The sequence below is a fragment of the Hemicordylus capensis genome, chromosome 12 (genome assembly GCF_027244095.1).
Source record: "Hemicordylus capensis ecotype Gifberg chromosome 12, rHemCap1.1.pri, whole genome shotgun sequence".
NCBI classification, from domain to species: Eukaryota; Metazoa; Chordata; class Lepidosauria; order Squamata; family Cordylidae; genus Hemicordylus; species Hemicordylus capensis.
The window spans coordinates 3,466,247-3,745,332 of record NC_069668.1 but is presented as its reverse complement, the minus strand read 5'-3'; the positions used below and the strand labels follow the sequence as shown (position 1 = coordinate 3,745,332).

Here is a 279,086-nt window from a genome sequence, read left to right as displayed (position 1 = left end):
TTATGGCGCCAAAGCAGCAAAGGGTGGGAGGGGTAAGTAAAGCCCCCCCCGCCCTTAATGGACCCCCCCACCCCAGCTCCGAACTGCAGCTCCGCGGTCCGGTGCACACCACTAGACAGGAGTCTCCCACTTGGGACCGAGCTGCCGCAGGGGATTTTATGGGAAGATTCAAAGTGTATAAAAGCACTATTAAACCCTTGGATCTAAGGTCAGAAGCACAGGAAACCAGGAGAAGTCCATCTATTACTAACTCCCTAGGAGAAATAATTCATGAGTTGTGCTGTAAGCTCTCGGATACTTTATCAGACGACCCACTTGGAGCCTCTGGGGATGATGTGGGGAGCACAGCTGTGAGGCTGGCCAAATCGCTGACCAAAAAGCTTGTCAAAGGTCAGTTCAGTGTCCAGGAAAGCCCAGAACTGGATCTGGGCTCCGCTCCAGAAGGGGAGTGGAAGCCACCTTACAAGGAAACACCATCCGATGAAGACAGTGAAGACGAGAGGGATACTTCATCGTATCAAATGGCCAGTATGAAGAACCAGCAGACCACCAGCTTCAGTCTGCATGCCCAATCAATATGGCAGAAACAAAATGCCTCATCGAGAAGAGGCTGATGGTTGGCCCTGATAGCCCTCTGATGAGGGCCCCAGTGCCCTACACCACCACACTTTCCTACCCAGTGTTGGAGGCCATTGTTGATCGGCTGCTGGTGCGGGTTTCCCCGGACTCCTCTAGCTCAGCCACAGGCTCAGGCGAAAAAGATGGCCCGTTTGGATCGGAGCTGCGCGACAAGGTGGCCCCAATCAAAAAAGACATCATGGCAACTGTTCTGAGGCAGGCCATTTGGATCAGTTCTTACGGCAACGAGAGAGAAACCTGCATTTCGGAAGAAGCCCTGGAGAGCATGGTGGAGTCCGTGTACTGCGACGTTCTGCACGAAATTCTCTTGCAGCAACCCCTGCAGGAAGACCGGGAAAGCTTAAGCAACCTGTATGTGACCAAAATTGCCTGCTTCATCATTAATGAAATGTTCAAGTATCACCTCCAGTCATTAACACTGGAAAAAACTCCCGCTCCGGTCTCCACCTCTGTCAGTCACCTCCCAGTCTCTTGCATGACCGTTTTCCCTTGCAGCCTGTTGGAAGAGATGCTCAAACAGCTTCTGATGAAAATATTCCCTAGTCCAGAGAGCATTGCTGCCTACACAGGAAGCCAGGCCGACTTCTCCGATTCAGATTTCATCGAGATGGCCACGAATCTAAAAAGCTATGTCATCAACGAGATTTCAGCGCATGAAATCAAGCTGGAAAATGTTCCCAAGCGAGTCCCAGACATGGATCAAGAAACAGAGGAAGACATTGCTGGTTCAGTATACAACCAGATTTTGCAGAAGACTGATTCCCAAAGCCAGCTTCAGAATACTCTCACCAACCAAGGGAATGCCACTGTCTACGAAGTGGCCAATGTGCTCATCAGAGAAATTCTAAATTTCCACCTCCACCCCTTTTTAAGTGGCAATGATTCGTCCGACAGTGAAAGCACTCCAAGCCAGCAAGTAGACCAACCATTTTCACACCACATCTACTCTGCCGGGTTTCTAGAGGACGTGGTTGTTGCCTTCTTCTGCAAAATGCTGACGTCGCCAAACATTCTGGCGTGTTCCCAAGAGTTCAGTTTATCGGAAAATGAATTGAGGTGCTTAGTTCTCAAGCTGGTACATGCTTTGATCAATGAATTCAAAGCAGCAGGCATCAAGGTGATTCAGAGTGCAGATGAAGCTTCACCCTTCCCACAGGTAACCGCCGAAGACATGATCGAGACAGCCAGCTGCATTTACCAAGCCCTATTGCAAACCTTTGGATCAGAGTTTGATCTTTTTAAGGCTTTCCAGTGTAACAGCTACATGTTGGCAGAAAAACTAGCCCCTTTAATAGAGAGAGAGATTGCTGCATACCGGTTCCAGCCCCTGTTTACTGGTGATACGACACCCTACTTGTTTTCGTGTTTGGATATGGAGACAATTGTTGACCGAGTGGAAACTATCCTGCCAGAAACCACAACTTCCCCCAGTAATGTATTTGGAGAGATGTTTTCCAAGGTGCTACAAAGGATATTTCCATCATGGGTCCCCAGGCATTCATTGGAGTCTTGTGTCCCAGAGGAACATGAGCCCACTGTGTGCAAAGTGGAGAGGAGACGTTCCCCCACAAAGGAAGAACCAAGTTTCAAGGCAGACAAAAGCATTACAAACTTGGTGAAAGATATTTACAAAAATATCTGCATAAAATCTTTGTCTCCAAGCATAAAGTATGGCAACCAGGAGTTCTCAGGATTTACCAATAAGTCAAGAGATGAGAATCGTATTTCCGAATCGTTACGGCCTTCCAGTCAACCTAATCTACGTTCCGTGCTGGCTTCAAAAATGGCTGGCTGGACAATCCACCATGTGAAACTAGGGGAAGCAGAATCGCAGCCCTTACAGGCTGAGGATAGAGTCGATATTTATTCGTCTTCGTTCTTGAAGGACATCTTTAGCGGACTTGTAAGCAAACTGATCTCATCTAGCACCAATGTATGTGTGGAGGAGAAAAAAGAGGCTGAAGCGGGACCGTCCATCAGAAACTTAGTTGAAAACATTCTGAGGGAGTTTGCAAAGTCTCCTGTTAAAGTCATGCAGATTCCCGAAGGAGGGCAGGCTTTCCCAGCTGTGGACCAGTGCGAAGTTGCTAAAATTGTCCATGCTGCTTTGTGTGGGATCTTGCAAGAGTGGGGGTCCAGGACCCCTATCTGCAGAGACAAGGAAAGTGATCATGCATTAGCAGAGAGATTAGCCAGTGCCATCAAGAAAGAGATTTTAGGCTACCAGATCAAGGGAATGGCGGCCAAGATGCCCGAAAGCCCAGTCTCCAAACCTTTTGAATTTGGAGAGATGGCGAAGAAGGTGCTGATGGAGATCAGGAAAATCAACACTCCCTGCCAAACGAGTACACCGTATCCACTTTTGGTGTCTCAGCGAATCATACACGACATCCTTGCAGCCCTGTTAGCCAAAATCCTTCCTCTTCCTACAACGGCATCTACATCCAGTGATAGAGAGGACAAGTGCGCTGAATTTGATTTTATTCACATGAAGCTCCTCAGCAGAGTCATGGCGGAAATTGCAAAGGACAAGAACACTGAGGTCCAGTATCTTGAGAAGTGCCAGCCCAACTACACCGTCAGCCAAACTGTAGCCAACTCTGTCTACTGCAATCTTTTGCCCGAGTTTGGGTCCACACCAGCAATTGAGAAGTGCATTAAAGCAGGCTGCACTATCCTTGCTAAGAGGATTGCTGACTTTGTGATCAAAGAGATCTCCGGGAATCAGATGCAGACGTACTTTTCAGATGAACTAACCCGACAGGGGGAAGCTGAATCCGAGAAGAGTCTGGAGGATGAGTATGGAGATATCCCTGAGACATTGCAGAGTGGGATTGCTCTGCGATCGCACCTCAAGGGGTTGTCTTCTATCATCATAGAAGAGGTTGCAGCAAAATTTCTCTCTAAGTTGTTCAACGCCCTTCCCTTGGATGACATCGACTCACGAAGTATTTCTTCCATGAAGGAGGTTGCCAGGAGAATAATTAACTCTATACAAGGTCTTATTTCAAAGAACAAACTGAAGGTTTGGCAACAGGACAATATGGAGGACTTGGGCTCGGAAGATAGCCGGGCTGTTGGGGAGGTGGTCAATTCTGTGTACACAGACATCATCAAGCATTCCAGCTCAGACACTTCCCTGTACGATGACTTAACCAACGAGAATAAAGACTTCATCAACCGAGTAGCTTGCGTCATGGTGAGCGAAATCGCCAGGCATGATTTCCAGCCATCCTCTGAATCGGAGGATGAGGTGTCCAGCCCCAGCACTGCGATAAAGCTTGAAACAGACAAGATCATCCAGAAATTTCTTAGCGACATGGAGGCGGAGAAAGTCAGGAAGCAGAACTCAAAGGCCTCACAGGCCCCAGAGCCCTCAGAGTCCCAGATCCCCACGGTTTCTGTGCTCTTCATGGAAGAGGTCCTCAGCCGTCTCTTGACCAAAATTCTATTTGCGCTAGAGGATTTTGGAATAATCACGATCAAGACTTTGTCCAGAGTGGATGTGAATGACATTGCCGACCAGCTGAAGTCGTCTGTGGAGAAAGAGATGTCAAAGAATAAGATCAACCTGGTGACCGCCAACGGCCAGCCAACGCTGGATCCACAAGATGAAGACAAAGTCAACCAAGTTGTGCACTCCATTTTCAGCAATGTCCTGAATAAATCTGGCTCCCAGCAAGAGATGTATGAAGACATCACCAAATCCAAGGGGATCTTTCCCGAACAAGTGGCCAGCATTATCATTAACGAGATCTCCAGCTGTAGCATTAGCAATCCTTTTGCTGAGAATATAGAAAACGAGACGTACAGTGCACTGGAACTTGACCAGATTGTTGACAAAGTTCTTGCACAAGTCAGCTTCAGAGAGGGGCCGGAGGAATACCCTTCTTTCCCTGAGCTGTCCAATCTGCCATATCCGCAAGAAGAAGTGGTTCTGTCATCGGAAAAATTGCCTAAAATAGTCCCCTATCTCGGTCATACACCCTTAAAAATTGACCCGGACATCGTTTCAGACCATTTAGCTATGATATCCATCAAAACAGAACCTCTGGAGAAGATGAAAAAGACATGTTTATCCAGGATAGGCATGAGCCTAACAGAATTAAGAAGGGCATCTGCTTCAGGGAAGAGCATTGCAATTGATCTGAAAGTTCCAGATCTGGAGAGAAAGAAGGAACGGCGGCCATCCTTAGATATGGCTGGGCGCCTTGGAGTGAAGCCAAAGGAGGTAAGAGGAGGCAGATCAGTAGCATAGTGCCACACCAATTCCTTCTTATACAACTTCTTCCAGGGACCTCTTTCCATGTTACACAGAACTTCATGCGGAATACAGTTCCAAAGGTATTCTAGGTTAACCCCCATGATGTAGTTGCAAATTCAGAAGTGTGGGCATTCTCCATGGCCACCTCTGTAGCCACGCCCAGCCCGACAGCCATGGCCACCCCAACGGACACCCCGCCCCACTTAAACAGAAGCAATAATTTGTGGGGTTCTGTTACAAGCAGTCAAGGATGGTTCCCTCATCTTACAAAGCTTGAACCTTGTGTGGTTCTTCACCCAGAAGAGCAGTCTGGATGGTCAGCCACAAAGGGTGGAGGAGACTCTTTGTAACAGAAGGCAGGAAGAATAGCCATAAAATCCATTGTCTTCCAAGAATAAGTCTAGTCACAAACTGTTGCAATAGCAAGAACAGCCTATGATTTCTATTTAGAAAGCTTTGCGTTCCTGAATATAAGAACATAAGAACAGCCCTACTGGATCAGGCCCAAGGAGGCTCTTCTAGTCCAGCATCCTGTTTCACACAGTAGCCCATCAGATGTCACTGGAAGCCTACAGGCAGGAGTTGAGGGCATGCCCTCTCTCCTGCTGTGACTCCCCTGCAACTGGGACTCAGAGGCATCCTGCCTCTGAGGCTGGAGGTGGCCTGTAGCCCTCCATTGTCAAGTAGCCGTTGACAGACCTCTCCTCCATGAAGTTAGCCAAACCCCTCTTTAAGCCATCCAAGCTGTTGGCTGTCACCACATCTTGTGGCAGAGAATTCTACAAGCTGATTATGTGTTGTGTGAAAAAGGTCTTTGGTTTGTTGACCTTAATTTCCTGGCAATCCATTTCATGGGATGACCCCTGGTTCTAGTGTTATGGGAAAGGGAGAAGAATTTCTCTGAATCCACTTTCTCCACACCATGTATGATTTTATAGACCTCTATCATGTCTCCCCAGAGTCGTCTTTTTTCTAAACTAAACAGCCACAGGTGTTGTAGCCTTGCCTCATAAGAAAGGTGCTCTAGGCCCCTGATCATCTGGGTTGCCCTCTTCTGCACCTTTTCCAGTTCTACAATGTCCATGTGGTGACCAGAATTGTACACAGTACTCCAGGTGTGGCTGCACCATAGTTTTGTATAAGGGCATTATAATATTAGCCATTTTATTTCCAATCCCCTTCCTAATGTCCCTAGCACGGAATTGGCCTTTTTCGCAGCTGCCGCACATTGAGTCGACACTTTCAAGGAGCTGTCCACCACAACCCCAAGATCCCCCTCCTGGTCAGTCACTGACAGCTAAGATTCCATCAGCGTATACTGGAAGTTGGGTTTTTCTGTCCCAATGTGCATCACTTTACACTTGCCAACACTAAACCGCATTTGCCATTTTGTCGCCCACTCACCCAGTTTAGAGAGATCCTTTTGGAGCTCCTCACAATCCGTTTTGGATTCCACTGCCTGAAAGAGTTTGGTATCATCTGCAAATCTGGCCACCTCGTTGCTTACCCCAACTTCCTGCTGAGACCCTAGAAGAAGAAAAATACTGGGACTGAGTCCTTGCAGCACCATGCCGCTGGTTAACCGTTTCCTCTGGTTAACTTGTAGAGAATCCAGAAGAAGATGTCAGTCTATTGCAATCCCATGCCTTTTTGGACCCTGTTTGTGGCAGTAGTTCTATATCGGTTCTATTAAAAGGCAACTGCTGTGCCAGCCTCTCCAGGGAAAAGCCCTGCGGGATCAGGCCCAAAGCCTCACTAGTCCAGCATCCTGTTTCCCAGATTGGTCCACCAAATGTCTCGGGGGGCCCCCAAGCAAGAGAGGAAGGCATGCCCTCTCTCCTGCTGCTACTCCCTTGTCTTCAGAGGCACCCTGCCTCTGAGCCTGGATACAGCCTATAGCCTTCAAGACAATTCTCCATTAAGGCTTATCCTCCAAGTACTTCTCTACTCTTTTAAAGCCAACCAAGCTAATGGCCATCATCGCACCTTGTGGCAGTGAATTCCAGAGTTTAATCATAAACTTTGTGAAACAATGTTTTTTGGGGGGCAATTCCAAGGGTAACAGATTCAGGCATGCTATCACTATCCATAGTAAGCAGTAGCTTTTCAATGACTATAGCCATAAACATTTTTTCCCCAAGCTTTATATACCAAGCTATCTCCTACTATGAAGTCTTTTTTTTTTTTTTTACAAAACCCTTAAATATTATAGAGTCGGAAATGTACAAAATAGGTTGGTAAATGGAATCAGAAGTGATGATTCAGAAATGACATCATGACGGAAATGATGTCCAAAAATTCTGATCCCGTTACTGACATATTCTGCACATTTCAGTCACTATCTGTAATATCTGAGGGTTTTGCAAAAAAGATGGCTTTGTAGGAGATGTTTCTTTGCCAGTCGGTATATATAATATTAACTTGAAATGTTGCTTATGGCCACTGTCATTGAAAAAATGGTAACGTGCCTGATTCTGTTACCCTTGGAATTGCCCATTTAACCATTCTAAATCTCTTGCCAATCAGTTTCATGGGATGACCCCTTGCTCCAGTGTTGTGAGAGAGGGAGAAGAACTTCTCTCTACATGCTCTCTCCATACCATGCATAAATTGATCAGCCTCAATCATGTCTCCCCTTAGTTGCCCCCCCCTTTTTTTTGCTGCTCCTCCTACTCTGACCTGGATCATGAGAATAAGCCCACTGAATATTCTGGGCCAGTCATTTCTCTCTCAGCCTAGTCTACCTCCCAGGGTTATTGTGAGGAGAAACAGAACTATCCGCACCGCTCTGGGCTCTTTGGAGATCAATGTGATAAATAAATAAATAAATAAATGTAACACATTTTTAAATAACTCCAATAACCAGGTCTCAAGGCAGTCCACAAGGAATTAAAACAGCTATAAACTATAGAATCAATGGTTGAAACAAAGACATTAAAAATCTAAAGTCCAATATTTAAAAAATCAACTGAAAGCCTGACTGAGCAGGTGTGTCTTCAGAGTTCTCCTAAAAGCCATCCGAGAGGACAGCAAGCGCATCCCAAAGCCCTGGAGCAACTACAGAAAAGGGTTGCCGCTGAGTCACCACCAGATAAGCCAGTGGCAACCTCCCCGAATGGTCTTAATAGATGGTGGGACACCTAACAAAAAAGCTGTTCTCTTAGCCTCCTCTGTCCTCTTTGCGGACCCAGAAAGTCTGCAAGGGGGACATTCTGATCAGCTTGGGCCTCACCCCTTTCGTTCCAGGTGGTCTGCAGAAACTCCTTCCAAACTCTGATGAAACCAGACATCACCAAGGTGGAGCTCCTGAAGGACGTTGAAGACAAACAGGACCTCACACTTCGTCTTGTGGCACACGATATCGGTGACTACTTCCTCCCCAACTACAGGAAGTCGGATGAGTCCAAAAGCAAAGATGAGGAACGAGTGGTGCGGGAGCACCGATCCTTTTATTTCGAAGGACCGCTGAACGCAGTACAGGACGAAAGCATGGCTCCCACTGTGAGTAAGCGGTGTGGGAAAGGAAGTCCTGGGTAGCTGCTGGGGCGTATCGGTGTGCCCGCTTCGCATCCATGGGCCGGGGTGGGCCAAGGCTTGCAGAGGGCCCGTATCGAAGTACAAAGAACAAAAAGAGAAAAGCTTTGATTTCCAAAATACTTCAGACTGCTTAAGTCTGAGGCTTTCTCAGCTTCTGGTCACAGATAAAAAGAAACAGTCAGTACTTCACAAGATTGCTTCCAAAGATCACTCACAGCTGGTGTTTAGAGTGGCACACTTTTAAAATCGTGGTTACCCAGCTGGAAGAAGAATTCAAAAAGTAATACCCCCCCCCGCCAGGTGCAAGAAACCTTTAAAAGCACCTTTATAGGGTACAGAGACTTCTACAGAGCCCTGGCTGGATAAAAGGGCTCAGGTTCAGTTGCTCTTTGTTACGTTACAGATAAAAACACAACACACACAATAAGGATTTGCAGTAGCACAAATCAAAAGAAATCTAACGCAGGCTCCCTAACAAATGGTTCCCTAGCTAAACAGTTCCCCGAAGCCAAAGCCCTGGCTTCCCTCCTAAACTCACAAAATCCACGGTAGAGACTTCAGGCCCCTACAGAGCTCCTGGTTGCCGCCATTGTCCAGCCAGACAACCTGTTGTTCACCCTGCCTGGCTCCAACTGAGCACAAAGGACCCCCTTCACTTCCTGCCAGCAGACCCTCTAGGTCCTGGTCACTGCATCGTCACCATGTGCTGAGTGGCTGATCCCTAGAGGTCCCTGCCTGACAGACAGGACAGGGCTCATTTCCGGTTCACTTCACAGGGTTCACTTCCGGTTCACTGCCTGGGATGGGAGGGCTGATCACCACAGCGTGTAATCTGGAAAGTGCCCAGGAGGAACGCATACCTCCCCAGGCCGTTTTGTGAGGGAAGGGGTCAGCAGCACCCTGGCTTTGCTTAACACCCAGGAGTGCTGTGACACTCGAAAGCTCGCTCACTGACTCCTTTGGGCCATTCCCATTGCTCTGGTGGGGGGAAAAGCTCCGGGACTCTGTTGGGGGGCGGTCTGCAAAGCAACGCGCGGTCAGAGCTGTGCGCAAGCCCAGCAGCGCAGCCGTACTCTCTTCTCGCCCTGAAACAGGACACGCCCAGCAAGACCCTCCTGGCCCGAGCGTCCAGCAGCCTCACCCGGAAACGGAGCCTCTCCTTAGGCAAATGCTGCCAGGCGTTAACCTCATCCAGCAGCAGTGTCGACACAGCAGCCCCCACAGGAAAGATGCCCCCTCCGCCACAGATCGAGATCATATTGATGTCTTCGGGGAGCCGCGCCCAGTCCTCCAGAGGGGACTTTCCAACAGTAAGCCACGGACCGGGGAGCGTCTCCTCTTCCCCAGAGAGCCACACTCGTTCCCTGCCGGCACGAGACGAATGGCCATCAGGGAGCAGAGATACGGCTGCCCGTTTCGTTCCTACGTTGCTGGCCTGTAAGAGATCCCCCAGCTGGCTCACTCGGGCCAGGAAGGGCAAGTGCTACGTAAGAATGTGAGAAAGGTCTTGCCCAATCAGACCAAGGTTCATCCAGTCCAGCATCCTGGTTCCCACAGTGGCCAACCAGAGAGGAGAGCTGGTCTGGTGGCAGCCAGCATGACTTGTCCCCTTAGCTAAGCAGGGTCTGCCCCGGTTGCATATGAATGGGAGACTAGAAGTATGAGCACTGGAAGATATTCCCCCACTCAGGGGATGGAGCTGCTCTGGGAAGAGCATCTAGATTCCACATTCCCTCCCTGGTAGCAGCATCTCCAAGAGAGGGCTGAGAGAGACTCCTGCCTGCAACCTGGGAGAAGCCGCTGCCAGTCTGTGAAGACGATACTGAGCTAGATGGACCAATGGCCTGATTCGGTATATGGCAGCTTCCTCTGTTCCCTACCTTCTTTCTAAACTACTAAGGCACAAACGTTGCCGTCTTTCCTCCAACCCCCTGATCACTTTGGCGACCCTTCTCTGCCCCTTTCCCAACTCGCACAATATTAAGGTTCCTGATGACCAATATTTCCCAACTCGACAATATTTCCCAACTCCAATATTTCCCAACTCGACAATATTAAGGTTCCTGGTGACCAGAACTGTGCATAGTATTCCAAGTGTGGTCACGACACAACTTCTTATAAGAGCATCCCTAGCTTGGCAGTTTTGTTTCCCATCCCTTTCTGAATGATCCCTAGCATGGAATTTGCCTGCTACGCAGCTGCCATGCACTAGGTTGACACTTTCAGTGACCTGTCCACCATGACCACCCCTTCCCCAAAATCCTTTTCCTGGTCAGTCACTGCCAGCTCAGATCCCATCAGTGTATACGTGAAGCTGGAGTTTCTTGCCCCAATATGCACACTTGCTGACACTGAACGGCCTTTGTCATTTTAAAGCCCAGTCTTACAACCCAGTGTCACCATTCCAAACATGAGTCGCTTAAAGCCACCCATCAAAACCAGCATTCAGAAATTAAGGGAGCCACCACGAAGGAGGCCCCGCTCCTGCCTGTAACCACTGGCCAGGTTTCCGAAGGGAACCTTGGGGCCGTTCCTAAGGGAAGCCTTGGGGCCATTCATAAGTCAGACCCCAGCATGAGTCTTTTGTTCCATGCATTTGCAACCATGCTATGTTGTTTCCTTTTCCAGGCTCAAACCTCTCCACCCACGAGCACCCCCCAAGAAACGGTGCCGAACACCCCCCACACCACCACCTCGAGCGGCACAATACCATCTCTGCCCAGCTCGGAGAGGTAACACCTTGAGGGAGGCATCTGCTTTGGGGCTGGGTGTGGGGCAGCATTCCTCCGGTTCTCTTTTCTCATGCACTCGCTGGCGGGTAGCATCCCAAATCTGGGTGGGGCTGATTTGCATATTACGCAAATTATGCAGCAACTAAAGTTGCATGTACGACAGCCATGAAGGCACCACGGAGAGACCTTCAAGGCCAAGCGGAAGACCGATCAGCCTGGAGAGAATCTATCTCTGTGGTCGCTAAGAGTCGACGCCGATTTGACAGCGCTTCATCCATCAATCAATTTCGCACTTTATTTATTCGACAGATTTGTAGACTTCCCCCTCCCTTCTCTGCCCTCCCGGGCGATCGGATCCAGAGTAAAATCCGGGCAATCCGGGAAGCACATTTGAAATCCGTGTCCAGCCAGATGGAAGAGCCAAAATCTGGGGGGCGACCCTAAATTCTGGGGGACATGGCAACCCGAGTTTCAAACCCACCTACCTACCCCAGCCCAAGCCTAGGCTGAGTTCCCTCCTGCTGTTCAATGGGTAAAGGGATCTTCTAGTGCCACGTGCCTGAGGGGTAAACATCGGCAGAGGATTTAAAGAGCAGTCATAATGGGTCTTGCATACATACCAGAAAACGATGGTTCAGCCATCAGACTTACTTACTCCCTCTGTGGACGGGGCCATGATTCAGGGGTTCAACAACTGCTTAGCATGCCAAAGGTCCCGGTCCTCTGTCCCGGGCAGCATCTCTGGGTAGGGCTGGGAAAGATTCCTGCCTGAAACCTTGGAGAGCTGCTGCCAGTCTGGGTAGACGATGCTGAGCTAGATGGACCAAGGGTCTGACTCAGTATATGGCAGCTGAGCTTCCTATGTTCCTGCGCCAACCATGCCCTTTTACATTGGCAAAGGAGCAAATATGGAGTTTCACTTTCATTAAAAGCCGCCACGGAGCCATTTTTGGAAGGGCGGTATAGGAATCGAACGAATGAATACATAAAATTAACGATACTCATTTAAAAATTGTATGCTACCGTTCACTATTCCTACTTTCAGGATGGCAAAAATGTTCTTTTGTGTTTTGTTTTAATGACAAAGTTGCTTCAGGGATTTGTAGGGAGGGGAACAGTGGAGATGACTGGTGCTAGGGCACTGGCACTCGCCAATCAGTGCCTTCCACAGCCAGATTTTCTCCCCAGTTCAGACTGAGCATGCTGGAATATTGCAATAATGTTTTCTTTGTTTTCCAGAGCTCATCCCCGAAAGAGAAGGAGGTACGTTCCAGTCCTGCTGTTGCCAAAAATATTGTCTATCTCTTCACCCTCACTGGCTCTTTTAGGGTTTCCAGGAAAATTTCGCTAGAAACCAACATTTGTGGTAACAAGCATGAATTGTTCCCTTTTGCTAAGCAGGGTCTGCCCTGGTTTGCATTTGAATGGGAGACTACCTGTGTGAGCACTGTAAGATATTTCCCCCTTAGGGGATGGAGCCGTTCTGGGAAGAGCATCTACAGTAGGTTCCATGTTCCCTCCCTGGCAGCATCTCCAAGATCAGGTTGAGAGAGATTCCTGCTGCCTGCAACCTTGGAGAAGCTGCTGCCAGTCTGTGAAGACAATCCTGAGCTAGATGGACCAAGGGTCTGACTCAGTATATGGCTGCTTCCTATGTTCCTATGAGAAAAGGCAGGAAGAAATTGAGCAGAGAATGGTGATGTTGCCAAGTTTTCACTTGCATTTTTCTTTTCTTTTCAGTGAGGACAAAGAGAAGACACTGGAAGAAGGTGACTCGTGGGTTCATTTGGGGGAGTGTTTTTGATACCATCCGTTGGTTTTTGTTTTGTTTTAAATCGTTAGAGTGAAACGCTCTACTCCATGTTCTGATCCCAAAGCCCATCTCCAGTTCTGGAGTGAACAAGGAACTCTTGCAGATGGGGGTCACCGTTTCATGCACTTCAGTCTGTCTGCGCAGAGGAACCTGGTGCTGCTTCTCCATCCTCTTGAAAAGGAGAAGGGGTCAGCAGCTCAGTGGCAGGTCCCGGGTTCAACCCCCAGGGTCCCCCAGTTGGCCTGGGCGAGACCCTTCTCTCTCTCTGAGAACTTGGGAGAGCTGCTGCCAGTCAGTGTCGACAATACTGGCAACACACTTGTTCAGTTCAGGATAAGGCGATGTCCCTGCCTGAAACCTTGGCGTGCCGCTGCCAGTCAGAACAGGCAATCCTAAGCTAGATGGACCAAGGGTCTGACTCAGTATAAGGCAGCACCTTGTGTTCATTAGGAGCATCCAAAGCTCAGTGGAAGAAAACCCACTTTGCATGCAGAAGGTCCTAGGTTCAATCCCTGGCAAATCAAGGAAAAGAATCCCCTTGCCCGAAGAGCTGCTGCCAGTCAGAGCAGACCATACTGAGCTAGATGGATCAAGGGTCTGATTCAGCAGACAGCAGCTTCCTATGTATGTTAAAATAATGTGGCAGCTTCCCTCTCAACACAGCAGCCTCGAAGAATAAGGCTGCGTTTTCTTTCTCCGTCCTTCTTTTCTTCCAGCTGTTGTTGATATGCATTTGTCCCGGGACACATAGGAGACTTCAGCTGCCTTAGAGGTAACGATAACTTGTTCATCCACAACACCCCAGCAAGGAGGGCTTCCGCCCATCCATGACCAGAATTGCCAATGCCTTTCCTTAACAACATAAGAGCAGCCCCGCTGGATCAGGCCCAAAGCGGCCCATCTAGTCCAGTATCCTGTATCTCACAGTGGCCCACCAGATGCCTCTGGGAGTCAGCCTACAGGCAGGAGTTGAAAGGGGCAGGCCCTCTCTCCTGCTGTTACCCCCCTGGCAACTGGGATTCAGAGGCATCATGCCTCCGAAGCTGGAGGTGGCCAAAAGCCACCAGACTAGTAGCCCTTGATAGACCTGTCCTCCAGGAATTGGTCTAAGCCAAGCCATCCAAGCTGGTGGCCATCACCACAACTCGTGGCAGAGAACTCCATAGGTCAATTATGCACTGTGTGAAAAAGGACTTCCTGTTATTAGTCCTAAATTTCTCAGCCTTCAGTTTCAGGGGGTGACCCCTGATTCTAGTGTTGGGAGAGAGGAAGAAAGATTTCTCTGTCCACTCTCTCTACTCCATGCATAATTTTATACACCTCCGTCATGTCTCCCTTTAGTCGCCCCTTTTCCAAACTAAAAAGCCCCAGATGCTGTAGCCTAGCCACCTAAGGAAGATGCTCCAGGCCCCTGATCATCTGGGTTGCCCTCAGCTGCAACCTTTTCCAGTTCTACAATATCCTTCTTAAGATACAGTGACCAGGATTGTACACAATACTCCAAATGCAGCCGCACCATAGATCTGTATAAGGCCATTATAATACTAGCATTCTCATTTTCAATCCGCCTTCCAGAAGCTCTTGAAGTCCATCCCACAATCCTTATATTTTAAAAAGAGAGAAATAAACGAACAGACCTCTGGGCACAGAAATATTAAGGGCCTTGTGCTTAACGGTTGCTGACAGATCAGTCTCCCCTCCTCAGCAGTTAAACCCCTGAAGATGTGCAGTTCATAGTTTGTGTACAGATTAGCTTCAACCTGCAGTTAAGGTTGAATTACGAGAGCTAGCGTGGTACAGTGGTTAGAGGGCTGGACTGGGACCAGGGAGACCCGGGTTCAAATCCCCATTTGAGCCTCACCGGGTGACTCTGGGCCAGTCACTTCTCTTGGCCTAACCTCCCTCACAGGATTGTTGTGGGGACAGGCATAACCACAGGGCTCCGTGGAGGAAGAGAGGGACATACATGTAAATAATGAAGGATCTCAGGTGAAATAAGGATCTCTGGGCTGCCGCAGTCAGTCAGACAATAGGGGATTAAATGCTCCCAACTCTGTAGAGAGGAGCTTCCCTGTTCAGTGGCAGAAGACCTGCATTGCATTCAGAAGCTGCTAGGTACAACCCCAGGCATCTGCAGATTAGGGCTAATGTCGGGGTGGGGGGAACCCCTTTCTGATCAAGATTCTGGAGAGTTGCTGCCAGTCAGAGTAGACAGTATTGGGTTAGATGGGTCTAGGGTCTGAATCAGTTGGCAGCTTTAGCTGTTGCTGTATGGACTGACTTTTTTTTTAATCCTTCTGCAGATCACCTCCTTCTATCAGGACCAAAAAATTTAGGACTCCCTGTCAGAACAGATCACAGGTCAGTCCCGCTGATGCAGTTTTCGGGGAGGGATATCTTTCTCCTTTTCTTGCGGGTCCGTGGGGCAGGAATTGTCCCCTCCCTACTTCGGGCTGAGAAGCAGGGAGCCCAAGGCTGGAAAAACCATCACTTCCCCCCAAACTACCAGGACGCCTCCACAGGGAGGAAACTAACTCACGGATGAAAGATTTCTCGCAGGAGGCGGTTTGCTGTACCTCTGTAGGAGTTCCCATTCTAGCTCGCCTTCCTTCCAAGCAAGCTCTCCCCCCCCCCCCGATGCCTGTTTGTGAGGGAGGGAGGAGGTGGTGCCTTCACCCCCCACAGACCCCTCACAAGCGCTCTGTTTGCTTCCCCAGAAGAAGACGAGGGAGAGGACAGAGAGGTCATCCGGACCACCAGCTCGGATGTCGTCGGGCCCGTCCGGCAATGGTCGTCCATGCTCGAGAAAGTCTCTAGCACCCTGTCCAGAGTGTTCTCGCACATGTCTGCTAGCAACCCAAGCCAAACAGCCCTGGCCCCAGAGAGAGCTACAGGGGACCAGGAGTGACAAAGAGAGCTTCCTTCTTTATATTTCTGAGAATAAATATTTTCATCAGAAGTGGGGGTCTCCTGCCTTGACTTATAGAAGAAGAGGTGGGCTGCTTCTTTGAAACCCGGCCCATTTGCTTGTCTGCCCCTCCCCAGATACTGGGATCGGAATCATGGAATCGGGAGAACCAGAAGGGCCCCTTGGAGGTCTTCTAGTCCAACCCAGGTGGGGGATGATGGGCGTTGTGGTTAAGCAACAATTGGAGGACCTAAGAGCAGCGTTGCTGGATCAGACCTATCTAGTTCAGCTCCCACCGTGGCTCAACCAGGCGCTTTGGGAAGCCACACGGCCAGGAAAGGCATGCCCCCTCTCCTGACGTTGCTCCCCTGCAACCGGGATTCACAGGCATCCTGCCTCTGAGCCTGGAGGTGGCCTCTAGCCATCAGGACTAGTAGCCACACAGATAGATCTGCTCCCCATGAACGTGTCTAAGCCCCACTTAAAGCCATCCAAGCTGGTGGCCAGCACCACATCCTGGGGCAGGGAATTCCACAGATCAATTCTGCGCTGTGCGACAAAAGTCCTTTTGTCAGTCCTAAATTTTCTGGCCATCAGTTTCATGGGATGACCTCTGGTTCTAGGGTTGTGAGGGAAGGAGAAGAACTTCTCTCTTTCCATTCTCTCCACACCATGCATGATTTCAGAAACCTCTGTCGGAGGGCCAAAGGGGTACAACTCTGTGTGACTGCATCCCTTGCGTATGACCGCCTTGCCGTTGTCTGAAAATAGGGTTGCCATATTCTGGCTCTCCAAATCCAGATGCCTAATTTACGAATTACGTAAACTGGCGGGGAAATAATTTCCAAGCAGAAGAGTGACTGCAGATTTTGCTCCATAACTCCGCTTCTACAAGGGCTAGAGCTTAGCTTTTTTTTTTTTGCTTTTTTTTTAAAGAAAGCTGAAATCCGGGCGAATCTGGGTGGGCGAAGCAATCTGGGTGAGATGCTTAAAATCCAGGTGAAACTTGGAATTTCAGGGGGCATGGGAACTCTATCTGAAAACCTCCAGGAGCTTTTTCACATCTGGCTTTTAGCTTGCATGTCCTCCGGAATGGAGGGCGTGCGTTCACATATTGGCCAGATTTACCCCAAAGTCCCTGCGAACTTTCGGGGTGCACTTAACACACAATTCAGCTTTTTCACTATTTGTTAGAGTGGAGCTCAGTTTATATCCAGGGAAATGGTAAAAAAATCCTCTTTCTGCATCGGTTATTATTATTATTATTTGGCAACTTCGAACTCACAGTAAAGCCTGCTGTCTGAAAATGCACCACTGGAGGCAAGGCAGGCTGTTCTAAGAGAGTCAGGAAATTCCTCCTGACCAGTGTCCCCTCTAAGGCATGCCCCTGTCCACAAGTTTTTGATGTCCACTCAGTGACTTTTAGATCCCGCTCAGGTTGAATCAGGAAGGCCCCATTCTGAATGCGTGCACACACACACACAGACAGCCTTGAAACTGCCACCCAGGACAAAACCCGTTCCGCACAGAGAAAGAAGAAGTGAGGGAGAACGCTGATCCTGATGCCTAGCCTAAATCTATCTATCTTGTTTATTAATTCTCTATGTAAGCCGCTTTGGAAACTTGTTGAGAAACGGCATATAAATATTTGTTGTTGTTATCGGCTTCCTGGTCAATTCAACCCCAAGCCCTGCCCTTAGGAGGACTGGAGGAAAAAACTGTTCCTCCTTTTAAGTCACAGCCCTGCAGATATGCGCAGCGGGGAAATGACTTGACTAGAAAGCATGAGGTTGCCGGTTCGAATCCCCGCTGGCTGTTTCCCAGACTATGGGAAACACCTCTATCGGGCAGCAGCGATATAGGAAGATACTGAAAGGCATCATCTCATAGTGTGTGGGAGGAGGCAATGGTCAACCCTTCCTGTATTCTACCAAAGACAACCACAGGGCTCTGTGGGCATCAGGAGTCGATACACCAACTCGACGACACAACTTTACCTTTACCTGCAGATAATCGAAGACGGCCCTCATCTCTCCCCCATAGTCGTCTCTTCTTCAGGTTAAACATGCCAAGTTCCCTGAACCACCCCTCGCAGGACTTGCTTTCCAGAGTCAGACAGACACATACGCCAAATGAGATGAGATCACTCACATCAGCAGTGCAAGGGGCTGTATTTGGACATCTGTACCCCCTCGTTCCCAACACGTCCTCTTCAGATGGGCCTGGGCCGCACACCAACAAGGCCCTCCTTTGGCCGCCGGCTGAAGAGCCAACCTGAAAACAGCAGCCATCCTCGGCGCCCACAGGCCCCCGCATCAGCTCCTTCCTGCCATTTCTGCTGGACGATACGAGCGGCTTCCGAGGCGGCGGCCTCGATGGCTGGGCAGGGATCCTTGTGCAAGGCCTGCAGAGCTGTGGCAAGAGGAGAAGGCAGTGAGGGTGGCGGCAGTGGTGCAGGGCAGCCCAGAGTGGGATGTGAGCTGGAGGTTCACCCCTTTGTCGGCGGGTTAATCAGCGGGGAGGCCTTATTCATGGGCAGGTCCACTCTGGCATAGCCTGCTCCATTCCCTCAAGACCTCCACATCATGCTTGGACCGGGTGGCCTCCCAGAACGACTTCTCACAGTTCATTTCAGTCGGGGTACTCATGAGTATCTTACTTTGTACGGAAGCCAGTGACTGGAGTAGCCTGTCTCAGAACTGCGATATTTAAGTTTCTCTGTGTGTACACACACACACTCTCTCTCTCTCTCTCTCTCTCTTTCTCTCTCTCTCTCACACACACACACACACACAATATATGGGGTCCCTGAGCTGAAGGTTTGTGACAGAAGGGGAGGGGTACACTTCTTAAAAAAGAAAAGAAAAGCCTGGGACCCTCTGGTCTAGCTGATGGCGGTGGCCCGCCAGATGATAACACCTCTCTCCATCCCATAATACTCCGCGGAGATCCCCAGTCTCTGTCCTCTCTGTTGACTGCTTATCAACAACAACAAATGTTGTCCTCCGTTGTTGGTAAGAGGGAGGAGAGCTGGTCTGGTGGCAACCAGCAGGACTTGTCCCCTTTGCTAAGCAGGGCCCGCCCTGGCTTTGCATTTGGATGGGAGAGGATAGGTGTGAGCGCTGTCAGCGATTCCCCTCAGGGGATGGGAACGCCTTAAGAAGACCCTCTGCTTGCTTGCAGGAAGAAGGTCCCAAGTCCCCTCCCTGGCAGCATCTCCAAGAAGATAGGGCTGAGAGAGATTCCTGCCTGCAACCTGGGAGAAGCTGCTGCCAGTCTGTGTAGGCAATCCTGAGCTAGATGGACCAAGGGCCTGACTCAGTATATGGCAGCTTCCTATGTTCCTATGGGGGCAAGGTCTTGGCACGTAGGACTCACACTGCAGGAGCGGCTCCAGGTCTAGCCCCACAAGGTGCTGTGTCTCCATGGCCTCCACCAGGATCCCTTGCAGGGACAAGAGAAAGGGCAGGGCTCAGTCCAAGCCAGGGGGGGCGGGCGGCTCTATTTGTGTACGTACAGAGCTGAGGAAGAGCTCGTGGGCCCCACTGAGGCTGGTCTGCAGGTTAGCACAACCCTAAACCACCTCTACCCTACTGAAAGGCGGTTGCAAGACCTGGAGGGAGCTGTCCATGCAAGGGAGCCCTCCAGGGTCACGGAGCTGAAACCGTTTGGTCTGGAAGGACGGGCCAGGTTACCTCCAAGCGGATGACTTTCCCCACACACGCTGGGGTGTAGCTATAATTGAGTGAAAGGGTTCAAAGAACTCAGGGCCCCAGCTCAAGGGCCCCCCTCACAGCTTCCTTTCTCCCTATTTTCCTCATTATCTCCCTCACTCCGAGGGGCTGCCAGAGAGAGGGGTGAAAATGGGCACCCTTCCCCCTAGCTACGCCCCTGCGGGATGTTTGTGGCTGACTCTTTCTGTGGAGCGGATGTTCCAAATACCTCCTTTCCCCCCAAGGAGGCCCATCTAGTCCAGCCTCCTGTTTCCCACAGTGGCCCACCAGATGCCCCCTCTGGGAAGCCCACAGGCAGGAGATCTGTGCATGCCCCCTCTCCTGCTGCTGTTGCTCCCCTGCAACTGGGATTGAGAGGCATCGTGCCTCTGAGGCTGGAGGAGGCCTATTCCCACCAGACTAGTAGCCACTGATAGACCTGTCCTCCATGACATAAGCTCCATGACACAGCTCACAATAGTAAACAACCAAAGTCATATAAAATTTAGCACAACAAGAGAAATAAGACGCAATGTTGAATGAAAACCATTAAAACCCCTTTAAAATAAAATAAAAACCAAAAACACCCCACCAGGCGGCAGTAAAACACACTAACTTGCCTGTCTAAACAAGTAGATCTTTTTCTTAAAACCCCGAGGGAGGGAGCATGGCCAAGCTCTTCGGGGAGGGCGTTCCGGAGCCGAGGGGCTACCACCGAGAAGTCTCCCTCTCCAGCCCTGCTGCCTTCCCTCCCCCACTCGCACCCAAGACACGCACCAGTGTCTCACCTGCCAGCTTGCAAGCCGCGAGCCGGATCCCTTCCCAGGTGCAGTGGGCGTAGCGAGGCACCTCTGCAATCACGGCGTCCAGCAATGCTGGGTCTGTCTGAGCCTAAGAGACATTTTGTGTTAGTGTTGTTGTCGTGCTGGGAAAGGGGCAGAAAGGGGCAAGTCAGGTCATCTGGGAGTTTGAGCAGCTTCCCAGCCAGCAATGGCCACAGCAGACGGGCGGCACTCCGCCGCTGCTGTAATGGGACTACAACTCCCATCAACCCCAGCCAAATTTTCAGGGGGTTAGGGCACTTTCCCGGCAAGCAACGGCCACAGCAGGGGAAGCTGCACAACGTTGGCCCTCCTGTTGCTGTTGGACTACAACTCCCATCATCCGCAGCCTCAGCAGCCAAGAATCAGGGGGTAGCTCTTTGCCAGAATGGTAGCATGGACCCTCCATGTCCAGAGGCAGTCTACCTCAGCATCCCATATTCTGGGAGCAGGTTATTAGGGGAGGGCCTCCCGGAAGCATCTGTGAGCCCTTGTGGAGAAACACGGTTTCTCCAGGTCCGATCCAGCGGGGGTCCGAGACTGCTGGTCCAATCTAGCGGTGTGTGTGTGTGTGTGTGTGTGTCTGACATCCCACCCAAAAAGCCTTCTTCCTAGGCTGTATCGGATAGGCTCACAAACTGGATTCTGCACAAGGGCCTCATTTTATGCAATCCCACCCAAGAACACAGCATTATGAGGAACTTTGGCGGGTGGAGTGGGAAACAATCTTTGGGGCCATTTAAGTTCCTAGTCCTCAGGGCCACCGAGACAAGGGGACGGGTTCTGGGCTCTCTCTGCTCCTCCTCTGATGGCTCTGGCACAGTTCTGTGGACCGGGACGCAGAGGGAAGCGGGTGGCACACAGGTGGGAGAGAGGGCAGGTCTGCCCGCCATCCAGGGGGAAAGTCCTCGGTGGCCAGGAATAACTCAGGCTAGGCCTGCCTCGTGGCGCCGTCCCCCGCCTGCCCGCTCACCAGCTGCCTGCAGACTTTGCCCATCAGGCAAGTGTGCTGCGCCCCCAAGGCGTCCGTCAGCAGCCCAGCGTCCATGTCTCCGGCGAGCTCCTGCAGGCCCATGAACAGAGCACAGTGGAGGAAAGCTGTGTAGCAGGCCTGGTGGACAGAGAGAGGCGGAATCCCTGCTGAGGAGAGCGGTGGGAGTGGGCGGGAGGGGGGCCCTGGCATGGGAACGGAGCCACAGCCCTCCTCGGGCCATTCCTGCCCTCCCACGATAGAGTCCCCTTCTCCTGATCCCACTCTCGTCAACTGCACCCCTGGGCATTCCCCTCTGGATTGGGAGTTCAAAACCTAGGGCTTGCCCCCAGAACAGGAGAGTTGGGTTCACCAGGCGGCATCCGGAGTTTAGGCGGGAAGGTCAAGGGGAGGAGAGCCGGTCTTGCAGTAGCAAGCATGGATGGCACCCTTTGCTAAGCAGGGTCTGCCCTGGTTTGCATTTGGATAGGCGACGGCTTATGTGCACCACCGGCTGCAAGATGTCCCCACTAGGGGATGGGGCCGTAGCTCAGTGGAAGAGCCTCTGCTTTACACGCAGAAGGTCCCTAGCGGCATCTCCGGGCAAGGCTGGGAAAGACTCCTGCCTGAAACCTTGGCGAGTCCCTGGAGAGCCGCTGCCAGTCAGAGCAGACAGTCCTGAGCTAGGTGGATCAAGGGTCTGACTCAGTAAACAGCAGCTTCCTATGGGGATGGGGCCACAGCGCAGTAGCAGGGAGAAGGTCCCGGGTTCCATTCTGGCGGCATCTCCCGGTAGGGCTGGGAATGACCCTGCTCTGAAATCCTGGAGAGCGGCTACCAGCCAGTGCAGACAATCCTGAGCCAGGTGGGACAAGGGTGGACTGCTAGTTACTGTCTGTCTCCCTCGCACAAGGAGCTTCCGTCAAAGATCTGGATCCCGCCCCGTGCATTTCAGATGCCCTTTAGCCACTGCTTGGAACGGGAGTGGTGTGAGCATTGCCGTCTTGGTTGGTGCAGATTTCAGGGGGCGGGCAGGGGCTGTTAGGTTCCGGGGCGCAGAGAGCCAAGGGTGTGCCTCATGTCCCCAGGTCATACCTTGGCCACAGCAGGGCTCGGATCGCGGAAGTGCAGCAAGAGGGCGGCCGAGGCAGGTCCCACCTCCTTGGCGAAGGACTTGGCGTGCTTGGGTGGGGCTGCCTGGGCCAGTTGGCCAAAGAGCTCAAAGGCGGCTGCACGGAGGGCATCATCGGCCTGGCAGAGAGTTGGTGGGGGGAACAGAAGCAATCAATCACAAGAAATGCAGTGGTTGACGGAGAGGAAGGAAAGAGCGGGAGCAGCATCCAGCTCTGGGGGGGAGCAGGAAGCAGCTAGAGGGCTGGCCCAGATGTAGAGGCTAACTATACAGCTGCTGGGGCAGGGGGGAGTCCAAGGGTAACAGAATCAGGCATGTGACCACTGTTTCAACGATTGCAGCCATAAGCAAATTTTCCGGCCGATATTATACACACACACACTGGCAAGATAATATCTCCTACTCTAAGGCCACATTTTTACAACCCTTACATATTCCAGGTAGTGTCTAAAATGTGCAAAATACGCTGGTAACGGAATCAGAATTTTTGGACATGGTTTCCGATTTGGTTACCAACATCCTTTGCATGTTTCAGCCACTATCTATAATATCGATCTAGAATATTTAAGGGTTTTGTAAAAATATGGTCTCTCTGTAGGAGTAAAATGAATGGAAGTTTGCTTAGAGTTACAGTTATTGAAAAAGTGGTACCATGTCTGATTCCGTTACCCTTGGAATTGTCCCTGGGATATCATAACTGACAGGTAGTAGGATCAGAACAGGTGAGATGAAGATCTTTCTTTACAGGACAACTAATTTATTTATGGAATTTGCCACTCCTAGATGGCATTAAAGGGAGGTTAGAACAAGTCACAAAGGAGGGAGAGAGGCCTAAGTGGAACTTCCATGGTCAGGAGCAGTCCACCCTGAATATCAGCTGTGGGGGTGTGGAGCATGGGAGAAGGCAGTTGCCTCCCTGGCCTGCTGTGTGGGATTCCCAGAAGCGTCAGGCTGCCACAGTTGGAGACAGGATGCCTGGCTATACGGAGCTTCAGGTTGGAGCTAATAGGGCTCTTCTGATCAGAAGCAAAGCAGCAGAGGCGCCTCGCAGCGGCCCGAGGGCTAACTCACCTGCTGGAGGTGCAGGCGGGCTCTGCTGGCTGCAGCCCGGAGAGCGTAACCCACGCGGCGTCCCCCGAGGCACCCCCACACCTTGCCCAGGGCGCGCAGACCCTCGCAGGCGATCTCAAGGCTGGAAGCATCATCTGTAGCTTGGAGCAACGTCGCCAGAAAAGCCTTCTGGTGCTTCTTGGCCTGTGGAGAAACAACAGCCCTTCTGCCTGTCAGTGCCTGGCTGCCTGCCCCCACCCGCCCGAGACCCTCCAGCGTTGTCTGAAACGGCACTGCAAACTACAGCGTTCTTCACCTCTGGGCGGGGGCCACTCCCATCTCGGCCCATTCTCCCCACGCCCTCCACATTAGTCACAAGGGCAAAATGGAACCTCCATTTTCAGAAGCAGACTATCTCTGAGAACCAGATACTGGGGAGAGTCAACAGGGAGCTTTGCCCTGCTTGTAGGCTCCCAAAAGGCCCATCCCCATTCAAGCCCAGCACACAATCTTTCCAGAGGCCGTTGCTGCTATCTATGATGTACTTCTTTTTTAGATTCTCAGCCGTTTTTATTTGGGACAGTGAACCCTCTTATTCCTTTTTCTATGCAAACCACTTTTACAGCATTTGTTGTTGTTGTTGTTGTTTGTTGATCAGCGATCTATAAATATAGGTTTTAATAGTAATTATTATTGTGTTTTGTCACTGTAAGGAACAGGAAGCTAGACTAGAGGGACTGTGGTTAGAGTCAGCAAGGCAACTAGAAGTTCTGCCAATGGTTATTAGCAATGTCTGCCAAAATAGAACCTCCCTGACCCAAGGCAATCTACCAGTGAGGACACAACAAGAAGGAATTGCTATCCCTTTCACGCCCTGCTCAGGAGATTCCCGGAAGCATCTGGGCTGTCCCCTGTTGGAAACAGGAGGCTTGGTTATGATGTGTTTTAGAAAACCAAAGTAACTCCATTTTACTTAGAATACCAAAGCATCCCCAAGTTTGCTTAGAAAACCTAATTCTAACTTAAAGTAACCCCAGCCAAGCTCAGAGACATACGGCCAATGTCATTATCTCTCTCTACTAAAATGTATCTATGAAACTTGGTTCTCACAAGATTCTCATTGTTCTTTGCTGACAAGTTAATAAAACAGGATGTAACCAAATAAGGGTGATCACCAGATGAACAATGAATCATTCGCATGCGTACTAGATACTTAGTCCACCATTTTACTGGCACGTATACTATGTCAGCATCATTCAGATTGTCTGTATAAATGTAAGATGCACCTATAACCAATTTGTATTCAATGTGGAGCGTGAGCCCCATTGTCTACCTGCTTCTGCAGAGCATTAAACCAAGCCTCTAATTGATTCCCACTGTGTCTGTTTGATTGGCTTAAGGCGGTCCCAGGGACGAACTGAATTCACATCAATTTGGTGCCGTGACACTCGGATGTGACTCTGGGTGGACAGTCTGACCCATCACGGGACAGTGAGATCCAGCGCACCCCACAGCTTTTGTCTGTGGAGGATTCTCATGGGCCCGGGATGCGCCAGTCGTCACAACGCGCCACATCTGGGAATCGAGGCAAGAGTGAATGAAAGTGTGAACAGAGAGAGTGAGTGAGTGAGAGAGTGAAATCCAAAGACGTCTTTTGGTTCTCCTCAGCCCAAGAGGGGCAAAGGGTGGGGGGAAGCCCAGGGAGGGGCAATCTTTCATCCCGAGAAGAGGGGAGAAAGCCAAAATCCCGAGAAGAGGGGAGAAAGCCAAAAAGCCCAAGCAGGGGCGGTTTAATCTTTCAGCTCGAGAAGGGGGAAAGAGAGAGAGACAAAACAAAAACAAAAAAAACACCCCACAGCCGAAGTAGGGCTGCCTGGGAAGGAGTGACTTAAGCCAAGAGCCCAAGGAGGGGCGGCTTTGAGTCAGAAATAAACAGCCTAAGCCCGAGCAACTCAAAGGGGGGGCTATGGGTAGCAGAAATAGCAAGTACACAAAATCTGAACGGATTTCATGTACACCTTTGGAGTGTGTGTTGAAAAATTGGGTGATTATCATGGGAGCAAAGAGTGCTCTTAGAAAACACGTTTTGAAATGCCTTTGTATGAAAGTTTGGCCACTATGAACTCGAGTCAGAGGCCTCCTGACTCCGAAAATAACATCCTTTTGCACTTGCCTCTGTTTTATAAGTGTTAAGGAAGGAAGAATTATTGTCTTTTGCAAAAATCATTTCTCTCTCTGTGTTCTGTTTCCAAGTTGCTTCCAGGCTTTGCCCTTGTGTTGCAAAAAAAAAAAATAAAAATAAAAAAATCTTGCTGCTACTGTCCTGTTGTCACGAAGCCAAAAGATAACTGTTCTAGCTGCAAAAGTTTCTCTGAACAAAAGGCTGCTTTTGTTCTCTTTTTCTTTTTTCTCTCTCTCTTCAACTGCCGGCAGTTGGAAAAGAGGAAAGAAAATGGAGTTTTGAAGGAATGCATATGGGAATTGCAGACAAAAGAAAAAGAAGAAAAAAAAACCTAGAAGGAAATACGTAAAAGGATTTTGGTTGGAGGTTGTTAACAATAACAAAAAGAAAAATGCTTGAAAAGCACCAGTAAGTTATAAGATTGTGATGTGGAAAGGTAATATAGAATTACAGGTTGTTTTCATGGATAACTGTGATAAGTTTGTTCTGTTTAAACTACTTTCTTAACTGAGTTTATGGCTGACATATTTAAAATGCTATAAAATTCTTTTGTTTAGTCCTTTGTTCTGTGAAATACACAAGACAAGCCTCTGTGTGTGTGTGCGTGCGCGCGTGTTTCTGAACAGGGAGCCCAAAGCTCTGGTTCTGTGTAGGAATTCAACCCCATTAATCTTATAACTCATCCCTGTGAAGATGAGGTTTCAGTTGTAATTATTCTGTTTATTCTGTTGTATTTGTGAATATATTTATACTAGTACATGTTTTTTTCCCCTTTCTGTAAACTGTTCCAGACCAAACTTGCTCTGACATTGAATTCCAAAATTAGCAGTTATTATTTCATTCATTCTTCTATCAAGCTAATTGTGATGTGATATTTCTGCCACTACTGAGTATCATAAGCCTTTATTTGCTATGTTTACTGATTTCCTTGACAATGGTCTATCTTATCTTACCTATTTCTGTGAACTCAAGAGGTTCTCTGAAAAGCAGTTTGCAGGTTCTCTGAAAAGCCAGTTAATTGTGGGTGAGAAGGAAAAATGGATTTTAAGATAAATTAGTCTAATTGTATTACTGTCATGTTTTTGCAAAATCTATGCAATATTTCTGCTAACTAAATTGATGTAAACTGAAAGCTACTAATCAAATGGTCTAAGGTTCAAAAAAATTTTTTAATTTGACTCATCCACCAGCCCTGCTTTGCCTTCACAGCAGCTGAATCTTAAAATCCCAGACATGAGATTTGATGAAAGAAATTTTGTTTTGCCAATCCTGCAAGTGGCAAGGAGTTCCAAAGCACCGGTTTGCAATTCACCTTGGAAATTTCCCAGCTAAAAGTCTGGGGCAGTAGATGGCCAACTCCCCCACACATGACCAAATATCATGTGACTTTGGTGAGGAATCCTGGGGTTTCCATGGCTACTACTTTTGTTCTTAATCCAGCTACTTTACTTTCTTTTGAGCCTACAGAAGACCAAGAGCATGATTGCTTGCAAGCTGTGGACTGCATCTATGCCAAGCCATTCTGATCTTAAAGATGAACTGTACACAGATGGAGGCAGCTTCATGTAAGATGGACAAGCTGGCTATGGAGAAGTGACTGACCATGCTCTTTCTCCGGGTATCTCAGCACAGCTTGCAGAGCTCATCACCTTCAAGGTAATTTTTACACAACTCATGGGGCCACTTGGAAAGAAAGAAGATTTTTAACAGTGGGAAACAAGGAAGTAAAACATGGGACACAGATATCAGAACTCTAGACTGCTGTTACACTATTAGAAGAGGTTGCAGTCATCCATAGCAGAGGTGTAGTAAACAATCCTACTTTACCAAGGTATAGTATCTCACTGGACATGCCAAGTCAGGTAATGCCCAAGCTGTGGGTAAACAGAGGGCAGGGATTGACTTACCTGTGTGGGCTATCCTTTTTCCTTGTCTCAAGAGGTTGTTTTCGCTTTACAGAAATGTCAAACCCAAACTTGAATCCATCAGTGACTGGTTAATTATGAGGCTAAAGATGGAGAACGGGGACACCACAACTATCTACACGTTACTGACGATGAAGTCAGTTATACTGGATGGAGATTGATTGCCCTGACAATGGACTGTAAGTATGATTGTCAGCCAGCGTGGTGCAGTGGTTAGAGTGCTGGAATAGGACCGGGAAAACCCGAGTCCAAATCCTCATTCAGCCAAGACACTTGCTGGGCGACACAGAGCCTACAACTCAAATGATTTGGCCTGCCTCACAGGGTTGTTGTAAGGAGAAAGAACAGGATACAGAAGAGAATGTGAGATGCCACATGGAAACTGGACTTTGTTAGCAGTGACTATGCTTGACCTGAAAGGCTTTAATGCCTCCTCAAAGCCCCAAACTCACAAGGGGGGTGAAAAAAAAATGTGAATGCCTTTTTTCTTTTTGACTTTATTGCTTTGCTATTGCCCAGGATGGCTGTTTTGTTCTCGTGATCAGAAACCAGCCTACAACACAAGCCAGCCAGCCTCCAAGAAGCACCGGCTCCCACACACAGCCTCCCGCCTGGCCACCAAGCCTCAAATGAAGACATCATCCCCTGTTCTGATCTTCAGGGAAAGGGGAGCCCAAGGCAAACAGGGAACCAAAAATATAAATTGGAAAAAGGAAAAAAAAATGCCAAAAGACCAAATTGAAAATAGCCTCAGGTTTTATCCATCCTTTGTATTATTTGCCTTGAAAACTTGACTTCTCCTTTTGTGCTAATGGTTGGCACCCAGAGACTTAGTCTCAGGATGCTGTCCCTACATGGGGTGGGGGGAGGGAATTGGCAACTCACTTGCCTGTCTTTCTCTCAAGTAAACAAGTTTGCAACCAACAGTGCCTTGAATTGTCTTTCCAAGAAGGATTGGTCCTCCCCAGGTCGAAGGAATACCTGGATCTATCGCCAGAATGTGATCCCAAGAGAGTCTCCATCAACAGTGACCCAGGAAAACTAACCATCAGCAGCAGCAGCTACCAGAGGGCAGTCCCTATCTGCATTTCCAGTCCAACCCAATGGTGACAGGACGTTCATCTGCTACCCTGTTCTGTGTTCAAAGAAGAGGGCCTAATGCACAGTTCATCTTCCTGCTCCCAAGTGTTATAGGAGAAGGATAGACAACAAACGCCTGAAGACTGCCTGATAACAAACAAGCAAGCCAATTTGTTCACTTTTCTCTGGAGTCATACACGTAACAGCATTTCTCCAAGCTGTAAAGCCCTGGAACCATCCTACCTGGGTAAGATACCTTGCCAAAGACACTATTTCTAATTCTGCCAAAGACACTATTTCAGATTGCCCACAAGGGGAGGGAGTCAAGGCTCCCAAACACGTGAACATTCGAGCTTGTCTGTGGACATTAGCCAAACAAGCCGGAGCAACACGGATCATCAAACATCCAGGACAGCCGAAATCCTGCAACGTTGTACAAGAACATTTGGTTCTCAACTGAAGGACTAAAATATATTTTTCCTTACCAAGGACTTTTAGATTTTGAATTCTAAAGCTCTCCATGGCTTCCTTTTTGGCCATGACAGACTTTAGAGGACACTAAGGGGGGTGGGAGTTGATGATTTGCACCACTTTCTTATATTACTTTCTTGTAGTGACTATGTGCTATCATTATGTTGAAAACCTTGCTATCTCCTGTGCTGTAAGATCATGGGCCTCACATGCTTGCTCTCCATCATTTCCTTATTGTTTCACTTATATATTGTGCCAATCATCTCATTGTTTCAACCAGAGCATTTACCTGCAAGTCTGCACCTATCCCCAAGTTACTGATCCCTTTATGCTCTAAGACATTAAGCTGGCCCAAGCCTTACCTACAATTTTATAGACACTTGTATTAATCAGTGTGATTATACATGACTTGTCATTGCTATCGCTTTCCACAAGCTGATAACCCATTAATCACCAGAAGCATCTGGTTCCACAATGCAAGACTGTTATTTATACTTTATTTGGGATAAAGATGGTTTAAAATCATGTTGCTTGCTATAAGTTGTATGATCTTTATATGTACACTTTGCTGTTATGTGTAAAACTTTTATATATATGTCAAATCATGCCAGATATGGGTGGTTAAGGATATGTGTGTGTGATGTATAGAATTATATAATTATGTTTGTAGCTCTAGAATATTGTATGCAATGTGCCTGCCATAGCACATACCATTTCTGTAAAAACTATGCTTAATGCATCACAAATGTTTAAGGCATCCCAAAACCACATGTGTCCCAAACCCTTTAGCCACAGGAAACACAGAGTTCCATCTAAGAGTTTATGCTATTATTAATATTTCCAAACAGTTAGAACTTTCATTAACTAATATGGAGAGCCTATTGATTTATAGGCACAGAAGATAATTCTAGTTATAGCATGTATTCTCTTTGTATTGATAATCACATGTTGCTGCTTACAATGCATTCTAGCTTTAATCCAAATGTTTATGAGAACCTTTCAACCTTGCCATAATGTAAGACCCATACATATAGCTGTACCTTTACAAACCTTAATTAAGGCGTCCTGAAGATTCAGGATGATGCAGTGTTTAAGGGGGGAATTGATATGTTTTAGAAAACCAAAGTAACTCCATTTTACTTAGAATACCAAAGCATCCCCAAGTTTGCTTAGAAAACCTAATTCTAACTTAAAGTAACCCCAGCCAAGCTCAGAGACATACGGCCAATGTCATTATCTCTCTCCACTAAAATGTATCTATGAAACTTGGTTCTCACAAGATTCTCATTGTTCTTTGCTGACAAGTTAATAAAACAGGATGTAACCAAATAAGGAGTGATCACCAGATGAACAATGAATCATTCGCATGCGTACTAGATACTTAGTCCACCATTTTACTGGCACGTATACTATGTCAGCATCATTCAGATTGTCTGTATAAATGTAAGATGCACCTATAACCAATTTGTATTCAATGTGGAGCGTGAGCCCCATTGTCTACCTGCTTCTGCAGAGCATTAAACCAAGCCTCTAATTGATTCCCACTGTGTCTGTTTGATTGGCTTAAGGCGGACCCAGGGACGAACTGAATTCACATCAGTTAGATGGGCCTTTGGCCTGATCCAGCAGGGCTGGTCTGCGGTTGCTACAGTCTTGCATACACACACTGCCGCCCTGGTAGTCATGTCGCCATCCCATACTGGGCCTACCTCTTCTGGCGCTCCCTCCGCCACGTTCCCCAGGCCTTGCACTGCCAGCAGGCGTTCAGCGGCGTTGCCGGATTCAAATTTGGCCAGCAGCCTTTGGACGAGCAGGTCAAGTGTTTCTGGATTGCGCATCACAGGGTGGCCTGTTAGCTGCGGCCAAAAAACAAAGCAAAACCCGAAAAACAAACAGTGAGAGGAAGGAGTTTGGGGCACTTCCAAGAGTAACGGAATCAGGCATGTGAGCATTCCCCCCCCCCAGTGATTGTAGCCATGCCTCCCAGGCTGCCTGGCCACACCGCTTCACACTCCACACCACACCTCCCTCATTTCTAAAGCCGGCCTGCCTCCCCAGTTCCTTGGCCCCACCTACACACTCTGAACCACACCTCCTAATTGGTGTGGCCACACCTTCGTGTTCTAGGCATAAGAAAAATGTGGTAGGCGCCAGCCACTGGACAGATGCTGTGCTGGGCCTTCTCTTAAAAGGCACATTTGGTAGAAAAGTGATATTTTATCTAATATGGACCAAATAAAACAGGTAAAGTTTTAACTTTAATTCCCAGTTGGAAGCGGGCATCCAGGGCCCTCAAAAATACGGGGCCTGTAGCAAATGCTACATTTGCTACTACGTTAATCCGCCTCTGGCTTTTGCTGGTGCCTACCACATTTTTCTTTTTAGAGTGTGAGCCCTTTGGAGACAGAGAAGCATCTATCCACTCTTTATTTTTCTGTGTAAACCACTTTGAGAATTTTGATTGAAAAACGGTATATAAATGTTCACTGATGTTGTAGTCAGTGTGAGTTTGTGGCTTGGTCTCCCATACTCCAAAATATAGCAAATGAAAAAAATTGAATTACTTTACTAAGTAAGTAAATAATTTATGTTTTAATATTTATGTGCATTAAAAAAAAAAATTAGGGCCTATTTATAACATATGCTACAGGCCCCGCACTGGCTTAATCCGGCCCTGCCGCCTCCCCAGTTACCTGGCCACACCCTGCACAAGGCTGCATTGGTCTGCGTGACCACGCCCCCATTCCAAGCCACACCTCCCAGCTTGCTTGGCCACACCCCTTGCACATTCAAAAGGCATGTTTCCATGTGAGAGGTTTGGAGGGTTCTACACCCCTCCCTTCCCCTCCCCTTGCTGTATTTCTCCTTGGGGGTTCTTGTCTCCTGTGGCACCCAGGACCGTGATCTCACCTCCATGCAGAAGGCCAGGCTGAGGTTGATGCCGGGTACTTCGGGGGAGCTCAGAGGGGGCAGGAGGTGATGCAGGAGCCCGTCCAGGAAGGCCCCCCGTGAGCGTGCCAAGGCCCTGGGCAGGAACAGCAAGAGTGGGCTGGCTGGAGTACAAACATCAACCCTCTTTCCCAAGACTCCCCAAACTGACGGTTGACATAGATATAGATAAATAACTCAAAGGGCTCCCTGTCCCCAAAGGGCTCACCATAAGATAGACCCCTGCAACAGCCACTGGAGGAATGCTGTGCCGGGGACAGATAGAGCCAGTTACTCTCCCCCTGCTAAAGACAAGAGAATCACCATGGTAAAAGGTGCCTCTTTGCCAAGTTAGCAGGAGTAAAGTGTTTTTTGTTTTTTTTTAAAGTTAAAAGACACAAAATTGACTTTTCACACTTTATAGCTGTTCTCAGAGGAATGAAAACGGGCAGGAACGTCCTCCAAAGATGACTCCTGGGAGAGAAGACAGCCACTTCTTCATGGTGACCCTAACCCTTTCCTCTGTGCAAAGAGGACTGGCATTTGACCCTCATTGTTTGTGGGGCCGGGCTCCAGGAGGGGCGATAACACAGAGAGAAAACTGCAAGCCCCATTGCCTCTTTTACATCTTGAGGGGGCAGATGTGGCCAAAGACTGTTAGGAGCCTTCGTACCCGATGGTCAGCAATCTGTGCTCCTCACCTGGCCAGCAGGGAAACGCCCTTGAGGAAGCCGCCTGGCTGCACCAGGAACATCCAGGTGTTCGCTGCGTCTAACTCCTTGGCCACCTCCGGGAGCACCTTGTACAGCACCGCCTGCAGCACCGCAGCTGCGAGCCTGGAATCATCATCATCATCATCATCATCATCATCATCATCATCATCATCCCACAGTGAGGCACTACCTTGGTGTGGTTGTGGGGCTTGTGTGCTCTGAGGAAGGTGAGAGCTATGCCAGAGGTCCAACCATACCGGACAGGTCTCACCAGAGGAGCCAGACAAAGAGTGCCTCTCCCGTCAACAATATGGTGAGACGTAACTTTAATAAATCTATACCGGATCGGTCATCGCCCGGGTCAACAAGGACCGCGCCAGGTGCTGGAGTCCCTGGACATCTGGTGGCAAGTGGGCAATAGGACTCAGGATCTTCAGTTGAGCAACCAGGGCTGGAGACAGCAAAGTTACTGGAAGAAACGTCGCTTAACCGAAAAAAATATATGAAAAATGCCAACAAGGAAATAATGATCTGCTATTACAAGTCTAGTCCAACTAGAAGAGGTTATTTAAAAAGAATGTACCAAATTTGGAAAGAGAAGCATCCAGATACAGAAATAACAGAACAAAGGCTAGCAGACCAGAGAAGATTCATAATAAGAAATAAAGTATTCACAGGAGTTGAGCTGGAAGAACTGCAAAGAGCAACACAGGCTCAAAATATGGAAGAAGAATTACCACCAACTGAAGCAGTTGCTCAGGTGCAGGTGGAGGAGGTGTTGGAAATCGAGGATGCCACTGTTACTGAACTGTTTCAAAATCAAAACCAGGCAACCTCCCCTTTGCCTTCACCTCAAAAACCCAAATGCCGTTTAACAGAAAAGCAACAAGAACTAAAGCAAAAAATAACTGAGCACATGAACCAAACAACCACCAGGGTTCGACTTCCAGCTCTAAAAACGGTTGCCAAAAAACAACTTGCTCAGGCATTAAAAGATGTCAATGCTGCACTTGCAGAGATAACAACCAAGAATTTGCAAGAAACAAACCAACTAATGTACAGTGCAGCAGCAATAACAACACAAGAGCTCGGATATAAGATCAGTGGACCTGTAAAAAAAGAAAGTAGTGCATCACCTAAATGGAAGATTAGATTAGAAAATAAAATCTCCAGGCTTAGATCAGATGCTGGTAAATTGAAAGATATGAAAGACAAGAAGCTGAAGAATGAAAACACCAAACAGTATCTGATCCAAAAATACCACCTAGATTCAAGGAAAATTAGAGAAGTCCTGGAAATAATAAAGCAGCAAATAACAGCAGGTATGAAGCCAGAATTACACAACACAGGCAGAATCTCCAATTCCAGTTGAATCAGAGACGTTTCTACCAAAGCATAGGAGAAACTGCAAGAAACCTAGAAACACCAAATAAAGAAGAAACAGTGCAATTCTGGGGGAAATTATGGGACAATCCAATAGATTATAATAAAAAAGCAGGCTGGGTGAAAGAGGTCGAAAAATGTAACCAGCAAATGCAACGTCTAATAATAACACCAGAATTAATAAGTGAAAGAGCAAAGAAAATTAAAAATTGGACTGCGCCAGGCGATGATGAACTGCATGGCTTTTGGCTTAAACACCTAACAAGCCTTCATAAACAACTATCAAAACAGTTCAATCACATTTTGCAAGGAGGTGATATTGAACAATGGCTAACAACTGGGAAAACTCATCTCATTATGAAAGACCCAGCAAAAGGTGCAGTTCCAAGTAATTATAGACCGATCACCTGCCTGCCAACCATGTTCAAATTATTAACTGGAATAATAGCAGATGAAGTGATGCAACACTTATTAACTAACAAACAGCTTCCAGTTGAACAGAAAGGAAATTGCCCGAACACCAGAGGCACAAAAGACCAGCTGCTGATTGACAAAATGATTTTAGAAAATTGCAAGAGAAGAAAAACCAATCTAAGTGTTGCATGGATTGACTACAAGAAAGCCTTTGATTCATTGCCTCACACATGGATACTAAAATGTTTAGAAACAACTGGTGTCAGCAAAAACATTCAGATATTTATTTAAAAAGCAATGAGCATGTGGAGTACACAGTTAACAATCAATGGCGGGACACTTGGACAGGTTAGCATTAGAAGAGGCATTTTCCAAGGGGACTCACTATCCCCTCTGTTGTTTGTAATCACCATGACCCCACTTTCACAAATACTAAACAAAACAGGCCTCGGATACCAAACATCTAAAACATCAAGTAAAATCAACCATCATAAAACATCAAGTCAAATCAACCATCTGCTGTGCATGGACGATCTGAAGTTGTATGGAAAGTCCCAGTCAGAAATTGAATCACTGCTAAGCACTGTCCGTATATTCTGTAGCGATATAGCAATGGAGTTTGGACTAGACAAGTGTGCTGCATTAATAATGAACAGAGGGAAAATTAAAAAAACAGAAGGAATAGAACTGCCCAATGGAAGCAAGATCAAGAACCTGGAAGAGAAAGAACATTACAAATACTTGGGCATTCTCCAGGCTGATAACATCACACACACTGAAGTTAAAAGAAAAATTGGAAGTGAATACATCAGGAGAGTTAGAAAAATCCTCAAGTCCAAACTCAATGGCGGGAACACCATACAAGCCATAAACACCTGGGCTATACCTGTTATCAGATACACTGCAGGAATAATAGACTGGACCCAGGCAGAGCTAGAGACGCTGGATCGTAAGACCAGGAAAATCATGACCATCAATCATGCTCTGCACCCCCGCAGTGATGTAGATAGGCTCTACCTCCCTCGCAGCTCAGGTGGAAGAGGAATGCTGCAAGTCCATCAAACAGTAGAGGAGGAGAAAAGAGGCCTTGATTAATATATCAAGGACAGTGAAGAAGATGCACTTCAAATGGTCAAGAACGCGAAACTCTTCAACACCAATGAAAGAAAGCAGGCCTACAAGAAAGAACAAGTCAAGAACCGAGCACAAAAATGGAAAATTAAGCCCCTGCATGGTAAATATTTGCACAATATAAGTGGAAAATCAGACATCACCAAGACCTGGCAATGGCTTAAGAATGGCAACTTGAAGAAAGAAACAGAGGGTTTAATACTGGCTGCACAAGAACAGGCACTAAGAACAAATGCAATAAGAGCAAAAGTAGAAAAGTCAACAACAAACAGCAAGTGCCGCCTTTGTAAAGAAGCAGATGAAACAGTGGACCACCTAATCAGCTGTTGTAAAAAGATCGCACAGACTGACTACAAACCAAGGCATGACAAGGTAGCAGGGATGATACACTGGAACATCTGCAAAAAATACAAGCTACCTGTAGCCAAACATTGGTGGGACCATAAAATTGAAAAAGTTGTCGAAAATGAAGATGTAAAAATATTATGGGACTTCCGACTACAAACAGACAAACATCTGCCACACAATATACCAGATATAACTGTAGTCGAGAAGAAAGAAAAACAAGTTAAAATAATCGACATAGCAATACCAGGGGATAGCAGAATAGAAGAAAAAGAAATAGAAAAAATCACCAAATACAAAGATCTACAAATTGAAATTGAAAGGCTGTGGCAGAAAAAGACCAAAATAATCCCAGTGGTAATTGGCGACCTGGGTGCAGTCCCAAAAGACCTTGAAGAGCACCTCGACACCATCGGGGCCACAGAAATCACCATCAGCCAATTACAAAAAGCAGCTTTACTGGGAACAGCCTATATTCTGCGACGATATCTATAACAACTGACAATAAAATTCCCAGGTCCTTGGGAAGGACTCAATGTCTGGATAAAACAAACCAGTCAATAACACCTGTCTGACTGTGTAAACAAGAAATAATAATAATTCAATTTCTATACCGCCCTTCCAAAAATGGCTCAGGGCGGTTTACAAAGAGAAATAACAAACAAATAAGATGGCTCCCTGTCTCCAAAGGGCTCACATTCTAAAAAGAAACATAAGACACACACCAGCAACAGTCACTGGAAGTACTGTGCTGGGGGTGAATAGGGCCAGTTACTCTCCCCCTGCTAAATAAAGAGAATCACCACGGTAAAAGGTGCCTCTTTGCCCAGTTAGCAGGAGAAGACAGAAGTGGGTCCTACTGCATGCTACGGCCCCATCCCACAAATGCAAGCAGCTGCCTTATGCCGAGTCAGACCCTTGATGCATCTAGCTCCGTATTCTGTACACTGACCGGCAGCAGTTTCCCCAGGGTTTCAGGCAAGCAGCTCCCCTGGCCCTACCTGGAGATGCTGCCAGGGATTGAACCTGGGACCTTCTGCAGGCAAAGCAGACTGTCTTCCACTGAGCGACGACCCTACTGCTTAGGAAGTTGCTGCCTACTGAGTCAGACCCTTGCTCTGTCTAGCTCAGTGTTGTCTACACTGACTGGCAGCCGCTCTCCAAGCTTCCAGGCCTGACTTTCCTCCAGCCCTTCCTAGAGAAGCTGCCAGGGAGTGAACCTGGGACCTTCTGCATGCAAGCAGAGCAACGGCCCCATCCTAAAGTTATTTTACCTACGAATCTGCCTCCAAGCCAGCCGAGACCATGGGTCTATCGAGCTCAGTACTGTCTACACTGAGCGGCAGCAGCTCTCCAAGGTTCTAGGCAGGATTTTCCCCCAGCCCAACCTGGAAATGCTGCCAGCCAGGGACTGCAGCCGGCTGGGACCTTCTGAATGCAAATCAGGTGTCTGGCTCTGAGCCCCATATGGAAGAGGAGAAGCCTGTCAGTGGGTCCTGCGCATCGTGGGGAACGTAAACAACTGTGAGGACTTTTGTTGACAGTGAGAGATAAATATTTGTAGTGGAAGGAGTTGAAGGAAGGGGCATCACCTGAAAGGCGTCTGGGGTCCCGTCCCGTCGCTCCTCAGGGTCTCGTCGCCCAGAAGTCGGCTGAGCTGGCACAGGAGCATGTGGCACAGTTCCGAGAGCATCGGGAGCAGACTGGCACAGCTCTTCAGGCCGGAGACGGCCTCGTGGAGGGCAGTGAGCACCTAGGAAAGAGGTCCAGCCACTCAGAACCACCAGTCAGTACAGGGTTTCCCTTGCTGATTTGTAGGGTTCAGCAACTAGGGGGCACCAACATGGCACCTTTTTTTTTTTTTGCAATGCACATGCGACGTTCTGGGACTGTGACACAGCGATAAAGCCCGAAAGGCGGCACCAGAGACGTGAATGACACCTTGCTGGCAGGGTAGGGACTGCGGTGTCGAAACACAGGCAGTACGGAAGCACACTTGGAGGATACGAAGTGACACTGTGGTCGCGGGTAATCTGGAAAGCACCCCGGAGATGCTGCCAGGGATTGAATGTGGGACCTTCAGCAGACGCTCCACCACCCAGTTGTAGCGTGACTACAACTCCCATCAGCCCCAGCTAACATGGCGGGGGCTGGTGGGAGTTGTAGTCCAGCGACATCTGGAGGCCCCCGGGTTGGGAGCCACTGCCCTAAGGGGAATATAGCAATCAGACCGTGCTTGCCCATCCAAATGCAAACCAAGGCAAACCCTGCTTGGCAAAGGGGGCAATTTGTGCTCGCTACCGCAGGACTGGCTCTCCACAAAGACACAGACACACACACGCTCACCGGCACACAGCTGTAGGCCTCCAGGCTCAGCCAGCCGAGCAAATACTTCAAGATGGGAGTGCAGCAGTCCTTGTAGGTCACCAGGGCTGTCCAGAGCTCCTTCCTTGCCCTAGGGATGGCACAGAGAGTGACCTGCTCAGAGAGGACGGCTACCTTGCAGTCGGATGCTGCTGCTGCGGCGTTATTTATATCCTGCTCTGGATGGAAATGGTTCTTCACAGAGTAACAGCCAAACCAAAACTGCCCCCTGCTCCCACAGAGCTTACAATCACAGGGTCACGGGATGCTGCCTTCGAACGAGTCAGACCATTGGTCTATCTTGCTCAGGATTGTCTACCCAGACTGGCAGCAGCATCTCCAGTGTTACAGGCAGGAGTCTCTCCCAGCCCTATCTTGGAGATGCTGCCAGGGAGGGGATAAGGGAGGGGAACTGCATGTAATCATGCAGGTGTTCTTTCCAGAGCGGCCCCATCCCCTAAGGGGAATCTCTTACAGTGTTCACACCTGTGTCCTCCCATTCAAATGCAAACCAGGGTAAACCCTGCTTAGCAATGGGGGCAACTAGCAAGCCAGAGGTTGCCGGTTCAAAATCCCACTGGTCTGTTTCCCAGACTATGGGAAACACTTCTATTGGGCAGCAGCGATATAGGAAGATGCTGAAAGGCATCATCTCATACTGCGCAGTAGGAGGCCATGGTCAACCCCTCCTGTTTTCTACCAAAGACAACCACAGGGCTCTGTGGTCCCCAGGAGTCGACACCGACTCAACAGCACACTTTACTTTACCACAAGACCAGCTCTCCCCCCTTATATTCCCGACACGCTTTGGCCACAAGGCTTTCCTCAGGGAGTAGCTATATAATGTAATCTTACAAATGATCTCTGTTGAAAGTTTGCTGCTTCTTAACTTCATTAGAGTTAAATTAACTGGATTGAATGTATCAAGCAGCAAACTTTCAACAGAACTCTCTTGTAAGGCTACAGTATGTATAACCACCCCTGAAGAAACCTTGTGGCCAAAACACGGGGGTCATAAAATATCTACAAATAATAAAAGGACCTGATATAATCCATAGCATCTTGAGATGTGGTTTCCTTTTAGCTGACATTTTAGTGACATTTAGCTTCCTGGTTGTGGTTGTTCTTTTGTGATCAACTGACAGAAGGGATCACAAACATTTTGCAATAGATCTCTCCCGATTAACTGCAATTCTCTCTGCATTAATGTGACTACTGGAAGTAAAGCAGGAAGGGCAACAACTAAGCCGTCCAGGGATGTAAACCCCAAGCTGGCCTGTAGAATAAAGACCAGTCTGTGTATTTTGTATTTCTACTCCAATAACTATAAATATTTATATACCACTTTTCAACAGAAGTTTCCAAAGTGGTTTACACAGAAAGATAATAAATAAATAAATAAGATGGCTCCCTGTCCCCCAAAGTCTCACAATATAAAAAGATAGACATCAGCCACAGCCACTGGAGGGATGCTGTGCTGGGGATGGATAAGGCCACTTGCTCTCCCCCTGCTAAATATCAGAGAATCACCACTGTAAAATGGAATGCGCTCCCTGCTGAAATAAGAGCCTCCCCATCTCTGACAATTAAAAAAAAAATCTTTAAAGACACATCTGTTCACCCAGGCGTTTAATTAAAAACAGTTAATAGTTTTAACATTGTTTAAAAATATTTAAATTTTTAAATTGCTGTAATGTGTTAACTTTCTGTTGTCATTTATTTTAACCAATGTTTTGATTTCTCTGTCATTTATTTGTTTTAATTAATGTTTTAAATTTTCTGTTGTCATTCTTTTGTTGTAAACCGCCCAGACACGTAAGTTTTGGGTGGTATAAAAACATGTTAAATAGATAGATAGATAGATAGATAGATAGATAGATAGATAGATAGATAGATAGATAGATGGATAGATAGATAAAGGAAGGTGCCTCTTTGCCCAGTTAACAGGGAGTCAATAACTTCCAATAACTCCCTCTTCAGGGAATATGAGATGCTTCTGTTTGGAGAGCAGAACTGTCCAGGGGAAGGAGTTCTGTGAGTCGGGGCCAGATCTGCTGACCCTCAACACACCACTGATCCCGAACGGTCTACCACTGACCTGTCTTGGAACAGGGGCTGATTCAAGAGGGAAGCACAGACCATCCTGCAATGGTGCTCAGCCAAGATGCAGACGGCTCGGGTCAGGAACAGGCGTTTGCCAGGGTCCTTGGAAGGCTGAAGGTAGGAGCACACGATGGCCACAATGCTGCGGACCTGAAACAGACAGAAACCAGCCACCACTGCTGAGAGGTAGCCAGGACCCAAGCCATTCAGAGCTTTAAAGGTAATAACCGGCACTTTGTATTTCGCCCAGAAACATATCAGCAGCCAGTGCAACTGTTTTAAAATATGGTCTCTTCAGGTTACCCGAGAGACCAGTCTGGCAGCTGCCTTTTGAAGCTCTTAGACTGGTCTAGGTTGATGCTATCCAGAATGTACTTCACCAAGAAACCTATTTGGTTTAGATGGTATTACAATCTCCATGTGTGTTCTTTAGGTGACTGCAGCAACCAAAATGCTGCACTCTGCTCTGTAACTGCAGTGGGAAGCTTCCTTGGGTGGCACTTTGGAAAAAATAATTACAAACTCTAATACATCTTACGGTGAGAGAGCTCGGCAATGATGCATGGACTCACGAGCTGTTTTAAATGTCCTTGAATCAAGTTCCTAGTCCCTCAGCATTCTCGCAGATCAAAGTCTCTGACTTTGCAAGCCCCAAGCTCTGGAGGCTTGGAACCTTTGCAACCTCCTTTCCCTGGAGGCTTGGAAACAAACTGTCAAACACAGCACCACCCACAAATTCGGGCCTCATGCCAGGGGACAAATGTGCACAGAGATTCCTGGCAATGTCTGGCCCTCCCAGAGATGGCAGAGAGGGCGTAGCCTTGTTGCATGGACAGCTTTGTGTGGGTGGCGTGGGTGGGGGTTTATCCCCAGCCCCAAACAACGACAGCTTTGTGTGGGTGGCGTGGGTGGGGGTTTATCCCCCGCCCCAAACAACGACAGCTTTGTGTGTGTGGGGGGGGGTTTATCCCCAGCCCCAAACAACATGGGTCAAATTGCAGCCATTTCTGCATGGAACAAAGGGTTTGTCCTCTCTCTGTGGAGTCCCCTTTGGAGAACGTTTCCATTCCTCCGACAACATCCATCCATTTTTTTTACAACCGATTTGGGTGTTTCCAAAACGTTAAAAACATAAAAGATCACTGCTTTCCCATCTCTTGGGTGGGAGATCTTGTCAAAAAATCACAAGGAGCATTCATCCCCCCACCCCAGCTGGGTCATGGACCAGCAGTGGTCTTGCCATGAAAGGAAGGGCTGCTCCCGAACCCTCACCCAAGCCCTTTCCTAACCTGGTCCTTACCTTGTCCCTCAGGTCCCGTCCCCGCTCCCTGACCGCCACCTCGAACCACAGGAGGACCGTCCGGTCGCAGGCGACACCCACAGTCCTCAGCTGCTCCAGCAAGGTCCGCAAAAAGGTCACAATCTCCTGGGAGGGCAGAGTACGGCTAACCACCTGGAGGAGGGCGGGAGAGCATGGAGGAAACATGCCCCCTCTTGGGCCCTGCAGGTTTGGGTGGGGTTGGTTTTTTTTGGGGGGGGGGGAGATGGGCCGGGAGGGGAGAACTATTCCACTCCCAACGTGAACCTACTACTATGAACCTCTTCTAGCCAATGGTCAGAATCAAGATTCTGATCTGATCTCATCGACTGCTATGAATAGGGACATTTATACAACGCTGATCGACAAAAGTGTTCAAAGCGGTTTACATGGATGGATGGATGGATGGATGGAGGCAGTCCCTTATCCCCAAAGGGCTCACAATCTAAAAAGAAACCTAAGATAGACACCAGCAGCCATCATTGGAGGGATGCTGTGCTGGGGGTGGAGGGGGCAGTTCCTCTCCCCCTGCTCAATAAAGAGAATCGCCACGTTAAAAGGTGCCTCTTTGCCCAGTTAGCAGACATACATAACAATATGTATGTCCAAACTTGCCCCACATCAAATTTAGGATTTATTTGGGGCAGTCAACCCACAGGGAGGCCATTGCAGCTGCATGGGATGGAATGATATCTAGCAACCCAAGGATGGGGATGCCTCTTCTTGGGTGATGGTGGCCCATGAGGAACCTCTCTCCCAGGACTAAATATCCCACTGAGCCCCCTGTCCCCCCCACCCCAGTACCTTGGCCAGCTGGAAAGAGGCGATGCGCACCACCCGGGAGCTTTCACTCGGAAGATCCTGCTGAATGCACTGCAGTCTCCACGCCTGGTCATGGCGTTTTGGCCCTTGAGGCGTCCGGTTGCCTGGGGGAGATGCCCACAGAGTAGAAGGCAGGACTGGCCCCGGAGGGCGGGGGAAGGGGCTGGAGCCCCCAAGGCCAGGTCGAGGATCGCGACCATATTCACAGTCCTTCAGTAGGGGTTGGGTTTAAGGGCCCCACAAGGGCCGTTCCAAGGGTAATGGAATCAGGCAGGCTACAACTTGCCCCAGGACTGCAGCCATAAGCCATTTTCCAAGTTGAGACTATGCATACCCACTGGCAAGAGAACATCTCCTACCAGAAGGCCATTAAGACATCAGCAACAACAGAGCCTTTAAATACTGCAGGGTCTGAAATGGGGACAGAATCAACATTTTTGGAAAGCATTCTTGATTCCATTGCCGTGCGCTAGTAACGGAATCAGCGTTCTTGGGCCTCATTTCTGATTTTCTTACTTGGCACCAGACTAAAAGTGGACCGGTCTCTGTGCAAATGGAGCCAGCAGGTCCTTGGAGGAGAGACCTGCCTTCTTTTACTCTGCAGAGCACCAGGTACATGGACAGTACCATGGGTGTGTGTGTGTGTGTGTGGAGCCGATGAACTGACTCGCAGGCGTGCTCTCTGGGGCACCTCACCTTGGATGCCCAGCAGGGCCTGGATGCAGTCTCCTGCGCCCTGACGGATGCTGCTCAGCGTGTCGCAGGTGAAAGGCCCCAGCACACCCACCAGGTAGCCAAACTCATTGCGAGGAATCCTCAGCTGAGAGACAGAGCAAGGACTTAAGATCCTAGGAAGAGCCCTGTTGGATCAGACCCGAGGCCAATTTCGTCCTGCTCCCTGTTCTGCACAGGGGCCCCATCGTCTGCTTTGGGAAACCGCACGGCCAGGAGATGGAGGCATGCCCCCTCTCCTGCTGCTGCCCACACCCCGGTAACTGGTTTTGATAAACAGCCTGCCTCTCAACCTGGAGATCACTTATAGTTGTCAGGACTAGTAGCCACTGATGGAGCTGGCCTCCATGAATGTATCTAAGTCCCACTTAAGGCTGGTGCCACATCTCAAGGCAGAGGATTTGACAGCTGAATTCTGCACTGTGTGAAAAGGGACTTCCTTTGTCGGCCCTAAATTTCCTGGCCATCTGCTTCATGGGATGAACCCTGGTTCTGGTGTGGTAAGAGAGGGAGGCAGGGGCTCTTCCCAGAGCGGATTCCCCATCCCCTGAGGGGAGTCTCAGACTCTCAGGGGATGGGGGAATCTGCTCTGGGAAGAGCACCTGCCTGCTTGCCTGCAGAAGGCTCCAAGTTCCCTCCCTGGCAGCATCTCCAAGATAGAGCTGAGAAAGACTCCTGCCTGCCACCTTGGGGAAGCCACTGCCAGCCTGGGTAGGCAATATTGAGCTAGATGGACCAAGGGCCTGACTCGGTAGAAGGCAGCTCCCTATGGTCCTCTCTGAAGTGGGCTCCCATCCAAATGCAAACCAGGGCAGACCCTGCTTAGCAAAGGGGACCATTATTCCTGCTCGCGGCCACCAGGCCGGCTCTGACCGATGCCAGGTCATACTCACAGGAGGGGAGCTCTTCTGGCGATAGGTCCACAGCAGGTGGACGCCCAGGTGCATGGCCCGGGCCCGCTCCCATTCATGCTCCGACCCCAACCAGTATTCCAGCAGCTGTGAGGAGAAACAGGGCCTGGTCAGTCCCTTGATCAAACCAGCTGCTCTTCTTACCGGCATCCCGGGGCTGGATGCCTAGAAGAGAGTCCCCTCGCCTCCTTAGACCCCACAGGGGAAAGGTGGTCTGGTCAGTGCCTAGGAAGACAGAGAGCCCACGTGGCCTAGCGGTTAGAGTGTTGGACTAGGACTGGGGAGACCCGGGTTCAAATCACTGTTCAACTATGAAACTCGCTGGGTGACTCTGTGCCAGTCACTTCTGTCTCACCGGCTTCACAGGTTTGTTGGGAGGCTAAACATAGCTGTGGACTCTTGGAGGAAGGGTGAGATATACCCATTCATCTTATTTATTTATTATTGCTCTGTGTAAACCACTCTGAGCCATTTTTTGAAGGGCGGTACAAAAATAGAATACATACATACTACTAATAATATACATCAAAAAATTAGGCAAGATAGGAAGCTACCAGAGTCTGAATGTTGGGGCCAACATTCGGTGTGAACAACTGGCCCTATCCGTCCCCAGCACAGCATCCCTCCAGTGGCTGTTGCTGGTGTCTATCTATTTCTTTTTTAGATTGTGAGCCCTTTGGGGACAGGGAGCCATCTTTATTTATTTATTTACATCTCTGTTGTGCCCCACTTCTTTGGAACTCTCTTCCCCTTCAGATTCATCTAGCCCCTTCCTTACTGATCTTCAGATCTCTATTGAAGACTTTTCTTTTTCACCAGGCTTTTGCCCTGTAGCTTACTTCATTTGTTTTTTGTTAGTTACTTTAGTTTTTAATTTACAATGCAATTTTTAATGTTGCCTTGTTTGCATTTTTTTGTGCACCACCCTGAGTCTCTGGAGTGGAAGGTATATTAGGTATATTAAATGTTTCTAATAGACAAACATACATACATACATAACCATATAATCATATACACTGCTCTGAGCTCCTCCGAGGAAAAAGCCTGATATAAATGTTTAAAAAATTAATTTCTCCTCCCTCCTCCTCCTTTTGGAGAAGAGGCTGGCCCGGAGGAGGAGAGGGAGGTAGAGGCAGAGAGATTCCACAATGAGGACTAGAAATATGGAGCCAATGTGAAGGCTTCTCTCCTGCTCTGCTTACCCGGAAGACGGCCTGGAACCCTCCCTGGAACCACTCCGAACTGTTATGATCTCCGCTGTTGTCCAATAAAGTTTCGACCAGCTCCGCTAGGGAAGCCAAGGCACCGGCATACAGAGTCTGAAATGCAGAAGGCAGCAGGATGCAGCCAGCAGGAAGGAGCAGGGAGCTGTTTCCGTGATGGCGGCTGCAGTGCAAGCCCGGGAGCCCCGATACCCTGCCTCACGGCTTACCTGGCTGGCACCCTTCGCGAGCTCCAGAGGAGGCAAGGCAATGACGCTGTGCAAGCAGGCCTCCACGAGTGCAACGTTTTCTTCCAGGCTCAGCAGCTCTGGGACCTTGCTGAAGGCACAGAACAAGAGTCAGGGCTCACCGCAAGGGCCCCAGCTAACCGAGCCAAGAGGCACGCTGGAGAGGAGTGACTCTCTTCTATTTGTATTGATCAAAAAGGTTGATACCCTACCCCTCCAGGCACACTGATGCTCGGGGCAGAACATTCCACAGGGACATAGAAAGCTGACTTCTACCAAGCCAGGCCTAGCTTTGTATGGGCTGCTCAGTATTAGCGGAGTATTGTCTACCCAGACGGGCAGCGGCTTCTCCAAGGTTGCAGGCAGGAGTCTCTCTCTCAGCCCTATCTTGGAGATGCCGCCAGGGTGGGAACCTGGGACCTCGATGCTCTTCCCAGAGCGGCTCCATCCCCAGAGGGGAAGATCTTACAGTTACTGTTCCCTCTAAGGCGTACGCACATGCATGCATGCGCTCACAAGGTTTTGGGCGTCCTCTCAGTTCATTTTAGAGCCCGCTCAGGTGGAATCAGGAAGGCCCATCCTGAATGCAGGAGGGCACACCCTGCCTTGATACTGCCACCCAGAACAAAACTCATTCTGCACAGAGATGAGAAAAATTAGAGGGACCACTGTTTGTAGTCTCCCGTTCAAATGCAAACCAGGGCAGGCCCTACTTAGCAAAGGGGGACAAGTCATGTTTGCTATCACCAGACCACTGAAAAAAATGCTTTGCTTGGGGTTGGATAAGAGAGAGTTATCCAACTCCAGTTATCCCTCCCTCCCTCTCTCTCTCTCACACACACCCCAGCTGTCACATGCAGAGAAATCAAGTGAACCCAGGTTCCCAGGAATTTCTTTCTTTCTACACACAGCCAAGTCGAGCCAGGACCCCTGGCTTGGCAAATGACCCCTTGCCCCTGATGGATGGGTGCTGCATGTGCCATGTAGTCCTTTGGGGGTGAGCCACAGGCACTCTGCATATGCTCAGTGGCATTTAGTGCACCAGGGCTTTGGAATCAAGGTCTGGACTGGAAAGGAGGACTGGCTGAAATCTGGCTTCCTGCTGACTCACTAAAACAGAGGGGAAGGTGGGATTGGGGGGACCCACCTCAGATGCCGGAGGGCGGCCATTGCCTGCTGGCGGACGGGAGAAACAAGGGCATCCAGTGGTTCTGCTTTGACAATGTCCTGGAATGAATATGCCAACAAGCCCTCAGCTGGGCAGTGTTTCCAGGCTTGAATCTCCCTGGAGCATCCCTCCGCAATTCCCTTCTGCATTGGTGCCCCTCTCAGGTGCACAGGAAGCTGCTGTATACTGAGTCTGACCCTTGGACCATCAATCTTGTCTACACTGACTGGCAGCAGCTCTCCAAAGTTCCAGACAGGGGTCTCCCCACAGCCCTATTCGGAGATGCTGCCAGGCAGTGAATCTGGGACCTTCTGCATGCCTGGTGGATGCTCTGCCACAGAGTGATGGCCACATAGCGTAGTGGTTAGAGTGCTGGACTAGGAAGACCCGAGTTCAAATTCAACCACAAAACTCCCTGGGCAACTCTGGGCCAATCACATATCTCTCAGCCTAACTGACCTCACAGGGTTGTTGTGAGGATAAAAATAACCATGTACCTCCTCGGAGCTCCTCGGAGCTCCAGCGGGATATGAATGTAAAAAATAAAATAAAATAAATACAGCCCCATCAAGGCAACAACGTCTTATCAGACTTTTGGAGCAGAGAGATGGGTCAACGCTAGGGAAGATCAGGACATAAGAAGAGTCCTGCTGGATCTAGTCCAGGGTCGTCTTTCCCACAGTGGCCCACCAGATCTCTCTGAGAAGCCCACCACCACCATCAGATGAAGGCAGGCCCTCTCTCCTGCTATTGCTCCCCTGCGACTGGGATTGACAGGCATCGTGGCTCTGAGCCTAAAGGCAGCCAGTAGCCATCCAGATTAGTAGCCATGGATAGACCTATCCTCCATGGATTTGCCCTAGCCCCTCTTAAACATCTCGGGGCTGGCGGTCATCAGATGTTTAGCACCTTGACATCCAATGGGTAAGGCTAACACACTTGGCATGCCAAAGGTCCCGGATTCAAACCCAGGCACTGCCGATCAAAACAAGGATGGAAAGACCCCAAAGAGCTGCTGCCAGTCGGAGTAGACAATACTGGGCTGGGTGGTTTGACTCGGCACAAGGCAGCTTCATAGCTTCACATGTCACTCAGCGTCTCCAACAGCAGAACCTAAGAAGAGCCCTGCTGGATCAGGCCCAAGGAGGCCCATCTAGTCCAGCCTCCTGTTTCACACAGTGGCCCATCAGATGCCCCCGAGAAGCCCACAGGCAGGAGTTGAGGGCCTGCCCTCTCTCCTGCTGCTGTGACTCCCCTGCAACTGGGACTCAGAGCGTCCTGCCTTTGAGGCTGGAGGTGGCCTTTAGCCCTCTGACTAGTAGCTGATGATAGACCTCTCCTCCATGAGGTTATCCAACAATAAATTCAACAATAAATAAATCCACACCCCTCTTAAAGCCTTCCAGGTTGATGGCGGTCACCACATTTTGTGGCAGAGAGAATTCCACAAGTGGATGATGCATTGTGTCAAAAGGTACTTCTGTTTGTTGGTCCTAGATTTCTTGGCAATCAATTTCATGGGATGAATCTTGGTTCTAGTGTTATGGGAGAGGGAGAAGAATCTCTCTCTCTCCACTTTCTCCACGCCATGCATGATTTTATAGACCTCTATCATGTCTCCCCACAGTTGTCTTTTTTCTAAACTAAAAAGCTCCAGGTGTTGTAGCCTTGCCTCGTAAGAAAGGTGCTCTAGGCTCCTGATCATCTTGGTTGCCCTCTTCTGCACCTTCTCCAGTTCTACAATGTCTTTTTTCAGATGTGGTGGTCAGAATTGTATGCAGTACTCCAAGTGTGGTTGGACCATCATTTTGTATAAGGGCATTATGATATTAGCAGTTTTATTTTCCATCCCCCTTCCTAATGATCCCCAGCATGGAACGGGCCTTTTCCACAGCTGCTGCACGGAGTGGACACTTTCAAGGAGATCCCTCTCCCTGTCAGTCACTGACAGCTCAGATCTTTCTGGCTGTGAAGGGAAGTTCTGGACCCCAGAATCAAAGCAGCCTGAAGTTCTCTCTCCAGCCGACCTTCCTCTTTGTGTGTGTGGTTTTTCCTCTTCCTCCTTCTTCGCTAACAGTCAGCCCAGCCTCCCGTTCTCTCCTTCCATGACTCACCACAAGATGTTCCAGAAGTGCCCTTTTCTGGGGCAGCTGGAAAGTTGTGGGGTCTGCCCTGCCCTGGATGGAGAGGCTGATCTCAGACACACACTGGATGAAGCTGAGGGCCAGCTGGGTGCCCTTGACTCCCTGGACAGAGAGGGGGAAGAGACAGTTGGTGGGGAGCCAACTCTAAGAGGAAGGCAGTAACCCAGGCCTGCACAACTCAAATGACCTGGCGGGCCGAAACCAACCGTGACTTGGTTCATGGGGGCCGAGGTCAATTCCTAGGGTGCTGATTATTAGAGTAACACTTAATATCAACCAATCAACCAATCAACTGAATTAAAGTGAAATGAATTAAAAATGAATTTAATCAATATTTAACTTTTGATGTTCTGGCAGACCAAGATTGACTTAAATTAATATGAAATAAGTTGAATTAAAATTCATTCTAATAATATAAATATTATACAATCTGTACAAAATACATAATAAAATGCATTGTTCTTCCTTTCTACCTCTGCCAAATCATCACACAAAACATGGAACACTTTTAGGGGGGGGGAAATGAGAAACTCTTTTCATAATTTGGAAGAGAATGGAGAAGGGGAAAGAAAGATGGAAAGGATGCAGTAGGAGGCTTGGCCTGAGAGAGAGAGAGAGAGAGAGAGAGAGAGAGAGAGAGAGAGAGAGAGAATGGAGCAGTCTTGGTGTGTGTGTGACAGAGTGAGCATGGAGCAGTCTTGGTGGGAGAGAGAGAGAGAGAGAGAATGGAACGGTCTTGGTGGGAGAGAGAGAGAAAGAATGGAGCAGTCTTATTGGGGGAGAGAGAGAGAGAGAATGGAGAAGTCTTGGTGGGAGAGAGAGAGAATGGAGCAGTGTTGGAGGGAGGGAGGGAGAGAGAGAGAGAATGGAGAAGTCTTGGTGGGAGAGAGAGAGAATGGAGCAGTGTTGGTGGGAGGGAGAGAGAGAGAGAGAATGGAACGGTCTTGGTGGGAGAGAGAGAGAATGGAGCAGTGTTGGAGGGAGGGAGGGAGAGAGAGAGAGAATGGAGAAGTCTTGGTGGGAGAGAGAGAGAATGGAGCAGTGTTGGAGGGAGGGAGGGAGAGAGAGAGAGAATGGAGAAGTCTTGGTGGGAGAGAGAGAGAATGGAGCAGTGTTGGTGGGAGAGAGAGAGAGAGAGAATGGAACGGTCTTGGTGGGAGAGAGAGAGAAAGAATGGAGCAGTCTTATTGGGGGAGAGAGAGAGAGAGAATGGAGAAGTCTTGGTGGGAGAGAGAGAGAATGGAGCAGTGTTGGAGGGAGGGAGGGAGAGAGAGAGAGAATGGAGAAGTCTTGGTGGGAGAGAGAGAGAATGGAGCAGTGTTGGTGGGAGGGAGAGAGAGAGAGAGAATGGAACGGTCTTGGTGGGAGAGAGAGAGAATGGAGCAGTGTTGGAGGGAGGGAGGGAGAGAGAGAGAGAATGGAGAAGTCTTGGTGGGAGAGAGAGAGAATGGAGCAGTGTTGGAGGGAGGGAGGGAGAGAGAGAGAGAATGGAGAAGTCTTGGTGGGAGAGAGAGAGAATGGAGCAGTGTTGGTGGGAGGGAGAGAGAGAGAGAGAATGGAACGGTCTTGGTGGGAGAGAGAGAGAAAGAATGGAGCAGTCTTATTGGGGGAGAGAGAGAGAGAGAATAGAGAAGTCTTGGTGGGAGAGAGAGAGAATGGAGCAGTGTTGGAGGGAGGGAGGGAGAGAGAGAGAGAATGGAGAAGTCTTGGTGGGAGAGAGAGAGAATGGAGCAGTGTTGGTGGGAGGGACAGAGAGAGAGAGAATGGAACGGTCTTGGTGGGAGAGAGAGAGAGAAAGAATGGAGCAGTCCTATTGGGGGAGAGAGAGAGAGAGAGAATGGAGAAGTCTTGGTGGGAGAGAGAGAGAATGGAGCAGTGTTGGAGGGAGGGAGGGAGAGAGAGAGAGAATGGAGAAGTCTTGGTGGGAGAGAGAGAGAATGGAGCAGTGTTGGTGGGAGGGACAGAGAGAGAGAGAGAATGGAACGGTCTTGGTGGGAGAGAGAGAGAAAGAATGGAGCAGTCTTATTGGGGGAGAGAGAGAGAGAATGGAGAAGTCTTGGTGGGAGAGAGAGAGAATGGAGCAGTGTTGGAGGGAGGGAGGGAGAGAGAGAGAATGGAGAAGTCTTGGTGGGAGAGAGAGAGAATGGAGCAGTGTTGGAGGGTGGGGGAGAGAGAGAGAGAGAGAGAATGGCGCAGTCTTGGTGGGAGAGAGAGAGAATGGAGCAGTGTTGGAGGGAGGGAGGGAGAGAGAGAGAGAGAATGGAGCGGTCTTGGTGGGAGAGAGAGAATAAAGCAGTCTTAGTGGGGGGGAGAGAGAGAGCTTAGTGGGGGAGAGAGAGAGAGAATGGAGAAGTCTTGGTGGGAGAGAGAGAGAGAGAGAATGGAGAAGTCTTGGTGGGGGAGAGAGAGAGAGAGAGAATGGAATAGTCTTGGTGGGAGAGAGAGAGAGAATGGGGCAGTCTTTTGGGGGGGGAGAGAGAATGGAGCAGTCTTGGTGGGAGAGAGAGAGAATGGAGCAGTGTTGGTGTGGGAGAGAGAATGGAGCAGTCTTGGTGGGAGAGAGAGAGGGAGAGAGAGAATGGCACAGTCTTGGTGGGGGAGAGAGAATGGAGCAGTCTTGGTGGAAGAGAGAGAGAATGGAGCAGTCTTGGTGGGAGAGAGAGAGAATGGAGCAGTGTTGGAGGGTGGGGGAGAGAGAGAGAGAATGGCGCAGTCTTGGTGGGAGAGAGAGAGAATGGAGCAGTGTTGGAGGGTGGGAGAGAGAGAGAGAGAATGGCGCGGTCTTAGTGGGGGAGAGAGAGAGAGAGAGAATGGAGAAGTCTTGGTGGGAGAGAGAAAGAGAGAATGGAGTAGTCTTGATGGGAGAGAGAGAGAATGGTGCAGTCTTGGTGGGAGAGTGAGAGAGAATGGAACAGTGTTGGAGGGTGGGAGAGAGAGAGAGAGAATGGAGCGGTCTTGTTGGGAGAGAGAGAGAGAGAATGGAGCAGTCTTAGTGGGGGAGAGAGAGAGAGAATGGAGAAGTCTTGGTGGGAGATAGAGAGAGAGAATGGAGTAGTCTTGGTGGGAGAGAGAGAGAGAGAATGGAGCAGTCTTGGTGGGGGAGAGAGAGAATGGAGCAGTGTTGGAGGGAGGGAGGAAGGGAGAGAGAGAGAGAATGGTGCAGTCTTGGTGCGAGAGAGAGAGAATGAAGCAGTCTTGGTGGGAGAGAGAGAGAATGGAGCAGTGTTGGAGGGAGGGAGGGAGAGAGAGAGAGAATGGAGCGGTCTTGGTGGGAGAGAGAGAATAGAGCAGTCTTAGTGGGAGAGAGAGAGAGAGCTTAGTGGGGGAGAGAGAGAGAGAATGGAGAAGTCTTGGTGGGAGAGAGAGAGAGAGATCGAGAATGGAGAAGTCTTGGTGGGAGATAGATAGATAGAGAGAATGGAGTAGTCTTGGTGGGAGAGAGAGAGAGAGAATGGCGCAGTCTTGTTGGGGGAGAGAGAGAATGGAGCAGTCTTGGTGGGAGAGAGAGAGAATGGAGCAGTCTCGGAGGGAGGGAGAGAGAGAGAGAGAGAATGGCGCAGTCTTGGTGGGGGAGAGAGAATGGAGCAGTCTTGGTGGGAGAGAGAGAGAATGGAGCAGTCTTGGTGGGAGAGGGAGCGAGAGAGAAAGGAGCAGTCTTAGTGGGGGAGAGAGAGAGAAAATGGAGTAGTGTTGTGGGAGAGAGAGAGAATGGCGCAGTCTTGGTGGGACTGGAATGGAGCAGTGTTGGAGGGAGGGAGGGAGGGAGAGAGAGAGAGAAAGGAGCAGTCTTGGTGAGGGAGAGAGAATGGAGCAGTGTTGGAGGGAGGGAGGGAGAGAGAGAGAGAATGGAGCAGTGTTGGAGGGAGGGAGAGCGAGAGAGAGAGAGAATGGCGCAGTCTTGGTGGGACTGGAATGGAGCAGTGTTGGAGGGAGGGAGGGAGGGAGAGAGAGAGAGAATGGAGCAGTCTTGGTGAGGGAGAGAGAATGGAGCAGTGTTGGAGGGAGGGAGGGAGGGAGGGAGAGAGAGAGAGAATGGAGCAGTTTTGGAGGGAGGGAGGGAGGGAGAGAGAGAGAGAATGGTGCAGTCTTGGTGCGAGAGAGAGAGAATGAAGCAGTCTTGGTGGGAGAGAGAGAGAATGGAGCAGTGTTGGAGGGAGGGAGGGAGAGAGAGAGAGAATGGAGCGGTCTTGGTGGGAGAGAGAGAATAGAGCAGTCTTAGTGGGAGAGAGAGAGAGAGCTTAGTGGGGGAGAGAGAGAGAGAATGGAGAAGTCTTGGTGGGAGAGAGAGAGAGAGATCGAGAATGGAGAAGTCTTGGTGGGAGATAGATAGATAGAGAGAGAGAATGGAGTAGTCTTGGTGGGAGAGAGAGAGAGAGAATGGCGCAGTCTTGTTGGGGGAGAGAGAGAATGGAGCAGTCTTGGTGGGAGAGAGAGAGAATGGAGCAGTCTCGGAGGGAGGGAGAGAGAGAGAGAGAGAATGGCGCAGTCTTGGTGGGGGAGAGAGAATGGAGCAGTCTTGGTGGGAGAGAGAGAGAATGGAGCAGTCTTGGTGGGAGAGGGAGCGAGAGAGAAAGGAGCAGTCTTAGTGGGGGAGAGAGAGAGAAAATGGAGTAGTGTTGTGGGAGAGAGAGAGAATGGCGCAGTCTTGGTGGGACTGGAATGGAGCAGTGTTGGAGGGAGGGAGGGAGGGAGAGAGAGAGAGAATGGAGCAGTCTTGGTGAGGGAGAGAGAATGGAGCAGTGTTGGAGGGAGGGAGGGAGAGAGAGAGAATGGAGCAGTGTTGGCGGGAGGGAGAGCGAGCGAGCGAGAGAGAGAGAGAGAGAATGGAGCGGTCTTTGTGGGAGAGAGAGAGAGAGAGAATGGAGCAGTCTTAGTGGGGGAGAGAGAGAGAGAGAGAGAGAGAATGAATGGAGTAGTCTTGGTGGGAGAGAGAGAGAGAGAGAGAGAGAGAGAGAGAGAGAGAGAGAGAGAGAGAGAGAGAATGGCGCAGTCTTGGTGGGGGAGAGAGAGAGAGAGACTTAAGAGACTTAACTGCGCAGGCGCGCCTTGCAGTTGGGAAGCAACACCGGGCCAAATGGCAGACCCAAGTGTCGCTCTGGTTTCTGCCGCTGTGCGCCACTGCTGCCGTGGGGGAGAGTAAGGAAGAACACCCGCACCCCCGCAGCGATCTCCTCGGCCGTGCAACGGCTGGAATTTTTTTTGAGGTGTTTTTTAAGCAGCAGGGGGAGGAAGAGGAAATAGCCCCGGGGGCCAGGAAAAAAGGCCTCACGGGCCGCATCCGGCCCCCGGGCCGCATGTTGTGCAGGCCTGCAGTAACCCCACCGTGGTGGCTTTCTTGCCTTGGGGGTCTGGGGCTTCTGGGAGCAATCAGGGCTGCTAAGTAATCCAATGGGCTCGTTTTGCTGTCCTCACACTCTGCAGGGCCGATGCCCCTTTCTGCCCTGGGTTCCCCAGGGACAATATTTCCACAAGGCGTCTCTGCTAAAGATTCCACGTTCCACCCTCCCCAAACTGCAGCTCTTTGGGGAAAGGGACATGACAGTCAAAGCACCCCGGATGGTGCAAATCAGGAGCCATCCGGATTTTAGACGAATTCAAGTCCGCTGGGTGGACATGCCTGACAGCTGAGGCAAGGAGTGGTCTCCTGCCCCCTTGAAGAATGCACCACGAGGACACAGAGAAAGCAGGAGTGGCAACCCTGCACCCAGGATGGTATGGCCCTCTAGCTGCCAGACTGCCACTGCTGTTCACACAAGCTCCCCAGCATCGGAGTCACCCCCACGGAGGTGGCTGGGACAGGAGGGCCACCAGGCGAAAGCAAAGGAGCTCTCACCTCCGGGCTGCCCGGCTTGTAATGGTGCAGGATCTTGGGCACTATCACACTTGCCAGCTGGAGCAGCAGCTCATCCTGGGGGGCCCGGGTCGTCACACTGCTGTACAGCCGCAAGAGGGCAGCCTTCATCCGGCTCTTCTCCGGCTGGGGCAAGCCCTGCAGTTTGGGGAGAAAGGGCAGCTGTCACTGCAAAGCAATCCTCGGCCAGGGTACTCCACTCATAGGAAGGAACGTAGGAAGCTGCCATATACTGAGTCAGACCATTGGTCTATCTAACTCAGTATTGTCTGCACTGACTGGCAGCGGCTTCTCCAAGGTTGCAGGCAGGAGTCTCTCCCAGCCCTATCTTGGAGATGCTGCCAGGGAGGGAACTTGGAACCTCGATGCTCTTCCCAGAGCAGCTCCATCCCTTAAGGGGTCTATATTACGGTGCTCACACTTCTAGTCTCCCTTTCATATGCAACCAGGGCAGACCCTGCTTAGCTAAGGGGACAAGTCATGATTGCTACCACAAGAGTAGTCCCTACCCATGGAGGGACCCATATCAAACTTAAAAGGTAAAGAATTAGTTACTTTCTTAATCCTGGCTGCTAAAGCAATTATGGCACAGTGATGGAAAATCTTAGACAACTTAAATGTGGAAAGATGGCATAACAAGGTATGGTCATGGGCAATTTTAGAAAAAAATTCCGATAAATTAAACATAACGAAAACCAGAGAAAAGATTCATATTTTTATTGCATTGGGGGGGGGGACTCTTTTATGTAGAATATGAGGCAATTCTGATTCTATTCATGAAATTTGGAAACTATGATACAACGCTCATCATCCATAGCAGCCTTTGTCCATTGGGGCTACGGATGATGGGCATTGTGGTCCATCATCGTCCAGGGAGTCATGGTTGGGGTCGGGGTAGAAGGCGGCTGGCAACTGCTCTGAGGCAGGAGAGGATTGCTAGTCTTGTTGTTGCTAGCATGAAGGGCCCCCTTTGCTAAGCAGGGTCTGTCCTGGTTTGCATTAGGGTGGGAGACTACATGTGTCAGCATTGCAAGATATTCCCCTCCTCAGGGGATGGGGCCGCTCTGGGAAGAGCAGAAGGTCGCAAGTCCCCTCCCTGGCAGCATCTCCAAAACAGGGCTGAGAGATTCTCCTGCCTGCACCCTCGGAGAAGCTGCTGCTAGTTTGTGTTGACAATCCTGAGCGTGATGGATGAAGGGCCTGACTCAGGACACAGCAGCTTCCTATGTTCCTATGACAGGATGGGGACGCGAATCCTCAGCCACACCATTCCCAGGATTCTTTGTGGGGAGGGAAGCCGGGTTAAACTGGTTAAAAGCCAGCTGTAGAGATAGGCCCTATGCGTGGGAAAGGCACCCTTGTGCATTCAACGAGGCCGGCACAGGGAAACTTCCCATGGGATTGGGCCCTGTGTTAAAGCACCTGCGATGGCAAATGGGGGAAGGAAGGGGCTAAAGCAGAGGACCGAACCTGGCCCAGATGGAGATGACCTGAATCTTCTCCCTCCGAAATCTCCTCCTCCAGCCAGCTCAGAGCTCTCAGCACCGCACTCAGCTGACCCTCTGCACAGTAATTCAAGCATGAACAAATGCCCTGAAGACAAGAGAGAAAGCGGCGATCTCAAATCCAGCTCTCTCACCGGCTTCCCTTGACCTTTCCACCCAACACCAGTTTTGTGTCGTGTTTTAAAATCACATTTGTACTGAATTTCCATTACAAAACAAACACATACGCAGACCATCTCCCATTAACATGGATCTCTTTTGACCTGGACAATCCAAACAGAATGCAAATGACTGCCACGGACAGAAATTAAAAACGGCCTTCGCTGCTTCCCACCTTCTAACAAAGGGTAACTATTTCCAACAAAACAAATATTCTCACATAGTCTGTCTCACTCTGTCCCACACGTAGAAAAATAAACTCAATTTGCCCCAGTATTGCATATCGCGTTAAAACGACAAGTAAGTATTGCACAAAACATAGTACAACAATAAGCCAACATAAATCTGGGAAGCAAGTGTGTGTGTGTGTGTGTGTGTGTAAAGTACAACAATAAAGTACAACAATAAGCTAATACACAAAGTACAACAAGAACCTAATATAATCTGGGAAGCAAGAGTACGTGTGTGTGCGCACAAAAAGAATGGCTATATTGTGGAATGAGGGGAAAATGCCTTTTCTGAAAGCTGCTTTGTAATCACTTTGTTCTCATGGAATGGGAAAGTGTCTTTGCACTGGGCAAGAAATGGTTAATAGAGTCTGCAAGTTGCCTTGCCAAATTGCGAGCTGTAAAGCCATAAATTTGCTGACAGGCTAGAGGGAGAAGAGCCCCCCCCCTTTCCTTGTATCTCTTGAAAAAGCAAAGGCCTGTAAAAAAAAAAACACTTCAAGGCCATCTGAGGAAGACAGTTTCGCTTATCAATAGGCAGTAGAAATGTTTCTTTGTACTAGGGAATGCTTGTCTAACTAGCAATGATTATATTTGTAATATGACGGACAATGATGTTAACCAATGAACTAATTGGTTCTTTGGGGCTGAATGTTGATGCCCAGCTATGTAGTTATGCCAAAGTATAAAAACTTGTGACCCAGGAAGCTGCGCGCGACTCTCAGGTTTACCGTGAGGTACTGGGAAAAGCCACCAGCGCTGGGTTAAAATAAACGGTGATTATTGCTTCCTTCAATCATCCTTGTTTGTTTTGGTTTGTGGTAACTGGGCCTCCCAGGTAACAATATAGTGGCCTCCTTCACACAATCTTTCAGATTCAGGTTTGAATGTGGGTTACTGGCATTAGCATGGTTGTGTGAATCCATGCCAAGGTGGTTTATGGCCCGAGATGAATCTGGGATTCCCACCGTGACGCAGGTTCACACAATCTAATGTTGGTAGCCCACATGAAACCTAGATCTGAACACGTGTGTGAATCAGGTCGATGAACACCTGTGGCAAAATGTTTAATTTTCATAGCTTCCCCTCCAAGAATCCTCGGAGTTGGGAGTCTGAAGGGGGTGCTGAGGAGTTCCCTACTAGAGTCCTCAAGCTCCCAAGGGAACTATGGCTCCCAGGAAGAGAGAGAAGGAATATTGAAAGTGGTTATAGTCTGCAGTGGACCTTCTGGCCAGTGGCTTCAGCCAGGGCCTTTCCAGCAGCAAGCCTGGAAACCTGTGCATGAGCTGTGCAGTGATTGGTTGTTGCAGGGTGGCCCTGAACCCTCCCTGGCCCTTGTTGACCACAGTGGTCATGAGACCTCCATCCCATGGAGGAAACAAAGGGCTGGTGACGTGCAGGCAAGAAATGGGAGACCCCCCACACACACCCAGCCCCCGCTCTGACCTTCTGTTCGGTTTCATCCATGTAATCCGTGTGCAACAGCAGATCCTGGAGCTGCAGTGCCACCCCGGATGAATCCCGTGCAGCGGACAAAGCTGTGCCCAAGGCCTTGTAGAGGAACAACTGGAAAAGAAAGCCCAGGTCGCCGCAGTCTCACCACACAGTAAAGGTCAAGTGTGCCGTCAAGTCAATTTCGACTCCCGGCGCCCACAGAGCACTGTGGTTTTTATTTGGGTAGAATACAGGAGGGGTTGACCATTGCCTCCTCCTGCGCAGTATGAGATGATGCCTTCCAGCATCTTCCTATATCACTGCAGCCCGATATAGTACCAGCGGGGATTCTAACCGGCAACCTTCTGCTTGTTAGTCAAGCATTTCCCCACTGCGCCGCTTAAGGTGGCATCACACAGTAGCTAACCACAAACACACTGCGAAACCCACCCACCCTGGGCCAACACCCAGTAGCCATAAAGTAGAAGAAGAGGCGGGGGTCTCTCTCAGCCTTACTTAGAGATGCTGCCTGGAATTGAACCTGGGACCTTCTGCATGCCAAGCAGATGCTCTATCGCTGAACTATTTATTTATTATTTATTGATTTGATTTATATCAAATATAAAAATGGCTCAGGGTGGTTTACATCAAAATGAAAACAATTAAAACCAACACTAAATCAATTAAAATCACTGAAACATTAAAATCATTAACATTAAAATCATTTAAAACCCAATATTATTAAAAAATATTAAAACTATCAATCTCATTAAAAGCCTGGGTGAATCAATGTGTCTTCCATGCCTTTTTAAAAGTCGCCAGAGATGGGGAGGCTCTGATTTCAACAGGGAGCGTATTCCAAAGTCCAGGGGCAGCAAAGGAGAAGGCCTTATCCTGTAGGAAGCTGCTGTCTACTGAGTCAGACCCCTGTTCCATCTAACTTAGGATGTCTACACTAACTGGCAGAGGCTTCTCCAAGGTTTCGGGCAGAAGTCTCTCCCAGCCCTACCTGGAGATGCCGCCAGGGATTGAACCTGGGACCTTCTGCATGCCAAGCAGATGCTATGCCCCTGCTTGCTTCGGAGCGTTATTTTGTTTATTTATTTTGATTGTTAAATTTATACCCCGCTTTTCATTAAGAAAACCCCAAGGCGGCTCACGATAAAATTTAAAAACAAGATTATTTAAAAAGACACATTAAAATATTGAGCTAAAAATATATAAAAACAAATCTGTTTTTTTTTTTTAAGTCGTTCATGGTGTAAGGCCGGGGTTCCCAACCTGTGGCACACCCGAGGCTGCTGAACTACAACTCCCAACACCCCCACCCACCATTTAGTGTGACTGATGGGAGTTGTAGTTCAGCAACATCTGAACTATGAAGGCCCATGAGGGTGGGCTTTATAGGGCCTCTTCTCTGCACTGACCTTCTCGGCGGTGGAGCTGGGATGGGCCTGCACCTGCTTCATGATTTCCTTCCCCAGGGCCAGGTTCCAGCCGCTCTCTTGGTTCCTCCGTATGGACTTCTTCAGGAACTGCGGAGGCAGCAGGGAAATTGTGGGTTCCTTGTCCCAGGGAGCTGGCCGGGCTGGGGAGGCCCGCTCACCCCTCTGGCCTTACCTCCAGCAGTTGGAGCTCCCAGGCAGCTGGCTCCAGTGTGTACCGGCTGTGTCCTTCAAGAGAGAGCAGAGGACGCTCAGGGTCACCCACGGGAGGCCCAGAGACCCCTCTCCTGGAAAGGCTTCTGGCCACCAAGGCGGCTTGCCCATGACTTTCATTTTGCAGCACAAACGGCACTGGAGGGCTTCTCCGTTTAGGAACAGGATGCTCACTCTAGTCGGCTATGTGGGAAAGGGTAGAGGATCCACGGGTGTGCAAAATCATGGGTCCAGATCTCAGAATCATAAGAACGGCCCTGCTGGGTCAGGCGGAAGGCCTCTCTCGAGCCCAGCATCCTGTTTCTCACAGCGGCCCACACTGGGGGGCCCACAGACAAGAGGGGAGGCCAGGGTCTCTCTCCCGCTGCTGCGCCTTCCTCCTGGCGCAACATCTGGAGGGGACATAGGAAGCCGCCATTGCCTACAGAGCCAGACCCTTGGCCCAACTAAATCAGTGTTGTCTACACTGGCTGGCAGCAGCTCTCTGAGGCTACAAGTCTCTCTCAGCCCTACCTGGAGATGCCGCTGGGGAGTGAACCTCGGACCTTCTGCATGCAAGCAGGCAGAGGCACTACCACTGGGCTTTGTAGCCTTTTGTCTTCCATGCCTTTTTAAAAGTCGCCAGAAATGGGGAGGCTCTGATTTCAACAGGGAGCACATTCCAAAGTCCAGGGGCAGCAGCAGAGAAGGCCCTATCCTGTAGGAAGCTGCTGCCTCCTGAGTCAGACCCTTGGTCCATCTAGCTCAGGCTTGTCTACCCTGACTGGCAGCAGCACTCCACGGTTTCAGGCAGGAGTCTTTCCCAGCCCTGTTGGGAGACTCTGCCAGGGATTGATCCTGGGACCATCTGCATGCCAAGCAGATGCTCTGCCTCTGAGCCACGGCCCCCTCCCCTAAGGGGAATATCTTCCAGTTTACGTGCAGTCACCCATCCAAATACAAACCAAGGCAGGCCCTGCTTAGCAAAGGGACTCTTCATGCTCGCCACCACAAGACCAGCTCCCCTCCTCAAGGGTGTCATTATTCGCCAGAAAGTGGAAAGAAGCACTGTCTGGGTTCAGGCAGATTCGGCCTCTGCTAATCCCTTCTCACCTTGCAGATAATTGACCATGATGGGCACCTCCACCCACCAATGTTCAGCCACGTCCTTGTAGACCTCCGGGCGCAAGGCCTTCAGCAGCAGCAGCGCCGCTGCCCCGCGCCCAGATCCTTCGAAGGGGGACACCACCAGGGCCTACGGGCAAGAAGCCACAAGGGCACGTTGCAAAAGAGAAGATGCCGAACTTGGCCTGTTGCATCCAAGGTGAGCGGGCTGGAGGACCAGAGATCTGAACACAGACCTCCAAGTGCCTAACCGTGTGTGTGTCTCCCCCTTGTGGGGCCAGGGTGGAGTGTTAGCCCCTCCCCACTGTTTCTTACCAAGATCCGGGCCAGCAGCTCCTGGGGAGCAGCAGAATTCCCTGGGAGAGGGAGAGAGAAAGAGAAGGAAAAACAGACATCATCATCATCATCATCACATATTTATATACCACCCAAAACGCAAGTCTCTGGGCGGTTTACAACAAAACAATACAAACAACAAATAAAAAGGTTAAAACATCACAACAAATCTAAAATTTAAAAAGGTTAAGACTATTAAAAACCAAACAATTAAAACAATATCTAATTAAAAGCCTAGGTGAAGAAATGCGTCTTGACTGCCCTTTTAAAAGTTGTAAGAGATTCGGAGGCTCTTATTTCAGCAGGAGGCGCGTTCCAATGCCTCGGGGCAGCAATGGAGAAGGCCCGTCCCTGAGTGGCCACCAGACGAGCCGGTGGCAACTGCAGACGGACCTCTCTGGATGATCTCAATGGGCGAAGAATAGCGAAGAAGGGAAGAAGACGTTCTCTTAAATGCCTAGGGCCCAAGCTGTTTAGGGCTTTATAGGTTATAACCAGCACCTTGTATTTTGCCCGGAAACTTATCAGCAAACATGTGGGGATACGATCTCATTCACTGGATGTGTGGGGTTTTTTTGCAGGGGGCACGGTTTCTGGGCTGCGTAACTAGCCATTGCAACTTACTTAAACTCACCTCGAGTCTCCATAGGCAGGGGCTACTCTTGTGGGAGCACGCATGACTAGTCCCCTTAGCTAAGCAGGGTCCACCCTGGTTGCGTATGAACGGGAGACTAAAAGTGTAAGCAGTGTCGGAGATTCCCCTCATGGGATGGAGCCGCTCTGGGGAGAGCAGAAGGTTCCGAGTTCCCTCCCTGGCAGCATCTCCAAGACAGGGCAGAGAGAGATTCCTGCCGGCCTCCAAACCTGAAGAAGCCACTGCCAGTCTGGGTAGACAATCCTGAGCTAGATAGACCAACAGTCTGACTCGGTATATGGCAGCTTCCTAGGTTCCTACAAGACCCTTAGGCCTGGAGGCACCAAGCTTCCATGCTCTGAATGATACCAAGTTCTCCTCAGATGACTCATTTCCCCTGCCACTCTTGAGAAGGAAAGAAACAGCAGGAAAACTTGCCAAGATATCAGAGAGGGTTCCCCGTTTCTTACCCTCTCCCAGTGCAAAGGGCAGAAGACCGGCTGGCTAGTGAACTAAGGCTACATTTGTAGGCTTCCCTGCCTAGAGCAGTGATGGCACCTCCTGTTTAATACAGGTATGAAGTAAGTAAATACGTTTCCAAGGTCGTTCCAACGCTGTGATTATATATGGACGCTGTTGCAATTTCCTGCACTGAGCTGGGGGTTGGACTAGATGGCCTCTAAGGCCCTTTTTGCACGCTGACATTTTACGATTCTACTCATTGTTATGAAGGAGTCGCTTAATCAGCACCAAGGCAGTGGGGCTGGCTCAAGTAGCAGGGGCTGGCGGGTGATTACATTGATTTATATTTTATATACTGCCCTTTGTCCTAAGATTGCAGAGACAGTTAGCAGCAAGATAAAAACAGTTCAATAAATACACAGAAACAGAACAGATGCAGCTAAAGAGAGAGAGCAAATGACAGCTGGTTGGCCCAAAGCCCGGGCAGTCTTCACTTTCCTCTTCAGGGCAGTGAGAGAGGGAGCTGTGTGGGTCTCGGCTGAGACCGGGTTCCACAGCCTGGGGGCAACCACCGAGAAGGCCCTGTCCTGCATGCTCAATAAACGGTCCTCGGCGTTGGCATGCGGAGCAGGGCCCTCCCAGACGGTCTACTCAGGTGGGCAGATTCAGTGATGAGAGGGTAACTCTACGTTCTCTGTCTAAACGAACAAAAATTGAACAAAAACAAACAAACAATGCAGGATTCCAGGATATGTTGCTTGATGGCATCCCTGGGGGGATGAATGCTGGGCATTCTGGTACCCACCTGGCTTCAAGTTGCTCTGCTCACCGACCACCCACCGCAGCCGCTCACAGGCCAACAGAGTCAGGCCACGGCACAGGGGCGTGGCAGAGTCGGTGTAGTGCGGCTGTAGGAGGAAGCTGAGCATCTTGGTCCAGAGCTCCTGCAAAGGGAGGGAGAGGATGGCGGGCTTGGCGTCTGCTCCTAGGAACAGAGGAGGCTGCCTTCTACTGAGTCAGATCCTTGGTCAAATGTTGCCACTACAGAGAACCAATCTGGAGGTGTCTCCATGCAGTGAAACGCTTATGCCGTGATTCTGAATTGCCCAGATTTGTGGAGCCCCCACCTCCCTCTTCTCCCCTCTCCATCCCAGCCTCCCATCTTCTCCCCCCTCTCTGCAAAACAAGCATCAGGGCCCCTGACCTGACTTGTCCCCCTCTTGGAAGTAACAGCTTCACAGAGCACCTCCATGCTCGCTCTCTGGATCGTCTTCTCCTCCAGCCCGCCCAACGGCAGGCCAGGCGTCGGGTGGCCCTGAGGATGGGAAGAAGGGAGAGTTCACTCATCACATGACCAAGCTCCACCAGACAGTGGGCAATCTGGTCTGGGAAAGCTCCCATTTTAAAGCCGGTATGCTCCTCGGGGCAGGGACCTGCATCTTTTCAAAAAGGCTAACGTCTAAAGCAGGGATTCTCAACGTTGGGTCCCCAGATGTTATTGGACTTCAGCTCCCATAATCCCCAACCAAAGGCCGCTGGGCCTGGGGATTATGGGAGTTGAAGTACAAGAACATCTGGAGACCCAACGCTGAGAATCCCTGCTCTAAAGCACCATGGCTAACCTCTAAAGCACCATGTACAGAATGGCGTGGAAGGAAGTCCTTCACACAGTGCACAATTCACCTGTGGAACTCTCTGCCACAGGATGTGATGATGGCCACCATCACCTGGCCTCACCTTTGCCTGTGTCCTTCTGGCAGGCTACTGTAATGTTGCTGGACCAGATGGGCTCAAAGCCTGACCCAGCAAGGCTGTTCTTATGTCCTTATTTACTTACTTACTTATTTGATTTATATGCCACCCTTCCAAGAAGGGCTCAGGGCGGTTTACCTCAAAATAAAAACAATTACAAGCAATTCACTATTAAAATCAAAACTAAATCAATTGAACAATAAAAACCATTTAAACATTTAGAGCATTCAAAACCCACATTAAAAATGTAAAACCAAAGAGATCTAATTGAAAGCCGGGGTGAATCAAAAGGTCATCCGGGCCTTTTAAAAAGTTGCCAGAGATGGGGAGGCTCTTATTTCACTAGGGCGTGCGTTCCAAAGTCCAGGGGCAGCAATTGAGAAGGCCCGTTCTCAAGTAGCCGCCAGACGGGTTGGGGTCGGGAAACACCTCTATCGGGCAGCAGCGATACAGGAAGATGCTGGAAGGCATCCTCTCATGCTGCGCGGGAGGAGGCAATGGCAAACCTCTCCTGTATACTACCAAAGACAACCACAGGGCTTTGTGGGCGACAGGAGTCGAAATCGACTCGACAGCACACTTGACTTTAAGGTAATAAGCAGCACCTTGTCTTTTGCCCGGAAACGTATCGGCAGCCACGTTTCAGTCGTTCTTTCCACACAGGAGTCATATGGCCTTCCTTCCCCACGGCCACAATCCCCCCCAAAGCCACATGGGCACCAAGGATGCTCCTTACCAGCTGGTGGGCAGACACGGCCAGCTGCAGGGAGATGTAGTTCAGCGGCCAGCCTTCCACTCTCTCCAGGTAGCCAGTGCACAGCAGCTGGCCAATGGCTTGCAGGGTGGCGAGGCGGACCTGGCGGCCAGGGCAGAGAAAAAGGGGCCACTTTGGAGCGGGGAGGAGGGATGGGGCTGACGCCCAAATGGCAGCAGGCCCATCCTCCCCTGGGCAATGGCTGCAGCTCTGTGGCAGGCCACTTGCTTTGTGTCCAAAAGGTCGCCGGTTCAATCCCTGCCATCTCTTCAAGCAGCAATTGAAGGCAGCTCCGCTACACTTTGGCTGGAGAGGAGCTCATATGAGGGAATGTATAGGAAGCTGCCATGTACTGAGTCAGACTCTTGGTCCATCTTGCTCAGCATTGTCTGCACAGACTGGCAGCGGCTTCTCCAAGGTTGCAGGCAGGAATCTTTCCCAGCCTTATCTTGGAGGTGCTGCCAGGGAGGGAACTTGGAGCCTAGATGCTCTTCCCAGAGCGGCTCCATCCCCTGAGGGGAATCTCTTCCAGGGCTCACAGGCAGTCTCCCATTCAAAAGCAAACCAGGGCGGACCCTGCTTAGCAAAGGGGACCATTCATGTTGGCAACCACAAGACCATCTCTCCATATACGGCAACACCAGGGCAGTGACAGAAGAACAATGTGTTCATATAGCCAATGGCATTATGCAGCTTTGCTCCTGACGATTCGCAATTACTGCGCATGATACACCTCCTAAGCAAGTAGCGCTTTGAGGTAGTGCTCAGAATGGCTTAACTCTAGGCACTTCCTGCCACAGTAAAGGTGCCTGTCTGCAAAAAAAATTCCTGATTTGGAATCCTGGAGATGCTGCCAGTCAGAGTAGACAACTCTGAACCAGAGGGATCAAGGTCTGACTTGATATATGGAAGCTTCCAACGCAGCCAAACTCTAGGAAATGACAAAGGAGAGTGAATATGCCCTGGAAAGGTGATCTTGTGGGCAGAAACTCAGGATGGGGTTTGCTCCATTAAAGGTGCCATCTTTGGCAATCATCAGACAAGATAAGGGCAGGTTAATCTTCACGTTGGAGGTTCTGCCCAGCTTTGAAACAGGCACACAAGTATTCCTTTCTAGCCTGCTTGCCCCCTTGGATAGATGTTCGATATCTGTGGCAAAGAAGGAACCAGGAACCAGGTTCCTTATTTAAGGGGAAATAAGAATTTGCAAAAAAGGGAACCAGGAACCAGGTTCCTTATTTAAGGGGAAATAAGAATTTGCAAAAAAGGGAACCAGGAATCAGGTTCCTTATTTAAGGGGAAACAAGAATTTGCAAAGAAGGAACCAGGAACCGGGAGCCACATCATCTTCATAGGCAAAAGCAAGGATTGCTGTGGGAATGGAAGGTGGAGCCTGTTTCTGAGGATCCCCACCACCTTTATTTAGCCCTTTGCCTTAAAAACGTCCATCGGCCTTTGGAACAGGAAACCGATACCAGCACCCAAGAATCCGGGCCTGTTTCCCAAAGCCCCACTCCGGTTCTCACCTTGGGGCCATCGTCACCCAGCACGGCCTTCACTGCCTTCACACACAGCTGCCTCCTGCTCCAGAGTTCGGGCACTGAAAGAGATGGATACAGCTTGGTTACGGGGAGTCAGGCTGAGGTGGACCAACTGGGCACTGGGGATATAAAAGGTTCCAGGCAGGACCAACCTCCAGGGAGAGGAAGTTGTCCTGGTCATTCCAGCCATCATCTCCTTAACCCTTCACAACAGCCCTGCGAGGTTGGCCAGTGTTATCACCCACATGATCCTGTGTTCCACACCCATCTCAAAAAGGATATCATAAGGATATGGACTTGGGGTCTCCAGTGAAACTCATGGGCAGGAGACAAAAGAAATGGCTTCTTCACACAAGTAGGCCACGTTCTCACAATCACGGCAACTCTGACTGAAGGGTTAACCAGGATGGCTGAGCCCCATGGAGCTGGTGGTGGGAATGCAGATTTCCCAGAGAATCCTGGTCAAACAGCATTTAACCAACCAGAATCTGATCTGTGGTTTGACCAGAATTGCCTGTGAAATCTGTGTTCTCACAACCAACTCAGCAATCCTGGTTAACTATCAGAGCTCCGTAATCCTGATTAGTTCTTCAACCAGGACCGCTGGGATTATGAGAATTAGACATATTCATGGAGGAGGAGGAGGAAGTTTATTGACAGCTATTAGGATAGTTAAATAGGAACATAGGAAGCTGCCATATACTGAGTCAGACCATAAGTCCATCTAGCTCAGTATCGTCTACACAGACTGGCAGCAGCTTCTCCAAGGTTGCAGGCAGGAATCTCTCTCAGCCCGAGCTTGGAGATGCGGCCTGGGAGGGAACTTGGAACTTTCTGCACACAAGCAGGCAAGTGCTCTTCCCAGAGCAGCTCCAACCCCTGCGGGGAATATCTTCCAGTGTTCACAGAAGTAGTCTCCCATTCATATGCAAACCAGGGTGGAGCCTGCTTAGCAAAGGGGACAAGTCCTGCTTGCTACCGCAAGGCCAGCTTCCAAGCTTGCACATTTAGTCCCCTGCCCCAGGAGAACCTCTGTGTCCAGGGGCAGTCTAGCCCTGAATATCAGGTTCCGGTGGAGCAACGTCAAGAGAGGGCTCTTGCCTCCACGCCCTGGGCTTGCGGGCTTCTCGGAGGCATCTGATTGGCTGGCGTAAGAACCAAAGTGAAGGGCAGGATGGTTTGAACCATAGGAATATAGGAACATAGGAAGCTGCCATATACTGAGTCAGGCCTTTGGTCCACCTAGCTCAGGATTGTCTTCACAGACGGGCAGCGGCTTCTCCAAGATTACAGGCAGGAATCTCTCTCAGCCCTCTCTTGGAGATGCTGCCAGGGAGGGAACTTGGAACCTAGATTCTCTTCCCAGAGCAGCTCCATCCCCTGAGGGGAATCTCTTCCAGGGCTCACACATCAAGTCTCCCATTCAGATGCAACCAGACCCTGCTTAGCTATGGGGACAAGTTATGCTGGCTACCACAAGTCCAGCTCTCTTCTCCTAATCACGTCCTTATGAGGGGAAGAGGACTGCCTGAAGGGAGCATGGGCAGAAAGGGGGCTTCCGAGGCAAGAAGCCAGCTGTGCTGCAGTTAAGCCCTGGGCTCTGGCAGCCTCTCTCACGCTGGGCGCCGACGATCCTGGACAGCAAGACCAGCAGGGCCACGCACATCTCCTCCTGGTGAGCCTCTAGCTCCCTTTGGAAGAACCCCAGCAGGGCCGTGGGGTGCAAACGAGCTGCATGGAGGGAAAGATGCAGATCCTGCCGTTAGTGAGTATGCATGTGTGTTTCAAACTGATCCTGGTCAAACCGCTATGGTGCTTCAACAGCATTTAACTAGCCAGGCTCTGATCTGCGGTTTGACCAGCACTGCCTGGGAAATCTGCGTTCTTCTCACAACCATACCTAGTTGCAGGAAGATGTGAGAGATTTCAGCGTGGTTCTCCCTCGTGTGACAGCTGGGAGATCTTTTCTCTCCCCTGGGACAGATCTAGGGAAAGAAGAGCGCACCGGATCGCCCATGAGCGCCAGGCCCACACATTTTGGCCATCGGTCAGCCTGACCCCTGGCCAATGACTGCCTGTCTGCGTTTCAAAACCTCCAGTGAAGGCCTGAACCCACTGCTTCATGTGGCGGCCTGTTCCACTGTCACACAGCCCTTACAGGTCGGGAATTTTCTAGAGTCCCGCCATTGGGAGCAACGCAGAACAATCTGTTCCTCCTATGCTTCAATCATCACAAAAGGATTGCCTCCCTCTTTCCCCCTCAGATAGTCCGTGCTTGTCGTCTGATTAGCAGGGCCGTGAAATCATCTTTGCCCTGCTTTCCATCCAAGTGAAAAGGTGTTTTTGGACGTCTGCCCTTCCCAACACATCAACTCCACCAACACCCCTGTGTCGTGTCGGCCGGTTTCCCTGCTCACCCGTCTGTCCCGTCCTACCTGGCGGGTCAGAGCGCAAGCAAGGGGTTCCACGTGCCTCCTCGGGATTGGGTTGTTGTTGGCGAGAGAAGCTTGCAAAATCTGGGCCAGGATCTGCAAGGAACACCAGAAAGGGACCTTTTCGTTTGGGAAGAGTCTGAGGTGGCCTGGGGGGTGGAGAGCTGATCCTGGGGCAGCGAGCCTGAACCATCCCCTTTGCTAAGCAGGGTCCCACCTTGGTTTGCATGTGGATGGGAGACTCCATGTGTGAGCACTGGAAGAGATTCCTCTTCGGGGATGGAGAATCTGCTCTGGGAAGAGCAGAAGGTTCCTGCTTTCCCTCCCTGGCAGCATCTCCAAGGGAGGGCTGGGAGAAACTCCTGCCTGCAACCTGGGAGAAGCTGCTGCCAGTCTGGGTAGACAATGCTGGGCTAGACGGACCAGAGGCAGCTCCCTATAGTCTTATGGCCGGAGAAGCAGCAGACAGAAACACATGGGGTGAAATGGGGAAGAAGCAGACAAGTAAAATAGGGGTGTGTGGGAGAGTGAGTCGGGCCCAATTTAGGGACAAACAACACCCCAGGAATGTTAGACTGGGCATTTCAGCAACCGCAGGAAAGAAGGCCTGCCCTCCCCTCTTGACTGTGGGCTTCTCAGGGGCATCTGGTGGGCCACTGTGGGAAACAGGACGCTGGACTAGATGGGCCTTCTTGGGCATGATCCAGCAGGGCTGGTTTTACATTCTTAAGGTTTGAAATGATTAAAGGAAACAATTTTTTAAAAAAATTCCCCACCCTTCTTCCAAGGACTCGCCCTTCTTCTAAGGAAGGCAGAGTGGTGTATGTGCCCCCACCCAAATTTTATCCAGACAAAAAAAACCTGTAAAATAGGTTAGGCTGAGCGAAAATAACTGGCACAAGATCCCTTAGTGAGTTTTTATGGCTAAGTGGGGATCTGAACCCGGGTCTGACACTCTAACCCCAGGGTTCTCCCTCGCTTTTGCTTCTATTTGCTAATATCTGGCATGAATCAATGCAGATTGACAGACCCTAGAATTCTTCGAAAGCCTGATCGAATTGGATTGGATCGAATCGAATCAAAGCAAATAGTTAACAGCAGCCAAGCTTAGCGTCCTTGACCCTGTTCGTGGCAGTGACCCTAACAGCCCTTACCTTTGTGACGTAAAGGTCTTGGGCGTTGCTTTCGTACTGTGCCAAGAGCAAAGAGATGTCATCAAAAATCTGCGCCTGGAACTCTGTCCTGGGCAGCAGGATGCTCAGCATGGGACCCAGTGCCTTCAGAATCGCCAGCTTGACCTGCTGGAATAGATGGAAGAGTGGGGTGGACAGCCCCCATGACTCCAGCCCCCAATATCTTAAGAAAACTATGACAAATATCTATATACTGCTTTTCAGCCAATGCTCTCAACGCGGTTTACACAGAAAAATATTTTTTTAAAAAAAATTGAGGGTTCCCTGTCCCCAAAGAGCTTACGGTCTAAAAGAAAGGGCCAGGCCTTTTCTATAGCTGTCCCCCAAAACTTTGGAATGAACTCCCTGTGGGGGACAGAACAGCCACCCCACAGCCCCTGCTCCAAAACCAGAGAGAGTTGTAGCATAGAGTCCATTAGGAGAGGACAAGGCCTACCTGATGGGAACCTCACCTGGGAGTCGCTGGCAGGTAGCCAGGTGCGACTGAGGCAGGTATAGAGCGGGAGAAGGTAGGCAGAGAACTGCTGGACACTGATCCGGGGATAGGAGCTCTTCTCCCAGCTCCGCAGGTAGATCCGAATTGCCCCACACATCTGCCCCAGGGCTTGGAGGTGTGTGCATGCGTGGTGGGCAGAGAGGGGCAGGGAAGAAGAGAGAGGAACAGGGTGGAGCTGGTTAGTGCAAAGCTTTCCAGAAATAGGTGAAAGGGAGAAATTTCCGGGGAAATATCTGGAAAATTCCCCCCTCATTAATTTGCATTAATTTTCCCCTCAAAAAACAAACAAATAAACCAAAATCCTACTGTCCACATTTTCCTGATGCCCTAATAGATAGTGATCTGAAATATCTGGAAGGTTTTCCAGAAAATTCCCCATGCAAATGTCTCCCTCATTTGCAGAACATTGACAATGATTTTTTTCCTTAAAACACACACACACACACACACACACACACACACACACACACACACACACACAGAGTTCCTGATGCCTTAATAAACAGTCATCTGATCAACCGGCCCTAACCAGTCCCAGTTCAGCATGTACGGATTTTTCATACTGTTAAAAATATTTAAATTTTATAAAAATGCTTATATACTGGTGTTCAACAAAGGTTCTCAAAGCAGTTACCCTAGAATGATTGATAGATAGATAGATAGGTAGATAGGTAGGTAGATAGATAGATAGATAAGATCCCTTTCCCCAGAGGGTTCACAATCTAAAAAAGAAACACGATGGACACTAGCAACAGCCACTGGAGGGATGCTGTGCTGGGGATGGATAGGGCCAGTTGCTCTCCCCCTGCTAAATGTAAGAGAACCACCACTTTAAAAGGTGTCTCTTTACTCAGTTAGGAGGGGCTCAGTCCTACCTGGAGATGCTGCAGGGAACCCAGGAAGTGGCCTTCTACTGAGTCAGACCATTGATCCATCAGCAGCGTCTGCACTGATTGGCAGCAGCTCTCTAAGGCACCAGGCAGGAGCCTTTCCCAGCCCTACCTGGAGATGCTGCCAAGGACTGAACTGGGGACCTTCTGCGGGCAGAGCAGAGGCTCTACCCCTGAGCTACAGCCTTCAGCACCTGGCGCTCTGACATCCCTATCCCGAATCCAAGTGTGCTCAGTGGTGACTCAGTGGGGCTGGAGGAGTTGGGAGCAGCCCCACTGAAGCTTGCGGGTGTGTGTGTGTGTGTGTCACTACACTCACCTGTACAAAGGGCCCGGCGCCTCCCGGAATCCTCCAGCCGGCGGGTGACCGTCTGCATGGTAGTCAGGGTGATGCCCAAGAAGGGAACGTAGCCATACACTGCAGAGAGGGAGAATCACAGAGACAGGGGGCAGGGGCTCAAGCAGGGAATAATTCTCTTTTGCCCCCAAATGCATGTAAATCGGCATTGGCCATCCAATCATATTTCCACCAAGATGGGGCTCAATTTGTACCAGCCGCCCTTAAGCTATTTATAGCTAAAGCCTGCTCTCAGTTGCTCTATGGGTTGCATTTGGGCCCATATACTAACTGCATACCTCTAGAGGTAGTTCAGACAAAGTTTTCGAGATCTATTTTACAGATCCCTAGATGTGTTCCCAATGTAATATTGAGGGTTGAAACTGGTATGCCTAAGATGGAAGCCCGGATGTGGTTTTCCATTCTCAGCTTCTGGTTAAGATTGTCTTTCTTTTCTACAGGCCTTGCTCACCTAATTTTTATTGATAGATTTAACTCTAGTTGGAAGCAGTCAATATCTCGCCAAATAAGTTTATATGGCTTTAGTCTGGATGGTTTATTAGAAATGGTTTTTTTCCGCGCAAGACTGATATGAAAGCAGCGGATCTATGATATGGAAATGCAGACTGAGCGATCTTTAATCTCTAAAGAAGTTTTCCTAGGTCTACAAATGTATAATACTAAACCTGCGAATTACCTGGATAAGATTACCATTACTAAGTATCGCAGGATGTTCACACTGGCCAGATTTAATGTGCTACCTTCAGCTGAACTAGAAGGTAAATTTAGAGGGATCCCAAAAGAGCAGAGACTATGCCCTTGTGGCTCTGGAGAACAGGAGTCTATCTTTCATATCTTACTCCGCTGTCTCTTCTATAGGGACTTTCGAACTTGTTATATTTCCTCATTACTGACTGAGATGCATTTTACGTCAACTATCTGCTCTCAGAGCAGAAGAAGGAAGTAACATTTAAAGTTGCTAAGTTCTGTGAGGCAGCTAAGAAGGCTAGACAACAGATGGTAAACCAGATTATGCAAACGGGAAACTGCTGATTAGGATGAGTCCATGTTCCTGATTATATTATGTATATATTATTACTATATTACGTGTATTATTATGTATGTTAATTTTGGTCTATGACCGTAAATAAACATGATGATGATGAATTCTCTTTTGCAAATCTCAGGCACAGTGAATGCCACTTTCTGGCAAGCAGCAGGAATGTCCCATCCAAGGGGGACGGGCAGAGACTTCTCCAAGGTTCCAGGCAAGGGTCTTTCCCAGCCCTCCTGGGAGATATTTATTTATTTATTTTGCATTTCATATCCCGCTCTTCCTCCAAGGAGCCCAGAGCGGTGTACTACATACTTAGGTTTCTTTCTCACAACAACCCTGTGAAGTAGGTTAGGCTGGGAGAGAAGTGACTGGCCCAGAGTCACCCAGCTAGTCTCATGGCTGAATGGGGATTTGAACTCGGGTCTCCCCATATCTAGTCCAGCACTCTAACGCTGCCAGAGATCCAACCCGGGGGGCTTCCAGATGGAAAGCAGATGCTCCACCACTGGATTGCAGTACTTCTCCTCACAGGTAGCTGCCTTGTACTGATTTGGTCCATCGGGTTCAGTCTTGTCTACACTGACTGGCAGCAGCTCTCCAAGGTTGCAGGCAGGAGTCTCTCTCAGCCCTACCTGGAGATGCTGCCAGGGAGGGAACCGGGTACCTTCTATAGGCAAAGCAGATGCTCTGCCACTGAGCTACGGCCCCATCCCCTAGGAAGCTGCTGCCTACTGAGTCAGACCCTTGGTCTATCTAGCTCAGTATTACCTACACTGACTGGCAGCAACTCTCCAAGGTTCCGGGCAGGAGTCTTTCCCAGCCCAAGATGGAGATGCTGCCAGGGAGTGAACCTGGGACCTTCTACATGCAAAGCAGATGCTCTACCACTGAGCTACAGCCCCATCCTTCAGTCTACTCCAGAGAAGAGAGGGAAGCTCCCAGCTATCCACTCTCCTGGAATATCCACACTCCCTTCACTCTCCTCGCTGAGGCAAGGCCAGGAGAGGGACAGGCAAGTCTCCAGGCAAGCAGAGAGACCAGCCAGGATCCACGTCAGCAGGAAGGCGAATGTCTGGGCAGGGCAAACCAAGGGCTGGCTACCGGGCGGGAGCCCAGCTGACCAGCAGCCTCCCTTCAGTGTCCCCTCAAACAGGGATTCCCAGATGTTGTGGACTACAACTCCCAGAATCCCCAGCTGCCATGGCTTGTGCTTGGGGATTCTGGGAGTTGTAGTCCACAACCTCTGGGAATCCCTCCCTCCACCAGCTTCCTCTTCTAGGGACCGCTGGAAGCCGCAGTAACCAGATCTGGCCTTTGGATCTCCATGGAGGTCTGGTGGGTTGTAGTAGAGAGAGGAGCCAGCCTCTGGTCCCTCTGGTCCCTGGCCCCACCCGCCGGCCCCCTACCGTTGGCAGCCGCAATCTTGCCCAAGGTGAGGAGGGTGAACTCGTGGGGCTGCGCAAAGGGCCTCAGCTGCCTCTGGAGCTCCATCATGATGGGGTTGAAGTGGCCGCGGGCGAAGGTGGCCAGAGCATTGCTGGCAGCCAGCTGGAGCTCCCGGGGCGTCTCCTGCTGGGGAGGGACCGAGGTCAGCTGCCTGGGAAGGGGCAGAGCAGCAGCCAAGAACCGTAGGCAGCTACCGTAGGCAGCGCTTCTCCAGTGAGGATGGCATTGTTGGGTGAGCGAGGTGGGACCTACGATTCAGTTTTAAGGATTAATGATGTTACAATTCGGTTTCAACATCCTGTGTTCGGAGTCGTCTTGCTTCTGTGCCTTTTGGGTTGCAGCTCTGTGGCTTTTGGCCCTTGGTCTGACTCAGCCCCTACCTGGAGATACTGCCAGGGATTGAACCCGAGGCCTCTTGCGTGCAAAGCAGGTGCTCCAGGAACCTGCTACGACCCCATCCTGAAAACCTGAACTGAGCTACGAACCCATCCAAAAAGCAGGAAACACAGAAAGCTGCCATTTACTGAGTATGACCATTGGCCCATCTTGCTCACTAACATCCCCACTGACTGGCAGCGGCTCTCCAGGGTTTCAGGCAGGGATCTCCTGGAGATGCTGGTAGGGAATGACCCTGGGACCTTCAGCAGATGCTCCACCACTGAACTACAGCCCCATACCCCAAACCGTGGGGCAATAGGAAGCTGCCATTGGCTGAGTCAGACTTTTGGTCCCTCTTCCTCAGGATTATCTACCCTGACTGGCAGCAGCTCTCCAGAGTTGAGCTAAGGTCCTTAGGAGGGTAAGTTCCCAGGAGTGTCTGCTCTGACTGGCAGCAGTTCTCCAGAGTTCCAGGCAGGCATCTCTCCCAGCCCTACCTGGAGATGCTGCCAGGGAGGAAACCAGGGACCTTCTGCAGGCAAAGCAGAGGCTCTACCACTGAGCTACGGCCACGTTCCCGAAGGGGAATATCTTCCAGCGCTCACATATAGTCACCCATCCAACTGAAAACCAGGACAGACCCAGCTTAGCAAAGGGGACCATTCATGCTCACTACCACAAGACCGGCTCTCCTCCCTCACCGAGCCCCAGGCCACTGGCCTCCCTTGTTTTCGGATAATAACAGCCCATTCCTAGATGGATGGGATGTCCCAAGCTGCAAGGCTTTCAGAAAACGCAAATGCTGAGTCTTGGAGTGCCCTTCTGAAATCACCGAAATTGACCACCACCCTCCGCCACAAGAAACAGCCTCTGCAGGCTGCCCCCTTACCCCCGGAGATGCTCTCAGCTGCTCCGAGGCGGCGGCGATGAACTCGCGCACGGGCTCCACCTCCAGGCCGTGCTCCAACATGGCCCGGAGGCTGCGGTACACGGCCACCTTCTGCCAGACACTTGCCTGTGAGGAGGAGAGTGTCCCTGAGCGATGCTGCACCCAACCAAAGAGTGTGCACCCAGTCAAGCATCTCAGAGTGGCCAAACAGGGGAAGGTCCCCCTCCACCAAGCATGGCAGGACGACAACCACCCTCTCTAGCTGCTCCCCCAGCCACATCTTGTTGCAGTGAGTTCTGCAAGTTCAAGTGCTGTGTGGCCACGTCCTTCGCGCTTCCTGGAATAGCCTGTCCCTGGCCCTGCTGGAGCGTCACTCCGAGCATCACGAGTGCCTTACCTGGCCCTGCTGGAGCGTCACCACGAGGATCGGCATCACAGCCGCTGGCTGGAGGCGGGCGGCGCGCACAATCCGGAGGACCACCTCCTTGGGGCTTGACTCCTCCGGCAGCTCCAAGAGGTGGCGGATGGGGTAGTGGAGACCTGGGCAGAGGACCAGAAGGGAGACAGCGGACGTCAAGCAAGCAGGGATGGTGCTAATCCACTCTGGCCAGGCCGTGGCTTGAAGGAAGGACCACCATCGCATGTCCTTCCTGTGGGGTGTGTGTTGAAAAGGGGACATCTGCTGGTAGGAGCTTTAGCCCTCAGCTCTCCTGTCCTGGAGGAGAAGGTTAAGCCAGATATGGTCCCCCAGCCCCCTTCCAGCCCTGGGGGCCTCCCTTACCTCCACAGGATGGTGCCCCAGCGATATCCACGGCTTCATCGTGCACCTGAGTGCGTGTTCTCTCTCCAGTAGGGAAAGAGCCTGGGGCTGCACTGGAGAGAAGCAATTCCACCTGGTTCACTCCCTCCTCATCATGGCACAGCGGCTGTTCTTCCTTTCCCAGAGCCACTAGGGGGGAAACCTGGGACTCCCCAAATCGATCTCCAAGTTCAAGCCACACCTGAGGTCCCACTCAGGAGGCATCAGGAGGGAAGCTGTGTGGATGTGGGCACAGGAGCCCACTTGGAGGGGTGGGGCCATCTCAAAAGGTGATTTTGGACCAGGGCTCCACCCCAGAGATGGAAAAGAGGCAAGCACATTGCAGGACTGGCAGCTTTCAGGATCTTCTTTTGTTTTTATGGCCCTGACCGACAGGCCCGCAGGGGACAGATTTTGCACCCATGTCGTAAACGCTTTGAAAAGTTTGAAAAACAGAAAAGACGGCTATCAAACTGAACCCATGTTGCCAGAGGAACAGAAACGAAAATGGGCCAGCGTGTCCTCCAAAGATGGAGAGAGGGCCACCCTTTGTTCTTGGTGACCCTGACCCATTCCTCTGTGCAAAACGGTCTGCAATCTGACCATCATGGTTTGGGGGTGGGGATAAAGAAGGGGTGATCACCCATAGAAAGTGGTCAGTGCAACAATGCCATCCCTCTTTTCCATCTCTAGGGGGGCGGGTGTTGCCAAAAAGCACTATGGGCATTCGTCCCGAGATGGGACCGACATCCAAAATGTGTGGGCCCGGTTTCTGGACTACTTAAGCTCAGTATCAAAACTCTCTCTCCAAACACAAAGCTCAAGTTGGAACATTCATAACAGGCAAAGTCAAAAATCCAGCCCTTTCCCAGATTCAAGACGGCGGCCGTCAAGTCCTAACAGGGACCTGTGGGTTTGCCGAAAACAATCCAACCTCAAAGACGGCAAAACCAGCGAGTGACTAACAAGGGCAGGAGGAGGAGGAGGAGGGCTTCCTGCCGCAGAGGGGGGTCTGGGGCCCCGTAATTGTCCCGCTCACTTTGCAATGGTCCTGCTGGCTGAGGATCTGGCTTGTGTCTCGCTCATCCCCCAGAAACGAGGCCCTTCCCGAGAGAGGCTGGCTGGGCCGGAGCAATCTTGGATCAAGAGTCAAAGTCAGGGTGACCTTGGCCCACGGAACAGCTGCCTCCAGAGGGCTCTGTGACATCACTAGGCAACGGAGAGGCCCTTGGCCACTTCAGCCGGAGCCTCTCACACGAAGACAGACAGGGATCAGAGCACAGTGGCTGCTCTGGGAATCCACGAGCCAGACCCAGAAATGTGGCTCATATGGAGTCTGACCCTTGGTCCATCTAGCTCAACATTGTTTGCACTGGCTGGCAGCAGTTCTCCAAGGTTTCAGGCAGGAGTCTCTCCCAGCCCTACCTGGAGATGCTGCCTGGGGCTGAACCAGGGACCTTCTGCATGCCACGCAGATGCTCTGCCACTGAGCTAGGGCCTGGAGGATCCTGGCAAATCGGAGAAGTTTCAGAGGCGACAGGGATTCATAAGTTTCAGCTTCGCTCACCAGTCAGCCATTATTTGGGCCCACCTCAAGCCCCTCTTCCCCAGATCCTTCCTAGCACACAGGTAGAAGGGCCTAGGAGAAAAGTGGCTCTCCTGTGTTTTGCATTGGGATACAGAAGTCTCTCCTCCTGCTGCAAAGGAGAGTGCTGCTCTTTCTTACCTCCTCAAACATGGCAGTGGAAAGGACACCTCTGGGGAGATCGGCGGGGTGATGAGTGTCCTGTTCGCCAGAGGGGCAGGGGGCCACGCGCTACAGGCAAACTGGTTTGCAGGATGCTTGAGACCCCAGCAACGAGGGCAACCTTGCTGCTTGGAGAGGAAGAGGCTCCGCTCACAGAGCTCACAGAAGAAAGAGAACACTTCCCCCCTCCCCCGGTGGAGGTTGTTCTGAGTGCTCCCCAACTGTGGTGAATTACTGCAGTTTAGTCTATTGTTTTGACATGGGAAAAACTCTCCTCTGTAGACAGTTACATTTCATGAAAATAGCATTTTTATTTGGAAGCATTTCCCCTGCCACACGCCACCAGCAGACAATACACATATATACACAAAGAGGGGGAGGAGACGAAGAAACACAAGGCTAGACAGAGGAGAATAGTAAAGATTTTTAAAGGTTGTTTAAAAAAAAAAAAAAACCCACACAGGGGATAGATTGAACTAAAAATAGCAGGAAGAAGAAAAAACTTAGCTGGAATAAACAAAGCAGAAGTAAAGAACTGAAACAAGGCTGAAGAGCCCATTACTGGGAGGGGTTATTATCAGGCCCTTCTTATAGCTTTAGTCTGATTTGCATAAGTCCTGCCCTGGAGCGAGCACATGATGCTAACCCAGGAGATGTCCTCACACAGCAGCCAAGAAGCTCTTCTCTTGAGCAGAACCTCCCTGCCGGCCCCGCTGCAGAAGCTGCCCTCAAAAGGGAGTCCAAGGAGGCTGGACTTTGCTGGTTAAGGACTTCAGTGGCCACAAGATCTGGTTTCTCTCACAGGTGCAGATTTGGTCACAGAAGCTTGGCCAAGCGCCCACTGGTGAAAAGGACTCCCTGGAGGTGTTTCTGCAGCCAAGCAGTTCCATTCTGGAAGACCCTCCTGAGCACGAAAGGAATGCTGACTGCCATGTCCCGGTGCTTCAGCCTCCTGGGCTCCAGTTCTAGGATGGCTTGGGTCACCTGCTGAGAGCCATCCATCCTAGAGGTGGTTCAGAAAAGGATTCTTGCTGGTAGGCACTGCCCCTTGGCCTAGACGAGGGCTTGGGCACCTGTCTTGGATTTGGGAATGTGTCCCAGGAGGGAGAAAGGAGAAGTCGTGGAAGACGCCTCCTTGCAGCCGGCGTGCAGAGGTCCTGGTGGAACTGGGCCAGACCAGCTCAGAGGCGACAGTTCTAGCTGTGAGGGAGAGGAGAAGCCAGGGCCACCGGCTACGCCCGTCACAGTGGTCTCGGAGAGGCCAGGGTGCCGATCAGGTCCTGGGGGAGGCTCTCCCGGGCCTCCTGCATCCGTCGACGGGCCCGCTGGAATGCCTCTGCAACAAAGACGTGGGGAAGGGGGAGGGCTCAGCGCCAGCCGCTCACGTGCCTCCATGGTCAATGGTGGTTCCTGGACTCTCCCTGCCTTCCTGGACAAGGTGGTGGGTCCTGGACTCCCCACACCCACTCTGGGGTCTCAGCAGCAGCGATAGTTTCCAGATTGGCTGGCTTTTGAGCTGCAGCGAGTGGCAGAATCCTTGCCTGCTTCTAACAGAACACCCCCCCCGCCCCAGACATTATTGCATCTATTTCAGTGGGTGTGTGGGGCTGGGGCTGTCCCAGAGAACCCCTCCACTTCTGAAGCTGCGACTAGACCACTGTTTGGGGCTCAGGATGGAAGCAGACACGCTGCGTGGGCTGCGTTGTATAGGGGCCGTCCCCCCCCCCCCCGTGCTGGAAAGCAGAAAGAGGAGGGGAGAGGAGGGATCTGGCAGTTGGCATGTGGGGCATGGGGCACAGAGCAAGAGGATACTGACCAGGGAGACCCGAGTTCAAATCCCCACTCAGCCATGAAACTCACTAAGTGACTCTGGGCCAGTCACTTCTCTCTCAGCCTAACCCACCTCACAGGGTGGTTGTTAGGAGAAACACAACCTTGTCTATCACTCTGGGCTCCTTGGAGGAGGAAGGATGAGATAGAAATGTAAAAAACAAACAAACCGGTTCCCATCCACTTTGTCTGTCTCAGCTCCCCTTTTGGTGGAGTGCTACCACCACCTAGTGTCCGGCCAAGAGTCCATTGCCAATGACTCTTGCTGCCTGTTGAGCCCACCTTTCTGTGCGGAGCGAGCTCATGTCTCAGAGGCAGAATGCCACTCCCTCCCTCCCGCTGAGCCCGAAGGAGCAAAGGGGTCTGGCTCAGCAAAGGGCAGCTGAGCTTCCTACTCCTCTCCAAAAGGATATCTAAGATGAGGAATTACTAATCAGGACAGGCGGTAAGAAGCTGCCCTTTGCTGAGCCAGACCCTCGGTCCACCAGGGTCTGGCGCAGGGTCGTCTGCTCTGACCGGCAGCAGTTCTCCAAGGCTTTCCCCCAGCTCCTCTGGCCAGGGACTTTTACACCCAGCAGGCTTTACCGCCAGTTTACTGGGAGGCAGTTGTCCCCAGATACTGATGCAAAGAGTGGATTTGTTTTTACCCCAGATATAAAAAGTATTTAAAGACACAACTTTTCACCCAGGCTTTTAACTAATATTGTTTTAATGGTTTGAATGCTGTTTTAAAATATTCTTTAAAAAATTTTAAATTGTTGTAATGTTTCAAACTTTTTGTTTTTTAACTAATGTTTTATATTCTGGGTTTTTTTGTATTTTGTTGTGAACCGCCCAGAGATGTAATTTTGGGTGGTATAAAAATATGTAAGGAAGTAAATAAATAAATAAAAGATCGGGCTATACTCTAATGCACAGTGGAAAACCTGAATTGTGTGCAAACTGCTCCCTGATAACTCGCAGGGATTTCAGGGTCAATCTGGCCGAGATGTGGATGCACCCCCTTCATTCAGGAGGAAATGTGAGTAAAAGGGCTTCAAAAGCCCCGGGGGTGAAAAACGGCCTGGAGACGCTGCCAGGGACGGGACATGACACCTACTGCCTGCAGAGCGGATACTCCGACATCCCCCCAACCGGGAGGACTCTGCACCGTTCAAAGCACTCCCATCTCTCCCCACACAGTGGACGCCTCACCCAAGACGTTGTAGAGGGATCCCTGCTGGCTGAAGCCCCCCAGCCGGTCCAGGATGCTCTGCATACGCTTCCTCATGGAGCTGGACTCGAGGAAGGCCCTGCCGAGGCCCTGCCACATCAGACCCAGAACTGGCCTCCTCCCCAACCAGCTGTGGGACTTCAGATACATCTATGAAGTAGAGAAGCCAGAAGCCACCATGACTGCAATGAAGCCTCCATGTACAGAAGCAGTATTCCTGAGGAGAGAGCCACAGGAAAGAGGCTGCCTCCATCACACCTTGCTTGGGAGCTTCTGGTTGGCCACTGTGGCCGGCAGGATGAGATGGGACTTGAATCCACCAGCATAGGCTGTTCTTGATGTCCTTGGTCATTAGCTGGCAACCCTGTGAGTCGCACAGTAAGTGGCAGGCAGACGGTGCAACTCAGTGGGGCTTCCTTAGGAACATAGGAAGCTGCCATATACTGTCAGACCCTTGGTCCATCTAGCTCAGCATTGTCTACCCAGGCTGGCAGCAGCTTCTCCAAGGTTGCAAGCAGGGGTCTCTCTGAACCCGATCTTGGAGATGCTGCCAGGGAGGGAGCTTGGAATCTCTTCCAGGGCTCACACATCAAGTCTCCCATTCATATTCCTTCTGAATAATGGACCAGCCTGCAGGCTTCTCCCCTTGCCCTACCTTCCCTGCTTATCAAGGCATGCTAAGTTGACAAGAGGGCAGCCATCTTACCTGTCACAGCCCCCAAGCCCACCCATCAGAGGCAGGGCAGCTGCTGCCTTCAGAACCTTGCGGCGGACTCTGATAGCTTTTCCTGGGGACGGGTGTTATCGCACCCAGAACTGAGAAGGAAGCTGAACCAAGCAGATGATCCGACCACTGCGGAGGCTGGTCTGCCCTGTAGGCTTGCAGCAGCCAACTGGCACCTTTCTCCCCCCTGGCCCAGGCAAGCCCCACAACCTCCTTGCAAACAGTGATGTGCTGGGACGAGGCAAACGGCAGGAAGCATTTCTGAACATCTTTCATGTTCTTCCAGAAGCACAGAGACGTTTGCACCCATCTTGTGGGTTTACACAACTTTCTGGGACCATTACAAAAAACCACACTTGCCATGACTTGTCTGTCAGGATGCCATCCATGCCTACTGGAAGGGCTGGGCCCTTTAACACCTCCTGAAGCCTGAGATACAGAAGCAAGCTTGGCATGGGGAGTCCAGTCTTCAAGCATTCCAGGTCCCTGCTGCCCCCTCGAACCAGGCATCCAACAAGGAAACGCTTCTTGCCCTCCCTCCCTTCCTCTTATCCAACCTCTCTCACTTCCTAGCTGAGCCCGGCGCTTACTTGGACTGCTGCAGGCAGTTGAGCCGGAAGGTGACGCTGCCTGTGGTCTCCGTGCGGAAGCCAAATCGGCTCAGGCGGTTGCCCTGCAAGGGATGAGCACCAAATCAGGGGCTGGAGAGCTGGCCCAGAGGGGAGCTGGCCTGGCGGGAGCGGGCATGAGCGGTCTCTTGCTAAGCAGGGTCTGCCCTGGTTTGCATTTGGTTGGGAGACAACATCTGCGAGGACTCTAAGAGATTCCCCTTCGGGGATGGGGCTGCTCTGGGAAGAAGAGCCCCTGCCTGCTTGCATGCAGAAGATTCCCAGTTCCCTCCCTGGCAGCATCTCCAAGTAGGGCTGGGAGAGACTCCTGCCTGCAACCGTGGAGAAGCCGCTGCCAGTTTGTGCAGATCCTGAACTAGATGGATCCCTGCTTAGCTAAGGGGACAAGTCATGCTTGCTACCACAAGACCAGCTCTCTGAAGCTTCCTTAGGATTTTGCCCTTCCTTGCAGCAAAGGGAAGGAAGATACTGCCCCCAGGCCCAGCTGTGGACACTCACCTTGAAGGTGCCGGGCACCCTGGCGTAGGTCAAATCCTCCAGCTCTGGCGATCCCCCAATAAAAAACCGCTGCAGTTCCGAGAAGGTGCCCAGCTCCATGGGACGCCAGGTGGAGGCGGTCAAGGTGTGAGTTCCTATGCAAGAGACCAAAGCCCAGTTCACAAATTACGTGGTATACAGAGGTCTATACACACGGACATGCTCTTGTCTGAGTGACCATATGGATGTTCACTGCATTGCATGCGATGTGTCAGATACTGTACAATCTGCTGGTCGACCTCATGAGCAAAAAGATCCATCAAAAATTTAAAAATCCAGCTCATGTGAAAACTGACACAGATAATGATTTGCAAACCAGCATAATTCTAATATCTCAGTCTAATAACCATACATAGAAATGAGTACTCCAATTATAATATGAGCATACGAGGTCTAAATTCTGGTGAACATCCATAGGTAGATAAAATGGCCATTGCATAAATCCACAAATCCACTCCACAAATCTGCAATGAAAACTCAGTATATAACTATTCAAAATATAAAATCTTCAAGAGGATAAAATCCTCTAGAGATTACAAAAGAATCAAAAAGTCAAAGCAACACCCATAATGATGTGCCAGAGTTTATGTTTTCGGTGGATCTCTTTTGCTTTGTTGTTGTTGTTGTTGTTTAGTACATTTATTTTATTTTGTTTTTTGCATTTATATTCCACCCCATATACAAATCTCTGGGCAGTTCACAGACTGAAAACACAAACAATTAAAACAAACTGAAAACACAAACAATTAAAACATTACATCATGTAAAACCATCTAAAATAACGATCAATAAAACTCAATATCGTTATGAACTAAAAGTCTGGGAAAAGAGGTGTGTTTTCAGAAGTTGCTTAAAAACAGTCAGAGATGGGGAGGTTCTGATTTTGTTTGGGAGCGTGGTTCACCTGTAGATACGGCTGGGGCTCTACATCATTAGTGTGCCATTTTAAACCTGCCCACTTGCATTTCAAACCCTGCCCACCCCCCCAAAAAAGTCCTTTTCCTCACAAGCAATCCAGTGTTTAGAGCAGGGCTGCACAATTTTGGCCTGCCTGCAGATGTCGGGACTACAACCCCCATGATCCCTGACCACTGGTCACAGTGGCTGGGGATGACGGGAGTTGTAGTCCAAAAACGGCTGGAGGGCTGAAGTTGTGCAGCCCTGATTTGAAGAGAGGGTGCTGTTCAGCCACAGTCATGAGGAGGGGAGTGCCGGGGGCCCCACCGTGCCGAAAGCAGGCCCTGAGCACACCTTGGGAGGCGCCTCGTCTCACTCAGATGCCTAAAGGCAGAGCTCAGCTGCCGTACTTACCTGGCGTTGCTGGCAGCACCACAAACCTGTAGCCTCCCACACGGAACCTCTGCCAAAAATCCATGGAGAGGACCTCAAAGTAGAGCATGGGCCACTGGGGGAGGGAGCCTGGGGGGGGGGAAGGGAGGAACACCTCAGGCAGGCCGTCGCGGCTGGCCCTTGCCCAAGAAGACCCTCTGGGGGAGAGGCACTCTGGATGCTGAGGCTCGGCCCCCCCTCCTCCAGGATGGTCTCTCAAGATACCGCCCCAGCCCCACCCCTTGGTCCCATCAGAGGCAAGCTGGCTTCTCCACCCTCCTCACAAGTCCGTGGCCTGGCAGAGAGGCCACGGGGGGTACTCCGCCTTTGGGGCGGACGTTCTGCTCTGGCCCTGCGGTGGCTCCGTTCTTGGGGCGCCAGGGGTGGTGGAGAGGATTCTGGAGGCAGGGTGTCCTGTTGGGGTGGCCCCAGGTCCCTCTGGTCTGGCTGTCCAGGGTCCATGGGTCTCGTCAGGGCTAGGGCTCCCCATGCTTTCCCTTCCTCTTCCTTCTCTTGAAGGTCCGAGTCCAGGAAAGCCCCCAGGAGTCCTGACCGTGTCTCCTCTAAGAGGGAACTCTGGGGTTGTCGGCCACAACTCCCACTATCCCCCGCTGCAATGGCCTTCGGCGGGGGGCGATGGGCATTGTAGGCACCAACACAAGGGAACCCCAGGCATTGGGAAGCCAGCGAGCCCCTCGAGAGAACCACACACACACTCACTCACCTTCCAGCTCGTCCTCTTGGGTAAAGAACATCTTCAGGGTGAAAGGGAAGGAGAAGAAGGCCACCTTGTCCTGGGAAGGGAGAGGGCAGAGTCAGCGTCAGCCCAGGGCAAGAGGGACAGACAGAATCCTCGGGGGCAGCCATCTACGCTTCATGGGGAAAACACTGGCAAGAACTACACAGGAAGCTGCCTTCTTGGTCCCTCTAGCTCAGGATTGTCTCCCCAGACTAGCAGCAGCTTCTCCAAGGCTGCAGGCAGGAGTCTCTCTCTCAGCCCTCTCTTGGAGATGCCAAAGAGGGAACTTGGGGCCTTCTGAACGCAAGCGGGCAGATGTTCTTCGCAGAGTGGCCCCATCCCCTGAGGGGAAGATCTTCCAGGGCTCACACATGTAAATCTCCCATCCAAATGCAAACCAGGGCAGACTCTGCTTAGCAACAGGGACAATTCAAATGCTTCTATCAGGCAGCAGATATCTAGGAAGGTGCCGAAAGGCATCCTCTCATACTGCGCGGGAGGTGGCAATGGCCAACCCCTCCTGGATTCTACCCGAGACAACCCCAGGATTCGAATCGACACCGACTCGACAGCACACATTAACTTTACCACAAGACCAGCTCTCCTCCAGAGGAGACTACAGTTCCCAGCATTCCGTGTGCCAAGATGGGGCCGGGGCTCTAGAGGGCTCGGTTTCCCTTAAAGGGGCCTGCCAGGCACTGGGCCAAGCGCAGCAGTGGACATGGCCATCTCCAGGCAGGCCTTCCAAGGAGCAACTGTGATTCGGGGTTTGAGCCGTGGTGGGTGCGGGGTGTGGCGGGGGCGGGGGGGAGAGAAGCCGTGTCACACAGAGAGCAGACCCCGGAGGCTGGGGTTGCCCTCCACGGCACGTCCAGGATTCACAGGACCACGGGAGGAGCCTGCTCCAGACCACCAAGGCGAGACGGGGTGTTGGGCAGGAAAGCCTGAGCCAGCCAACGCCCAGGGCTTGGCGGCTGCCCACCCACCCCCATGTCCCCGCGGCTTACCCTGCCAAGCATCTTGGTGGCGCAAGTCTGTGTCACTCCGGAGAGCGACTGAGACGGAGGAGAGGACCAGCCTAGGAGAGAGTGAGGGGAGGGGTGAGGTCTGCCGGGAAAAGGTGGCGGCAGCCTTTACCATCGTGGCAGCGGATGGTGGGAGTCAGGGTTCCCTCCAAGGCCTGCGCACGCTCACACCTTTTCGGCTGTCTGCCCAGTTCATTTTAGATCCCGCTCAGGTTGAACCAGGAAGGCCCCCCTCTGAACGCATATGGTGCACACACACACGGCCTTGAGCCTGCCCCCCAGAACAAAGCTCATTCCGCAGACAGATGGGGGGGGAAATTAGAGAGGACGCTGATGGGAGTTGTAGTCCAACGCTGTCCAGCGACCCCGGTGTGAGAACCCCCTGCCTTAAAGCAGCCTGCAGGCGGGGCCTGGATCAGACGCCCGTCATGGAGAAACCAACGGCTGGAGAACAGGCGCGTGGAGGAGGAGTTGTGCCACCCGCCCGCCTGCGTTGCAGAGACTCACGGTTGGGCAGCTCCAGGAAGAAGTGGATGTAGAGATTGTCATACTTGTAGCCCTGGGCTGAAACTGAGAGCGAGGAGAGAGACAATGAAAGAAAGAAAGAAAGAAAGAAAGAAAGAAGGAAGGAAGGAAGGAAGGAACGGTGGGGGTCGATCCTAGGCCCTAACCCTCTCCCCATGACGTAGGTTAAGGAACCGAGTTTATCACCAACTCCCCACCCGCAAAGGGCTCTTGCTGGTCAGAGCCACACAGGGTGTGCCTGCCAGTGGTGAAGCCCAGCTGTAGGGGCCTCTTGGCCACCCCAGAAGGGGAAATTGAGTTTTGTCTCAGCCAGGGGACCGCAACCAGCTCTACAGGCATTCAAACACACCTTCATTTACGCACATACACAACTGCTGGCCCCTTGCTGGAAGGACTGAGGCCAGAACAAAGGGATGTGAGGCCAACTCGGGAACATAGGAAGCTGCCATCTACTGAGTCCATCAAGCTCAGGATTGTCTACTCTGACTGGCAGCGGCTCTTCTGGGTTTCAGGAGGGATTCTCTCCCAGCCTTAACTGGAGATGCTGCCAGGGACTGAATCTGAGCCCTTCAGCATGCAAAACAGGTGTGCTTTACAAGGGTTACATAGGAAGCTGCCATCTACTGAGTCAGACCCTTGGTCCATCTAGCTCAGTATTGTCTTCGCAGACTGGCAGCTGCTTCTCCAATGTTGCAGGCAGGAGTCTCTCTCAGCCCTATCTTGGAGATGCTGCCAGGGACTGAACCTGGGACCTTCCGTGTACAAAGCAGTGGCTCTCCCACTCAGGTACAGCCCCATCCCCTCGAGAGGGCTCCCATAAGGGGCAGAAGACTGAAAGGGCAAAGATTGCTTCATTTAGCCCCTGCCCCCCACCCCCAATTTCTGAGCCTGAGCATCTTTTGCTCTCGCTCTCCTCCCTAAAGCTGAAGTCCAGTCTGAAGGGACCCCCTAGCAATCCTGGGACCTCTCTGAATGTGGGGGGGTCTAAAACCTCTGGAAGTCTTACCGATTTCGCTGTTAACAAAGAGCCGGAGGGTGTCGGGAAGCGTTTGCAAGAAGAGGAAAGAGTGAGCAGATGGAAGCCAGAGACAGAGCTGGGATCAGGCAGCCCTTCTTTCTTAGCAAGGCATGCCCTGGGCACTTCTAACATGCCAGGTTGTCTGGGCAGTGCTCCAACCACCTTCAAAATGACGGGCCTCTTCTGTGATTGTGCAAGGGTGTTCTGAACATAAGAACAGCCTTGCTGGATCAGGCCTAAGGAAGCCCATCTAGTCCAGCAGCCTGTTTTGCACAGTGGCCCACCAGATGCCCCTGTGAAGCCCACAGGCAAGAGACAAAGGCATGCCCTCTCTCCTGCTGCTGTGACTCCCCTGCAACTGGGACTCAGAGGCGTCCTGCCTCTGAGGCTGGAGGTGGCCTGTAGCCCTCTGAATAGTAGCCACTGATAGACCTCTCCGCCATGAAGTTATCCAAAACCCACTTCAAGCCATCCAGGTTGTTGGCTGTCACCACATCTTATGGTAGAGAATTCCACAAGTGGATCACACGTTGTGTGAAAAAGTACTTTTGTTTGTTGGACCTAAATTTCCCGGCAGTCAATTTCATGGGATGGCCCCTAGTTCAAGTGTTATGCGAGAGCAGGGAGAAGAATTTCTATGAATCCACTTTCTCCACACCATGCATGATTTTATAGACCTCTATCCTGTCTCCCCTCAGTCATCTTTTCCCCCTCTAAACTAAAAAGCCCCAGGTATTGTAGCCTTGCCTCGTAAGGAAGGTGCTCCAGGCCCCTGATCATCTTGGTTGCCCTCTTCTGTACCTTCTCCAGTTCAACAATGTCCTTTTTTTGATGTGGCGAACAGAATTGTAAGCAGTACTCCAAGTGCAGTAGCACCATAGTTTTGTATAAGGGCATTATAATATTAGCAGTTTCCACACACACACCCCAATCTCCTTCCTAAGGATCCCTAGCATGGAACTGGCCTGCTCCTACACATGGAGGCTCCACTACCACCTTCCTTCGGCCTGTGTGGCACTTCCTATTGGAAACAAGCGAGCAGCAGGCACTCACCATCTGGAAGTCGGCGCCCACAAGGCCGTGGAGGTATTCCTTGTGCCGGCTGTATAGCTACGGAAAGAGGGGGGCAAGGGCTCAGGTGAGCCTCCAAAGCCGGGGAACTTGGGATGCCCACTCTCCCTTCCTCTGGGGCCACCACTGGAGGGGCTGGGATGCTGGGGAGTGTCAGAAGGCGTGTCAAGCCAAGACCCCCTTTGGATTCCTGCCCCGATGGGAGGGTTTGGCTCAAGTGACCTGGCTGATCCACCCTCCATTAATTTGCTAAGTGCGTAAACTAACTACTTTTTAATTCCTGCCTGCAAGGCAGATTTGCAAAATCAGATAAATAAAAAACCCAGCAAACGACGCCGTTCCAAAACCTGTTAAAAAACCAATCCCAATCTTAACCGGCCCGCCAGAGCAGCAGAAAGACAGAGCGCAGAGTCTCCGTTAAAAGGCCTGGCAGAATGTGTTAGCCTGCCTCCAAACAGGGACTTGAGGGTCCTAGGGAGGGGCTTGTACAGCACGGGGCCACCTCTGAGAAGGCCCCGCCGCTGATGAGTGCTAATCTTGCATCCACACAAGAAGATATCCTGAACAGGGCCTTCCTGGCAAAGCTCAAAGCACAGGGCCATATGGGAGAAGAGCGAGGAGGCTGCAAGGAAGTTGGCAAAAAGCAAGAGGGGCTGGGGTTTGGGACTCTTAGGAAGGGCCCAGGTGCATTTCTGGCCTGTGACTCCCCCGAGTCCTGGAATGCCGTGAACTCAATTCAGGCAGGAATGCTGGTCCCCACAGGCAACCCACAGCGGCCCTTACATCCTTCAGAACGCGCTGCTCCCGCTCCTCCTCCTCCTGCAGCACCTGGGCCGAGGCGTTCTCCAGGGTGAACTTCCAGAGCTCTCTCTTCTCCCCTTCCAGCTTGATCCTGCACAGCCACAAACGCCACAAGCAGGACTCGGAGAGCGCAAAGCAGTCACTGGCCCAGGAACAACCATAACCCTTAACCCACAAGCTGCTTTGGCCCCAACTGACCCCCTTGCGGACAGGAAGCTGCTGTCTACTGAGTCAGACCCTTGGTCCATCGAGCTAAGCAATGTCTGCGCTGACCGGCAGCAGCTCACAGAGTTTTGGGCACTTTCCCAGCTGGACCTGGAATGCTGCCAGGCAGTGAAGCAGGGGCCTGTAAGCAGATGCTCCACCACTGAGCGACAGCCCTATCCCCAAAGATTTGAACGCAGGAAGCTGCCTGATAATGAGTCTGCCCTTTGGCTCATCTCACTCACTATTTTCTGCACGGACTGGCAGCAGCTCTTCTTCAGGCAGGGGTCTCTCCTAGTTCTACCGGGAGATGCTGCCAGGGAATGATCCCGGGACCTTCTGCATGCTCTCCTGCTAGGTTCCGGCTCCGGCCCCCTCCGGGGAATACCTTGCAGTGCTCACATGTAGGCCAAATGCGACCCCAGGGGAACCCTCCCCAGCAAAGGGGGCCATCCAAGCTCGCTCCCACCCAACGGGCTCTCTCCACCCCACCCTACTCACCTGTAGGGCCCTTTTGTGCCTGTGAAGTCTGGCTTGACGGTGAGGACACTGTTGCTGTCCACTTTGATGGTGCAAAGAACGTGCTCAAACTCCCTGCAGCCAAGTCTGTGGGGAGAACGCAGTTCAGAGCGGCCCTGTCTCCCAGGAGGAGGATTGGCCGCGCAAGGCAGTCTGTGGAGCGGGGGCGCCTCGGACAGGATGCTCCTCTGGGACTTGAACCCAGGCGGAAGCCTCCTCCAGGGCTGCAGTGCACCCAACCCATGGCCCAGCCACCCCTATTTGGAAAAGGTGCCTCTTTGCCCAGCCAGCAGGGGAGCGACCCTTGCAGCTCGGGCAGGAGGGGCCTGGGTGAAACCCAGCCCTGACTCACTTGCCGTGGGGCCCCAGGTCCCCCCTGATGTACATGGTCTGCATCGGGGTGTTAATGACGTGGTTGTTCTTTATGAATTCCTCCAAGGGCTCCCAGGTGATGATCCGGGACTTCAGGGCGCTTCCTTCCCTGCCAGGAGCGAGGGAGAATTCTGTTGCCCACCACAAGCGAGGACACACTGCAGGGTCTCAGGACATGCTGCCGAATCGGGTCCCACCCAGCCCAGGGGCACAGCTGGCCAATGCACTCTGGGTGGCGCTACTCACACCGGCCGGCGCTCCTGACGCCGCCGCCTCACGTGGGCCATCCTCTCCGCCAGGTAGGAAGGGGCTTCGGTGGCGGACGTGGTCGCCCGCTGGCAGTGCTGGGAGGGAGGGAGAGAGAGGGCTGTGGGTCTCCTCCCACTGCCTGCGAGGGGCCGGCGGCGGTAACACAGACCCTACTTGGGCCCCACCACACAGCACTCCACCCTCTGATGTGGAGGAAGACCCCCATGGCAAAAGGTCCTCCAGGGCATCAAGGAGAGGGTCCAGGGAGAAAAAGGACCGCTGGGGAAGGACTGAGCTATTATTATTATTATTATTATTATTATTATTATTATTATTATTATCATCATCATCATCATCATCATCATCATTATTTTGCATTTATATCCCACTCTTCCTCCAAGGAGCTGAGAGCAGTGTACTACATACTTGAGTTTCTCTTTCACAACAACCCTGTGAAGTAGGTTAGGCTGAGAGAGAAGTGACTGGCAAGTCTCCTGGCTGAATGGGGATTTGAACTTGGGTCTCCCCAGTCCTAGTCCAGCACTCTAACCGCTACACCTTGCTGGCTCTCAAGCTGCCACAGCCAAGGCCCCTCTCTGCCCTGCCAGCCGACATGTGCATCTAATAATTTAGGACCGACAAGAGGAAGGACTTTTTCACACAGCGCATAATTTATCCATGGAATTCTTTGCCGTGGGGATGGCCACCAGCTTGGGTGGCTCTACAAGGGGCTTAGACAAACTGACAGGCCTATCAATGGCTACTAGCCCGGGGGCCAGCTCCGGCCTCTGAGGCAAGATGCCTCTCAATCCCAGTTGCAGGGAAGCAATGGCAGGAGAGAGGGCCAGAAAACGTCAGCATGGCGTAGCCTAGACAGAGTGAAGGCCACTAGCCAATCTGCCAAGCGGCCTTTGACAAATTAATCTCTTTTCCCCTTAAGCCCTATTTCTCCATCTGTGAAATGGGAGCAGCGTGACATCTTTATTAATACAAGGAAAATACAGAAAAACACAGTCTAGTGGTGTGTGTGTGTAAACCTGTCCCTCCAGCTGTTGCTGAACTACAATGCCCATTACTCCCAGCCACAATAAACTGTGGCTGGGGATGATGGGATTTGTAGCTCAGTAACAGCTGGAGGGACAGGTTTGCCCACCCCTGCGAGCAGGTGGTTCGGCATCAGACTCCTGTTCTGTTCCACTCCTGGAATGGTCAGCTCACATTTCCGTCCTCCCGCCCCAGCTCAGGGAAGGCCACTCTGAGCGTGGGTCAGCCATCAAACCCCACTCCAGGAAAGAGCAGGCACCTCCTCCAGGTTGGTGAAGCGGTCGTGGTCCGTGTAGGTGAAGATCCGGCAGTTCTTGTGCCCCCCGGACTTCTCTAGCTTCACAATGTCCTCGTGGTACTGCCGGTCTAACGGGCTCTGGCAGGTGGACGCGTTCTGGTAGAGATCCACCTCAAACTGAGCACAGCACAGAAACACTTTTACTTACGCAAATGAATCGCACTTGGAATGAAACTGCGACATTTGCCTTACGCTGGATGCACGTAGGAGGCTCACCGATGTTGCTCTAATCTAATGCACATTTGCTCGTGGTGTTATCTATTTTGTTACTGTTATGTGTTCTTAATGTTACATTTTAACATTGTTTTTCTGCTTATGTTATTGCTGACGAAATATGTATTATCCTATCAAAAGTCTTTATTATTATCAGTACTACTACTACTTATGTAGTACTATTAATGTGCACAAAGCATCACAATGCGCAAGACCACAGATCAATGGCCCCGAGCATCTTGTAGATTGTAAGCTCCTTGGGGCATAGACTTGTCTTCTTGTACGTTGTACGGCATCATACACATTAATTCGATGCAGAAGAGAACACGAAGGAAAGGAAAGAGAATGGCAGTATTGATAAGAAAAAGAAGACGTTGCATTTTTTAGTTCCTCAGGCTTCGTTAGGGGGTTGTGGCAATGGTTTCATGGAAAAGACAGATTTCAAGGAAAGATTCAAAGAATCTTGGAGAACTGATCTTGCACAGGTGTCCTGGACACAAGGGGCATCCAGGGAGAAAGGATGGAGACATCTGAGGGAGCAAATCGGGTCCCAGAGCATGGTCTAAGGTGCATGATACAGCCATCTCATTGAAGCTAAGCAGGTCTTGGTGTGGTCAGTACCTGGATGGGAGTCCCTTGTATGCTACCTTTGGGGCCATAGCTCAGTGGGAGAGCATCTGCTTTGTGTGCAGAAGGTTCCTGGTAGCATCTCCAGGTAGGGCTGGGAGAGGCTCCTTCCTGAAACCTTGGAGAAGCCGCTGCCAGTCAGTGCAGACAATGCTGTGCCAGACAGACCAAAGCTCTGGTTTGCTAGAAGGCAGTTTCCTATATTTCCATGAGGCAATAATATTTGGACAGAGAAGGGTGGTAGAGCTGGGTGTCTCAAAACTGCTATTTACCACAACTCACAGAATGATAAAAACAAACATGTGGGGATATCCATATCCACTGCTTTTGCATGCAAGACATTCCACAAGTGTTTATAAATAAATATATAAATAAGAGCTCAAGAAGCCGCGGCCTTTCATCAGGAAGACTCACCTGGCTAAAGAGTTTCTCTTGCCAGCCAATCACAGCCTCCTCTTTCTCCTCCTCAGGACGATGCCCACCTGAAAGACAGCCAAGGGACAGACGGATTTGGATGCCCCATCTCCCTCGCAGGCTTCAAACCCCTCTTAGCCCCTTTCCTTCTTCGCCTGCGGTAGGGCAATGAATGGACGTCCTTTGGGGTGCTGATGAAGCAGGGGTATAGAGCTGGCTTCCCACAAAGCCATTTCATAGCCATGTATTTATTTATTTCTACATTTATACCCCACTCTTCCTCCAAGGAGCCCCAAGTAGTGTACATAGTTGTGTTTCTCCTCACAACCACCCTGTGAGGTTGGTTAGGCTGAGAGAGGTGTGACTGGCCCCAAGTGAGTTTCATGGCTGAAGGGGGATTTGAACCTGGAGCTCCCCAGTTCTAGTCCAACACTCTAACCGCTACACCATGCTGCCTCTTATCTGGACTTGTGTCAATTAGCTGTAGCCAGCCGAGATGTTTTTTTGGGGAAGTTGCCAAAAATGTAGGGGGAGCAACTTATCTAGCCCCTATCAGCCTTAAGTGTGAACAACATCCAGCTCATTTTTAAAATCAAATTTGTAGACTGCCCCAAACTTCCTTCTCTGGGCAGTTTAAAACAACATAAAGCGGATGAAGAATGAAAAAACCATTTAACTACAGTCCAGTTAAAAAGCTTGGGTGAAAAAATAAAGTCTTTAGAGACTTTTTAAAAGTTGTCAGAGATGGGGGGGGGGCTCCGTTATTCAGAAATTATTTGTTTGTAAAAAATAAGTGTGTGTGTGGAGGAGGAGATAAACTTTTAGAGTGGGGTCAGGCCCACCCTAGTCCACCCCACCACGGCTACGGGGGACTGATGAGCTGGTGTGGGTATTTCACGACTGATTAATAAACCCGCAGCTGAGCCTAACACTGCAAGGCCGTTGTTTGCAATTCCAAAGGCAAAAGCACTCATTGCGGTGCTTGGGGGGCAGAGGGCAGTCAAACTGATGAGCTGCTGACAGGGCTGGCAGGGGGGCTGTTGCAGCTGCTGGAGCAGAAGGCTGGTGGAGGTCACTCGCTGGATGCAGACCCTGCAAGGGGGGAAAGCATAAACCGTTGGTACGTCTGGAGTACGAGCGAGGAAGAAGCCAAAAGGGCTGGGGCAGCAGGGGGTGGGGGAAGAAACAAAGGGCACAGAGAAGGTTGGACAAATAGTCCTTGACTCTAAACACTCCAATTCAGGGTCAGCCTATGAAACTGAAGGGCAGCTGGTTGAGATCCAATAAGAGAAATTTATGTATGTATTTTTGCAGGTATATCCCATTTTCCCTCCAAGGAGCTCAGAGAGCGGGACATGGTTTTATGTTTACCTTCACGACAACCCTGTGAGGTTGGTCAGGCAATTCAGAGTTAGTTAATTCAGAGTTTATGTAAGAACAGTCCTGCTGGATCAGGGCTGGAAGTGCTGGGTTGATAATTTCCCACATAAAACATTCTAACCCAGACACTTTTTTTGAATTTCCCCCTTATATTTAATTTTTTTTCTTAGATTTTTTTTTCATTTCTCAATTTCTTTCCACCCAAAGCTCTAAATTTATTTAAGTGTAACATTTAAATCACGCTAAATGCCATTTAATTTCCCCTGGTGGTGGAGTTTTCTTTCTAGATATATAGGTCAACCAACCTACCAAATAACCCTTAATTTCTAAGGACTCCTGACTTGGTGAAATGCATTCATTTCTATTTCCATTTTTTATTTTAGAGCACCAGTTAAGAACTAACCCCCTTAATTTATTTATTAACCCCCCTTGGTGCAGTTAATAAAAAACTGCATCAAGTCATCAGTCTTTAGAAAATGATCGATTGATTAAGTGCCATCAAGTTGGTGTAGACTCTGGTGTGGTTGCTAAGAGTTGACACGGACTTGAAAGCACTTAATCAATAAATCAATCAAATGCATTTCAGCAAGTCAGAAGTCCTTAGAAATTAAAGGGGGTTAGTTCTTAGCTGGTGCTCCGAAATAAAAAATGGAAATAGAAATGAATGAATATGAAATAAATATCCAAGTCGGGAGTCCTTGGATATTAAGGGTTATTTGGCAGGTTGGTTGGCCTATAGATTTAGAAAGAAACCAAACAGATTTCTTAATAAAACTGCACCAAGCCGCCATTAGTCTTTAGGAACTGATCAATTGATAGATGCCATCAAGTCAGTGTCGACTCTGGTGTGGTCGCTAAGAGAGTCAGCGTGGTGTTGATGTGTTTAGAAAACCAAAGAAACTCCATGTTTGCCCAGAATACCACATTCTAACTCAAAGTAACCCCAGCCCAGCTCAGGGACATCACGTCCTCTCATGATCAACGTCGTTATCTCTCTCCACTAAATTGTATCTAAGAAAATTGGTTCTCACAAGATTCTCATTCCTACTGAGTCTGTTTGATTGGCTAAAGGCGGACCCAGGGACGAACCGAATTCACACCAGTGTAGTGGCGAGAGTGCTGGACTAGGACCAGGGGGACCTGAGTCCAAATCCCCATCTAGCCGTGAGACTTGCTAGGTGACTCTGGGCCAGTCACTTCCCTCTCAGCCTAACCTACTTCACAGGGTTGTTGTGAAAGAGAAACTCAAGTATGTATGTACACCGCTCTGGGTTCCTTGGAGGAAGAGTGGGATATAAAATGTAAAATAAATAAATAAATAAATATCATCCTGATGTTTTTTAGAAAACCAAAGCAACTCCATTTTACTTAGAAAACCTAATTCTAACTTAAAGTAACCCCAGCCCAGCCCAGCTCAGCTCAGAGCCATCAAGGCCTCTCATGATCAACGTCATTATCTCTCTCCACTAAAATGTATCTAAAGAAACTTGGTTCTCACAGGACAGTTTAGAAAACAGGATGTAACCAAATAAGGGGTGATCACCAGATGAACAATGAATCTTTCGCATGCGTACTAGATACTTAGTCCACCATTTTGTTGCCAAGTATACTATGTCTAGGGTGTCAACATCATTCAGATTGTCTGTATAAATGTAAGATGCACCTGTAACCAATTTGTATCTCAATGCAGAGCAATAGCCCATTGATTTACCTTGCTGGCTGCAGCAGCAAATAAAATTGCCTCTAATTGATCCTCATTGAGTCTGTTTGATTGGCAAAAAGGCGGACCCAGGGACGAACCAGTATTCACATCACCAGGTTCAATCCCCTGGCAGCATCTCCAGGTAGGGCCGGGGGGGAAACTGCCCTTAAACCCTGGAGAAGCTGCTGCCAGTCAGTGTAGACCACACCGAGCGAGATGGACCCAGAGTCTGACTCGGTATAAGGCGGCTTCCTGTGTCTCTGTGTTCTTAAGGGGCCCTGATCCTTGCCACCCTGTGGCCCACTCTCTGTGGATGCTCTGCCTGCACCACAGAGGAGCCAGGGTCACACTGGTAGGCATAATTGCTACGTAAGAAGTTGCCTCACAGAGTCAAACTCTCCATCCAAATAGCTCACATTTGTCTACTCTGATTGGCAGCAGCTCTCCAAGGTTCCAGGCAAGAGTCTTTCCCAGCCCTACCTGGAGATGCTGCCACTAGGGATAGAACCGGGGACCTTCTGCAGGCCCAGCAGATGCTTTGCCACCGAGCTATGGCCCCATACCTTAGAATGCTGCTGCCTACTGAGTCAGACCCTTTGTCCATCTTGCTCAGTATGGTCTACACTGACTGGCAGCGGCTCCCTAGATTCCTATGCGAATCCTGTCCCAGCCTTGCAGTAAGAACAGGGAATTCCACTACGGAACAGAGCAGAGCAAAGAAACTTGGGGGTACTCTTCCCTTCCTTCTGTGGGTCTTGCTGTGAAGCATTGCCTTCCTCTTCCTTCTCCCCCCTCCAGGTCCGATGTCAGCTCTATCACCAGTCGATGCAGCAGTACCTACTGGAATGCCATGAGGTAAGGCTGGTGGCCCGTCTGAACCCATGTGGCATAGCGGTTAAGAGTGCCAAACTAAGACTGGGGAGACCCGAGTTCAAATGCCGCTTCAGCCCGGAACTCACTGGGCGACTCTGGGCCAGCTGCTTCTTCTCTCTCAGCCTCACAGGGTTGTTGTGGGGGTAAAAGTCACCAAGTCCGCCACTCTGGGCTCCTTGGAGGAAGAGCGCGATGGGGTCCCAGAGGGAGGCGTCCCTTTTGCCTGCCTTTGGCTAAAAGGCGGACCCAGGGACGAACCGGTATTCACATCAATCCTGCTCTCCCTCCAAGGTGCCCAGAGAGGACCTGGTCACAATAGATTTACCCTCACAACCACCCTGCGAAGTAGGCCAGGCAGCTCATGCCTATTTCCATTTCTATTCCACAGCAACGAGCTTTAGAAGTCACCACAGCAAAACAAGCAGGAATAATAATAATATATAAAACAAATCAATTCAGCGCCCCCCCCATGCAGCCCACCTGGGGGGCTGCAGCCCCCACCCCATTAAACCCCAGCCCCGCCCGCTGGCGGGGAGGGGAGAGGGAGGCCCCTGCTAACTATTTATTTAAAGTATCTATCCGTTTCTGAGGAGTGGGCTGCTTCTTCTGGCAGCAGAGGTGCTCGTCTGGCAGAGTGGGCTCATGGGCGGGAGGTGCCAGGCCCGGGGCGGGGGTTAAAAGCGTGGCCGAGAAATGCGCTTTCCTGATATGCAGGTTGCGGATGGCGTCCCGGGAGCGGTAGACCGCCACGCCCGTGTCTTCGTTCCAAGCGGCCTCCGTCATCGCTGCTTTCTTCCCTCAGGGGAGGTGGAGGAGCATGGCGGCGGCGCTCCGAGTAGGCCGCGTTTCTATGGAGACGGCAAGATGGCGCCCAGCTCGTCCGCTTGCTTCTCTCAGGAAAGGAGCGCGGCTGGGTTTCCATGGAGACGGTAAGAGGCGTCCTTTCAGTCCCAAGCGCCAGTTCGGGCAGAGCCTTTGCAGAGGGAGGAGCACTGCTTGAGAGCTCCTCTCTCCCTCCTCAATTTAGGACTTTCTTTGCTCAACTGTAACGGGACAGGGTAAGGTGGTTTCGGAAGCTGGGAGGGAGGGAGGGTGGGACTTCGGAGGCAGCGGTGGAGGCTGTATTTTTGCTTTCTGTTTTCTTCGGCCTTCGCTCAGCCCCCGGTCCCAGCCTCCGTCTCCCTGCGGCGGTCTGGGCCTCCGCCGCCATTCCCCCTCCCGCCACCCACCGCGGCCCGTGTCTCCGGCCGGTGCGGCCACCCAGGGCTCCGGCGGCCCGCCACCCACCACCGCGGCCGCGGCCCACAGCTCCAGCCGGGTCCTCCGCTCCCTGGGGCCTCTCCCTTGTCGCCGTGGGTGTCCTCTGGGCAAGGCGGCGGCGGCCAGTGTTCGCCGGCGCCGCTCACCCTGCTTCTTCGGGGCGGCCGCTTCTGGCCGCCCAAGATGGCCACCGGGTGCCGGCTGTCGTGTCTCCCTTGCCCTGTTCTGCGCATGCGCTCCGCGCATGCGCAGAACAGGCCAGGGAGGCACGGACACACGCTTGGTGTCCGTCCACGGATGGACACCAAGCGTTTTATTAGAGAGGATTATTATTATTATTTAACACATTTATATACCGCCCCAAACCAAAGTTAATGATCAGAGCTTTAAAAAAAAAAATCACTCCATGTTATTTAGTCCAAATTATCATCAGTGTTGGGCAAATTGTTGATCGGTTGTGCTTTTGTGCAGTCTCAGTGCTTTCAATGGTGCACGCAGGAGAATCTCCTAGTGGATAGGACCCCGTGACTTAGGCCTGTTTCCCATCTCGGGTGCCACAGAAGCTCTCTACCAGCCGCAGTGGTGCCTAAGATTGAAATAAGGTGAACACAGGAAGCTGCTGTCTACTGAGTCAGACCACTGCTCCACCTGGCTCAGCGTTGTCTACACTGACCGGCAGCAGCTCTCCAAGGTTCCAAGCAGGAGTCCTTCCCAGGCCTACCTGGAGATGCTGCCAGGGAGTGAACCTGAGCCCTTCAGCAGGCCAAGCAGGCGTTCTGCCACTCAGCCTCCAGCCTGCCTTCAGTAACAGCCACACACACACACACACACACACACACACACACACACACACACACACACTCATGGATGCGCTGTATTTCAAATAGTTTAATTTTAAAAATATTCTCTTCAGTGCTAAAATATCTCTCTGCTTCCCTGCACAGCCAAGCCCTCCTCGCCGCAGCAGGGCCTTGATCACAGACTTGATTCCACATGCTGCTCGTGATGGAGGGGCGGGAAGGGGGCGGCACTGGGGGGCCCCGAGAAGGCCAGCTGGCCACCCCCGGAGGGTATGGGCTGCTCCGGGCGGGACCCCTTCCGCAAGGCCTGTCGAGCCCCACCCGAGAAGGCCCTTTCCCCACACGGAGGGCTTCCCTTCAGAGAATGCCCTCCCCAGCCCCGGGGAGGGGGGCAGAACTCTTGGTGCCCTCCTCCAGTGCGGATGGCTTCACTCAGCAACTATTGCACAGCATCCCAGTTTGGCTCCCTGCTGGCCCGTCCCCTCCTCCTCCGCTCCCTGCAGCAGGAGGGGCGGGCCACGAGGCCCCAGTCTTCTCCGCCCCAAAGGGAGCCCATGAAGAGGAGAGCCAATGAAAAGAAAGAAAGAAAGCCAGCGGCCTCGGCCAGAGTGGGAGGGTCAGGAGGGGAGGCAAGCCGGCTCCTGAGGCGGTTGAAGGGAGGATTCTGCAGATGGCAGGGTGGGTCGGCTCTCAGAGGGGCAGTACACAGGGCAGGGAGAGGGGAGGAGAAGACCCCCACGGTATCTGGGGGGGCCATGACAGCAAAAGGCATGGGAAGGGAGCAGCCTAGCTAGCTCGTGGAGGCCGCCTTGCAGGCCGCGCTCTGCTCCAGGCAAAATCTCTTGAGCGGAGGAGCGCCCGAGTCCTCCTCCCCGCTGGGGGCCTGCAGGAGAGGAAGGAAAAGGGGGCTGGTTAGAGTAGGTAGAGCGCACAGGGCTGAGGATGAGCCTGCCATGGAGAAATGCCATCTAGTGGTGATGCTTGGTACGACAAGGAATTAATTGCTTCGGAGCACACCACATAGAGCTATAGGCTCCTCTGAAAGGCCGCTACTGCCATCTAGTGGCGATGCCAGGTAAGATAATGAACTAATTGCTTCTGGGCATACCACATGGACCTAGAATCCGCTGCCCTTGAGGTGAACAGAAGGCAGTGATCTTCATAGGAACGTAGGGAACTGCCTTCTACTGAGTCATACCTTTGTTCTATCTAGCTCTGTATTGTCTGCACTGACTGGCAGCGGCTTCTCCAATGTTGCCCCTTTAAAGAAGCCCCTTTAAAAACTGGGGTTAAACACAAGTTATATCCATATTTACCCTAAAGGAAGAGGACTCTCAGTTTAAGTTAACACACACCCCCACCGATTTCTAACATCAAAGAACTGGAGAAAACCTAAATACAGTATCTACTCAGTAGACAGATATTTACTGAACTAAAGACCAATGACCTTCCTACAGGAAGAGAGAGAGGAGAGCTGGTCTGGTGGTAGCAAGCATGACGTCCCCTTAGCTAAGCAGGATCTGCCCTGGTTGCAGATGAAAGGGAGACTAGAAGTGTAAGCACTATAAGATCTTCCCCTCAGGGGATGGAGCTGCTCTGGGAAGAGCAGAAGGTCCCAAGATCCCTCCCTGGCAGCATCTCCAAGATAGGGATGGGAGAGACTCCTGCCTGCAACCTTGGAGACGCCGCTGCCAGTCTGGGTAGACAATCCTGAGCTAGATGGACCAACGGTCTGACTCAGTATATGGCAGCTTCCTATGTTCCCATGTTTGTTCCTATATTTGGAAGAGTGCTACTACCATCTAGTGGCAAAGGGTGGCATGGCAATGAATTAATTGCTTCTGGGCATGCCACATAGACAGACCTATAAACCCCTAGAGCCAGCTGCCCATGATGAATCTGCAAGAACGGATTGAGCATTGAATGTTCCCTTTTGCCAGATGAGCTTCAAGTTCTAGTACGACGGGAGGAGGAGAACAGAGTCTCTCCGCTTTCTCCACATCATGCATCATGCTCAATGGCGAAGCAGTTTAAATCACTCCTTGCCACTTGGCTTCACCTCTGGGCTCTGGTCTGCCCATTCCCCTGCTCTTACCTCAGCTTCTAGAGGAACGGGTTCCTCCTTCGTCAGGGTCGGAGGCTCATCAGCTACTTCGGAGGGAGGCAGGGCAGGCTCTGGAAGGGAACAGGGAGAAGGAGAGGTTAGTGGCATGGTCAAACTTTCGCCGGACTCATAGGGGGCAGATGTTGGCCTACAATCCCCATAATCCCTGGCTATGGGCCACAGTGGCTGGGGATTATGGGAGCTGTAGCCACCTTGTGGCACAGCAGAGAAGTAACTTGCCGAGGGAGCCAGAAGTCGCCGGTTCGTATCCCCACTGGTATGTTCCCCAGACTATGGGAAACTCCTCTATCGGGCAGCAGCGATCTAGGAAGGTGCTGAAAGGCATCATCTCATACTGTGCGGGAGGAGGCAATGGTCAAAACCAGGAAGAGAGATGGGGGCCTTTTTGCAGCCCCAGGCCAAACTACTCACCTTCCAAGGCTTCCTGTCCCAGCATGGGGGGCTGCGAGTCATCGGCGCGAAAGTCGGAGGTGTGGGTGGGGCTCATGGACTCGCTCTGCTGGGGGCTGGGGCTGGAGGTGGGGCTGCTGTCCGCCTTCAGCTGGTAAGTGTCCGAGAGGGAGCTCTGGTTGCTGTTCTCGTCTGAAACGGCAGGAGGAGAGGGCTGTGGCGGGAGCGCGAAACGGATGGAGGGGATTTGTGCTGGAGCATTTCCCGGAACAGGGATTCCCAGAGGTTGTGGACTACACTTCCCATAATCCCCAGCAACAATGGGTTTTGGCCTCTGCACAGCACCCTTTGGCACCTTTGGGAACTGCAGCTGGGGATTATGGGAGGTGTATTCCCGAACATCTGGGAATCCAGGGAACACTGCTCCAAGCCCTATGGTTGGAGGGGCTTGCCACATATTAGCACGCAGAGTCCAGTGTTCCCTCTAAGAGATATTCCCAGAGGTTGTTGACTACAACTCCCATAATCCCCAAGCAAAAGCCACTGAAGAGCTGGCTTGTGGTAGCCAGCATGACTTATCCCCTTTGCTAAGCAGGGTCTACCCTGGTTTGCTTTTTGAATGGGAGACTGCATGTGAGCCCTGGGAGATCATCCCTTTAGGGGATGGAGCCTCTCTGGGAAGAGCATCTACATTCCCAGTTCCCTCTCTGGCATCTCCAAGATAGGACTGAGAGAGATTCCTGCCTGCAACCTTGGAGAAGCCGCTGCCAGTCTGGAAAAACAATCCTGAGCTAGACAGACCAAGGGTCTGACTCAGTATATGGCAGCTTCCTCTGTTCCTAATAAGCTGGGGATTCTAGGAGTTGTAGTCAACAACCCTTGGGAATCCCTCTTAGAGGGAACACTGGAGGGGTTGAGGGCTGGCAAACTGGGCCGGCCAGCCCATTTCCATGGCTGGTCATCCACTGGGCAAGAGCCCCCCTTCCCAGCGGTGGCTCACCCTGGAACTCCAGGAGGAGGGAAGAGTTGGCCGCAGCTTGGGCTGGAAATCCGTTGGGCTCCCGGACAGCAGGGCTGCTGGGCTTGGATTTCTCTTTCTTGACGGACGGCAGGTGGCGGTTGGGGAGAGAGGAAAAGGGACAGTGAGTGGCACCTCTGGAGTGTCCAGTCGGGGGCGCCCTCTTTGCAGCCCACAGTGTGGCCGCCAACCCTGGAAGGGAAGGGAAGGGGAGCCCCCCCATGCCCTCCCTGGCTAGGACAGGCCATAAGGCCCTTTGAGCAACCAAGCATTCTGCTCCCAAGAGACTCACTTCTTTGCTGTCAGCCACGGGCACCCACTTGAATATCCGCAGGGACGTGTCTCCCACCGTCACCCACTTCTTCTCCCTGCCTCGGGGCACAAGGAAGATTACATACAACCCCAGCAGCCTCTGCGGACCAGAGGCGTCCAGGACAGCCGACAGCGCACATCTTGGGGGGAGGCTCAGAGTCTGGATTGCCTGTGCTGAGACACACAGGAAGCTGCCTTCTCCCGAGCCAGACCACTGGCCCGTCTATCCCAGTGCGGTCTACACGGGCCGGCAGCAGCTCTCCAGGGTTTCAGGCAGGGGTCTTTCCCAGCCCCAACTGGAGATTCTGCCAAGGACTGAATTCGGGACCTTGCAAGCTTTGAAGAACAAAACAAAAGCGGCACAGGAAGCTGCCTTCTAGCAAGGCAAACCATTGGCCCATCTCTCTGGCCCCATGTTGCCTACACTGACTGGCAGCAGCTCCCTAAAGTTCCAGGCAGGGGTCCTTCCCAGACCTTTCTGGAGAACCAGAGACTGAAGCTGGGATCTTATATGATTATTATTTTACATGTATATCCCACTCTTCCTCCAGGGAACCCAGGGCGGCTGTCCTTCTTCTGCATGTCAATGCAGGTGCTCTACTATAGAGTCATGCCCCCAAATGCCTACCAGTGTAAAAGGGATTCCCAGATGTTGTGGACTACAACTCCCAACATCCCCAGGGGTAATAGCCTTTGCTTGCGGGATTCTGGGAAGTTGTCGTCCACCACATCTGGGAATAATCCTTCTTAGAGGGGACCCGGATACCTACAAGACTCCCTCCAACTCTAGGACTCTAGGATTTATTCACATTTTATATCCCGCTCTTCCTCCACTCTGTGCTGTTTGTTGTGCCCCCCACAAGGTAGACAGCTCCTGTGCATGGAGGCTCTGTTCCGGATTGCCCTAGGGAGCCACCTTTGCCATCTGGGAAGCAGACCACTGGCCGACTTTACGGGATAGAGCTGCAGGCAGATGGCATCTGATGGTGGGCTCGGGAGAGGCCTCGGGCCTGATCCGGCAGGGCTGTGGAGGAGTCTGCATTGCTCTGGAGCAACGAAATGCTGCCTGCCAAGGAGAGTTCCCCAGCTGCCATCGCCTGCCCCCACCCCGGGCCTGCTGCTTGCCCCCACAAGGAGCCTCCTCGCCAGGCGTGCCCTGGGCATTAAGCGCGCAAAGGGGCTATGCAAATGAGCAAAGGGGCTATGCAAATGAGCAAAGGGGCTATGCAAATGAGCAAAGGGGCTATGCAAATGAACAAAGGCGCAGGAGGCCAGAGGCGAGGAAGTACGTGAGTGACATATGCAAATGAGTACAAGCTGCTCTCCCCCCTTCCTCCCCTGCGGCCTGCAGCAAACTGGGTCAGTCGCAGGTAGGCGCACCAGTCTCCCTGGCAACGCCCACGCCCTCCGCTCCCTCGGGGTGCGACTGGCCCAGCGCCACGCCAATCCACACCACCCGAGCAGCTCCCTCCCCGAGCCAGGATTGGCCGCCAGCTCCACCAATCGGAACCCTCGCCTCGACCCTGGCTCTTTAGCCGGCACGACGGGATTGGCCGTTTCGGACAGGCCCCTCCGCCCGCGCCAAGCGGTCACCGCGGGTTGGCTGTTTCGCTGTCACCGAGGCCGTGCTTGTCGCAGATTGGCTGATTTGCCATTAAGCCCCGCCCACCCGCGGCCCCTCCCTCGTTTCTCTCACCATTTGCGAACGCGTTCAATGGCCGCCATCACTTTTTTTATGTCATCCTTGGCGCGGCTGCGGGTCTCGGCCCGCACCGACCGACCCGACATGGCGCCCGACAGCCGGCAGCCCCAAATCCCGCAGCAGCTGTCGCCACCGTCCCCAGCCGCGCCGCGCATGCGCGCGCCCTCCTCCGGGCAGTGCGTATCGCGTCACCACGACCGCTCCGCCCCAGGAAGCGGCGCGCATGCGCCTGGCTAGGTTGGCGGGTAACTTGCGTTGGCGTTTGGAGCACGTGACTCTCCCCGGGACGTGCGTTCTGCAGATGCTCACAGGAACTCCGTGCTTTTTTTCCCCTTCGATTTTTTTTTTTAGTTTAATGGGGTGGTTTTTTTTAGAACTGGACCTAAGCGTAGGATTGAGCAGCGAGTGCAAAGCGCTGCATGTTATTTAGAAGGCGCTGCCCACGTGACCCGCAAGGGACATGCACCCCCCCACCCCCGCTCAGCTTATTTAATACATTTATACCTCATATAAAATCTTTGGGTGGTTTGTAAATTAAAACATTTATTAAAGATTATCCTCTCTAATAAAACGCTTGGTGTCCGTCTGTGGACGGACACCAAGCGTGCGTTCGTGCCTGGCCTGTTCTGGGCATGCGCGCAGCGCATGCCCAGAACAGGGCAAGGGAGGCACGAACGACAGGACCCGGCGGCCATGTTGGGGCCGGGAGAAGGAGAAGTGGCCGCCGCCCACGCCAGGAGGAGAGTGCGGGCGAGGTGGCGGCGCAGCCGCGGCCACGGCCAGAGGTGGCGGTGGCCGCGGCGGGGCAACTGGCGGCGGGAGTGCGGGTGAGGCGGCAGCGGGGCCAGAAGCGGCCGCCGCAAATGAAGGAGAGAGGCGCCGGGGGAAGAGGCAGCGGGGAAGCTGGCCGAGGTGGTGGCAGAGCCGCCGCCGAGGCCTGGCGCCGCCAGTAAAGCCAGGCGGGGGGGAAACCTTGGGGCCCGATCCCACCATTCCTGTCCCCCCGCCAAATTACTAAGGGCCAAATTCGCCCTGAAAAATGCAGCCGCCGAACCGCCCTCCCAGCTGCCCGATCCCACTGATGTGTTTTAGAAAACCAAAGTAACTCCATTTTACTTAGAATACCAAAGCATCTCCAAGTTTGCTTAGAAAACCTAATTCTAACTTAAAGTAACTCCAGCCAAGCTCAGAGACATACGGCCAATGTCATTATCTCTCTCCACTAAAATGTATCTATGAAACTTGGTTCTCACAAGATTCTCATTGTTCTTTGCTGACAAGTTAATAAAACAGGATGTAACCAAATAAGGGTGATCACCAGATGAACAATGAATCATTCGCATGCGTACTAGATACTTAGTCCACCATTTTACTGGCACGTATACTATGTCAGCATCATTCAGATTGTCTGTATAAATGTAAGATGCACCTATAACCAATTTGTATTCAATGTGGAGCGTGAGCCCCATTGTCTACCTGCTTCTGCAGAGCATTAAACCAAGCCTCTAATTGATTCCCACTGTGTCTGTTTGATTGGCTTAAGGCGGTCCCAGGGACGAACTGAATTCACATCAATTTGGTGCCGTGACACTCGGATGTGACTCTGGGTGGACAGTCTGACCCATCACGGGACAGTGAGATCCAGCGCACCCCACAGCTTTTGTCTGTGGAGGATTCTCATGGGCCCGGGATGCGCCAGTCGTCACAACGCGCCACATCTGGGAATCGAGGCAAGAGTGAATGAAAGTGTGAACAGAGAGAGTGAGTGAGTGAGAGAGTGAAATCCAAAGACGTCTTTTGGTTCTCCTCAGCCCAAGAGGGGCAAAGGGTGGGGGGAAGCCCAGGGAGGGGCAATCTTTCATCCCGAGAAGAGGGGAGAAAGCCAAAATCCCGAGAAGAGGGGAGAAAGCCAAAAAGCCCAAGCAGGGGCGGTTTAATCTTTCAGCTCGAGAAGGGGGAAAGAGAGAGAGACAAAACAAAAACAAAAAAAACACCCCACAGCCGAAGTAGGGCTGCCTGGGAAGGAGTGACTTAAGCCAAGAGCCCAAGGAGGGGCGGCTTTGAGTCAGAAATAAACAGCCTAAGCCCGAGCAACTCAAAGGGGGGGCTATGGGTAGCAGAAATAGCAAGTACACAAAATCTGAACGGATTTCATGTACACCTTTGGAGTGTGTGTTGAAAAATTGGGTGATTATCATGGGAGCAAAGAGTGCTCTTAGAAAACACGTTTTGAAATGCCTTTGTATGAAAGTTTGGCCACTATGAACTCGAGTCAGAGGCCTCCTGACTCCGAAAATAACATCCTTTTGCACTTGCCTCTGTTTTATAAGTGTTAAGGAAGGAAGAATTATTGTCTTTTGCAAAAATCATTTCTCTCTCTGTGTTCTGTTTCCAAGTTGCTTCCAAGCTTTGCCCGTGTGTTGCAAACAGTCTGCAAACAGTCTCTGCCACTGTCCTGTTGTAACGAAGCCAAAAGATAACACTGTTCTAGCTGCAAAAGTTTATCTGAACAAAAGGCTGCTTTTGTTCTCTTTTTCCCTTTTTCTATCTCTCTTCAACTACTTGAGTTGGAAAAGAGGAAAGAAAATGGAGTTTTGAAGGAATGCATATGGGAATTGCAGACAAAAGAAAAAAAAAACCTAGAAGGAAATACGTAAAAGGATTTTGGTTGGAGGTTGTTAACAATAACAAAAAGAAAAATGCTTGAAAAGCACCAGTAAGTTATAAGATTGTGATGTGGAAAGGTAATATAGAATTACAGGTTGTTTTCATGGATAACTGTGATAAGTTTGTTCTGTTTAAACTACTTTCTTAACTGAGTTTATGGCTGACATATTGAAAATGCTATAAAATTCCTTGTGACTCATATGGAGTTTTCTTTGTTTAGTCCTTTGTTCTGTGAAATACACAAGACAAGCCTCTGTGTGTGTGCGTGTGTGTGCATGTTTCTGAGAGGGAGCCCAAAGCTCTGGTTCTGTATAGGAATTCAACCCACATCAATTTCATAGCTCATCTCTGTGAAGATGAGGTTTCTGTTGTATTTATTCTGTTTATTCTGTTGTATTTGTGAATGTATTTATACTAGTGACATGTTTTGTTTTGTTTTTCCTTTCTGTAAACTGTTCCAGACCAAACTTGCTCTTACATTGAATTCCAAAATTCACAGTTATTATATTAATTGAACATAAAATTGGTCATGGCCTGAGCAACACAGGGAACTTTCAGCGGTCGGCTGGCCAACTGAGGGCTGAATCTTCCCACCTCTGCAGAAGTGCTGCTTATGGCTAAATGCATTAGGCATGAGAGCAAGCTCTATTTCATTCATTCTTATATCAAGTTAATTGTGATATTTCTGCCACTACCGAGTATCATAAGCCTTTATATGTTATGTTTACTGAATTCCTTGACAATGATCTATCTTATCTTACCTGTTTTCTGTGAGCTCAAAACTCTAAACCGGAAGTTTCCCTTCCAAATTCTTCCTCTCAAATGAAAGCTGATCCCTGATGAACAAGGATAACTCCACCCATTTCCGGATGGGAGGGGGAAAGAGGTTCTCTGTAAAGCAGTTTGTGTTCCAGCCAGATTAATTGTGGGTGAGAAGGAAAAATGGATTTTAAGATAAATGAGTCTAATTGTATTACTGTCATGTTTTTGCAAAATCTATGCAATATTTCTGCTAACTGATTTGATGTAAACTGAAAGCTACTAATCAAATGGTCTAAGGTTCAATTTTTTTTTTAAATTTGACTCATCCACCAGCCCTGCTTTGCCTTCACAGCAGCTGAATCTTAAAATCACAGACATGAGATTTGATGAAGGAATTTTGTTTTGCCAATCCTGCAAGTGGCAAGGAGTTCCAAAGCACCGGTTTGCAATTCACCTTGGAAATTTCCCAGCTAAAAGGGATTAGTCTGGGGCAGTAGATGGCTGACTCCCTCACACATGACCGAAGATCATGTGACTTTGGTGGGGATCCTGGGGTTTCCATGGCTACTACTTTGTTCTTAATCCAGCTAACTTACTTCCTTTTGAGTCTACAGAAGACCAAGAGCATGATTGCTTGCAAGCTGTGAACTGCATCTATGCCAAGCCATCCTGATCTTAAAGATGAACTGTACACAGAAGGAGGCAGCTTCATGTAAGATGGACAAGCTGGCTATGGAGAAGTGACTGACCATGCTCTTTCTCCAGCACAGCTTGCAGAGCTCATCACCTTCAAGGTAATTTTTACACAACTCATGGGGCCACTTGGAAAGAAAGAAGATTTTTAACAGTGGGAAACAAGGAAGTAAAACATGGGACACAGATATCAGAACTCTAGACTGCTGTTACACTACTAGAAGAGGTTGCAGTCATCCATAGCAGAGGTCACCAGAGGAAAATGACCCAGTGACAAAGGGTAATTGGATGGCAGATGCTGCAGTTAAAACCGCTGCTCCTTCCATTCCTGTTTCCAAGCATCTTTGATTCCTGTGCTAACTATCTTGGCACAACCCCCACATATCCAGAAAAAAAGGACATCAACTTTGCACCACAGCAGGGGGGCGCATTTAGAAGAGGATGGCTGGTAAAGAACAGCAGATGGATGTGGAATTCTTGCAGAACCAATCCTTTGGTTTTTCCTAGTCAATACAAAGACACTTTTGTGCCTCTTGGATGTACCCTTTTGCAGAACATGTGGCAACAGCCTGTGTAATTTGTGTAGTAAACAATCCTACTTTACCAAGGTATAGTATCTCACTGGACATGCCAAGTCAGGTAATGCCCAAGCTGTGGGTAAACAGAGGGCAGGGATTGACTTACCTGTGTGGGCTATCCTTTTTCCTTGTCTCAAGAGGTTGTTTTCGCTTTACAGAAATGTCAAACCCAAACTTGAATCCATCAGTGACTGGTTAATTATGAGGCTAAAGATGGAGAACGGGGACACCACAACTATCTACACGTTACTGACGATGAAGTCAGTTATACTGGATGGAGATTGATTGCCCTGACAATGGACTGTAAGTATGATTGTCAGCCAGCATGGTGCAGTGGTTAGAGTGCTGGAATAGGACCGGGAAAACCCGAGTCCAAATCCTCATTCAGCCAAGACACTTGCTGGGCGACACAGAGCCTACAACTCAAATGATTTGGCCTGCCTCACAGGGTTGTTGTAAGGAGAAAGAACAGGATACAGAAGAGAATGTGAGATGCCACATGGAAACTGGACTTTGTTAGCAGTGACTATGCTTGACTTGAAAGGCTTTAATGCCTCCTCAAAACCCCAACTCACAAGGGGGGTGAAAAATGTGAATGCCTTTTTCTTCTTGACTTTATTGCCTTGCTTTTGCCCAGGATTGCTGTTTTGTTCTCGTGATCAGAAACCAGCCTACAACACAAGCCAGCCAGCCTCCAAGAAGCACCGGCTCCCACACACAGCCTCACGCCTGGCCACCAAGCCTCAAATGAAGACATCATCCCCTGTTCTGGTCTTCAGGGAAAGGGGGGGCCCAGGGCAAGCAGGAAAACAAAAAAATATAAATTGGAAAAAGGAAAAAAAAATGCCAAAAGACCAAATTGAAAATAGCCTCAGGTTTTATCCATCCTTTGTATTATTTGCCTTGAAAACTTGACTTTCCCTTTTGTGCTAACGGTTGGCACCCAGAGACTTAGTCTCAGGATGCTGTCCCTACATGGGGGGGAGGGAATTGGCAACTCACTTGCCTGTCTTTCTCTCAAGTAAACAGGTTTGCAACCAACAGTGCCTTGAATTGTCTTTCCAAGAAGGATTGGTCCTCCCCAGATCAAAGGAATACCTGGATCCATCGCCAGAATGTGATCCCAAGGGAGTCTCCATCAACAGTGACCCAGGAAAACTAACAATCAGCAGCAGCAGCTACCCGGGGGCAGTCCCTATCTGCATTTCCAGTCCAACCCAATGGTGACAGAACGTCTATCTACTACCCTGTCCTGTGTTCGAGGAAGAAGGCCTAATGCACAGTTCATCTTCCTGCTCCTAAGTGTTATAGGAGAAGGATAGACAACAAACGCCTGAAGACTGCCTGATAACAAACAAGCAAGCCAATTTGTTCACTTTTATCTGGAGTCATACACATAACAGCATTTCCCCAAGCTGTAAAGCCCTGGAACCATCCTACCTGGGTAAGATACCTTGCCAAAGACACTGTTTCTAATTCTGCCAAAGACACTATTTCAGATTGCCCACAAGGGGAGGGAGTCAAGGCTCCCAAACACATGAACATTCGAGCTTGTCTGTGGACACTAGCCAAACAAGCCAAAACAACACGGATCAGGATAGCCAAAATCCTGCAACGTTTTACAAGAGCATTTGGTTCTCAACTGAAGGACTAAAATATATTTTTCCTTACCAAGGACTTTTAGATTTTGAATTCTAAAGCTCTCCATGGCTTCCTTTTGGCCATGACAGACTTTAGAGGACACTAAGGGGGGTGGGAGTTGATGATTTGCACCACTTTCTTATATTACTTTCTTGTAGTGACTATGTGCTATCATTATGTTGAAAACCTTGCTATCTCCTGTGCTGTAAGGTCATGGACCTCACATGCTTGCTCTCCAGTCATTTCCTTATTGTTTCACTTATATATTGTGCCAATCATCTCATTGTTTCAACCAGAGCATTTACCTGCAAGTCTGCACCTATCCCCAAGTTACTGATCCCTTTATGCTCTAAGACATTAAGCTGGCCCAAGCCTTACCTACAATTTTATAGACACTTGTATTAATCAGTGTGATTAAACATGACTTGTCATTGCTATTGCTTTCCACAAGCTGATAACCCATCAATCACCAGAAGCATCTGGTTCCACAATGCAAGACTGTTATTTATACTTTATTTGGGATAAAGATGGTTTAAAATCATGTTGCTTGCTATAAGTTGTATGATCTTTATATGTACACTTTGCTGTTATGTGTAAAATTTTTATATATATATCAAATCATGCCAGATATGGGTGGTTAAGGATATGTGTGTGTGATGTATAGAATTATATAATTATGTTTGTAGCTCTAGAATATTGTATGCAATGTGCCTGCCACAGCACATACCATTTCTGTAAAAACTATGCTTAATGCATCACAAATGTTTAAGGCATCCCAAAACCACATGTGTCCCAAACCCTTTAGCTACACGAAACACAGAGTTCCATCTAAGAGTTTATGTGTTAAAAAAGAGCTATTATTAATATTTCCAAACAGTTAGAACTTTCATTAACTAATATGGAGAGCCTATTGATTTATAGGCACAGAAGATAATTCTAGTTATAGCATGTATTCTCTTTGTATTGATAATCACATGTTGCTGCTTACAATGCATTCTAGCTTTAATCCAAATGTTTATGAGAACCTTTCAACCTTGCCATAATGTAAGACCCATACATATAGCTGTACCTTTACAAACCTTAATTAAGGCGTCCTGAAGATTCAGGATGATGCAGTGTTTAAGGGGGGAATTGATGTGTTTTAGAAAACCAAAGTAACTCCATTTTACTTAGAATACCAAAGCATCTCCAAGTTTGCTTAGAAAACCTAATTCTAACCTAAAGTAACACCAGCCAAGCTCAGAGACATACGGCCAATGTCATTATCTCTCTCCACTAAAATGTATCTATGAAACTTGGTTCTCACAAGATTCTCATTGTTCTTTGCTGACAAGTTAATAAAACAGGATGTAACCAAATAAGGAGTGATCACCAGATGAACAATGAATCATTCGCATGCGTACTAGATACTTAGTCCACCATTTTACTGGCACGTATACTATGTCAGCATCATTCAGATTGTCTGTATAAATGTAAGATGCACCTATAACCAATTTGTATTCAATGTGGAGCGCGAGCCCCATTGTCTACCTGCTTCTGCAGAGCATTAAACCAAGCCTCTAATTGATTCCCACTGTGTCTGTTTGATTGGCTTAAGGCGGACCCAGGGACGAACTGAATTCACATCACCACCATTTGTACAGGAAAGAGGAGCTCGCTAGCAGAGCTCCTCTTTCTGCAAAGGCTCTTCTCAAACTGGCGCTTTGAGCGGAAAGGGCGTCCTTTCCGCTCAAAGCGCCAGTTTGAGAAGAGCCTTTGCAGAAAGAGGAGCTCTGCTAGCGAGCTCCTCTTTCCTGTACAAATGGTGGGATCGGGCAGCTGGGAGGGCGGTTCGGTGGCGGGGGCCGAAAGCATTACTAGTGCCCGTTTTTCAACGGGCTAAAATTCACTTGTTATTTATAAATGTTAAGATGATAAAATATTTTTTATATTCTTTTGTTTAGCACTGTCAGTATACCTAGCCCAGCGCAGAGCCCACAAAATGCTGTTTTTATTATATTATAGTCTGTAAACCATCTTTGGAAAGCCACCTAATGGCTCAGTGGGGAAATGCTTGACTAACAAGCTGAAGGTTGCCAGTTCGAATCCCTGCTGCTACAATATCGGGCAGCAGCAATATAGGAAGATGCTGAAAGGCATCATCTCATACTGTGAGGAAGGAGGCAATGGCCAACCCCTCCTGTATTCTACCCAATAAACCACAGGGCTATGTGGTTGCACTGACTCGATGGCACACTTTACCTTTAAACCATCTTTCAATGAAAGGGTATATAAACGCAGTCAGTCAATCAAGAGCTGAGCCAATAACTGGCAAACCAGGGGCACTGTAGAGGCTGCTTCTAATTTATAACAGGGTTATTATGATATCTTCCGGTTTGTACTATCTACAAGGAAAGTGCACTTTGTATATGCTCAGAGGCATCTGTTGCTTTTTGCCACAGGTAGGGGTGGATAGTCCTGCCTTAAGCTGAGGGTTGCTGGAGTCCTGGCTCACAAGAGCAGAAGACACCAGAGAACCACCACTTTAAAATGTTTCTCTTTGCTGCATACCGTCCGCAAGCAGCAGGGAAATTACATAGGTGCTGTGCTTGCTAATTACCTAGTCTATTTCTGTGGAGTGTTGGACTAGGACCGGGAAGACCCGAGTTCAAATCCCCGTTCGACCATGAAACTTCACTGGGTGACTCTGGGCCAGTCCTCTACCGCTCAGCCTAACCTACCTCACAGGGTGGTTGTGAGGACAAAGATAAGCATGTATACGTTGGAGCATCTCGGAGGAAGAGCAGGGTATCAATGTAAAAAAAAAATAATAATAATTCCGAGGGAGGATTCGGGAACCAGGATGGGAAGAAAAAAGGAGGGAAACAAGTTGTAGGGATGAGGTCCACCAAGTGCATTAAGACGTCCTGCTTCTCTGCCTACTGACTTGCCCATTTCTGCAGAGGTGTTCATGGTTGGAAACATGCCATCACCATATTTCTTGGAAAGAGTTTCTAGAGAAGCTTGGGTTATTACAGCTTTGGGCCCACAGCCTAGTTTGGAGGCAAGCAAGACTCCCTTTGCCAATGATCTGACACAGACTTTTAAAGGCTGCCCGCAGCATCAAAAGCAGCCCACACTGAACCTCCTTTCTGCTTCTAGTGGCTCCAGGAAATCCCACCAAGGCAGAATTGTGCAAAAATTAATTTTTATTAGCTCTCACCCTGCATGATTAAAATCCCGGGCCCAAGTCTGCGTGGAAGGACCTGTTTCCCGCTAGGAGGACTCAGGTGGTCTTGGCATAGATGCTGGCCAGTGCATCCTGGGCACTTGTGATCTGCTGCTGCAGTCTCTGCCTGGTGGACTCGTTGGTGGCCTTCTTCAGCAGGGCCTTCATTTCCTCCAACACAGCACGGTAGCCGACGGTGTTGTGGAAGACACGGATGGCCCGGTCCCCAGAGGAGGCCAGAAAGCGGCTGTTCACGTCAAAGGCCAAGTCTGTGATGGGCTCCCCGTGGACTGCCTCGAAGCGTTCCTCTTCTTCGCCCCGGCGGGTGTTGTAAATGAAGATGTCGGTGCAGCATGAGATGGCCAGGGCCCGGGCGTCAGGGGACAAAGCAATGCGGCAGGGCTCCGCCACCTCGCACTTGCCCGTCAGCAGCAGGTACGGATCCTGCTGCTTCTTGTACTCGACGTCCGTGTCCCACAGTTTCCACGTGCCGTCCTTGGAGATGGTCGCCATCCTGCTCAGGAGAGAGACAGCATCTCACCGGCTGCAGGCTAGTGAGGCGACTCGACACAGAGGGTTTTGGGTTGCCCCCAGGAGTTTTGGCTAGGGCAGGATCCTTGCAGCCGGCCGCCCAATCCGTGTCCCCTCTAACAGGGATGCCCAGATGTTGTTGACTACAGCTCCCATGGTCCCCAGCCACAGGCCACTGCAGCAGGGGATGCTGGGAGTTGTAGTCATCGGCATCTGGGAGAGGGAACGCTGCTCCCAAATGGAGACGAAGCGCTGGAAGCATATGCCACCCATACAGTAACACAGGAAGCTGCCTTATGCCCACGCAGACCACTGCTCCATTTAGCTCAAGACTGTCTGCTCTGATTGGCAGGGGCTTTCCAACATTTCAGATGGGAGTCTGCCTCAGTCCTACCTGGAGATGATACCAGATGCTCTCCCACCCAGCTATGGCCCCACAGGCAGTCTCCCATCCAAATGCAAACCAAGGCAGACCCATCTTAGCCAAGGAGACAATTCATGCTCGCTACCACAAGACCAGCGATCCATCCCGGACCAGCATGTCCCACCAGCCTCTTGCTGGCTTCTGTGCGAAACTGAAAAGCTGTGCATTACCCCTTCAAGGATGGTTTGGCCCCACACCCATGCCGAGGCTCGCCTCTACCCCGTGTTCTTCAGTCATCTGCAAGATCCAACCCAAGGAGATCCAACTGAATGTACACCCTGTGCAGATCTAGAGCAGGGATTCTCAGAGTTGGGTCCCCAGATGTTATTGGACTTCAACTCCCATAATCCCTAGCCCCAGAGGCCTTCAGTTAGGGATTATAGGAGTTGAAGTCAAAAAAAATCTGGGGACCCAAGGTTGAGAATTCCTGCTCTAGAGAGGCATTCCTGGTGGTACTTTATCTGAATTGCCCCAGGTACTGTATTTTGAATTGCCCCGGTACTTGAATGATTAATAATTGTACTTGCAATATGAGGAGACCAATAGGGGGGAATTCCACAACTCCCACCCTCTGACCCCTCCCAGGCTTAGCCAATAATTCCTCCCCCACCCATTGGTAGCCTTCTAACAACAGCAGCTAACTGAGCTGTCACAAATGGTAGGAAGGCCAAGGCTTTCCTAGTCTCCTGTAAATTAGAAAACAGGTTGGCCCAGAAATACAGAAAACTCTTTCCCCTTAGAAATCCCGCCTCACCCAAGGCTTGAGCAAGGATGCTTTAAAAGGAGATGATTTCAGCCCCATTCCTGGGGAGAACTACAGCAAGGGAGACAACTCCAGAAGAGCCTCACCACACACCCCAAACTCAGAAAAGACCAACTGCCCTCCCCAAAGCAGCCAGGAGACAGGTCATGGATGTGAACTGATCAGGGATTTGGCCCAAGGCCCTTATTCTGGGTAGGAGACAGACAGCCACTTACCGCCGAGAGTCGTTGGAGAAAAAGAAGGAGCAGATGCCTGCCTTGTGCCCCTTCAGCTCAAAAGCCCGGGCCACCTCCCGGAAGTCTCCGCCTTTGCTGAAACACACCTCCCAAACTTTCACGACGGGGGTGAAGCCACACAATGCAACAAACCTAGAGGGAGGGGGAAAGTGGAAAAGTCACTGGAGAGGGGCTGTGTGTCAAACGGGATCATGACAAGCTTAGGAACAGAGGGAGCTGACGTATACCGAGTCAGACCCTTGGTCCTTCTAGCTCAGGATTGTCTAAACAGGCTGGCAGCGGCTTCTCCCAGGTTGCAGGCAAGAGTCTCTCCCAGCCCTGGAGGTGCTGCCAGGGAGGGAACTTGGGACCTTCTGCATGCAAGCAGGCAGATGCTCTTCCCAGAGCGGATTCCCCACCCCTTCAGGGGAATATCTTACAGTGCTCACAAATGTAGTCTCCAATTCAAATGCAAACCAGGGCGGGCCCTGCTTAGAAAAGGGGACAATTCATGCTTGCAACCACAAGACCAGCTCTCCGCCTTGCTGAACTCAACATGACCTACTTCTGCATAAATGACCATAGGATGGGGCTGCCTAAAACAGTTGGGGAAAACCCACAAATCAAATGGGCCTTCATAAAGACGACAGTGCGCCCCTTCTGAAAAGCAACCATCGCTGCCAAAAAGCAAGTTTTCACAAGACAACAAGAAGGTTTCCCCTGGCAGGGCATTGCACAGAGTTGGCCACCACAACCAAAGAGACCCTGGGCCGATTCTCAGGACTGGCAGCCCGAAAACTGGCCGAGTGTCAGCAAAAATCCAGGCAGGAGGACGAGGAAGTGACAGTGTGCTAGCCATGATCTGGTTAGGATGGGCGGGGGGGCAAGCCATTTATCTCACTGCATCTAGGGTGAAGGGAAAGCCACTGTGGGAGCTGTTGTTCGACAACAGTTGGAGAATGAAGGTCGCCCACCCCTGCTCTAGGCGCTTGCTGAGATTGAGGAGGCTTGAGATCTAGGATTCCAAGGAAGCAGCCTCCTAGGGAAGACAGGCACCCACGACTGCATCTCTCCACGAGGGAGAGAAACCAGTTTGGGTAGGCGGACGGGTGCTCCTCACCTCCCACACGGCGACACTGCTGCATAGGCGTTGTTCATCTGGTTGGTGTTGATGCTAGCCAGGATCTCCCCTTTCAGGTCCCAGATCAGGATGGTGGTGTCGCTGGAGGCGGTCATGATGAACTTCTCTAGGGCAGGACAGAGGCACGTGAGAGGCCTTCAGGGTTCCCTCCAAGGCATGGCCAGGTCTATGCGCTCACACATTTTGGGGGGTCTGCTCAGTTCATTTTAGATCCCGCTCAGGTGGAATCAGGAAGGCCCCCCTCTGAATGCAGGTGGGCGCACACACTGCCTTGATCCTGCCGCCCAGAACAAAACTCATGCCACACACAGAGGGGGGAAATAAGAGAGAGAGAGAGAGAGAGAGAGAGAGAGAGAGAGAGAGAGAGAGAGAGAGAGAGAGAGGACACTGGAGGCCTTCCGAGGCAGAGGCAGCCACAGGCACTTAGAAGGAAATGGATCAGAGAGGAGGCCTATCACCTCGACAGGGAGGCAGGAGTGGAAGGGGCCCTAGCTCAGTGGAAGAGCACATGCAGGAAGAGCACATGCACATGTCCCCAGTTCAATCCTTGGCAGCCTCTCCAGGTAGGGCTGGGAAAGACTTAGGAGAGCTGCTGCCAGTCAATGCAGACAATACGGAGCTGGCGGGACCCATGGTCCCTTCGGAATCAGGCAAGGGTTCCCAGGGGGTCTCCAAAGCCCTCTTGCCTCTCCATGCTGCAGCTGTGCTATCTGTTCCCTCTCTGAGGATCGCCAGTTTGAAGCCAACCCATCCTCAGCAATGTGCCTGGTGCAGAAGGGGAGGGGAGGAGGGCAAAGAACCGCCCCCTCTGCTCCTGATTGGCTGGCCATATGCTGGACCCCTCCCCTCCCCTCAGCCCGACTGAGAGCGCCAGAAAATTAGCACTGGGTGCTGCCGTAGCAAGCTAGAGGTTGCCGGGTTGAATCCCCACTGGTCTGTTTCCCAGATTTTGGGCAACACCCATATCGGGCAGCAGCGATATAGGAAGATGCCAAAAGCCATTATCTCATGCTGCGCAGGAGGAGGCAATGATCAACCCCTCCTGTATTCTACCAAAAGAAAACCACGGGGCTCTGTGGGTGCCAGGCATCGGCACCGACTAGACGGCACACTTTACTGCCGTTGAAATGAATGAGAAATAGGCTTGTCCCTTTGCCTTCACAAATACTCATGATGAATAATGAGTGGCTGTGACTCCGTTGAAAAAAATGGTGGCTGGAAATGACCTCTGTGGTATTATCGCAGATAAGGAGGTCCACCTGCACTCATGAGTGATTTAGTCAGGGTGTATGTCAATGATGCCTGTCTCATAACTCGTGCGCGCGCGCATGCAAGTCTAGACAGAGACACAGCAAGAATCCCTCTGAGCTGATACCTGAGCTGAAGGTAGGTGACAGAAGGGATACACTTGTCAGGAAAGGTTGGGAACCCCGGGCCCTCGCCAATCCTCTCTGTCCCCAGAAGAAACGCTAGCCCCTGCTACGGGCACGTACCTGTACCGGCCACTCCAATGTTGATGACAGGGGCTTTGTGCTGCTTGGGGAACTCCTCCGGGGTCGCAACATACGTAAAGCTGCCGTCCTCTTTCTTGGCCATTCGGAAGACTTGGATGGTGTCGCCGTTTGCCAGCCAGATGACGAAGGCTCTGAAGGAAGCAAGGAGAAGCTGCAAGAGGCCCAGTGGACAGGCTGCTGGGCCTGGCCGTCACGACAACTGCAACCCGTGCGCGCTTGGCTGACTGTAGCATAATGTTTCCACGTTTCTTTCCTGGCTAAGAGTGGCTGTGGAAGCCAGTCCTCTCCCACCACCTAGTGCCACATCAATGCATAATTATGCATCGTGCAGAATTAATCTATGGAATTCTCTGCCCCGGGATGTGGTGATGGCCACTGGCTTGGATGGCTTTAAGTGGGGGCTAGACAAGTTCCTGGAGGACCCATCCATCAAGGGCTACTAGTCTTGATGGCCATAGGCTACCTCCAGGCTCAGGGGCAGGATACCTCCAAATACCACCTGAAGGGAAGCAACGTCAGGAGAGGTGGCATGCCTGCGTCTCCGTCTTGTGGGCTTCCCAGAGGCAACTGGTGAGCCACTGTGGGAAACAGGATGCTGGACTCGAGAGGCCTTGGGCCTGGCCCAGCAGGGCTGCCCTCCGGCTCAGTGCAGCAAAGGGCTGGAAGGACGTTCCTAAGCAGCGACCAACAGGATTAGCAGCAGGTCCGGGGTAGGCCACACCATCCTGCCCCACAAGGGAGCAGAGTAACGTGCACCCCTGCCCACCTGGAATCTGGGTAGAAGCGGACCAGAGTGGCGTGGTCCAGCTCCACGTTGGCCTGCATGCAGCGGTGCTCTTGCTCCAAGAAGTCCTTGGTGCTCCAGATGCGGACAGTGCGGTCGTCAGAGCAGGACGCCAGGTACTTCCCGTTGCTGCTGAAGTCCAGGCAGGTGACACTTCCGCTGTGGCCCTGTGGAGCATAAGAACAGCCCTGTTAGATCAGCCCCCAGGCCCGTAGGAAGCTGCCATATACGGAATCAGGCCACCAGTCTATCTAGCTGAGCATTGTCTGCACAGATTGGCAGCGGCTTCTCCAGGGTTGCAGGCAGGAATCTCTCTCAGCCTTATCTTGGAGATGCTGCCAGGGAGGGAAATTGGAACCTTCTGCTCTTCCCAGAGCTCCATCCCTTAAGGGGAATATCTTACAGTGCTCACAAATCAAGTCTCCCATTCATATGCAACCAGGGTGGAACCTGCTCAGCTAAGGGGACAAGTCATGCTTGCCACCACAAGACCAGCTCTCCTCTCCAACTAGTCCAGCATCCAGTTTCACACAGTGGCCCACCAGATGCCTCTGGGGAGCCCACAGGCAAGAGGTGAGGGCATGCCCCCTCTCCTGCTGTGGCTCCCCTGCAACTGGGATTGAGTGGCATTGTGCCTCTGAGGCTGTAGATGACCCACAGCCACCAGCCTAGTAGCCACTGATAGTCCTGTCCACCATGAATCTGCCTAAGCCCCTTTTAAAGCCATCCAAGCTGGTGGCCAGCACCACATCCCATGGCAAAGAACTGCATAGATTGTTACTCAGAAGCCTGCTGGAGAAGAGGATTCCATCTCCCCCAGGGTGTGAGACTGGGGTGCCTGCCTCTTCTCTTCTGCCCTCCCTGGTTGCCATCTGCCTCCCCCCAGGACTGCTTGCGGAGAGGCTTTGCAGGACTGGGGCTGTAAGTGTGCCTGGGCAGTTTTTCCTGGTTCCACCTGCTGAGCTTACTGCTCAGCCTATATAGGAAGACTGCCAGTGGCGGCGGGCCCGCCACCGGTGGGTTCGCCACCGAAGGGGCGACACCAAAGGGGGTTGCCCCTTTGGGGGAGCCACTTCGGGGGAGAAACGAGGGCGAGGGCTGGACGCTTTGTCCAACCATTTGTATAGAGGGAGGCATTCAATAGTGGGGCTTCTGTTCAGTTTTAAGTTGTGCTGAGGTTGGGTTGAAGTTGTAATGTGTGTGGGCTTGTTTGGAGATGGGGATCCAGGGAGTGCCTTCGTTGAAAGTGGGGCAGCTATTCCGGTGGTGTTGGGGAATAGAAGAAGAAACGCTGGCAGGTCAGCAGGCTGTTCTAGGGGAAGGGTGGTCAGAAATCTAATAGCTGTCCCCCTTTCCGGCTCTCCTGCCAGCTCTTTGACCTCGGGGAGCACTGCCAACATCCCACATAACCTTACCTTGCTCCTCTGCAATGCCAGGTCGGTCCAGAATAAATCAGAACTTATCCATGATTTGATCATGGATGAAGGGGCCGACCTGATGTGTATTGCTGAGACTTGGTTGGGGGAGGCTAGTGGTTCAGTCTGGTCCCAGCTTCTCCCGCCAGGATATTCTGTAGAGGAGCAGGTGAGGGGACGTGGGCGGGGAGGTGGAGTGGCTGTGGTCTATAAGGATAACATCTCCCTTACCAGGGTCCCTGTTAGGGTATCGGACCATATCGAATGTGTGTACTTGAGTTTGGGGACCAGGGATAGATTGGGACTTCTGTTGGTGTACCGATCGCCCCGCTGCCCAACGGAATCCCTTACTGAGCTCACGGACTTGGTTGCAGAACTTGCGTTGGAGTCTCCCAGACTTTTGGTGCTGGGGGACTTCAATGTTCATTTTGGGACCAATTTGTCCGGGGCAGCTCAGGAGTTCATAGCGGCCATGACGACTATGGGCCTATCCCAAGCGGTCTCTGGATCGACGCATATTGCAGGTCACACGCTTGATTTGGTCTTTTATTCTGATCAGGGTGGTGCTCCGTGGGTGGGGACTCCTACGATCTCCCCGTTGTCATGGATGGACCACCATCTGGTTAAGGTTGGACTTACAACCGCTTTCCACTTTCGCAGGGGCGAGGGGCCTATTAGAATGGTCCGCTCGAAGAGGTTACTGGATCCGGTAGGATTCCAAGAAGCCTTGGCGGGATTTAATGTTGGCTCTGCTGGTGATCCTGTTGATGCCCTGGTTGAGAACTGGAACAACTTGCTCACCAGGGCAGTAGACACGATTGCTCCCAAGCGTCCCCTCCGACCTGCTTCAAAATTGGCCCCTTTTGGTATACGGAAGATCTACGGGGACTGAAGCGGCAAGGTAGGCGACTGGAGCGCAAGTGGAGAAAAACTCGACTCGAATCCGACAGATTACGACATGGAGCACATTTAAAGATCTATGCTCAGGCGATACGTGCGGCAAAGAAGCGGTTCTTTTCTGCCCGTATTGCCTCTGCGAGTTCATGTCCGGCGGAGTTGTTCAGGGTTGTCAGGGGACTAGTATCTGCTCCCTCTCCCTTGAACCAGAATTTGGAGGCATCAGTTACCCGCTGTGGTGTGTTTAATGAATTTTTCGCAGACAAAAGCTCTCGGATTCAGGCCGACCTAGATGGGGACTCCACAATTAATTTGATGTCTGAACTGGAGGTGTCTGACAACTCCTCTTATACAATTCGACTGGATCAATTTCAGTTTGTGACTCCTGATGATGTGGACAAGTTGCTTGGAGTGGTGAGGCCAAGCACTTGTCCTCTTGATCCTTGTCCAACATGGCTTGTTCTATCTAGCAGGGAGGCTGTTGTAGGCGGTCCCGTAGAATGCTTCTCTGAGGGAGGGCAGGATGCCTCCTTGTCTTAAGGAGGCAATTATTAGACCTCTTCTAAAGAAGCCTGCATTAGATCCCTCAGAGTTGAGCAATTATAGGCCAGTTTCCAATCTCCCATGGCTGGGCAAGGTAATTGAGAGGGTGGTGGCCTCTCAGCTCCAGGCGGTCTTGGAGGAAACTGATTATCTAGACCCATTTCAAACTGGTTTTCGGGCGGGCTATGGGGTGGAGACTGCCTTGGTCAGCCTGATGGATGATCTCCAACTGGCAATGGACAGAGGAAGTGTGACTCTGTTGGTCCTCTTGGATCTCTCGGCGGCTTTCGATACTATTGACCATAGTATCCTTCTGGAACGTCTGAGGGGGTTGGGGGTGGGAGGCACTGTTTTTCAGTGGTTACGCTCCTACCTCTCGGACAGATTCCAGATGGTGTCGATTGGAGATTGTTGCTCTTCAAAATCTGAGCTTAAGTATGGTGTTCCTCAAGGCTCCATACTCTCTCCAATGCTTTTTAACATCTACATGAAACCGCTGGGAAAGATCATCAGGGGATTTGGAACTGGGTGTTACTAGTATGCTGATGATACCCAGATCTACTTCTCCATGTCAACTTCTTCAGGAATTGGCATATCCTCCCTAAATGCCTGCCTGGAAGCAGTAATGGGCTGGATGAGGGAGAATAAACTGAAGCTGAATCCAGATAAGACAGAGATACTTATTGTGCGGGGTCGGAACTCTAGAGACGATTTTGATCTGCCTGTTCTGGACGGGGTCACACTTCCCCAAAAGGAACAGGTTCACAGTCTGGGAGTACTTCTGGATCAACGTCTCTCCTTGGTTTCTCAGGTTGAGGCGGTGGCCAGGGGTGCCTTCTATCAGCTTCAGCTGATACGCCAGCTGCGCCCGTTTCTCGAGATCAGTGACCTCAAAACAGTGGTACATTTGTTGGTAACCTCCAGACTGGACTTGTATAATGCGCTCTACGTGGGGCTGCCTTTGTACGTAGTCCGGAAACTGCAGTTGGTCCAGAATGCGGCAGCCAGGTTGGTCTCTGGGTCATCTCGGAGAGACCACATTACTCCTTTGTTGATGGAGTTACACTGGCTGCCAGTAGGTTTCCGGGCAAAATACAAAGTGCTAGTCATCCTCTATAATAAAGAGCTTGGTTGTAATCCCGTGTCCCAGCCCGTGTCTTTCTCGGCCATTCTGGGCATGTGCGGAGCGGAGCGTTCTGGGCGGAGCGCATGCCCAGAACGTCCGAGAAAGATACGGCCGCAGGGACACGGGCGGCCATGTTGGGTCCCAGTAAGCGGCAAGGGGAAGCAGCAGGAGGCGGCGACAGCGGCGACTGGAGCCGATGCCGGGCGACGGGGTGGCGAGTGGGGCCCATGGCGGCGGCGGCGGCCACGAAGGGGCGACGGTGGTTGCGGGGCTGGCCTGGCAGTGGACGGGCAGCCCGCAGTGGGCCCCGATACCAGGGGCTGAAGGTGGAAATGGGGGGAGCGGTGGCTGTCCGGCAGCCGGCCGCAATGACGGACAAGTGGCGGCAGCGGCCACGGCAGGCCGCGTGGCGTGGCGGGCCCGCCGCGGACCCAGTCGCCGCCTCCAGCAGCTGCTTCCCCTCGCTGCTTCCAAAAATGTAAACTGCAAACTGTTTGCCACCCGGGAGGAGGAGTGGAGGGCCGGTAAGATAAAAATTTAAAAATGCATGGGGTGGGGGAAGGGCAAGAGGGAGTGAGGCAGGGGGGAGGGGGAAGGGCAAGAGGGAGTGGGGCAGGGGGGAGGGGCAAGGGCAAGAGGGAGTGGGGCAGGGGGGAGGGGCAAGGGCAAGAGGGAGTGGGGCAGGGGGGAGGGGCAAGGGCAAGAGGGAGTGGGGCAGGGGGAGGGGCAAGGGCAAGAGGGAGTGGGCAAGGGGGAAGGGCAAGAGGGAGTGGGGGAGGGGAAGGGCAAGAGGGAGTGGGGCAGGGGGGAGGGGCAAGGGCAAGAGGGAGTGGGGCAGGGGGGAGGGGCAAGGGCAAGAGGGAGTGGGGCAGGGGGGAGGGGCAAGGGCAAGAGGGAGTGGGGCAGGGGGAGGGGCTAGGGCAAGAGGGAGTGGGGCAGGGGGAAGGGCAAGAGGGAGTGGGGGAGGGGGAAGGGCAAGAGGGAGTGGGGCAGGGGGGAGGGCAAGAGGGAGTGGGGCAGGGGGGAGGGGCAAGGGCAAAAGGGAGTGGGGCAGGGGGAGGGGCTAGGGCAAGGGGGAAGGGCAAGAGGGAGTGGGGGAGGGGAAGGGCAAGAGGGAGTGGGGCAGGGGGAGGGGCAAGAGGGAGTGGGGCAGGGGGGAGGGGCAAGGGCAAGAGGGAGTGGGGCAGGGGAGGGGCAAGGGCAAGAGAGAGTGGGGCACTCTTGGCGGTGGCGGCAGAACTCCCCCCTACTAGCGCCCGTTATTTTAACTGGCTTGAAAACACTAGTAACTTATAAAGCCCTAAACGGCTTAGGTCCTGGGTATCTAAGAGAGCGTCTTCTTCGCTATGAGCCCCACCGGCTGCTGAGGTCACTTGAGGAGGTCCGTCTCCAGTTGCCACCAACTCGTTTGGTGGCTACACAGAGACGGGCCTTCTCGGTTTCTGCCCCGAGATTGTGGAATGCGCTCCCTGCTGAGATACGATCCTCCCCATCTCTGGCAATTTTCAGAAAACACCTGAAAACACATCTCTTCAACCAGGCTTTCTCAGATTTTTAAAACTTGTTTTTAAATTGTTTTGATTATTTAATTGTTGTTTTATGATGTTTTAAATTGTTAATCATTGTTTTATATTTTATAATTTTTGTTTAATTATTAATTGATTTTAATGGTGTTTTAATGTTAACCGCCCTGAGCCTTTTGGAAGGGCGGTATAAAAGTTTTAATAATAATAATAATAATAATAATAATAATAATAATAATAATAATAATAATAATAATAATACGGGGTCAGTCAACAAATTAAGTTATTATTATTACAGCAGCCAACAAATGAAGCTGCGGGAGCAGCTATTATTATTATTAGGAAAAAAGCGTTTACCCCAACATGCTGCAGAGAGATTACAAACACATTAACAATTTGTAATCCAAAAACATCCGGGGACCCCAGGTTGAGAACCCTGAACTTAAGCACATGTACCTACAATTGTATCCATTCAGCCCCCATTAATCCCGTTTCCTCCTCCCTCTTCACAGTAAGCTCCTTGGGGCAAGGACCTTAGAGTGTTTGGGGCTGGTGGCTCATGCTATAGCAAGTACCATGTTCCTTGACACAGCCACACAAAATACACAATCCTAACATTTAGAGGCTGATCAAGGGAGATAACCGATTACAAATGGTTCTGTATTTCCCAGGAGGGAGTGATCAAAGCAGAGGAGCTGGGTAGCAACGTCCAGCAGAACCTAAGAAGGGCAGCTTCTCGGGTGTTAAGGAACTGTGGGAGTGCATGGGTGTTCAGCCACTTCTCTGCCCCCATCCTGTAAGGCCCTCAAGCTATTTTTTGCGGGAGAGGGTAAAGGGCAGACCAGGCGATAAAGGATAGGGTTACACAGCCGATGCTAGAAGCAGGCCTCCGCTGTCTCTGGCCCATGCGATGCATCCTGCAGGAGGCTGCTGGCACTGGGGACCCACTGGAGTCACCAGAGCTCACCTTGAGAGCTGCAGCCAGGAGTGGGTGTGAGAAAGAGTGCTGTTGGGGCTTCTCTTTGCGGGCTCGCTGGTGCTGCTTCTGTTTCTTCAGGCCCGAGGTCTTATTGGCTGCTTCACCATTCAGTTTCTGATCTAGAGAATACAATTTAAGCAAGATTTTTAAATGCCAGGGTGTGTGTGTGTGGAGATTAATTCACTCATGAGTCAAATCTGTCCCAGAAAGGGAGAGCAAGCCAGAGAGAAATTAAAACTGCTTTTAAGACCGCTGTCTGCTGGAAGAAGTGAGAGACAGGAATGTCCCTGTCCTCATGACCCAGATATTACATGAAGCTGCCTTATACCTAGCCAGACCCTTGGTCCATCTGGCTCAGGACTGTTTACAATGACTGCCAGGGACTGAACCCAGGACCTTCTGCATGCAAAGCAGATACTCTAGAGCTGAACTAAACTCTATCTCAAGAGCAACCTTATAAAGAATCACAGTGTTCAAAAGAAGCTGTCTTCTACCAGGTCAGACAATTGGCCCATCGAGCTCCATATTGTCTGCACTGACTTGCAGCAGCTCTCCAAGGTTTCAAGCAGGGGTCTTTCCCAGCCCTACCTGGAGAGGCTGCCAGGGAGGGAGCCTGGGACCTCCTGCATGCAAATGTGATGCTCCTTATTGCAATATCTACGAGTGATATACTGAGCCAGACCAGTGGCCCATCTAACCCAGTACTCTCCGACAAATGGCAGGTGCTCTCCAGGGTTTCAGACAAGAGGTCCTCCCCAGCCCTGCCCGGAAACACTGTCAGGGACTGAAACTGAGACTTTCTGCATGCAAAGCGGTTGCTCTTGCAGGGAGCTTGAAATAAACGCAATTAACATGGCAAGTCACAGGAACACGAAAACACCAAAGCACTTTGGAGCAGTTAAGCAAATGATTGCTTAAGGCTCTGATATGCTTAAGGCTCTGCAGTAATCCATATCCATAAGCCATCCTCTTGTGCACACGTGTTCTCTCTCTCTCTTTTATAACATATCATAATAAACTGTATTTATATCATATTTTATAACATATCATAATAAACTTTATTTGTTAGACTCTAAAAACCCAGAGGCAAGAGCAACTCCAGATAAAATATATACATACACACTAGTATTACTTATAACATTATGTAAGTACAAGTCACATTAGGCCCGTTACATTAATGGGCGCTAGAAGAACGCCAGGCCGCCCCCGCCCCCCCCCACTGCGTGGCCGGTGGGGCCGAGTGTGGCCGCCGCTGCCAGCGGGCCTAGTCCCCCCGCCGCGTCCACAGCCGCCATCGGGCCCAGTCCCCCCGCCGCGGTCGCCGCCGCCATCGGGCCCAGTCACCCCCCCGCTGCCATCGGGCCCAGTTGCCCTGCTGCGGCCTCCGACGCCATCGGGCCCAGTCCCCCCGCCGCAGCCGCGGGGAGGATGCCTCCCTGACGCTCCCAACATGGCCGCCGCCACCCGCTCCGCTTCCCTTTTGCCGTGTTCTGCGCACGCGCGCGCCACACATGCGCAGAACACCAGCCAGAGACATGGCCGCAGACACCCTAGCATTTTATTATATACTAGTCATTAGGCCCGTTCCATTAACGGGCGCTAGAAGAGGCTCCGGCCGGGCCCACCACCCACCGCGGCTCCGGCCGGGCCCACCACCCACCGCGGCTCCGGCCAAGCCCACCACCCACCGCGGCTCCGGCCGGGCCCACCACCCACCGCGGCTCCGGCCGGGCCCACCACCCACCGCGGCTCCGGCCGGGCCCACCACCCACCGCGGCTCCGGCCGGGCCCACCACCCACCGCGGCTCCGGCCGGGCCCACCACCCACCGCGGCTCCGGCCGGGCCCACCACCCACCGCGGCTCCGGCCGGGCCCGCCGCCGCCTCGCCCGGCTTCTCCCGCCGCCGCCTCGCCCGGCTTCTCCCGCCGCCTCGCCCGGCTTCTCCCGCCGCCTCCTTGCCTTGGCCGGCCATGGCCGCCCACAGCCTGGCCCGCAAATGCGTCACGGACACCAAGCATGGACGGACACCAAGCGTTTTATTAGAGAGGATAGGAGGATTAGAGGCCATGTTCAAGTTTCAGCAGATGAAGCAGGTAGCCCCGCCCACCAGCGCGCCCGGGGCGGGGCTTAGGGGAAGCCCCGCCCACCCTCTCACTCCCCTCCCCCTCACCGTCGCGCGGCCTGCTTTTCTCCTCAGCTGCTTGGGCCTCCGTCTTGCCTGGCGCCCCCCGCCCCAGCAGCAGCCAGAGGACGACGGCGCCAAGCAGCAGCGAGAGCCCCACCAGCGCCACGGTGGCCTCCTCCATCTTTCACTGGCACAGGGGCCACCTCAGCGCACGGGGTCGGCACCGAGAGGAAAGCGCGCGCGCGCAGGCCGCAGGCCACTAGGCGTCGCAGCCTGGCCTGTGGCGCGCACGCGCGCCGAGGCGCCTCCGTTCCCCTTCTCTCGCGCGAGGGAAAGCATTAGTGCGCACGCGCGGCAGCCCGCCCAGCGAGACCATAGATATAGTCGATCTAGAGTGGCCCGGAAGTATGAACCAGATACACGAAGACTAGAGTTACATCCATCGGCATGTTTGGGACGGGCCGGAATCCTATTGAGCCAATCAGAATATAGCTGTCGCCGGAACCCGCGGAGATAGACAGCCGTCCTGGCCAATGGGAGTTGCCAAGCGTCATATGGCGCGGCGAGTGGTGGTCCTGCTCCGACATGCAGCTGGGAAGTCCGGAGAGTGACGAGTAGCATGGCAGCTTGCGGGAGAAGACCCGAGCATCGCGGGGCCCCTGAGCTGGTGAGGCGGCGATCGAAGGAAAGATGTTTAGGCGGAAAGCGGATGGGGAGGATCCTTGGGTGGGAATAGGACTCGGCGGCCTAGGGTGAAGCTTCCATGCACAGGGGAAGTCTTCCTTTGGACGCCCTTTGGATTATGGGATTGGTAGTCCGCAGCATCCGGGAGCACCGGTTGCTGCCTTAGAGGGACCCTCACTCTGAGCCTGCATGTCTTTTGTAAGGGGGCTAGTCCATCTCACAAAGAGGAGGGAGCCATCAGCGCCGAATAGAGCCTCCATGTCCAGAGGCAGAGTACCTTTGAGGACTGGGTCGGCGCAGAGGGCTGCTGCCTTCATGCCCAGTTTGTGGGCCTGCTGGAGGCAGGACGCTCCCTGCAAACTCACCCCCTGCCCCCATTTCTGTTTTTCTCCCCAGTTCTACGATGAAGTTGAAGCCCGGAAGTACACCCATAAGTAAGACGGCTGGAGGCTGCCATGACTCCGCTCATTTCTTTGCTTTGACTGATGTTTCAATGCGCCGCGTGATGTTGTTTTTCTTCAATCGTGTATTGTCTGTCTGGAGCCACTTTGTTGTGCTTCCATTTAAAGGATAAAGCAACCCACACCAAACTCGCTGTAGGCAGAAGCCCACCACGCTGCCCCAAGATTTCCAGTTTAACACAGACAGCTGCTGTGCGTGGTGTGCCCCACTGTGGCACAGGCAAGAGGGCTTGTGGCGGATCGGGCAGGAAAAGCTGCTTTGCAGAATGGCACACTTTCACACATAGCATTTATCTGGCTTCTGTATTAAGAGTACGGACAGGGAAGTTTCTTCCCAAAGGGTGGGAACACCTTCCTTCCCCGAAAGCAGGATCACCCTCTCCTAAGGATGGAGACATCCTGCTTACCTCAACGCGGCACGATTCCAGCCCTCCAGCTGTTTTTGGACTACAACTCCCATTGACCCCAGCCACTGTGGCCAATTATTGGGGATGATGGGCATTGTAGTGCAGCAGCTGCAGGAGGGCTGACGTTGTGCCGTCCTGCCTTAAAGGATACGAGAGGGGGAAATCGAGATGGCTCTGCTTTAAAAAGGGGGGCACTTGGGCAGTTACAAAAATGCTGTGTATTGAGGAGGAGATAATCTTGATTGTAGGCACCATCTACACCAGACCTGCTCAATTTAGGCCCCCCCCCGCTGCTTTTGGACTACAACTCCCATAATCCCCAGTTGCCAGGGATTATGGGAGTTGTTGCAGGCGCTAGGGCAAGGGTCTGCTTACAAGCTGTTCTCTATCGAAAGTATTTCAGCCTCGCTTGTCCAACGTGGAACCTGAGCGCCTACTGCTAGAGAGGCGAAATAGGCCCACAGCTCATTTGGTAATGGCGTTAGTGTTCCCTGTAACACTGCAATGGCTCTGGGCCGGGAATGCTGGGAGTTGTAGTCAGCAACATGAGGGAATCCCTGTTACTGGGAACCAGCATTCCTTCTAACAGGGATTCCCAGATGTTGTGGACTACAACTCCCAGAATCCCCAGCTGCCATGGCTTGTGCTTAGGGATTCTGGGAGTTGTAGTCCACATCTGGGGAACCCTGTGCGAGGGGACAGGGCAGGGAACACTGAATGGCATCCGAGGCTAAAATGAGGCATACCTGCCTGAGGTTTACCTGTAATATCTGGGGACGGTGCTCCCCTGATCGGGGGCCTGTTCACCATCTGCCTGGTGTTGCTTCTGTCTTGCAGCTCTCGGATGATTGAGATCCAGTCGCAGATGACGGAGCGGGCGGTGGAGCTGTTGGGCCTCCCCGAGGATCGCCTCTCTTTCTTACTGGATGTTGGGTGAGTTTGCCCCACTCTTTGCTTCCTTCAAAGCAACTGGTCCAGCTAGGGTGCTCAGCACCACCTGAGGGGACTTGCTGTCTACACCACTGCTTTCTGTTGATTATAACTCCCATAATCCCTAGCTAAAGGCCATTAGAGCTGGGGATGCTGGGAGTTGTAGTCAACAACATCTGGAAAATCCATTAGAGGGAACAGTGGCCTATACCCCTAGAGATGGAAAATGGGTGTTGGGTGCAGGCATATTTCATGAGTTAACCACGGATACATGCATGCAGGTTGTATGGGAGGCGAGCTGGTCCAGTGGTAGCAAGCATGACTTGTCCCCTTTGCTAAACAGGGTCTGCCCTGGTTTGCATTTGGATGGGAGACTCCATGTGTGAGTACCGTAAGAGATTCCCCTTCGGGGATGAGGAATCTGCTCTGGGAAGAGCATCTGCATGCAGAAGGTTCTGGGTTCTCTCCCTAGCAGCATCTCCAAGATAGGGCTGCCTGTATCCTTGGAGAAGCTGCTGCCAGGCTGTGTAGACAATACTGAGCTCTGACTCAGTAGAAAGCAGCTACCTAAGCTCTGAATCCTCTGCTTCTCTGGAGGCTGATTGGGAAGGAATATTCAGTGGCATTTGTGGTTTCCCATCAGTTGTGGCTCTGGTCTGAGTGGAGACTACGTCTCTGAGGAGGGACACTTCTGGGTCGGCATGGACATCAGCTCTGCGATGTTGGGTGAGTAGATTCTCATTCCTTCCCTCGCTCCCAGCTTCCTGCTTTAAGGGACGGAAGCTTTTCACACAGCACATAATTAACCTAGGGAATTCTCTGCCACACGTGGTGACAGCCAGCTGGGTGGTTTTACATAGGAAGCTGCCATATACTGAGTCAGACCTTTGGTCCATCTAGCTCAGCGTTGTCTGCCCAAACTGGCAGCAGCTTCTCCAAGGTTGCCGGCAGGAGTTTCTCTCAGCCCTATTTTGGAGATGCTGCCAGGGAGGGAACTTGGAACCTTTTGCTCTTCCCAGAGCGGCCCCATTATCCCCTGAGGGGAATCTCTCCCAGTGCTCACACTTCTAGTCTCCCATTCAAATGTAACCAGGGCAGACCCTGCTTAGCTAAGGGGACAAGTCATGCTGGCTACCCACAAGACCGACTCTCCTCCTTTAAAAGGGCTTAGACAAATTCATGGACGACAGTTTTATCAGTGGCTACTAGTCTGAAGGCTATAGACCACCTCCAGCCTCAGAGGCAGGATGCCTCTGAGGACCAGTTGCAGAGGAGTAACAGCAGGACAGAGGGCCTGCCCCTTTCAGATCCTGCCTGTGGTCTTCCCAGCGGCATCTGGTGGGCCACTGTGTGAACCAGGATGCTGGACTAGATGGGCCTGTCTTGGGTCTGATCCAGCAGGGCTGTTCTTATGGACTGGTCAGACCAGATGAGAAGGACTAGCAAGTTTTTAACGTTATCTGTTCTGAACAGATGTGGCTGTGGAGAGAGAAGTTGAGGGAGACCTAATGCTGGCCGATATGGGCCAGGGGATTCCGTTCAGGCCTGGAACATTTGACGGCTGTATCAGGTGGGAACACTTTCGGGATTAAGCTCCCAGAAGCAGCAATTGGTGGGACTGTAAGGAAGATGATTGGGCATTTTCCTGCAATTTTTCACTTGTTCCTTTTGCAGCATTTCCGCCGTGCAGTGGCTTTGCAACGCTGATAAGAAGACACACAGCCCTCCAAAGCGGCTCTACCGGTTCTTCTCAACTCTCTATACTGCTTTGGTAAGTTATATTACGGTCATCTCGTCCTCTTGCCTCCCACTTCTTCCAAACTAGGGCTGCACAACTTCAGCCCTTCAGCTGTTTTTTGGACTACAGCTCCCATCATCCACAGCCACACTGGCCAATAGTCAAGCAAGATGGGAGTTGTAGGCCAACATCTGCAGGAGGGCAGGGGAAAAAAGGGTGGGTGGGGGTGCCGCCTCCTGCAGAGTCTGACCATTGCTCTAGCTTTCTCAGTATTGCCAACTCTGACTGGCAGCAGTTCTCCAGGGTTTTCAGAAAAAAAGGGCTCTAGCTGGAGATGCCCTCAAAATCTGGGACCTTCAGAGCACTGAGATATGGGCCCTTTCCCGGGATGTAGAGAAGGGAGCCGCAGTTGGGGGTGACAGGAGAAAAGAGGGGCCCCACACAGACTGGGAGGATAGCCTCTTTTCTCCTCCCCCAGGGATTCCCAGATGTTGTTGACTACAACTCCCAGAATCCCCAAGCAAACACCATGGCAGCTGGGGATTCTGGGAGTGGTAGTCCACAACCCCTGGGACTCCTTGTTTTAGGGAACACTGTCAGAGACCGTATCTGGTAGGCCTTCAGCCCCTCCCTGCATTGTTCCCAGCAAGCCAAATTCATAAATTCTGGCCCTCGGTACCCCCCTCAAGGGACAGATGCTCATCATGATTTTAGGCAACATCTACCCTGCTAAAAGTGGGGAAAGAGGTGATTGCATTGCACTTTCTGCACGTCATCCCTCCTTTATGCCTGCCCCCAAACGATTAGGGTAAAACTGCAGTCGTTTCTTCATGGAGGAAAGGGTTAGGGGGACAGCGAAGAAATGGTTGGACTCATGGAGTCATCTTGGGGGACTCGCCTGCTAGATGTCCTGTCCATCCCTCTGACATCAAGAAGGTTTTATAGCACTTGTGTTTTTAAAAGCTGTTAAAACCATAAACTTAGTACAGGGCGAGCGAACCCAGGCCCCCTAGCGGTTGTTGAACTACAACTCCCATCTTCCCCCATCACAGGATGATGGGGGTTGTAGTCCAACCACAGCCGGAGATCCAGGTTTACCCACCCCTGCACGAGTGACAACGAGAGAGCTCCTCTGGTTCGGTGCCTCTCTCCTCTAGTGACAATGGCGGATGTTTATAGACTGCATTTCAACCCAAGCCCCCAAAGCGGTTTACATAGGTATAAATAAATAAATCTATACAATGGCTGCCTGTCCCACAAAGGGCTCACAGTCTAAAAAAGAAACAGGAGGTTGACACCAGCAACAGCCACTGGAGGGATGCTGTGCTGGGGATGGATAGGGCCAGTCGCTCACCCCTGGCTCAATAAAGAGAGTCATCACTTTAAAAAGGTGCCCCTTTGCTCAGTTAGCAGGGGATGGGCGAGACTGCAGGCAGCTGCACACATGTGGTCCCGATCCTCAGCCTGTCATTACAAGACACCGTAACGGGCTTCTTCTCTCCTAGGCCAATGGGGCCCGCGCTGTCCTGCAGCTGTACCCGGAAAATGCTCCGCAGGTGGGTCTTGGGGAGGAGGGCGTGACAAAGCAAAAGGTAGGCGGAGCTGCAGAGGGAGGGGCTGCCTGTTTTGAGGGTCCTGGGGCTGCTCTCTGTTCCTTGCTAACCCCTCACCCCACAAAAAAATCCTGCAGCACCCAACATAGGAGACGTTCTCTGCAGCTGCCATTTCTCTGCAAGGATTATCTTCACGGGCACCCAGTTAGGCCATCCCAGAGTGCTTTGCTTCTCTGCTTTGTGAGGGCAGGGGGCCTTTGTCAGCAAAGAGGGACTGAGGCACCACCCTGGGAAGGGGCGAAGCAAGCCCACGGTTTGTCTGAACAAACAGTTCGGGGAAGGTGAGGTCCGGGGGAGACTAGATTCCGGTTCGCTTCTGGAGCATAGAAACATAGGAAGCTGCCATATACTGAGTCAGACCCTTGGTCCAGCTCGCTCAGTACCGTCAGCACTGCCTGGCAGCAGCAGCTCCCCAAGAGGCATATGCATTTTCTTTCCCTCTCTCTCTCTCCTCAACAGCTGGAACTCATCACCACCCAAGCCATGAAAGCGGGCTTCACTGGTGGCATGGTGGTGGACTACCCCAACAGTGCCAAAGCCAAGAAGTGAGGACCGAGCAGCTGTAGAGGACCGAGAACCTCCTTCCGTGAGGCTTCATCCTGACTTTCCTGGTCCGAGTCACTCGGAAGGGCATTTCGCTTCCCTGGCGGCTTCTGACTGATGAGGAGGCAGCAGTGGTTCCAGATGGAGCCCTCACTCCATGGCAGAATAGGAATACAACAAATAGTTATAGACCATTTTTCAACCCAAAGTTCCCAGAGCAGTTTACATAGATATATACAAACAAACAAAGATGGCTCCCAGTCCCCAAAGGGGCTCGCAGCCTAAACAAAGAATCATAAGACAGGCCACAGCCACTGAAGGGATGCTGTGTGGGGGACGGAGAGGGCCAGTTGCTCTCCCCTTGCTAAACAAAAGAGAACCGCCCCTTTAAAAAGGTGCCCCTTTACTCATTTAGCAGGGGGCTAGCGTCCTCCCTTACTCACTTCTCTCTCTCTCTCTCCTCCAGGTTCTTCCTCTGTCTCTTCGTTGGCGCAACCAATGCATTCCCAAAGGTACCCGAATCGGTGGGAGTACAGGATGGGAGAGCAGGGCTGTTGGCAGGGAGGGCTGTGTCAGGCACACTTCTGGGTCCGGGCGTGCCATGGGAAGGACCATCCTATCTCGGCAGCTCAGACCTCTCCCCACTGTTGTTCGCCAATGAAAGTGTTTCCGTTTTTCAGGGCCTTGGAGCACAGTCCAGCAGCGAAAAGGCCGTGCAGGCGAAGTTCACCAATGAAAGGTACCAAGTGCCGAATCCAGGGGTGGGCAGGACATTTGCTGGGTCCCCTCAGTTCACACGCGGGAGGTTGTCCGCAAAGCCTGACGGGCAACTGGCCCAATAGCTGGATTTCACACAGCTGCCACTAGGGTGATGCATATTTATATACCACTTTTCAACAAACGTTTTCAAACAGTTTACACTGTTGAACAGAAACACAAATAAATAAGGTGGTTCCCCGTCGCCAGAGGGCTCACAGTCTAAAAAGCAACAGAAAGTAGACACCAGCAACAGCCACTGGAGGGGTGCTGTGCTGGGGATGGAGAGGGCCAGCTGCTCTCCTCCTGCTAAATTTAAGAGAATTGCCACTTTGAAGAGTGCCTCTTTGCTCAGTTATTTATTTTATTTATTTTATACCCCCCCAAAACTCACGTCTCTGGGCGGTTAGCGGGGGTAACTGAGCAACATTACAACGGTTCAGCTAAGTTCGTATCCAGATCAGTTACCAATTTTTACATTTATATCCCGCTCTTCTTACAAGGAGCCCAGAGCGGTGGGTTCTTTCAGGATCTCGGCTTGAGGAGGGGCTTGTGGTGCCTGTGGGCTGTCGTCTTCCCCCACCCCCAGCGGCCAAGGGCAACAGCCACCCTTCTGCGGCTTATGGGGGAGACGGACAGAAATTGCCAGAGGATTGTCGTCCTGGTCACCAGGAGGATTTGGTGGCCATGTTTTCCTGCCTCTCACAATCTGCTAGATGATAGATCATCCACCAGGGCATTGGCATGAGCCGCAGAATGAAAGATGGGCAGAAACCATTTTTCCCCACATTGTATATGGCAGCCTTGATTGATTAAGTGCCGTCAAGTCAGTGTCGACTCTTAGCAACCACAGAGATAGATTCTCTCCAGGCTGATCTGTCTTCCACTTGGCCTTTTAGGCTTCTCTCAGTGGTGCCTTCATGGCTGTCGTCATCGAGTCCATCCCCCTGGCTGCTGATCGTCCTGTCCTTCCACTTTCCCCATTATGGACTTCTCAAGGGAGCTGGGTTTTTGCATCAGTATGATAGTCTGAGCCTGGTCATTCCTACATGCCCATCAAGTCAGACCCTCGGTCCATCTGGCTCAGCATTGTCTGCACAGACTGGCAGCGGATTTCCAAGGTTTCAGGCAGGAGTTGGTTTGTTTTTACAGCTCTGCCTGGGATTGAACCCGGGACCTTCTGTGGGCAGATCAGGGGCTCTGCTGCTGAGCGAGGGCCCCATCCCCTAGGAAGCTGCTGCCTCCCGAGTCAGACCGTTGGTGAATCTAGCTCAGTCTTATGGACACTGACTGGCAGCGGCTTCTCCAAGGTTTCAGGCAGGAGTCTCTCCCAGCCCTCGGGATTGAAATTGGGGCCTTCTGCATCTAAGCAGATGCTTTTCCATTTAGCTGCAGCTCCATCCCCTGAGGGGAATATTGTGCAGTGCTCACATGTCGTCTCCCATCCAGTTGCAAACCAGGGCAGACCATGCTTAGCAAAGGGGACAAATTCATGCTCACTGCCACATCTCCTCCCTGTATATCGGGGATGTCTCTATATCCTCCCCTTCCCTGAGTTAGCATCTGAGGCTTCAGAGCGGACTCCCCACATCACCGTGGTCCTCGCAGCAGCCTTAGGCGCCAGGCCCTGGCACGGCCCCACTACTGCACGTGGCAGGCTTGAGTGGGCAGCCAAGAGAGCTGCCCCCGCCACCTTCATTCCCCACCCAAGTTGGGGGTGGGTGGGTTGCTCTTCGAATGGACTCCAATCTGGATTTATCTTCTTGTCTCCCGGAAGGACGCGGTTCAGGAATGCCAAAGGGAAGTCGGTGAAGAAGAGCCGGGATTGGGTGATGGAGAAGAAAGAACGGTGGCGACAGCAGGGGAAGTAAGTAAGGTCTCTGCCCCAAGGCCTCTGCTGCAGCAGGCTCAATGGATGGTGGGGGCAAGAAGCCTTTGCAGTCAGTAAAAATTGCAGAAACATGGCCCCTCCTCATGAGGGCCTGCAAACAGCCCTGCTGGATCAGGCCCAAGAAGGCCTATCTAGTCCAGCATCTTGTTTCCCACAGTGACCCATCAGATGCCTCTGGAGAGCCCACAGGCAAGAGGTGAGGGCCTGCCCGTCCTGCTGTGGCTTCCCTGTAACTGGGACTCGGAGGCATCTTGCCGCTTGAGTCCGGAGGTCGCCCACAGCCACCAGACTAGTAGCCATGGATAGCCCCGTCCTCCGTGAATTTGACTTAAGCCTCTTTTAAGGACATCCAAGCTGCGTTGCTGTCACCACATCCAGTGGCAGAGAACCCCACAGATCAATTCTGCACGGTGCGGAAACTTACTTCCTCTTGTCGATCCCAAGTTTCCTGGCCATCCATTTCATGAGTGGACCGCTGGTTCTCGTGTTGCGAGAGAGAGCGCGAACTCGTGCTCATTGCCACAAGACCAGCTCTCCTCCCCTGATCTAGGGGATCTCTCTCTCTATCCCTCCCCTGGGCACTTTCTGGCTCCCCCCCGCCCCCATTTTCTTCCCTTCTCTCTCTCAAACTTCTCTCTTACCTTCAGGAACGTGCGGGCAGACACCCAGTACACAGGCCGGAAGCGGCGGCCTCACTTCTGACGCTCTGCACCGTTACCCGGCCTGCTCCCATTTGACGGATCGGCTTCGCATTGGGCAGCGTGTCCTCTCGGTGGCGGGGAGATGCCGAAGGAGAACTGGCACATGGACGTCTGCTTCCTTCCAGGCGCGCGGCCACCCTCAGCTGCTCTGGCCTCCTTTAAGCAGTCCTCACTTGGGGATGTATTCCCGGTGCGCTGCACGATCACCGCAAGGCTGTGTTTCAAAGCCATTTTCTAGCCATGGAGCAGAGCGTTGCCGAGTCGGACTCCGGGAAGGCGGGGTGGGTGGGAGACGCCACTTCTCTCCTGGGGGACAGTGAAAGGGTCTCCTGTCCCCAGACACTTTGGAATAAAGGGTATATGTGGGAAGCAGGACGACGGGCTGTCTGTTGTCTCTGTTGCGCGTTCAAGCGCTATTTCCCTCTTCCCTCTAAATGCAAAAGGAATCCGGACCCTTTAGTGCAGGAGCCAGGCCCATACATCAGGGCCGTTGGCAACATCTTGGGAGACGAATGCTCGTTGTGATTTTCGACAACGCCTGCCTCTCTCAAGATGGAAAAGAGGTGAGAGCATGCTAGCACTTGCAGATTTCGATGTGTGGAGAGGAAACCCCCCCCCCCGCTTGCTTTATCTCTACCCTCAAACCATTAGGGTCAAATTGCAGGCATTTTTGCACACAGGATACGGTTAGGGTAACTAGGGACAATTGGTTGCCCTCTGTCCATGGAGTAATCTTGGGAGGACACTCCTGCCCATTTCTATTCTTCCGACACAAATACAATTGGATAGTAGTTTTTGTGTTTTTAAACAGTTTTGAAAGCCCATTGCTAGTTTGGCTGCTGCAGGCCCAGTATTCACGGCAAGAACAGCCCAAGAACATCCTGGAAGCGGGAAACCTTGCCACGCGATCGCCTCCTTGCCATCTCCAGGGGTGGAGACCTTGTCACAAACCACCAGGAACCTTTGTCCCTGGCAGATGGTACCAATGGCCCTAACTGGCTCACAGAATCTCTTCCAGTTACCCACAATTTTCTCAGCTCTAAAGCAACTACTGGAGGTAAGGAAGTAAAAGGGAACATCTAAGCCGCCCAGCGTTTTAAAAACCAAAACTGACCCACAGGACAGTCTGTGTATTTCTTAGGTCCAATAACTTCTATGCTTCAGGGAATAAGAGACCCTTAGAAAGAGCACCTTAACAGGAGAAAGCTACCCCTGCTAACTGAGCATAGAGACACCTTTTAAAGTGGTGATTCTCATATTTAGCAGGGGGAGAGCAACCGGCCCTATCCAACCCCAGCACAGCATCCCTCCAGTGGCTGTTGCTGGTATCTGCCTTATGTTTCTTTTTAGATTGTGAGTCCTTTGGGGACAGGAGTCCGTCTTATGTATGTATTATTTATTTTCCTATGTAAACCGCTTTGAGAACTTTGGTATATTTGATAAATATTCGTCGTTGTAGTAGAAAGAGTAGGATATACATGTAAACATAACCAAACCTGAGATTAATGTTCCCTAAGAGGGATTCCTAGACGTCGTTGACTACAACTCCCAGAATCCCCAAGCCAAAGCCATTGCAGCTGGGCATTCTGGGAGTTGCAGTCAACAACATCGGGGAATCCCTCTTAGAAGGAACACTGCCTGAGCTCATTTGTGCAAGGAAGAGGGTCAGATTAAGTGCAAAATTCTAGTTCACCGTAGCATGCACCTCTCTCCCCACCTCCCGATGCAGTTCAGTAAGGAGTCACAAATGACATTTCACAGATATAAATACTTTTAATCGACATGAAATTACACCCATAAAAAGGAAGCTGTTCTTCCACCTGAAGTTCTGGAGAAGGGTGGGGGACACGAGGTTGAAGGAAGCAAGGAGGGAGACGGACAGACCACTGAAAGGCGGGAACAGTTTGAAATCCACCGAGACGGGGAGCAAGGCGGGTCGGAGGGCCATGGGAGGCGACAAGGGCACTTGGTTCACGCGGCACAGCAACGGTAGGACTCCAGGTGAAGCCTCCAAAAAATAAAAAGACCCGTCAAGGACATTTGGTCAGACGCCCCCCCTGCAAGGAGGTGGAATACTGCCGCAGGAGGCGTGGCAGCAGAACTTTTGAGTCCTCGAGGAAGGTCCGGAGAGCACAACAGCTTCCCGACACACAAACACACACCACCGACGGCTCAGTTTCAACATGCAAGAAGAGACAGATCACTGGAGGGAGTGGGCCCGGGGGGTTAGTGGCTGCTGCAGCACCGCCGTTATCTCAATGCTCCCTCCCCTGTGTTGGTCGTATCGGAATGTGGCAGTGTTAGGGGAGTTCGCTGGGGCGGAAGGAAGGCTGGCCCCCAAAGCTCCAGAGGGCGAGGGAGAGAAACGGAGCTCCAAGAACACGTTTAGACCGGCTCCCATCTACCTTATTAGGCGAGGTTATTTTTATCAACTGGTTCCTGCAGTGCTGGCCACTGCGGGATTGGAGGAAGATCACTTGCCTACCCACAGGGAATAGACAGTAAGCTCACTCTCACAACCAAAAAGCTGAGGAGGAGGAGGAGGCATGGCTGGCCAGCCAGGCTCCAAGCCCCACGTGAGCTCCCAAGAACCGGCAGTGGGTCGGCAAAAATCGAGGCAGGTGGGCAGGGGAAGTGATCGCTGCGATTTTGGTCAGGTGGAGCGGGGCGGACTTCTCCGCCGCCCTTGATACGGTGCTGGCTATACAATTGCTGCTAGTACACAATCACTTCCCTGGCGCACGAGGCTCCGAGCCTGGCTGGACACTCCTCTTACACAGCTGTCAGTCCCGAGAATGGGCCCAGTGCCTCTGCTCCAGGCACTTCAAGCAGAGCGCCAGTCCTCTTCACTTCTGGAAGCTCAAAGGCTGTGGCGCTAAACTCCAGTAGCTCTGAAGAGGGAGAGGCGGTCTCCACGCTGCAGCAGCCTTGCCTTGCCTTCCTTCCCTCTCGGAGCAGGATCTCTCCCGCCCTGCTCTCCGAGGATCAGGGCAATCCTCCTCGATCCTCGATCACCCTCTCTCGAAAGCAGCTTCTGGCTCAGCCAAGATGACAGCTGTCGCCGTTATTGGGCAGATTAAGACCCAGTCACAGCCGCCCTGCACGCAATGCCTCCAGGATTGCCAGATTTTGAGCACGGGGGGGGGGGGGCATTGCAAAGGTAACGGAATCGGGCACACTACCGCTTTTTCAGTTACTGTAGCCATGTGCAATTTCCCAAGTTGATATCCTGCATACCCACTGGCAAAAGGACTTTTCCTACTGTAAGGCCATATCTTAACCCTTAAATATTGTACTTAGTGTCTGAAATGTGCAAGATATGTCGGTAAGGGAATCAGAATTTTTGGACACCGTTTCCCATTCTGTTACCAACTCATTTTGCACATTTTTGGCACTATATGATATTTAAGAGTTTTGTAAAACAAAACACACACACACCCTTTTAGTAGGAGAAATTCTCTTGCCAGTGGGTCTATAGAATATCAACCTGAAAATTGGCTTATGGCTACAGTCATGGGGAAAGTGGCAAAGGGGCCTGATTCTGTTACCTTTGGAATTGCCCCAGGGTAGGACTTTTGCAGGGGGAAAGCGGGGAGAAGCAAGCCAGACCTGGACAGCGTGTGCCCCTGACTCAAAGCCTTTTCTACTTTTTAAGAGACTGCTGGTGTTGTGAAGCTGCCGGTAGCAACAGGCTAGAAGTAGGCACAGTGCCACTGCCCATGTGCAAAGAGGAGGTAGCTGGTGGATGGACCGGCCTACTTCTAGGGAGCCGAGTTCAAGATGAAGCCGCTGGGCCAGGGGAGGCGGTTGCAGTTCTGGGGCGTTTGGCACTTGGCTGTGTTGCATATATCACCGTCCCGGGCAGCCCGTGGGCATCATCCTTAACTCACTGTGGAAGCCGTCAGCAAAATCCTCCCTCGTCACGCGACACAGCTATGGGCAGCTTCTCTACTTCTAAAACAACACATAAATTAATAATAATGGTAATAATGGTAATAATGAGAGCAACAGCAGCCCCAGGCTCCACCCCCTAGGACCCTGCCCTAGAGTGGCGGGGAATCCCAGTACAACGCTGCCCTTCTGCTTGGTGCGAACCCACTTCTAAGCCCCCTTTCTGCCCCCGCAAGCAGGCACAACGAAGATGGGGAAAGCACAACCATAATCCGTGTTCCATGAAACGGGTTCCCAGGTGGGGTTGAATACAACTCCCATCATCCACAGCCAAAGACCACTGTGGGAGATGATGGGTGTTGTAGTCAACACCGCCTGGGAATCACTGGGAAAGCTGGCCAGAACCTGGACTAAGAGGTTTTGAAGAGAAAAGGCGGCAGGCAAAGGAAGCGGTTGCTTGTGAGAGGCGAGGGTATCGTTACTCAGTTTCGAACCCAGGGCCGAGGCACAGAAGTCGGAGAGCGGGTTGTTTCTCCATGCAGGGTAAAGACGGGGGAAGACTCGAGGGCCATGCATAGTTACAGCTGCAAATATACAAATTGCATACTTGGTTCTGGTCCGCGCGTTTAGGGCAGAACCTGGGGAAAAAGGAGTCGCCACGCCACAGAGGAGAGGGACGGCTTCGGCTTCGCCCCGGGGCCCGTGCAGTGTATGCAATGGCGAGCGGTGTTTGCCACCACGTAAACAAGAAGGAGAAGCCGCTACACCCCTTGGGGCTGCTTGGACCAAGCAGAGGCTTGCAGAGACACCGTTTTGGCACCTGTATCCAGCTTCAGCCCTATTCGGACGTGACGTTGTACCTGCATACAGGCATCTGTACATGCGGTTGTGTGAATGACTGCAGAAGCGTCTTACTTCAAATGTACTAAACATAACGTGCAGATACATACAAGGCTGGTTCAAGTGAGCCTGCTGCTACCCTGGGGCCGTGGCATGAACATGCCCGCCCCTGCAACATGTCTAATTGCATGCTGGGGAGATAATCTGAATCGCCCCGACAAGGTTTTCTAGTGTAGAGGGGCAATTCAGATGACCCCCCCCGCAATTAATGGATGTTCTGAACTGGCCTATGTACAGATGCATGCACACGTGCAAACATAACATCTGAACTGTGCTTTCATTTGGGTGCACATGCAAACCCTTGAGGATTACCTAAAATCATAATGCCCGGGGACGACTTTGATGGACAGGAGTGACTACTGTCTTGCTGTGCTTAGCCATTTTCTATTTATTTATTTAAGAGAATGGAGACATTTGGATGGTTTTCATCTCAACAGGCACAAGGTCTTCCTATGGCCTGGTTCATGCAATCGTTTAGATCTGGTCCAAATGGGTTTAAATCTCGGTTTCATTTTGCCCTGGTTTCAGACCTGCCGTGGTTTGATATGGTGCTTTTTGGTTGAACTTACTGTACTATCTTTGCTTAGTTTTAAAATCTACAGTCAACTGTTATGTCCAACTGACTGATCAATAACATTCTATCCTATCCATTATTTTGTTCACCCAGGCCTTTTAAATTCCGATTTTCAGATCTGATTTGATTTCTAGCTAATTTTACAATGAGTTTTAAAAATGGCTTTCTTTTCTCCCTTTTTGTCTGTTATGATTTAATGTGCTATTTGATTTGATTTGATTTGATATTATTTATTTAACATATTTTTAAACCGCCCAAAACTTATGTCTCTGGGCGGTTTATAACAAGATAAAAACAAAGGTAAAACATTAGTTAAAAACAAAACAAAAAATTTTATTGTATGTTTTAATCCTGTGTCGTGAACCGCCCAGGGAACAATTTGTTATGGGGTGGATAATACATAAAGATAATTATTGTTGTTCAAGTCTAGGTTTAATGTGGGTTTCCAACATTAGTGTAATTACCTCAATCTATGTCAAGATGGAGATCTCCGATACATCTCGGGCCCTAAACCACCTTGGTGTGGGTTCATGCAGTCACAGTAACCCACATTAACCTTAGATTTGAAAGACTGTGTGGACCAGGCCAATAACAGTTGGACAGTAGAACAGTCTGCCTCATGAAATGGAGGGCTCTCTTCCTCTAGAGGTTTTCAAACAGAGGCTGAACACCCATCTGTCACGGATGTCGTAGGCGACGACTGCCCTGAGCAGAAGGTCGGAGAAGAAGACCTCCAAGCTTCCTTTCAACTCTGATTCTGGAGAGGACAAAACCAGAAAGGGCAGTCAGGCCAGAAATGTTCCCCAGACCAGAGCTGTTCAGGGGGAAAGATGGATCTGGGCCAGGAAGGCTGCACGCCTTTTCTGCCCGTCTTGCCAGTGCAGCAACCTGGCAGAACCGACTTCTCCATGAGGTGGCCCAGGAGGTCCCAGGAGTTGTCAAGACTGGAGGGAGAGAGAGGAAGACTAGCCCAGTTTGAGCAGGAAGACGCCGACCCGCGAGAAATGCCTTCCCCTCCCAGGGCTACGAGAGAAAGCTGGTGGTAGCCAGCATGACTTGTCCTCTTCGCTAAGCAGGGTCCGCCCCTCCCCTCTTTGGAGGACATTCCTGCCCATTCCCATTCCTCTGGCAACACTGAAAAAACTCGGTCGTTTTTGTGTTCCTAAAGAGATTTCAGACACTGCTGCAAATCTGGCTGCTGCAGGCCTGATGGCCGGGACAAGAAAAGCACAAGAGCACCCTGGGAGCCAGAAGCCTTGCCTTGTGGCCATCTCTAGGGCTGCAGACCTTGTCCAAAATCACGAGCATTCATGTACACACACACCTCCCTCCCTGATGGTACTAGGCACCCCAGTGGGCACATGCATGGTTAGGCTTTCCTCCATGGAGGGCATCAAGGAACAGGCCAACTCATTCTGCGTGGGCTCTGCAGCAAACTCTGGGGCAAAAAGGAGGGGGGGGGAAGAGGACCTTGCCTGGGTTGAAAGGAGGTGGGGTATGCAAGAGGGGAATCCCTGCCCAGCCAGAAGGGAAAGGTGCTTGAATTACAAGGAAATCCAAATGGGCAGGGGGTGGCAAAAAGGATGGGGGGGTGAGCTGTAAGGGGCGGCATCTCTGTGACGCGGTTGCCAATTTCTCATCAACTGGGGGGGGGGCACTTGCATTCCGCCCCCCACACACTGCACTGGACACGCAGCATTAACACAAACGATCATGCATTAGAAACGGAAGTGCTGGTCCGCAGGGGCCGCCCCCTTCCAACCCCACCCCACCCCCACTCCGCAGTGGCCACAGGCTTGGCCAGGCCCCTGCCGGCCTGGGCTAGCGTCTCTTCACCTCCATGCTCCCGCTGGATGAGAGTCCGTGCGGCCGCCCTAGCCGAAAATCCCGCCAACGGTGGAGGCGATGACGATGCCCAGGACCACGCAGCAGATGATGATCATGATCTTCTTCTGCGCAGGGAGGAAGAAACAGCGTCAGCGCCTCTGAGCATGCAAAGAACGCCGCTGGCTAACTCCACAGAGTGGCGGTAGAAAGCGGGGTCCTAGGTTTGAAGACTGCTGGCGCTGCTTAGGGCTGGCTTGTCGACAGACCTAGGTAGTTGCCTAGGGCGCCAGTTCTTGGGATGTGTGTGCATAAAACAGTGCCAGAAGACAGCACTGCCAATTATTCTCCCCCACCTTGTGTTGCACCCCTGAAGACCTGCATCGTGGTGGAAGAAGGGAAGATGCAATCCTGCCCCCCTGCTCCCCAATGGGTCCGCATACTCTGTAGATAGGACTTCAATCTCAGCACTGCACGCTTAAAAAAAAAAAAAAAGGATGGAGAGCTGCAAACTAACCAGAGCATAAGATGATGTTCTTATGGACAAATTCACAGAGGACAGGGCTATCTATGGCTACTATTCTGGTGGCTATAGGCCACCTCCAGCCTCCGAGGCAAGATTCCTCTGAATCCCAGTTGTAGGGGAGCAACAGCAGGAGGGAGGGCATGCCATCCTCACCTCTTGCCTGTGGGCTTCTCAGGGGCATCTGGTGGGCCACTGTGGGCAACAGGATGCTACACCAGATACGCCTGGAGCCTGATCCAGCAGGGCTGCTCTTCTGTTCTTATAGAGCATATAAAGAGGGCCTGCTTACCCGCCTGGCTTTGCTCTGGTACTTGACGGCTTTCTTGGTGTCTGAAACAGCTCTCTCCACGTAATCCACCGAGTGCTCCACATTGTATTCGATCCGGTCGATCATCTCGCCCTGCGCGCCGGGGGAGGCACAAACGGTTCGTTTAGACGGCATGGGCAAGGGCCAGTGGGTGCTCCCCGTTTCTCATCTGCTCGTGAGCGACTCCAATTGCACCACGAGGGTGTCGTACAGCCTGCATCCTGCTCCGTGGCGTACACTGCAGGACCTAACACCGAGGGAGAGAGAGAGAAAAAAAATTACGTGGATGAAATTCTCTTCTGCCGTGCCTTAGATGAGGGCTGAACATAGGAAGATGCCTTCCACTGTCAGACCATGAGTCCCTCTAGCCCAGGACTGTCTACACTGACTGGCAGCAGCAATTCCAGGGTTCCAGGCAGGTGTCTCTCCCAGCCCTACCTGGAGATGCTGCCAGGCATCAAACCTGGGACCTTCTGCATGCCAAACAGAGGCTCTCTCACTGAGCTTTGTGGCCTCATCCCCAAAAGGTGACATAAATGGGCCTCCCATCCAGGCACTGACTACAGCAAGACTTGCTTAGCTTCAGCTAGGAGGCTGTCTCGTGTGCCCTTAGGACCGTGCTCTGGGACTGAGCTGGGCGGAACCCCGTGGCCTAGTGGGGCGGCTTCCTCTACTCCTCCCCATAATTACTCGGAAAAGCCTGTGCATACATCCTTTATAGCCAACTTGGCTTTCCAGCTGTCGTTGAACTACAACTCCCATGCTCCCCAGCCACAACTGTGGAACCCCTGCTTCATTCCACTGCTTGGCCTCTTTAAGGCTCCCTGATTTTCCATTCAGTATCTTTTGCACTTCCTGGACCATGCCCATTCTACAAGTCTGACAAAACTGAGGCTCGGAGGGAAGGATTGGCCAGGGCCGCGGCCGAGGAGGAATTTGAACCCATGGCTCCTGAGCCCAGTGCATTATCCCTGGATTATATGTCAAGTTTCTACCGACTTCCCAAAGGCCTGGTTCTTGCATCAGGGGCTCTGTTCTTTCTCTTAGGTGCAAATCTCTGACTTCACAAGGCCTACTTCTTGCTTAATAGAGAGGGGCGATTCTGTTTATCCACGATGGGGGGATTTAGCTTTGCAGAGAAACACTGACAGAGAAAGCAGTAGAGAGACCCACTCGGTCAAAGCCACCAGACACTAGAAAGGCACAGAGAGCACCTAGAAAAGGAGAGGAATGCACCGCACTGGCAGGGCAGTAAACAGAGGGTCACACACACATGCAGGGAAAGCAACACCCCACTTCACACCTCCCTCCCGCCCGGCTAATAAAAACCACAGCAGGGATACTTGCAAGGTAGCACGTAAGGAAACCCAGGAAACATAGCAGTAAGAGAAGGCTGAACTTCTGGCCCTGTTTTCTGCGGCACAAGCAGAGCCCTCCTCAACAGGGACTAGGCAGCTGCATAGTCTTCGTTGGAGACACTTATCCTGGCCTGGACCTTCCACTAGGCAAGTGGGTTCCAGTTCGTGGAGAGCACAACAGTGCCAGAAGAAAGCACTGCCAGCTATGCATTTTCTCCCTCTTGAATTCCACCCAGAGGAACGTGCCCCCTGCTCCCCAAAGGGCCTGCACACTGTGCCCCCCAAAACACACGGTCTTCTTTGCTTGCAGGCACCTCACCCCCCACCACAGCTTGTCTCCTCAGCCACACTCCCTCTCTTGAAGACAAATCGCCTGCCTCAGCATTCATTTCCAAACAGGAACGGTCTCAGACTCAATTCTGAGACCACATTTGCAGCAGCATCTTTTCATCTGCAAAGTGGTAGGTTTTCTGCCCACATCATAGACTTAGGAACTCTCTCCCACTGGATCCTCAACCAGCATGGGCTAGTCACTCTCTAGTCATCCACACAGGCTGGTAACTTCTCCCCCCCCACACACACACATGCAAATGAGCAACCTGCAAGGCTCAAGTTAAAGCCGGAGCCCCACACCTCTCCGCAGGGGGAGGCCTCAGTGTTGTCTACCCAGACTGGCAGCAGCTTCTCCAAGGTTGCAGGCAGGCAGAAGTCTCTCTCAGCCTTATCTTGGAGATGCTGCCAGGGAGGGAACTGGGAACCTTCTGCTCTTCCCAGAGCAGCTCCATCCCCTGAGGGGGAGTTTCTTCCAGTGCTCACACTTCCAGTCTCCCATTCATATGCAACCAGGGTGGACCCTGCTTAGCTAAGGGGACAAGACATGTTTGCGACCCCCAGACCACCTCTCCTCCCCTGTTATGTGCACGCACAACACCCCCAAAATATCACTGCCCTCCTAAGTTTGGAAGGGTCAGCTGCCTTTGATGGTGCTTCAAAAGTGTGAATGACATGTTTCAATCAGATCCGCAGCAGGAGAGAGGAAAGAAGCATCACGCTAAAATCTCTGAAAAGCCGCACCCCACCCAGAAGCAGCCCATCCTGAGAACTGCACTGGTTCCAATCCGCACTCTGCACACAGATGTGAATCTCCAGAGCTGCTGTCTACTGAGTCAGACCCTTGGCCCATCTTGCTCAGTACTGTCTACCCAGACTGGCAGCAGGTCTCCAAGATTTCAGGCAGGAGTCTTTCCCAGCCCTACCTGGTGATGCTGCCGGGGTTAATCCTGGGACCTTCTGCATGCAAGCAAGATGCTTTTCTCCTGGGCGACAGCCCCACCTCATCAACCACTTTCCAGCCCCCCAATCAGAGATCCTTCTGCTGAAGGTACTGGCTACTTGCAGCTTCTTGCATGCAAAACACAGGTTCTACCACTGAACATTGCACCCTTCCGTTCCAACGGGACGAGAGCCCTGCATCTGTTCCCACCCAGCTGGGGACAGCCATCGGCCAGTACCGGGCTGCTATTCACCAGGTCCTCCACCTCGCCCAGAGCGTAGGCCTCCCACCGATATTACGGGGGCATGCAGGAAAAGAGGCACAGACAGCCATGCAGCACAGAACATGCAATGGTCCCAGCACAGGGAGAGGTGGGCATTACCTGCCGGTGCCCTTATCCAGGTGTGCATGGTAGCATTGGGGAGGTAGAAACAGGGGTCAGGAGGGGCTCCGGAAGAGGCAGAGCTGGGAGCCACCCACTTCTCCCCCACCCCCTCCACTGGGCGAGGGCCAAATCCTTGCAAGGAAGAACCAGCCCTGGCTAGCCTTTTCAAAATGGCGGCTCTCTCCTATTCAGCGGGGCGGGGGGGGGAGCAACTGTCCCTATTCAGCCCAGCTGAGCATTTTTTAGGCTGGAGGCCTTGGGGGCAGGGAGCCAGAAGCCCCCCTTGAGGCACCCCATTTGCAGCCTTCTCTTGCTCACTGGGCAAGGAATGGGCACCTTTTCAAAATGGCGATGCTCTCGTATTCAGCAGGGGGAGAGCAACTGTCCCTATTCAGCCCAGCCAAGCATCCAAGAGCTGTTGCTGGGGTCTTCCGTGTGTTTCTTTTTAGATTGAGAGCCTCTATGGGGCAGGGGGCCATTTTCTCGTTCCTTTAGTCAAACGACTGTGGAAACATGGGAGGGGGGCTTGAAAAGGAGAACAGACATGTAATCAATGAATAATAGATGAGTCCCCCAACATATCAAGCAAAGGTCAGCCTCATTAAAAGCCAAGGGGCTCCTTTTCAAAATGGCGGCCCTCATGTTTAGGTGACTGAGCCATGGGGCACCTTTTCAAAATGTCCACTCTCTCATATTTAGCAAGGGGGAGAACAACTGTCTCTATAAGTGGCTGTTGCTGGTGTTTCCTTCGTGCCTCATTTTAGATTGTGAACCCTTTGGGAACAGGGAGCTATTTTCTCATTCTTTTATTGAAACCGCATTGGGGATTTTGTGGGGGGCTTGAAAAGCAGAGTGGACATGTACTCAATACATTATGATTGGGTTCCCCCCTCAGGCAAAGGTCAGCCTTGCTAAGAGGCCTCTGAATGGCCTTTTTAAAATGGCAGCACTCTCACATTTAGCAAGGGGAGAACAACCGTCTCTATTCAACCCACCATAGTATCCCTCCCAGGAGCTGTTTTGGGGGCCTCCCTTGTGACTCGTTTTAGACTGGGAACCTCTTTGGGGCAGGGAGCCCTCTTCTACATACTTCTGCTATGGAAACCACTCTGGGAACTTTTCTGGCTGAGAAGTAGGGCGGACAGGTGTTCCATAAATAATAAATGAGAGGTCCCCTCAGGCAAAGGTCAGCCTCACTAAAGGCCAGGAGGCACCTTTTCAAAATGGCGATGTTCTCGTATTCAGCAGGGGGAGAGCAACTGTCTCTATTCAGCCCAGGGGCTGCTTTGGGGGTCTTGTTTGCATGTCTTTTTAGATTGGGAACCTCTTTGGGGCAGGGAGCCATCTTCTCCTTGCTTTTGCTATGGAACCTTTTGAGTGGCCCCCTTAGGCAAAAAGGTGGCCACTGCTCACTGGGCCAAGAATGGGTACCTTTTCAAATGGCGACACTCTCGTATTTAGCAAGGGGAGAACAATCAACCTTATTCAGCACAGCACAGCATCCTTCTATTGCTGGTGTCTTCTTGGGGTCTTCTTATAGATTGTGAGCCCCTTTGGGTCAGGGAGCCATATGATCTCCAGGCCCTCTGGCGACATACAGTTTTGGAACGGCCCCTGATCACTAGGCCAAGGGGTGCCTTTTCAAAATAGCGGCTCACTCATGTTTAGCAAGGGGAGAGCAACTGTCTCTATCCAACCCAGCAAAGTGTCCCATCTAGGGGCTGTGGCTGGGAAGCTGCTTAGGAGCCTCTTTGGGGACAGGGGACCATTTACTTGCTCCTTTTGCAAGTCAACCCGTTTGGAACACTGTTGTTGAGAAGCAATATTATTATTTATGAATATTTGTATCACCATCTCCTCTTCCTCCCAGGTAAAACAAAACAAGCGGAAGGACATCCTAGGACTCCACTCCCTGATCCCACTGTTTTGCATCGAGCTCCAGTTAGCAGACCTCAGGCTTCTAGTAAAAAAAACCCAAGTCGATCTCCCCAAGGATAAAATCTGCCCGCTCCTCCAGGAGGATGCTTTGCCCTCAGGGCCAAATACACAGAGGCATGGGGTTATTCAAAGACACCCTATTCATAGTCGTGGGGTGGACTCAGTCTGGTCTGGGACTCTGGGAAGGGGTGGTTTTGTTTTGTAACTCTTTCTCTCTGCCCCATTGACCATCCCCTCCTGCTCCCCCAGCACCTACCTGAGGCTGTTCGGAACTAGTATCCGCTTGGGTGGCAACAAGCAGCTTCAGAAATGGCAGTCCCCAGCAGGAGAAGAAGAGGGCTGCCTTAAGGCTGCATTGTCAGAGCACGCTCTTCACTGTGGCTTGGGTTCTCCAAGACAGAGAGTCAAATGTTTGCTCCAAGGGAGCCAGGGAGACATATCTGTCCACAGGAAGCTTGCCTGCTACTAGGTCAGACCCTTGGTCCATCTAGCTCAGTATACCCTCTACTCTGACCAGCAGCAGCTCTCCAGGGTTTCAGGCAGGATTCTTTCCCAGCCCTACCTGGAGATGCTGCCAGGGACTGCTTGGGATATTCCGCATGCTAAGCAGATGCTCTTCCACTGAGCGACAGCCCCATTGCCTAGGAAGTTGTCTTATACTGAGTCAGACCATCCATTGTCTGCACTGACTCTCCAGGGTATCAGGCAGGGGTCTTTCCCAGCCCTACCTGGAGATGCCAAAGACCAAACGTGGGGTCTTCTGCATGAAAGTTCCACTGAGCTATGGCCCTGTCCCTAATGATGGACGAGCCAGAATCCACCCTACAACAGTCTCCTGTCTTGGGCTGGGCCACATCTTCTCCCTCCCTCCCTGCCCCTCTAAGCAAGCAAATGACGCTTCCGTCCTCCCCTCGGCCCTCCTTCACCTGGCTTTCCACCAGCATGGCCATGTCCATGAACATGTCATGGAGCTCCCGGATGCTGTTTTCCAGTTTGATGATCTCGCTGTGCCGCGTCTCAATCTCGTTCAGTGCCTGCTTGGTGATGTTGGAGTCCATGATGATCTGGCAAAGGAAGACGGAAAGGAAGCCATCACCGAAGGTGGGCAGGACATCCAGGACGCAACGTCCGTGCGGGGCTGTGGCAGGCTGGGATTCCACAGGAGGAAGCATCGGGGCCTTAGGTTGTCCTCCTGGGAACCAAACAGGCACACAGCCGCCCAAAAATTTAGGAAGGGGGCACTAACTTAATTGATCCCCATCGGGCCGAAGTGCAAGCAACACTGCATTATTCTAAAATTATTTTTTAACAAAAAGTGGGCAGAGAAAAAGTAGGGGGAACAAGGCTTCTGTTGAAAAGCGGTTTACATAGAGAAACAAAAAATAAATAAAATGCATTAATTTAAAAATTGGAACTACTAGAACAGGACCCTGTAAAAATCCAGAAGTTGAAAGTTAAAAAGTTTAAAACAGTCAATTGGGGGCAGAAGTCCATGATCCCCAGCCTCCGCATTCAGAAACTCAGAAGTAAGCAAGATGGTACATATACAGAATACCACAACATCATTCGTTCTCACAGTTTAACAATGGAGGCTTGGTTCACACAATTGCTCAAATTAGGTTTAATGTGGGTCACCGACACTCACATGATTCTGTGAACCCTTGCCAAGGAGGCAATCTCAGGATTCATCTCAGGCCATAAATCACCTCGGTGTGGGTTTACACAGTCACAATAAGGCCAGCAACCCATATTAAACCTAGTACACATGGCTGTGTGAACGAGATCAGTATATTTTGCACAAATGGCTGTCCACTAATCTGCTGCTTTGAGTGAGTGAATTTACCCCTCTGTTGGGACAGACATGGATTTATCTGCCATTTATACCTCCGCTGCAGACCTATCAATAGTTGTTCATCTGGGGCAAGTTAAGAATTGGTTCCAGATGACTCAGCAGGGGAAGCTTTTGCAAAATTGCTAAAAAATAATATATATATATTTTAAAGGGGAAAAAAACAAGTCTACAAAGAACTAACATATGCCTGAAGATAACAGTGCTGGGAGTCCAATGCAGCCACTTTGTAGAAGTGAAGCAGCTTGGGATCCGGAGAACGCCTGGTGAAACCCCCTCAAGTTCACCGTCGTAAGAACATAGGAAGCTGCCTCCTACTGAGTCAGCCCATCGGGCCATCTGGCTCAGTATCGTCTACACCGGTTGGCAGCAGATCTCCGAGATTTCAGGCAAGACTTTTTCTCAGTCCTACCTGGAGATGCCACCAGGGATTGAACCTGGGACCTTCTGCGTGCAGAGCAGATGCTCTGCCACGAAGCGATGGCATCATCATCCCAAAGAACGTAGGAAGCTGCCTTATACAGAGTGGCACACTTGGTCCATCTAACTCGGTGTCTCAATTCAACGTTGAGAATACACCAGGGATTCTCAACGCTGGTTCCCCAGATGTTATTGGACCTCAACTCCTATAATCCCCAGCCCCAGGGGCCTTTGGTTGCAGGAGTTGAAGTCCAATAACATCTGGGGACCCAACGTTGAGAATCTCTGGTCTACACCACACTGGCAGTGGCTAGCAAAGAGGCACCTTTAAAAAGTGACATTTCTCTTTATTGAGCATGGAGAGGGAGAGCAACTGGCGTCCGTCCTCAGCACAGCATCCCTCCAGTGGCTGTTGCTGGTGTCTATCTCATGTTTCTTTTTCAGACTGTGAGCCCTTTGGAGACAGGAAGCCATTTTATTTATTCATTTATATGCATGTAAACTGCTTTGAGCCACCTAATGGCACAGCGGGGAAATAACTTGACTTGCAAGCCAGAGGTTGCCGGTTCAAATCCGCGCTTGTATGTTTCCCAGACTATGGGAATGACTATGTTTCCCAGACTATGGGAAACACCTATATTGAGCAGAAGTGATATAGGAAGATGCTGAAAGACATCATCTCATACTGCGCGGGAGGAGGCAATGGTCAACCGCTCCTGTATTCTACCAATGACAACCACAGGGCTCTGTGGGCATCAGGAGTCGACACCGACTCAACGGCACACTTTACCTTTAAGCCACTTTGGGAACTTTTTGTTGAAAAGCGGTATATATTCGCCGCCACCTCTCCAAGGTTTCAGGCAAGAGTTTTTCCCGGCTCAACCTGGAGATGCTGCCAGGAATTGAACCTGGGAATTTCTGCCTGCAAAACAGATGCTCTACCACTGGGCTGGAAAAGCGTGCAATAAATGGAAACGACACACTTGCCCCGACGTGTGGCTGGACTGTCCACAAGTTGCCAGGTTAAAAAGGTGACCTCTCTCTAAGTACCCGGCACAAGGAAAGCCTAACGTGTATAGTAGTGTGTCTGCCCCACCATCAAGTGAGATTATGAGAGAAAATGCGAAAACTTACCCCAGAGGAGAAAATCGCTGGGTTTCCACTCTCCAACATGTCCTCCAGTTCCTCGCTGGTGGTGGTTCTCCCAGCTGCAAGGGGGACCCCCAAGAAGCCAGCAGTTAGCAGTACAATTATGGGACCCAGCCTATCGCCTGGAAACTGTCAACATCCTGATTCTTCAGTAATCTCACCCAAATTCCTTCAGCCATATCTCCCCTTCAAAGCCCTTTGTTTTACAACTTTCCCCCATTTGCTTTCCAGCTTATCACCATCCTGTTCAGACCATGGTGCTCAGAACCCACACACCCCAGCGTTTCCAGTGTGGTCTTACCCCTAATAAACACACATCTAAGTCTGAGGCAGCATTGTGGTACTGCACCATAAAGAGCCAATCCCATTCCAAAGGGTATTAAAAAGGATGCCTGGCAGTTAGGATGGTTTGCCCAGGGATGTTTCAAAAGCCTTCTATTGGTTTCAGCAAGACCCAATCGAAAGATTTGCCATGTGCGCACTACAGACCACCTAATCCAGCTCCCTAAAAACGTTCTTTCCCCTCTTAAAAACACCAGTTCTGACACTGGAGTCCTCTGCTGATATATTGAACTATAACTCCTATTATCTCCAGCCGCAATTTGGCAACTTTGAAAAAGGCATTGAAGACACATTTATTCACCCAGGCTTTTAATTAGATTTACGGTTTTCAATGATTTTAATGTTTAAAGGATTTTAACTGTTTAATTGATTTAGTTTTGATTGCAATTGTTTTGCTTTTATTTTGATGTAAACTGCCCTGAGCCATTTTTGGAAGGGCGGTGTGTGTGTGTGTGTGTGTGTACACACATATACATATATAAAATAAAATAAAATAAAATCCTCTCTCTCTCTCTCTGGAGACCCACTTTTGAGACCCTGCTTAAGAAACCGAAAGCCAAGCTCTGAGCCCTTAAAGACTAGGAAGACATTCTCAAGAGCGTGTAGCTGAATAACATTTCCAGGGATTTAAGACAGGGCTTCTGTAGCCCCTTCCTGTGAAGAGCAAAAATCGGAATACATTATGCAAAATACAAGTAACTGCCTAATTTATGCAGGTTGCAGAATCCAGCTTCTCTTGGTATAGGGAGTCACTGTAAAGGCTCAGAGTACACACACACTAAAGGGGCTTATATTAAATTATCTATCTATCTATCACCTGACGTGTATATCTCTAGGTCAGGCCTGCTCAGCTTCGGCCCTCCTACAGATATTGGCCTTCAACTCCCATAACCCCTGGCTATTGGCCACTGTGGTTGGGGATTATGGGAGCTGTAGTCCAAAAACAGCTAGTGGGGAGCAGAGTTGAGCAGGCCTGCAAGAAGGTAGGTCTGCTGGAAGGGGAAACAGCAATTCAATTTCTGAGTTCCCTTCCCCGTGACAGCCGCTACACTATACGAAGCTGCCTCATACCAAGGCAGGCCCCAGTTCAGCATTGCCAGCACTGACTGGCAGCAGCTCCTTAGAGTTCCAGGCTCCGATGTCTTTCCCTGGCCAAACTGAAGACTGAACAAGCCCTCAGGGGCTTGTTTCCGCTCGGAGCCGAGACAGAAGCGCAGCCCATGCTCCTAGAAGGCAACTTTTAATTGCACTTCGGGCAAAAGGGAAAGTGCTTTGCTGAACGAACTGGAGAAGCCGCTAATGAGGCTGCTGGGAAGGAAGAATCGCTCCGAGGAAGCAGTATCCCTCCGGGGGGATTGCTCCAGCCTCCGGATTCTCAGAACAGAGGAGCGAGAGAGAGACAGAGAGCAGGCAAAAGACGTGCCCAGAAGCCAACATCAGAGGGTAGGAGAGCCAGATCAGCAGCAGCAGGGAGGGAAGAAGAAGAAGAAGAAGAAGAAGAAGAAGAAGAAGAAGAAGAAGAAGAAGAAGAAGAAGAAGAAGAAGAAGAAGAAGAGAAGGAAAATGGCAGGGATACCTCCTGCTCTTCATCTCTGAGCCAGGCCCACAGATTTGGGGGGCTGGTACCATCAGGAATCGAAATCGACTTGACGGCACACTTTCCTTTACCATCTCAAGGGCCGGATGCTCAGAGTCATTTTGGGCAACATCAAAGACGAAGCGTCAATGAGCCAAGCTGGGGTGGTGGTTGCCATCTGGGGGCGACGGACACTCCTCGTGGTGCTTGACCAGGTCTGCACCCCCCGAGATGGCAAAGAGGCAATTGGGTTGCAAGCCCTTCCAGCCTCAAGGGCGTTCCCGTGCTTTTCATGTCCCGACCATCAGCCCTGCAGCTGAGCACACACACACAAAAAAGACTATGAAACTTCATTGAGGTTGTCAGGGGAAGGGAAATGAAAACGGGCAGGCGTGGCCCTCCAAAGATTACTCCAGGGAGAGAGGACAGCCATTTATTCCTTGTCAGCCCAACCCTAACCCAGTGGCACTACAACTCCCATCATCCTTGACGACTGGCCGCTGTGGCTGGGGACAACGGGAGGGACAGCCCAGAAACAGCTGGAGGACCCAGGTTCTGCTGCCTTCCTCCAACCCTTTCCTCTGTGCAAACGTGGCTGAAATTGGACCCTAATCGTTTGGGGGTAGGGGCGATGACGCCGAGAAAGCCGTAAGTGCAACGACACGGCCACCTCTTTCCCATCTCTAAGGTTGGAAGAAAACTCACGACAGGCATTTGTTGGCTGAGATGGGATCGGTGGCCAAAATTCGTGGGCCTGGCCCACGGGACTCAAAAGCAGGAGGTAAATGCAGTGCGATGCTCCAGTCCTCCAATATTGCTGGGAAAGAGACCACAGGAGCCATCTTCAGATTTCCGGGACCAGGGATAGGAAGGACGGCATCTTCCGGACAGCTTGTTACCTCCTCCCCGCGCACGCAGCCATCTCTCCTCCGACTTCCCGTGTCTCCCACTCAGTCCTTCTATTCTCATCTCTCCCATCTGCACTTCCAACCCCCTACCTGTTCAGCGAGCTCTGCACACACACACACACACACACACCCTTCGCACTGGCAGCTTGCAAAACACTGGCAGTGTTGCAGGCAGGCAACACAAGACGCTGCTTTGCGCGGCAGGGATGCGGCCCCAGCCACAACCCGACGGCTAGCCGGGCCACGGGACGGCCCCGTGTGTGCGTCACTCAAGGTATCGCCTTCCAAGCAAGGTGATGGAGCGTGTGGGATCTGTGCGTCTGCCAACGGTCTGGGATGATACGGATGACCTAGACCCTTCCAAGCCGGCTTTCACTCTGGATTTCAGACTGAAAACCTCCACCAGGCCTTGGTCGCCCTGGTGGATGACCTACACCGCGAACTAAACAGCGGGAGTGCGTCCCTGGTGGTCCTGCGGGACCTCTCAGCGGCGTTCGATACCATTGACCATGGTATCCTTCTGGACCATCTCTCAGGTGCTTGTCTCCTTGGCCGATGGGGTCCCACAAGGCTCCGTACTGTCAAACATGTTGTTTAACAGCCACATCAGGCCTGCTCAACTTGGACCCCCAGCTGTTTTGGGACTACAATGCCCATAACCCTCAGCCACAGTGGCCAATAGCCAGGGCTTATATATGAATACAGCAAGTATCTATATACTGCTTTTCAACCAAAGTTCCCAAAGCAGTTTATGGAGATATAAATAAATAAAATGGCTCCCTGTCCCTAAAGGGTTCACCATCTAAAAAAGAGACCTAAGAGAGACACCAACCACAGCCACTGGAGGGATGCTGTACTGGGGATGGAGAGGACCAGTTGCTTTCCCCCTGCTAAATGTAAGAGAAGCACCACTTTTTAAAAGGTGCCTCTTTGCTCAGTTAGCAAAGTTGACACCACCAGTGTTCCCTCGAACAGGGATTCCCAGATGTTGTAGACCACAAGTCCCAGAATCCCCAGTGGCAATAGCTTTTGCTTGGGGATTATGGGAGTTGTAGTCCGCAGCATCTGGGAATCCCTGTTAGAAGGAACACGGGTCACAATTTCTGGGAGTTGTAGGCCAACATCTGGAGGAGGGCTGATGTTGAGCAGGCCTGATCTACATGAAAGCATCTCAGGGGGGAAATAATCCTCCTGATTTTTGGCAACCTCGGCCCCACTAGAGATGGGAAAGCGGTGACTGCATTGCAGCTTTGCACCCAGGTGGCCACCCCTTCTTGATCCCGACCCCCACAAACCATTAGGGTCAAACGGCAGTCACTTTCGCACAGAGCAAAGGTCAGGGTAGCCACCAAGAGACGATTGTCCTCTCTCCCTGCAGTCCTCCTGGGAGGCCATTGCAACCAGTTTCCATTTCCATTCTTCCGACAGCATCGCTCCAACTTTATCGTCACTTTTTGTGTTTCAAAAACTTTCAACGCTTTTCATGAAGCAGAGCAAAATGTGTCCTCTACAGGCCCGACAGCCAGGACACCCTCCTCGTTTCCATCTCCGGGGATGCAGACCTTGCCAAAATCTATCACGGGCCTCCATCCCACCCCGCCCCTCCAGAAGGTACCGACCATCCTGAGCATGGGGGGCTGGACTAGATGACCTCTCAGAGGCCCCCCTCGAATTCAGAGGCCCCCTCGAACTCTCAAGAAAGGGCTGGTGGGGAAGGAATCTCACTCACTGATTTCCAGCTGCCTCTGGATTCTCCCCTTGCAGCGCTCCCGGTAGTCCGACTGGGTGGCGTTGTACTCCGACATCACCTCCACGAACTTCCGTGACAAGGTGGAGTGCTGGAATGGAAAGAGGGACACCGGTTGTCACCCACTGCTCCGGGCAGGGATGAGTCACTGGAAACTACCACGCCTGGCCCGGGAAACGATTCTATCCACACACAGGACGCCGACCAAACAACAGCCATGAAAGACATATACTTCCCCTGCTGAGCCCTGCTTCCCTCTCCTGCCCTTAAGGCCTCATGTTGAACTGTAGGACTGCAAGCTCTTTGGGGCAGAGACCTGTCCTCTTGTACTTTGCGTTCAGAAGGCCCCAGGTTCACTCCCACCAGACAGGGCTAGGAAAGACCCCTGCCTGCAACCTTGGAGAAGCCACTGCCAGTCCGTGAAGACAACACTGAGCTAGGTGAACCAAGGGTCTGACTCCGTAAATGGCAGCTGCCTACCGGTATGCACCTATGACAGATTTTAGAAGCCGGATCCTGCAGAAGTCCCTCTCCCCACGCCCAATGTTGGCTCATAGCCTGCGGTTTGATTTAAGGAACGGGGCTGTCATGTGTCTTTAAATTCCAACTCCTCTCTCGGCTCGCCCATCTGCTCAATTTCAGATGCACCAGGCTTGGCTGATATCGGGAGACTTGGAACTTGGACTCCTGGTTTGTTTGTGGTGAAGCCGAGCTGTTTGCACCGCTTTCGCACCTGCAGAGGCCGAGGCGGGGGATAGGGGAGAGCGGATCCAAGACCCCGCATTGGGGAGCGTAGTGGTGGCCAAGATCCCACTGGCCGCCCCCTCCAAAACATCCTACTGGGGGCAGGTAGGCAGGCAGAGTTGCTTCCCGGATCAGGAAATGGGCTTTGAACTGCAGTTCACTGTAAGTAAGTGCAGAGCTGGTCTTCTGGCAGAAAGGGTAAGTTGCCCCCTTTGCTGAGCAGGATCTGCCCTGGTTTGCATTTGGATGGGAGGCTACATGTGTGAGCAACGGAAGATCTTCCTCTCAGGGAATGGGGCCACTCTGGGAAGAGCACCTGCATATAAACAGCTTAGGCCCTGGGTTTTTAGGAGAACATTGTCTTCACCATGCCCGCCCCACCCCCCCACCCCCGCCTGTAAAGATAATCTGGAGAGGTTCGTCTGCAGTTGCCACCAACTCATCTGGCGGCTACACGGCAATAGGCCTTCTCCGTTGCTGCCCCTGGATTTTGGAATATGCTCCCTTTTGAAATAAGAGCCTCCCCATCTCTGGCATTCTTGTGCCCAGAATTTCCACTCGAGGCACAAATGACCAGGCTCAAACTATCCTACTTTGGACACATGATGCATAGACCCAGCTCCCTTGAGAAGTCCATAATGCTGGGGAAAGTGGAAGGAAAGAGTAGAAGAGGATGGCCAGCAGCCAGGTGGATGGACTCGATTACAGCAGCCATGAATGCACCACTGAGAGACCTTCAAGGCCAAGTGGAAGACAGGCCACCATCCTGGAGAGAATCTATCTAGGTGGCCGCTAAGAGTCGACACTGACTTGACGGCACTTAATCAATCAATCACTCTCTGGCAACTTTTAAAAAGGCACTCAAGACATACTTATCCACCCAGGCTTTTAAGTAGATTTATAATTTTAATGTTTTTAATGTGGGGCTTTAAATGAAATGATTTTAATTGTAAACCGTCCAGACATGCAAGTTTTGGGCAGTATAGGTGTGTGTGTGTGTGTGTGTGTGTGTGTGAGAGAGAGAGAGAGAGAGAGAGAGAGAAAGATTTGCATGCAGAAGTTTCCAAGTCCCCTCCCTGGCAGCATCTCCAAGAGAGGGCTGGGAGAGACTCCTGCCTGCCACCTGGGAGAAGCCGCTGCCAGTCTGTGAAGACAATCCTGAGCTAGATGGACCAATGGTCTGACTCAGTATATGGCAGCTGCCTCTGTTCTTTTGTAAGTGATGCATATTGGAGTAAAACATCCCAGCTTCATATATACATTGATGGGAGTCTGAGCTGGCAGTGAACGACCAGGAAAAGGATCTCAGGGTCGTGGTCATCTGCAACCAGGGCGGACCCTGCTTAGCTAAGGGGACAAGTCATGTTTGCAACCACTAGGGGTGTGCAATTCGGGATTTCGGGTGATTCGGCTTGGACCCGAACCGAATCACCCCTGTTCTGTTTTGTGCCCGAATCTGGGTCACCCAAATCACCCTTGATTCGGATTCGGATTTAATCTGAATCCGAATCCGAATCGATTCAGGGGGGTAAAAAGGGGCCCAGGGGCAAAATTTTGGGGTGGGGTGGTAGTGCCCAATGGGTAGAGTCTACCACCCCAATTTCAGGGGGATTGGGCAAAGTCCTGATTTTTGGTGAATTTTTAAAGTTTTAGTGACTTTGGGGCAGTTCGGGGGCATAGCATGGGATCTGGGCAAAAGGAGTGGGGTGGGGTGGTAGTGCCTAATGGGTGCAGGCTACCACCCCAATTTCAGGGGGATTGGGCAAAGGGCTGATTTTTGGTAAATTTCTGAAAATTTCATGTCTTTGGGGCAGATTGGGGCATATTGGGGCAGAAAGTGGGGCCTGGGGCAGAATAGTGGGGTGGGGTGGTAGTGCCTGATGGGTGGAGGCTACCATCCCAATTTCAGGGGGTTTGGACAAAGGGCTGATTTTTTGAGAATTTTTGAAGTTTTAGTGACTTTGGGGCAGTTTGGGTGCAGAAAGTGGATCTGCCCCAAAATAGTGGGGTGGGGTGGTAGTGCCTAATGGGTGGAGGCTACCACCCCAATTTCAGGGGGACTGGGCAGAGGGCTGATTTTTTGAGAATTTTTGAAGTTTGGGTGTCTTTGGGGCAGATTGGGGGCAGAAAGTGGATCTGCCCCAAAGGAGTGGGGTGGGCTGGTAGATAGTGCCTAATGGGTGGAGGCTACCACCCATCCCCAATTTAGATCTATCATAGCAAATGAGATTTTTTTCAATTAAACAACTCTCATGACCCCACATTCACTTTTTCACACTTTCCTTTACTATGAATAATATGAGGAAGTAATCAATTTAGCACACTTCACCTTATGAAGACAAACCTCATACAAATAAATTCACCATAATTCACCCCTCTGCCCAATCACTCTTAAATTGGGGATGGGTGGTAGCCTCCACCCATTAGGCACTATCTACCAGCCCACCCCACTCCTTTGGGGCAGATCCACTTTCTGCCCCCAATCTGCCCCAAAGACACCCAAACTTCAAAAATTCTCAAAAAATCAGCCCTCTGCCCAATCCCCCTGAAATTGGGGTGGTAGCCTCCACCCATTAGGCACTACCACCCCACCCCACTATTTTGGGGCAGATCCACTTTCTGCCCCCAAACTGCCCCAAAATCACTAAAACTTCAAAAATTCTCAAAAAATCAGCCCTTTGTCCAAACCCCCTGAAATTGGGGTGGTAGCCTCCACCCATCAGGCACTACCACCCCACCCCACTATTCTGCCCCAGGCCCCACTTTCTGCCCCAATCTGCCCCAAAGACATGAAATTTTCAGAAATTTACCAAAAATCAGCCCTTTGCCCAATCCCCCTGAAATTGGGGTGGTAGCCTGCACCCATTAGGCACTACCACCCCACCCCACTCCTTTTGCCCAGATCCCATGCTATGCCCCCGAACTGCCCCAAAGTCACTAAAACTTTAAAAAATCGCCAAAAATCAACCGTGAACCCAATCACCCGAATTTTTCGTGCCCGAAATTCGGGTGATTCGGCTTGTGCCCAAAAAATATCGGGGGACATCGGGGGTGATTCGGTTCGGCCCCGAATCACCCGAAACTGTTCGTTTCGGGCACAGATCGTTCTGTGCCCGAAATCTTTTGCACATCCCTAGTAACCACCAGACCAGCTCTCCTCCCGGACCATCACCTTCCTGTCCTGCTTCTCACTGGGCATCTGACAGGCCGCCGTGGGATGCAGGATGCTGGATGAGACAGGCCCGTCTTAGCGCGAGCCAAGCAGGGCTTTTTACAATGGCGACGTTTCCCTCGCTGTTTCAAAGCAAGTGTTGCCGGTGGATGCTTAATGCAACCTGTCAGCTCGGCGTCCGTGTTCTCAGCAGAGAAACCCACAGCGGCCTCCTTCAACCGGTGGCTCATTCTGGCGTCTCCGGGCGCCCCGGGGCAGGACTCACCTGTGTCTTTCTTATCCTCAAATCAGCCGACGACCTGTTCTGGCTCTCTTCCTGTTCGATACTCTGTTCGATACCTGGGGAGCGGGGAAAGCAGAAAGTGTGGAAGGGCAAAGCGAGAAACAGATGGGTTTCACTCCACCACTCGCTCCCCCCATCTCCCCAGCCCGCCAGACCGCCCATTTCAGGCGGGGCTAAAATTAGCTCTCCAGAAGGCAAGAGACCATACCCTTTCAAAGGCAGGCTTCTTTTCTGCAAATTGATGCAACACCCCATTGCACCTGGCAAGGAGCTCCCACAGGCTCCTTGTGGATGCTGTGCTTACACACACTTACACACACACACACACACACACACACACACACACACACACACACACACACACAAACAGAGTTAAAATCTGGGCCAACCAAAAGTTCGCCTTCTGCAATCCCCCAAAAAGTAATCTTGCAGACTTGCAGCAGATTTGCATTTCATTTGCATAATGGCTCCTGATAGGCTTCCATCGTAGGCCTGAAAACCCAAAATTTTACACCTAGGTAATTTCAGAGCCTGGACCTAAATGCCTTTGGAGCCTGCCCTCAACCCCACTGCAAGTTAAGCATCATCACACACACGCACACACACACAAACACAGTGTCAAGAACCACTCTGCTCCCCAGCGTCCTCTGTAGGAGAGCTGGTCTGCTGGTTGCCAGCATGAATGGTCCCATTTGCTAAGCAGGGCCCACCCTGGTTTGCATTTGGATGGGAATCTACGTGTGTGAACCCTGTAAGATATTTCCCTTAGGGAATGGGGCCACTCTGGGAAGAGCATCTGGATGCAAAACATCCCAGGTTCCCTCCCTGGCAGCCTCTCCAAGATAGGGCTGAGAGAGATTCCTGCCTGCAACCTTGGAGAAGCCGCTGCCTGTCTGTGAAGACAACACTGAGCTAGATGGACCAAGGGTCAGACTCAGTATACGGCAGTTCCCTCTGTTCTTATGTTCCTTTCAGGGTTCTGTGGTGCAACCCTGGAGCAGGATAGGCTCAGGCTGAGAATCTGGCCTCACCCCTCCCCTCCGTATTACCCCAAGTTGGGGGGAGGCCTGGAAGACCAAAGCATGCTCCCCACCGCCCAGCACGATGTTCCAGCCCCCTCGCAGCAGACTCACTCTTTAGCTTGGAGCGCACTTTGTTGGCCGTCTTCTTGATATCGGACATCAACTCCTCCAGTTCTTCCTTGGTTTCTAGAAGGAAAAAACAGCAAGAGCATCACTGGGATGGGGTCTCCACATGGGGCCTTCCTCTCTGCTTGTCAAAAAAAAAATAATAATTCTGAAAACCTGGGATTGTTCTCAACACCACCCACTGGTGCCAGGCAGACAGGCACGCAAACAAGAATCTGCTTCCCCCCAGCAAGTATCCCTGCCCCAAGGAGCTTACAATTTAAATGCAGATGGTTGGTCAGGCCATGCAGACATGGTGCATCATATTTGCTCTTGCGTTTTGGCATAGCTTTCAAAACCCACTAAAGCAGGGCTCAGAAAAGAAACGCCACCGAGACCTGGAGCGCCGCTGCTGCCAGTCAGGGCCAAGCTGCACACACTGTTCCCTGCAGTACGTGCGTGCGTGCACACATTCGTGCGTGTGCACAGGAGTGTGCGTGTGAGTAAAATCAACCACATAAAGCATCAGTTCTCAAACCCGAGTCCAAAGATGTTGTTGGACTACAACTTCCAACACCCTTGGCACAATGGCCTTTGGCGGTGGATGATGGGAGCTGTAGTACGACATCATCCGGGGACCTGGGTTTGAGATCTCCTGACCCAGGGCGCGGTCTCAAGTGGAAGACCAGGTGACCTGATTTTATAGCCGTTGGGGGGTCTTTAAAAACACTTAAAAGTTTCGAAGACACCATTGCGAACGTGGCCGCTGCAGGCCCGACGGGCAGGAGAAGAAAAGCACGAGGAGACGTGGGAGAAGCTGCTCTTTCGGATTGGTCTCCGATTCTTTCGCCTCGCGTTTCTCAGCACCGATGCTTCCTGGCACGGAAGGCAGCAGGTGCGCTTACGGCGCTCCCCGCCCCGCCTCCCCCCCCACCCCCCGGCCGCCTGCAAGAGAAGATAATTGCTGTCACCTGGAACTCTGCAAGCTGCCAAACGTAACCAAGCAACACTGGCAGAGAAGCCAAGTCACACGGAGGACGCGGCACGGATATGACCTTCGGCAACTCCAGCACCTCTGCTGAACACACACACACACACACACACACACACACACACACACACACACACACACACCTGCATCTTGTACTGCTCAGCACCGCTCAGGATGAGCCCACCCCACCCCCACCAGTGTAATCAGTCGTTCCTCCTAGCTGTGCCACAAGATGGACCACCGGTGCAAGGTGGCAAGTTACCCAGAATTCTCCGTCGGTCCAATGGAAGCCCGCAGAAGCGGTCTGGCCCCCTCTCGCTTATGAATGGAGGTGTTTGCTTCATGATGGCAGCCCCCATGGGACGGAGAGACCAGCAGCAGCAATGGGGCCCAGCGTGGATCAGCATTGGCTGGGTACCGGAATTCGTCGAGGACGTTGGGAATTCCCGGTTGGAGGTCCCTTCCCTTCGCCCACCAAGAACGACATTTCTCAGGGGTCCCTATGGAGAGGAGGCAATTGCTACTGCTAAACCCATGCAGGGCCAGAGACCAGCTCTCCTCTCCGTCATCTTTGGAGGACATGCCTGTCCATTGCGATTTCCATCCCTCTGACAACATCCTTCAAATTCTGTAGGAGTTTTAAAAAAAATTTCAAAGCTTTTTGGACATCATTGCACATTTGGGGGCTGCAGGCCTGGTGGTCAGGGCAATAAAAGCATGAGAAGACACCGAAAGAGAAACGTCTTCGTCTCTTTCCCTTCTCTTGAGGTATGGGCCTCGTCAAAAACCACAAGGAGCATTCATCCCCGACTCTGACCGGGTCATGGACGATTTGGTGCTTAGCTCCAAAAGGCCAGATCCCAACTGACTTTCCCCACCAAGTCAGTCCTGAACCCACTCAATTAAGGATCAGGAATTCTTTGAAGCAGAAGTTAAGCCTTGGAGAGATTTCCCCCCTCCCCAAAAGGGGACATTTTACATCTTTCGCCATAACCATCCCTCTAACAAGGAACATCCAGGCCCCTCCGGAGCCTCCTGAAGTATTCACAAAGTCCGCCCACAGCTGTCGTGACCGCAGCAAAATATTTAAGGAGGGTCAAAGCACCAACATGGAAGGAATGCAGATTTGATATTCAAATGGTTTTAGCAGGGGAGCTGGGATGCAGCTGTACTCGAAGCCGCAATTAAGAATCTGGTGCATTTTTAATTGGCCTTTCCCAGCCGGGAGAATTCTCCGTAGTGCACGAGAGACGAGCCAGGTCCGGCTGCTTCCTGGATGGCTGAAGTGATAGCGAACCTGCAGGTACAGTCCAGAGAAATAACCTCACCTGGTTTCGCCCCAGCCTCTCTTTAATACTGAACAGATCAACACCAGTTGCTTCAAAAGTGGCAGCTCCTTCTTCCTTATTAAAACAACTGCTGGATAGGATGGAGCTCTCCTCCCCAGCTGATGCTTACCAGACAATCCCTTGGAGGTGATCAGCATCTCCAACCTTGTTTTTCCTTTGGATGTTCTGAATTTAATTTATTTTTATTTATTCATTTGGACACTTGTATCCCGCTCTTCCTCCGAGGAGAGCTCAGAGCGGTTTACATGGGTTATTTTTATCCTCACAACAACCCTCTGAGGTAGGCCAGGCTGAGAGATGCATGACTGGCCCAGAGTCACCCAGTCAGCTTCATGGCTGGATGGGGATTCGAACTTGGGTCTTCCCGGCCCTAGAAACCACCCCGCGGTGCCAATGGGGTAGACTTTTTGATTGGGTAAAACAATGGGCCTCGCATCTTCTGCCTTCCCCTCTCATGTTTTCTCAACCTCAGTTTTTAAAAATAAAACCCAGTCTTAGCTCCACTCTGTCCAGTATGGGCAGAGAATGCTCTCTGCAGGTCCAACTGGTTCTATTGCTTCAGTTGGTCCTGGGGGAGGGATGAGAAGATAATCACCTCATGAACAGCTTCTCTTTTTCTCCACCTTAGATAAACTACTGGGCAAACGACGTTGGTTAGCCGCCACATCCTACCGAGACCGCGACTCGCACACAATCGCTTTCACATCGTCCTGTATCGATTTCTGTCAGCATAGACCAGGAGCGTGCACAGGTCTGGGATTCTGGCTGAATGCTCCGACCCGGCTTTTGATCACGGAAACCACCCCACGGTGTCGATGGGGTAGACTTATTGCTGGGGGGAAACAAGCCGCACACTGAACCTGCACAATGAACAAGCCGCTCTCTCTGATCCAAAAGCACCACTCCATCTCCAGTTTGATGATGTACCTTCGCAGCCCAAAGATACTGCACTTCCTTTTATGACATTCCCTCATCTAATAAAAACAATGTTTAAAACAGGGATTTCAAGCCGAAACGCATCTCCAGGGGGCCATCTTGGTCTTGGTGCAGGTGTTTTCGGCGGTTAATAAGCACCGACGCGGGCTGTGAAATCATCGTTCCCATTCTCTGCTTGCCTCGCCTGAACCCAGCGCTCATTAACGACATCCCGAAGCCATGCAAAAGCCAGATATCTATTAAGCAGGTGGGTGGCGTGGGGGAACCAGCTCGTGATGGATGCCAGCTTCGCGTCGAGGGAACTGACCCCGTCTCTCCAATTGCAAACAAGAGTCAGGCAAGCAGTAATTGGATGGAGGAATTCGGCTGGGAGAGGAAGCTGGTTTTGCGGGGCGGAGGCAGACGGGCATCTCCCAACTCTTGAATCAGAACACGGAGTGGCCTTATAGATCCTCTGCTAACTGGGCAAAGAGGCACCTTTTTAAGGTGGAGATATCCTTTATTGAGCAGGGGGAGAGCAACCGGACCTATCCGTCCCCAGCACAGCATCCCTCCCGTGGCTGCCACTGGGGTCTATTTTATGTTTCTTTTTTAGATGGTGAGCCCTTTGGGGACAGGGGACCCTCTTATGTATGCTTTATTCATATCTATGAAAATCGTCTTGGGAACTTTTGTTGAAAAGCAGTATATACATATTTGCTGCTGTTCTACCGAGTCAGAAGCTTGGTCCATCTAGCTCAGTGCTGTCTACACTGACTGGCAGCAGCCCTCCAAGGTTCCAGGCAGGAGTCTCTCCCAGGCCTACCTGGAGATGCTGCCAGGGATTGAACCGGGGACCTTCTGCAGGCCAAACAGATGCTCTACCACCCAGCTACAGACCCATCCCCTATAGGGCAGCTGCCATCTACTGAGTCAGACTATTGTTCCATCCAACACAACATTGTCCACACTGACTGGCAGCAGCTCTCCAAGGTTACAGGCAGGAGTCTCTCCCAGCCCTACCCGCCAGGAATTGAACTCGGGACCTTCTCCATGCAGGACAGACACTCTACCGCTGAGCTATGGGCCCATTCCGGAGAAGGAAATCTAGGAAACTGCTGTCTACTGAGCAGTGTGGATTCCTGGAGGTTGTTGACTACAACTCCCAGAATCCCCAGCTGCATTAGCTTTTGCTTGAGGATTCCGGGAGTTGTAGTCAACCACCTCTGGGAATCCCTCTTAGAGGGAACACTGACAGGGAGTCATAGGAAGCTGCCATATACTGAGCCAGACCCCTGGCCCATCTAGCCCAACACTGTCAACACTGACTGGCAGCAGCTTCTCCAGGGTTGCAGGCAGGGGTCTCTCCCAGCTCGGCCTGGAGAAAGGAACAGAGGAAGCTGCCTCATACAGAGCCAGACCTTTGGCCCATCTAGCTCAGCAACATGCCTGCCGCTTAGCCGGAAGAGGCCGGCAGGGCCGGTTTAACGAGGGCACAGCCGAGCCAGAGGCAAACTGGCCATGCCGCCATGAAAGAGGCAGCAGGAAGCCCACGAGAGTCTCCGTAGGAGGATGAAGCAGAGAAGCGGGGAGAGAAGCCAGGCAGCCAGCCAGCAAGCTGGGAAGTGGGCAGCTGGGAAAGGACGCCGCTGGCACCCGGGTAGGGAGTACAGCCGGCCGGTAGGCAATGGGGTGGGTTGAGAGGCGTGGGCTGGGCTGGATGGTGTCATCCCCTCCAGTCAGCCAGCTGAGAAGGCAGGGGTGGCCATGCATTAAGCCCAGACCGAGCAGGCTGTGGAGCTGGAGCTCAGAGTACGCCGAAGGTCCCCGGTTCCATCCCTGGCAGCATCTCCAGGCAGGGCTAGGAGAGACCCGTGCCTGGAACCTTGCACAGCTGCTGCCAGTCAGAGTAGGCAATGCTGACCGAGAGGGACCAAAGGTCTGACTCTGTAAGAGGCCGCTCCCTACATCTGCGCAAGGACGTATGATCGACAGCTGTGTAAGGGCAGAAATCTTCCAGAAAGGGACCCCCCGCTCAGTGGAAGGGCATCTGCTTTGCCGGCAGGAGGTCCTCAGTTCCGTCCCTGGCAGCATCTCCAGGTAGGGCTGAGAGAGAGAGAGAGATTCCTGCCTGCAAACTTGGAGAAGCCGCTGCCAGTCTGTGCAGACAATCCTGAGCAAGATGGACCAAGGGTCGGACTCAGTAGACGGCAGCTTCCTGTGCCTTACAAGTTCCCTATGAAGTAAGATTTGAACTTGGGTCTCCCAATCCAAGTCCAAGACTATCTCTGGATGTTTCCTATCCTTGGGTGCCTCTCCCGAGCTAAATATTTCCCTAACACCCCCCATCCCATGGCATAGTCTAGCGGGGGTGGGAAATCTCGTCGTTCTTCGAGGCCCTTGTTGCTGCTTGACCAGCAAGAGCGCCACCAGCTTGGCTGTCTAAATGAAGGCACAGCTAATTACAGAGCCGTTGGCTTTAATACGTTTGCGTGAATCAGGCGAGGGAGTTAATTGATATTTACGCGGCGCACCCGCTTTCCGCGGGAGACAATGCTCTATTGTTTGGAGTGAGAGCGGAGGAAAGGAGGCGCGGCCGCGGCGGCAGGGGTTAGATAGTCGCGGAGAGGCACGCAGGGACTCAAGGCCGACAGAAAGGGAGCCACAGAGTGAAGCACGCAGCCGGGAGGCCCAACAGGTCAGCAAGCACCACCCGTTGCTTCTTCGGTGGGAGCAGCTGAGCACAGGAAGCTGCCAGTCAGACCGTTGGTCCAGCTAACTCAGCACTGCCGGCATTGACCGGCAGCATCTCCACAGGGTTCTTTCTCAGCCCTACCTGGAGATGCTGCCTGCCAGGGATTGAGCCTGGGGCCTGCCGTGTGCAAAGCAGGTGCCCTTCCACTGAGCTATGCCATCATCTCCCAGGAAGCTGCTGCCTGCTGAGCCAGACCCTTGGTCCGTCTAGCTTAGGACCGTCTACACAGACTGGCAGCAGCTCTCCAAGGTTTCAGGCAGGGATCTTTCCCTGGAGATGCTGCCTGCCAGGCCCCAAGCTATAGCACTCATGCCTTGCCAAGGAACCTGGGCTACTTGCTTAACTAACATGCCTGCCCTCTTTGGCACCGACTGACTCGAACAACGCTGTCACTATCGTTCACGGTGGCTATACAGAGCCTCCAGGATCAGTGGCAGTCTACCGCCGAACGCCAGTTGCTGCCTTCCAGAGGCTTCTGCTTGGCTGCTGCAGGCAACCGGATGCTTAATCAGATGGGACTGTTGGTCCAATTCGGCGGGGACTTTCCGATGTTCTGATGAGGCATGGTCATGAGGAGCAGAACCTCCTCATTCTGCAGCAGTTAACCTCCATAAGCAGTTAACCTTACTCACTCTCATCGGGATTGGGGGCTGCCAGGATGGCGCTGTGCTTCCGCTTGACCTCTTCCACATTCTCCGCGATCTTGTCGATGAAGCCCCGGATCTCTTCCACCTGAGGAAAGCAGGAGGGCAGACGTGAACAGAGGCCTCACTTTCGGCACCGGACTGTGGCGCGGACCAGTGTCCCCTGTCACAGGGGTTCCTGGGGGTGGTGGACTACAGTTCCCATAATCCTCAGTCAAAGGCCATAGCCGCTGGGGATGCTGGGAGCTGTAGTCTACCACATCTGGGAATCCCTGTGGTTAAGGTCACAGCCGGCTGGCAAGCCAAGCCTCAATTTGCAGTTGTTGTGCCGTCGGGTCGGTGTCGACTCCTGGCACCCGCAGAGCCCTGTGGCTGTCTTTGATAGAATGCAGGAGGGGTTGGCCATTGCCTCCTCCAGCGCAGTATGAGATGATGCCTTTCATCACCTACCTAGATTGCTGCTGTTCGATAGAGGTGTTTCCCATCATCTGGGGAACAGACCAGCAGGGATTCGAACCGGCAACCTCTGGCTCCCTAGGCAAGTTACTTCCCCACTACGCCATTAGGTGGCTTCAATGGTGCTTAGCCATGGCTAACTAGCCCGGAGGTCACCCATGGCCACTGGAAGGGAGCAATTACTTCTTATGGCTTGTAGAAAAGCCGGTTTCACTGCTTCGCAATAAACATCTCCCATAATTGTTTTTGTAACTAGCGTACGTAGCAAACTGGCTGAGCATTCGTATCCATTTATTGTTGTTCTAAAAGTAAGTGTTTAAAAAAAACAACAACGCAGCAGGCATGGATCTTTTTTAAAGCGCCACCTTTTCAAACAAGAGGATGCTTCCATTCAGAGCTGCACAACTTTGCCCCTCCAGCTGCTGCTGGACTACAACTCCCATCACCCCCAGCCTCAGCGGCCCATAGTCAGGGGCATAGTAGTTGTCCAACATTTATAGGGTTGAGCAGCTCTGCTTTAATAAAAATGGTTCGAGAGGTACATTCGTCTGAAAAATGAGTGAGCCGTTATCGCGAAGCAACAAAAATGGGACATTCTAGGTGGCGATATTTGACTTCATCCTTTCTGACAGATCAAAAGGCCCAGGGCGAACGCCGTTCCTTCTGGACACAGTCTCTCTGCTGGGGCTCCGCCTCTAGTCCCAGTCGCAAGAGCCCTTCTTCCCAGCTAGCCAAACTGGCCACCGGCTTCCTGACACCATTTCTCAACATTCTGTGGGCGACTTTCATGTCGAGCACTGAACTTTCACACTCAGCTGGACTGAATGTTACGAACCTCTGCAACTCAGGTCAGTGACCAGGGACCAGCAAGAGAACCAGGGGGGGTCTTGCTCTCCGACACATTAGCACCCCCAGAAGAGGCTTCTCACCTGTTCAAAAAACTCATCCATGAAGTGGTCACGGTCCACTCCGACGGCAACCTCCTCATCCTCATCGCTATCCTTGGCCTGCAAAATATTAATAAAACCATGTCCAATATTCCAGAGCCCCCGGGGCAAGCTTCAAAATAAAGGAAGCTAAGGCTGGTCTCCTCGACTTGGAGACCTACAGTGCCACAGCAAACACCTATTGTACAGCACCTGTGACGTCCTGCAGGGATATTCAAAGACACCCTCACACCTTGACTCTTTTGGCTGCTGCTCTTTCATCCGGTCATTTGCTGAGTTCTCCTCACAGTATCGGAGATTTCTGAGCAAAGCAAAGGCCAAAAATGCCCACCACCCCTGCCCGCCCTGGCTTTTCATGGGTCTTTTTCTTAAGAGGTCAGCAAGCCACGTACTCCCATCTCCAAAATAAACCACATCTCTACTGAATATTCGTAAGACAGTGAAGAAATAACGTTTGCTCATTTTCACACTGCCCAGGTGTGAAACTGACAGAAGGGAGGCATTTCCCAGCTTCAGGCTTCGAGGCCAGGCCTAATTCGGAGGGTGTGCTTGACTGAAGACAGCAAGGGAGATGCCATGAGGGCGCAAGGGATAGTGTGCGCTCCCAAAAAATATTGCCTGCTCCCCTTTCTCATCCACCAGACTGGAACTGAACAGCAATACAGTCCTAGTACAGGACGGTCATGTAGCTTAAATTAATTATTTGTAAAGGCCTCCATTGTTTAAAGAAGCTTCATCCTACTCACTCCTCTGCCCCAGAACAAGCAGCAAAAGCCAGTGCAGCCCGGGCGGCGAGGTGGCACCTCGAGCCTCCCAGGAGCCCAGTGGACCCCTTAGCTCCCTTCCTGGCCAGGAACTGGACTGGGGTGAGACCATGTGTATAGTGGGGTGCAGGGTCATCTCCCCTGCCGATTTCAGCTGGCCTGGTCCTGACCTCTCTCCCCACCACCCCAGTCTTTCCTGCTACAGGTTCTTGGACCGGAAAACCTGCCTGGAAAAGCAGACTGAAAGCCTTGGCCTCATCCCAAAGGACTGTATTTTCTAAGAGGGGAGAGTCCCATTTTGTGAACAAGTCGTAAAATGCCAAGCAAGCTTCATTAAGAAGGTAAGTTAACCAACAACATTAATTACTGCACTTCCACGAGTCTTTATGTCTAGCAAAATTCCCCGCTCCCCTAATGACGTTCTTTGCCACCTTTTTGCTCCCCCCAAACATTTCACAGCAGGAAACATTTCACAGCAGGAAAAAAGTATTTTCCAAATAAAGACATGCATGATAACGGTAGCGTCCTCACCAAATGAAGGTTGGGAGGGGGGGCTGCTTCACAATTGCCCCTCCCAAGGGTGTCCTCCGGGGGTAGCCGGAGTATATGGCAGCTTCCTACGTTCCTATGACAGTATATCTATGATACTCACCAATCAGTAATCTTTTGAGTATTTACTGATCAATGGAGACAAATAAGAAGACAGCCCCGGTATCATGCACTGCTTGTGAGGGATGTTGGCCAGGAACATAGGAAGCTGCCTTATATATACAGAGTCAGACAATTGGTCCAACTAGCTCAGGACTGTCTACACTGACTGGCAGCAGCTCTCCAAGGTTTCAGGCAGGAGCCTCTCCCAGCCCTACTTGGAGATGCTGCCAGGGACCAAACCCGGAATCTTCTCCCTGCAAATCAGGTGCTCTTCCACTGGTCTATGGACCCATCCCCTAAGTGGAATATCTCCCAGCAGACAGCGCTCACATGTAGTCACTCACCCAAAAGCAAGCCTTGCTTGGCAAAGGGGACAATTCATGTTCACTATTGCAAGACCAGTGCTCCTCCCCAAAAGACCAAGAAAGCTGCCACCTACTGAGTCAGACTACTGCTCTGCGTCGCTCAGCGTTGCCTGCCCTGACTGGCAGCCGCTTTCCAGGGCTCCATGAAGCCGTTTCCTAGGGCCAGGCACCCACCACACCTTGACAGGCAACATTTGAAAGGAGCTTGCACTATCGTGGTCTATAAAATCATGCATGTTATGGAGAAAGTGGGTACAGAGACATTCTTCTCCCTCTTGCATGACACTAGAACAACCATTTCATGGTCATCCCATGAAATTGGTTGCCAAAAAACTTAGGTCCAACAAATGGAAGTACTTTCCCCACACGACGCATAATCAACCTGTGGAATTCTCTGCCACAAGATGTGGTGTTGGCTACTAGTTTGGATGGCCTGAAGAGGGGTTTGGATCACTTAATGGATTGTATTGGTATTGCCGATTTATAGGAGAGGTCTATCAAGGGCTACTAATCGGAGGGCTACAGGCCACCTCCAGCCCCAAAAGCAGGGTGCCTCTGAGTCGGGCAAAGGAAAAAACAACACATGGGTGGAGCGGGGTGATCTAAGCCGAGGGAAGCGTGGCCGCTCATCTGTTCCTCCCTGGGATGACTCTCTCCCTCCATGTCAACAATGAGACAACACCAAATGCTTCTCGGTGCATATGAGGGACTTGTTGAATGACATCAGAGCAGCCCTGCTGGATCAGGACCAAGCCCATCTAATCCAGCCTCCTGTTTCCTCCAGTGGCCCACAGGCAAGAGGTAAGGGCAGGCCCGCTCTCCTGCTGTGGCTCCCTGGCGGCTGGGGTTGTGAGGCATCCAATAGCCATTTGGACTAGTAGCCATTCATAGACCTAGAATAAGATTCTGACTGACAAGCAAGACATTTCAAACCTTGGGTTAAGGTTGTGGTTGGAAATGGACTGCAGTGTGTTGACTGGCATGGCTTCAGACGTAAAAGCGAGCCACAGTCAGACGAAATAAACCATGGTTCAGTGTGAGGGCTGAACCCCCCCGCATGTTGATTTTTTACAAAACTGTAATGAATTCTAACACTTGTGAAAGCCTGGGGAGGTTTCTATAACTGTGGACAATTCACTGAGCAGTTCTTCTCTCTGGCCTTTATCTTAAGAACGCAGGAAGCTGCCTTAGAGTCAGTCGGGATCGTCTACACTGACTGGCAGCAGCTCTCCAAGACTTGAGGCAGGACTCTTTCCCAGCCCTACCTGGCGATACTGCCAGGGATGGAACCTGGGACCTTCTGCAGGCAAAGCAGAGGATCTCCCACTGAGCTACAGCCCCATCCCCTCATGGGAATATCTTACAGCAGTTTGCCATCCAAAGGCAAACCCGGACAGACTCTGCTTAGCAAAGGAGACAATTCATGCTCGCTACTTGACTAGCAAGCCAGAGGTTGCCGGTTCGAATCCCCGCTGGTCTGTTTTCCCAGACTATGGGAAACACCTATAAAACGGGCAGCAGAGATATAGGAAGATGCTGAAAGGCATAATCTCATATTGTGCAGGAGAAGGTAATGGGAAACCCCTCCTGTATTCTACCCAAGACAACCACAGGGCTCTGTGGGCACCAGGAGTTGATACACTGACTCGACGGCACTCCTTTACCTTTTACCACAAGCTCTGCTCTCCACTCACTCCATGCGATGCCTGAACCCTCCCAAAGAATTTTATAAGAGCTGCAATGAATTATATTATTCATTCAATAATGTTCGGAGAGGTTTCAAGAACTGTGGACAATTCAGTGAGTGGGCCTGCTTCCTTGGCTTCTCTCTCACAACAGGGTGCTCGGCCTACAGTCCCTCTTTTGTTTTGCTACAAAAAGAAAATTAAAACCGAAGCCAAGCCAAGCACAGGCATGATTCTTCAAGCAGCTGCCACCCGAGTCAGTTGTGCCGAGCAGGAAGGAAGCCAACTCTCCAAGGAACGCCTGTGTGGCAGCTCTGCGAACCGCTGGGAAAGATCTGATGAGGCCTTTGAGCGGCGTGCCGAACCTAGCATCAGCCCTGGCACGTTGGGAAGTGGTGTGCGCAACACAGTAAGCCACTGCCGTCAAAAAACACACACAGAGGAACCTGCCATATACCAAGTCAGACCATTGGTCTATCTCGCTCAGTATTGTCTACCCAGACTGGCAGTGGCTTCTCCAAGGTTGCAGCAGGCAGGAATCTCTCTCAGCCTATCTTGGAGAAGCCAGGGAAGGAACTTGGAACTTTCTGCTCTTCCCAGAGTGGCCCCATTATCCCCGGAGGGGCATCTCTTCCAGGGCTCACATGTAGTCTCCCATTCAAATACAAACCAGGGCAGACCCTGCTTAGCTAAGGGGACATGTCATGCTTGCTGCACAAGACCAGCTCTCCTCCCTGGATGGGTCAATGGTCTGACTGATTGGAAGCTTTTAGAGGAAGTACCATAGCTCAGTTGAGGAGCATCTGCTTTGCAGGCAGAGGGTCCCCAGGTTTAATCCCTGGCAGCATCTTCAGGTAGGGTTGGGAGAGACTCCTCCTGCCTGACTCCTTGGAGAGCTGCTGCCAGTTGGTGTAGACAATCCTGAACTAGAAGGATTGATGGTCCAACTCAGTAGACAGCAACTTCCTAGGGAATGGGGCTCTAGCTAAGTATAAGAGTATCTGCTTACATGCAGAAGGTTCAAGCCACGGCAGCATCTCCAGGTAGGGCAGTGAAAGAATCCTGCCTGAAATGTCAGAGAGCCGCTGTCAGTCTGTGTAGGCCAGTCTAAGGATCTGACTCAGCAGAAGGTCAGCTTGGCAGCTTCTGACGTTCCCACCCACCATCGTTCCAACCCACAAGACCAGGAGAGCTGGTCTTGTGGTAGCCAGCATGACTTGTCCCCTTAGCTAAGCAGGGTCCACCCTGGTTGCAGAGGAATGGGACACTTGATGTGTGAGCCCTGGAAGAGATGCCCCTCCAGGGATGAAGCTGCTCTGGGAAGAGCTGAAGGATCCAAGTTCCCTCCCTGGCAGCATCTCCAAGATAGGGCTGCGAGAGACTCCTGCCTGCAACCCTGGAGAAGCCGCTGCCAGTCTGGGTAGACAATACTGAGCTAGATAGACCAAGAGTCTGACTCAGTATATGGCAGCTTCCTGTGTTCCTACCATCTTGTTTCTTTTTTCTTTTTTTGCTGAACTCTGTTGAAAAGTGATATAAGGCAGAAGAGCTATCTCCAAGATAGGGCTGAGAGAGATTCCCTCCTGCAACCTTGGAGAAGCCGCTGCCAGTCTGTGAAGACAATCCTGAGCTCGACAGACCAAGGGTCTGACTCAGTAGATGGCAGCTGCCTATGTTCCTCACCCCGAGGGCTTCCCACGTGGCTTGCAGCTGCCTGAGCCCTCCCACCACACAGACAGCGAACGAGAGAAAGGGTGGGACGGCCTCTGCACTGGCGCTGGGCCCCAGCCAGCCACCGAGTCATTTCATTCCGGCAATCAACCCCCAGCTCGTGCCGCCTCCGAGGCGGCACAAAGGGCCTCTTTGCAGCCGCTCGGGTGCAACCGCAGGAAGATTCCTTGAAGCACCAGCCCTGGCCGAGCGCCAACCGGAAAAATCAAGTCAGCCAGCAGGGCTCTGTTGGAGCCACAGGGGTGGCAGGAAAACGTGATGATCTCAGGGTCGGAGTCCTCCTGAACTCAGAACTGCCCGAGGAGGAGGAGGAGGTTGCCCAGAGCCGCAGGGTGGGCAGAGTGAACCCGGTGGCCTCCCGAGACTGCAGAGATCTGCCCTGGCTTGCAGCCAGCTGGAAGACACAGCTGGGAGAGGAAAGATGGGATCAGCGGGAGGAAGCCTCCTGGGGCCTCCCCTCTTGGTGCTTCTCACCCACACACTGATAGCCAGGCCCACACATTTGGGCCACCAGCAACATCTCAAGGGGACGGACACTCCTCCTCGTGATTTCTGGCCATCCTTACATAGGGACATGGGAAGCTGCCATATACTGAGTCAGACCCTGGGTCCATCTAGCTCAGCATTGTCTTCACAGACTGGCAGCGGCTTCTCCGAGGTTGCAGGCAGGAGTCTCTCTCAGCCCTGTCTTGGAGATGCTGCCAGGGAGGGAACTTGGAGCCTCGATGTTCTTCCCAGAGCGCTTCCATCCATCCCCTGAAGGGGAATCTCTTCCAGTTCTCACACTTCTAGTCTCCCATTCAAAATGCAGCCAGGGTGGACCCTGCTTAGCTAAGGGGATAAGTCATCCTGGCTACCACCAGACCAGCTCTCCTCTCCTCAATTATAGCTCTCTCTATGTTACCACCCCCCTTTTTAAAATCCCTAACCCCAAACAATTGGGGGAGGAGAGCTGGTCTTTTGGTAGCAAGCAGGAATTGTCCTGTTTGCTAAGCAGGGCCTACCCTGGTTTGCATCTGGATGGGAGACTCCATGCAAGATCTTCCCCTCTGGGGATGGAGCCACTCTGGGAAGAGCATCTAGATGCCAAGTTCCCTCCCTGGCAGCATCTCTAAGATCGGGCCAAGAGAGATTCCTGCCTGCAACGTTGCTGCCAGTCTGGGTAGAGGCATGATGTTTCTAAGTACCAGTTGCAGGGGAGCAGCAGCAGGAGAGAGGGCCGTCCTTCATCTCTTGCCTGTGGGTTCCCCAGAGGCATCTGGTGGGCCACTGTGGGGAACAGGATGCTGGACCTCATAGGCCTTGGGCCTGATCCAGCACGGCTGTTTTCCTGTTCTTAGACAATATTGAGCTAGATGGATGACCAAGGGTCTGACTCAGTAGAAGACAGCTCCCTATGTCCCAGGTCTGGGGGAAACAGCACGCATTTTTGCACAGAGCAAAGCGTTAGGGATAGGGCCATTTATTATTTATTTAGCGCAGTTATATACCACCCCAAACTCATGTCTCTGGACGGTTTAGATACAAAACAACACAGATTAAAAACAAAAAAACGAAGACCATTCAACACCAAAATTAACACTGCATTTCGACGTCAACCGCCCTGAGCCATTTTTGGAAGAAAATGGAACAGAAATCCGAGAAATACCTAAATACGTTGTAACAACAGTGGGCAGCTAGGAACACCCTGTGGCCAGCAGGGCTCTAAGTGGCCCTGCATCAAAGATTGAAGCCAAAGCTGACCAAGGTCCATCTGGACCCAAAGAGAAGGAGATAACTCGGGGCGGGGCGGGGGGAGGTAAGGGGTCCGCTTGACGTCACGGCTACCTTCCTGCTGAAATCCGTGGCCTGCCCACCTGAGCTGGCACAGGAAGCCAGGAAGGGGGAAAGCCACTTTCCCCGGCGGACTGATCTCCTTTTGCATACCATTTGCATGGCAGGCTCTCTGGCTGCGATTCCTTTCGCAGGGACATATGGCAGAGCGGGAGTCGCAGCCGAAAAGGAGCAGCAGCAGAGGCGCAGGCTAAAAAAAGCACACCAAAGGGAAGGCGGACCTGGCTAATTAGCCCAGTTAACGGGCTTCCAAACAAGCCACCTGGGTCCCCGCAGGAGCAAAGGTCGAGGCCGCTGGCAGGGCTGGATGCGTCGGCTTCCCCCCGAGGAGACGTACCACCAGCCGCGGAACCAGAGATCACATCGGCTCCTGGGCCAAGCTTAAAATGGGGACTGGAGCTCCCGGGGCTGGTTTGAGTGGCATGAGCACCACATAGGAACAGGCTGCCAGCTGAGTCAGGCTCTTGGTCCAATTAGTTCAGTAGAGCCGACACTGACCGGCAGCGGCTCTTCAAGGTGCCAGGCAGGAGACTTTCCCAGCACTACCTGGAGTTGCTGTCAGGGATTGAACCTGGAACCTTCTGCATGCAAGGCAGACACTCTACCTCTGAGCGGCAATCTCCGATGGTCGGAGAGGAGAGCTGGTCTGCTGGGAGCAAGCATGATGTGCCCCCTTGTCCACCCTGGTTGCATATGAATGGGAGACTAGAAGTGTGAGCACTGGGAGAGATTCCCCTCAGGTGATAATGGAGCTGTTCTGGGAAGAGCGTCTAGGGTCCAAGTTCCCTCCCTGGCAGCATCTCCAAGATCGGGCAGAGAGAGGCTCCTGCCTGCAACCTGGGAGAAGCCGCTGCCAGTCAGGGAAGGCAATATTGAGCTAGATGGACCCATGGTCTGACTCAGTATATGGCAGCTTCCTATGTTCCTATATGTTCTCTACAGGTTATACAGGAAGCTGCCTTAGACTAAGTCAACCTCTTGGTCCATCTGCTTCAATAGTGACTGCTCTGACTGGAGAAGCTGCTGCCAGACTGTATGGAGCAATACTGAGCTGGGTGAACCGATGGTCTGACTCGGTAGACAGCAGCTTCCTGAGCAAGTGGGGGCCACTGCTCTGTGGAAGGATATCTGCTTACAGGCAGGAAGATCCAAGCTTCAGCCTCTTGCTGCATCTCCAATTAGGGTAGGAAAACTCCTGCTGCCAGTGATGGAGCCACTGCCAGCCAGTGTTGACAATCCAGAGCTAGGTGGACCAAGGGTCTGACTCAGTATGTGGCAGCTGCTTATGTTCTGTGCTGACTTCCCCGTGAAAGGATGCACCTTGCCCTACAAGTACGCACTCTCCCTCGACGGCAGGGTGGTTCTGGGAGACCCGAAGCCCTCTCTGCATTTCTGCTTCCACCGCCACGGTGGCCATCCTCCTGAACACAGCACATCCCCCAATCCCCAGTTCTACTTTGCACGCACCCAGGATGCAGGCAGCCTGAAAGCAGCAGATGGGCGAAACCCAGACCGCTCTGCAAGCTGTTACGCAGAAGACAAGACCACGGGGGAAAGATCTGGGAGAGGGGCTGGCCAGCTCCCGGGAAGGACAGCCCTGCCTACTCTTCTGCTCACCCCATCACCGAGGGTGCTCGCCTGTCAGACACCTCTTGGAGATTAGACCTTGCTTTCATCCAACATGGGGCTTCCCAACCGGAGGCCCTCCAGGGCGCTCTCCAGATGACACGCTGCAACAGGGCTGAAATGCTTCGGCTCAGCAGGATCATATCGAAAACGATCCGCCGAATCACAAACTCCTACAACGGGGTGGGTTGGGGGGAAATACAGCTACGGTTTTTTGCGACACACATGCAGTGTTGCAGCATGACGAAGCAAGAAGGCATTGATGCATTATAGATATGTGGCACCTTGCGGTCGGCACGGGGACGGCCGAGTCGCCACACAGGAAAGACGGAACGACAACTTGCAGATCCACAGTGACCCTGTGGTAGGGTTTAATCTGGAAAGCGCCCTGATGAAAGCTGCATGACAACTTGTGGCTGGGGATGATGGGAGTTGTGATCTGCCCAACTACACCTTGTGGCCGGGGAATGGGTGATGGGAGTTGTAGTGCAGCAACATCTGGAGGAGCACCACTCCCAGCCTGTTCTGGGAGGAGAGTTGGTTTGGTGGTCGCCAGCCTGAAGGGTCCCCTTTGCTAAGCTAAGCAGGGTCCACCCTGGTTTGCATTTGGATGGGAGACTCCATGTGTGAGCACTGGAAGATCTTCCCCTTATGGGATGGAGCCACTTTGGGAAGAGCATCTACAAGCTTGCATGCAGAAGGTTCCAAGTTCCCTCCCTGGCAGCATCTCCAAGAGAGGGCTGGGAGAGACTCCTGCCTGCATGGGAGAAGCCGCTGCCAGTCTGTGAAGACAATCCTGAGCTAGATGGACCAATGGTCTGACTCAGTATATGGCGGCTTCCTATGTTCCCATCATACACAGCTACAACTTGCTGGGTCCTCCAGCCCAGGAGGAACCCAGTGGGGACCCCCTAATCTAACACCCCATCCGATATCAGGTGTGTGCTCAGCTCCTGAACGTAATAAATCACAAGAGCAGCCCTAAAGGTTCACCGGCCGGGCACCCCCAGTTCACCTCTGAGAGAGCCAAGCCACCCTGAGTTCTTCCGGCAGCCTTCTTGGAAGCCAGGAAAAAACACAAGCCAGGCTTGTTTACTGGCACCCTTGAATCCCCGGCGGACATGAGCCCGCGTCCCCTCGCCGGCTCTGCCTCCCCGTTCCAGAGCAGAAATCGATTCCAGATGACAAGAGTCGCGGCGGAAAGGCTAGCCTGAATTCCCAACCCAACGCTTCCCACTAGGAGCTGGCAGGCAGAGAAGATGGAGGGGACCACGGAGGAGGAAGAGGAGGAGGGAAGCCGAGGACTGGATGCTGATGTCGCATCTTAAAACAAAGGACAAGAGAGGGAAGGGAGGCAGGAGGGAGAGAGGACCAGACAGACACAAAAACAGGAGGCACACACAGAGCTGCCATTCAGAGCGGGCTGCACAAGCCCCCACTCCAAAGAGGGAGGGGAGATTCTCAACTCGCCCCGATCAACGTTTAACTTTTCCATGACAGAAATATTCCCCCAGCCCCCATTTGCTTAAAAGTATGTCCCGGGGTGTTCAGCAGGGCTGATGGCCAGGTACGAATGAAATGCTTTATTATGATCGCAACATAGGCAGCTGCCATATACTGAGTCAGACCCTTGGGCCATCTAGCTCAGCATTGTCTACCCAGACTGGCAGCGGCTTCTCCAAGGTTGCAGGCAGGAATCTCTCTCAGCCCTTTCTTGGAGATGCTGCCAGGGAGGGAACTTGGAACCTTTTGCTCTTCCCAGAGCGGCTCCATCCCCTAATAAGGGGAATCTCTTCCAGGAATCACACATCAAGTCTCCCATTCATATGCAAACCAGAGCAGACCCTGCTTAGCAAAGGAGACAAGTCATGCTTGCGACTGCCAGACCAGCTCTCCTCCCTTATCAGAGGGAGGAAATGATCTTGGACAAGATATAGACCCACAAGATTACCACCAGGTATGTATTCAGAGGATTGCAACATCAAAGGGGAACTTGGCAGATTCGCGGAGCACTTGGCCCACCTTCCAAATACTGGCCCCGATGGACGTCAGGCTTCAAACACGGAACAGCAAGGGTTTCCCAAATGTCTGTCCAAAAGTGATGAGAGGATAGTCTTGTTAACCCCACCATTGACTGCCTAGTGTCCCGTCCAGGGTTTGGAAGCTCTGTATGCTCTGGATCTTTGGTTGTATACGAGTATTATTTTATTTATTTATTTGATTTATAGACCGCCTTCCAAAAATGGCTCCGTAAAAAGCGAGGTGGGTGACCATCTGCTAAGTGACAGCTGGGCAGGATGAGGGGACCCTCCCCAAATTCTAGCCCCCAGCTTTTGAACAAAGTAGGAGGAAAAGCTGCCCTACCCAGCCGATGGGTTGCAGACGATCAAACTCCTTACGGCCCATCTTGATTTTCACTCGCATGTGACTGAAAATTGTGGGGGGCGCACATCTCTCCAGAAGAAGCAGAGCTGGTCTTGTGGCCGCAAGCATGGACGATCCCCTTCACTAAGCAGGATCCACTCTGGTTTGCATTTGAATGGGAGACAATGTTTGAGCATGCTGGAAGATCTTCCCCTCAGGGGATGGGACCACAGCTCAGTGGAAGAAGAGCATCCGTCTGCCTACTGGCATGCAGAAGGTTCCAAGTTGCATCTCCAAGATCGGGCTGGGAGAGACACCTGCCTGCAACCTTGGAGAAGCCGCTGCCAGCCTGTGTAGGCAATACTGAGCTAGACAGACCGATGGTCAGACTCGGGAGAAGGCAGCGTCCTAGGTCCCTCCCAGAGCTGGGTACGATGCTTGCCCTAGCGGCGGAGTGAACTAGCCAATTAGCGGGTAAAGATGTTCCGAGAAGCAGCAGCAGATACTCAACCCCCAACGAGGATGTCTTGGGAGGATGGATTTCGTCTAGGTCCACTGAAAAAACGCTCCACACTCTCGACACGTCACTGGAGCTGAAGGATTATCTGTTTGAATTTTTAAATGCGGAGCATGCATTACGATGCAGAGCCCAGCTCCTCCGAGGCAGTTCCTTGCTCGGGAACTAAGCCACGCACAGAGGCGATGCTAAAACCGAGAAGGGCTCAGCCGAGATTGCTAAGGAGGCCAATCCCAGAGAGGCCTTCGAGAGAGGAGAAATGGGTACTACAATCCTGCAAGGATCAAGATGGTGGTGGTGGTAGAGGTGTCCCCTTCGTCATTCCTTCTGTTAATAATTCCTTATATCAATGCCCTCATTTGCTGAGCTGTACTCAAGGCTGCCTCAGGGTGGAGAAGCACACAGGGGTGCGTCCTGCACACGCAAAATCTCTTGGCCAAGTGGTAATATTTATTCATGAGAACACCATCACTTAACCAGAGGATGCCCCCGTTCACAGGAACGTAAGAAGCTGCCTTATACCGCGTCAGCACATGGGGGAAACGGGATCTTGGTGTCTTAGCTGACCACAAGCGGAACACAGGCCAGCCGTGTGCTGCAGCAGCGAAAAGGGCGAATACGATCTTGCGCTGCATTAACAGAGGCACCGGATCCAGAGTACAAGATGTGCTGCATTTACTACACTGAATGGAAGACAACCCCCTTAAGAAATGTAGATTAAATACAGGTTATATTTACCCCAAAGGCAGAGGACTCTGAATTTTAGATGACTCCCCAATTTCTAAAATCAAAGGACTTGTGGTGGGGGAGGGAGTCTTGGATTCAGGTAAATACGGAAGACCAAAGGGAGAGATTACAACCATCTTTTGGAAGGGGAAGAGGAGCAGGCTGTTGACCCTGATTGCTGGACAAGAACCAAGGGGTTGAAATGACGAAGTAGATTTAGGCTAGACATTAGGAACCATTTCCTAACTGGAAGAGCTGTTGGACCATGGAACCATCTGCCTCATGAAAGCTCTCCTTCTCTGGAGGATTCCCAGCAGAGGTTGGATGGCCGTCTGCCAGAGAAGCTGTAGCAGATTCCTGCGCTGAGCAGAGGGTTAGACTACGGGACCCCCGAGCAGTGTCCCCTCTAGCAGGGATTCCCAGATGTTGACTACAACTCCCAGAATCCCCAGCTGCAATGGCTTTTGTTGACAACATCTGGGAATCCCTGTCAGAAGGAACACTGCCCACAAGTTCCCTTCCAAACTCGATTCCAATGCTATTATCTAAAGGCTTGACTCTTCCTGAAGCACCAGGAAGGAAGCAAGGCAGGTCCTTGCCTCAAGGAACACACAACTTGGATTATAGAAAAAGCCGCAATTGTTGAACTAAAATGTTCCGCTCTCTACCTGCAAATCTACATCTAGGGACCACCATCTAGACCAGGCCTGCTCAACTTTGGCCCTCCTGCAGATGTTGGCCTAGAACAGGCATCCCCAAACTGCGGCCCTCCAGATGTTGCTGAACTACAATTCCCATCATCCCAGCCACAATACATTGTAGCTGGGGGTGATGGGAATTGTAGTTCAGCAACATCTGGAGGGCTGCAGTTTGGGGATGCCTGGCCTAGAACTACCATAATCCCTGGCTACTGGGCACTGTGGATGGGGATCATGGGAGTCGTAGTCCAAAAACAGCTGCGGGGGGGGGCAAAGTTGAGCAGGCCTGATCTAGCCCCAGGGTCCCCAGCCCTTTAAAAAAAAAAAACAAGTGGCCCCCTGCTGTCACAAACCTTCAGCTCAGGGACCCCCATAGAGAGCTGTAGGGGCGTGTGTGTGTGTGTGTGTGTGTGTGTGTGTGTGTGTGTGCAGATTTAAATCTTACATTTACAAGATGGGCAGTCACTGGCTTACATGCCTTTAAAAAATAGTAAGCGTCTGTGTCCACACAAACATATAAACACACAAATTTAAGCATCAGGGAGAGAGGCTTCTTCAGCGACTGGCTTACACCCACACTCAGTTACACATAAGCACTCTTGCTGAAATTAGTGGGAAAGGTTTACTTTCCCCCTTCATTTCGATGGGAGTCCTCAGGGCTCGTTTGTTTTCTGAAGTCTGTCAGACAGAGGAGACAGCATCTCTCGGTCGGGCCAAGAAAGACCCCTGCCCTGCCTGAAACCTCGGAGTGATGCTGCCAGTCTGTGCAGACAATCCTGAGCTAGAAGGAATATGGCCTGACTCAGTAGGTGGAAGCTTCCTAGGTTCCATGTCAAGGCCTGAGAAGCACACAGCTGCCCTTAGTTATTCGTGGGAATAAAAGAAAAACCTATTTGCACTGGGCAAACAGCCATTATAAAGATGGGGGGGGGGACACGTCACCATTCAAAAGTTATAGCGCCAGAAACCCACTTCAGCAGGCCCTCGGGGTCGATCCGAGCACGAGAGACATCATGTCAGCAAGACCCGGAAACCTGAAGTCAGCAACCCCCTGCAAGGAAGCTCCCCTGAACCCACCGAGATTGACTTCTGAGTAAACATGCGCAGTCTAACAAAAGTGACCCTGCATCTTGAAGGGCCCTTAATCAACAACAGCCAAGGGGAATTCGCCATCTGGAAGTCCGGCAGGAACAGAGTTACGCCCGCCCTGCAGATCTGGCAAGGGAATGCACTCTGCACGGGCTCAGAGGCACCTTCGAGTGGCTACACTGCTGAGCAGCGGCATGCACATCCAGAGTTTCAGGGCCCAGGCATGCACAGCAAGCCCCTCATCAGCTTGTCTGCCCCCCACCCCCAGAAGAAGGCTGCCCCCCCTACAAAGAGGCAAAGATGAAGGAGACGGAAGCAGCCCCCAAGAATTTCCCTCCAGGCCCACCATGGGCACCACAAATCCCTCCCCCCTCCCACTTCACTTGAATATTTGAAATATAGACAAGGAGATGCCCACTCCTGATCTTTCGGGTCTCCTTCCAGCTCCATAGATACACCCAGTGGTGGCATCCAAGGGGGCTAGGAAGGGGGCTACAGAAGAGGCAAAGTGCAATTCTGGGTGGGCAAGCTGTGACCCATGTGAGATTTCTGGAAAAGAAAGGGGGGGAGCAATTACTCCCGAGTCTAGGGAGGGTAGCGCCCCCCCCACTGCCCCTGGTGCCCCCCACAAGGTCCGCACAGCCTGGCCAAGCCCCCCCACAAAAAAAACTCCGGAGTGGAGGGCCCCTTCCCTTTCCACAGAGCAGACGAGGCAGGAGTCACCCTCCTTAGAAGGACGCCCCCCCCGCACCCCGAAAGCCAGACGGGACCCCCCGGAGTGGATCCCTGCAGGGGCAAGGCAGGGCTCCGTCCACCTCCCCATCTTTTAACCCCTTGCTTCCTTCCTTCCTTGCCCCCTTGAGCCTGCCTTGGGTTCCTCCTGGACGGGGCGAGCAGAGTCGAGCGCGGCGCGGAGGACACGGGGGGGGGCCTCTCCCCGCTCCTGCCCCTGTATTGGGGGGTGGGTGGGACATCTGTGCGGGCCCCCCCCCCGGCCGCCTCCTGGCAAGCCCGACGGGGCGTCCGTGCTGGGGCTGCGCGGAAAGGAGGACTCACCGTGCGCAGCTCCTGCGTCCGATCCTTCATGGCGAAGGCGGCGGCGGCGGCTGCTCGGCTCTCCGGCGGCCGCGATCGAGGCTGGGAAGGGATGGAAGGCGGCGGAAAGGGAGGAGGAGCAGCAGCAGGGAAGGGGCGGGCAGCACATGCGCCGGAGCCGAAGGGAGCGCAGGCCTCGCAGCCTCCCACCCGACGGCGGCAGCCCCGGAAGGAAGGGGTGGGGGGCGCCCCCCACCAGACAGGCCAGCCAGCCCCAGCAGCAGCAGCGACCCCCGCCCCAGCCCCGCCTCCTGGCCTGCGGGAGTCAGGCTCCGCCTCCTCCCCGCCTCAGCCCATCACCGGAGGAGGGGTTGCTCTTGCTCCCCCGGGGACGGACGGGGCGGCTGCTTTGCTGGCAGGTAGGGCTAGCAGGGCGACGGAGGACCCCCTGCCCTGCCGGAAACCGCGGAGGAGAGCCGCTGCCAGTCCGCGCAGGCAACCCTGACTGCCCCCGAGAGACTAAGGGCCCGACTCCGAGAAGGGCAGCTAAGCTTCCTATGTATCAAGGGCCGAGATCTGCCCGGGGAGGGCCCGAAACTTGGGCGTAGAGCCTCTGCTTTGCACGCAGAAGGTCCCAGGTTCGATAACGACGAAGCGGACTATTTTATATGCCGCTCTTCAACCCAAGTTCTCAAAGCGGTTTTCATAGGGAAATGCCTAAACGAGACGGTTGCCTGTCCCCAAAGGGCTCACAGTGTAAGCCTCACACCCTTTAAAAAGAAGAGCAGCAACAGCCACTGGAGGGATGCTGTGCTGGGGATGGAGAGCCAGTTGCTCTCCCCCTGCTATATATCAGAGAATCGCCACTTTAAGAGGGGTCTCTTTGCTCAGTTAGGAGGGGTTCATTCCCTGGGAGCATCTAAAGGGTAGAGCCCTGCCAGAAACCACAGAGAGCCGCCTCCAATCAGTGCAGAGAATCCTGCCCTAGATGGACTAGTGGTATAAGGCAGCTTCCTATGTTCCTGTCTGTGGCCTGGTCCCAAAGCACTCTGGACATGCTCAGAGGCACACTGGGGAGGGCGAGAGAAGGCTGCCGCCTGAGCTGTGCTATCCCTGGTAGTAGACGCCGTGTGTGGCTTCCTTTGGAGTCAGCCGGGCAGGATTGGTGTGGAAGGTGTGTGTGGACTAGGTAATTAAGATGGAGGAGAGAACTCACATTAGGACCATAATTATGATTACATTTGTACGTACTGAATTAATGTGTGTATTAATAAACATCTGTTGGTTATGTGCCCTGTGTGTTGTTATTAATATGCTGTGTTTATAGATGCTGTGCCATCATGTACAGAGCAGTTTACAGTCAAAGCAAAATTGAAAAAGGCAGGATATGGCCCCAAACTGCTAAGAATCTAAGGTTCAACTGAGGGGGAAGAAAGAGAGAGTTTCCTCTCCCCCCACCCCGGATCCTGTGACTTTATTAATTGGTGCAATTTGTATACCACTGTTCAACAGTTCCCCAAGGCACCATTAACACACTGGGTTGCCAACTGACCTGGAAAACCCCACCCTGGCCCGCTCTTCTGCTTTTTGCTGCCAGTTTGAGCAGCAGCAATGGTCGGGTGAAGGTTTTCAGAGCTCCACGCTGAGGTTTATCTCTGGCTCATGCCCATTTTATTACCAGTGGTGCTTGTAACAGAAGCTCCCAGCTGTTATTGACTACAATTCTCATCATCCTCAGCAGCAAGGGCCTTTCATTGTGGATGATGGGAGTTGTGTTCAACAACAACAACTGGGAATCCCTGATATAGGGAACGTAGTAACCCTGCTGTATAGGGTAACTTTGCTGTAAAAGTTATGTAAAATGTAGCCTAAAATGTAGCCCCTTGCTGGGCTTAATAGCTGCTGCCCCCTGCTGGGCTTGGAGGAGATAGCAAGCAATCCTGTGGGATCCATGCAGATCACCTCCTCCTCTGCTCTTGCCATGGTCATTCCTGAGTGGATGAGCTTTTGGCAGCTTCTCCTTCTTGCTGCCATCCTCAGGGCAAACCCGCCCTCCCCCTTCTCCCATCCCCACTGGCTCCATCTCTTTTTCTTCCTTGGCTAGCCAAGATTTCCATCCATGGAGCAACACCAGAGAGGAGAGCTGGTCTTGTGGTAGCCAGCATGACTTGTCTGCTTTGGATCTGCCACGGTTTGCATTTGAATGGGAGACTTGATGTGTGAGTACTGAAAGAGATTCCCCTCTTAGAGGATGGAGCTGCTCTGGGAAGAGCAGAAGGCTGCAAGTTCCCTCCCTGGCAGCATCTCCAAGATTGGGCTGAGAGAGATTCCTGCCGCAATCCTGGAGATGTCACTGCCGGTCTGTGCAGACAATGCTGGGCCAGATGGACCAAGGGTCTGACTCTGTAAACAGCAGCTTCCTCTGTTCCTAAGCGAACCTGCCCACCTCATGCCTGGACCTCCACTGTACCCTGAGGCCCATGCTTGGGAGAGAGAAGGCCGCAGACGGCCACCCCAGTGCCCAGGGTGTATTTTTAGGCCCGGTCTGTGCCAAGTCAGCCCTTTTGTCTCCTGCTGATGTGCACCCCACGGCTGCCTCGCCAGGGGTCTGCCTCCACGGGGCGCCATAGCAACGCAGCCTTTAATGATAGCTGGAGGAGGAGGCCCCTTCAGTGCCCCGCCCTCGCCAAGGTGACAGGGCCATTGTGCCCCGCTGACAAAACATCCTTTGCATCACACCCACAGCTGCTCTGGAGGGCTGCCCCCCTCCTCTCTCTCCATTGTGCTTCTGCCTGCCATCTGTTTTCCTCTGCCCCGGGCGGGGAGGGGGGTTGGTCTGCCTCCCCAGCTGGGTCTCGGCAGCGCACTGGGAGGCCTTGAGATACGGCGATGGGCCGGTGGCCACCGTTTATGATGGTCAAAATCCCAGGTGAGGAGGGACGTGCATGCTGCCAGGGCCATTATTTTTCACGGGCAGAGTTGCCATGTCCCCCGGAAATTCCGGGTTTCCCCCAGATTTTAAGCATCTCACCCAGATTGCTTTGCCCACCCAGATTCTCCCAGATTTCAGATTTCATTTTAAAAAGAGAAGAAGAAGAAAAGCTAAGCTCTAGACCTTGTAGAAGTGGAGTTATGGAGCAAAACGTGCAGTCCCTCTTCTGCTCAGAAATTATATGCAAATTAGGCACCTGGATTTGGAAAGCCAGAATCCGGCAACCCTAATATCTGGTAACTGCCCCAGTCCAGAGAGGCCCTGAGAAACGGCCACGGCTTCCCCACAAGCTCCCCTGAATCCAGAGAGGTCTGGTGGGACAGAGGAAGCTGCCATATACTGAGTCAGATCCTTGGTCCATCTGGCTCAGCATTGTCTACACAGACCGGCAGCGGCTTCTCCAAGGTTACAAGCAGAGATCTCCCTCAGCCCTGCTTGGAGATGCTGCCAGGGAAGGGACTTGGGACCTTCTGCCTGCAGGCGCTCTTCCCAGAGCGGCACCATCTACTAAAGGGAATATCTTACAGTGCTGCTCGCACATGGATTCTCCCATTCAAATGCAAACCAGGGCAGACCCTGCTTAGCAAAGGGGACAATTCATGCTTGTGACCACAAGACCAGTTTTCCTCCCTAGTTTCCTCAATGGTGAAACCAATAGTACTTCCCCACAACCTCCACTGAGTCCAGAGAGGTCTGGTGGAACATAGGAAGCTGCCTTCTACTGAGTCAGACCCTTGGTCCATCTAGCTGAGGACTGTCTAGCCAGACTGGCAGCAGCATGGAGCCCCAAACTGCTCCCTGTTGCTGTCCTCAGTGAACGAGTCCAGTGCGAAGCTTTCCCACTGAGAAGCAGAGCGCCACCTCAGCCTCTGATCAGAAGCCTCACCTTCCGATTCGACTTCTCCCCCCTCTGCTGTGCCGACTGTGAACATTCTATACTCACCCCTTCTGTGAATAGCACAAGGCTCCTAGGGGCCAAATTAAACTGACACCAGCCTCTAGGTGGAGCTCGTGACTCGGAACGTGCCAGTCCGTCCCAGGTTGGGGTGGATCACATCATCGCAAACGACACCACTGAGGAGTCCCTGTGTGTCACTCACTACAACTGTACCAAATTTGGTCCAAATCGGTTACTTGCGCCTAAAAGTTCACATATCTGCCATCTTGAATTGGGTTCAAATCTGCTAGGCACTTCACAAGTTAGCCCAATTGCACCTCAAAAGTTTATGTGTCCGCCATCTTGAATCAGGGCGAATGACATCATCACAAATGATGCCATTGGGGCATCCCTACGTGTCCCTACAACTGTAGCAAATTTGGTTCAAATTGGTTAGGTGGTTGACAAGTTAACCCATTGGCACCTCAAATGTTTCCGTGTCCACCATCTTGAATCGGGGTGGATGACAACATTACAAACTCTGCATCTGCAGTGTCCCTGTGTGTCCCTACAATCAATCAATCAATCAATCCAACCAATCAATCATCTTTATTACAGTCAAAGACCAGCACAGGATGAAATACAGTGTGTCTCCACAACTGTACCAAATTTGGTCCAAAACGGTTCCCACTTGCACCTCAAACATTCACCTGTCTGCCATCTTGAATCAGGGTGGATGGCATCAACACAAACTATGCCACTGAGGTGTCACTGTGTGTCACTCACTACAACGGAACCAAATTGGTTCAACTGGGTTAGACAGTCCACAAGTCAGCCCATCATGCGCCTGCCATCTTGGACTGGGGTAGATGACAACATCACAAACTACGCCGTTGAGGTACCCCTACAACTGTACCCAGTTTGGTTCATACTGACACACAGAGAGACACATGGAATGCCGAATGATCTCATAAGCCTACTGGAAACTACGCTAAAAAATGGAGAGCGGAGCACAGAGGCCCACTTTGCCTCCGCCCATCACCTGCCCAGCTTGTTGCCCACCCAGTCACCAGTCCCCGCTGGTCTGAATCAGCCTTAGAGAGGAAAATAATTGTTGCCTTAGAGAGGAAAATAATGCTAGAACACGGGCATTGAAGTGGGGGGGAATCTGGTCAATTTCACCTTGGCTGCAAAATCCCCAAAGCAAAACTGAAAGTGATCTGGTCAATTTCACTTTGGCTACGAGTCCCCCAAGCCAGCCAGCCAACAAAGTTTGAAAGGTCTCACTTTCACTGGATGTTGTTGCTTCCTAATTAATTGCTTCCTGAAATCGCTTCTTCTCAAGGGACCTTCCCCTTTAGGGCAGGCTATGGAAATAACGACTAGCAAGCCAAAGGTTGCCGGTTCGAATCCCTGCTGGCTGTTTCCCAGACTATGGGAAACCCCTCTATCGGGCAGCAGTGATCTAGGAAGATGCTGAAAGGCATCATCTCATACTGTGCGGGAGGAGGCCATGGTCAACCACTCCTGTATGCTACCAAAGACAACCCCAGGGCTCTGTGGGCGCCATGACTCGACACCGACTCAACGGCACAACTTTGCCTTGACTATGCTATACAGCTAGATTAATCATGGCCAACTGGAAAGATGGAGAGTGATCCCTAAAGGACTGGTACAACAGACCCCGGTCTCTTGCCGCAGCCGAAAGACAGACTTATTCTTTAAAGGTTCGAAAAGGTGCCATGCCGTCCCAATCTTTTATTACGATGTGGCAGGATCTATTATTGGTTTTGAACCGCAAACATGATGGGACAGGTGGGGACAACACCATTCATTCGCGTTTGGGAAGAAGGTCATGTATTGGTTTAAGAATACAAATCAAGCATGGCCTTGTAGAGGGTTATATGTTGAATGTTTTGTAACCACAGGCTGAGGGCCTCTTTCTGGTGATTTTAAACTTTTTAAAAAAGGGGTGGGGGCAAAGGGCATTTATGGGCAGGCAAGCTGTGCCCCACATATTATTCATGTATTTATTGTATTTTTAAGCAGCCATCTCTAGGCAGTATACAAAATTTAAAATAACATTTAAAAATTGGAAGTGGGCCCCCTGCGACTCCTCCTTTTGGGAAGCCCCCCCCGAGTGCCATTCCTGTTTGACCCTCCTACCTCCCGGGGGGGTTGCCATCTGCAAACTCCATCCACCTCCAGCTACTGCAGGATGGAAGGAGTGTTTCCTGCCAATGCAGCTTGTCCGAGGCGGCAGGGGCTTTTCTGTGTCGATTCGTGTGGAGTGGCCCACGGGTTGCTCCGATCCGGCTGCTTTTTCATGCTCTTGATCTGTGTTTGCTTGCTGGGAAATGCTGGGAGAGAGCCGGGTCCATTAAGGCTGGGTAAACACACAGTGGAGAATGTTCTCTCCTGCATTTGCTCCCAGCAGCCTTCAGCCAAGACAAACAAGGCTTTGCTGGCAACGCACTGCGAGTGTGTCTGGGGAGGACCCGGCCTCCCCCTTCGCGACAACCGGAGGGCAGACAGGGGAGCGTTGCCAACTGACTGGGACAAACCCCCTCGGCAGCCTTTCACAGCCTCCGCCCGCTTCTGGCCACGGCAGGGAGGCCAGATGTGTCGCCTGCGCCGTCAAAGGGACAGCTGCGGACCCGGATCAAACCGTTGGCAACCCAGACTGGAAGTGGTGGTAGCTGTCCTCCTGGAAGCTCCCGCCTCTGTGGGATCGCACCACTTGTCAGCACATGAAACATTAACTTCTCCCCCACAACTCTTTGGGCCTGCCCCCTGGGAGGCGGGGCCTAGAAGGCTCTATAAATGCAGCTGCCGGGTGTCACCGTCGGAGCAGAGGAGGGGACAGCCTCAGGGTGACGGGAGGGTGGCCGGTCGTGTGCTAACTAAGGTGTGGCGTGGCGAGCCACACGTGTGCGCGGCGGGTGATACCTGCATGGAGCCTGGCATGGGCATTGACAGCTAGGTCGAAAGGGGCCCTCTGGCCTCTCCCACAGTGCCCAGCATGGCTACAACCCAACCAGGGCTGTCTGGACCGTACCTGGAGCCTCCGATGGGGTCACAACCCGACTCCGATACGGATTCCGATTCGGACGGTCCAGTCTCCAGCAACGCCTGGCCTGGCACCAGCTACCCAGCCTGCTCCCAAGTCATACACAGCGGACACTTCATGGTCTCATCTCCGCACAGCGATTCAGTCCCCCGTCGGCGCCACCACCGGGCCGAGCCGGAACCCCCCGATCCGCCAAGCATCGACCCCACCCTCACACGGCCCTTTGAGTGCATGAGCCTGGCGTACAGGTGAGTCTGTGATTGACCCCCTGGCCACAGCCGCCGCTGCCACGCTTTTTCTTGCTAGTTCTGTGGGGCATGGGGGAAGCCTGGACGTTCTGCAGTTGCTGTGCAGGACTAATTTCGCGAAGGAGACCAACGATGGGAGGCAGGGCTGGATTTATCCTGCGGGTCGGGATCCAGACGCTTGGGCAGCTCTGGTGTGATTGAACGATCTGGCATCTCCCATCAGAATGTCATCATCCTGCCTCTGTAGTCATAACCAAGTGTGAACTTTCACTGCTTTTCACTGTCTCTTCCTTCCAAATTTCAGCTTTCTTTAGCAATTCCTTGAAACTCCCAACTAGGGGAAAGGTGAGCATCTACAGTCCCTGAGGGGCAGGCAGAAGCTGGCTTGGGGGCCTGGCACTGGAGAAGGCTATGGGGCAGCTGGGAAGGGTTATGAGAACAAACTGGAGTGCGATCTCCCCCACTTCAAAATCTTAAATCTACACGGGTGATATTCGACATTTCGCCTTGCTTCGGCCTCGGGGCCCCTCACAGTGACATCTGGCCTCTGTCTGCAGAAGAAGCAGCTTGTGGGATTAGATCGGCCCTCTAGCCCAGTTTTCTGTCTCCAGCAGTGGCTAGTTAGACAGTTCTGGAAAGGCCAAAGAGCTACTTTACTGAGTGCATGATTATCGGTTGGGATTCCATGCCACAGGATGTTGTGAAGGATGCCAGCATGAATTACTTCTCCAAACCATTAAATGCCGGGACAGAGGATAGGTCTCTCAGTGGCTGTGAGGTGCAGAAGCAGTGTCCTGACGACACTCATTGGTCAGTAATCGGGTGAATGATTACTGATTGATGGAGATGGATGGGGAAATAGCCCTCCTATCATGCCAGGAACATAGGAAGCTGCCTTATACTGAGTCTGACATTTGGTCCGTCTAGCTCCGGACTGCCTACACGGACTGGCAGCGGCTTTTCCCAGGTTTCAGGCAGGAGTCCTTCCAAGCCCTACTGGGAGATGTTGCAAGGGACCGAACCTGGAACCTTAGGAGCATCGGAATGTAGGAACATAGGGCGTTGTTGCCATACTGAGTCAGACCTTTGCTCCTTCTAGTTCAGGATTGTCTGCTCTGACTGGCAGCAGCTCTCCAAGGTTCCAGGCAGGAGTCTCTCCCAGGCCTACCTGGAGATGCTGCCAGGGACTGAACCGGGGCCCTTCTGTGTGCAGAACAGCCCCATCCCGTAAGGCCGACAACTTACAGCAGACAGTGCTTGCATGTTGTCTCCCATCCAAATGCAAACCAAAGCAAACCCTGCTTAGCAAAGGGGACGAGTTTGGCAGGTTCATTGTGGATATAGGTTTACTGAGGGCTGTTAATGCAGATGAAGCCACTGTGTTTAGAGTGCATTTTCTGCCCTTGAGGGTGGATTGGGGAGATGGTAGAAGTGTGATCGGTCTGCTGATGCTGGAAGGGGAACAAGGGCATGGCGGCTCCCTCCCACCTCCCCGAGGCTGTTGATTTCCGGAAAATGCTGTTCTCAAAAACCTGTTTACTTTGTCCAGCGGGGCGGCCCCAGAGCAGGCGAATCCGGACATAGAAATCCTGGAAGGACCCCCATGGTGCTCAGTCTCTTGCCAAAATGCAATTGCTGGACACTCCCCCCGCTTGCTTTTTGCTGTACAGAGCAAGCTGCCTTCTGCATCAGACCCGTGGCCCATCTGGCTCAGCACTGCCTGCTCTGACTGGCAGCAGCTCTCTCAGTATGGTCCGCTCTGACTGGCAGCGGCTCTCCAAGGTTCCAAACGGGTCCTTCCCAGCCGTACCTGGAGATGCTGCCAGGGGATATAAGTGGGGACCCTCTGCGTGCCAAGCAGATGCTTCGGGTTATAGCCCCATCCCATCTTCTCCTAAGAAATAGCACCTAGAGCTGGAACGGATTCACTGTCCATCCAGATGCGACAGGTTGAAGAGTGCGCTATCTAAATTGATTAGGCAGGAGCTTCAGTGCAAATCAAGGTGCCCCTTCACTTAGTGCATGGTTAGCTTATGGAATTCATTGCCACAGGATGTTGATGCTACTCATTACTGTTCAGAATCATTCAGTGCAATAACGGAATACAGGGCTCCCAACCGCCGTGATAGCTAGAAGGAACCCCTAGATAGAGAGGCAGGATACCTCGGACGAGTGATGATGCTGGCCTTTAAGAGAGAGAGCCCTGAAGGCTGACTTGTTTGGCCTGGCCTTCCAAGGTTTCAACATTATTTTTAAGCATTTTATTGGGTTTTAAATTGCGTTAAAATTGGTTTTTATAGGGTTTCAAGTGTTGTGTTCTAAATGATGTTTGTTTTTATGTTTTTTAAACTAGTTGTACACTGTCCAGAGCCTCTGGATGGGGTGGTTTAAACAAACAAACAAACAAACAAACAAACAAACAAACAAACAAACGGGTGAGGCTCATGCTCAGAGGCCCAGTGGCTGGCTCCAGATCCTAGTTTTCAGTTTGCTAACTAGCAAGGTATCTACATCCTTCTTGGTGGTGGGGGAGTGGGGGGGCAGGCAATGGAATTCCTGTGGCAGGATTCTCACTACCGCGCCCCCCTCAGCTAAGAAGTGTGGGGCCCTGGCTTCCACGAGCCACACAGGCACTGGTTTGAGGATTCCTTGGGAGAGAGTTCCCCAGTCTGTTATGGGGGGGCAAAGCCCGGACACTTCAGAGATGAAAAGATGCTGCTGTGAGAGCATAAGAACAGCCCTGTTGGATCAGGCCCAAGCAGACCCATCTAGTCCAGTTCCTGTTTCTCACAGTGGCCCACCAGATGCCTCTGGGGAGCCCACAGGCAAGAGGTATGTGCATGCCCTCTCTCCTGCTGCTGTTGCTCCCCTGCAACTGGGATTGAGAGGCATCCTCCCTCGGAGGCAGGAGGTGGCCCACAGCCACCAGACTAGTAGCCACTTATAGACCCCCAACAGTCAGTGTGGAAACCCAGTCGGAGACCATTTATTTTGAGAAACAAATGCCGAGGCAGGCACTTTGTCTTCCGGAGAGAGAGCGCGGCTGACGGGGCTAGCTGTTTCCGCGGGGCTGAGGGGCAATGAGCCTGAGGACTGTGTCTTTTGGGGAGCAAGAGGTTGCCGGTTCGAATCCCCACTGGTAAACACCTCTATCGGGCAGCTGCAGTATTGGAAGACGCTGAAAGGCATCATCTCATACTGCGTGAAAGGAGGCAATGGTCAACCCCTCCTGTATTCTACCAAAGACAACCACAGGGCTCTGTGGGCACCAGGAGTTGAAATCGACTCGACGGCACAACTTTATTTTAAGTTGCTGGGGAGATGATTAGTGGGCGCAGGATCCTGAGCATGCATCGCAATTAGCTTAGCCAAGATCTTGAAGGAGGATCAGGACCTTTGCTGTGGGCAAAGTTCAGCCCTGATAAGTCTGCAGCGTCATATTCAAGCAGTCGGGCTCTTCTCCCCGGCCTCCCTCCACGCTGTTCACGGTCGGATGCCTCGGGATGCACTCGGTCGCCACTTCCTTTCCCCCGGGCCACAAAAGGGTTAATGGCGCTCTGGTTTAATTTTTAGCCAGGCTGCGGCTAACTTGGACTACAGCATGGGTTCTCAACCTTGGGTCCCCCGGTGGACTACGATTCCCATCACTCCCGGCCACTTTGTAGCAGGGGGTGATGGGAGCAGTAGTCCAATGATGTCCGGGGACCCAGGCTTGAGAACTCCTGGAATACAAGGGATTGGCATTGGAATGTGGCGGGGGTGACGGGAGATGTAGTCCAACAATGTCTGGGGGTCCAAGGTTGAGAGCCCCTGGACTGCAGGGAATTGGCCTTGGGAGCGGTAAGTGGTCCCTAGGAGCATGTGCAGAGTGGCGAGGGGCATAAATGGTCCCTCGGAGCACATGCAGAGTGGCAGGGGGCAATGGGTGTTGTAGTCCAACAGTGCCTAGGGATCCAACTCCTGCCTGTTGCTTCCAGTGGCATCTGGTGGGCCACTGTGCGAAACGGGATGCTGGGCTAGATGTGCCTTCTTGGGCCTGATCCAGCCGGGCTGTTCTTGTGTTCTTATGAGAACCTCTGGACTGGAGGGAATTGGCCGCGAGGCCAACGGTCCCTCGGAGCACGTGCAGAGTGCCATTCCTTTACCTAACAAGTAATGGCAGCCACAGCACCCAGGCTTCAAAGGGGTCAGTGTTGGAGGACGTGAGTCTGGCACCAGCCTCTTGCGGATGTCCAGGCTCAAAGAATCCCTCAGGGATCACCTCTTGAGCCTGCACCTAGTGATGAAGCAAGGCCCGTTCACACACCGGCTTTTAAAAATGCGGTTCACCCGCGCCGGGATGGATTATTCCAGCATCTCGGGCTGGTCTTCTGAAGTGGTCCCTCCCCTTTTAAGCCAGGAAGACGGAGTGCTTCCGCTGACGGGAGTCTAGGGAAGGCGGTAGACTCCTAGCCTTTGAACGCCGGAAGGGACCCTGAAGGTCTTCTAGTCCAGCCCGCTGCTTCGAGCAGGAAGGAGCAGCCACGAGCTGCAGAAGAGGGCCGTCTACGCCTCCCAGAATGAGTCCCTGGCAGAGACGGGGCTTCAGGCTGGGGGGCTTCCAAGCGCCCTGCCCAGCCACTTGGTCTCCACCATGGGTGTGTGTGTGTCAAGCTGCATTCCCATGGCTCCGTCTTGTACTGGGCATCCCAGAGGCTTGCTGCCGGCGTCCCCTTTAAAGAGAGTAGAGTCTTCCCCACTGCGTGAGGAGAGCAAGATGGCCTTGGGTGGCTCGCCCGGCGCTTGGCACTTGGCAGAGCGTTTACTCTGGATCGGGGCCAAGATTCCAAATCCCCTGCTGACAGCAGAGAAGGGGCCTTAACGTCCAGGAGGCCTCCACTCCCTCCAGCGGCCCAGCCCCACGTCTCTGCCTGACTGTGGGCAGCAGAGCCCCTCCTAGCCCACTCCCCCTCCACCATTCAGCTCAGCATCACCTTGATTTGCACACAGACTGTCCCAGGTTCAATCCCTCTCCAAGCAGGGCTGGGAGGAACTCTTGCCTGAAACCTTGGAGAGACGCTGCCGGTCCGTGTCGACGATCCTGAGCGAGATGGACCAGTGTTCTGACTCCGCGTAAGGCAGCTTCCTATGTTCTTTGGTGGGGGGAGCTGGTCTTGTGGTAGCAAGCAAGAAAGGCCACCTTTGCTAAGCAGGGTCTCCCTCGGTTTGCATTTGGATGGGTGGCTACACGCGAGCATGGTGAGATATTCAGCTTCGGGGATGGGGCCTCAGCTCAGTGGAAGAGCATCTACTTTGCATGCAGAAGGTCCCAAGTTCAGTCCCTGGCAGCATCTCACCGTAGGGCTGGGAGAGACTCCTGCCTGCAACCTTGGAGAAGCTGCTGCCAGTCTGTGCAGAATTAGGTGGCCAGGCCAGTCGATGGCTAATGGTTGTGATGGCTAGAGGCAGGATGCCTCCTCCGAATCCCAGCTGCAGGGGAGCCACAGCAGGAGAGGGGGCACGCCTTCATCTCCTGCTTGTGAGCTCCCCAGAGGCATCTGGTGGGCCACTGTGGGGAACAGGAGGCTGACCCAGATAGGCCTTGGACCTCAACCAGCAGGACTCTTATGTTCTTTCAAGCTGCCACAAGATTCCTCCTTGTGTCTGGTGCCAAGCACCTCCAGCATCATGGCTGCGTGAGGATTTGAACCCAAGTCTCCATGATACCCCACTGCCTCTCCTTTCAAAAACCCATTCCCGGCCTCCTCCATCAACGCTCAGGCTCTGTTTTCTAAGGCTTTCCAGCCCAGCTGGTGTTTACCTGCTTCCCCATCCGGAAGGTGACGAGGGATTGCTTTGTGGGGCTGAGCACACAGATTAGCGGCCATGCGTGCGCTGGGCCTCATTAGGCAGCCCCTGCAAACTGCAGAACAAACACCCGGCCAACTTTGCCTGGGTCCCTGGTTACGGGGGAGGGAAGGAATCGCTGGAGCTGGTTTTCACCCATCCCTTGAATTAGCGCTCGCTTCCGTAGCGCTTTTTAAAAGGAGCTGGAGAGCTTTTCGCTGGAGCGACGGTAAAGACAGGCTCGGACCCGGATCTGCGAGAATGCCCAGTCCCAACCTCTGCTGCAGGAGGGTCGTGGGGCAAAAGGCGAAAATGGACCCCTGCCTTCTGCGCCTTCCCTTCCCTTTGTTGTAATGAGGGCAGGATTCAAAAAGGGTGCCTCTGAGCCTTTAACTGAAGATCTGTTCGGCTTTCGGAGGTGAGGAGGCATGTCAGGCAGCGTCTCTCCCTCCTCCTTTCCTTATGACGGGTTAGCCCATCGCCAGTGACATTTCCTCCACTGTTGAGCCGGCCAGTCAGGCTGAGGGAGGGGCAGGCTAAACTGGAGCACTAACCCGCCAGTCAGGAGGAGAGGAGGGAGGGAGGGAGGGATGCTGCCTGACACTCCCCCCCTCCTTGGAGAGGATCTGCCTTACTGGAAGCTGAGAAGGGTTCTCAGATAAGGACATAAAAACAGCCCTGCTGGATCAGGCCCAAAGCCTATATCCAGTCAAGCATCCTGTTTCTCACAGCGGCCCACCGGATGCCTCTGGGGAGCCCACAGGCAAGAGGTATGTGCAGGCCCTCACCCCTGCTGTTCCCCTGCAATTGGGATTTGGAGATATCCTGCCTCTGAGGCTGGAGGTAGCCCACAGCCACCAGACTAGTATTTATTTATCTATTTAATCAAATTTATACCCCTCCCAAACTCATGTCTCTTGGCGGCTCTTCACACCGCACAGGATTAAGCTATGGAATTCTCTGCCATTGGATGCGGCGGCAGCCACCAGCTTGGATGGCATTAAGAGAGGCTTAGACAATTTTGTGGCCAGGCCGGTCGATGGCTAATGGTTGTGATGGCTAATGGTAGCCACTGATAGCCCTGTCCTCCTCTGTGGATTTGTCCAAGCCCCTTTTAATCCGAACGTCAGGAGCCCACAGCGTGCCAGGAAGTTGGGGAGGCGGAAAGGGGAGAGTGAAGAGCGAGCTGTCACGCAGCTGATGCCCCCCCCCACTCAGGGGCTGAGGGACATTTCTCACCACCCCCAGTCAATGGGAGACCTCCATGTGCTCGCTCACCCCCTGTCGCTTGTCATTTCAGTGGGAAGCTGGTGTCTCCCAAGTGGAAGAACTTCAAGGGCCTGCGGCTACTCTGGCGGGACAAGATCCGTCTCAACAACGCCATTTGGAGAGCGTGGTACATCCAGTGTAAGCTCTGGGGCTGGGGGAGATTGGGGGCGAGGTGAGAGTTGCCGGGGGGGGGCAGCCCTGGGTATGGGGGGCAGGTCTCAGGCAGTGTTCCCTCTCACAGGGATTCCCAGATGTCGTTGACTACAACTCCCAGAATCCCCAAGCAAAAGCCCTTACAGCTGGGGGTTCTGGGAGTTGTAGTCCACAACATCTGGGAATCCCTGGGGTGACGGTCAGGGGTGCCATCACAGCCAGAGCTGAAAGGAACTGCCTTGCATGCAGAATGGGATGAGGTTTTGTTTTGTTTTCTCCAAGCAGCAGGGACGCAGGAAGCGGCTGACTACTGAGTTGGACCCCTGGTCCATCCAGCTCAGTATTGCCTACACTGACTGGCAGCAGCGGTCCAAGGCTTCAGGCAGGAGTCTCTCCCAGGCCGACCTGGAGATGCTCTCAGGGATTGAACCTGGGACCTTCGGCACACCAAGCAGAGGCATGCTACCTATGCCCCATCCCCAAAGTTGGCATACATGGGTCTCCCATCCAGGCAGTGCCCACACCAAGACCTGCTTAGCTTCAGCAAAGTGGCTGTACTGTGTGCCCTCAGTACAGGACCTGGGAGGACCCGTTAAATTCAGACATACCGAGATTTTCTCCTTCCTAAAGGGGTGGAGTGAAGGAAGCATGGTCGCTCCAGAGAAAAGGGGTTTTGTGGAAGCAAACTTTTGCAGGGTGGAAGAGACTGGAGGCCTAAAAGCAAGGGTCCGGGACCCTTGCCCTGATGAGTTCTTCACTGCTAGAGTTGCCACGCCTCCCGGAATTTCAGGTCCCACCTGGATTTTGAGCCTCTCACCCAGATTCGCCCAGATTTCAGATTTCATTTTTAAAAAACTTTTTTTTTTTAAGCTAAGCTCCAGCTCTTGTAGAAGCGGAGTTATGGAGCAAAGCGTGCAGTCGCTCTTCTGCTCAGAAATAATTTCCCAGCCAATTTACATAATATGCAAATTAGGCACCCGGATTTGGAAAGCCAGAATCTGACAACCCTCTTCTCTGCCACAGATGTGGAACGCAGGAAAAGCCCCGTGTGTGGATTCATCACCCCCCTGGACGGCTCCGAGGCAGATGAGCACAGAAAGCCAGAAGTGAGTACATCAAATGTTTTCAGAATCTGTCTTGAAGTCTGGAGGGGTGGCCAGGGCAGAGCCTCTCTTCCCCTTCACTGTGCCTGGGTTCACACAATCACATCAATCACATCAATCAGGACTGGTGATTTTCAGGATTGGTGGATTTCATTAGCCCTGTGAGACCCCAGAATTTCAGGGCCATCCTGATCAAACTGCTCTGAACCTGGTCCAACCAGGATAAAATCCTGATTAAATCCTGGTTGGACCAGGATGGTCAGTTCTCTCCATCAGCTCAACTAGGCTCACTAATCCTGGTGAATAACCTTTTAACCAGGATCCTTGCGATTAACCAGGATCCTAGCCAATGTGTCTCTTTGCACTCAGGAACCTGCAGGGCTGGCACCCTGAATGAAGCCATTGGAAATTCATCTTTTTAGGGAGGAGTTGGGTTTTTTTTTAGGTTTTTAAAAGGTTTTTAATTCTTTGTTCCAGTAAGTTTTCAGTCTGTAAATCTGATATTAAGTGGGTTTAGTTTTTAAAGTGAATTTCATTCATTTTGCATGGTGTTATTCTCTTCTTGTGTTGTTGTCTTCTTGTGTTATATTTTTATTGTGTTCTTGCCCGAGGGGCATGTGTGTGCGCGCGCACGCGTGCAATGTTGTCCTGGATGTCTCCCTATGTGGGTGCTTTTCCTTCTCAGGCTGTCGTCCTGGAGGGGAACTACTGGAAGCGACGGATCGAGGTGGTGATGAAGGAGTATCACAAGTGGCGGATCTACTACAAGAAGAGGGTCAGGTTTCTCCCCACTTCCCGCCCCTGGGTTAGACGAGGCCAGACAGGAGCACTAGTGGGATTCCTCCCGGGAACAGAGAAACTTAAGGATGTGCACAAAACCGGTTTGCCCAGTTCGGTTTGGGTTCGAACCAGGAGGGGGTGGTTCGGTTTTGGTTTTGTTCAAACCACCCCCTGGTTCGGTTCAGATTTGAACCGGTTCGAACCTATTTGAACCAGTTTGGACACCCCAAAATTTGTAGGATGGTAGCTGGCACCCAGGGTTACCTGTTACCCAAACCCCAAAGCAATCAGACACTCGTACGATTTTTTATGAATTTTTGAAAATTATTTTAATTTTTTTCTCATAGGATATAATGGGACTTCAACCAGCCCATTATTCCTTATGGTGGAGCACCCATGGGTGCTAACAACCATGCAAACCCTGAAGCAATAAGACACCCCTATGATTTTTTATGAATATTTGAAATATATTTAATTATTTTTCTCAGAGTATAATGGGACCCGGACCAGTCCATATCCCCTATTGTGGAGCACCTAGGGGCACAAAAGCAGGGAGGGTGGTAGACAGACAGGGGTGCCTACCACCCACAAAACCCCAAGGCAATTGGACACTCCTCTGATTATTGGTGAATTGTTAAAGTATTTTTGAATTCCTCATAGAGAATAATTAGGATTGCACCCACCACACTCCACTCTACGACACCCCATTCCCCCCGATGTGGAGCTATACATTTGCTGCAATCCTAATTAAACCCTTATTGCTTCAGGGTTTGCATGGTTGTTGGCACCCATGGGTGCTCCACAATAAGGAATAATGGGCTGGTTGGAGTCCCATTATATCCTATGAGAAAAAAATAAAAATAATTTTCAAAAATTCATAAAAAATCGTATGAGTGTCCGATTGCTTTGGGGTTTGGGTGACAGGTACCCCTGGGTGCCACCTACCATCCTACCAATTTTGGGGTGTCCAAACCAGTTTGAACCGGTTTGAATCGAACCACCCCCTGGTTCGGTTCAAATCCGAACCGCCGAACCACCCTGGTTCGGATTCAAACCGGTTCTAATTTGAACCGGTCCGCACATCCCTAGAGAAACTGCAGGCAGGCCCACATAGCAGCTCGAAGGCCATGCCTTGCGTGTGCTCAGTGCTTAAAACTGAGCCTCCATATCCAGGGACACTGTACCTTTGAATACCAAGTGCAGGGGGACAACAGACGAGAGCCCCGCAACAGAGGAAGCTGCCTTCTACCGAGTCGAACCCTTAGTCCATCTAGCTCATTACTGTCTACGCTGACTGGCAGCGGCTTCTCCCAGGTTCCAGTCTTGCTCAGCCCTACCTGGAGATGCTGCCAGGATGGAACCTGGGACCTCCTCCTCTACCACTGAGCAACGGCCCCATCCCTGCATGCCCGCTTGCGTCTTCCCAGAAGTCTCTGGCTGTCCCCTGTTGGGGGCAGGACGCTGGGCCAATGGGTTTCTTGCTTTCAGCCAGCTGGGCTCTCTCCGTATGGTCCTTCCACCCTCCCTTCAGCCATCAACGGCTGCTCTTTCCTCTGTTAAAACTTCATCGGCTTTGGAGTTCCACATCATCATCATCATCATCATCATCATCATTACATTTATATCCCACTCTTTCTCCAAGGAGCCCAGAGCGGTGTACTACATACTGAAGTTTCTCTCCTCACAACAACCCTGTGAAGTAGGCTAGGCTGAGAGAGAAGTGACTGGCCCAGAGTCACCCAGCTAGTATCATGGCTGAATGGGGATTTGAACTCGTGTCTCCCCGGTCCTAGTCCAGCACTCTAACCACTGCACCACACTGGCTCTCATTAGCCCAGCCACGTTTCGTCGGCACCCCTTGCCAAGCTCAGGTGCCCCTTTGCCGCTCACGCAGGTGGTGGGTGAAGAAGCAAAGGGCTCACCCAGCTGAGATGCCCAAGGCGTGATATAATATCACCCACATGTTGATCTAACCCACATGGGTTCATTGCCAAACCCTGGATGGAGCAGCAGTGCCACCTAATGGCTCATTCCATCTTTGCACAGGCTGCCAAGCGCCTGGTTTCGCCAGCACCCAAGATGTATAGTTGTCATGCCATCGAGTCGGTGTCGACTCCTGGCACCCACAGGGCCCTGTGGTTGTCTTGGGTAGAATCCAGGAGGGGTTGACCATGGCCTCCCCCCGCACAGTCTGAGATGATGCCTTTCAACATCTTCCTAGATTGCTGCGTCCTGATACAGGTGTTTTGAAACATACCAGCGGGGATTTGAACCAGCAACCTCTTGCTCCCTAGGCACGTTACTTCCCCGCTGTGCCATAGTGTTTGGGATCTTTCGGCTCTGGTCCTGCCTCTGTTTGCCAAGCCCACTATTCTAATGGAGCAGCAGCAGCAGCTGCTGCTGGGGCTGAAAGTGAGCAAACACTCCGTTATCCTTTCTCAGTGTAGAGCACCAAGTATTCTTAGCACAAGGCCAGCACATAGGAAGCTGCCTTATACCGAGTCAGACCCTTGGTCCATCTAGCTCAGGCCTGTGACTGGCAGCTGCTGTTTACTGAGTCAGACCCTTGGTCCATCTAGCTTAGTACTGTCGACTCTGACTGGCAGCAGCTCTCCCAGGGATTCAGGCAGGCGTCTTTCCCAGCTCTAAATTCCAGGGGAATATCTTACAAGGCTCACATGTAGTCTTCTCATCCAAATGCAAACCAAGGCAGACCCCGCTTAGCACAGGGGACCATTCATGCTTGCTACCGCAAGACCAGCTCTTCCCCCCGCCCACCGGTTTCCACTGCTTGAGCGGGGGTTTAAAGGGCTTCCGGATGAGCCCAGCTGCTGCCTCGGTCATCTGCGCACCACCCAAGACAGCTGGATGTATGCATGGAGGAGAGAGAGAGAGTCATATGCACAACCTGGCGCTTTCATTGCACTGCCGAAGAGGCAAGTCTTTTTTCCCCCAGTGGACATTTCAAAATGTAAGGTGAAAAGTGAGTTGCCTCTTCGGCACAAGGTGTGTGGAAGCTTCAAGGAACCCCACCCCTTCTCCTTGGCTTTTATTGACATCATGGCCTTGGGAACTGCCTGAAAGTACACCAGGGCGTATTGGTTCCCCCAACAAACACTTAAGTACAGTCGTCCCACACTGCCCAGAGACGCAAGTTTTGGGCAGTATAAAAAAGATGTTAAATAAATAAAATTAAAAACCTCGAGGGTTCTGTTCCAGAAAAACCTCATAGTTGGCAAATTCGTGGTTGGAGAGCAATAGAAATGCATTGGCGACAGGGGGTTAGGGGAATCGTGGTCAGGAAAAGACCGAAAAATAAAAAAGAAAGATTTTTAAACCACCAAAAAACACCCGGAATCAGCCATAGTTCTCAAGAGGAGGGGGGACCCCCAGAAATCACCCTCCAAAAGCACCCCGAATCCCCAGAAATCACACACACACACACACACCCCAAACTGCCAAAAAATCTCGCCAAACCACAGAGACTTGGGTCGCGGTTGGCGAGACTGGCCACAATTTCCCAAGCGCAGATACTTAAAACGGCGATTGGGAAGCCCGCGGTTGGCGTGGGACGACTGTGCCACCCCTGCTCTCTGCCCTCCCAGCATGGCTCCGTCTTTTCCCACGTACTAACCACGGAGCTATATCCCCTGGCCATGGAACGGCACCCTCTCCTACCCTTTTTATCCAGGTGGCACCTCCCTAACGTGCGGCTTCTCTTGCAGCTTCGCAGATTCAGCCGAGAAGGGGAGGTCCAAAGTCCAAAGCCGGTGAGTGATTGCGAGGGAATATCAAAGCGGACAGAGGAGGCTTTCCTATCGCTTTGCATATATGTGCAGTCAATGAACGTAATGAAGTCCACCCATCTATCGACAGAGGAAGCTGCTGCCTACTGAGTCAGACCCTTGGTCCACCTAGCTTAGGGTTGTCGACACTGGCTGGCAGCAGAGGTTTCGGGCTCTGGGGTCTTTCCCAGCCCCTCCTGGAGATGCTGTCAGAGATTGAATCTGCATGCAAGCAGATGCGTGGTCACTAGAGGTTACTTGGAAGCAGTGTTCCTTCCAACAGGGATTCCCAGATGTTGCAGACTACAACTCCCAGAACCCCCAAGCAAAAGCCATTGCAGCTGGGGATTCTGGGAGTTGTATCCACAGCACCTGGGAATCCCTGTTGGAGGGAACACTGCTAGGAAGCTGTCATACTGAGTCAGACCCTTGGTCCATCTAGCTCATTACTGTCCACACTGACTGGCAGCATCCCCTAAGCAGACCATATTTCAGGCAGGAATCTTGCCCAGCCAGAGATGCCACCAAGGAGTGAACTCGAGACCTTCTGCATGCCATGGAGCGAGGGCACTATTTCCCAAGGGGAATCTCTTACCACCGACTGTGCTCGCCACATAGTCACCCATCCAAATGCAAACCAAAGCAGACCCTGCTTAGCAAAGGGAACAATCCGTGCTCACTACCACAAGACCGGCTCTCCTCCCCGATGATCAGGCGGGCTGGATTAGACCCAGGGACCCCTTTGGGCTACCCGCTGCGGGCCGGGTGGTTCTCTCAGTGACCCTCCATCTCTGCCCTTCAGGATGACGGAAACTGGAAATCCACGGAGAGCTGGTGCGAGCAGCTCTTCTCCAACGTGGTCCCGATGCTGCTGAGGGACGAGGAGGAAGAGGCAGCAGGACGCCAGCTCTTTGACCTGGACAGCTTCCTCTCCGACATCTCCGACACTCTCTTCACCATGACCAACTGCCCGCCTCCTCAGCCACCGCCAGAAGACGGTACGTCCCGATGCCGCCTTGGCCGTCTCCGACTCCTGCTGACGGGCTTGTGCAGCCATCCCTTGCAGGGCTGGGCCAGGGGCCCATTTGGCACATCATTCCGCCTCCAGCCTTGGCAAGCCAAGCCTCCTTGGGAAGCTCAGAAGCCAGGTGGGGTGGCAGGTTGTATCCTTGGCACAGATTCTCCAAAGCAACTCCTCTGTACTTGCAGCCTCCAGCCTCCTGTGGCAATGAGTTCCACAGTTAGGCATCTCTGAAGAAGAAACCCGGCTCCCATGCCTTTTGCTCTCTCCCTTTAGCTACATGGGGATGGCCAGGGTGGATGTGTGAATTTCATCAAGGGTTCCCTTCTTGCATACACAATCTGAGCACAGGCACCGTCTCTTTGGGAGACGTTCATCCTGAAGTGGTTGCATTTCTTGCCGCTCCTCACCGTCTCCTTGACATTTCAGCCCAGCTGTGATCATGTTTCACCTCCTCGGCATTTTTCAGCCGACTGTAATCGTGCTCGAAGAAGGCACTCTTCAAGCATCGGAATGTTTCCCACCAAGCAACTGAAATCTGAAAAGGCATTCTGGACTCCTGAGCTCTTGCAAAGCACATCTTAATGTGACCAACTCCCTCAAGGAAGCAGTTTGTAGAACTCTTAGGTGAACTAGACCTGAGCTATGAGCAAAGCGGCTTTCTCCGCTTCCAAAGAGGCAGAGAGATTGCACCTTTTCCTCCCCGGCAGGCCTGAATAAGAAAGAGGGGAGTTGTTATAACTTTTCCCTTAAGTGCTTGCTTGGCTTTTCCTCTCTTGCAGCCTACATTGCCAACGCCGACATGATCCAGCCGGACTTGGCCCCGCTGCAGCCAAACCTCGATGATTTCATGGAGATCTCTGGTAGGAACCAGCTTGCTGGGAGCGGTTCTTAGAGGCAGAAAGGAACACAGCAAGTGGGATAGGTTGTGTGGGGCACTTTGGGGGCGGGGATAAGATGGGGGATATTGAGGCAAGCTTTAGAGAAAAGCGCCCTGCAGGCCTACCATGTCTTTGGGGCATGTTGCAAGTCTCAGGATTCCCAAACTTATGGGCCCTGGGAACTATAGTTCTATAAAGGGCTTGGAAGAACCCCAGAGCCTTGGGAATACTCCAGTTCCTGTGGCTCCTTGAAAATAACCATAAATACTAAATTCATTTCCATTTCTTTGTGCCATAATCTAGAACTATCCTCTATAATAAGATCCCTCGGTGTGCTTAGAAGGCTGGTGTCTTAGAAGGCTGGTGTCTGCGTCCGTGTCTCCCTCGGCTGTTCTGGGCATGCGCGAAGCGCATGCCCAGAACAGTCCAAGGGAGACATGACCGCCGACAAGAGGCGGCCATGTTGGCCGGTTGTTCACCCGGCCGCAGAAAGGCCGCCAGGCAGGGAAAGACGGCGGGGGCGGGCAGCACTCTTGGCGGAGGGGGCGGCACTCTCCGCCCGCCCAGGAGGCCAGAAGCGGCAACAGCGCACCCGGCCCAGCCACAGGGAGGCAATGGCGACGGCGGTGGGTCCGGTCCGGGAACAGGAGAAGTGGGGACCGGGAAGGGTAGATGCGGCAGCGGCGGGACCAGCCTGGCCGCCGCCAAAGCCGGGCGGGGGGAGGAGACGGCGGGGGAAGCTGGCCGAGGCGGAGCCGCGGCCTCGGCCAGAGTACACGGTACGGCCGAGCGGACATGGCAGGGAGACTGGGCCCGCTGGCGGTGGTGGCCGCTGCGGGAAGGCCAGAGGCGGCGACCACGGAACCGGACCAGCCGCAGGGAGGGTAGAGGCTCTCAGAAAAGAATCCCCACTCTCAGCCAGAAGAGGTGGTGGGTCCGGGCGGAAGGAGGCGGCGGTTGAGGGCAGAGATTAGCGCCCGTTAATTTAACGGGCTGAAAAATACTAGTAATTATATAAAGTGCTTGGAAGAACCTCGGAGCCTTGGGATCCTCCAATTCCTGTGGCTCCTTGAAATAATCATAAAGGCTAAATTAGTTTCCTGTGTGTGTGTGTGTGTGTGTGTGTGTGTGTGTGTGTGCGCGCGCGCCATACTCTAGAACTACAGTTCTATAAATGGCTTGGAAGAACCCCATAGCCTTGGGAATAATCCAATTCCTGTGGCTCCTTGGAAATAATCATAAATGCTGAATTTAGTTTCCATTTCTTTGTGCCAGAATCTACATCCGAGTCTGGTTGTGACTTGAGAAATGATCACGTCCAAGTCCAGCATTTTGGGAACGAGGCAATCTCTGGGCTGGGGGCAAAGGAGCAGGAGGGGGAAGGAAAGAATAGGGCGGGTGCCACATGCATACCCACACCCTGCCTTGGGATCTGGGCAGCGCAGGAAGAGGCAGGACCACACAGATTTGATGGAGGAGAAAGCAGACCCGTCCCCCCACCCCGCTCCACCCTTACAGCAGTTCCCCAAATATAGGTCTTGTTCTAGGAATGCGAAACCAGCACAGGGGCTGGCTAGACAGAGAGGAAGGAAAGTTTCTGCCCACGAAAGGGGAAGTTTCAGGGGAGGCTCGAACTGGGGGCTGAAGAACAGGAGAGGGCAGAGGTTGAGAAGAGCGCGTACGGGATGCGTGAGTGTGTGTCTCTGGTCCAAGTGCACTTCTCTGCCCAGTCGGCTACTCTTTGAAATACGGGCGTGGGATCCGGAAGCATGCCAGGGGGCACTTCATATGGATTCGTTGCCCTTGGCCAAGGGCAACCCCAGGGCGGCTGATCTGGGAGAGCCAAGGGGTGGCCCCAGAACGTTATTAGGGGAGCAAGCAGCTTGCTAGACATGAAATGCAGGGGGGAAGCAATCCATGTGGTTGCTTTATTTGCCTTCGGAAGGCAGCTTGACGGAGATCTACAGACTTATGCAGAAAATGGGCCAGGTCTGTCTTAGAAAAGAGTCTCTTTGGGTGAGGCCAAAGCTTCCAGGCTGGTTTCTGGGCTAGTTAGTTTCCTCTTCCGGGACAAGGTGGCGGGGCAGGAAAGACGGGGGTGGTGGGGAGGAGGGAAGTCAGCACTAGACCCACTGAGCAGGACACGGGTGAAGGGCTTGTCCCACAACTCCAAACTGTGGCAGGGCATCAACTAAAATGGACAGAATCAGTTGGCCGCCATCGATTTCCATCGGCACGGCAGCCAAAGCAACCACGGAGTTTTCTTCCTGTGCTGAAGAGGCATTCAGTTCCGTGGAGGCGAGAATGCCTCTTCCAAGATGGTGCTGCCATCTGTGATTTTTTTTTTTTTTTTTTAAGGAGAGCTAGTCTGGTGGTAACAAGCGTGAATCACCCCCTCTGCTAAGAAGGCCCCACCTTGGTTTGCATTTGGATGGGCGAAATCCCCTTAGGGGAGGGGGCCCTAGCTGAGTGGAAGAGCAGAAGCTCCCAGGCTGAATCGTTGGTATCTCCAGGTAGGGCTGCGGGGGGGGGGGGAGACTCCTGAGCCAGAAACCTTGGAGCGCTACTGCCAGTCAGTGCAGACAGATTCAGGGGTGAGTGGATTGGGATATGCAGGCACGGAGCACCAGTACTTCTCGGCTTCTCTGGCTGTGGGGCTAGGCATGGCCATGGAGGCTGCCAGGGAGGGTGCCTGCACTTCTGAATTTGTAACACCACCCCTGCAGACCATACTGGGCTAGATTGCCCAAGCTTTAGACGCATCATGTGGCAGCTTCACATGTTCATCCAGAGCTCAGTGGCAGAGCAGAGATGGGAGGAGAGCTGGTCTTGTGGTCGCCAGCATGACTTGTCCCCTTAGCTAAGCAGGGTCCACCCTGGTTGCATTTGAATGGGAGACAACATGTGAGCACTGTAAGATCTTCCCTTCAGGGGATGATGGGGCCATTCTGGAGAGAGCATCTAGGCTCCAAGTCCCCTCCCTGGCAGCATCTCCAAGACGGAGCTGAGAGAGATTCCTGCCTGCAACCTTGGAGAAGCTGCTGCTAGTCTGTGATGACAATACTAAGCTAGATGGGCCAACGGTCTGACTCAGTATAAGGCAGCTGCCTATGGTCCTATGCCCCAGGTTCACTCTCTGGCAGTGTCTCCAAGACAGGGCTGGGAGAGGTTCTTGCTTGGAACTTTGGATCGCTGCTGCCAGTCAGTGCAGACAGTACTGAGTGGGATAGACCATGGGTCTGACTCGGTAGGCGGCAGCGTTCTAAAGGACGGGGCCGTCGTTCAGTGGGAGAGGCTCTGCTTGGCGTGCCTGGTAGGGCTGGTTGGGACTCTTGCCTGCACTCCTACCTCAGATCACTGCTGCCAGTCAGTGTAGACTATCCTTAGGTCTAATTGGTCATAAGGCAGCTTCCTCGGGTAGGGTGCCCCCCCGTCCTTTCCTCCCCCAAGGGATTCTACTTTAGACGAGAGACTCGCTTCCAAATGTCTGCCGCCTGGCAGGCGAACGTGGCCCAGTAGCAGAGACTGGGGGCGATGGGGCTGAAACCCTTTCCAGAAGTGCTCTTGCCCCCCGCCCCCAGCCCAGCCCTTTCCCCAGCAGCTCTCTTGGCAGTTCTCTGGCCTGCCTGCCGCGCTCTGGCAGTGGGAAGGAAGTCCACGAGGAGGAGCTGGGCCCACCCTGGAGGGAGATGCTGCAACAGGGCAGCGGGGTGGGGGCAAGGTCGCCACCTCTGTCCCCGGGCCGGCTGCAGGGCCCACTCGGGCTCGCACCTGTCAGTCAGAGGGCCGCTGCTCCTGGGGAATGAGGAACCAATCAGCCCCTCTGGCCCTGCGAGGCTGGAGAGGGAGAGAGAGGGGCGAGCCGTCTGGAGAAGTGCCCATGGCAGGCCCACGGCAGTCCCTGGGGAGGGCGGAGGAGCACGGCTGCCTCCCTGCTGCAGGTAGGAGATGCCTGGCAGGAGGGGAGGGCAGGACAGGGCAGGGGGCGTGCAGCTTCTTGCTTGGAGCCACCCCATCCTTTGCTCCGGGCCCTGCGCACGTCTAGCAATACAGGCAGCTGCCACTTACGGAGTCTGAGGCCGCATCCACCCAACTCAGCACTGCCTGCATGGACTGGCAGCAGCCTCTCCAAGGTTTCAGGTGGGAGTCCCTCCCAGCCCTGCCTGGAGATGCTGCCAGGGATTGAACTGGGGACCTTCTGCATGCCGGGCAGTGGTAATTGAGCAAAGCAGACCCATCCCTGGTGGTTCTGCCTCATTGTGAATCCCAGCATTTGTGCCTGTGAGCAGGAACCCAGAGTTCCAGATCAACTGGTGCAGAATGTAGGAATGCCATTGCATGGGGATGTTCGTGAAATACGCCTTGGTGCCTCTTCGGGGGATGCTTGTGGCGAGGTTTCAGTGTTTTTGTGTACATCTGCGTAAAGGGGAAGGGTTTGAGGAAACGGGCAGATACGGAGGAGGCTGCGTGGAGTGAGTGTGTTGACAGAGAAAAGCGATTCAGGGAAATTTGGGTTTGTCGGGGCTGCTATTTATAGGTCGTGCCAGCGGGCAGGGATCTGGCAGAGCCGGGTTCAAATTTTGCATCTCAGGCCAGATCATTTTCTTTGGCGAGTTGTCATCGTGTCAGCACGTGGTGTCGACGTGACAGATATTAACTGGGTCAGGTTAGATGCTGTGGCTTTCTGGCAAGAAGGCCCCAACAGGATTATTGCTCTTTGAGAAGTGCTGGCCATCTCTGACTCGCAATTCCCAGAGTTCCTTCCAGGAAGTCATGGCAGAAGCTGCCTTCTACCGAGTCGGACGCTCGGTCCATCTGGCTCTGTATTGTCTACACTGACTGGCAGCAGCTTCTCCAATTTTTCAGGCCAGAGTCAGTCTTCCCAGCTGAGCTACTGGCCCATCTCCAAAGTGTTCTGGACACAGGAAGCTGCCCTCAGATGTCCTGTGGAGTGCCTGCTGAAATGTGAATCTGCACCTCCATAGGAAGCTGCCACACTGAGTCAGATCCTTGCCCCACCTAGCTCAGGATTGCCTACCCTGACTGGCAGCAGCTGGAGCTGGTTAAGCAAAGGCTTCAGGGGAGACGTTGAGTTCTGAGGAATGATCTGAAGCGGTGAGGCGGCTGGAGGGCGGGAGACGAAATGTAGAGCACTGCTTAATCAACCATAAAGTAAAGTGTGCTGTCGGGTTGGTGTCGACTCCTGGCGCCCACAGAGCCCTGTGGTTTTCTTTTGGTAGAATACAGGAGGGGTTGACCATTGCCTCCTCCCGTGCAGTATGAGATGATGCCTTTCAGCATCTTCCAATATCGCTGCTGCTCAATATAGGTGTTTCCCTATATTGAAGAGGAGAGCTGGTCTGGTGGTAGCAAGCATGACTTGTCCCCTTAACTAAGCAGGGTCCACCCTGGTTGCATGTCAATGGTAGACTAGAAGTGTGAGCACTGGAAGAGATTCCCCTCAGGGGATGGAGCCACTCTGGGAAGATTAGAAGGTTCCCAGTTCCCTCCCTGGCAGCATCTCCAAGATAGGGCTGAGAGAGATTCCTGCCTGCAAACTCAGAGAAGCCGCTGCCAGTCTGTGCAGACAATATGGAGCTAGATGGACCAAGGGTCTGACTCAGGATATGGCAGCTTCCTATGTTCCTATAGTCTCGGGAACGGACCATAGAGCACTGCTTAATCAACATTGTGGGAAGAAGCCATAGATAAGACTGGCAAGGTTCTTTTGTGTGTGCTCCAGCTTTGACAGGTGCTAAAGATCTCTTCCTGGGTCGGAGAGGCGTCCGGGTGAGGGGAAAGAAAACGGGAACTGAGTTGCTTTGCACATGGGGTAGCTTTGGGGTGGGGTGGGGGGAGAAGCGGCCGGGCTGTGCTTTTGTGGCTGTGGAAAGCAGCGGAGGCGGGATGTGTGTAAGGGAGGAGGGGGCAGATGGGGAAATGTTGTGGGAAGGATGCGGTATGTTTGATGGGTTGCCAGAAGCAGGAAGTGGCCAGGCTGTGGTGGGGGGGCGGTGGAGAGGGGTTCATCACCGGGGGTGCATGCTTTTTGCGTGGGTGGCCTGTATGGGTATCCACAGAACTTTTTTGGGGGGGGGGGGCAAAGCCAGCAATCTTATACCTGGTGGTGGGCCACTGTGAGAAACAGGATGCTGGACTAGATGGGCCTTGGGCCTGATCCAGCAGGGCTGTTCTTATGTTCTGATACTCCCCTCGATAGGAGTATGTCCTAGCTAGATCTTTAGTGCAGTCACATGCCTATTTTTTATATTTTAAATTATTTTATGTCAGTAATGTATTTTGGCATCTTTTATATTTATATATTTAAATCATCTTATGACAGTCTTAGAGTGTAAAATCGATGGCTACGTACTTTATGCTGGTCTGGGACTATAATAAAGATTGACTGATAGTAGTGCTTGCTTTGGGGGAGAACCAAACTATCACAGGGACATCGGCGTGGGCTTATACTGAGTCTGACACTTGCTCCCTCTAGCTCTGCACTGTCAACACTGACTGGCAGCATCTCTCCATGGTTCTAGGCAGGAGTCTTTCCCAGCCCTACCTGGAAAGGCCGCCAGGGATCGAACCTGCCCACCAGATACCTTTGGGGAACCCACAGGCAAGAGCTGAGGGCACGCCCTTTCTCCTCCTGCTGGAACTTGTGGCCCACAAGGGTCTCCCATCCAGGCACTGACCACACCAAGGCCTGCTTAGATCCAGCAAAGTGACTGTGTTGCCTGCTCTTAGACCATGCTCCTTAAATCTTTGCCCAGCTAGCAGGGTTTCTGAATGCCGGGGGAGCTGTATGTATCCCCCTGAAATATCATCAAGTTAGAAGGTAAACAGAGAGAGAAAGGGACGAACGAAAGGTTAGGGGCAGGAAAATAAATAAAGGGATGGATGGATCCCCCGGGTTAGGAATGAAAACCAGCAAGGGGACAGAAAAATATTGCTTCTGAACGCTTGTTGTGGGGTTGCGGTTTACAAACTTTCTGCTCCAGATTGGGGAAGAGGAAAGGCGAAAGCTGAACATGCCCCTTTGGAGGTGGGGGCCGCTCAGAAAGTGTCAAGCCAGCAGTTTGGCCTGCTCTCTGACCCTGCAGAAGCGAGGCGGTTGCACAGCAGGGACAGGAAGGGAGAGCGCGCCTCAGCCGGGTCACGGGCTCAGCTCCGGGAAAGGCCATGGGATGTGGTTACCCACAGGCTGCACGCAAGGCAAGAGCCGGGGGGGGGGGCAGGCAGGGGGCTGGCAACAAAGCAGGCCGCCCAGCCAGGAGACCAGCCTTGCTAGGGAGGAATGGCGAAGGCGTGGCTCATTCCTAGACCTGGTCGCAGCCAGAGAGGCAGTGTGGGGGAATGGTCGGAGTGGGGCTGCACAACTTCGCCCCCCCCCCCCCCCCCCCGCAGATGACGGACCACAGCTATTGGCCACGGTGGCTGAGGGGGATGGCAGGTAGGAACGCAGGGAGCTGCTGCCATAGACCGAGTCCGACCCTTGGTCCATCTGGCTCAGTCCTGTCTACCCAGACTGGCAGCGGCTTCTCCCAGGTTGCAGGCAGGAGGAGTCTCTCTCCGCCCTATCTTGGAGATGCCGCCGCCAGGGAGGGAGCTTGGAACTAGACTCGTAAAAGAATATTCTCCTGCATTACTTAGCCTAGGAGAGAAAAATTTGGAGAATTATTCTACCTGTTCTATTCAATGTACCGGAGAATAGTCGTTGACAAGTCTACTTTGAACCGTCTGCACGCGAGCACACAGATGGCGGCATGAAGATGAAGCTGGATCTTCCAGCCTCAGACGCCTTCAACCCAACCTGTGTTCCCTCTCACAGGGATCCCCAGATGGTGTGGACTACAATTCCCATAATCCCCAAGCCAAAGCCATGGCAGCTGGGGATTCTGGGAGTTGTAGTCAACAACATCTGGGGGGTCCCTGTTAGACGGAACACTGATCCCAACCTTAGAAGGTTAGAAGCTGGCTATGGTTAATTTGCAGAAGGGAGAAACAGACTGCGTTGCACCTATTTATTTGGGGTTTGGGGGTGGTTTTTTTTGCACATTTACATCCCACTCTGCCTCCAAGGAGCCCCTGGAGGTGTAATGCGTGCACGTTTATCCCCACAACAACCCTGTGAGGTAGGCCAGCAGGAAGACAAGTGCCTGGCCCAAAGTCACTCAGTGAGTTTCAAGGCTGAACAAGGGGGATTTGAACTCAAGACTCCTCAGTCGTAGTCTAGCACTCTAACTATTACACCACGCTGGCTCTCCAGGCCTGTGCGGCTCTGTGCGTTGAGCCCTCTGCACAGGGATGACCTCTTGCTGATGCTTCTTAGAGGAGAGGCTTGTGCTCACCTGGCCGAGGACCGATTTGCAGCAGCAGCAGGGAGGGCGGTTGTGAAACAGGCATGCTTTGGCCACACACAAGTCTCATCCCCCACACATCAATGCTACACACATCATTCCTTGGGGCGGGCCTGTGTGTGTAGCATTGCCACGTCTGCAAAATGTACAACATGATCTCCCTCTGTGCTGCAGCCTTGCATCTGCCGGGCGGCCGGGCTAACAGAGGGCTTGAAAAGAGCGTTTATCGTCTGGAATGGAAACACTGGCATTCAAACCTGCCTGCCTAGAAGGCCGGGGAGTTCTGACCTCTGAGCATAGGAAGAGTCCTGCTGGATCAGGCCCAAGGCCCAAGATCTCCTACAATTATGTATTAATAATTATTATTTATTTATCTCTCATTTATCATTATCATTATTATTATTTATTGAATTTATATCCTGCCGAACATCAAAATCTCTAGCTGGTGTACAGAATTAAAACATAACATAAAATAAAAACATTTAAAATTCATAAAAAGAGAACAACCATAATAGATAAAAAAACATTAGAATTTAAAGATTCGGGTTCAGTTAAAAGCCTGGGGGAACAGATATGTCTAATATACGATATAGGAACATAAGAACCTAGGAAGCTGGCTCCCCCTTAATGGGGATGAGAAAGCACGCTTCCTCCGAGCCTGGAGGAGGCCCATCGTCATCAAGACTAGTAGTCACGGATAGACCTCGACAAACCGCTGTCGCAGATTCGCAGCTTTCCTCTCGATTCACAGCATTTATTCCAGTGGCAAAACGAGGACGTCGTGGGGCACAGGGCAGACCCGCGCGCCCTCCCTGACTGCCGTCTTTCTTTTCACGGCCTAGATTTCTTCTCCAGCCCTCGGCAATTGCCTGCGCAGACGGTGGCCATGAACTACCAGGATCAGCCTAGCTTTGTGCCCTTGCTGGAGACCCTGTACAGCAGCAGTGGCGGCAACAACCACTTCCCCGGCCCGGCCGACACCCTCCTTCCCTCCGGGCCTGCCCGCTCCCCTGTCCTGCCCAACGCTTGCCTCCAGGTACAAAGGCAGGGAAGTAAGAAGTAGGGTTCACAAGGGATCTCTGATGGGGACGGTGCCTTTTCATTTATTCACACATGGTCTAAAAACTGGGGTGAGCAAGGAGGCGGCCACATTTGCAGCGGACCAGTGGGGTAATGCCACAGGGATGGGCAGGGACGCAGTCCTGACATCCTTCCCCCCACCTCCGGGAGTTCAAGCTCTGCAGGGGGAGGGAACGATCCTTGGGTTCTTGTAACAGAAACTCCGCAAATTACAGCATCTCTCTAAGTGGGGGTGTGGCCACTGGGGGCGTGGCTTTCGGGGGGCGTGGCTTTCGGAGGGGTGTGGCTGTCAGAGGGGGCATGGCTGGAGGGGGCGGTCACGGGGGGCGCCTGCAATTCCAAATGTGTGACTACACCCCGGCAGGGGACACCAAACTCTTTGGGGTAGTGAAATCCAAAACAGATTGCGGGGAGCTCCAAAAGGATCTCTCCAAACTGGGGGAGTGGGTGATAAAATGGCCAATGCAGTTCTGTGTTGGCCAGTGTCAAGTGATGCATCTTGGGGCAGACCCCCATCCCGCTAGTTTCATACATCTGCTGATGGGGTCTGAGCTGTCGGTGACTGACCGGGGCGGGGCGGGGAGAGCAGTGGTGGGGTGCAACAATCTCCTCTTCTGTTATTTCGGGAAAAAAACAAAAACCCGAAACCAAGTTTCTAGGCTTCAGCACTGCAGGGGGAGGCTTGAAGGCCACCGGGCAGTTTCTCTACGGCCACCGGCTATTTCTGGCCCGGTCAAGTGAATGTCTCCTTCCTCCCCTCTTGTCTTTCCCAGTCTGCAGGCGGCTGCTCTGCCCAGCTCCCCTCCCCTGGCCCCTTCCTGAGCCCTGGCCCCGCCCCCTGTGACGCCCCCTGCCAGCCTTGGCCCCGACCTCAAAGTGAAGCCCCTGCACCCCTACGCACTCCCGGGCAAGTGGCTCGGTCTGGACTCCTATGGCTCTTACTGCCCGACCCCCCCGCCCAGCACCCCCCTGCTGAGCCCAGACCCTGTGTGCCCCTCCCCATCGGCCCCTCGCTCCAAGCTCCACTACCCCCACTCCCCTCTCTTCCCTCGCCCCCCTTTGCCGCCAGCCCTCTCCCCACTCGGCTTCCCCCCCAACATAGCCATGCCCGGCTACGGCGTGGAGCTGCCTTCCGGATACCCGCCTCCCTTCAGTGCCCCACATCTGCACCCTGGAGTGCCAAGCGCCCCTGTGTTCGGGGCCGCCCAAGGGCAGGCACCGCCTGGGGGCGGCAGGCCCAAGGCCAAGGGGCTGAACAGCAAAGCCAAGAGATCGCCGGGGCTGCCCATGCCTCCGCTCGCCACAATGCCAAACCCATGCCTGACGCAGCTGCTGACCACAGGTAGGCGGGGCGAGATGGGGGGGGCGAGGAATTGGGGGGGTTCTTCCTGGGAGGGTCCATTCTTCTCTGCCAGCCCGGAGATGCAGGGGAGACACAAAAACCGTTCACCTTGCAGGTTTACGTGTAGAGTTGCCCTGTCCCCCGGAATTTAGGGTCGCCCCCTGGATTTTGGCTCCTCCCCCCGGCTGCTAAATTCCACCCGGATTGACATGGATTTCAGATGCGCTGCCCGGATTTTGCTCTGGATCCGATCACATGGGTGGGCAGAGAAGGAGGAAGAAAGTATACGAACCGGTCAAAGAAAGAAAGAAAGAAAGCAAGAAAGCAAATTAGGCCGCCTGGATTTGGGAAGCTCAAATGCGGCAACCCTATTTGCGCACCTGTTACGGAGAGGATGAACCCAACCATGTACACCACTCATCCTGCAAAGTTACTAGTCCTCTCTGCATGAGCTGCCGGCTTTTATTTATTTATTTATTTACTTACTTACTTATTTATTACACTTCTATCCCTCTCTTCCTCCAAGGAGCCCAGAGCGGTGTACATGCTTATGTCTCTCCCCACAACAACCCTGCGAGGTAGGTTTAATCCGCCCGTTTCATCAACGGATGCTTCCGTTCAGTCATCTTCACGGTTTTTCAAGTGGGGGGGGCACTTTGGGGAGAAAAAACCACACCCTTAAGTGCGAGGGCCATTTCATTCTCACTGTGCCATCCTCTGCCCGCTGCACAGTATCGTGCTTTTCTTAGTGCTGGGAGGGCCCTTGAAGAGAGAAAGAGGCCTCCATTTCCTTTAAAGGAGTCCCCACCCCAGCGCTGGGCAAAGTGTGGCACTGCGCAGTAGAACTGGTCACCTTTACATGGGGGTGCAAAGTATTCCGTTTCAGCCGGAGCTTCACACAGGCCCCCCACATTTTGTTTATTCTTACATGTATATCCTGCTCGTCCTCCAAGGAGTCCACAGTGGCGTACATGGTTAGGTTTATCCTCACAACAATCCTGTGAGGTGGGCTAGGCTGAGAGAGAAGGGCCTGGCCCAGCATCACCCAGTGAGTTTCGTGGCTGAAGGGAGATTTGAACTCGGGTCTCCCCAGTCCTAGTTGAGCGCTCTAACCCCTATACCATGCTGGCAAAATGTGTTGGTCACCAAATTGGAAGTGATGGCTACAAATTCTGATTCCGTTACCGATGCGTTTTTTTCACTTCAGACACTATCTATAGGATGGAAGGGTTTGTAAAATTATAATAGGAGATGTTCTCTTGCCAGTGGGTATATATAAAATCAACTTGAACATTTGCTTATGGCAAATGGTAATGGGCCTGATTCTGTTACCCTTGGAATTACCCTGTTGGATGTTTAATGTTGGTTTTAGATGATTTTAATGTTAATTATTTTAATGTTTACATGATTTTAATTGCTTTAATGTTTTAAATGATTTTAGCTGTAAACTGCCCAGAGACGCAAGTTTGGGGCGGTATGAAAATATGTTAAACAAATAAATAATAATTAATAATAAAGCACCGTGAGGGTTTCTTAAGCTGAAGGAACCATTCATGTGAACACAGCTATTCTACTTTGCTTCTTCTTTTTTGCAGCTAAACCAGAACCAAACCTGGACACCCTATCTGCTCCCGCTCAGACCCCCATCACAGTGTCCCAATCCATGGTAAGGGTCTGTTGATGGTGTTGGGTTATTAGGGGCTTGGGGGGTGGGGGTGATTGGGGTGTTTGTGCATCTCTGGCTTCCAGACAGGTTGGAGGCTGTGGAAGCTGGGAGAAACAGGCCGACTGCCCAACTGGTAGAGCTGAGAAGCACCCTGGCTTAGCGTTTTTAAGAGGCGACACACAAGAACCCAAGTGTCATTTACCAAGGTCAGTTGAGGGCAAGAGAAGTCTCAGCCAGGGCTGGCTGATGACCCTGGATGGTGGGAGTCAGGAGAACGTACAGCAGGCTGGGGACTTCAGCGGCAGGCAGGGTCCCTGCAGAGGGGATCGGGTGAAGGTGAGCCAGAACTGGGCATGAAGGCTCAGGAGGGTAGAACCGATATGAGCAGGTGATGCCAGCAAGGGCTCCGAGACAGGAAGTGGTGTAAGGAGAAAGGAAGTGACTTAAGTGGCCTGGCAGGGCGCTACGCCTTGTCCAGGCGTCTGGCAGCCAACAAATCCTAATCTCGGGGAGTACTCCTGCTATTCCTCCTCCTGAGGAGACCTGGCAGGCTCTGGCCCACGAGACAGCCGCCTTGCGGAAGCTAAGCAGGTCTAGTGTGGTCAGTGCCTGGATGGGAGACCCATGTACACCGCCTTTGGGGATGGGGCCGTAGCTGGTAGAGAGCAGCTGCTTTGCGTGCAGAAGGTCCCAGGTTCAATCCCTGGCAGCATCTCCAGTAGGCCTGAGCGAGACATCTGAAACCCTGGAGAAGCTGCTGCCAGTCAGCGTAGTAGACAATACTGAGCTAGAGGGACCAATGATCTGATTTCGTAGAAGGCAGTTCCCTATTTTCCAAGGCAGGGCTGGTTAGTGATAAGCCATGCTTTTGTCTGCCCTCAGGACCTGGTGTTTGGAGGTATGGTAGACTGTCATTGATCATGGAAGCTCAGTTCCTAGCTGTCAGGATGATTACCGATAGACGTATCCTCCATGAACATCTCTCTTCCTCTTTCAAGAGCCGCTCATACCAATGGCCATTACAGCAACCTGTGGCAATGAGTTCCACATGCATCCAAGCAAGTGATCCCACGGCAGAGGCATGAGCTAAACTTCCCTTCTTCTTCTTCTTCTTCTTGGCAGCAAAATGCTTTTGGTGAAGAGCTGGCCAGCTTCTTGCCCAGACTGCCTCAGCCAAGCCCTCATCTATCCTCTACATCCAGCCCTCCACGGCCCCTGATCGTCCCCAAGACGGAGAGGCTCTCCCCGACCCCAATCTCTGGTGAGTAGGATTAGTCCAAAGGCCAGCTTGGGTGGTCAGTGCCATCTGGGATGTGTGTGTGTGTGTGTGTTGTGTGTATACATATAACGAATGCTCCTTGTGATTCTTAGTAATGCCTACGCCCTGAGAGATGAAAAAGAGACTTTGAACATCCAGGGTGTTCTCGTGCTTTTATCCTCCTGACCATTGGGCCTGCAGTGGCCACATCTGTAACGGCGTTTAATAAGCTTTTCAAAACACAAAAAGCTACTAGACAGTTTTGTCGAGGTTGTCAAAGGAGTGGGAAAGAGAATCGGGCGGAATGTCCTCCAAAGAGGACTTTGTGGAGAGAGGAGGAGGACACCCATTAATTCCTTGTCACCCTGACCCTAATCCTTTCCTTTATGCAAAAATGGCTACAACTTGATCCTAATCCTTGAGAGGTCAGGATAAAGGAGGGGTGAGGAGAACCCACAGAAAGCTCTCAGTGCCAGAATGCTAGCACCTCTTTTCCATCTGTGGGGGACATGTCTAGAGTTGCCATGTCCCCCCAGAATTTCGGGTTTCACCCTTGGGTTGCCATGTCCCCCAGAGGAGTCAGATTTGGGCTCCTCCAGCCGGCTGCTAAATTCCACCTGGATTTCAAATGTGCTGCCAGGATTTTACTCCGGGTCTGATCACAGGGGAAGGCAGAGAAAGAGGGGAAAGTATACAAATCTGTCAAATAAATAAATAAATAGAATGCAAATTTGTTGCCACATAATATGCATAATATGCAAATCAGGCCACCCGGATTTGGGAAGCTTGACTATGGCAAACCTATTTCAACCGGATTTTAAGCATCTCACCCTGACTGCTTAGCCCACCCAGCTTCACCTGGATTTCAGCTTTGATTAAAAAAAAAAAAAAGCTAAGCTCCAGCCCTTGTAGAAGCAGAGCTGCAGAGCAAAACGTCCAGTCGCTATTCTGCTCAAAAGTTATTTTCAAGCCCAGTTACATAATATGCCAATGATGTCTTTTATTTATTAAACTTTTCTTACCCTCCTCCAAAGACTCTAAGCGGTGGACAACAACAATACCAATAACGATTAAAATAATAATAATTAGGCGCCCGGATTTGGAGAGCCAGAGCACGGCAACCCTAGGCACATCTGCCAAAATCCATTATGAGCATTCCTCCCCTGAGATGGTACTGTCGGCCAACATTTATGGGCCTGGCTCAGGGAGTAAATGGGGGCCCTGTCTATCATCCCCAGAGCAGGCTGAGTTGCATGGGTTGTGGGCTGGTTGGTAGGGACTCAGCTACCGGGGAAAACACACTAGGGTTATGTGTGTGTGTGTGTGTATGTGTGTGTATGTGTGTGTGTCCTCGGATGCAATCCATAACAGCCGTGGGCCTTTCTATCCCAGCCAGTAACCGGAGGATGTCGGGGCAGGGATCGCCTGCCTTCATCGAGGCGCCAAGTGTCAGGATCTCACCCCCTCATTATTCTTCTGGCCGCAGCAGGCCAGAGCCAAGCAAGGTAAGGAGGCAAACTTTACCCCTCGGACCTGTCACTCTCAGCTTCACTTTGTATAGCAATAGCAATAGCAATAGCAATAGCACTTACATTTATATACCGCTCTATAGCCGGAGCTCTCTAAGCGGTTTACAATGATTTAGCATATTGCCCCCCAACATTCTGGGTACTCATTTTACTGACCTCGGAAGGATGGAAGGCTGAGTCAACCTTGAGCCCCTGGTCAGGATCGAACTTGTAACCTTCTGGTTACAGGGCGGCAGTTTTACCACTGCGCCACCAGGGGCAGTGGTATATCGACAAATACGATGGATATTTATACACTGCTTTTCAACCAACGTTCCCAGAGGGGTTTACATAGATATAAAGAAATGAATAAGGTCAGGAGAGCCCTGCTAACTGGACACAGAGGCAGCTTGTAAAAGTGGCGATTCTTTTTGTTTAGCAGGAGGAGAGCAACCGGCCCTATCCATCCCCAGCACAGCATCTCTCCAGTGGCTGTTGCTGGGGTCTACCTTATGTTTATTTTTTAGACTGTGAGCCCTTTGGGGACATAGAAGAATTTAATTTAATTTAATTTAATTTTTCTTTTATTTTCATTTATATCTATGTAAACCGCTTTAGGAACTTTTGTTGCAAAGCGATATATAAATATTTGTCGTATTCGTATCAGGCCAAATGTTTATCTACAAATACGACAAATATTTATACACCTCTTTGCTACAAAAGTTCCCAAAGCACTTTACATAGATATAAACAAACAAAAATGGCTAAACATCTAAATTAAATTAAATTAGATAATTAGATCTAAGCATCTAAATTAAATTAAATTAGATAATTAGATAGATAGATAGATAGATAAATTAGATAGTGCTGGACTTAGATAAGTCCAGCACTCGGTTTCCAGCCGCAGTCGACACTGGACGCCCACGATGGTCCTCTCTCCCCTGCTGCTGGCATCTCAGCAAGTGACAGTCAGAGGTAGACTGCCTTGGAACGTAGAGGTTCTGGTGAGCTCTTGGAGCTAGTGTCATAAGAACCCACCCGGGAAGAAACTAAATGTTGCTCTGGGCCAGTGTCTCGGTTCAAACAGTGACCGACCAGATGCCTCTGGGAAGCCCGCTGTGCCTTCAGCTCCTGCTTGGAGGCTTCCCAGAGGCAACCGGTGGGCCACTGTGGGGAATAGAGTGCTAGACAAAATGGGCATCGGGCCTGATCCAGCAGGGCTGTTCTTATGGAACTATCTCAATGGAAGCCTGCAAGCTTCATATTTCTCTTTTCTCCTGGCACAAATGAGAATACCTGGTTGCTGCGAATGCTGGGGGTGGGCATTTGTCATGCAAATGAATATTCTAGGAGGGCATCAAGCAAACAAATATCCTGGCCAATGTCACTTGTGGTTTGTTGCTGCATTTTAAAATTTCAATTTAACCTGTGTGCTAAGCCTCGTGTATGAAAATGCCCTTCTGCTCCCACAGGTGGAAAGCCGCCAGATCATCCACATCTCCGCCGAGCAGAAGCGCCGTTTCAACATCAAGCTGGGCTTCGATACTCTGCATGGCCTGGTGAGCACGCTGAGTTCCCAGCCTAGTCTCAAGGTGAGTGAGATGGGGGGTGGTCTACGTAGCAGCTCTTAAAGAGATGTGTGGATAGGGTGGGGAAGGGGTGGAGAGCTGGTCTTGCGGTAGCAAGCATGAAAGGTCCCCTTTGCTAAGCAGAGTTCACCTTGATTTGCATGTGGATGGGCGACTAAATGTGAGTGCTGTAACATATTCCACTTAGGGGATGGGGCTATAGCTCAGTGGTAGAGCTTCTGCCACCTAGATTCGCCCAGATTTCAGATTTCATTAAAAAAAGAAGAAAAGCTAAGCTCTAGCTCTTGTTGAAGTGGAGTCATGGAGCAAAATGTGCAGCCATTATTCTACTCAAAATTTATTTTCCAGCCAATTTACATCATATGCAAATTAGGCACCCAGATTTGGAACGCCACTATATAGCAATCCTAGCTGGGAGAGGCTCCTGCCCAGAACCTTAGAAGATGCTGCCAGTCAGTGTAGACAGTACTGCGCAAGATGGACTAAGGGGCTGACTCAGTATAAGGCAGCGTCCTGTGAGAGGTATCTCAAAGCCGACCACACACCTTGCAATGCTTCCCTCCTCTTGGCCCCTGCGCCACTCTCAAAGCTCGCAAGGATCGGTTTCGGAAATGGGCCGAGGAAGCTCGCTTCAGGCACACCAAAGTGGTGCTGCGAACCGCCACCGACCCTAACCCATTTCCTGCCTCGTGCAGATCAGCAAAGCCACCACCCTGCAGAAGACGGGGGAATACATCAGCAAGCTGCAGCAGGAGCGGGCCGCCCTGCAGGACGAGGCGCAGCGCCTACGGGACCAGATCGAGGAGCTGAACGCCGCCATCAAGTAGGAATGGCGGTGCGGGCGTTGGAGGGGAGTGGGGGCTCCGGGTCTGCTCTGCCTAGCAAGGATGACGGGGTGTGTGTGTAGGGGCGTGCGCTCTGGCGTGCCACGGAGCAAACGGGTTGTGGCAGACCATTGGATGTGAGAATTGCTGAAGGTCCCAGGGCCAGGGAAGGCCCCTGCCTGAAACCTCAAAGAGCTGCTGCCAGTCCGAGCAGGCAATGCTGAGCTCGACGGACCACGAGTCTGACTCAGTAGAAAGCAGCTGTGTGTGGTTATCAGGAGCACCCTTAGCTTAGTGGCAGAGCATCTGCCTTGCATGCAGAAGGACCCCAGTTCAGTCCCTGGCAGCATCTCCAGGTAGGGCCATGGAAGACTGCTGCCCGAAACCTGGAAGAGCTGCTGCCAGTCCGGGTAGACAACCCTGAGCTAGATGGACTCAGCTTTTATGCTGAGCCTGGCTTAGAGTTGTCATGTCCCCCAGAATTCCGGGTTTCACCTGGGTTTTGAGCATCTCACCCAGCTTGCTTAGGCCACCCAGATTTACCCAGATTTCAGATTTCATTAAAAAAAAAAAAAAGCTAAGCTCCAGCCCTTGTAGACATAGAGTTATGGAGCAAAACGTGCAGTCACTCTTCTGCTCAAAAGTCATTTTCAAGCAATTTACATAATATGGAAATTAGACACCCAGATTTGGAAAGCCAAAATATGACCATCCTAGCCTGGCTCCTTTTCCCTCTGCCAGCGACGTGGCAGAACGGCTGCTCCATTTGGAAGGACTTCAAGTAGAAAGGCAGGGAAAGACCCCCGCCTGCCGCCTTGGGGAGTCGCTACTACCCAGAGTAGACAACCCTGTGCTGAATCGATGAAGGGTCCAATTTGGGGGTTCCCAACAGGGGGCATTAGCACCCTTAAGGGTACTTGAAGGGCTCCCAAGGGGTACACAGAGAGCCCCCACTGCCACCTCACATTGCAGCCACGCTATTTGTTCCCCATCTGAGGACTGCCAGCTTGACGCCGATGTGCCCGGTGCTGAAGGGGAAGGAGAAGGGGGAAGGCCCTCCTCCTCCACTCCTGATTGGCTGGTAGGGATGTGCACGAAGTTGCTTCGGCACCGGCGGGGGTAGTCCTTTAAGGGCAGGGGAGGGTGCACTCACCCCTCCCGCCACATTTCCCCTGCCGGCGCTGTGTTATTTCTAAGCCCCTTGGGGCAGCAGCGTTCCTCCCTGCCACCCCGTTGTTGTCATCGGCCAGAAGCAGCTGGAAGTAGCAAGCGTGCACGGGCGCACGCGATGTGCGCTTGCTACTTCCAGATGCTTCCAGCCGATGACGACAACGGGGCGGCAGGGAGGCCTCCAAAACGTTTTGGGCACAAGCCTATTGGCTGGCTTTGTGCTGGAGCTCAGTGGACCCCGCCCCTCAACCTGACTGGCAGGCTTCACAAAATGAGCACTGAGTACAGTTGCCATTGGACTTTGTAAAGCAAATAAACCTGTCCCATTAATTTCAACCAGACTGCTGACTGCCAGCAGTCTTTCCGGGTAGGACAGCCCTAACCGGAAATGCTCCCAGGGACTGGACCTAGGACCGGCAGGCAGAGCAGACGTTCCCCTGAGCAATCGCCCCTTCGTCTGGGACGTTGCCATCTGCCGAGTCAGACCCTGGGCCCTACCTAGAGGTGCTGCCAGGGACTGAACCCGGGACATTCTGTATGCCAAGCAGATGTTCTGCCCCTATTATTTATTGATTTGATTTGATTTCAATGCCGCCCTTCCAAAAGTGGCTCAGGGAGGCTTACAGCTCCTGAAGATAACACATTTGAAATTCATAAAAAGATCAAAATCATAGATAAAAACACATTAATGTTTATGAAGCTGCCTCCTACTGAGTCAGGCCCTTGATCCATCTAGCTCAGTACCGCATACTCTGACTGGCAGCGGCTCACCAAGGTTTGAGCTGCCAAGGCTGGGCTCATTTCCCCGAGTTCAGTGGGAAATATCCTCCTTGCGTCCCCGTAGCCTGTGCCAGCAGCAGCTGCCTGCCACCGGGGTGCCCATCACCCGCCAGTGCTTCGACCAGATGAGGGAGATGTTTGACGGGTACGTGAGGTCCTGCACCCTGCAGAACTGGAAGTTCTGGGTTGTATCCTTTTGGGGGGGCGCCCCATGTGGGGACTGGGGGAGTCCATGGCGGATGGTGCCTGGCTGCTCACGAGGCCTGGGCAGAAGTGGCAATGCAGAGTGCGCATGCTGATCTTAAACCTCCGGGTCCCGGTTGCAGGGGGGCAACGGTGGGAAAGAGGGCATGCCTTCACAACTTGCCGGTGGGCTTCCCAGAGGCATCTGGTGGGCCACTGTGGGAAACAGGATGCAGGACTAGATGTGCCTTCTTGGGCCCAGTGTCCCCTCTAACAGGGTTTCCCAGATGTTGTTGACTACAACTCCCATAATCCCCAAACAAATGTCATTGCAGCTGGGGATGCTGGGAGTTGTAGTCGACGGATCCTGGGAATCCCTGTGAGAGGGAACACACTGCTTGGGCCAATTTGATCTTAACAGCTTTGGAAGGCAGGCCGATGAGCTTATCTACATGTAGGGCCTGTGCCATCCTTTTGGGTCTTGATCTCGTGGGTAGATCTCAGTGCTCCAGAAAAAAACGATCAGAGCCCCGGGCTAGACTACTGTAATGCACAGTATGTGGGGCTGCCCTTGAAGACTTGTTGGAAATGTTATGTTAGCACAAAAAGCTAGACTATGCTGTCCAAACATTGTTGGACTACAGTACCCATCATCCCCAGCCACAGTGGCTACCTCCATGCTCAGAGACAGGGTGCCTCCGAATCCCAGTTGCAGGGGAGCAACAGCAGGAGAGAGAGCATGCCCACAGTTCTTGCCTGTGGGCTTCTCAGGAGGCATCTGGCGGGCCACTGTGGGAAACAGGATGCGAGACTAGATGGGCCACTTGGGGCCTGATCCAGCCAGGCTCCTCTTAGGTTCTTATAGTGGCCCTTAACCCACGACATCAGTTCAGTGTCCTTATGCGCCCCCTTTTTGAATCTTTCAACGAGATGGTTTCTACCACCAGCATGGAAAGCCTCAGCCAGACGTCCTTGGCTTGGCTGGATCAGTACTGCTCACTCCCAGTGCTCCGACCTGGTGAGTACCTTCCTCAGCCCCCCGGGACTCTGCCTGTCATGAATTGCGGCCCTCTTACCGCCAGTACCAACTAGCAGCCACACCAAACCAGAATGCTCCGTCCTTGTTAGCTAAAGGTAAAATTGTGCCGTTGAGTCGGTGTCGACTCGTGGTGGCCACAAATCCATGTGGTTGTCCTGGGTAGAATACAAGAGGGGTTGACCATCGCCTCCTCCCGCGCAGTATGAGATTATGCCTTTCAGCATCTTCCTAGATCGCTGCCACCCTATAGAGGCATTTCCCATAGTCTGGGAAACATACCAGTGGAGATTTGAACCTGGCTTGATCTAGCCTGTTTAAATGCTGATTAACCCAAGCAGTTTGCCCTGAAATTCTGGGTTCTCCTAGGGCTCACTAATACCAATTAATTTTCCCACCAGGATCCTTGTGATTCTGTGAACACAGCCAATAAATAAATAAATAAATAAATAAATAAATGAATCCCCAAACCCCTCCCCTTTTAGCTTTTGGATTTCCTTCGGGGTGTTCAGTTTGGCTTCTTTGATCCTTTCCCTACGAGTTACTCTTCGGACAGGCTTTGCTTTCAGCACGGCTTGCTTTGGCGCTCTCCCAGCTGGTGCCAAGAGTTTCGCCTCTTCCTCTCCAAGCTCACACCATCCCCAGCCCCAGTGGCCGAGCGTCAGGCATGATGGGCATTGTAGTCCAATGTCTGCAGGAGGGCGATGGTCCCACAGCCCTGTCTGAGTTGAGCAGAAGGACCGACTCCTTCAGAGGTTCTTTCTCCTCCTTCTTCCTCCAGCCATCCTGAGCTCCCTCCGCCAGCTGAGCGTCTCCACTTCTATCCTGACCAACCCGGCTGACATCCCTGGACAGGTGACCCAGGCCGTGACGGGGTCTGGCCCCAACCACGGCTCCTCCTAGCCCTAAAAGGTGGGACCCGATGGCAGCAAGAACCTGCACCCTGCCAAAGAACTGCTTGCAGCGAATGGATGGAAGAGTCAGCTTACCTAGTGGGCTGGCCTTAGCCCAGACGGGAAGCAGGTCGCTCCAAAACCATGTGGCTTGGACTATCACCATCTTCCTCGCCCTCCTCCTCCTCCTCCTCCTCCTGGCCAGCCTGGCCAATGTCGCAAACGGTGATTTCACAAAAGTGTCGCTGCTGGGTCTGCCGACAGCTTCCCACTCTCCCTCACCCAACACTGCCCTGTTTTGCATCCAAGATGGTGCTGCTTTTCCAGACATCATGGAGGAACATAGGAACATAGTTAGCTGCCGTATACTGAGTCAGACCATTGGTCTATCTAGCTCAGTATTGTCTTCACAGACTGGCAGCAGCTTCTCCAAGGTTGCAGGCAGGAATCTCTCTCAGCCCTATCTTGGAGATGCTGCCAGGGAGGGAACTTGAAACCTTCTGCTCTTCCCAGAGCGGCTCCATCCTCTGAGGGGAATCTCTTGCAGTGAACACACATCAAGTCTCCCATTCATCTGCAACCAGGGCAGATCCTGCTTAGCTAGGGGGACAAGTCATGCTTGCTTCCACAAGACCAGCTCTCCTCTCCTCCAAGTCCCTTTAGGACCTCCAAGTCCCACAGGAAGCTGCCATAAACCGAGTCCAACCCTTGGCCCATCTGGCTCAGTATTGTCTACACAGACTGGCAGCAGCTCTCCAAGGTTTCAAATGAGTCTTTCCCAGCCCTACCTGGAGATGCTGCCAGGGATTCAACTTGGGACCCTTGGCCTGCAAAGCAGAGGCTCTACCACTGAGCGCGGGTCCTTTCCTAGGAGGCTGCCTTAGGCTACAGGCAGGAATCTCTCCCAACACTGTCTAGAAATGCCAGAGAGGAAACGTGGAACCTTCTGCAGGCAAGCATGCCAGTGCTGTTCCCAGAGCGGATTCCCCATCCCGTGATGGGGAATATCTTACAGTGCTCACACATGTAGTCTCCCATCCCAATGCAAACTAGGGCAGACCCTGCTTAGCAAAGGGGACTGTTCATGCTGGGGACCACAAGACCAGCTCTCCTCCAGGAAACTGCTGATTCCGACTTCCAAAGCCCTAAATCAGCGATGCACAACTCAAACACCCCGGTGGGCTGGAACTAACCACAACATGGTGTTTGGGGGCCAAGGTCAATTTTCAGCACGTTATTACACTAAAGTTAATATAAATATTAATGAAAGGAAGTATTGTGGATCCTTGCCCCTCATCAAGGGACCCACAATTTTAATTAAGGATAGTGACCAGAAAACAGGCCCTGTCCCTTCTCAGTCATTGGGGTCATAGGAACATAGGAAGCTGCCATATACTGAGTCAGATCCTTGGTCCATCTAGCTCAGTATTATCTACCCCAACTGGCAGCGGCTTCTCCAAGGTTGCAGGTAGGAATCTCTCTCAGCCCTATCTTGGAGATGCTGCCAGGGAGGGAACTTGGAACCTTCTGCTCTTCCCAGAGCGGCTCCATCCTCTGAGGAGAATCTCTTCCAGTGCTCACACATCCTGGCCAGCCCCAAACAAATGCCAAGTTCTCTCCTCTCCCTAAATCGCTGTTGCTTTCAGGTTGCAATTCTAGGCATGCGTAATCAGGAGTAAGACTCACTATGGCGCTACTTCCGAGTAAACACGCATAGGATGGTGCTGTAAGGCCGGTTCAGAGCAGGCAGAGGATGGACCCTTTGGAGAAGAGGGAGCTGACTCATATAGAAGCCCTCTGCCTTTCTGGAGAACTGTTGCTACAGGATATTCCTCCCTGGGGGCCACCCCAAAAAAGCCCCTGTGGGACAGATCCGACCCCCAAGTCTTATGGTGTGCAGGCCTGCCCTAAATGGTTTGGGATATTTTGAAAGCTACCTTCTGCCCGAGTTGAGGGGCCAGTACCCAAGTAGGCCCTGCTTTCTGCCCCACAGCCACCTGCCCTTCACAGCTGTGTAGAAGACTGGCCCTCATCCAGCCAGTCTGGCTGTATCACTGGCTGCTTTATGCTGGCTGGCTCATTGCAACCAGCCTGTTGCAGCTGCCTGGACTACATTCTGTTTGCTGATCCCGCAATTCAATTCAGTATCGTTACTGTGGTCAGCAACCAGTCTTTAACACATACACACACAAAAGCAGATGTGTTTTCTCTTTAAAATATGCTGCTTGTTTCGTGAGCTTTCAGAATGCCTTGTTTTATACTGTCTTATTTGCCATGTAAGCCGCTTTATCGTGGATAGAAAAGCGGGACAGAAATGTCTCAAAATAAATACACTAGTACATACCAGGAGAGTAGAGTCCTCCGTGCTGATGCTGAGTTGAAGCAGAGGTCTGTCGTGGTACAGCCCATGATGGTTTGGTCCTTCCTATTCCTTCTCAGCCATTCAGCAAGGCCAGAAATGCTGACTGGAGAGGATCCACCTGCACCAATGAAAGGAAATCCCATCTAAGATGGTGTTGCTGGTTTTTCAACTTTCATACAGTCTGATCACCATATCTCAAAGATGTTCTAGAACTGGAAAAGCTCCAGAAGAGGGCAACCAAAATGATCAGGGGCCTGGAGCACCTTCCTTATAAGGCAAGGCTACATCTGGGGCTTTTTAGTTTAGAACAGGCCTGCAACTTTGCCCCTCAACCAACTGTTTTTGAACTACAACTCCTATAATCCCCAGCTACAGTGCCCAATAGCCAGGGATTGTGGGAGTTTAGGCCAATATCCACAAGAGGGCTGAAGCTGAGCAGCCCTGGTTTAGAAAAAAGGCTACTAAGCGAATATATGATATAGGGTTGCCATGACCCCTTGAATTTAGGGTAGCCCCCGGATTTTGGCTAAATTCCACCCGGATGTAAAATGTGCTGCCTGGATTTTACTCTGGATCCGATCACAGCGGAGGGCAGAGAAGGAGGGGTAAGTATACAAACCTGTCAAATAAATAAATAAAAATGCAAATTAGATGTGGCACAATTTGCATAATATGCCAATTAGGCCATCTGGATTTGGGAAGCTTGAATGTGGCAACCCTAATATGATAGAAGTTTACAGAATTAAGCAGGATGAGGATAGAGTGGATAGAAAAATCTTTTCTCTCTTCCTCTCACACAACACTAGGAACATAGGAACACAGGAAGCTGCCATATACTGAGTCAGACCCTTGGTCTATCTAGCTCAGTATTATCTTCACAGACTGGCAGCAGCTTCTCCAAGGTTGCAGCCAGGAATCTCTCTCAGTCCTATCTTGGAGATGCCACCAGGGTGGTGTTACCATCCAGGCCTGATTTATACACTAAATATGCTCATTAGCTAGTATACAAAACTAGGTCTGGCTCATAGCGTCACCAAGTGACTCAAGTTCTTTTATATGATGACCATGTAGGATCTGGGCGCAAGAAAGAAAGGAGATCAAACCAATCCTCAAAGATTCAATGGGCTTTATTGAGTATAAAAGAGTAACAATATAATCTAGCAGAAAGCAGAACACTCTATCAATATCAGCAACAGTATTTCCTAGCCAGCACCACTTTTCCACGTGTTCCTAACTACATATGTGTGTGCATTAAATCTTCCTAGATCCTAATACAATTCAAATACAGATGGAAAAGGGGAAAAGGAAAGCTGAGGGCTGGCATGGTTTGGGGAGATTAGTAGAGGGGGGAAGGGGGGGGAGAAGGAGGCAGGAGAAGGGGAAGGGATGAGGGGATTCCAGGCTTGTAGGAGCAGCATATTTACCAGAATCAGAGAGATTTGAGAGCGCAGGATCTTTCAGCTGAAGGAGGCCTCTGGCTGGAGACAGGAGTTGTTGCAGTGCTCAAATCATGGCTGAGAGTCAGAGCACCATGGCTGGGAAGTCTTGACTTCTCACTGCGCAGTAGAAGTCACAGACAGCCTCTGTCCATGGACAGAGTTCCTGCTGTTGCCACGCGGCTTAGCAGCAAACTCTGGCATTGCTGTGAGCAAATCTTGCTGTAGGCACAAGATTGCTAATCTGCCATGTCCAGAGACTCCTTCTTATAGTGGTTCCATCCTTTGATGACCATTTGAGTCTTCTGGATCACAAAAGGCGTTTATTCCTGCTATCCTCTGAATATTGTCTTTTAATTACCAAAATTAGCTCGGGATATTTGGTCAGTCCAGAGAGATCTCAATCTCATCTTCTGTTAGCTGCTATCTTGAGGAGGGGACATTGCCCAAAGCAAATCTGCATCTCTTGAGTTGCAAATGGATCCCTTCCCAAAAGGTGTTAAAAGTCAGGAGTTAGTGAGAGAATTAGTTCTATTTTGTGTGAGACAGCAATTACATTATTTCTTGTGTACCTCTATCTAGTGTGTATTTATAACAAAGGAATATTCAAAGTAACATCAAAAGGGGCACATGTGTGAGTTAATCAACACATTTGACTTAAGGCAGAAGCATCCTGTTACTGGACAACAGGTTAATTTCAGCAGTGTGAGACTGGTAATTAAGCCTGACCCATTGTGTCTCAGTGAGTTTCCACAAACATTGATAGACAATGCTAGATTACTCCTGCCTCTACAAATCATTTACCAGGCAGTACCCAGGCAGATCTAATTGAACTCTTAATATAAAATGAAATCAGACACAGGCCTATATTCCATATACTTCTGGCGTCCATAAAAGTGGGAACTTGGGACCTTCTGCTCTTTCCAGAGCAGCTCCATCCCTTAATGGGAATATCTTACAGTGCTCACACTTCTAGTCTCCCATTCATATGCAGCCAGGGCGGACCCTGCTTAGCTAAGGGGACAAGTCATGCTTGCTACCACAAGACCAGCTCTCCACTAGAACCAGGGGCCATCCTGTGAAAGTGATTGCCAAGGAATTCAGAACCAAGAAAAGGAATTCATCACATTCACCACGTGATTAATCTGTGGAATTCCTTGCCGAGGGATGTGGTGGATGGCCATCAGCTTGGATGGCTTTAAAAGAGGCGTAGACAGATCTACAGAGGACAGGGCTACCAGTGGCTACTGGTCTTGAAGGCTACATGCTCAGGTTCAGAGGCAAGATGCCTGCGAATCCAAGTTGCAAGGGAGCAACATGGGAGAGAGGGCATGCCTTCATCGCCTGCTCGTGGGCTTCTCGGAGCCAGCTGGTGGGTCCGGTCGCTGTGGATAACCGGGGTGCTGAGCTAGAGAGGCCTTGGGCCTGATCCTCCAGGGCTGTTCCTATGTACTGCCTTCATTACAACCCTGTCCTGGGTGCAAGAAGGGATGTGCGAATTGATTTGTGTACAAAACAAATTCTGGGTGCTTTGTGGACAAAACAAATCGCCTCTGTACTAGCTGGCACCAGATTCGGGTCAAAAACAAATTGCACAGATTCTGGACCTGGAAAACCTGTAGATTCGGACCTCCATTTTTGGCGGTCTCTCTTGCTGTCTCCATTTTGTTGCAGGAAAGCTTTTTGAAAATCCCGCCCTCCAACGCTTCAGGTTCCCACCCCCCGGTTCCAGATTGGCTCGTTTCCACTCAAATCTTGTGTTGCCAGGGGTGACTGACCCCGCATTGGCTAGGGGGAGGGTCAAAGAGAGGACAAGGGTGGGGGGAGTTCGAAGGAGGGATTTTCAAATGTACTTAAGAGGCAGCCAGAGAGAGAGAGAGAAAGAAAGAAAGAAAGAAAGAAAGAAAGAAAGAAAGAAAGAAAGAAAGAAAGAAAGAAAGAAAAAGAGAGCCAGAGGAGCTTTGCTTTACCTTGCCTGCCAGCTGCCTGGAGTCAATTCTCTGCTTCTTGTTCCTGCTTTCCTGATGGAAGAAGAGAAGAGAATTTGTTTTCCACCTGCTTCCTGCTGCTAAGAGAATCACTGCCTGCCCGAGCCTTCTGTGCTGTCTGTGTAAATCGATTCGGGTACAAAACGATCCGTACCCAAATCTACCTGTTTCGAGAGACTTGTGAGCAAAACAAATCGCCCCTGTGCTAGCTGGCCAGATTCGGGCCCAAAACAAGGGTGATTCGACTCGAGTACAAAACCAGGGTGATCCAATTCGGGTACAAATTGAATCGGGGAAAACAATCAATTCGTGCACATCCCTAGAACTAGATCAGCAGATGGCCATCCAGCCTCTGAAGCCCTCCAGTGAGGAAGAGCCCAGCACGCCACCAGGTAATTGCTTCCATTAATGGCTCTGACCATTAAGAAGTTTCTCCCAATGCTCAACCAAAACCTATCCTCCGCCACTTAAGCCCATCTAGTCTAGTCCTGCTCACTGGGGCAACAGAGAAGAAGTATTTACCCGCTTTGTGTGGGACAGCTCTTTAGGGATTTGCAGAGTGCCATCACGTCCCCGTCCGTCCTCTCAGTGCTCGTTTCACAGGCCCTTGACCATATTTCACTGTTCTTCTCGACACCCATCTGCATCCTTTTAAAATTTAAGGACACTGTCACAAGGAGCCAGCATGGTGTAGTAGTTAGAGTGCTGGACTAGGACCGGGGAGACCCGAGTTCAAATCTCCATTCAGCCATGATTCCAGCTGGGTGACTCTGGGCCAGTCACTTCTCTCTCAGCCTAACCTACTTCACAGGGTTGTTATGAGGAGAAATTTAAGTATGGAGTACACTGCTCTGGGCTCCTTGGAGGAAAAGCGGGATATAAAATGTAAAAATAATAATAACTAGCTGACCCGAGTGTGGGCGCCGCCACCCTGCGGGGGCCGAGTTGCAGCCGCCACCCTGCAGAGGCCGAGTGCGGCCGCCGCCTGCCCTGCGGGGGCTGAGTATGGCCGCCGCCGCCCTGCGGGGGCCAAGTGCGGCCACTGCCACCAGCCGCCGCCTCACCTCCGCTGCTGGGCCCGGCCAGGCCCACCGTCTCGCCTCCGCGGTCGTTGGGTCCGCCTGGCTCCCCGGCCATGGCCGCCGCTTTCTCTTGGGTGTGCCTTACCCAATCAGGCGCCCACGCAGCCCAGCCAATCAGCTGGGCTGCCAGGACGCACGTTCGAATGGCACACCCAAGAGAATTAAATATATCCTCTCTAATAAAACGCCTGGTGTCCGTCTGTGGACGGACACCAAGCGTGTGTCCGTGCCTCCCTGCCCTGTTCTGCGCCTGCGCGAAGCGCAGGCCCAGAACAGGGCAAGGGAGACACGCTCGCCGGCACCCGGCAGCCATCTTGGGCGGCCAGAAGCGGCCGCCCCGAAGAAGCCAGAGAGGCGGCGGCGGGAAAGTGACCGAGGCAGCGGCAGAGCCGCTGCCTCGGCCAAAATAGATGGAGGCCGGGGGCGGAGCGGAGGCCATGTAACCTTAAAAAAAAATTTACTCCCGCGACCGACGCCGCCGACCGCCCACCCTCCCTCCCAGCTGCCGAGTCCCCCTTACCCTGGCCGACTGCTGTCGGTTGTACACAGCCCTTAATTTAAGAGGCAGAGAGGAGCTCGCAAGCAGAGCTCCTCTCTGTGCAAAGCCTCTTGCCGAACTGCCGCTTTGGGCGCTTGCGTCCCTTGCGCCCAAAGCGGCAGTTCGGCAAGAGGCTTTGCACAGAGAGGAGCTCTGCTTGCGAGCTCCTCTCTGCCTCTTAAATTAAGGGCTGTCTACGGCCGACAGCAGTCGGCCAGGGTAAGGGGGACTCGGCAGCTGGGAGGGAGCGTGGGCGGTCGGCGGCGTCGGTCGCGGGAGTAAATTTTTTTTTAAGGTTACATGGCCTCCGCTCCGCCCCCGGCCTCCGTCTCCCCGGCCTGGCGGGGGCAAGTGCCTGGGCCGATTTGGCCCTTAAAGGTAGGGGGGGGAACGGCGGAGGGAGGGGGAATGGCGGCGGGGGGCCAGGAGCGCCGTTACTAGCGCCCGTTATTCAACGGGCCAAAATTCACTTGTAGATAATAATCATACATACATACAAGTCCCTCACATCCTCATATACACATACTCCCCTTCCACAGGGGTAGGAAAACCACAGGGAGTATTTGGCATAATGTATATACCGTTTTTGAACAACAAAATGACATAAATTAAAACAAAGCATTAAAACATTAGGAGGGTTAAGCTAGATGACTTCCAAGGGAAGGGTCTACTCTAGAGGACCCAAGCAAATAAAAAACAACGTTTATAGTCCAATCATTTCATTTCATTTCTTAGATTTATATCCCGCTCTTCCTTTGAGGAGCTCAGAGCTTATTTACATGCTTATTTTTATCCTCACAACAACCCTGTGAGGTAGGTTAGGCTGAGAGAGACATGACTGGCCCACAGTCCAGCACTCTAACCACTACGCTATGCTGGCTCTCTTGAGAGGGTGGGGAGAGGGCCGAAGCCGAGAGTGGGATGTCTTTACACACCCACCCTGCGGTGTGGCCTAGGGCTAGCCTCTTCCTACTAGCAACCAGTGTATCCTAGCAACCAGTGTCTTTCCTTGAACAAGGGCTCCCAGACGTGGTTGACTACAATTCCCCGAATCCTCGGCCAAAGGCCATTGCAGCTTGGGATTCTAGGAGCTGTAGTCCACCGCATCTGGAAATCCCTACAGGGAACACAGAGCTAGCAGGGCCATGCAACCCCAGACGGGGGTCTCTTCCAGCACCCTCACCTTGGGTGGGAAAGAAGCAACCCGCAAGCCCCCTTTTGGTCTCTAGCGCGGGCTCTTCCCATCGTCCAGCCGCGTCGTGGCCCCAAAACGAAACCCACCAATCAGCAGGCACAACGTCATCCCCGCGCGCGTCACCGCGACTTTGCTCACCCCCACCCCCTCTCTCGCCGCACTCTGATTGGTCGCGCCGCCCAGCTCCGGATGACGTCACGCCGGGCGCGCGGCCTCTCTCGCTGGGACGCGGCTCTGGCCTCCCTGCATCCCGCGGGCCTCTCGCGGCGGCCAATGGCATCCCCGGCTTGGTGTCACTTCCGGCCGGGAGGCGCTCCCGATTGGCTGCCCGCCTGAGGGAGGGCGAGGCGACACACCGCCGGCCGGCTGCTGCGGTCTCTTGGGAGAGTCCAAGATGGCGGAGGTCAGGGCTGAAGGGCCAGCTGGGGGCAGCTGAAGGGGGAGCGAGGACTGTTCATGGCCCTGGCCAGGGCCCAGGGCGGGCTGAGGGGCAGCCCCCTCCCTTGGGCTCCCTGTGGGGCCAGAGCCTGGGCTTTGCCCCCCTCCCTGGCTGGCCCCATAGCCTCCCGTGGGCTCTCAAGAGACCACTCCGAGCCAGGGAATGGCCCGGCCCACCACAGGTCGCCCACAGGCTTGTATGAGCTGCTGCAGGTGCCAGCCAGCACCACCCAGGCCCAGATCAAGACGGCCTACTACAAGCAGTCCTTCCTCTACCACCCGGACCGCAACGCTGGCAGCGAGGAGGCGGCCGAACGCTTCACCCGCATCAGCGAGGCCTACCTGGTGCTGGGCAGTGTCACCCTGCGCAAGAAGTACGACCAGGGCATCCTTAGCCAGCAGGACCTCCGCACCGCCGGGGAGCCCTCGGGAAAGGAGGGGGCGCCTGCCTCTCTGCCCACCTCTGCCAGGAAGTCCCAGACCTTCACGTCCAGCCCGTCCCCCGCCAAGCCCATCTTCGATTTCGACAAGTTCTTCCAGGCCCACTACGGCAAGCAGCTGGAGCGGGAGCGCGTCATCCGGCAGCGGCGCCGGGAGTTGCAGAAGCGCCGAGATGAGTCAGAGAAGAGGTGGCATTTGGACGCGCTGAACGAAATCGGCATCGCCTTCCTCTTCTTCGCAACCTTGGCCCTCTTCTTCAGCATGAGGAAGTGAGGGGCGGGAAGGAAAGCCAGCTTGCCCACCCTCTTTGAACTTGGGGAGGACTAGGCGGTTTTCTGGGAGCAAGCAAAACCAGCAGTGGTGCTGAAAGGTGTGCCTGCTCCTGCCAAAGGCTGCACTGTCTTTGCAGCAGGACAGAAATCTCTTTCAGAAAGGTAGCATCCTGCCAGCCTTGGGAAATCTGCCTTTTTCCTGACGTTTTGGCTATAGCCATGGGTCACTCAGAGGGTAACATTCACATTTCAGAGGCGTTTTGAGCATTAGCAGCAGAAAGCAACTCTCCGAATGCTGATTCTGATTAAAAATGCATTTTACCTTGCCTTAGAAACCCTGGTCCTGCCATTCTGTTGTTGATGGTTTGGGGTTCGGTTGCTTAATCTGTCTTTTGTGAATTGAAACTTGAATGGGTTTCCTCTCCCACACCCAACTGCACTTTGAGGAGACATTTAATTGTTTAGTCAGTGTCGATATCAAGCATGGTGGGGATTTGGATGCCAGGATCGCCTCTAGCATGCTGTTCTCCCTTTCTCTGTTGGGAGGGTGGAATTTATCTTCAGAGGTGGGCTTTGCCGCCTTTATCAATTCTGGGGAGTTCCCCTGCATTAGGGCCTCAAAGTTGCTTCAGAATACGAAAGAGCAGAACTTGAACACTGTCAGCAAGTCTTTGGGTTGTGTTAACAGATGCCTTTTTAGGCAACTTGAAGAGAGGAGATCTCAAACCTGCACAGTGTGTGGTGTCTTCTAATAATGTTGCGAGAATCATGTCCTTTTGAGATCACTGTTAATGGGGAAACTGTGCCACACAAAATCCTCACAGCTCTTGCAGTATGGAATGAGGGTGTTGTGGTTTGATTTGTATGTATATACAAGGGATTCAAATAAATAATGTGTATGAGCTTTATTTTAATATATAAAGACACCAAGAATGAGTTCAGAACTGTTTTCTGGTCCTTCCAGGTTCTGTTTTTAAACCTTACTAAAAGGTAGCTTCCAGTTGGCCCTAACATTTGGGGATGTTTTGGTACAGAAAACACGCCTGCCCTTTTCTGTGTTCAGAGATGAGAAATTTGGAAAGGGGTCATAACTCCGGGGAAGATCACCTGCTTTGCATGCAGATCGTCCCATATCCGCCCTCGTATCTCCAGCTGAAGCAAGGCTGAAGAAGATTCTCCCTTTGCTCAAGAGAGCTGCTGCCAGTCAGAGCAGACAGTCGCAGGTGAGATGGATGCTAGTCTGACTCTGCAGAAGGCAGCTTCACGTGTTTGCAATTTGGGACTGTGTTTGAAAGGAGAAAAGCAGACGTCGGGTGTCCTGTATTGCAGGCTTGTTTAGAAAGCTCTGAAGAAGGGGAGTTCAAATTCTAAGATGGGATAAAACAGAAGAAATGCAGTCACACAGGCTTAGGTGCAATTGTCAGTGACAGTGGGGTGCATTGGCCTGGACTCCCTGGAGAAAGATGAGTTTTGAGGAGAGCTTGGGGGGAAAGGGAGAGAGGTGGCACTGTCTGGAAGCCAGAATATCAGTATAAAAAAGACCTTAGCTGCCAGCCACCCCCTGCCCGCTTATATTCTCACCCCAATTTCTCCTTCCCTATCTTTCTTTCATTCACCACTCCTTCCCATAATTCCCTGGGGAGCCAATTCCAGCAAGCAGAGAGGAAGAGGAACCACCCCGGGCCATGGTTGGTCCAGTCCGCTACTCCTCTTGTGTCGAAATCTTCCTTTGTTTCCAAGCGCCAGGCTGCAGTTTTTGAGTGACCCAGCAGAGGGAGCCCTGGCACTGTCCTCGAGCCCTTCATGTTTTCAGCGTCTAGCAAAATGACTTGGATTTGCATTTGGGAAGGAGGTGGCATCACAGCCTGGGCATTTTTTTCACATAGGGCTTTTTAGCTCACATCTCCTCTGGAATGGAGGTTGTGTGTGCATTCACATATCGGCCAGAGATTTACCCCGAAGTCCCTGCGAGCAATCAGGAAACACTTCACACACAATTTGGGTTTTTCACTGTGAGTGTAGCCCGATTTACATCCAGAGTTTTGTTTTGTTTTTAATCCACTTTTGCGTCCGTTTTTGGGGGGGACAAGTTTGAACTTGCAGTAAACTCACAGTAAAGGTGAAGTTGTGCCTTTGAGTCGGTGTCGACTCCTGGCACCCACAGAGCCCTGTGGTTGTCTTTGGTAGAATACAGGAGGAGTTGACCATGGCCTCCTCCCACGCAGTATGAGATGATGATGCCTTTTAGCACCTTCCTATATTGTTGCTGCCCAATAGAGGTGTTTCCCATAGTCCGGGAAACAGACCAGCAGGGGTTTGAACCAGCAATCTCTTGCTCACTAGGCAAGTTACTTCCCTGCCAGCCTGCTGAATAAGGCAGGCATGGTTTATCCCTCTGGGCGTAACTGGATGCAGAGTAAGTTAACTCCCACTGATGGGGGTGGGTGGGTGTCCTTTTCGTGCGATGGGGGCTAATGCAGACGCTGTAAGCCAGCTGCAGGAGGTGGTGGCAGCAGGGCTGTTAAATGGCAAACGCAGAAAAGGAGCAATGAAGGAAAGTGCAGAGAAGCAGAATGAATCCTTCCTAAGTGAACACCTGGCCAGACAACCAACTTGTCCATCATGTTCCACATCATAAGAAGCGGCCTTAAATGGAATCAGTTCATTGGTCCATCTAGCTTAGTGTCGTCTGCACTGACTGGCAGCAGCCCTCCAAAGGTCCTGGCTGCAGTCTGTCCTGGGCCGACCTGGAGATGCTGCCAGGGATTGAACCTGGGATGTAGGGATTGAACCTGGGACTTTCTGCATGCAAACAGAGGCTCTGTCACGAAGCTACAGCCTCCTCCTGCTAAGCGCAGCATCTTACAATAGACAGCACTTACCTGTCACCCACCCAAATGCAACCAAGACCAACTTTGCTTAGTAAAGGGGATAATTCCTGCTCACGCAAGACCAGCTCTCCTCCCTGTTTTGACCAGTTCTTTCCTGTTCGGAGTCTTTGCACCCAACATGGGCCACTGGCTTCCTGGGGGCCTCCAAGCCTCTCTTGGCCATTCAAAAACCGTCTCCTCCCTGCCGCCCATCTCATTGTTCAGCCAGGCCTTCCTACACCTGTTGGTGGACCCCTTTCCCAGGCAAAGCTCTCTCACCCGCCCCAGCCAGCTCCGCCCCTTGCGCTGCCTGCTCTTCTGATGTGCTTGAGCTAACTTTCTAAAGAGCCGGAGGGAGACGGGAGGCAGCTGGACCCAGCCGGAAATACCGGCCGTGCTTCTTTGATTGATGCTAGACCCAATTCTCCAGACTGGTTTTTAAGCATGAGGCTTGCATTCACTGCCTCTTCTTCTACTCCCCACAAAATGCAGATTATCTTGCTTTAGACATTCTGGATACAGGAGCCAGGCCCACACACTTGATTGATTGGTTGATTGGTTGGTTGATTTGATTTTTATACCGCCCTTCTGAAATGGCTCAATTACAATTACAATCAAATTTACAATTTAGCCGTCGGTTTGAACTTGGGTGCTGGAGAAGACTATTGAGGATGCCATGGACAGCCAGGAAAACAAGCGAATGGATCCTAGAACAAATCAATCCAGAATTTCCAGTTGAGGCACCAATGACCAGGCTCAAACGATCATACGTGGGACACGTTATGCGAAGACCCAGCTCCCTGGAGAAGTCCGTCATGCTGGGGAAAGTGGAAGGAAAGAGAAGAAGAGGACGACCAGCAGCAAGGTGGATGGACCTTGGATGGACGGACGACAGTGGATGGACGACAGCCATGAAGGCACCACTGAGAGGCCAAGTGGAAGGCAGATCATCCTGGAGAGAATCTATCTAGGTGGTTGCTAAGAGGCGACAGTGACTTGACGGCGCTTCATCAATCAACCATCACAGGGGATGAAGGCTCATAGTGATTTTTGGCAACATCTCCCCTAGGGCTGGGGAACAAATTGTGGCACTTACAGCTTTGTGTGTGTTGACACCTTTCCTTTATCCCACCCTCCAAACCACGGGGGTCAACTTTCAGTCATCTTTGCACAGAGCAAAGGGCTAGGGCAGGTCTGCACAACAGCCCCTCCAGCTGTGTTTGGACTACAACTCCCATCATCCCCATCCACAACAGCCAACAGTTAGGCATTATGGGAGTTGTAGTCTAACATCTTTAGGATGGCCAAAGATGTGCCGCCCTTGCTGTGGTACTCCAGAGGTTGCTGAGCTTCAAACCCTATCACCCCCAACCACAACGAATTGTGGCTAGGGATGATGGGAGTTGTAGTTGTGGCAGCCTCCGGAGTACCACAAGTTGGGACCCCCTGAGTTGGGGGTAACAATCACCAAATTGCGTACACTCTCCCCACGGAGTTATCTTTGGAGGGCGTTGCAATGGTAGTTTCCGCTCCTCCGACCATGTTGATAGAATTTCGAGTGGTTTTTGTGTTTTTAAAAGCGCTTGACAGCTTTAAAAAAACACATACGCCTTTGCCAACATGGCCGCTGCAGGCCCAATGGTCAAGACAAGAAAAGCATGGCCGCACCCTGACTAACCATTTATTTATTTGTTTGTTTGTTTGTTTGTTTGTTTGATCTTATTTATTTATTCAATTTCTTTACTGCCCTTCCAGACTCTGGGCAGTTTACACAGAGAAATAACAAACAAATAAGAGGGCTCCCTGTCCTCAGAGGGCTCACAGTCTAAAAAGAAACATGAGAGAGACCCCAGCAACAGTCACTGGAGGGATGCTGTGCTGGGGGCGGATAGGTCCAGTTGCTCTCCCCCTGCTAAAGACAAGAGAATCGCCACATTAAAAGGTGTCTCTTTGCCCAGTTTGACCGCCTCTTTTCCGTCTCTAAGGGTGCAGGCCAGCTTGTCAGCCATCACAATGAGCCCCCGCCCCCACAGATGGTACTCATGGACTCAGTAGCTAAGGCACTAGATCTGAAAAGCGCACCCCAAGATTCCTTGCCAGGTTGAATGTGGAGGCTGCTAGACGTGCCACAGCCTCCTCCGGGTCACGCCTCTCTGGGATTATACACAGTGCTGTGGTGGAAACGCTGGATTCTTCAGAGAGGGTTGCAGTGCTGCGAGATCTCTCTCTCTCTCTCTCTCTCTCTCTCTCTCTCTCTCTCCCCCCTTTTGCAGGAGGACCTGGATGCTGCTGTTGCCAAGGCAACAGGCAGCCCATCAGGATGCAGGAGAGCCCGGCTGGTCCTCCCGGCCAATGGGAGAGCCGGGTTGGCATCCCAGAGACAGCGGCTGTTGCTTGTAATCAAGGGCTACCCACTGGCAAATAGGAAATATTCTCCTCTCTCTTGGAAACAAGCGTTTGGCATTCTATTAACCTACAGCAGGGACGTCGGGGAAACAGCGGGGGGGGGGCTAAAAAGCCCCCCCTTTCTCCCCCTTGGTGGTTACTGAGCAGACTTTCCTCTCCAGTATTGCCATATGCTGTCCCTGGAGGATTCTGCGGGGAAGGGAATCTCAGACCCATAGCCAGGAGCAAGGCTAGGGCAGGTCTGGCCTCCCGCCACCCTCCACCTTTAAAAAAAAATTAGGGCTGCAGAGAAAACAACTTGAATCACGGATGTTGCTTGCACTTAGGACTGATGGGAAGAACCAGAGAAGTTTCCCCCTCCCCGCATGTTTTGGTAGCCCTCGACTTTTAGGTTTGCTACAGGCCTGGAAGAGATCCAGCCATATCCGTCTGGTGGTCCCACATCAAGCACTTCCGATGGGTGGGGTTGGTCGCCGGTTCCTTATCCCACCCAGAGCTGCAGGAACACGGAACTGGAGCCTCACATATTAAGCAGGAGATGTTGACTGCCTTACCGGCCGTCTTAATTTGCTGGCCCCACACTGGCTTGGGACGCAACCTGCCAAAATCACGCACGGTGTGAATCAAGTTTTATGGTATGGGCTGCACCAAGTTCGATGGTTCATGGTATTAGAACCCGGGGTCATCCCCGGAAGCAAAACACTCAGAGATTTACGGCGATGGAAGGGAGTACTTCTTGGCACAAAATGTAGTTAGGCGGTGGAACTCACTGCCATCGGATATGGTGACGTCCACCCATCTCGATGGTTTTAAAAGAGGATTTGACTGGTTCATGGAGGATAGGGCTAGCAATGGCTGCCAGCCTTGGCAGCTGTATACTTCCACCCGGATCAGAAGGGGCAAGCCCCTGGACACCACGTGCTAGGGTATTTTTGCACAATGACTGCTAAGCAGGACCCTTCTGGCTTCTACAATCATCCCCCTCAATGTGCCCTGGTGCCAGTTCTGCATACACACACGGACGGACGCCAGCTTCTTTTTTCTCTTTCCCGAGAAGCAGCCTTTGTTTGTTTGACTCAGAGCACAATGCCAATATTTTGCCTGATGCTTCTCCCAAATAGCATGGGCCACCCTGCCAAGAGACGTCTCTGCCAGCTGGCCCCGTTCTGCCTGCACAAGCCTTTTGGCGTGACGCGCCATTTCTGCACCACCAATCATGCTCTGTCCCCATCTCCCCTGGAGGGAGGGTGTCCCAAGGCGAAGCCGGGCTGGATTTAATGCCGACCAGATTCAATCATTTGAATCGGGTACATTGTAGAACAGGAGAAGGTGCAGAAGAAGGCAACCAAGAGGACCAGCGGCCTGGAGCACCTTGCTTACAAGGCAAGGTGACAGCATCTGGGGCTTTTTAGTTTGGAAAAGAGGCAACTTCGTGGAGACATGATCGAGGTTTATAAAACGATGCATGGTGTGGCATGAGAGAGAGAAAGAAATTTGTCTCCTGTGGAACTGAAGGCTGGGAAATTTCGGACCAACAAGAGGAAGTCCTTTTTCACACAGTGCATATATAATCTACGGAACTCTCTGCCACCGGATGTGGTGATGGTTATGACCTTCATCTCCTGCTGGTGGGCCTGTGGAAGCATTCCTTTTGGCCATCGTGGGGACTGTTTACGTCTTTTGGATTCCGCAATTCAACAGCTCTCTCCTCACTACTGCCATGTTGTGTTGCACAATCACCCCCAGCCTGAAGAAGTGTTCTGGAGGACTCAAAAGCTTGCTTGTAGCAGCTCTGTGACGTTTTAGGTGGTCCTCATAAAGAAATAGCCCTACTCATATCCCCACCGCCCTTCTTTTCGACAACAACGGGGATGTTGCCTGATTTCGACAATTCTAGTACCAGGACATAGTAATTTCCCTCAACATCCTGTCAGATTTCCCCCCTCATGTATTTCTTCTGGGCCGGAAAGCATGCTGTTCACTAAAGGTGAACGATTAGTTCACCATTAGCCAGCGTGGTGTAGTGGCGAGAGTTCTGGACTAGGACCGGGGAGACCCGAGTTCAAATCCCCACTCAGCCATGAGACTTGCTGGGTGACTCTGGGCCAGTCACTTCTCTCTCAGCCTAACCTACTTCACAGGGTTGTTGTGAGGAGGAACCTAAGTATGTAGTACACCGCTCTGGGCTCCTTGGAGGAAGAGTGGGATATAAAATGTAATAATAATAATTATTATTATAATTATTATTATTAATGTTATGTCTGAGGAGAGGCATTTGCCATTTTGTCACCCACTCACCCAGTTTGGAGAGATCCTTTTGGAGCTCCTCACAATCCGTTATGGATTTCACTACCTGAAAGAGTTTGATATCATCTGCAAATTTGGCCACCTTGCTGCTTACCCCAACTTCTATGTCATTTATGAATAAATTAAAAAGCACCCGTCCCAGTACAGATCCCCGCGGGACCCCACTTCTTACTTCCCTCCATTGTGAAATCTAACTCAGTATTGTCTACACAGACTGGCAGCGGCTTCTCCAAGCTTGCAGACTGACAAGTTGTTGGTGGGAGCATTAGTGAACGACAGCCGGTCTTGTGGTAGCAAGCATGAATTGTCCCCTTTGCTAAGCAGGGTCTGCCTTGGTTTGCATTTGAATGGGGGACTACAAGTGAGTACTTGAAGACATTCCCCTTAAGGAGCAAAAATGGCAGGTTGTGTTCTTTGCAGAGAAACAGTGTTGTGCAAAAGTGGTCTAACCTAGACCACTAGAATAAATCTCCATTTCCCCTAAGTTACAAAATCCCCCAGGCAAGTCCACCAATTTGAACTGAGCTGGTCTATTTCACCTCTGCTACCAAGTTCCCCAAGCCAGCAAACAAAAGTAATGTTTTGTTTTTTGGGGGGGAAATGTTTAGCGTTTCCAGCGTATCTGTTCCTCTCAACATGATTTCTTTTTAATTTATTGCTTCCTTATTTCCTTTCCTTTCATGGAACCTGTCCCTTTGATGACTTGGCTGCAATTTTATGTACGATTCCTTGAGAATCAGCCCTATGGGACTTAGTGGGACTTACTTCTGAGTAAATGTGCATCTATTCACCTGTTGAGGAATAGGAGAGCTGGTCTGGTGGAAGCCAGCATGACTTGTCCCCTTAGCTAAGCAGGGTCCACCCTGGTTTGCATTTGGATGGGAGACTAGAAGTGTGAGCCCTGTAAGAGATTCCCCTCAGGGAATAATGGGGCCGCTCTGGGAAGAGCAGAAGGTTCCAAGTTCCCTCCTTGGCAGCATCTCTAAGATCAGGCTGAGAGAGATTACAAGTCATGCTTGCAAACACAAGACCAGCTACAACCCTGCACCTCAAAAGGCCTCAGAGCATTGCTCAGAAAAGGCAGGAAACCTGGGGGCTTCCATCTCTCTCCAATAATTATTTTTATTTATTTTATATGCCTACTCTGAGGGCATTTTATATCTATATCCCGCTTTTTCTCCAAGGAGCCCAGAAGGTTATGTTTGTCCTCACAACAACCCTGTGAGGTAGGTTAGGTTGAGAGATAAGTGATCGGCCCACAGTCACCCAGTGAGTCTCATGTCCAAGTGGGGATTTGAACTCTGGTCTCCCCAGTCCTAGTCCAACACTAAACATAAACATAAAAACAGTCCTACTGGATCAGGCCCAAGGCCTAGCTAGTCCAGCATCCTGCTTCATACAGTGGCCCACCAGATGCTTCTAAGAAGCCCACAGGCAAGAGCTGAGGGCATGCCCTCTCTCTTGCTGTTACTCCCCTGCAACTGGTATTTCGAGGCATCATGCCTCTGAGGCTGGAGGTGGCCTATAGCCTTCCTACTAGTAGACATTGATTGCCCTGTCCCATAAATTTATCTAAACCCCTCTTAGAGCCATCTAGGCTGTTGGCTATCATCATATCTTGTGGCAGAGAATTCCACAGGCTGATTATAAGAACATAAGAACAACCCTGCTGGATCTCTCTAACCCTCTAACCACTATACCACACTGGCTCTCACAAAAGAGAGATCTATTAAATGTTACCAATTTATATCAATTTTCCCCTCCATAAACGCTATCATTCTGGCTCTCCAAATTAGGGCACCCTAATTTGCACATTACGTAAATTGGCTAGCAAATAATTTACATACTCTGCAAATTAGCAGCTGCACTTTCCAGTTATTTTTATTTTTGTTTGTTTGTTTGTTTGTTTATTTATTTTTATTCAATTTCTATACCGCCCTTCTAAAAATAGCTCAGGGCGGTTTACACAGAGAAATAATAAATAAATAAGAGGGCTCCCTGTCCCCAAAGTGGTTAGAGTGCCGGACTAGGACCGGGGAAACCCAAGTTCCAATCCCCCTTCAGCCATGAAACTAGCTGGGGTGACTCTGGGCCAGTCACTTCTCTCTCAGCCTAGCCTACTTCACAGGGTTGTTGTGAAAGAGAAACTAAAGTATGTAGTACACCGCTCTGGGCTCCTTGGAGGAAGAGCGGGATATAAATGTAAAAGTAATAATAATAATAATAATAATAATAATAATAATAATAATAATAATAATAATAATAAAAGAGAATCACCACGTTAAAAGGTGCCTCTTTGCCAAGTTAGCAGTTGACTTGTATTTGCTCTGGATATCTCCCAGCAGTGGTTGGGGGAAGGTAGCTTTGCTTGACCATTTCCCTTGACATATTAACTGTAGCAACAGAATAGAAAAATGCACAGATGGCAACCAAAATAAACGCAGCACTGTATGTCTGTGGACCGAGGCTGGTTTATTTCCCACCAAAGCTGGGAGAGAGGAAGCAGGAACACACAGCCTTCTACCAAGCAAGACCCTTGGTCCATCTAGCTCAGTCCTGCCTACACTGACTGGCAGCCGCTCTCCAGGATTGCAGACAGAGGTCTTTCCCGGGCCTGCCTGGAGATGCTGCCAGGGATTGAACCTGGGACCTTCTGCATGCCAAGCAGATGCTCTGAAACAGAGCCATGGCCCTATCTACGAAGGGGGATATCTTACAGCAGACACTGTTCACATGTGGCCACCCATCCAAATGCAAACCAAGGTGAGCCCTGCTTAGCAAAAGGACAATTCGTGCTCACTACTGCAAGACCAGATTTCCACCCCATCTTTGAGCTGCCATCTTTGTGCTTCCTCTTCCTCCTCCTTATATATCACTTTTCAAGAGTTCAGCAAAGAGAAAAGATGGCTATCAATGTACCTTCTCCAGGCATGCAGTAGGCCAAATCCTGTGGTGCGGTGTATGACAATTTGCTTCTTCTCTTTCCAGAGCCTTTGTGACAAGGCACAGCCACGACTGGAATTTGCACCTTCAGCTCAAACCCATTTGCATGGCCAGCAACCAACACACCTCATGCTCCAGAGAGAGGAGAAGACGACTAGGTTTCACAAGAGCAGAAGCAAAGCTTCGAGAATGAATGAGGTCATACACCGGTACACGGAACTTTCTGAAACACACAGCTGAATGGAGAGGAGAGCTGGTCTTGTGGTAGCAAGCAGGACTTGTCCCCTTAGCTAAGCAGGGTCTGCCCTGGTTTGCATTTGAATTGGAGACGACATGTGTGAGCCCTGTGAGATAGTCCCCTTAGGGGATAATGGGGCCACTCTGGGAAGAGCATCTAGGTTCCAGGTTCCGTCCCTGGCAGCATCTCCAAGACAGGGCTGAGAGAGATTCCTGCCTGCAACCTTGGAGAAGCTGCTGCTAGCCTGTGTAGGCAATACTGAGCTAGATGGACCAAGGGCCTGACTCAGTATATGGCAGCTTCCTATGTTCCTAATGAGTCGGCAGGCGTCAGAGAAACGGGGCACGCTTTTCGAGATTTGGAGCATGCCGGAAAACAAAACTCTCCTCCTCCTGGAAAAACGTGAAGCATCCCCTTTAGACCGTGTCTTCCCCGCATACAGAAGGATGACAACAAAACTGGGTTTTGAAAATGCCTCATACAGAAATGAATTACTTAAATTTATTCCAAAGTTTTTATATTTTTATAAAGGTGAACCCAGGTGAACCTGATTCCAGCAGCTTCAAGGCAGACCTCATGCTGTCTTTGTGAACTTTTTTTCCCCATGTAATGTTTTTGGAAACATAAGTGTGGAAACAGTATGTCTGTATATATATGTGTGTGTATGTGTGTGCGCACACACACACATATATATACAGACATACTGTTTCCACACTTATGCTTCCAAAAACATTACATGGAAAAAAAAGTTCACAAAGACAGCATGAGGTCTACCTTGAAGCTGCCGGAATCAGGTTCACCTGGGAGAGATCCCCCCCCCGGTAAAATTTTGCAGGTTCCCACCCCCATAAAAGAAAGAATGGTCTGGCTTGTGCGTTACGTCATGGAGGGCGAGTCCGGTTGAAGTTCCCGAGGTAAGGAGACTATCCAGAAATTATCCTGTTCTCCCCCCACCCCCCATGAGTTCCTTAAATCTTGCAGGGAAGAAACCCAAATAGCAAATTTACATTCCGAGTGTGAGGCTTCTGGAAAATGGAGTGGTTTATTGGGGAGGGGGTTGCTTCTGGATGTCTGTGAACCCCTTCCATAACATCCACAAAGAACATTTTGGATGTGGGCACTTAGCAAGTTTCAAAACCAGATTGTATTCCCGCCCCCTTTTCTTACCATAGAAAAGAAAAACCTTAGTCATGGGGGGGCGGGGAATAGACAATTCCGCATCAATGCTAGAGGACTAGGAGCTTGAAATTTGCATGCATTTAAATGAAACAACACATAATTAAGCAACAGCCTTTTTTCTTTTCCTCGGGAGCAGAAACAAGTTTGGGCAGACATTCTCAAGCAAATTTTTGTACGCACTCAGATTTTCTGGCAAACATTTGGATGTCTGGTTCCCTAAAGCAATGGTCTCATGCACCCCCCCCCCAATATTTATAACAGAAAGGGAGTTTGATAAGTAAAAGGACTTCTGATGGATAATATAGATCCTCCAAATTTAGAGGCAGTCTACTGCTGAATACAAGATGTTGGGGCCATGCAACAGGAGGGCAGTTGCATTTATTATATTCTGCTTTGGGGCTTCTTAGAAGCATCTGGTGGACCACAGCTGGAAAGAGGATAATGGAACTGATGGATCTTCTTATGCTGTTGTTAACCATGCTAGTTAGGAAGTGTACCTCTGAACAGCCATTTAATTCAATTTATATACTGCCCTTCCTAAAGTGATTCAGGGCGGTTTATATTAACATCAAAAACACTTAAGAAAACAATTAATTTTTAAAAACAACAACATTTGAACCCAATTAAAACTAAAACTAGATATCATTATAAACCAGGCTAAAAAGATGGGTCTTTAAGGCTCTCCTGAAGGCCGCCAAGGATGATAAGCCTTTTAGATCCGCGGGAAGCATGTTCCACAACCGAGAAGATGGACCCCTCCTGATGATCTCAAGGTAGCTGTAGAGAAATGCACGCTCTCAGGGAACCCAGCCATTCAGGGCTTTAAAGGCCTACGAGATGTCTGATCCAACAGGACCTCTTCTTTTGTCCTTCGATCAATCATAAATCCTGCTTCGATGTACAGGTTTCCGAAAACTAGCCTGTAAGACAGGGGTGGGCAAACCTGGCTGGCCAGCTGTTGTCAAACTACAACTCCCATCATCCCCAACCACAATACATTGTGGCGGGGGTGATGGGAGTTGTAGTTCAACAACGGCTGGAGGTGCAAGTTCACGCACCCCTGCTGGAAGAGGTTACCTTTGGCAAGTGAATACTTTACATAGTTCCCTTCAATATTGGTTCAAAAACTTCCGTTTTGTTTTTAAAAGGCCTCTTTTCCAAACCTTACTTTCCCCAGAAATTGGACAGTGAAGAGTTTTAGAGACAAAATTGGGGGGGGGAACCCCATCAAATGGTGAATTAGGGCAACATTTTAGTTCCGCTAACCGCCACCTAATGGTGCAGCAGGGAAATGACCTGACTAGCAAGCCAGAGGTTGCCGGTTCGAATCCCCACTGGGATGTTTCCCAGACTATGGGCAATGCCTATATCGGGCAGCAGCCATATTGGAAGATGCTGTAAGGCATCATCTCGTACTGTGCGGGAGGAGGCAATGGCCAACCCCTCCTGTATTCCTACACAAGACAACCACAGGGCTCTGTGGGCGCCACGAGTCAATACTGATTCGACAGCACACTTTACTTTTACCTACAGCATCTGCTGGGGGGGGCGGGGGGAGGAGAGGTGCAGGAGGCTAGTCAGGAAGGGAATTATTTGCTCTAAAGCAGGGCTGTTCAACCGACCCTGCAGCTGTTTTTGGACTACAAATCCCATAACCCCCCACCACAGTGACCAATAGCCAGGGATTATGATGGAAGTTGAAGGTCAATATCTGCAGGAGGGCCGACGTTGAGCAGGCCTGCTCTAAAGCTTGCATTACTCCCAAGAACTTCTGCACATGCAAATACCCTGTATTAACTCCAGTACCTGGAGATTGCATAGAATCATAGAGCTGGGAGGGACTTGGAGGTCTTGAAGGGGGCTTAGAGGAGAGGAGAGCTGGTCTGGTGGTAGCAAGCATGTCTTGTCCCCTTAGCTAAGCAGGGTCCGCCCTGGTTGCAGATGAATGGGAGACCACATATGAGCACTGTAAGATATTCCCCTTAGGGAATGCAGCCGCTCTAGGAAAAGCATCTAGATTCCAAGTTCCCTCCCTGGCAGCATCTCCAAGACAGGGCTGAGAGAGATTCCTGCCTGCAACCTTGGAGTAGCTGCTGTCAATCTGTGAAGGCAATACTGAGCTAGAGGGACCAAGGCTCTGACTCAGTATATGGCAGCTTCCTATGTTCTTATGTCTTCTTGTCCAACTCCCCTGCTCAGTGCAGGAAATTGCTGCAGAATTCCAGACAGATGACTGCCTAACCTCCCCTTGGAAACCAACTGCAAAGGAGAGCCCTCGGTTGCATGATCCTGTTAGGGAATTCTTGCCAATGTCCAGCCTAAATCTACCTCCTTGTAATTTCAATGCATTGGTTTTAGTCCTGCCTCAGGTGCAACAGAGAACCACTCCACCTCAAAGATGGTTCTCTCATGCCTCCTCACAGGTTTCCAGTCCCCTCATCATTTTTGTTGCCCCTCCTCGGAAAAGATCCCAGGCAATCAACATCCTCTTTAAAATGTGGGGCCTAAGATTGGACGCAGTATTCCTAGTGAGGCCTGACCAGTGCTGAATAGAGTGGGATGATTCCTCCTTGGGAGCTGAACACTTGGTTTCTGTTTGTGCAGCCTAGGATTGCATTAGACTTTTTAGCAGCTGCATCACACTGCTGGCTTGTGTGCAACATTGTCTGCTAAGACACTCCGGGCCCCTTCCAAATTGGGCCTTGCAGGAAAAAAAGATGACTGCAATTATTAAGGGAGGGGAGACGTAACCGAAAAACTATCTTGCAACCTTGTACTGAAAGGGAAGCGCTGCAGTATAGTGCACCCCACCCCGCCCCTGCCATCCTGCTCTCCCTCTTACCCAGTACTAGGACCGGGGAGACCTGAGTTCAAATCCCCATTCAGCCGTGAAACTAGCTGGGTGACTCTGGGCCAGTCACTTTTCTCTCAGCCTAACCTACTTCACAGGGTTGTTGTGAAAGAGAAACTCAAGTATGTAGTACACCACTCTGGGCTCCTTGGAGGAAGAGCGGGATATAAATGTAATAATAATAATAATAATAATAATAATAATAATAATAATAATGTTGTCTGACAAATGGGCAATTCTAAGGGTAACTGAATCAGCCATGTTGCGACTTTGCTCAATGCCTGCAGCCATAAACAAATTTTCAAGCTGATATTCTATGTATCCACTGGCAAGAGAACACCTCCTACTATATTTTTGCAAAACCCTTAAACGTTACAGATAGGAAATGCGCAAAACAGAACAAATAACGGAATCAGCATTTTGGGACATCACTTCCAATTCCGTTACTGATGTCCTTTGCACATTTAAGACACTCTCTATAATATTTAAGGCTTTTGTAAAAACATGCCTTTTGATTAAAAAATGTTCTCTTGCCAGTGGCTACATATAATAGCAACTTGATAATCTGCGTATGGCTGCAGTCATCAAAATAACTGTCAGCATGCCTGATTCCGTCACCCTTGAAATCGCCCCAGTGCAACCCAGCTATAGGTGAAATGAAACGTTGCTCACACACACACACACACACACACACACACACACACACACACACGAGACACATGTGGATACAGCGTTTCAAGATTTGGAGCTTAGATTTTTAAAAGTGTATGTATTTCAAGACACTTTGAGCAAAATAGCATCAAAGCTCTGATCTGAGATCATCACATCCGTATCCGTATCCGGGCACCAAAGCATTTCACCCCAATGTCCGATAGTGGAGACACCCTTTAAAAATAATAATAATAATAAAATTGGGGACTTGCATATCTCTTACACACCACAAAAAGTTTATCTTCACAATGTAAGAGAAAGAATTTCCCACACTGGCAGGGGACACCCACCTTCTGCTTTCCTGCATGACTCACACTGTCCTGAGCGTGCCTGCTAACTCAATTCTGTTTCTGTATCAGAGGTAACCGATGATTCTACATCAGAAGTGACCGAACAACCCAATCACACCTCCTACAGAGGCACGGCTGAATTACTCACCCCATCTGAGGCCGACTGGAAAGAGGAAAAGTCCAAGCAGGGAGTCATCCAGAGACAAACCAGGCAACCTCTTCAGTGGGTGAGTGCTCTCAATATTTTTGTCATTGATTTATATCTCAGGGCACACACTAGCGTATTCCGATGCACAGAATTACTGTCTGAAACTCTCTGGGCCCAGTCTAGCAAATGTTAGCTGCCGGCAACCGAGTGCATTCTTCCATCACAGCTGATGAGACTAACTTTGGCTGGATTGTACCCTCTGACTCGGAAGCCTCTGTTAATTGCTGGGAGCAGTGCAGGATGGGAGGACATTTATATGAAACATGTTCTAAACGCATTCAAAACACTAATAGAAACATAGAACGCTACCTTCTATCGAGTCAAGCCCTTGGTCCAGCTAGCTCAGGATTGTCCACCCTGACCGGCAGCGGCTTCGCAAAGGTTTCAGGCAGGACTCTTTCCCAGGCCCACCTGGAGATGCTGCCAGGGACCGAAGTGGAGGATTTCTGCATCCACCCTCTTCTCCCCTCCGGTTCTTGAGATCCAAATGTTTGCTAGCAAATTCAAGTTCCAGGGCCATTTGCGTGAAAACATCCGCCCCCCTCCCCAGCAACAAACACCATGAATCTGTCTTTGTCGCAGAACCCCCAGAAACAGGAACCCTCCACCGACCACCGCTGTGGCTGCCGCGTCCATAACGCCCTCGGCGCATACCCTGTCGAGACCCTCGGTGCCCGCCCGTGCTGGCATAGAAATCCACCCTCTAGCCGTGACATACCTTTGGGCTGAGACGTTCAACCCTGTGCTTCACAACCTCACCCCAGCCCAGCCCAAACCGCAACCCCCGGCCGCAATCCAGGAAGGCCCCCCCCCACTTCACTTCCGATAAAATGGAAGGGGGAAGCAATTCAGCTCCTGCCCCTCCCCCCAAAAATGGCCTCCCTCCCAATAGCCCCTCTGACTGCCGGACCTCCCGCCCCTTTCCCCCCCACACACCTTAAAATGTGCTATCGTGTCTACTCCCTTACCAAAACGGAGTCGCTTGTGCTAAGGAAGGGACTGTATTGATCCAAACAGGGGATGACTCTGAATTTAAGGCAACCCCCTAAACAACAACAACAACAACAACAACCCCTCCCCTGGCCAGATGTTAAATTCAGGCCATACCTGTATTTGCTCGAATGGAAGAGCACTCTGAATGTCAGACAACCCCCCGCCCCCCATTTCTAACATCAAGGAACCTGGAGGCGGGGGGGGTAGGTGGGGGCAACTAGTCGTAGATTCAGGTCAACACAGTATTCGAAAACACGCTGTTAGGGCCCTGCCGGAGAGCCTTTTACATCCAGCAGAAATGCAGCCTGTTTTTTAGTGTTTTTTTCTTCCTTACAATGTTTAATGGGCACATGATGATCCTCCCAAAGATGGGGTCGGGGGTGTGTGTGTCGAGGAATGAAGCTAAGTATACCTCCCTATTTAAGTTGGAAAGGGGTTTGTGTGTGTGTGTGCAAATCCGATCCACAGCTTCCGCCACCTATACTTACAACGTTTTATAGCCTTGGCCAGCCAGGCTGTTTGAGCGGGCTGTGGCGCTTGGGGCAGGGTAGGGGGTCCGAAATCATAGGACACTTGGCAGCCAGGGAGACCAGGGGGCCAGTGTGTTGCCTGCCGCCCCAGCCCGCCCCAGTCTCCAGCTCTGGGCGAGTCTAGGAGAGTGGCGTCCTCGGTGGGCTGGTGTCACACCGCCGACTCGGGGCACATCTTGGCGTGTGTCTCGGAGGCGCCAGTCGAAACGTCCGGTTCACGCGGCGTTGGCTACCGGTGCGGCGGCTCCTTCTTCTTCGTGTGAGGCAGGTGGGCTGGTGGCAAGTGGATGTGTCCAATGAGGCTCAAGGGCGAGCCCACAAAGGGCCCTGCTGAATGCGAGGTGGCCAGGGTCGGCAGGCAGCACTTTTGGGGGGCCGTGGCCACCGGGATGGGGAGCACAGCCTCCGAAGGGATCAAGAACGCCGGGGCCAAGCGGAGCTGGAAGACCTTGGGGGCCGTGCCGGTCTGTGCTGGGGCCGCTTGAGCCCGAGTCGGAGGAGTCGGAGTCGGAAGGGCCGGGGAGGCCTCGGGTTGCATCTCGCCGCTTGGGCTGGGCTTATCGGGGGTCTTTTCCTGATCCAGCTTCAGGATCTCCTGCAGCTTCTCCAGCTGGGTCCGGCGGAGGTGGGAGAGCATACGGCTGTGTTGGAACGACTCGACAAAGGTCTCGATGGGGAGATCCCAGCACAGGAACTGCTCCATCTGCTCCTGTAGACGTAGAGACGGAAGGCGAGGATGCCATGAGGAGGGATTGCTGGTGCACCAGGTAATTTTCAGTGATGGCCCAAGGCCATCGTTGATCTATCTATCATATTTCTATACCGCCCGATACAGGCATCCGATACAGGCATTACTCGCCACCTGCAGCAAATCGGACCCAGCCTCACTCGCCTACCGCAGAGCCAGAGCTCAGTGGTCGGATATCCCGAGTCCCGTTCCTGGCAGGCCTGGAGCCAGCCTAAAAGTGTGGGAGTCAGCAAAGGGGTCAACTTATCTGCTTCCTCCCACTGGTCCCAAGGGCAAGCAATATCCAGTTCTTAAAAAAAAATTATTTGTTTGTAAAAAAATTAAGGGGTGGGGAGGGGAAGAGAAAGATTTAGTGGGGGTCAGGCCCGGCCTAGTCCCCGCCCCCGGCTACAGGTCTGATTCCTGGCACCCCCCACTAAAAAGTGTCAGGTTACAAGTGACGGGAAAGACCACGGCCCGAAACCCAGGAAGTGCTGATAACAGTCAAAGCTGACTGAGGATCGGCAACTTTTCAGATGTGGTTGGCCAAGGCTTCATTTATTTACTCTGATTTAAGGTTTTGCATGCCAGGAAAACATTTTAAAGTAGGAACCTAGGAAGCTGCCATATACTGAGTCAGACCCTTGGTCTATCAAGTTCAGTATTGTCTTCACAGACTGGCAGCGGCTTCTCCAAGGTTGCAGGCAGGAATCTATCTGGGATATGCTGCCAGGGAGGGAAATTGGGACCTAGATGCTCTTCCCAGAGCGGTTCCATCCCGTAAGGGGAATCTCTTCCAGTGCTCACTCTCTCTCTCTAAATAATTGTGCTGCCTCTGCATGTGAAAATGCAAATCCTACCAGTTTAGTTGTGACTGGACAAGCAGAATGTCTGAGAAACCCCATTCATGGAGGAGGAAAGGTTTTGCAATAGGGATGGTGGCTCAATGGAACCTCCATATTCAGATGCAGTCTACCCCAGAATACCAGTTGCACGGGAGCAACAGTGGGTGAAGGGGCTATCTCATGATGTGGGGTCCCCTTATATTTCTGCTACTAAAGTGAGTAGGAGACACTTCTGTTTTTTTAAAAAAGGGAGTGGGCATGATTCCATTTAGCCACGGAATATCACCTTCCCTTGAAGGCAACGGCTGCGGCTGGACTCACCTCCACTTTGGCTTCCACTCCATCCAGCTCTGCCTGCAGCCTGCTCACGGCATTCTCTGGGGTCCACTTCTCCATGCAGGCCCCTGCAGGGTAAACAACAGCCTGTGCGTCAGTGCTCTGCAACTTAGCCACAGACCCCCACCCTCGAAGGCTGGCAGGGGGTGTCAGCCCAGCTTCCCCCGAAACAGGGCTTACTCAAAGGTGGCCAGCTCCTAAACCCGAGGCTTGTGCAGAAAAACGGTAAAGCGTGCCGTCGAGTCGGCTGTTGAGTCGTGGTGACCACAGAGCCCTGTGGTTGTCTTTGATAGGAGGGGTTGACCATTGCCATCTCCCCGTGCAGTATGAGATGATGATGCCTTTCAGCATCTTCCTAGATCGCTGCTGCCCGATATAGGCGTTTCCCATAGTCTGGGGAACAGACCAGCGGGGATTCGAACGGGCAACCTCTGGCTTGCTAGGCAAGTCATTTCCCCGCTGCATCATTAGGTGTCTTGAAAAGGAGGATTCTAAAAGGAGACTCATTCTGCGACAGGTGGGATGATTTAGGGCACAAGGGACTGGTGTACCCTTCAGCGGAACAGTGGCAAATTGCTCACCAACAGGTGATGTGGTTGGCTAGGCTGCAGAGCTTATTCTCATGATCATTCACTGGGTAGGACGTGTCTTGAAGGAAAGAGAGCGAGAAAAAGAGAAGGGGGCAGGAGGGGAAGAAGAGAAAGAGAAAGAAAGAGAGCAAGAGGCAGGAGGAAGAGAGAGAGAGAGAGAAAAGAAAGAAAGAAAGAAAGAAAGAAAGAAAGAAAGAAAGAAAGAAAGAAAGAAGAGCAAGAAAGAAAGACAGAAAGAGGCAGAAGAAAAAAGAGAGGAAGGGAGGGAGGGAGGAAGCAAGGAAGGAAGGAAGGAGAAAGAGAAATAAAGAAAGAGAGAAAGAGAGAGAGGCAGGAGAAAAAAGAAAAAGAAAGTGGAAGGGGGCAGGAGAAAAAAGAGAAAGAGAAAGAAAGAGTAAGATAGGGAAAGACACAGGAGAAAAAAGAGAAAGGAAGAAAGAGATGAAGGCAGGGGAAAAAGAGAGAGAGAGGGGCAGGGGGAAAGAAGAGAGCGAAAGGCAGGAGGAAAAGAGAGAGAGAGAGAGAGAGAGAGAGAGAGAGAGAAAACTGAGCAAAAAAGAAAGAGACAGGAGAAAAAAGAGACAGAGAAAAAGAGAAAGAAAGGAAGAAAGAGAAGGAGGAGAAAAAGAGAGGGAGGGAGGGAGGGAGGAAGCAAGGAAGGAGAAAGAGAAATAAAGGAAGAGAGAAAGAGCGAGAGGCAGGAGAAAAAAGAAAGAAAAGAAAGAAAAAGAGTGAAAGGGGGCAGAAGAGAAAAGATAAAGAAAGAAAAGAAAGAAAGAAAGAAAGAGAGATGAAGGCAGGGAAAAAAGAAAGAGAGAGAGAGGCAGGCGGAAAGAAGAGAGCAAGAGGCAGAAGGAAAAGAGAGAGAGAGAGAAAGAAAGAAAGAAAACTGAGCAAGAAAGAAAGAGACAGGAGAAAAAAGAGAGAGAAAAAGAGAAAGAAAGGAAGAAAGAGAAGGAGGAGAAAAAGAGAGGGAGGGAGGGAGGGAGGAAGCAAGGAAGGAGAAAGAGAAATAAAGGAAGAGAGAAAGAGCGAGAGGCAGGAGAAAAAAGAAAGAAAAGAAAGAAAAAGAGTGAAAGGGGGCAGAAGAGAAAAGATAAAGAAAGAAAAGAAAGAAAGAAAGAAAGAGAGATGAAGGCAGGGAAAAAAGAAAGAGAGAGAGAGGCAGGCGGAAAGAAGAGAGCAAGAGGCAGAAGGAAAAGAGAGAGAGAGAGAAAGAAAGAAAGAAAACTGAGCAAGAAAGAAAGAGACAGGAGAAAAAAGAGACAGAGAAAGAAAGAAAGAAAGAAAGAAAGAAAGAAAGAAAGAAAGAAAGAAAGAAAGAAAGAAAGAAGGCGCAGGAGAAAAAAAAGGGGGGGGGAGGAAAAGATGAAGGCCGGGAAGAGAGAGAGAGAGAGAGAGAGAGAGAGAGAGCGCAAGCAAGCAAGCAAGCCGCCAAGGCTGCTTGTTTTCTCCAGGAAGGGGTCTTGGGGGGTGCCAGCCCCTCACTCACCCAACCGCTGCTGCTTGTCCCGGCAGGTTTCCCGCAGCTCCTTCAGCTCCTGGTACTTGATGGCCAGGGACGCTTTGCCATTCTCTAGCCGGGGCTGCAGGGCCAAATTCTGCTTCGCCAGGGCGTAACTGGAGGCCAGGCGCCTCTCCCGCTCCGACTGTAGGTTCTGGAACTGCAGGGACACCAACAAGATGCTTGGCCGAGGGCAGGGGGCATGGCTGGCCATGGAGAGCCTCCTCTCCCTCTCCGGGGTCCTCGGATCCCTCAAAGAGCCCCAGACTCTGGCGGCCAGCTGCCCTCGTGATGAAGCCTCTCTGCAAATGCATTAGCTAGTAACATGCCTCCTGATTCCATGTGGAAGAGCTAAAAATTCTGCAGAATACCAGTTTACCAGCAAGACTCTCGGTTGTCTGGCACGGCACTAGACGCTGGTTTGACATTTTGGCCCAGGCCAGACCGAGGGTTCCTGTTGTCCACCCTAGTTGGAATCCAGTGTGCTCGTAGATGTCGCTTCTGCTTCGCACGCAGAAGGTCCCAGGTTCGATCCCTGGCAGCGTCTCTAGGTAGGGCTGAGAGAAATTTGCGGCCTGCAACCTTGGAGAAGCCACTGCCAGTCTGGGTCGACAATCCTGAGCTAGATGGACCCATGGTCCGACTCAGTATATGGCCACTTCCAGACAAAAGAGAGGACTTCGCCTACAATGTTGGGGCTGATCTATGGAACTCATTGCCACAAAGTATGCGGCGAGGGCCACTGGACGTCTCCTACGGTGTGAAGCTGATCTACGGAATCCATTGCCCGCAAAATGAGGTGTGGGCCTCGGACCTAGACCGCTCTCAAAGGCGACGGGACAAGCCTGTTGTCATGATAGCTAGTCTCTCCCTCTCTATAGACCAGGATGCTGGGAGAGGCCTAACCCCATTTGATGGACAAAGCGGGGCCACTTGGGACCTGACCCAAGACAGCTCTGCAAGGGAAGGCGCTTTCTGACTTCCTTTCGGCAGATGCAGAAATGGGAGAGGGCGGTGATTCCAAATGGATGGACCCGGAGTTCCAAAGGCAAGCGAACCCCCCCACAAAGCCCAGGCGCTCTGGAGGGCCGCCGTGTCCGAAGAAGGGGCGGCAAGCATGACTTGCCCCCTTAGCTAAGCAGGGTCTGCCCTGGTTTGCATTTGAATGGGAGACTACATGTGTGAGCCCTGGAAGATAGTCCCCTTAAGGGATGGAGCTGCTCTGGGAAGAGCAGATTATTATTATTATTATTATTATTATTATTATTATTACATTTATATCCCACTCTTCCTCCAAGGAGCCCAGAGTGGTGTACTACATACTTGAGTTTCTCTTTCACAACAACCCTGTGAAGTAGGCTAGGCTGAGAGAGAAGTGACTGGCCCAGAGTCACCCAGCTAGTTTCATGGCTGAATGGGGATTTGAACTCGGGTCTCCCTGGTCCTAGCCCAGCACTCTAACCACTACACCACGTTGGCTCTCAGATGGTCCCAACATAGTCCCCTCCCTGGCAGCATCTCCAAGAGAGGGCTGAGAGAGAGACTCCTGCCTGCAACCTGGGAGAAGCCGCTGCCAGCCTGAGCAGACAATCCTGAGTGAGGTGGACCAAGGGTCGGACTCAGCAGATGGCAGCTTCCGATGTTCCTAAGGGGCCTTTCCCAGCGAAACGCAGCTCACCTAGTCTGGGGAGGGAATGGATGGTGACGTCCGCAGCTGCCAGGCAGGGGAGAAGAACGCGCCTCCTGCAAAGGTTTGGGGCGCAAGGCGAGGGGCGGGGTGGAGAGACGATTGGCGGGGGTGGGGGCTAGATGGATGCCACAGCCAGCCAGCCGGGCTTTGTTTTCCCCTGGCTGCAGGGAAGGCGAGAAAATCTACACCATTGAAAATGTACCCGAGGAAGGAAAATGACGGCAGTGCATTGGTTAGACAACACACACACACACCCCGCATCCTGTGTGTTTGGCTAGACAGAGAAGCGGCTCCACCCCACAGCGGCTGGGTCTGTGGGGCTCAGAACCCCTTGCTGTGGATGCAGCCCCCAAACACAGGCTAGGAAGGGGCCTTGTTGCCGGGTCTGGGTAGGTTTTTGGATACAGGGGGTGCTGGCTGGCGAGCAGGATGAGGCCCTACCAGACAAAGCCTAAAGGCCTCACCAGCATCACACACACACACAGACAGAGACCCCTCCCCAATTCCTCACACCCCCTCCCACGGCGCAAGCCCCCCACCCTCAGCATCCCCACAGGACTGATGCTCCCTCCCGAAACCTGACCGTCGTCTCTTTGGGATGACAAAGGAAAGGCTCCTGTGTGGATTATTGTGTGTGTGTGGGGGGGGGTGTATTTGGGGGGGGCTCCCCAACTAATCTGGGTAGCCAAGAAAGAGGTCCCAAGCCATCCATATTAGGGAATGTGACGACTGAGGCATCATCGGAGCAAGACATTGGGGGGGGGGTCCTGTGCTTATTTTGGGAGGGGTCCAGGTAAATTTCCAAGGGGGGTGGAGGTGAGGGGGGTGGTCTCGTCCCTGGAGCCACCAGCAGGAGACGAGGTGGGGGCGGGGGGCAGCAGCGCCGCTGGCCATGGAGTGCATCCTGGGGGAGGAGGGGTTTGGCTTCTGCAGAAAGGGCGCTGGGCACGGCCAAGCCTGGCACTGGAAACCGCTCCCCCCGCCGCCAAAATGCTTTCCCTGCAACGGGGCGCCTCCTCGGCGGGTCTATGCAGCCCCACAGGGGGGCAGACAGAGGCAGGCCTGGCAATCGGCCCCACACCGTGCCAGGTCTGGTGGTTTTTTTGCAGGGGGGGCTATATTTTTTTAATGGGGAGGGGGCTAATGATGTGGATGCAGCCCAGGGGCGTGGAAAAGCCTGGCTGGGGGGGCAGGATGGATGGATGCCAGCCAGCCTCCACCCGCTCAAACACCCACCCACCCCACGGGGCCCGATCCGCCTCCTCTTCCCCACCGCTCTTCCTCTGCCCCCCCGGGCCCCGATCCGGGCGCTCGCAGCCCATTACCTTCCTGCTCAGCTTGACGATGCGCTCCAGCCAGGTCTCGTCGCGCATCAGGGCGCGGAGCTGCGCGGTGCTGAGCGCCCCGAAGCCCAGGTCTACCGCCGAGCCCCGCGGGCCCCGATCGCGCTCCATGATGCGGACCCGGAGCGGACAGGCGGCCGCACCTGGACCGCGATCCTGCACCTGCACTTGCACCGCCCCCGCGCACCGCCAGGGGGAGCCCGCGCGCCGCTCTTAAAGGAGACGCGGCGGCGCTGTGTTCGGAGGCGCGGAGAGGAGGAGGAGGGCGCCGGCTATGTTTATCCTCACAACAATCCTGTGAGGTAGGCGAGGCTGAGATATAAGTGTCTCTTAAGACCCTTATGTAAGAGTCTAAGAGATAAGTGAAAAGCTCAGACTTACCCAGTGAGTTTTATGGCTGAACGAGGATTTGAACTTGGGTCTCCCTGCTCTCAGCCCAAGACTCTTAACCACTACACCACGCTGGCTTTCCTGCCACCTAAGACCAGCAGCAGTCTGAATTTCTTCTCTCCAGGCTCCATCATTTCACCTGGTTATGTCAGATCTAGGGAGTGCGAATAGCAAGGCCTTCTCTGTGGTGGTCCTGCAGTTTTTGGAACTCTCTTCCAGGGAAATCCACCAGGAATGAGTCTTAATCACCACAGACAACAAACTAAAACAAATGTAATCACCAGCAGGTTAGGCTCTACCTGTTCAGCTTGCTCGCTATTATTGGCTAGACTGATTCTATTAAAAGAAAAAGTATATCTATATCTATATCTATATCTATATATCTTCTCTTTATAAAATGCTCAAAATATAAATATAAATTAAATATAAATATAAATTAAATATAAATATAAATTAAATATAAATTAAATTAAAATATAAATATAAATATATTGTTTGAGCATTTTATAAAGAGAAGAGAGAGTCAGGCATCGAAGTAGCAAATTACACCTTGCAAATTAGAAGTGCAGCACAGACGATGGGGAATGTAGCTCAGTGGAAAAGCACCTGCTTTTCATGCAGAAGGTCCCAGGTTCAAATCCTGGCAGCATCTCCAGGTAGCGCTGGGAAAGACTCCTGCCTTCAATGAGCTGCTGCCAGTCAGTGTGCAGACCGCACTGAGCTAGACGTCTGACTCGGTATAAGACAGGCAGCGTCTTCTGTCCCTCTAACGACGGGGAGCAGGAGACCTGCCTCTGGGCCAGTGTGTGCCCTGGGGGCCCGGTGATGTCACAGACTGAGAGGCTGACATCACAGCTTTGTGATCTGGCCTGGCCATTGCAGAGCTTAGTGAGAGAATTAAGGGGTCACTGAAACGCTCTTGGAAGAACCAGGCGCTTGATGAAGGGCAAAGAGAACCGGCTCTTCGAACGGAGTGGTCAGGGGTCCAAGGGGTCGGACCATGAACGCCAACGAGAGAAGCTCCCCGGCTAAGCCAGCCCAACCAGCTAGTGAGATGCCCCGTACTATTCCAATCCAGATAGAGTACACTGTCCATCGGAGCTTGTCGCCCCGGCGAAGCGGTGAAACTCCGAGGAACGTCTTGACTCCGCAAGGATACCCCTCTGGATTCCTGTCCCCACAAGAGTACAGCCTTCCAGCACACCTCTCACGCCAGATCCCAAGGACCTCCTCTCCCCAGAGAGGAAGTGATGTCATCCCGGGCACCCCGCCCGGAGAGGAAGTGAGTTCCCCCAGGGCACATCTTCTCCGAGGGCAGCAAGTGAATGTCCCCAGAATGCTTCTCCCCAAAGAGGGAGTGTGAGTGAGGATCCCAGGAGAATGTCTCTTCCAAGAGGGGTCAACCTTTCACAGGGGACCTCTCCGCGAAAAGGGAGTGAGTTCTCCCAAAGGGGTTCTTCTCCTCCCCAGAGAGGGAGTGTGAGTGAGGACCCCCAGAGGACCTTTTCTCCCAGAGGGCCCAGCGTCCCTCCGGGTTCACGAAGAGCCAGCGAGCTCTTGAGTGGCCCTCCGCAGAACCCCTCTCCCCAGAGAGGAAGTGACGCCTTCTGGAGCACCTCACCCGCCAAAGGGGCCGATCTCTTTCCCAGTGCCTTGTCCGGCCAAGAAAGTGAACTCTTCCAGAACTATTCGGTCAGGCTGGACAGCGACATTTCCCAGAATATTTTGTTCCAGAGAGAGAGCAGTAGCTCACCCCACCGCGAGAGGCCGATGGTCCGAAGCCTCTCGCCCCAGACACTAGTGGAGTACCAGAATGGGAAATATTCCAACTACCCGGGAGAGCTGAGCATGATGGCTGAATGGATGCTCATGTCCATGCAGCAAAGCCTGAATTCCCAGAGGGAGGCAGTAATGCAGAGATCCCGGGCAGCCCTGGAAATGGACCTCTGGGCAGGGAAACCCCCAACTGAGAGCCAGAACAACCAACCAGTGAGCAACTCCTCTCAGCCAACCGCCGGACGCATCTCGAGGCCCATTGTCAATCCCAAGGACGCCTCCACTCAGACCCCACCACTGAAGAAAGATTACCTGCTGCCATCCAGAGTAGCTCCTCAGGTGGGGCTTGAATTGGGACAGCCGTCCACGGTCCGCTTCACTAAGCCCATTGTCAATCCCAAGGACGCGTCCACCCAGACGGGGTCTCCCCCAAGAAGGAGCTCCACCCAGCCCCCGAAGACGTCTCCTCCGCTGGTGGGCCAGCAAGACTTACCTCAGAGGCCCGTCTGTAGACCCAAAGAGGCATGGACGCAAACGGGTGTAGACCCAAAGAGGCATGGACGCAAACGGAGCCGGCCTGCTGAGCCGCGCTCTTCCCGCGGAGCCAACCCCCTCAGCTGGCGACAAGAACAGAAACCAGGGCAACGGCCAAGATATCTCCCCCTCCACCAGCAATCGCCAGGCCTTCTCCACAGCCCAACTACAGGCCTGTCCTCCACCCTGCGAGTGAATCGGATTTCCTGTGCCCTCTGCATCGGGAAATGGAGGCCGCCCGCAAACGTGTTCTCTCACCAGAGACCGAGTTGCCCCCCTGGGGTTCCCATTGGCAAGAGACCGAAAGGACGAAGTGCATCCTCTCTGCAGAACCAGAACCGACGCTCCGGGGTGGCTTCCCTCCCCCAGAGTCCGGACTGAGAAAGGGCCTCCTTGTCCAACCCGAGCCGACCCCTAGGGGCCCCTGCTTGCCCGAATCTCCCCTGAGCCCCCGGGGAGCAGGGCCGGACGGCTACAAGCCTGCTTCCCACCCAGAGATGGAATCCGAGTACAGGTGTGCCCTCCATCAAGAGATGGAGGCGGCCCCCAGGCGGTGTCTCCCTCCAGCGATGCAGAGAGGGCGCGGGACAGCCCCTAAATTGGACTGGGGACGCCTAGAAGGCACTCAGTGCCCCACGGTGTCTGTGTGCACCCAAACGGAAGCGTGTTTCGAGGCCCAACCCCCGGCAGAAGCAAGGCTGAAGGGGCGTCCAGAGGCCAACGTCCCACCTGAGATCTTACCTGCAAGGCCCTTAGACAAGTACGGACCTCAGTCGCCTTGGTGGCCCTTGTTCCAGACGGACGCCAGGTCACCATCTCCAGAATACGGGGAGAGGCGCCCCCCTCCGCCCCCTCCAGAATATCCAGAGAGGCACATCAGCCTGCCCCCGCCGGGATATCTGGAGGGCGGCTGCCACACCCCGTCGCCAGAATCCACCAACAGATGCATTAGTCTCCCCCCTCCAAACTATACAGAAAAGTGCACCAGCCCAGCAGGAACCATGGAGACGTTCTCCACCCTGCCGCCTCCAGGGCGGAGGCAAACCCAGCTGGCTTTTCCTGTGGACTCAGAGGCCACCTTGGATTTTCCGCCCGTGGACGTGGTCTCCGTCTGGAGTAAAGAACTCTCCTTTTTCTCGCAGCCAGAGCTGTCGACTGGCCTACTGGGCCCCCCCGAGGGTGGCGGCAACAGGCCAGAATGTGCAGGCCCCAGCGACAAGGCCGGAGAAGGCCTGCTCAAGCCAGGCGGAGGGAAGACGAGCCCTGGGTTTTTGGCTTTCTTTGTGGGTATGTTGCGAGAGCCTGAGCAATTACGATGAATCTCTGAGCAATTACGATGAATTACGATTATCTCTGAGCAATTACGATTAAAAGCTAGGAACAGAGGCAGCTGCCATATACTGAGTCAGACCCTTGGTCCATCTAGCTCAGGATTGTCTGCACAGACTGGCAGAGGCTTCTCCCAGGTGGCAGGCAGGAGTCTCTCTCAGCCCTCTCTTGGAGATGCTGCCAGGGAGGGAACTTGGAACCTTCTGCTCTTCCCAGAGTGGCTCCATCCCCTGAGGGGGAATCTCTACTAGTGCTCACACTTCTAGTCTCCCATTCATCTGCAACCAGGGTGGACCCTGCTTAGGTAAGGGGACAAGTCCTGCTTGCTACCACCCGACCAGCTCTCCATGCATCAGCCGTTAAGACGATACAGTGCACACACACACTCGTCATTTACAATTCAGTGCACTGTAATCCACATCCTCTTGCTGTATGGGTCCAAATGCACAGATTATGAAAAGATCAATATGCAGTGAGTGGAACGTTGCCAGCTGCATTCCGGGTTCCATGCCCAAGGTAGGTCTCCCTCCGTGGCTGACAAGTGGAAGCCCCAACTCAGAGGCAGGCTGTCAGGGAGGCACGCAGAGGTGTAACCTTGCCGCTTCACTGGCTGGGTATTTGGTGCCAGATCCTGCAAGGGGTTTGGGGATCCTACGGAGCACGATCCTACAGGGCACGATCCTGCAAGGGGTTTGGGGATCCTACGGAGCACGATCCTACAGGGCACGATCCTGCAAGGGGTTTGGGGATCCTACGGAGCACGATCCTACAGGGCACGATCCTGCAAGGGGTTTGGGGATCCTATAGGGCAAATGCAAAAAACCACATTTTGGCACACCAATCATTTTGATTGATTGGATACACTCTGCGCCCCTCTGAGGTCTGCGCCGTAGGCGGCTGCCTCGTTGGCTTCATGGTAGCGCTGGCCCTGGGAGGGATCCCTGCCGAGATGCCTTGACCACACAGGCACTGAGCCAATCTGTAGCATCTCCTGAGCTGAGACCTATTCTGGCAGATCCCACAGGCAGACACAGAGCGGGCTCTCTGCTCTCCTGCTCTCTCCCTTCCTCTCCGAGTGCTGCACTGCAGTTTCTCATTCTGTCCTCTCTCCTTTCTCCGTTCCAGATGTCTCCAACGAGCCGTGCACCAACGTCCTCTGGTGCCTCAAAGGTGGGTGTTTTGCCGCCGCGCCGTCCCAACCACGGAATGACCTCCGGGAGACGGACGGATGCACTCTCTTTTACCCTGGCACGGAGGGATGGTGGCATGGGATTGTGGCACTCAGGCTCCCCAGTCCTTGCATTTCAATTCTCCTTGGTCTGCGGCCTTGTGGAAGGGTCCCGCTCCTGCTGTTCTTTTCTGCACTTTGCAAACAATGGAGGGGGGGGTTGGTTTACACAGGTCACAGGCCTAAAAGTGTTTTTTGTGTGGGGGCACAGCAAAAAAAGTGGGACGGAGAAGGTTTTGCCACCTTCGTTGCATTTCATTCCAATATGGCAGTTTAAGAGTGGTTTGTTTGTAAAAACTTTAGGGAGGCACAGAGAAATTATGGGGGTAGCCCCCCCTAGCTGCCCCCCCCCCAGCTATGGGTCTGATGGTTCAGGCACAGAGCCAAGCTGAGGAATGTATTTTATCGATCCTCTGAAACTTGCCTTTTTTGTTTCTTCCTTTCTGGTAGAAATAAGTGGGCTAGAATACGCAGGTTGATGCACAATTTATTTTTGTTCCATGGCAGGTTGATTCAAGCCCCGTACAGAGAAGTTGTATTTTGTAAATTACATATATAGATCTATAAAGAGGAAGGAAAATATGTTAAATGTGCTAACTAGGTATTTCACAGATTGATTGATTGATTGATTGATGTGATTGATTAAGTGCCTTCAAGTTGGTGTCGACTCTTAGCGACCACATAGATAGATTCTCTCCAGGATGATCTGTCTCTTTCACAGAAGATGCCCTGAAAAATATTCAGCAACAATAGACAATAGTAAAAACTGATCTTCCAAACGTGTGGGTGCTTTATTAAGAGTGCTATTCTTTGACACACCTTGACCACAGACATTTTGTCTTTGATTTAGAGTTGGCAAAGTTATTATTTCATTCCAATGACTTTGAAATTGTGGCAAATTCTCCCTGAAGGGGAATATATATCTATATAAAAGTTTAATTTACACTCATTATCATGTTTCAGCCTTTGGAGAATGTTAAGACTGAAAGCAACTTGACTGTGCAGAGGGGGCTGACAATGGTTAATTAACTGGCTTTTAACAGATTAATTAAACTGGTTATTATTACACATCTGTGTATTATGGATGGAGAGGTAAAACTGCATTCTATCAGGTTATTTCACCCGATACCCACAAGACTTCTGTGGTTTCTTAAAGTTTCTGTTTGCACTATTCGTGTTAGAAGGGGTACTTTTATGCTCAGAATTGCCTGCTGAACAAGTCTGTTAGATTTTTATTGAATCCACAGAAAAGTGACAAAGTTATGAGGAGCAGAAATTGAAAAGTAGATATGAAACCTCAAGAACACGGTTGGGTCTTTTTTCTCCCACCTATAATATATAAGTGACATAGTTTGAAACCTCAGTGAATGGGTCTTTGGGAACATTATGAATGACAGACAGTTTCTTCTGTCAGCTGAATCTTATGCAAGTTTACTCAGGAGCAAGTCCAATGATTTTAATGGACCTTACTCTGAGATAAGAGAGCATGGGATTGCAGCCAAAGGGACTGAAATTTGGGTCCATTATAACTGGGGACTTCCTCCTTTGGTTCCAGCTAGCGGAAGTGGCATCCTAAAGCAAGTTCTTATGCTAGAAGGACAGGCTGCCTTCAGTGCCTTTCCTTCTTCACCAAATATAGGTCTGTAGCACGATTCATTATGGCAGCACATGCCAAGCAACTCTGACGAATAAACAAGTTCCAGCACCATCAGCATGGTGGGAAATCTGGGTTTAAAAGGCGTATAATTAGCACTGATTGTAGCTGAGTGGTGCTAGCTTCAGTTGCCAGTTCTTCTTGCTGTCCAAGGGAGGGCTAGCTTTAGTCCAAGCCCGCAAATTTTGGCCATCTCAGGGGACAAATGCTCATAGTGAGTTTTAGCAACACCTACCCCATGATGGAAAATAGGCAAAAACATTGTTGCATGTACAGCTTTGTCTGTGTTCTCACCCCTTCTTTATCCCTAACCCCAAACAATTTAGGTAAAACTGCAGTCATTTTTTGCACAGAGGAAAAGGGTTCGGGTTAGAGTAAGATTGACCAAATGCTTGTATTCCCTCCACGGAGTGGAGAAAATTCCTGTCAGTTTTCATTTCCATTCCTCCGACAGCATCAGTAAAATGTGTTAGTCGTTTGTGTTTTTAAAAACTTTTTGAAGCTTTAAAGGAGGTGGGCCACTGTGTGAAACAGGATGCTGGACTAGATGGGCCTCCTTGGGCCTGATCCAGCAGGGCTGGTCTTATGAGAGGAGAGCTGGTCTTGTGGCAGCAAGCATGACTTCTCCCCTTAGCTAAGCAGGGTCCACCCTGGTTGCATTTGAATGGGAGACTAGAAGTGTGAGCACAGGAAGAGATTCCCTTCAGGTGATGGAGCTGCTCTGGGAAGAGCATCTAGGATCCAAGTTCCCTCCCTGGCAGCATCTCCAAGATAGGGCCGAGAGAGATTCCGGCCTGCAACCTGGGAGAAGCCACTGCCAGTCTGTGCAGAAAATACTGAGCTAGATGGACCAAGGGTCGGACTCAGTATATGGCAGCTTCTTAGTTTCCTAAGCTTTAAAAACACCACTGCAAATTGGGCCACGGCGGCCCCAAAGGACAAGAAAAGCATGAGAACACCCTGAATGACCTTGCCATGAGGTCACCTCTTCTCCATCTCTCGGGGTGCAGAGCGGACCTTGTCAAAAATCACCATGAGCATTCGTCCCTCCAGATGGTACCAACTTCACCAGCTGGCTCATGTGCAGTTAGGAATTCCCTGGATTTGGAACAGGTGCCATTTGGGTCCAGGCAGAGCATGCACCCCCCCAAAAAAGTTGCATCCCTCTTTGACGTGACTCTAACTTGCCTCCTTCTTCTTCTGTTCCCTGCCTGACTACTGTTCTCCCCAACCTGGGCCCTCCTGGAAATGGCTCCTCCTTGCAACCTCCCACCTCCAGAAGAAGAGGTAAGAAAGGTTTCTAGCTGAGTGACTTCCCCACCCAGTCTCATTGATCCCCCCACTTCCCCAATCAAGGGGGAGGAATCAAGAGGGAGGTAAGGGCTTTCTCTCATCTCAGAAACTAGGGGGTGGATTCAGGGTGCATACGTCTCAGAATAGTCACCTTAAGTGGCGCAGTGGGGAAATGTTTGACTAACAAGCAGAAGGTTGCTGGTTCGAATCCCCATTGGTACGATACCGGGCAGCAGCGATATCGGAAGATGCTGAAAGACATCATCATCTCATACTGCGCAGAAGGAGGCAATGGTCAACCCTTCCTGTATTCCACCAAAGAAAACCTTAATGCTCTGTGGGCGTCCGGAGTCGACACCGACTCGAGGGCACATTTTACGTCTCGGAATAGAAAATATAACCATCTTTTTCTAATCCATTTCTTTCTGCCACCCGTGTTGCAGTTTTTATGGCTGGTCCGCCTGCCACCTGAACAGCACACTTTGTGGTTTGTGGTATGGGATGTGCTCTAGTGTTGTCAGGTCTTAGTTGTTGGGGCAAACGTGTCAGTTACATGTGATATTAGACGTCCATCCTACAGGTGGCAATGTTGAATTAGCTATGGGTCGGTCAGGGGTTTTGCTGGTGGATTGATTAACCGACATCTCCCACAACACAGCCAGGACATATCCAACATTGGAAGCTGCCATATACTGAGTCTGACCCTTGGTCCATCTAGCTCAGGATTGTCTACCCAGACTGGCAGCGGCTTCTCCAAGGCTGCAGGCAGGACTCTCTCCCAGTCCTACTTGAGATGCTGCCAGGGAAAGACGGCTTGGGTCCAGGCTATTTAAGAGAGTGCCTTCTTTGTCAGGAACTCTGCTGCCTGTTATGATCTTCTGGAGAGGTCCGGTTACGGTTGCCACCAGCCTGTTTGGTGACGACCCAGGACCGGGCTTTCTCTGTGGCTGCCCCAGGGCTTTGGAATATGCTCCCTGCTGAACTGTGGAGATTCTTGTAGAATCAAATTGATTGATTGATTGATTGATTGATTAAGGGCCATCAAGTTGGTGTCGACTCTTAGCAACCACCTAGATCGATTCTCTCCAGGATGATCCGTCCTCCGCTTGGCCTTTAAGGTTTCTCAGTGGTGCCTTCATGGCTGTCATGATCGAGTCCATCCACCTTGGCTGCAGGTTGTCCTCTTCTTCTCTTTCCTTCAGTGTTTCCCAATCCCAGCATTATGGACTTCTCAAGGCAGCTGGATCTTTGCATTTTTTTAAAAAATGCTTTTATTAATATTATAGGTAGAAACAGAAAGGTTACATCTCTGAGAGTCCAACAAAACCATACAAGTTTACATACGAAGTCCTATCCATCAAAACCAAAACATAAGAAAAATACAATAGTATCAATTGTGTCCTCTTTACACTGCCTGGCTGACAGTATGATGACCAATCAGGTTGTGGGAGATTTTTTTCCCCCCTTGAGGGGTTCAAGATTCTTTATTGATAGCTGTTGATGCCTAGTTTTGGATCTTGGATCTTTGCATAACGTGTCCAAAGTATGATAGTTTGAGCCTGGGCTTTTGTGCCTCAAGTGAAAATTCTGGACTGATTTGTTCTAGGATCCATTGGTTGGTTTTCCTGGCTGTCCATGGTCTCCTCAAAAGACACCTTGGATGTGTGATGAGAGGCAAATCCTGTGGTGGTCCTGGAAGGGGGTCCCAGCTCTGGGGGTGCTTGGGTCATTCTCGGGGGTTCCTCATCCAAGGTCAGACCTGACTTGGAGTCATCGGTTTCGAACCCTGTTTCTGACCCTCGGAATAAGGCTTCTCCCTCAGTTCCTAGGAGGAACATGGCTGTCTCTTTGGTCCTTTCCTTCCAAGGGTGACGCATTCTGAGACTGAACTTCTTCGGTTGGTAGAAAAGCTGCAGTTGCCCTCCAAGTCTAATTTCTGTGTTTGTTGGAGCAGAGATATATCATCACATAAAGAGACCTCCAAGACCCGGGAATGGGACCCTAGAGGACTGCTGCTTGTTAGGCCATACTGGGCTAGGTAGTTTATGGCTGGACACGCTATAAGCATTGCCGCTCTGATCCTAACAAATTATAAATAACGGGCAAGGTTCCGGAGACAATAAAAGAAGTGGTTGTTGTACAGCCGCTGCGGCACAAATAGCCCAGAGGCCAGGCTCACACATTTTGACCATAGGTGCCATCTCGCGGGTGGAGGGATGCTCATAGTCACTTTTGGCAATGTCTACAGCCACCTAATGGCGTAGTGGGAAAATGACTTGACTAGCAAGCCAGAGGTTGCGGGTTCTAATCCCCGTTGGTACATCCCCCAGACTCTATTGGGCAGCAGCGATATAGGAAGATGCTGAAAGGCATCATCTTAAACTGCGCAGGAGATGGCAATGGTAAACCCCTCCTGTATTCTACCAAAGAATAACCACATGGCTCTGTTATCGCCAGGAGTCGACACCAATTCGATGGCACACTTTACCTTTACCTAGAGATAGTGAAGAGGTGATCACATCGTCGTGTAAACTCCATTAAATCTTTAAAAATCAGCTCTCTGCCCAATTCCTTTGAAATAATTCTGGCAGCTTCCTTGCCTCCACTGGGCACCACCACCCACACAACTCTCCTCTGGGCCACCCCTTTCCCCCCCGACGTGAAGCTATACTTTTGCTGAAACATCCATTATTCCCTATGGGAAAAATCTTAAACTTCAAAAATTCACCAAAAATCAGCCCTTTGCCCGATTCCTCTGAAATTTGGGTGGTAGCTTAAGGCCTTAAGAGGGTAATCCCCAGTAATCCTGAGGCTCTAAGGAAAGTGCTTGCTTGCTGGACGGATGACTGATTTAGACGTCCAGAGTCTTACGGTGTCTCTTGGGCTGTCCAGCTGCCCACACTTTGCACGGGGCCGGTGTTGAATTTAGGCACAAGCGAAGTCTGTAGACCTTATGGATGCACAAAAAGACTCATTTCCAAGTGAAAAATGAAGGAGAAGACTCCGAAACAGACATTCTTGTTCTGATCAAGACAGAAATCTATGCATATGGCTACAGAATTATTTATCATATGGAGTTCATCAATCATTTATCAAAATTGCATGAGGCCAGGGCCTCGTCAAGCGTCTGGGCCTGGGTCAGAAATTTGATCTGGGATCAGTTTGATTCTGGGATCCCATGATCCATGGATGTAGGGTGCAAGCAAGGTCTGGAGAGGAGAGCTGGTCTGGTGGTCGCCAGCAGGACTTGTCCCCTTAGCTAAGCAGGGTCCACCCTGGTTGCATATGAATGGGAGACTAGAAGTGTGAGCACTCCTCAGGGGATGGAGCCACTCATCTAGGCTCCAAGTTCCCTCCCTGGCAGCGTCTCCAAGACAGGCTGAGAGAGACTCCTGCCTGCAGCCTTGGAGAAGCCATTGCCAGTCTGTGAAGACAAGACTGAGCTAGAAAGACCAATGGTCTGACTCAGTATATGGCAGCTTCCTATGGTCAATTACAGGAAGGTAATGGCAAACATTCCATATACCCTGAAAGAGATATTGACAAGATGTCTGTGCAAAGGAGAGAAATTGTGGACTATGTTGTCCCTCTAATGTGTATAAAACCCACAATCTCTATTCAAAGAGAGAATGGCACAAGCACACTCCAGCAGAAGTTCTGGTTCTGCTATTTCACGTTTCAAGCCCTCCTGAACGCAACTTACGGACAGACACTCTGAGGTCTCTGACTTTCTGTCCAGGGAGGTTAAAATGCTCAACATTCTGCATCTGAGGACCTTGGAGAGGAGAGCTGAGATTCTGGAAGTCAAGCACGAATGGTCCCTTTTGCTAAGCAGGATCTGCCCTGGTTTGCATTTGGATGGGTGACTGCATGTGATCGTGGTAAGATGTTCTCCTTAGGGGAGAACTTTGGAGAAGCCACTGCCAGTCAGTGTTGACAATAGATGGACCAACAATCCGACCCCGGCAGATTCCTATTTTCCGATGACACCGCCATTTTTCTGCAAGCTTTATAGCAGTATTGCTCCCAACAGATAAAGGCACTCCTAAAAAATCACTCAGGTGCTTCAGCTGTGTGGATGGTTGCTTGGCTCGAGTTAAATTCTGCACATGCTTGGGGTACTCTTTCTTCCACCCACACTTACCCACCTGCCTCCAAAGCGGGCAGAACTTCTAGTCCCTTGGGAGACAAGATTCCAAATGATCTGGACAGGCCTGAACACTGGGCGAAAACCAACAAGATAAATTCAACAGAGCAAATGTCAAGACCTGCATTCAGGGAAGTCAAATCACATGCTAATGTATAGGATGGGGGAGACCTGTGAAAAGGATCTAGGCATCTTCGTGGACCACCTGCTGATCACGAGCCAGCTGTGTGATGCAGCGGCTAAAACAGCCAATGCAATCTTAGGCTGTGTTAATGGAGGCCTGAGAGCTGTTTGGGCAGTGGAACCTTCTGCCTCATGAAGCAGGTGGGCTCTCCCTTGCTGGAAGCTTTCTAGCAGAGCCTGGATGGACATCTGCCAGGGATGCTGCAGCCGTGTCCTGCTGGGGGGTGGACTAGATTACCTCCAGGGTCTCTTCCGACTGGTATTCCTCATAATGCCACCTGCTGAATCCTGCCTTAAGTGAAGCTTTGGACTCTATGCATACTCAGCGGCGTTCTCTCTCCCCCCTCTTGCCAATTCCATATCATTTCTGAAGCCACTATGAAAAATGGATCCCTGCTGGAAGGTAGCTCTCTGCACATGCCCAAGAAGCAGCCTCTTTCTTTCCCCTTATCCCTGGGCACTGGTTCCCATGAAGCTGTGAGCCTGACACCAACTTCATATAATTCTGAAGAGTGCCGGAACAGAAAACCAGCTCCCAGGCGGAATGCTGGCTCCAAGGTCACTCTGACATCTGCACATGCCTAGAAAGTACTTCCCAGAGCTGCATTCCTGCACTCTGCATGAGCCCAGAGGAGCTCTCTCTTCAAACTCGGTATCCTTCCAAAGC

At 51.7% G+C, this 279,086-nt stretch overlaps 10 protein-coding genes and 1 non-coding gene across 29 annotated transcripts in view; 5 read left to right on the top strand and 6 right to left on the bottom strand.

The window, feature by feature from the left end:
* The window catches only part of LOC128336123 (fibrous sheath-interacting protein 2-like), a 28,123-nt gene extending 12,192 nt beyond the window's left edge, over positions 1-15,931 (top strand). Inside the window, 9 exon segments of the mRNA XM_053275308.1 lie at positions 496-4,870; positions 8,150-8,404; positions 9,535-9,750; positions 11,069-11,172; positions 12,412-12,435; positions 12,913-12,941; positions 13,702-13,757; positions 15,289-15,346; positions 15,703-15,931. Of these exon segments, the coding sequence (XP_053131283.1) occupies positions 496-4,870; positions 8,150-8,404; positions 9,535-9,750; positions 11,069-11,172; positions 12,412-12,435; positions 12,913-12,941; positions 13,702-13,736 (5,038 nt within the window). The 3' untranslated portion in view covers positions 13,737-13,757; positions 15,289-15,346; positions 15,703-15,931.
* Positions 1-77,662, bottom strand: part of LOC128336042 (maestro heat-like repeat-containing protein family member 2A) — a 93,058-nt gene extending 15,396 nt beyond the window's left edge. Inside the window, exons 1-43 of one of the 10 annotated variants that reach the window (XM_053275159.1) lie at positions 77,537-77,662; positions 76,480-76,571; positions 76,096-76,238; positions 75,699-75,824; positions 74,392-74,554; positions 71,911-72,009; positions 70,658-70,809; positions 70,167-70,313; positions 69,016-69,108; positions 68,481-68,565; positions 68,198-68,311; positions 66,566-66,639; positions 65,022-65,141; positions 63,738-63,848; positions 63,339-63,477; positions 61,417-61,457; positions 61,090-61,231; positions 59,960-60,012; positions 59,767-59,874; positions 58,352-58,471; positions 56,485-56,607; positions 54,997-55,152; positions 49,134-49,265; positions 46,999-47,078; positions 45,834-45,942; positions 45,604-45,720; positions 44,384-44,488; positions 43,455-43,578; positions 42,741-42,862; positions 41,919-42,071; positions 40,614-40,768; positions 38,498-38,606; positions 37,744-37,904; positions 32,867-33,001; positions 32,148-32,262; positions 30,947-31,093; positions 23,601-23,783; positions 22,493-22,648; positions 21,401-21,538; positions 20,395-20,497; positions 19,272-19,337; positions 18,045-18,305; positions 6,308-6,430 (exon numbers count right to left, since the gene is read on the bottom strand). In XM_053275159.1, coding sequence (XP_053131134.1) covers positions 18,106-18,305; positions 19,272-19,337; positions 20,395-20,497; positions 21,401-21,538; positions 22,493-22,648; positions 23,601-23,783; positions 30,947-31,093; positions 32,148-32,262; positions 32,867-33,001; positions 37,744-37,904; positions 38,498-38,606; positions 40,614-40,768; positions 41,919-42,071; positions 42,741-42,862; positions 43,455-43,578; positions 44,384-44,488; positions 45,604-45,720; positions 45,834-45,942; positions 46,999-47,078; positions 49,134-49,265; positions 54,997-55,152; positions 56,485-56,607; positions 58,352-58,471; positions 59,767-59,874; positions 59,960-60,012; positions 61,090-61,231; positions 61,417-61,457; positions 63,339-63,477; positions 63,738-63,848; positions 65,022-65,141; positions 66,566-66,639; positions 68,198-68,311; positions 68,481-68,565; positions 69,016-69,108; positions 70,167-70,313; positions 70,658-70,809; positions 71,911-72,009; positions 74,392-74,554; positions 75,699-75,824; positions 76,096-76,238; positions 76,480-76,571; positions 77,537-77,583 — 5,058 coding nt within the window. In that variant the 5' untranslated portion in view covers positions 77,584-77,662 and the 3' untranslated portion in view covers positions 6,308-6,430; positions 18,045-18,105. Of the gene's footprint in view, positions 1-6,307; positions 6,431-18,044; positions 18,306-19,271; positions 19,338-20,394; positions 20,498-21,400; positions 21,539-22,492; positions 22,649-23,600; positions 23,784-26,714; positions 26,764-30,946; positions 31,094-32,147; positions 32,263-32,866; positions 33,002-37,743; positions 37,905-38,497; positions 38,607-40,613; positions 40,769-41,918; positions 42,072-42,740; positions 42,863-43,454; positions 43,579-44,383; positions 44,489-45,603; positions 45,721-45,833; positions 45,943-46,998; positions 47,079-49,133; positions 49,266-54,996; positions 55,153-56,484; positions 56,608-58,351; positions 58,472-59,766; positions 59,875-59,959; positions 60,013-61,089; positions 61,232-61,416; positions 61,458-63,338; positions 63,478-63,737; positions 63,849-65,021; positions 65,142-66,565; positions 66,640-68,197; positions 68,312-68,480; positions 68,566-69,015; positions 69,109-70,166; positions 70,314-70,657; positions 70,810-71,910; positions 72,010-74,391; positions 74,555-75,698; positions 75,825-76,095; positions 76,239-76,479; positions 76,572-77,536 lie in introns of those variants that run through there. The other 9 variants (XM_053275165.1, XM_053275161.1, XM_053275160.1 and 6 more) reach the window with 9 other exon arrangements.
* A 1,692-nt stretch (positions 77,663-79,354) lies between these two features.
* Positions 79,355-98,669, bottom strand: MKS1 (MKS transition zone complex subunit 1). Its single transcript, XM_053275291.1, has 19 exons — positions 98,140-98,669; positions 97,709-97,813; positions 94,647-94,717; positions 93,626-93,693; positions 92,333-92,488; positions 91,027-91,124; positions 90,761-90,889; positions 90,391-90,495; positions 89,668-89,776; positions 88,867-88,923; positions 87,802-87,844; positions 86,778-86,840; positions 86,253-86,323; positions 85,231-85,300; positions 84,489-84,596; positions 83,139-83,272; positions 82,602-82,684; positions 81,269-81,366; positions 79,355-79,580 (listed from the first exon to the last, which is right to left on the bottom strand). Exons 1-19 carry the CDS (start codon positions 98,361-98,363, stop codon positions 79,486-79,488), a joined length of 1,887 nt encoding a protein of 628 aa, XP_053131266.1. The 5' UTR covers positions 98,364-98,669; the 3' UTR covers positions 79,355-79,485.
* Positions 98,670-99,713: 1,044 nt separating this feature from the next.
* On the bottom strand, positions 99,714-105,374 carry BCL7B (BAF chromatin remodeling complex subunit BCL7B). The gene is made up of 6 exons (XM_053275146.1): positions 105,182-105,374; positions 103,466-103,541; positions 103,156-103,252; positions 102,177-102,347; positions 101,736-101,815; positions 99,714-100,523 (listed from the first exon to the last, which is right to left on the bottom strand). Exons 1-6 carry the CDS (start codon positions 105,340-105,342, stop codon positions 100,431-100,433), a joined length of 678 nt encoding a protein of 225 aa, XP_053131121.1. The 5' UTR covers positions 105,343-105,374; the 3' UTR covers positions 99,714-100,430.
* A 9,324-nt stretch (positions 105,375-114,698) lies between these two features.
* On the bottom strand, positions 114,699-129,027 carry TBL2 (transducin beta like 2). 2 transcript variants are annotated; one of them, XM_053274821.1, is made up of 7 exons: positions 128,763-129,027; positions 126,580-126,710; positions 120,091-120,275; positions 119,304-119,455; positions 117,790-117,916; positions 116,670-116,822; positions 114,699-115,250 (listed from the first exon to the last, which is right to left on the bottom strand). In XM_053274821.1, exons 1-7 carry the CDS (start codon positions 128,896-128,898, stop codon positions 114,794-114,796), a joined length of 1,341 nt encoding a protein of 446 aa, XP_053130796.1. In that variant the 5' UTR covers positions 128,899-129,027; the 3' UTR covers positions 114,699-114,793. The 2 variants fall into 2 exon arrangements, with proteins under 2 accessions (XP_053130796.1, XP_053130794.1); XM_053274819.1 differs by lacking the exon at positions 128,763-129,027 and adding an exon at positions 128,448-128,662.
* Positions 129,028-129,040: 13 nt separating this feature from the next.
* Positions 129,041-139,866, top strand: BUD23 (BUD23 rRNA methyltransferase and ribosome maturation factor). Of its 2 annotated transcripts, XM_053274831.1 has the most exons (12): positions 129,041-129,384; positions 129,798-129,835; positions 131,107-131,202; positions 131,843-131,925; positions 132,673-132,769; positions 132,874-132,970; positions 134,443-134,493; positions 135,010-135,095; positions 135,560-135,605; positions 135,774-135,832; positions 137,627-137,716; positions 138,388-139,866. In XM_053274831.1, the coding sequence occupies exons 1-12, from the start codon at positions 129,337-129,339 to the stop codon at positions 138,440-138,442; spliced, it is 846 nt and encodes a 281-aa protein (XP_053130806.1). In that variant the 5' UTR covers positions 129,041-129,336; the 3' UTR covers positions 138,443-139,866. The 2 variants fall into 2 exon arrangements, with proteins under 2 accessions (XP_053130806.1, XP_053130807.1); XM_053274832.1 differs by lacking the exon at positions 134,443-134,493 and having other exon boundaries at positions 129,043-129,384.
* Positions 139,867-140,194: 328 nt separating this feature from the next.
* On the bottom strand, positions 140,195-240,267 carry STX1A (syntaxin 1A). 8 transcript variants are annotated; one of them, XM_053274828.1, is made up of 14 exons: positions 240,162-240,178; positions 237,881-238,006; positions 237,341-237,391; positions 233,917-234,052; positions 172,774-172,851; positions 171,377-171,476; positions 164,741-164,815; positions 163,590-163,663; positions 159,391-159,499; positions 154,821-154,894; positions 152,344-152,481; positions 146,446-146,556; positions 145,643-145,758; positions 140,195-144,563 (listed from the first exon to the last, which is right to left on the bottom strand). In XM_053274828.1, the coding sequence occupies exons 5-13, from the start codon at positions 172,792-172,794 to the stop codon at positions 145,681-145,683; spliced, it is 780 nt and encodes a 259-aa protein (XP_053130803.1). In that variant the 5' UTR covers positions 172,795-172,851; positions 233,917-234,052; positions 237,341-237,391; positions 237,881-238,006; positions 240,162-240,178; the 3' UTR covers positions 140,195-144,563; positions 145,643-145,680. The 8 variants fall into 8 exon arrangements, with proteins under 8 accessions (XP_053130803.1, XP_053130804.1, XP_053130802.1 ...); XM_053274829.1 differs by lacking the exon at positions 237,881-238,006 and having other exon boundaries at positions 240,162-240,267; XM_053274827.1 differs by lacking the exon at positions 240,162-240,178 and having other exon boundaries at positions 237,881-238,124.
* MLXIPL (MLX interacting protein like) lies at positions 194,571-233,915 on the top strand. Its single transcript, XM_053274834.1, is given in 19 exon segments — positions 194,571-195,062; positions 202,189-202,295; positions 203,334-203,416; positions 204,099-204,188; positions 207,919-207,963; positions 208,781-208,976; positions 209,782-209,862; positions 219,086-219,279; positions 220,097-220,665; positions 221,192-221,232; positions 221,235-221,243; positions 222,261-222,331; positions 223,454-223,592; positions 224,982-225,094; positions 226,570-226,689; positions 227,382-227,509; positions 229,525-229,648; positions 230,532-230,661; positions 231,461-233,915. Coding segments are annotated over 19 exon segments (2,658 nt in total). The 5' UTR covers positions 194,571-194,766; the 3' UTR covers positions 231,583-233,915.
* A 91-nt stretch (positions 240,268-240,358) lies between the features above and the next one.
* Positions 240,359-242,268, top strand: DNAJC30 (DnaJ heat shock protein family (Hsp40) member C30). Its single transcript, XM_053274833.1, has one exon. The coding sequence runs from the start codon at positions 240,630-240,632 to the stop codon at positions 241,323-241,325; it is 696 nt and encodes a 231-aa protein (XP_053130808.1). The 5' UTR covers positions 240,359-240,629; the 3' UTR covers positions 241,326-242,268.
* Positions 242,269-258,309: 16,041 nt separating this feature from the next.
* Positions 258,310-266,052, bottom strand: VPS37D (VPS37D subunit of ESCRT-I). The gene is made up of 4 exons (XM_053274556.1): positions 265,868-266,052; positions 262,841-263,012; positions 260,744-260,826; positions 258,310-259,559 (listed from the first exon to the last, which is right to left on the bottom strand). Exons 1-4 carry the CDS (start codon positions 265,994-265,996, stop codon positions 259,080-259,082), a joined length of 864 nt encoding a protein of 287 aa, XP_053130531.1. The 5' UTR covers positions 265,997-266,052; the 3' UTR covers positions 258,310-259,079.
* Positions 266,053-266,855: 803 nt separating this feature from the next.
* Positions 266,856-266,930, top strand: TRNAE-UUC (transfer RNA glutamic acid (anticodon UUC)). The gene has a single exon. It is a non-coding gene; the product is annotated as a tRNA-Glu (tRNA).
* Positions 266,931-279,086: the final 12,156 nt, after the last annotated feature.

Excerpts from the sequence above, each read along its gene's own strand:
- BCL7B (XM_053275146.1), bottom strand. The coding sequence starts at position 105,342 with ATGCGCGGCGCGGCTGGGGACGGTGGCGACAGCTGCTGCGGGATTTGG. Across the intron at positions 103,542-105,181 it reads ATTGAACGCGTTCGCAAATG|GGAGAAGAAGTGGGTGACGG; the intron begins GTGAGAGAAACG and ends GCCCCGAGGCAG. Across the intron at positions 100,524-101,735 it reads CCGTTCCTCTAGAAGCTGAG|GCCCCCAGCGGGGAGGAGGA; the intron begins GTAAGAGCAGGG and ends CCTCTCCTGCAG.
- DNAJC30 (XM_053274833.1), top strand. The coding sequence starts at position 240,630 with ATGGCCCTGGCCAGGGCCCAGGGCGGGCTGAGGGGCAGCCCCCTCCCT.
- MKS1 (XM_053275291.1), bottom strand. The coding sequence starts at position 98,363 with ATGACGGAGGCCGCTTGGAACGAAGACACGGGCGTGGCGGTCTACCGC. Across the intron at positions 94,718-97,708 it reads TTTACCCCCACAACAACCCT|GGTCTGCATCCAGCGAGTGA; the intron begins GTGAGGCTGAGA and ends CCCCCCTTGCAG. Across the intron at positions 85,301-86,252 it reads CCACCAAGATGCTTGGCAGG|GACAAGGTGGCCTTCTTCTC; the intron begins GTAAGCCGCGGG and ends CTCCCTTCCCAG.
- VPS37D (XM_053274556.1), bottom strand. The coding sequence starts at position 265,996 with ATGGAGCGCGATCGGGGCCCGCGGGGCTCGGCGGTAGACCTGGGCTTC. Across the intron at positions 263,013-265,867 it reads TCGTCAAGCTGAGCAGGAAG|TTCCAGAACCTACAGTCGGA; the intron begins GTAATGGGCTGC and ends GTGTCCCTGCAG. Across the intron at positions 259,560-260,743 it reads GAGTGGAAGCCAAAGTGGAG|GAGCAGATGGAGCAGTTCCT; the intron begins GTGAGTCCAGCC and ends CTACGTCTACAG.
- TBL2 (XM_053274819.1), bottom strand. The coding sequence starts at position 128,610 with ATGCTTGGTGTCCGTGACGCATTTGCGGGCCAGGCTGTGGGCGGCCAT. Across the intron at positions 126,711-128,447 it reads CGGGCCCGGCCGGAGCCGCG|ATCAGAAACTGAATGGTGAA; the intron begins GTGGGTGGTGGG and ends TGTATTCTCTAG. Across the intron at positions 120,276-126,579 it reads TCCTGGCTGCAGCTCTCAAG|GGCCACAGCGGAAGTGTCAC; the intron begins GTGAGCTCTGGT and ends TATGCTCCACAG.
- BUD23 (XM_053274831.1), top strand. The coding sequence starts at position 129,337 with ATGGCAGCTTGCGGGAGAAGACCCGAGCATCGCGGGGCCCCTGAGCTG. Across the intron at positions 132,971-134,442 it reads CAACTCTCTATACTGCTTTG|GCCAATGGGGCCCGCGCTGT; the intron begins GTAAGTTATATT and ends CTTCTCTCCTAG. Across the intron at positions 137,717-138,387 it reads CGGTGGCGACAGCAGGGGAA|GAACGTGCGGGCAGACACCC; the intron begins GTAAGTAAGGTC and ends TCTTACCTTCAG.
- STX1A (XM_053274822.1), bottom strand. The coding sequence starts at position 187,926 with ATGAAGGATCGGACGCAGGAGCTGCGCACG. Across the intron at positions 159,500-163,589 it reads TGAGGATAAGAAAGACACAG|CACTCCACCTTGTCACGGAA; the intron begins GTGAGTCCTGCC and ends TTTCCATTCCAG. Across the intron at positions 146,557-152,343 it reads CCATGCTGGTGGAAAGCCAG|GGCGAGATGATCGACCGGAT; the intron begins GTGAAGGAGGGC and ends CCCGGCGCGCAG.